We start from the raw sequence: 288028 nt of genomic DNA, 5'->3' as shown, positions 1-288028 counted from the left end.
TCCTTTAGTTCCAGAAGTACTGGGGCCCTCTCCGTCACCACTACCAAATATCAGTGCCTTGATAACTACCTCCTGGAAGTGAAGGTACGACGTAGAAGTCTGGCCTACACATTGTGACAGAAGGAAAGCGTTGCGCATTCCCATCTGTACGATATGCACGACCAACTTCTTGTACCAAACCTTAGCCTTTCTCAAAGCACTGTACGGCTAGAGGACTTGATCAGAGAGATCAACTCCCCCCATGTACTTGTTGTACCCCAGTACCCAGTCTGGTTTGACGACCTGTGTAGTGGAACATCGTACAGTGCTAAGGGTGCTGCCATCACCATGTATGGTGGTCAAGAAAAGGACATCCCTCTTGTCCTTGTACTTGATCACCAGCAGGTGGTCGCTACGTTGGGCTCTGCTCTCACCCCTTCTGAGCAGCTGCCCAATTAGCCACTTCGGGAGGCCTCTCTGATTTTTGCGGACAGTACCGCAGGCTGCGGTACGTCGCACAGAGAGGGACTTGAAGAAAGGGACACCGGTATAAAAGTTATCCACATAGAAGTGATAACCTTTATCCAGCAGTGCGTGCGCCAAATCCTACACAATTTACCCACTCACTCCCAGAACAATGGGATATTCAGGGGGTTCAATCCGAGAGTCCTTCCCTTGATTCCGTACTTGGCCCTCTTACTGGGCAGGTATTGCCTCAATCCAAGTCGCCCTTTAAAATGGATTAAGGACTCATCCATGCAGATGTCCCTTTGGGGCACATACACTTCAGCAAACTTGATGTTGAAGTGCTTGATGACCGGCCGAACTTTGAAAAGACTATCAAAGTTCGGGTCATTGCGTGCAGGACACCTTGCATTATCATTGTAATGCAAGAACTTGTGGATGGCCTCAAAACGTGTCCGGGCCATGACCATTCGGAACACTGAAGTGTTATACAAAACGTCAGCACTCCAGTATTGCCGAACTTCTGGCTTCTTCAGGATCCCCATATGAAGGACCAGGCCCCAAAACTTAATAATTTCTACTGCGTCTACAGGAGACCAGTTAGAAAATGATAAAGAGGGGTTTTGTTCCAAAAATTGATGAGCGTATAAATTAGTTTGGCCCACCATGAGGTTTACAAAATCCTCAGAGAAAAAGACTTTGAAAATGTCTATTTCTGTGAAGTTGGTGGTGTCAAACTTGATTCCTGTTTCCGCCACGAAATCAGGAATCAGTAGCTCACTGGCGGGGTCAGTAGTGGGGGGGGCGCTGGTTCATCTTCTCTCCTGGGGAGTCTGCGTGGCGGTTCAACATCATCTGAAGAGGAAGAAGATCAGGAATCAGAAAAATAAAGGTGGGATCCTCGCCCTCACTGTCAGTGTCGGAGGCTAGAAAAGCATATGCATCCTCCGCTGAATAGTGAGTTTTAGATGAGCGGGACTTTTTTTTTTTTGTTATGTATGTGGCACGTATGTGTCAGTACTTAATTTAGAGTGTGTATGTGGGTCAGTGTGCTTGGTGTGAACTTTTTTTTTCTGAAAAAATAAAGAAAAAAAGGCACTACCGTAGGTGGAGCAAACAGCGAGCACGAGTGCGAATCGGTGAACGATGTCACAGATCAACACTCGGCGGCTGCTGGGTGTGCGCGCGGATGTGGTGCAAAGGATGAGGCTGTGTAAAACAGTGAGCACGAGTGCGGATCAATGATCTGTGGTCACTGATCAGCGCTCGGCCGCTGCAGGAAGCACGAGAAAAAAACAAACAAAAGCCAAGTAATGATCAGCACTTGGTGGCAGAAGGGAGGATGGGAAGGAGGGGAAGGGAGAGAGGAGGATTGGGATGGACGAGGAGTGATAAAAAAAATCCTACTTACAGGTGGTTGTCGTTTATAAGATGTCTTCTGGAGCAGGAGCAGCGATTGGGGTGTCACAGGCTTCTGTGGCACGGCAAGGCCCAGCACGGTGCACAATCGGACAGCACAACCGCCCTCTAGAACAGAAAAAAAAGTTTAGTTAAAAAAAAAGGGTAAAGTAGCGAGCGCGGGTTATGATTGGTGATTTGCGTCACCGATCATCTCTCGGCGGCTGCTGGATGCACGCTCGGAGGTGGTGCAAAGTGGAGGGAGGGGGAGAATTGACTGGGATAAAAAAAGTCCTGAAAAGCAGCGAGCACGGACGTTGATCAGTGACGTAGTCACTGGTCAGTGCTCGGCCGCTGCCGGACGCACAAAAAAAAAAAACTGGGGGGAGGGTGTTGGGGTGTGAAGGGGGGTAAAAAGAGGGTGTGGGGAGAGGGGGATTAGGGTGGATGAAGGGAGGTCAGAGATGGACTTACCATTCGTCTTATTGATCTGTTTTATTCCATTTTTTGTTTAGCAGTATGATGATAAAGAATTCATTTTTTGCGTAGTTTTTTTTTTTTTACCGTTTTTGCTTTTTGCTTTCAATTAACCTGATGAACAAACCAATTAACCAAATGAGAACAACACCTGTGCATGCATGTATAAGGGAACACCCAGCACTGTAGAACTATCCCTGATGAAGGAATCTGTGTATTCCGAATTGTGTTGGAAAATAGTACTTCAGTGCTCTTTGTCCTACCACTAGCCCGGGAGGTCCAGAAACAGTGTCTGCAGGTGACACCACTGCTTCTTCCACTGTTGTGGGTGCTCGCCAATCCCCTGTCCATGGCGGATGTGAAGATGCCTCCCTCCCTGCATGTGTCATTGCACACACTCAACTAGCACCATCAGCAAGCACGTCCTTGTCTTTGTCCCAGCGCAGCGTACAGTTGTCCCTACCCCAGTCCTTGGAACATGAGTACAAATACGCAGCCAGTGCCCGACAGGCCACTGCTAATTTCACACATTTCGCAAATGCATTTGCTCGAAATGTTGCCTTTTAGGCTCGTGGAGACGGAAGCTTTCCGCAACCTGATGGCAGTGGCCGTCGCTCGGTACTAGGTCCCCAGCTGACACTATTTCTCCCGATCTGCCCCCCCCTGCATTACACGAGCACGTGTCCCTCAAAAATGCAGTTACTGAGAAAGTCCACCTAACCACAGACACGTGGACAAGTGCTTGTGGGCAGGGATGGTACATATCGCTGACGGCACACTGGGTTAATATAGTAGAAGCCGGGACCCAGTCAGATGGAACACGTCCTCCCGACGCTGAGGATTGTGGGCACTGGATCAAGTCAGGGTCGCCCCCACATTCTACAGCTCGTGCACCTCCTCTTCAGCCTAAATATTCGAAATGACCACTTCAGTCATAAGCTGGAAGCACTGCAGCACTGCCTCAGCCAAGCTTCAACAGGCTGCGCTGAAGCTAATATGTTTAGGTGACAAACCGGCACAACGCTGAAAGAGCAGGCAGATCTGTGGCTGACACCGCTGACTATACAGCCAGGCATGGTCGTGTGTGACAATGGCCGGAACCTGGTGGCGGCTCTGAAGCTAGGCGAGCTCACACACATACCATGCCTGGCCCATGTGCTTAACCTCGTGGCTCAGCGATTTCTCAAAACCTTCCCAGATCTTCCAGATCTGCTTGTCAAAGTACGCTTCTTGTGTGCCCATTTTAGAAAGTCAGCTACAGCTTCTTCCGCCCTTGCCGTGCTTCAGCAATGTTTGCAGCTTCCAGCTCACCGACTGGTGTACGATATCCCCACGTGTTGGAACTCTACATTGCAGATGAAGAGAGCAGTTGTTGACTACCAGCATCAATAAGGCCATCGGTATTCAGGTCAGACTCCACACAATAGACCGCAGGAGTGGACATGGATGTCAGACATCTGTACCATCCTCCAAAACTTTGAGGACTCCATCAAGATGGTGAACAGCGATGACGCCATAATTAGCGTCACCATCCCGCTTCTCTGTCTTCTGAAACGCTCTCTGCTCACAATTAAAGAGGATGCATTGCAGGCCGAGCACGATGAGATGTAGCAAGGAACCATACAGGGTGATTCCACACAGCCCAGCCTCAAGTCTCATTCCAACGTGGATTGGGTGACAATGAGGAAGAGGAGGAGGAAGAACAGGAGCTAGTTTCCTGCTCTATAGACGGTACTACCTACACAACTGTCATACCATCTGTTCAGCGTGGATGACCTGAGGACAGGAAGGAGGAAGAGAGCATGGTCAGTCGTCCTCTTGCTGAGGACACGGAAGTGTTGTCTGTTAGCAGTCTGGCACACATGGCTGAGTTTATGTTACTCTGCCTTTCCCGTGACCCTCGCATTGTCCACAGTTTGGGTGACAGTCATACTGATTAGTGACACTTCTAGACCCATGCTACAAGAACTTTCTGTCTTTTATTCCCGTGCCAGACGGGCCTAATAAAATGGGGCCGTACGGCCCTTGTTGCGGAATTCTTAAAAAAATTCCTATCTGAAAATGTTAGCGGCAGAGGTCACAGTTCGTTGGACAACCAAGGAGTACAGGGGAGAGAAACACAAATCCAATCCAGCAGACGCAGGGGAACACTTTCAAAGTTCTGGGACAGTTTTCTCAGACCCTCCCATCACACATGCCGTGAGCCGCGGGTCACTCTCACAAGGAGGGAAAAGTTTCGGAAGATGTTGAGTACTTTGCCGACCGTACCAACGTCCTCCATGTTTCCTCTGTGCCTTATAATTATTGGGTATCCAAACTGGACACGTAGCATGAACTGACTCTCTATGCCTTGGAGGCCCTGGCCTGCCCTGCCGCTAGCGCTTTGTCAGAGCAGGTTTTTAGTGCTGCTGGTGGAATTATAACCGATAAGCGCATCCGCCTGTTAACTGAAATGCTGACAGGCTGACTCTTATAAAAATGAACAAGGGCTGGGTTGGGCCAAACTTCTCAATACCACCAAGTGATAGCAGTGTAACATAAAATTAAATACAGTGTCTTTTTTGGGAGGTTTAACTCTATTTCCATGCACCACTGTCTTCACACCCAGACATGGGTATACGCTTCCTGATTTTGTCTATTTGCTCTTGTTCTCCTCCTTCTCCTCTTCCTCCACATCATACTCCATATCACCACCATATCTACCATATCACTATATCTACGTCTCTTGCAATGGGCATTGGAGATTGGAGTTCCTCTAAATTTTTGCCAGCTGTTGCATTCACTGCATAGGCAATCAGTATGGGAGACCCACTTCCTAATAATGGGAACATTGTTTTCAGGAGGCCCTCCGACCCCTACGTCTCTTGCAAGGGGCATTGAAGTTTCTCCAAATTTTTGGCAGTCGTTGCATTCACTGCATAGGCAAACAGTATGGGAGACCCACTTCCGAATAATGAGAACATTGTTTTCAGGAGGCCCTCCGACCCCTACGTCTCTTGCAAGGGGCATTGGAGTTCCTCCAAATTTTTGGCAGCCATTGCATTCACTGCATAGGCAAACAGTATGGGAGACCCACTTCCTAATAATGGGAACATTGTTTTCAGGCCCTCCAACCTTTACGTCTCTTGCAAGGGGCATTGGAGTTCCTCCAAATTTTTAGCAGCCATTGCAGTCACTGCATAGGCAAGAACAGTATGGGAGACCCACTCCTTTGTATTGGGGTTTTTCCTAAATTTTGGCAGCCGTTGTACGCACTGCATACCCTATAACTGGATAGTAGAACAGCTCCTTTCTAAAGGGAACATGTCGTTACTGAGGCCCACCTCTATGTGTCTTTAAATTGTTATTGCGGTTTTTCCCAAATTTTTGCAGCCGTTGTACTCACTGCATACCCTATAACTGGATAGCAGACCCGCTCCTTTTACATGGGAACATGTCGTTACTGTGTCCCACCTTTATTTCTCTTTAAATTGCTATTGGGGTTTTTCCCAAATTTTGGCAGCCTTTGCAGTCACTGCATGGGCATTACCATTATAATAGACCCACTCCTTTATAACGGGAATATTTTTTTACTGAGACCCTCCTCTGTGTCTCTTCAAAAGGGTATTGGTGTGCGTCCAAATTTTTCGCAGCCCTTGCAGTCACTGCATACACAATAACAGTATAGGAGACCCACTCTTTAATAATGGGAACAACAAAGCATAGCCGGCTGCTGGCCCTCTAACAATAGTGAGGGCCGACTGCTTGCCCTTTAAGAATAGTAAGGGCCGCCTAATGGCCCTATAAAAATAGTCTTTGTGACTTTCAGTGTCCCTCCTTCATAAATGAAACAGGATGTGTCTAATCGTGTCTCACACACCACATGGCCAGATAAGGTAGTAAAATGTTAAAATGACATTTACCGGTGAAGGTATTTTTCACTGTTGAAAGCAATGCAAAAGTGCAAAAACGCATTAAAAACGCTATGTGTTTACATAGCCCAAGGTGTGGAGGAGCATTTATGTTTTTGTTTTTTTATTTTGCCTTATATACACTGCTCAAAAAAATAAAGGGAACACTCAAATATCACATCCTAGATCTGAATGAATGAAATATTCTCATTGAATACTTTGTTCTGTACAAAGTTGAATGTGCTGACAACAAAATCACACAAAAATCATCAATGGAAATCAAATTTATTAACCAATGGAGGCCTGGATTTGGAGTCACACCCAAAATTAAAGTGGAAAAACTCACTACAGGCTGATCCAACTTTGATGTAATGTCCATAAAACAAGTCAAAATGAGGCTCAGTATTGTATGTGGCCTCCACGTGCCTGTATGACCTCCCTACAATACCTGGGCATGCTCCTGATGAGGTTAGGGATGGTCTCCTGTGGGATTTCCTCCCAGACCTGGACTATAGCATCCGCCAACTCTTGAACAGTCTGTGGTGCAACGTGACATTGGTGGATGGAGTGAGACATGATGTCTCAGATGTGGTCAATCGGATTCAGGTCTGGGGAACGGGCGGGCCTGTCCATAGCTTCAATGCCTTCATCTTGCAGGAACTGCTGACACACTCCAGCCACATGAGGTCTAGCATTGTCCTGCATTAGGAGGAACCCAGGACCAACCGCACCAGCATATGGTCTCACAAGGGGTCTGAGGATCTCATCTCGGTACCTAATGGCAGTCAGGCTACCTCTGGCGAGCACAAGGAGGGCTGTGCAGTCCTCCAAAGAAATGCCACCCCACACCATTACTGACCCACTGCCAAACTGGTCATGCTGAAAGATATTGTAGTCAGCAGATCGCTTTTCACGGCGTCTCCAGACTCTGTCACGTCTGTCACATGTGCTCAGTGTGAACCTGCTTTCATCTGTGAAGAGCACAGGGCGCCAGTGGCGACTTTCCCAATCCTGGTGTTCTGTGACAAATGCCAAGCATCCTGCACGGTGTTGGGCTGTGAGCACAACCCCCATCTGTGGACGTCGGGCCCTCATACCACCCTCATGGAGTCGGTTTCTAACCTTTTGTGCAGACACATGCACATTTATGGCCTGCTGGAGGTAATTTTTCATGGCTCTGGCAGTGTTCCTCCTGTTCCTCCTTGCACAAAGGCGGAGGTAGCGGTCCTGCTGCTGGGTTGTTGCCCTCCTACGGCCCCCTCCACGTCTCCTGGTGTACTGGCCTGTCTCCTGGTAGCGCCTCCAGCCTCTGGACACTACGCTGACAGACACAGCAAACCTTCTTGGCACAGCTCGCATTGATGTGCTATCCTGGATGAGCTGCACTACCTGAGCAACTTCTGTGGGTTGTAGAGTCCGTGTCATGCTACCACGAGTGTGAAAGCACAACCAACATTCAAAAGTGACCAAAACATCAGCCAGAAAGCATTGGTACTGAGATGTGGTCTGTGGTCCCCACCTGCAGAACCACTCCTTTATTGAGTGTGTCTTGATAATTGCCAATAATTTCCATCTATTGTCTATTCCATTTGTACAACAGCAAGTAAAATTGATTGTTAATCAGTGTTTCTTCCTAAGTGGACAGTTTGATTTCACAGAAGTTTGATTTACTTGGAGTTATATTCTGTTGTTTAAGTGTTCCCTTTATTTTTTGAGCAGTGTACAAGTCATTACCCAGGAAAGGATGTTCCTTAACATTTTTACCAGGAAAATCCATTTTGGTTTAGTTTTTGTATGTTTTATTGTGAGTCCGTAAAAGTGGCGCAATACTCTGACAACATTGTTAACAGCAGTGACCTGGGTGTCAGAGATGCTTCCACGGGGCTTCCCCATGCTGTTCTCATGTCATTTGAGCACTGTTCCCATCACTCGAGCATTCCAATTTGCTCAACCCGACCAACGAGTACCCAAACAGCATTTTGCAATATTTAGAAGTTAGTATTTATCTACTGTATATGCTTTTTCTCTTCACCTGTTTTTACAGGTGTTCTTCTTTTCCCTTTTCTTTCCTTGCATTTCCCATTCCTTTTCTTCCCCTCTTACCTCTTAAATATAAGATATCATATATGTGTATCTTAACTATAGATGAGCGAATGTTTCAATATTCGATTCGGATTATGATCGCCAAATTTGCAATATTCGCCGATTTATTCGTCGAATGATCGTCAAACGTTACCGAACGCCATAGGATTCAATGGGGGGATAAAAAAACGCATACACAACACCTTTAAACGGGCCCAAAAGCTGCCATAACACATCAAATTAGGGGTAGACACCTGGAAAGTGCTATCAATTGACCCAGAGTACAAGTACTATAATTATTATTACTATCACAGCGACATTTATTCCGTGGCACTTTACATGTGAAAAAGAGTCACCGTCGGTGACTCATCGACTGGTACAGGAGGAGAGAGGACCCTGCCCGCGAGGGCTCACAAACAATCTACAAGGGATGGGTGAGAATACAGTAGGTCAGGGTACAGCTAGTCGTGCAACGGTATGCTGGAGCGAGGGTTGCCGCAGATTGTACGCTTGTCACAAGAAGTGGGTCTTCAGCTTCCTTTTCAAGATTTGCACGGTAGGCGAGAGTCTGATGTGTTGGGGTACAGAGTTACACAGCGGAAATGCACGAGACAAATCTTGCATGCAATCGTGACAAGAAAAGATAAGAGGGAAGTAGAGAAGGAGATCTTGGAAAGATGGGAAGCTGCATGCAGGTAACTAGTACAGGAAGACTAGGTCACACATGTATGGAAGAGACAGGTTTTTCGATGGCTTGGTATGCCAAAGTTAGGCTTTTCAACTGGAGTCTCTGGGCAACAGGGAGCCAGCGCAGGGATTGACAGAGTGGAGAAGTCTGGGAATAGCGGGGTGACAGGTGGATTAATTGGCCAGCACAGTTTAGGATAGATTGGAGGGGTGCGAGAGTGGTAGAAGGGAGTCCACAGAGCAGGAGCTTGTAGTAGTCGGGGCAGGAGATGGTGAGGGCGTGCACTGGTGTTTTTCTGCATTCATGGTTGAGGAATGTGCGGATCCCCGAGATAGTTTGGAGTTGAAGTCAGCAACAAGTGGAAAGGGCTTGGATCTGACGTTTGAAGGACAGATCAGAGTCAAGCTTGCGGGACTGGGGAGAGTGAGCAGCCTTTCACTTTGATGGATAGGTCAGTTGGGGGGAGGGTGAATGAGATGGTGGAAAGATGATGCATTCTGTTATATCCATGTTAATTTTTACAAATCTAGCAGAGAAGAAAGATGAAATACAGGATTGTGGGATTCTTGTTAGTAAGGAGGTGATATCAGGTCCAGAAAGGTAGATCTGTGTGTCATCAGCATAGAGGTGATACTGAAAGCTATGAGACCATGATCTGTCCCAGGCTGAAGGTGTAGATGGAGAAGAGCCTGGGTCCTACAACTGAACCTTTAAGGACACCGACACATAGGGGGTGTATGAGGATGTGGTGTGTGAGTGGGAGACACTAAATGTCCTGTCGGTTAGGTATGAAAAGATCCAAGACTGGGCCAAGTCTGTGATGCTGAGAGATGAGAGTCTGTAGTAAGAGAATATGGTCTACTGTGTCGAAGGCAGATGACAGGTCTAGGAGGAGGAAGACAGAGTAGTCTAGCTTGAATTTGGCAGTTAGTAGGTCATTGGTGACTTTAGTCAGGGCAGTTTCAGTGGAATGATGAGGGCAGAAGCCTGATTGTAAGCAGTCAAAGAGTGAGCAGGAGGAGAGGTGGGAGGACAGTTCAAAATTGACGTGTTGATCCAGTAGTTTGGAGGCATAGGGGAGAAGTGAGATGGGGCAATGCTAAACATAGGATGGGTCAAGGGAGGGCTTTTGGAGGATGGGTGTGATCGAGGTATGTTTAAATCATGAGGGGAAGACGCCAGTTGTTAGTGACAGGTAGAAGAGTAGGGCTAGGCTCGGGATGAAGACTGTGGTACAGTTTGGAATGAGGTGGTATGGTATTAGGTCAAGTTCACAGGTGGTGAGATGTGATTTGGAGAGAAAAGATGATCTTTCATGATGGCGGAGAAGCTGGTTTTGGAGGGGTAGAGTTGAGTCATTATAGGAAGGGGCTTTTGGGACTTTAAGCAAAAGCTTTGATCTATGTTGTAAATCTTCTGCTTGAAGAATGAGGCTAAGTAGTCTTCAGCTGAGATGAGAGGAGAAAGAGGTATAGTTGGCGGACAGAGGAGGGACTTGAAAGTACTGAATAGCTGTTTAGGGTTGTGAAACACGTACGATATGAGAGATGAGAAGTAGGTTTGTTTTGCTGCAGTGAACAATTATGCAGCATTTTGAAAACTTCTGTTACTGGACTCCACTCCCTTTCTTTGGCAGTCGCATAGAGGTACGCTTTGTAGATGAGGGGCAGGAAGAACATTTGCTCCAGTAGATGACAAGCGCTGCATCAAGTGGCCTCTGCTCCTCTTCCTCCACCTTAACATCACACACAGTACAGTCCTCAGAGGTGCCACCCCAATTACCCTTGTTTTCCCCCTCGTCACAACTCTCCAACTGGCCAACTGACTATGGGAAAGCACAGATGGGTGAGTCTGCTGAGCTGTCACACATTTCTTTCCGGGGCATCAGAGGTCTGATCCAAAGCTTCACAGACTCAAGAGGGGGAAAGCCTGTGTAGCGATGTCTAAAAATTTTTTCAGTAGATCCGGGCCCAGACGAAGTAGGGTCTGAGAAGAATCCAGTATAAAAGCCAGACTACTAGACAACGAGCAAACTCCTTCGGAGACATTTATTAGCCTTCTGAATAGGACCTGTGCACAATATATACCCTATTGGAATAAATATGCAAGAAATATGAGGAAACCACTATGTCTAAATAGAGCTGTAAGGGGCGCAATAAGTGACAAAAAGAAAGCATTTAGAGAGCTAAAGCAAGTAGGTATTGATGAGGCATTAAATAAATACAAATACATTAAATAAATTCAGTAAAAAACAAATCAAGGCAGCAAAGATTGAGACAGAGAGACTCATTGCCACAGAAACTAAAAATAATCCCAAAATATTCTTTAACTACATAAATAGTAAGAAACTAAAAAATTATAGTGTTGGCCCCCTTAAAAATAGTATGGGTGAAATGGTGGATGAGCATGAGGAAAAAGCCAATATGCTAAATGATTTTTTTTCACTAGTATTTACATAAGAAAATAGCATGACATAAAACATGATCAGTGATAACAAAATTCTCCATTAAATGACACTTGCTTAACCCAGCAGGAAGTACGGCGGCATCTAAAAATCACTAAAGTTGACAAATCTCCGGGTCCGGATGGGATACACCCGAGAGTACTGCAGGAATTAAGTAACGTCATAGATAGACCATTATTTTTAATCTCTAAAGATTCCATAATAACAGGGTCTGTACCACAGGACTGGCGTATAGCAAATGTGGTGCCAATATTCAAAAAGGGGACAAAAATCAAACTTGGAAATTATAGGCCAGTAAACTTAATCTCTACTGTGGGTAAAATCCCACGAGGGTTTCCTAAGAGATGCTATACTAGAGTATCTGAAGAAGAATAACCTAATGACCCAATATCAACATGGGTTTAAGAGGGACTGTTTCTGTCAAACTAATCTGATCAGCTTTTATGAAGAGGTAAGTTCTGGACTGGACCAAGAAAATGCAGTGGATGTTGTGTATATGGACTTTTCAAAAGCTTTTGATACGGTTCCACACAAAAGGTTGATACATAAAATGAGAACAATGGGGATAGGGGAAAATATATGTAAGTGGGTTAAAAACTGGCTCAGTGATAGGAAACAAAGGGTGGTTATTAATGGAACACACTCAGACTGACTCTCAGTTAACAGTGGGGTACCACAGGGGTCAGTATTGGGCCACCTTCTTTTTAACATATTTATTAATGACCTTGTAGGGGGCATACAGAGTAATATTTCAATATTTGCAGATGACACTAAACTCTGCAGGGTAATCAATACAGAGGAGGACAATTTTATATTACAGGAGGATCTATGTAAACTAGAAGCTTGGGCTGATAAATGGCAAATGAGCTTTAATGGGGATAAATGTAAGGTAATGCACTTGGGCAGAGGAAATAAAATGTAAAATTATATGCTTAATTGTAAGACACTGGGCAAAACAGTAACTGAAAAAGACCTGGGTATATTGGTGGACGACAAGCTCACGTTTAGTGGCCAGTGTCAGGCAGCTGCTGCAAAGGCAAATAAAATAATGGGATGCATTAAAAGAGGCATAGATGCTCATGAGGAGAACATAATTTTACTTCTATACAAGTCATTAGTGCGAACACACTTAGAATACTGTGTACAGTTCTGGACTCCGCTGTATAAAAAAGACATAGCTGAACTAGAGCGGGTGCAGAGAAGAGCGACCAAGGTTATTAGAGGACTGGGGGGTCTGCAATACCAAGACAGGTTATTACATTTCGGGTTATTTAGTTTTGAAAAACTAAGGCTTAGGGATGATCTTATTACTATGTACAAGTATATGAGGGCACAGTACAAAGATCTTTCTACTGATCTTTTTACTCTGAGGCCTGAGACGGGGACAAGGGGGCATCTTCTACGTCTGGAGGAAAGAAAGTTTATTCATAATCACAGATGCGGATTCTTTACTGTAAGAGCAGTGAGACTATGGAACTCTCTGCCGCATGATGTTGTAATGAGTGATTCACTACTAAAATTTAAGAAGGGCATGGATGCCTTTCCTGAAAAGTATAATATTACTGGTTATATATACTAGATTCCTTGATAGGGCGTTGTTCCAGGGAACTAGTCTGATTGCCGAATTGTAGCATCGGCGTCTCTGCCTCCTGCCCGGCAGAGACGCCATCCCCCTTTCCGCCGCGGTCCTGCTCCGCCGTCTTTTGGCCTCCCTGCAGCTGCTTCTGGTGCACGCAGCTTCCCCGGCTCTGTGCTTAGGGCACGCGCGCTCCCTCCCTCTTAAAGGGGCCGCGCGCGCCGTCCTAAAAAGTCCCCAGCCAATGGCCGGAGGACTTCCCCTATAAAAGGCACCTCCTCCAATATGGAGGTGCCCGTGCAAGGTTGTAGCTTTGTGTGTGATACTCTACTTCAGCCCTCAGGTCCCACTGCTAGCCTGACTACCAGTCCAGCCCGCCAGCCAGACTACAAGTCCAGTCCGCCGGCCTGACTACAAGTCCAGCCCGCCAACCTGACTACAAGTCCATTCCGCCTGCTTGTCTACTCTCGAGCCCAACAGTCTGTCTACAGTCCAGTCCGCCAGTCTGTCTATGGGCTCTGTCCGCCTGCTTACCTGGAAGCACCTGCCTGTTACCTGCTGTGCCTACCAGCCAGCCTACCTGGAGGCTCCTGCCTGTTACCTGCCGTGCCTACCAGCCAGCCTACCTGGAGGCTCCTGCCTGTTACCTGCCATGCCTGCCAGCCCGCTTACCTAGAAGCACCTGCCTGTTACCAGACGTGCCTACCAGCCCACCTACCTGGAGGCTCCTGCTTGTTACCTGCCATGCCTGCCAGTCCGTCTGCCCGGATCACCCGTCAGCCTGCCTGCCGTGCTCATCTGCTGTACCGGTCGGTCCCTGCCTTATGATCCATGGGAGTCACCTGCTCTCATACAAGGTCGGTCCCCAGAGTAGCACCTGGTCCCTCTGCTTGGTCCTTCCCTGGTCACGAAGTCGATTGAGCCGCCGTACGGCCTTGGTCGGTCCAAGTTGATACCTAGTCACGCCCCTCTGGTCCCTCCTTGCACCGCAGCACAGAGGTTCCACTGTAATAGTGGGGAAGGGCGTAGCCTTCCCTTGGCACTGAAATAGTTAAAGGAAGTGTTCCTGAAGTCAGACTTTTCTGAACTGTTGATAGACCAAGCTAAGGGGTTAGCTTTAGTGGTCGAGTCTGTAGAGTAGAGGGGGAACTTAGTGCCCTGATCAAGCCTTGAGTGACATAGAGCTTGTTCTTGGCATAATTCCTTGTGGGCTGCAGTACCTGTAAACAGCCACAAGATGCCACTGTTCTGGGTGCAGATGTCAGGTTTAGTCTGCCAGCAGTGTTACAGACAGTGATGAGTTAATGCTGGAGATGGCGGCCCGAAGCATGGATTCCAAGATGGTGACAATGGCGGTAAAGTCTGGGAGAAGAACCGCCTATCGTGGGAGTGGACGGCGCCGGAGAGCACGAAAAGATGTCCAGCCCCTACGAGTTCCGGCCCGAAGAAGGATGGACCCAGCAGTGAAGATGCGTCCCAGGATGGGACGTCCAGTGAGGAAGAGGGCACGACGTAAAGTGAAGTCCGGCCCCGTGAGTATCAGCGCGCACAGAGAAGGAGCGCATCTGAAGGCGGAGCTGCCAAGAGTGACGAGTGACGCGGCGGTCGCGTCAGGAAGCCGGCCCAGGAAGAGGCGGAGCTGGACGCGCAGGACGCGTGTTATCGGTAAGCGACCGGCGCCATTTTCTGTACGGCACGCAAGGGGAAGGAGGTACGGCAGCGGACTTCTTGAGAAGATGGCAGCCCCAGAATCTGACGACATGCGTGAGTCAAGCAGTGAGGAGGAACTCCTGGAGATTACCACCCCAGGGGCCGCGGCTGGGAGCCATTCACCTGTGGGCGCTGCCCGCGAGCCGTTGCCCCTACCCCCAGTGACTGTCCAGTGGGCCACTAGGCCTGATCCGGAGCTGGGCCTGCTAGTCCACGAGCTTCGCATGTGGTGCTGGAGTCGGATGCCGGAGGAAACGTCCCCCTCGGCTGAGGGAGGAGAACATCCCGGTGGGGCCGGAGCCATAACTGCAGCGGAGCTTGAGGAAGGTGAGCGGTCTATGCCCCAGTGGCCAGTTACACCTGTGGTATCCGCCGCGATAGCTTCTGTGGCAACAGGGGCCCCGAGGCCTACCGAGGATGGTGCGGAAGGGAGGCCCCCTAAAAGAAAGGCCACACGGGAGAGTTTCTGGTCGCTGGCCTTGGAGGCCGTCCACTCTCCCTCGGCAGAGCGGTACGCCGAGCTCGGAAGTCTGAAATGGACTACCCGCAAGCCCCCGATGACCACACGAGAACAGCCGCGATGGACCGATACCTTCCTGAGAGGCTGGCTGGAGGGGTCCAATGCGGCGAGAAGGGAGTCGTTGGAGAAAGCCCAGACCCGGGGGCGGGTCATAGAGTTCCGTGTCCGTGAGGGGTACGGGTTTCTGGAGGAGGAATGGACCGGGCACGAGGTGTTCGTGACCTGCGAAGTGGTAAAGCGGGATTATCTGACCGACCGTCTCCACAACCTGCACGTGGGGGACATCGTGCACTTTGTGAAATGTGAGTGCCCCAGAGGGTGGTATGTGGCTGCACTCACCCGTCCATATGAGTGGGAGGATATCCTTGAGAAGGACCGGCAGGTCCTCCAGCGAAGAGCTAGGAGAGAGGCCCTGCAGCGCCGGGCTAGGGAAGCCCCTAAAGGATTCTCGCCCCCTCCGAAGGTTGGCGTCCTGCAGAAGGATGAACCCAGGAAACAGTGGGGAGATGTAGTAGGTGAAGAGGAGGAAGATCTCCCGAGCTGCAGTGGAGCCGACTATCCCAGCGAGGCTGATTCTGCAACCAAACACCCATAAGGGGCTGAGGCGGTAAAACAAGGAGCCGTCGGAAGGGCTCAGGCTGCTGTCAGTCAGGAAGTCCACAGCTTCACAGTGACTAGCTACGGCCCTACTCAAGTCGGCTGTGGCAGCGCTACATCCTCGGATGAGGACCCTGGGCGCGGCCGATATCCTGACCAGCCTTTGAGGTGGAAAAAGCCCCCTTCCTCTGCAGCATGGGTCGCCTTCATGAAGGAACGCAAGGAGGCCCGGAAGAAGTGAGCTGGCTAAAAGGTCCGTTGACCTCTCACTTTTTCGTTTACTAGGACCCACCAGCTGCGGTCCTGATTCTGGGACTGTTTCCCAATGGGGGTGGAGTGCCCCATGTTGAGTTAAGTTGGAGAGAAAAATGGAGGACTGTTCCCCTACCTCCCAGGCCAGGAAGTCCTTAAGCAGCACCAAAAGTTGTGTGCCTAAGAGAGCTGCTCGTTTTGTTTTTACTTTTATTTTTGTTGCGTTTGTGGCGCCTTTTTCTGCTGGAATTTAAAATGCTGAGACACAGCTTGAGGATGGATATCCTCCAAATCTTAGAGACTTGCGGCCTAGCGGGAAGAACCGGTGACCCCCACTAGGGCCAAGAAGAAAGAGACTCACAAGGTGTTACCTGTGACTGCGTGCCTCAGAATGCAGCCCTTGAGAAGAAGAATGAGGGCTAATGGTGGGTAACTTGTCTTAAAAATATGGACATGGACACTGTGTTTCCAGGGTCCTTGCCAAGAAGGACCGGTACCTCTGAGAAGTTTTTTTTTTTGAAAAGTTGATAATGGACTGTCCTGAATTGCTGTTAAGGGCCCCGGAAGGGCCGGTCTCCCATCCAAGAAGATGACCTCAGGACCAGTCGTTTACTAAAATGTTTTAGTAAAATTTAGTAATGTGATATAATGTCATAGCTGCTGATTTGTGTTTATTGTTTAGTGTGGTCGGGGACGACCAACATTAAAGTGTCGGGGAATGTAATAGTGGGGAAGGGCGTAGCCTTCCCTTGGCACTGAGATAGTTAAAGGAAGTGTTACTGAAGTCAGACTTCTCTGAACTGTTGATAGACCAAGCTAAGGGGTTAGCTTTAGTGGTCCAGTCTGTAGAGTAGAGGGGGAACTTAGTACCCTGATCAAGCCTTGAGTGACAAAGAGCTTGTTCCTGGCATAATTCCTTGTGGGCTGCAGTACCTGTAAACAGCCACAAGATGCTACTGTTCTGGGTGCAGATGTCAGGTTTAGTCTGCCAGCAGTGTTACAGACAGTGATGAGTTAATGCTGTGAGATGACAGCACACAGAGGGTGGGCACACTAGCAAAAAGCCTCTGTTTTAGTGTCCAGAGAGCATTAAGAGATTGGACAATGAATTGTGCGGGCAGCCTGACTATAGTGGCTGCTAGGGTATACGGGAGCTCCATACCCTCAGACAGTGGGATCACTAGTGTTAAAGTCTCCTTACGCAAGAGCAAGAGTCCTGTTAGCCGGCCGGAGAAGCTCATCAGAGGTAGTGAGAACCCGGGGCACTTCAAGTCTGCAGGAAGCAGAAGAAGACAAATAGGACTCCAGGCTAAGACGTGGGGGAGAGATATTGGATCCAGAAGAGTCTCTCTTGGGCTAGAGATTAGAGCCACAGAGATGCTTCACTTAAAGAGGGAACCAGGGCTGAAGGAGTTACCAGCGCCTGTGAGAGAGATGATAACCTGTCGGGCCTTATCCATTATATCTGCCTGTAAATATTGTACATATTCCTCTTCCCCAAGTAAAGTCCAAGTTCTGGTTAAGAACCTTGTGTCCTCTGAATTTATTGCTGCCCTGGTCCCAGAAGAGAAATGCCTGGAGACAGCCACGATCGGATGGCTTGAAGTAAGTGAAGAGCACCACATACATAGCCACACTTCAGAGGGAGGACACGTATTGTCTGTAGAGTGCCAGAGCGAGAGGGGGCTACAGCTCGCCCACGACTACCTCGCTGGGGCACCTTACACCACCACCCGGATCCGTAATACGTATGAAGTCAGGAAGGAATTTTTTTCCCCAATGTGGAGCTTAGTGTTTGCCACATGTTTTTTTTTTGCCTTTCTCTGGATCAACATGTTAGGCTTTGGGTTGAACTAGATGGACTTAGTCTTCCTTCAACCTTAAAAACTATGTTACTATGTTAATAAACGTAGGTACGGCTGATATGTCACCCTTCCAAATGAGAAGTATATCATCCACATAGCGGTCGTACCACGCTATGTCTTGAAAGAAGGGTTTATATTCAGAAAACACAAAAAACTCCTCCCACGAAGCAACAGATAAAATAGCAAGGGAAGGTGAAAACGAGAACCCATTGGAGCACCAACGATCTGAAAGAAAAACTGGGAATCAAACATAAAAAAATTATTCTGAGGCTATGTGCCCATGATGCAGAAATGCTGCATATTTTTTCCGCTTCTCCCTGGCAGGAAAAACGCATGCAGATTTTACATGCGTTTTTCCCGCCAGGTAGAAGCATTTGCCAAGTGGTTTTGCATGCATTTCTGCATGCGGGTTATCAAGCGCTTTTCCAAGCGATTTTAGCATCACTTGGAAAAGTGCTTGACAACTTGGTCACCCTATATAAATCCATGCAACCGGCATGGATTTATATAGTGTGACCAAGTAATAGTTAAAAAAATATATAAGAATGGTGAAAAATAAAAAATAAAGATTATACTTACCTTCTGATGGCCCCCGGTCTCCTTCTCCGCTCCGTCTGGTCTCCCCAGTGTCTCGCGGTGGTGTGAAGGACCTGCAATGACGTCATTGAGTCATGTGACAGGTCAAGCGACTCAATGACGTCATGTCAGGTCCTCACACCACCGCGAGCCGCCCAACACACTGCACGCATCGCTTTGGAGACCGGGGGACATCAGAAGGTAAGTATAATCTTTATTTTTTATTTTAAATTCTTTTTTTTACAGTTTCTATGGTACCCAGGTCTGGATGACAGTCTCCCCTTCTCCAGGCCTGGGTACTATCCGCACATTGAATCGCTTCATATCCACATGTGCACATGTAGTGATGCGGATATCAAGCGTTTCAATGCAAGCCAATGGCGGCAATTACACTGCGTGTCCGCAAAATTAATGGACACAGCACATGCGGATTGTCATTGGGGACCACGGGGCACGTATTACCAAGCGTTTTTTAAGCATTTTCGCTGCGGAAATTCCGCGGCAAAAACGCTTGAAAAACGCATAGTGGGCACACAGCCTTAAGCAGATATGTTATGCCATTAAGAATAAGTTATTTTAGTGGTGTATCATAACTAATATATTTGTTAAGATGGTGTGCGACTGATAACAAAGCTAATTCATGTGGTATACATGAATAAAGACTGGCAATGTCGCACGAGATTAAGTTATAATGCTCCTGCCATGAAAAAGAATTTAATTCATTCAAGATATGGGAACTGTCTTTGAGAAAGCCTGGGGTCCTGAACACCAACGGTTGCAGATGGCGATCTATGCACATGCTAAGGCCTTCATTCAGAGAATTAATCCCAGAAATAATGGGTCGTAGAGGTGGAGGAAAAATAAGTTTGTGAGTTTTAGGAAGACTGTGAAAGATAGGGATAGTGGACGAATTCTTTAACATAAATTTACTCGTTTTTTTGTCCAGGACACCCAAGTCTTTCACCTTCTAGAGCAAGTTCTTCAAGTTTGCCTTTACATTCATTGGGTGGATATCCGGCTGAATAAGCGCTCCCAGGGTCACAAGGAATGATTATCCAAAAATGACTTTCTTCATCAGAGAATTTATTCAAAAACATAAATATGAATAAAAAGTAATTAATACATAAACTGATATATAAAACAACGCGTTTCGGCTATTAAAATAAAAAATATATGGCCTTCCTCAGGTTTAATGCAGGAGAGTCAGTAATGGTGGTTATATAGTCAGTACAAACACATCTAATAAGATGATTATCCTAATCACATGTGGATTTGTTTTGGTTGGCACACCCAAATCCCATTCTGTAGAGACTCAGTTTTCTCTGAATAAAGATTTTCCGGCATTCCTTCTAATTATATACAAAATTTCTAAAACATATTAGTTGTAAAACTTGTCATAGGAAAAATGATATTTTAATAAAAAATATAGTTTGATTAATTACCTTAGTATCATAAAAATCCACTCCTGTGTGTCATCTGATATAATGCATGGTGTGAATTAGTTGTTCTCCCACATCTCAGCGTAGTATAGGCACGTAGTAACGCTGCTCCAAAACCTATACTACGCTGAGATGTGGGAGAACAACTAATTCACACCATGCATTATATCAGATGACACACAGGAGTGTTTTTTTATGATACTAAGGTAATTCTCTGATGAAGAAAGTCATCTTTGGATAGCTATTCCTTGTGACCCCGGGAGCGCTTATTTAGCCGGATATTCACTCCAAATCCCTTTACATTCATTAGTAGGATCACAAGAGATTTTTCTAGATGTTTTTTCATCATTGAGGATTTCTAAGACAGATTTATTATAAAGGGACGCATCCATGACAACAATGACACCTGCTTTTTTTTAGGACAATATTCTTATTATTTTTTAATTTATGTAAAGTTTCTTTTTCTGATTTAGTTAAATTATGATATTCCATAGGGGAAGATGTTGTTTGAGTAGGTAATAATTTTACATCTTTTTCTACTAATGATTGATAATGATTGAAAGAGGTCCAGTGCAGGCATGCATGATTTTACAGGATAATCGGCAGGATTAGGTATATACTTATCTACTTGAGAAACTGAAACCAAAGTATTGTTATCATTTTCATTAGCCAATGTTTCTAAAGTTAACGCATTTTGTTCCGCCTACGTCATTTTTTGAAAAATTAGCAGCGCTAGGTTCAATAGACGCTCCCATTGTGGAGTCGGAAACGTCTTTATAAGAGTCCGAAGTTTCAAAATCTGATGAGGAAAAGCTGACATTCCTGTAAAATTGCTGATCTTTCTTATGTTTAGCTGATTTCAAAATAGATTTAGGATTATGGTTAGGTGTTGATTTCTTCCACTGATACACTTGATTATGCTTGTAATCCAAACTGTCTCTCATGAATTTCTTTTTCTTTATATTCATGGTGTTATTTTCAAGTTTGGCAATATTGTCTTTCATAGCATTATTTAATGCATCATAATTATGTGAGGTTGAGAATTTAGAAACTGAACCCATAAGGTCATCCATTTCGACTTTCAAAGTTTCCAATCTGGTTTCCTCTTCTTTAATAATTAATTTCATTAATTGTAAGGAACACTCAGATAAAATACTATTCCAATTCACCAGAAATTGATCTGAGAAGATATAAGTTGGCATCTTTTTAATTCTCAAACCTCTTGGTATCATTTGTTTTTCAACATAAGTGTCCAGGGTATTTCTATCCCACCAAGTTCTTAGTTCTTGATTACTAATTTTTTCCAAACATATCATTAACTCATTGAGTTCAGAATTCGATGATATGCTGTGGTTGCTGTCACCAAAAATTTCCACTAGTTTGGCTTGCCAATTATCCATAGATGTAGAAAAGTCTTAAAAAGAAGGTATATATATGTATAAATGCGGGATTTTTTGAGCCAATGAAAAAAAACTTTATAGGTCTGTGTGGAATATATATCACAGATTGCCATATAGAGGAGCATACCAAAAGAATACCCTCAAATTTGAATATCATTTGTGGTGAAATATCTAATTTAGAGCATAATGTCCATATTAAATTTCATCACAATTATGCAATGTCGACACATGGGGCTATTTCAGACTGCCAATGTATGGTAAGATAAAAGAAATGTATATGAGAAAAAGCCTCACCATGTGCTAAAAATCAAAGGTAGCTTCTCAGTTGTTCCACCAGGATCCCAAGCCGTCGGAAAATCCAAAGAAAAAAGGAGAGAAAAAACACTTATGCTTTTAACCTGAAGAAATTTTAAGTTGCTTGCACCTTGTGGATACTGGTTTTTCTCTCCTTTTTTTTTTGGATTTTCCGCTGGCTAGCTGCTTGGTCCTGGTGGAACAACTGAGGAGCTACCTTTGATATTTAGCACATGGTGAGGCTTTTTCTCATATACATTTATTTTGTATTTCCAAAAAATTTGTGTCAGACACCAGCCAAGTGGCAACAATTTCAGTACAGTAGAAACTGTAGAATTAGGAATGACACTTCTTCCCCTATAGCCAACCCAGTAGATGGAGACTCAATCAGAAGTGTTTACATTTCCCTCAATTAGGGCCTAGCACCACCAAAGTGGCATCAATTTCACCAGAGTAGAAGTAGTTTAATGGAGACAGCAACCTCTTCCACTACAGCCAACCCAATAGATGGAGACACAATCAGGAGTGTTCACATTTAAATAAATGAGGGCCTAAAACCACCAAAGTGGCATCAATTTCACTAGAGTTTATGTAGTATAATGGGGACCGACACCGCTTCTACTACAGACAACCCAATAGATGGAGTCCCAATCAGGATTCCCCACATCTCCAAAAATTAGAGGCAGACACCAGCAAAGTGGCATCAATTTCACTACAATAGAAATAGTGTAATTAGGACTGAAACCTATTCCAGTACAGCCAACCCAATAGATGGAGACTCAATTTGAAGTGTTTACATTTCCCTAAATGAGGGCCTAATACCAGCAAAGTGGCATCAATTTCAAGTAGTTTAACCACTTCGCGCCAAAGCTTGTTTTTGCCTTCGTGACCGGGCCAATTTTTTCAATTCTGACCACTGTCACTTTATGAAGTAATTACTCTGGAATGCTTCAACGGATTCCCCTGATTCTGAGATTGTTTTTTCGTGACATATTGTACTTCATGATAATGGTAAAATTTATTCGATATCACTTGCATTTAGTTGTGAAAAAAATCGGAAATTTGGCGAAAATTTTGAAAATTTTGCAATTTTCAAACTTTGAATTTTCATGCCCTTAAATCAGAGAGATATGTCACACAAAATACTTAATAAATAACATTTCCCACATGTCTACTTTACATCAGCACAATTTTGGAACCCAAATTTTTTTTGTTAGGAAGCTATAAGGGTTAAAAGTTGACCAGCGATTTCTCATTTTTCCAACAAAATTTACAAAATCATTTTTTCAGGGACCACATCTTATTTGAAGTGACTTTGAGGGGCCTTTATGACAGAAAATACCCCAAAGTGACACCATTCTAAAAACTGCACCCCTCAAGGTGCTTAAAACCACATTCAAGAAGTTTATTAACCCTTCAGGTATTTCACGGGAATTTTTGGAATGTGGAAGAAAACAATGAATATTTAACTTTTTTTCACAAAAATGTTACTTTAGACCCTAATTTTTCACAAGGGTAACAGGAAAAAATGGACTACACAATTTGTAGTGCAAAAACCACTGTTGGGGTGCATGGCAGGGTTTGGAAGGGAAGGAGCGCCATTAGACTTTTTGAATGTAAAATTTGTTTGAATAATCAGCGGACGCCATGTTGCGTTTGGAGAGCTCCTGATGTGCCTAAACTGTGGAAACCCCCCACAAGTGACACCATTTTGGAAACTAGACCCCTTAGGGAACTTATCTAAATGTGTGGTAAGCACCTTGAACCCCAAGGTGCTTCACAGAAGTTTATAATATTGAGCTGTAAAAATAAAATTTACACATTTTTCCCACAAAAACGTTTTTCATCCCTTAATTTTGCATTATCATAAGGGTAATAGGAGAAATTGTACCATGAAATTTGTAGTGCAATTTCTCCTGAACACGCTGATACCCCATATGTGGAGGAAAACCACTGTTTGGGCGCACGGCAGGGTTTGGAAGGGAAGGAGCGCCATTTGACTTTTTGAATGTAAAATTTGCTAGAATAATTAGCGGACGCCATGTCGCATTTGGGGAGCCCCTAATGTGCCTAAACAGTGGAAACCCCCCACAAGTGACACAATTTTGGAAACTAGACCCCTTAGGGAACTTATATAGATGTGTGATGAGCACCTTGCACCCTCAGGTGCTTCGCAAAAGTTTATAATATTGAGCCATAAAAATAAAATTTTCACATTTTTCCCACAAAAAATGTTTTTCATCCCCTAATTTTGCATTATCATAAGGATAACAGGAGAAATTGCACCATGAAATTTGTTGGGCAATTTCTCCTGAGAACGCCGATACCCCATATGTGGGGGGAAACCACTGCTTTGGTGTACGGCAGGGTTCGGAAGAAAAAGGAGCGCTATGTGGGCTGGGATAGGTTGCAGACACCATGTCACATTTGAAGAGTCGCTGACATGCCGAAACAGCAGAAACCCCCACAAGTGACCCCATTTTGTAAACTACACCGCTCAAGGAATTCATCTAGGGAAGTAGTGAGTATTTTTTAATTTTTAACTTTTTAAATTTATACCATTGGGCAGTGAAGAAAACATAATTATATTTTTACCACAAAAAAATGTTGTACCCTCAGATTTTACATTTTCACACAGGGCAATGGGTAAAAATGGTGCCGAAATGTGTCACACAATTTCTTCTAAAAGTGGCAATACCCCATATGTGGCTGTATCGTACCACTTAGCCATACAGCGAGATCTGGGAGGGACGGAGCGCTATTTGACAATTGGAGAACAAATTATTGTAGAATAGGCATTTGGATTTGGGAGCACAAACATTTCTGAATTTCATTTGGAGGGCAAGGGTCATTTCGCTTTTCCAGAGCCTTTCTGCTACCAGTAACTTGGAAGTCCCTTATATTTTTAACAGATAACGGGCCTGAGTGGGGACTAGCTTTTTTTGAGGACTGAGTAGAAGCTTTTATTGGGAACATTTTACGTAACATTTATCCGGCGCTCTAGGCTGAGCACTTACATCGGGGTTTCCATCTAAATTTCCAAGTAATGTAATTCAGATGAAACCCCTGCGGGATCCATTCACTGTAATGAGGCAGCAGAGTTACTCTGGAGTCTGTCTGGCCTCTGTTTAGCGGTGTCCTTTTTTTCAGAAGTGCACAAAACTGTGGCCAACCGCACTTTTATGCAAGCCTAAAAAAACTGACACCGTGGGATCACAGGCCAGACGGCATCCACAGTGGCCTATATCTGCCTCATTACAGGGAATCTTCCGTCATGGGTTCCGTCTGAATCACGTATTTCAGAGATGTACACGGAAACTCTGGTGTAAGCGCTTAGCGCAGAGCGCAGGATAAATGTGAGCAGAGCCTTACTGCGATCTTTGGGAGACCTAATAAACAAATCAGTAGCAGGTGAAGAATTGGTTTTATTTATTTTTTACGCCGTTCCTCATGCGGTGTAAGTGATTAGATTACTTTATTCTTCGGGTCGGTGTGATTACAGAGATACCAGATTTATATCGGGTTTTTATGATTGGCAGCTGTCACACACTAAAAGACGCTTTTTTTGCAAGACACATATTTTGTAAAATCTAGTTTTTGCATCGCCATATTTTGAGAGCTATAATTTTTCCATATTTTGGCCGACAGAGTCATGTGATGGCTTGTTTTTTGCTGGACGAGTTGACATTTTTATTGGTACCATTTTTGGGTACATGACATTTTTTGATCGCTTTCTATTCCATTTTTTGGGAGGTAAAATTAACAAAAACCAACAATTCAGGAATTGTTTTTTGAGGGTTTTTTTTATGCCGTTCTGCGTGTGGTAAAAGTGATAAGGCAGCATTATTCTTCGAGTCAGTACATTTACGATACTACACTTACTGTATTTTTTTTTTATGTTTTGGCGCTTTTACACAATAAAACAATTTTATAGAAAAAATATTTTTTTTGCATCGCTTTATTCTGAGAGCTATAACTTTTTTATTTTTCGGCTGATGGAGCTGTATGGCGGCTTTTTTTTTGCAGAACAAGATTACTTTTTCAGCTCTACCATTTTTATTTCCATTTTGCTTTTTGATCGCATTTTTTTCCACTTTTCGTTTGGCGATATGATGAAAAAGCATAGTTTTTTGCTCCATTTTTTATTTATTTTTATTACGGTGTGCACAGAAGGAGTTAATTAGTGTGACAGTTTTATAGATCGGGTTGTTTCAGATGCGGCGATACCAAATATGTGTACTTTTTTTGTTTTTGTATAAATATACGGATTTATTGGTTAATATTTTATTTATTTATTTTTATTTATTTTGTGATTTTTTTTAACAGTTTGAAGACATTTTTTAGACTTTTTTTTTACATTTTTACTTAGTCCCTGTATGGGACATTAATTTTTATTTTTCTAATCACCGGTCTCATGCAATGCAATAGACATGCATTGCATTGCATGAGAGCTCTGCAGACAGTTTTACACTGTCTGTCTCCTGCTAGACTTCAGCTGCAGGCTGAGTCTAGCAGGAAACCGTACATGGCAGACCCGGAGGCGGTCATGTGGACAACCCCCTCTCCTCTCACTATCTTCTAAATGATCACTATAGATCGCGGCATATAGAAGATAGCAAAGGGTTAACATCATTGGGACCTGACCCCTGGGGGTACTGAGGGCTGCGGGACCACCCACTGTTCATAAACTTCGGCGCTGCACAGAGCTCAGGCAGCGCCGACGTTTATGTACAGTGGGCGGTCTGGAAGCGGTTAATGGAGACAGAAACCTCTTCCAGTACAGGCAAACCCAATAGATGGAGATACAATCAGGAGTGTTCACATTTAAAAAAATGAGGGCCTAAAACCACCAAAGTGGCATCAATTTCAATAGAGTTTAAGTAGTATAATGGGGACCGACAACGCTTCTATTACAGCCAACCCAATAGATGGAGAATTAATCAGGATTTCCCACATTTCCAAAAATTAGTGGCAGACACCAGCAAAATGGCATCAATTTCAGTACAATAGAAATTGTAGAATTAGGAATGACACATCTTCCCCTAAAGCCAACCCAATAGATGGAGACTCAATCAGAAGTGTTTACATTTCCCTAAATTAGGGCCTAATACCAGCAAAGTGGCATCAATTTCACCAGAGTAGAAGTAGTTTAATGGAGACAGAAACCGCTTCCACTACAGCCAAACCCAATAGATGGAGATACAATCAGGAGTGTTCACATAAAAAAATGAGGGCCTAAAACCACCAAAGTGGCATAAATTTCACTAGAGTGTAAGTAGTATAATGGGGACCGACAACGTTTCTACTACAGCCAACCCAAAAGATGGAGACCCAATCAGGATTCCCCTCATCTCCAAAAATTAGTGGCAGACACCAGCAAAGTGGCATCAATTTCAGTACAGTAGAAATTGTAGAATTAGGAATGACATCTCTTCCCGTAAAGCCAACCCAGTAGATGGAGACTCAATCAGAAGTGTTTACATTTCCCTCAATTAAGGCCTAGCACCACCAAAGTGGCATCAATTTCACCAGAGTAGAAGTAGTTTAATGGAGACAGAAACCTCTTCCACTACAGCAAACACAATAGATGGAGACCCAATCAGGATTAGTGGCAGACACCAGCAAAGTGGCATCAATTTCACTACAGTAGAAATAGTGTAATTAGTACCGAAACCTCTTCCAGTACAGATCAGAAGTGTTTACATTTCCCTAAATTAGGGCCTAACACCAGCAAAGTGGCCTATTAGGCCCAATAGTTTAAGTACTGTAATGGGGACCGACACCGCTTCTACTACAGCCAACCCAGTAGATGGAGACCCAATCAGGATTTCCCATATATCCAAAAATTAGTTGCAGACACCAGCAAAGTGGCATCAATTTCACCAGAGTAGAAGTAGTTTAATGGCGATAGAAAACTATTCCACTACAGCCAAACCCAATAGATGGATACCCAATCAGGATTCCACACATTTCCAAAAATTAGTTGCAGACACCAGCGAAGTGGCATCAATTTCGCCAGAGTAAAAGTAGTTTAATGGAGTTAGAAACCTCTTCCACTACAGCCAAACCCAATAGATGAAGACCCAATCAGGATTCTCCACTTTTCCAAAAATTAGTGGCGGACACCAGCAAAGTGGCATTAATTTCACTACAGTAGAAATTGTAGAATAAAAAACCAAAACCTCTTCCACTACAGCCAACCCAGCAGATGGAGACTCAATCAGCAGTGCACCTTCATCTCCAGTCGTTCACCATATGTCAGACTTGTACTCTGTTGTGCAGGTGCACGAGCTGGTCTAAAAAATGTGTGAAAGGACTCAAAGAAATTGCTTTTGCCACTTACACTACTGCTGCTGCTAATATTTTGGCATTGACGAATTGACGTGCTAGAGGTTGGAAGTGTAGAGCTGCGTTGAACTCTTTGTGTCTCCCGCTGGCTTGTGGAAAACCTATCTTAAGGTTGTGTAAAAGTGTGTTTCGATATTCCAGCATTCGCGAGTCCCTTTCCAGGGCGGGAAGCATCTGGCAAAATTTACTCTAATAACGTGGATCTAACAGAGTGGCAACCCAGTCGTTAGCACTATTTTGAATAACTACTCGCGGATCATGTTGCAGATAGTGCAGCAAGAACACACTCATATGTCGGCCTCTTTCCTGAGGTAATACTAAATACTACAAGCGGCTACGTGTTCAATCACATCCCGGTGAAATCCCAGCCACCAAAAATGACGAAAGCCATGCTCTGCGGTTGCCTTACCACCTGGATGACCAGCAAGCACAGAGTTATGATGTTCCTTAATTACTTTGCGGCGCCGATCAGATGGTACAAATAACTTTACTGAAGGGCAGGAGGCAGGGGCGTCCCCCTGAGCTTCCAATACCTCACCCTCCAGTTTAGGATACAGTGCCGAAATGACTACCCTTTTCTGTAATATCAGGGTAGAATTCTCATGGTTACCATCCCCAGGGAAGCTCCGTGACAAAGCATTAGCCTTGACATTTTTGACCCCTGGACGAAAAGTGACAACAAAATTGAACCTAGTAAAAAACTGGGACTATCTGGCTTGCCTAGGGTTGTTTAGCTGACAGGAGATATGACAGTTTCTTATGATCTGTAAAAACAGTAATAGGATGGACACCCCCCTCCAACCAATGTCGTTATTCTACAAATGCCAATTTGGTCGCCAAAAGTTCCCTATTACCCACGTCATAATTTCTCTCAGCCGAAGACAATATTTTAGAAAAGAAGGTGCATGGACGCCATTTACCAGCGGACAGACCCTGAGACAACACGGCCCCAACCCCGACATCCGACGCATCAACTTCCACAATAAAGGGTTGGGAGAAATCAGGTTGACTGATTATAGGTGCAGTGGCAAAATGATTTTTTAAGGAAGAAAAAGCCTGGAGGGAGGTATGCGACCATTTAGAAAAATCAGACCCCTTCTTAGCCATGTCAGTAAGGGGTCTCACAATTACAGAGTTGAATTTCCAGTAAAAATTAGTAAGGACCAGAAAGCGTTGTAGAGCCTTCAGGTTCTCAGGACGCTCCCAATCAAGGACTGCACGGATCTTCTCGGATCCATCCGAAAACCCGAAGATGACAAAAAGTACCCCAAAAACTGCACCTCCTGAACAGCGAAAACACATTTTTCCAGTTTGGCATAAAGTTTGTTATCACTTAATATCTGGAGCACCTGCTTAACATGCCCCCGATGTGTCTCAAAATCAGATGAGTAAACCAAAATATCGTCCAGATAAACCATCACAAACCTCCCCACCAAATGATGGAAAATATCATTTATGAAATGCTGGAATACCGCAGGTGCATTGGTCAAACCAAAAGGCATAACCAGACTCTCAAAATGTCCTTCCGGGATATTGAATGCTGTTTTCCATTCGTCCCCTTCTCTGATTCTAAACAGATTGTAGGCTGCCCTTAAATCCAACTTGGAGAATACCTTAGCTCCTACAACCTGGCTGAACAAATCATAAATCAGAGGAAGAGGGTATGGATCATGGATGGTAATTTGATTTAATGGCAGTCTACGTCTAAACAAGGACGTAGACTGCCATCTTTTTTCTTCACAAAGAACAACCCTGCCGCCACTGGCGAAGAACAGGGTCTGATATGTCCCTTCTCCAGACTTTCCGCAATGAAATCCTTCATGGTTTGTCTCTCAAGGCCAGAAAGATTATACAGTCTGGACTTCAGTAGTTTAGCTCCGGGGGTCAGGTTAATAGGACAGTCATAAGCATAATGAGGAGGCAAATCCTGACACCACCTCTTAGAAAAAACATCTTCAAAACCAAATAGAAAAGCAGGTAATATTTCAGTAGAGGCAGCAGCAAGGGAAATATCTAAACAGTTCTCATGGCAGTAATCTCCCCATTCAATAATCTCTCTGGTTTCCAATCCACCTACAGATTATATTTAACAACCCAAGGAATACCCAACACAATCAGTATGGGAAGATTGTCCAGGACATAGCAAGGGATTATTTAACAATGAACTGATCCCACCCTCAGTTTTACATTATTTGCAATCTGAGTAAATGATTTCTGTGCAAGTGGCGCCGAGTCGATGGCGAAGATGGAAATAGGTTTTTCTAAAGTACAGCAAGCAAGACCATGAGTTTTCACAAACTCAGCATCAACCATGCTGACTCCGGCTCCACTGTCAACAAACACAGAAATTTTCTCGGTTTTGCTCTCTAGCACCACTTCTGCTGTCAGGACAAAGCGGGAACTGCAGGTTGGCCACAAATGCATCCCTTGATTATCCAACTCTAGACTACCGAGAGTTAATCGAGTCTACTTTTGTTTAGGAATAAAAGGACAGGTCCCAATAAAATGTCCCTTTTTCCCACAAAAAAACATACTCCTTTTTTCTTCTGAATCTCTGGGGAGATGTATGATGCAGAAACACCCCCTAACTGCATGGGTTCCTCCAACTCCCCCAGTACTGGTTCACCCCCAGACCGCTCTCCTGGCAGAGGTACACAACCCTGACAAGAAGACCCCGGAGAAGGTGGTCTCACCCATCTATCCTGAAAGCGTTTATCAAGACATATGGTCAACAACATGGCAGCCTCCAAGGACTGAGGGGTTTCATATTCTGCAAAGGCATCTTTCAACCTTTCAGTAAGCCCCTCACAAAATTGACTTCTAAGGGCTGAGTCATTCCATTTGGAATCCATTGCCCATCTACGGAATTCTGAACTGAACATCATCTCCACTGACTGATTCCCATGCTGAAGGCAACGTAGCCTAGACTCAGCAAAGGAGACTCGGTCAGGGTCATCATAGATGAAGGCCAAAGCTCCGAAAAACCCCTCCACAGACTGGAGACAAACCGAGTGCTGCAGTAAAGGAAACGCCCACGACTGAGGATTTCTCTGCAATAGAGAGATCACAATTCCAACCCATTGCTCCTCATTTCCAGAGGAGTAAGGACGAAGTTTAAAATACAGTTTGCAGGCCTCCTTGAAAACAAAAAACTTGCCACTACCTCCTGAAAACCTGTCTGGGAGGACAACCTTGGGTGCAGGCTGGACAGGCCTACCTGCAGAGACCCCCACATTGTCGACCTGCAGCCGCGAGCTCTGCAACTGAACCTAAACCAAGGAGAAAGGAAAAAAAAAAGGTTGATTCCCAAAACCACACGCAAAAACAACCCCAAAGTGTCCGTTTCTTTTTCCTTTTCAAAATGTGCTCGGCTGGCGATAATGTCACGCAAGGTGTGGGTAAGACTTAGTGCAACACAAAGGGAAGAGGGAAAGGAAGCCCAGACTCTAGGGAAAGGGGGGAGTGGAGATCTCCTGGCTGATAGAATATCACCCTGTCTCCCCTAACGTCCCTATATTGGCTCTTCACCAATCGCCGCACGTGTTCCTCGCCCTGTCTTTCCCTGGCATTTGGCTAAGGCTAGGGAAGGAAGGAGATGAGCAATAGTCAATCCCCACTGAACACTGAAGACAACAAGGGAGGACAAACAGGGGGAAATTGCTTAGCTTTAGATGACTTCAGACAAATGCGCACACGTCCTCAAACACCTGTGATGAGGAACTACTGCTTTTGCTAAAGACTTCACAAGAAGTAATGAATATCGCCGCCACCTCCCTCTGGAACACAGCAGGTATTTATACACCCAGGCCAGGGTGTTAATTAGCCAGAGGAAGGTAGCTGCTGGGTCCAAGAGACAGCCTCTAAGAAGGTGCCTGCAATGCCAAATGTAGAGCTCTCCTGCAACTCACAGCAATATGACTGTCTGTCACTTCTGACACACCCATGACAAAAAGCTTTGACTGAATCAACAAAAAAAACAAGTCCCCACTCAGGTCAGTCATCTGTTAACGGATATATAGGGGGCTTCCACGTTACTACTAGCACAAAGGCTCTGGAAAAACAAAATGGCCCTTGCCCCCAAAAGAAATTCAGCAAATTCTGTGCTCCCAAATACAAATGTCCACCTCCCTTTTGAGCCCCACAGTGTGACTAATCCGCAGTTAGCGTCCACATGTTTGGCATTTCTGTAGCAATGAGAGCCCACCTAATTTACAGGTGCATGTCTCCATAAGCCTGAGCTGGGCACAACGTACTGGTCACTGCAACGGCAGTTTGCAATCTTCACTTAGCAACATCCACTGCTGCTTGTTTCTGGAAAACATCCATGTAGTTAAAATCCTCATCACACCTGTAGATAAATTCTCAAAGGGGTATAATTTCCAAAATGGAGTCACTTGAGGGGGGATTCTGCTATTCCAGCACTTAGGGTCTCTGTATATGAAGGCTGCATACTATTGTAGGAAAATCTGCCCTCCAGGAGGCAAATAGCTCTTCGTCCCTCACGAGTCTCGCCGTGCGGCTAAGCAGTACTGTACAGCCACATATGGAGTATTTCTACATTCAGCAAAATTGTGTGACAAATTTTGGTGTCATTTTTACCCATTTCCCAGTGTGAAAATGTAAAATCTGGGGCTAAAACAAAACTTTGGTGGTAAAAATTTAATTATTCTTTGTTCATCGCCCAATGATGTAAAATTCTGTGAGGCACATGTGGTGTCAACATGCTCACTGCACTCCTAGATAAGTTCATTGAGAGGTGTAGTTTGTAAAATAGGGTCTCTTATGGGGGTTTTGCTGTTCTGGCACCTTAAGGGCTCTGTCAATGTGACTTGGCACCGTCAATCCAGTCCAGCAAAATATGAACTCCAATATGGTGCTTCTTCCCTTCTGAGCTTTGCACTGTGCCTCAAAAGTAGTTTTCAACCACATATGGGGTATGGGCGTACTCAGGAGAATTTGCACAACAAGTTTTGGGGTTCATTTTCTCCTGCTATCCTTGTGAAAATGAAAATATTGGGGGCTAAAACAACATTTTTGTGGGAAAAATGTATTTTTTCATTTTTACATATTCACATTGTAAAATTTTGTTAAGCACCTGTGGGTTCAAGGTGCTCACCACACATCTAAATAAATTCATTGGGGGGGTCTAGTTTCCAAAAAGGGGGTACTTGTTGGGCATTTTCACTGTTTGGGCACATCAGGGGCTCTGCAAACGCGACATGACGCCGGGAGACCATTCCATCAAACTCTGCATTCCAAAATGTCACTCCTTCTCTTCCAAGCCCTAATGTGCGCCCAAACAGTAGTTTTCTCCAACATGTCAGATATCAGCATACTCAGGAGAAATTGCACAACAACTTTTGGGTTACAATTTCTTCTGTTACCCTTGTGAAAATAAAAAATTGTGGCTAAAAGATAATTTTTGTGGAATATGATTTTTTTTTATTTTCACGGCTCTACGTTATGAACTTTTATGACACACTTGGGGGTTCAAAGTGCTCACCACACATCAGATAAGTTCCATAAGGGGTCTGGCTTCCAAAATGGTGTCACTTGTGGGGGGTTTCCACTGTTTAGGCACATCAGGGACTCTCCAAACGTGACATGGCATCAGCTCTCATATCCAGCGAGTTTTGCATGGAAAAAGTCAAATGGTGCTCCTTCCCTTTCAAGCTCAGCCGTGCGCCCAAACAGTGGTTGCCCCCCACATATGTGGTATCAGCTTACTCAGAAGAAATTGTACAACAACTTTTGAGGTCCATTTTCTCCTGTTACCTTTGTGAATAAAAATTTGGGCCTAAAGTACAATTTTTGTGAAAAAAGTTAAATGTTAATTTTTTCATTTCTCATTCCACTAATTGCTGTGAAGCTCCTGAAGGGTTCATAAACTTTTTGAATATGGTTTTGAGCACCTTGAGGGGTGCAGTTTTTAGAATCCTGTCACTTTTGGGTAGTATTTTCTTTCATATAGACCCTTCAAAGTGACTTCAAATGTGATGTGGTCCCTAAAAAAATGGTTTTCTAAATTTTGTTGGAAAAATGAGAAACGCCAGTCATATCAAATAAATTTTATCACTATCATGAAGTACAATATGTCACAAAAAAAAACATTCTAAGAATCAGTGTGATCAATTGAAGCGTTCAAGAGTTATTACCACATAAATTGACACTGGTTATAATTGTAAAAATTGGCCTGGTCATTAACGTGCAAACAGGTGTGGTCCGAAATACATATTAATTTTCATCTTAAATGACTATCAATTTGATGCCATATTATATTTTCTAATATACTTTAATAAAAATTCCAACTGCTTTTCTTTTTTTTTTTTAAACTTCGTCTTTGATGGTGCTTTGTTTGAGAATCCCAGTGCAGTGGCAGCAGTTGACAAGTCTAAATTGGCCCTTAGATACATTGTAATACTTACCTGCTTTCTCTTGTTGTAGGCTGGAAATATCCATCTTCCCTTGGGTAGTAGCAGGTCCATAGTACCCATACCTCGCAACTTTTACAGAAGAGAAAGAGGGACAAACCATGCGGCGCATGTAGCATGCCACAACAATTTTTGACCATGCCCATTGCCACACCCATTTACAATTTCTTTCTACCATGTCAGAAGGAGATGTAAGAGGTGCGGTGGCAGTGAAGGACATTCAGCAGATGTCCGATACCCAAATCCGGGACTGCCCCACTTTATCTGGGAAGGTTGGGGCTAGAGATGAGCGTACCAATTAATGGAATTCCGTCAGGTCAGTGCCCCATGGCGGCTGGAAGGGAGGTTCGCAAATCTCTTGCCTTTCAGCATTTCCGACACTGTTTTTGATTTGCCAGAGCTGGCGTGAGGTCATCTGTGCGTCCTGCTCATCTCTAGTTGGGACCTGTGGATTTATTTTTTGTTCATTCATTCACAGTCGTAGCTGCCAGAACTTTATCATCTTTATGTAAACTGCTATATGACATCTGTTTTTTTTGGTGTCTGAAGGCTGTGATCACATGTTGCATAAATGCTCTGTTCTTTGTTTTCTGCAGCTATACACACCAAACTAGACCATAACAATTTTTTCTGATTATTGCATTTTTGCTGCATTTTATGTGTTTTCCCCCTTATTTGATGCAACTTTGGTGCAGATGTGAAGCTGCTTTTTTAATGTGGTTTTTATAGTAGAGAAAAGCTGTAATTCTGCACTTACAAAAGTAACTGCATTTTTTTTAAGCACCACATAGAAGCCTTTAGAGAAAAAAAGTGCCAAAACTTCATCGTCTTTATGGGGGCAGAGTCTTTATGAAATCACATCTGATTTGCTTGAACAGTTAAACACAACAGAATTTCTATGCAAAACAAGCAGCATAAAAAAAACGCAGCATTTGCGCTACATGTTAACATGGTCAAAATGTCCAAATAAAGTGTGTTTGATTTCATGAAAACGTCTCCCTCAGTGAGTCTAAAGATGCTGTTTTTCTGTTCGGATTTGGTGCATTTTTTTTCTATAAACTTCTATGAGGAGCCTGAAAAAAACACAAGTAAAAAAAAGATAATGTTGCATTAAGTGCAGAATCAAAGCTTTTCTGTACTATTACCCCTCTAAAGCCCATGACGTACTAATACGCATCTGTGCCCTTGGCTTTAAGAGCCTGACCCGTATTAGTACGTCATGGCGATCGCGTGCGCACACAGGCTGTGCGGGCGCGATCGCCGCCGGGTGTCAGCTGATTGTCACAGCTGACACCCCGTACTATGTGCAGGGAGCGGTCCCACACCGCTCCCGGCACATTAACCCCCGCAATGCTGCGATCGAAGTCGATCGCAGCATTGCGGTGGCTAAGGAGAGGTGATCGGTATACTCACCTCCTCTTCTGGCCTCCAGTGTTGTCTGCCGCGGCTTCCATGACATGACAACATCCGGGTCACCAGACAGCAGGAAGATTTTTTGGTCATGCGCAGTACATGACCAAAGTATCTTCTCACTGTGCAGCGCTGACAGCCTGCATAGCACAGGGATGGTGCTCCATCCCTATGCTATGCAGGCGATGAGAATAAAAAAAGTGAAAGTCCCACAGTGGGACAAAGTAAACATATAAAAAAACTGTCAGAAAGTGAAAATTTTTTTTAAAAACATTGTAAAAATATTTAGAAATTTTTAAAAAAAAAATCCACCAAAAACAAAAATATAATGTACCCATCAATAAATATTATTATGAAAAAAAAAAAAAACCAAACAATAAAAGTACACATCTTTGGTATTGCCGCGTCTGGAACGACCTGACCTATAAAATTGTCCCACTAGTTAACCCCTTCAGTGAACACGGTAAAAAAAATAAATAAAAAACGAAGCAAAAAACAATGCTTTTTCATCATCCCGCCAATCAAAAAATGGAATAACACGCGATCAAAAAGGCGAATATAAATAAAAATGGTACCGCTGAAAACGTCATCTTGTCCCGCAAAAAACAAGCCGCGTACAGCTCCATCAGCCGAAAAATCCAAAAGTTATAGCTCTCAGAATAAAGCGATGCAAAAAAATAAGCGCCAAAACATAGAAAAACTATATAAATGTGGTACCGCTGTAAACGAACTGACCCGAAGAATAAAGCTGCCTTATCAATTTTACCACATGCGGAGTAGAATAAAAAAAAATTTAAAAAAACAATTCCTGAATTGTTGGTTTTTGTTTATTCTGCCTCCCAAAAGCTGGAATAGAAAGCGATCAAAAAATGTCACATGCCTGAAAATGGCACCCATAAAAATGTCAACTCATCCTGCAAAAAACAAGCCGTCACATGACTCTGTCGGCCAAAATATGGAAAAATTATAGCTCTCAAAATATGGCGATGCAAAAACTAGATTTTACAAAATATGTGTGTTTTAGTGTGTGACAACTGTCAATCATAAAAAAAGATATAATTCTGGTATCTCTGTAGTCGCACCGACCCGAAGAATAAGGTCGTCTAATCACGTATACCGCACTAGGAACGGCGTAAAAAATAAACGCTAGGGCTGGGGTTGGGGTTAGGGTTGTGCTAATGTTAGGGTTGGGGTTAGGTTGTGCTAGGGTAGGGTTAGGGTTGTTTTTTTTTTCAAAAGTAAAAAAAAAAAAAGATGACGATATGGCAACTAGTGTTGAAGGCAAGTGCTCGCTACTTGAGTTTGCATCGGGTGCTCGAGTATGCATTGAGTATCGCGGGTGCTCGAGTTTCCGCCCCATATGGTTCGCAGACAAAAAAAACCTTGCGGGGATTGCCTGCCATGCACGAGCGATCCCCGCATGTTTTTTTTGGGGTGTCTAATAACCGTGAAACATGCGGGCGGGGACTCGAGCATTTCACTTGAGCACCCGTGATACATGATGCATACCTGAGTACCCGATGCAAACTCAAGTAGCGAGCACTTGCGCTCAAGACTAATGACAACTTATTCAATATGATGACCTAATATTATCAAATTCTGTGTCATACCTCTGGGTTCAAAATGTTAACTATACCCCTTGATAAAATCCTTGAGGGGTGTAGTTTCCAAAATGAGGTCACTTGTGGGGGGTTTCCACTATTTAGGCACATCAGGGGCTCTCCAAACGCGACATGGCATCCGCTCTGTTCAAAAAGTCACACAGTGCTCCTTCCCTTCTGAACTCTGCCATGCGCCCAAACACTGTATTTTCGCCACATATGGGGCATTGGCGTACTCAGGAGAAATTGCAAAAAAGTATTTTGGGTCCATTTTCTCCTCTTACCCTTGTGAAAATAAAAAAATTGGGGCTAAAACATCATTTTTGTGGAAAAAGTTTGATTTTTTTATTTTCACGGCTCCATGTTATAAACTTCTGTAAAGGACTTGGAGGTTCAAGGTGCTCACCACACATCTACAGTAGATAAGTTCCCTGAGGGGTCTAGTTTCCAAAATGGTGTCACTTGTGGGAGGTTTCCACTGTTTAGGCACATCAGGGGCACATCTGCTAATTATTCAAGCAAATTTTACAATCAAAAAGTCAAATGGCGCTCCTTCCCTTCCGAACCCTGCCGCGCGTCCAAACAGTGGTTTTCCCCCACATATGGGGTATCTGCTAACTCAGGAGAAATTGCACAACAAACTGCATGGTGCAATTTTTCCTGTTACCCTTATGAAAATGCAAAAGTGGGGGCTGAAAAACATTATTGTGGGAAAAATGTGAAAATTTTATTTTTATGGCTCAATGTTTTAAACTTCTGTGAAGCACCTGGGGCTTCAAGGTGCTCACCACACATCTAGATAAGTTCCCTGAGGGGTCTAGTTTCCAAAATGGTGTCACTTGTGGGGGGTTTCCACTGTTTAGGCACATCAAGGGCTCCCCAAATGCAACATGGTGTCCGCTAATTATTCTAGCAAATTTTACATTCAAAAAGTCAAATGGCGCTCCTTCCCTTCTGAACCCTGCCGTGCGCCCAAACAGTGTTTTTTTCCCCAGACATGGGGTATCTACATGCCCAGGAGAAATTGCACAACAAATTTTGGGGTCCATTTTTCCTGTTACCCCTGCGAAAATAAAAAAAATTGGGTCTAAAGTAACATTTTTGTGAAAAAAGTTAAATGTTAATTTTTTTCTTCCACATTCCAAAAATTCCTGTGAAGCACCTGAAGGGTTAATAAAGTTATTGAATGTGGTTTTGAGCACCTTAAGGGGTGCAGTTTTTAGAATGGTGTCACTTTTGGGTATTTTCTGTCATAAAGACCCCTCAAAGTGACTTTAAATATGATGTGGTCCCTAAAAAAATGGTTTTGTAAATTTTGTTGGAAAAATGAGAAATCGCTGGTCAACTTTTAGCCCTTATAGCTCCCCAATAAAAAAAAAATTTGGTTTAAAAATTGTGCTGATGTAAAGTAGACATGTGGGAAATGTTATTAATTAATTATTTTGTGTGACTTGTCTCTCTGATTTAAGGGCATAAAAATTCAAATTTTGAAAATTGCTAAATTTTCTAAATTTTCGCCAAATTTCCGTTTTTTTCACAAATAAACGCAAGTGATATCGAAGAAATTTTACCACAATCATGAAGTACTATATGTCACGAAAAAACATGAGAATCAGGGGGATCCGTTGAAGCGTTCCAGAGTAATTAACTCATAAAGTGACAGTGGTCAGAATTGTAAAAATTGGCCTGGTCATTAACGTGCAAACCACACTGGGTTGTAAAGGGGTTAAAAAGCGTTAACAACTCCGTTTCATATCTGCACCAAAACCGCATCAAATAAGGGGGAAAACAGATTAAAAAACACAGCACATCCGAAATAATCCGTAAAGATTGTTATTGCGTTGTGTGGTACAGACACGTGCAGAAAACAAGCAGTTTTTAAAACTTCAGCAGTTATGCTGCATGTGAGCACAGCGTCAGCATTACATTTTTATTACATTTTATATGGGTTTAATAGAGGAAAAAAATCAAGGGACACCAAATACAGTACAGACCAAAAGTTTGGACACACCTCATTTAAAGATTTTTCTGTATTTTCATGACTATGAAAATTGTACATTCACACTGAAGGCATCAAAACTATGAATTAACACATGTGGAATTATATACTTAACAAAAAAGTGTGAAACAACTGAAAACATGTCTTAAATTCTAGGTTCTTCAAAGTAGCCACCTTTTGCTTTGATGACTGCTTTGCACACTCTTGGCATGAGCTTCAAGAGGTAGTCTCCGGAAATGGTCTTCCAACAATCTTGAAGGAGTTCCCAGAGATGCCTCGCACTTGCTGGCCCTTTTGCCTTCACTCTGCGGTCCAGCTCACCCCAAACCATCTCGATTGGGTTCAGGTCTGGTGACTGTGGAGGCCAGGTCATCTGGCGTAGCACCCCTTCACTCTCTTTCTTGGTCAAATAGCCCTTACACAGCCTGGAGGTGTGTTTGGGGTCATTGTCCTGTTGAAAAATAAATGATGGTCCAACTAAACGCTAACCGGATGGAATAGCATGCCTCTGCAAGATGCTGTGGTAGTCATGCTGGTTCAGTATGCCTTCAATTTTGAATAAATCCCCAACAGTGTCACCAGCAAAGCACCCCCACACCATCACACCTCCTTCTCCATGCTTCACAGTTGGAACGAGGCATGTAGAGTCCATCCATTCACCTTTTCTGCGTCGCACAAAGACACGGTGGTTGGAACCAAAGATCTCAAATTTGGACTCATCAGACCAAAGCTCAGATTTCCACTGGTCTAATGTCCATTCCTTGTGTTCTTTAGCCCAAACAAGTCTCTTCTGCTTGTTGCCTGTCCTTAGCAGTGGTTTCCTAGCAGCTATTTTACCATGAAGGCCTGCTGCACAAAGTCTCCTCTTAACAGTTGTTGAAGAGATGTGTCTGCTGCTAAAACTCTGTGTGGCATTGACCTCGTCTCTAATCTGAGCTGCTGTTAACCTGCGATTTCTGAGGCTGGTGACTCGGATAAACTTATTCTCAGAAGCAGAGGTGACTCTTGGTCTTTCTTTCCTGGGGCGGTCCTCATGTGAGCCAGTTTCTTTGTAGCGCTTGATGGTTTTTGCAACTGCACTTAGGGACACTTTCAAAGTTTTCCCAATTTTTTGCACTGACTGACCTTCATTTCATAAAGTAATGATGGCCACTCGTTTTTTTTTACTTAGCTGCTTTTTTCTTGCCATAATACAAATTCTAACAGTCTATTCAGTAGGACTATCAGCTGTGTATCCACCAGACTTCTGCACAACACAACTGATGGTCCCAACCCCATTTATAAGGCAAGAAATCCCACTTATTAAACCTGACAGGACACACCTGTGAAGTGAAAACCATTTCCGGTGACTACCTCTTGAAGCTCATCAAGAGAATGCCAAGAGTGTGCAAAGCAGTCATCAAAGCAAAAGGTGGCTACTTTGAAGAACCTAGAATATAAGACATATTTTCAGTTGTTTCACACTTTTTTGTTAAGTATATAATTCCACATGTGTTAATTCATAGTTTTGATGCCTTCAGTGTGAATGTACAATTTTCATAGTCATGAAAATACAGAAAAATCTTTAAATGAGAAGGTGTGTCCAAACTTTTGGTCTGTACTGTATGTCCATATAATTTGCTGATTTGCAAGGTTTATTATTTTCTTAAAAAAAACTCATTAAAAATGCCATTTTGAAATTGGTTTTCATTATTTTTTAGTCATTTTTTAGGAAGAAAAAACTGAGTTTTATTTTCCCCCTAGAATACAGGGGCATAGAAATGCACTGTTATGTAACGGTATATCTTTATGTATCAGTATCATCTGCCTGTAGGTTCAGGGCCTGCAATGCAGCTTCAAGCAAATAAAATCCTCCCACTCTTGTCAGTGTAGGCTGACGCTCGTAGTTTTAGCTGCTGCCTGCAATGATATAGGTTGTGGGTTTGATTCGTGGGGAGACCAGATCTGAAGAAAATTGTTTATTTAATAAATTTAAGTGTGTGCAGAGCAGAGATACCATTGGCGTCTCCCGATAAGGAGGAGGTATGGGGGGTTGACAGCGTCGGAGAGAAGACATCACACAGAGTCAGTGGAAGTCGAAACAATACCCTCACCTGCCGGGACCCCCTCAAATCAGGACAGTCCCGCTAAATCCTGATGGTTGGGAGCTATGATGGTATCATCAAGCCCTGCCCACTTACTGATAAGCCTGCCGCAACACAGCGTTAAGCTTTCATTGCACCAACACAGCACCTATGATTTTCTTCACAGCAGACACACCTGTCACACAGTGCAGAAATTTCTCTGTGTGATAGGATCAATTCATTAACCAATGAACACTTTGTTTTTACTAGGAAAACGCTCATGGATCATGCAGTCAGCCAGTCACTGCCACTAACAGTTTCGCCCCGGGACGTTTCGCCCTGGGGGCAATATGTGCGGGGGTGAAATGTGCGGGGGCAAAACATCCTGGGGGCCAAATGCTGGGGACGAAATGTGCGGGGGCGAAATGTACCCGGGGGCGAACTGCTGGGGTCGAACTGCTGGGGGCGAAACATCCAATTCCCGATCGGCTCTCCTCTGTAATGAGGGAAAGTGCTGATGATTTACTGAGCAGCTCAGTAGCTTCTGGCCACAGAAAAATATAGAGTTTGCTGTAATTCTGCCAGGAAAAAGCAGATACAGTGGAGAATAAAGCCACCAAGGTTGTGATCCACAGCAAGCTCATTATTACCATAGATTCCAAATAAAAAAAATCTACTGATTATCTATGGATTTCTACTTCAGATTTCACTGCAAATGTACAGTGGATTTGCTTTAGCAAATCCTGGTTTGGTGAACTGCATCTGTACACTCAAAGGCCAATGAGAGTCACTGATGTTGAATAAAGAAAACTCTTTTTCTATGATTTTTTCTCATTTTAGCTTACATAAATCATTGTTTATTTTAATAAAGCAAAGTACATATACTTTACATCATGTGTATGTCACTCAGCCATAGATTGCTTGCAGTCATTTAAACATTTTTTATTAAAAATAACAAATACTGATACTTTTTTTGTTGTTCATTTCTTGTCTTGCTTTAAAGACTAATCATCATTTTAATTTCTTTCTCCTCCTTGTGTTAATTTTATTTCTCCACCCGGACTGAGTTTTTACCCTTAATTCATAGGTAAAATCTGTATTTAGTAAAGACACAGACATTTCTCTGTATGTTCTCCTGAAACTACAGTTACAGTTCTCCATAGAACTTTTGGAGCACCAACTGCCATCTCCTATATCAGTAATGGGAAAATCTTTAGTCACTGAAGACAGATTTTGCTCGTGAATTGAGAATTTTAAGAATGAAAAATTAGTCCAGGAGGAGAAAGATTTCCTATATAAGACATATTACAAAATTTCTTATTTTCGCCTGAAAAAAAAAATTAAAATGACGGTTACTCTTTCATGGATGTTTTCTTTGAACTTATCATTAAATTGTCAAACTTCTCCCAAAACCGATATAAGAAACATATGAAAACAAATAATAGGAAAAAAAAGCTAGGTTACTTGTGGTTACACATTTTTTAACACCATTACAAAAGCTGTTATGAAATTATACTGCAAAGCTTAAAGAGTAATTAAACTTTCTTATATAACTGTTGATCAGTCTTGGTAAAATTAGGAATCTTAACAATAAACTCCATGACTATGTTTTACTTTATTCTATCCTTAACACCATGTCGAAAGTGCTGACTTGTCTGTCTACTTCATTCTGTCTTAGTGGTTGGTTTCAACTGCAGGCCTAGCTAAGTTCTGTATAGACCATACAATCCTGCTCATCGCTATTGACACCCATGAAGTTTAAGTACATAATGTAGAATATCTCCTAAAAAAATGTATCAAGTGAAACAGTTGTTTTGTGTAAAGCACTTGTGTAAGTACAAAAGAGCAAATGATAAACAATAATTAAACAAAAAACAATGAGAGGGAAAAATATAAAAACCTAACGCTTGCTGTGACACTGGTTTTGGCACCCTTTACATTAATTTAGAAGGGAAACACATTTGGACTCACCTATGGTAAATCACAATAGACATTCACCTGTGATTAATTGTCGGTACCCATGTGACATGAATTGGCCAATGATTGATGACTTCAGTGTTTTAAAAAGCCACAGGCAAGCCCTGTTCCTTTGCCACAATGATGAAGAAAAAGGACCTGTCTGAGGACATCAGAACTGCTATTATTAGCAAACACAAGACTTCCAGAGGGTATAAGGCCATCTCCAAACACCTTGGTATCCCAGTTTCAACAGTGCGCAATGTTATTAAGAAGTTTGGCAAGCATGGAAACGTCAAGAACTTCCCTGGATATGGGGGGAAGAGGAAAATTGACAAAAGATGTCTTCGAAGTTTGGTGTGAATGGTGGAAAAAACACCACATCAAACAACCAAAGACCTGAAGGCCAACCTGGAACAGTCTGGGGTCATGATTTCAGCAAGTATCATACACCCCACACTAAACCAAGTACAGTTTTATGGGCGAAGGCCAATGAACAACCATTGCTGAAGAAAAGACATAAAAAGGATCAACTGATCTTTGCCAAAGAGCACCTTGCCAGACCACAATCTTTCTGGGAAAATATTCTGTGGACAGATGAAACAAAAATAGAGCTTTTTGGCAACGCAAAGCAACAGTTAGTTTACAGACTGTGCAATGAAGCTTATAAGGAAAAGGACACCTTACCAACAGTTAAGCATGGTGGAGGATCCATAATGCTGTGCGGTTGCTTTGCTGAGTCTGGTACTGGAGGCCTATCACAGGAATCATGAATCAGACAATTATCTAGACATTTTATAGCTAAGTGTCCTACCCAGTGTACGAAAATTTGGTTTAAGTCGAAGATCATGGGTCCTCCAGCAAGACAATGACCCAAAGCACACATCCAAAAGTACACAGAAATGATTGAAAAAGAAAAAAATGGACTGTTTTAAAATGGCCAGCAACTGACCTCAATCCCATTGAAAATCTTTGGGGTGAGCTGAAATCTGCCATTGGGAAAAAGAACCCTGCAAGCATTCAAGAGCTTGAACAAACTGCAAAGGTAGAGTGGGAGAAAATTCCATCTGAGAAGCTTATAGATCGCTGAAAGAAACGTTTGAAGGCTGTCAGCAATGCCAAAGAGTGTGCAACCAAGTATTAATTAGGGGTGCCTCCATATGCTGTTTATTCAGTTTTTTCTTTGAAATTACAACATGGAAGTTGAAAAACAATGTTTTACTGTTGTATTACCTTGGAGCACTAATTAAAAAATCCTGAGGATATAACTTTCTGAGGATATTTATTTCTTAAGATATTGTACAGTTATGAAAAAATGAAGGGGTGCCAATAATGGTGAGCAGCACTGTAGAGAAGGATGTTTTCTGCTCCCCACCGCCATGTTCAGATAATATTCCCTGCGCGAGCATGGGGAAGGGGAGCTTGAGCAGACCACTCTCTTGAGTAAAGATATTTGCTTGATCTGCAGGTCAATTTAGCTACTACGTCAGGATGAACTAAGCAGACAAGCCAGCACTTTCAGCATGGTGTTAAAGATAGAAGAAAGTAACATAAGGTAATGGAGTATATCACAAAGAATAAGAACTTTACAAAAGTTGATCAATAATTTAAAACAAAGTTTACTTACTCTTTAAGATATAATATATTGTTGAGCTGCAGGACCATGACAGTCAGCTATTGTCATGACTTAGCGCTCAACGGCAAACTGAGCAGAATAGTGCAAAATAGGTAAGATTAGTACAGTATATTGAAACATTTTTAAAGGAAATGTCTCGATAAATGACCAATTGTTTAGATCAGATTTTTGTGATACATGTATTTTTTTTTTCTTTTACTTTTCTTGCAATTTTTTTTGTTCATATCACAATGTGTATTTTAAAAAAATAAATAAATAATTCATACTGATCACTCAAGTGGTTTTAGACTCATATTTCTTGACCTTTCAGGAAAAGTCTGGCTAGAATTACATGAGAGTTTATATTAAAAAAAAATCGGTTCCATCCTTGCCCAAGAGAATGGGATGATTTTTTTCTCATTTGTTATCTGTGTGCAATCCATTTTTTACTCAGCAGCTATTAATCCTTTACAGGACCATTTACAGTTTCCTATTTTACAGAATTACAATGTATCCGTGAAAACTGGATGATAAACTGATGGTGCGTATGGCATTCAATTTTTTTCTCACACCCATGCAATTTCAGCATGTTACAATTTTTTACTCACACCGAATCCAGCTATGAAAAAGTACGGAGATCTGCATTGCCTCATTGAATAACATTGCAATACCTTTTTCTATCGGATTGCACTAGTCCAATTTATACAGTGCGAACCCTAAAAAGCAGGATTACCATAAGAGCTCATTTGGACATCCATTTTTTGTACCGATGAGATAATTTCAGCTGTGATTTTGTTCAGAGTTGAAGCAGAGTGTCATTCAAGTTTCTGCAGTTTTTCTTGGATGATAAAAAAACATGAATTTAACTCGTAGATGGAAAACGGATGTCTGAATGAGCCCTAACTGCACCTCTACACACAGCTGATAACACAGAATCCACCTTTCACAATAGGGAATGTCACCGCTCCCCATCACATCAAAGACATTTTCATACTTCCTTTCATTGATTCAATACAAAAGATTGTACATGTGGATTTCCTGAAACAACAGGAAGTACAAGTGGAAAATAGCCCCAGTAACCAGTTTGCAATTGCAACATTTATAATTTTTATTTTTAATATAGCTTATAATATGGGAAAAAAACATTACCAAACATTATATTACCGAAAAACCTGATTTAAACAATAGGTCATTTTCTGATGACACAATCCTTTTAAGCCCAGAAGGTTAGAAAGGTTGCAATGAAAATGTTTATTTTTGTCAACATAAGTAACTATATAACTATACAAAGCCTAACTTTCAGAACTTTCAGAACTCCATTAAAAAAAGGATAACTTGAATGCTTTTTCATTTTATGTTTTTCATTTACAAATGTGAATTTCTTCCCTTGTGCTTTTGTTGACTCCAGCAGAATGACAAGTTTGTTGATAAGGAAGAGCATCTGCAAACAAAGGAAACATTTTTTTATGTTTTTACAAAACTTTTCTTTACCAAGTGAAAAGCATGACACTATTCAGACCACAAAACAAATTATTTCTTCTATTTTATGAAGCACATTAATAATATATATAATTTTTACCTTAAGTAATTTAGATTGTATTTGATGTTAGAATAATTGGTTCACTGTATTTCGAAGGGTAGAACTTGCTAGGGATCCCATAAGACTCTTGTCTAGACCTTGCTGTTTAAGAGAAGATTTATGAGAATGAGATAAATAATGAAACTCAACACAATATAACAGTAAAAAAAAGTATAAGAAAAAATGTATTAATAGTATTATAAAGCAAACCCTATAAACTAATCAATGAAAGAGCACAATAACAGAGAACAACTTTTTGATTCGCCTAACCTCTAGTACAAGGATGTCAAACTCAAACACACTGAGGGCCAAAATGAAAACTTGGACAAAGTTGCAGGTCAACCAGTATACAGTATAATGGGCCCCACATAGTTATTCATACAGAATAATGGGAACCACATAGTCCTCCATACAGTATAATAGGACCCACATTGTCCTCTATAAAGTATAATGGGTCTCACTCAGTCCTCCATACAGAATAATGGGCCCACATAGTCCTCCATACAGAATAATGGGCCCCACACAGTCCCCCACACAGTATAATGGCCCAACATAGGGGTAGCAGTTCTGGTGTCGCGGGCCAAATATAACCACCCTGAAGGCCAGATTTGGCCCATGGGCCAGAGCTTGACATGTATGTTCTAGAACATTTCTGCTTCTTTTCTCTGGCGTCTTTCCTAAAACTCTCCTGGGGTCCAATGGGTGTAAGAGTGGTGGAAATTAGCTGCATGTATTACAGTCATTTACATGCATTAAAAATCATTCCCAGTTTGGGGTATTTTCACAAACAGCAACATTTTGGAGAGATTGTTGCAAATGAAAATCATTTCCATCTGTTCTTATAGATCCTGCTGCAGTATGTGTAGGAAAACTCAGATTTCATATATTTTTCCTTATCCTACACATGGTGGTGATCAAATTCCTTCCCAAGCCCATAAATACCCTCCTTGTCCATAGCAGGCAGACTTTAAATTTACGGACTACATTGGCAAGTGAAGCTGCTGCCTCAATTTGTAGTATTGATGGACAAGAATGCTGCTCCACAGTGCCATACTCTGCCTCTAGGGCCTAACTACCCCCTTTGTATCCCAACTGTTGCCCCTAACCAAGGATATGTGCTGCAAAAAGTTTATTACCTTTCATTTCACAAATGTAAAAATGTTGGAATAATACATATTAATCTGTATGTGTATTGCAACAACTACTGTGCTGTTTCATATGTTGTGCATATTGTGAGGTTGTTAACAAAGTTTAGTTAAAAAAAAAAAAAACTCCCACAGACAGGATGCCCCCTCCTTCTCTTCCTGTGTTGTTGTTATATATGTTTTCGATTTCCTCATGCTGCAGTAACACCAGACTCCATGCTGTGCCTATGCTGGATATGAATAAACCTACATTCTGTGTTCTAAACTCTGGATGTCACGCGGATTAATCCTCTGCTAACAGGTTATGGGCCCAGATGTACCTGAGTCCCAGAGTCACAGATCCCCAAAACACAGAGGAAAGAAAAGAAAGAAAGACAGTAAACTGAGAAGAAGCAAAGATGGCCACCAGCAGCAGCTCCATGAAATTTACAGTGCCAAGTGTCACTAACCATAATTATCAATCCTGGAAATTCAAAGTGAAAATGCTGCTGATAAGAGAAGGTACGTGGAAATACACACAGGAGCCTAAACCTGACCCAGTGGCACAGGAGTGGACAGAGATGGATCAGAAAGCACAAAGTACCATATCACTCAGTATAGATGATGACCAGATTGTGCATGTGTGTAAATGTAATACTGCAAAGGAAATGTGGGAGCAGTTGCAAAAGGTACATGAGAGGATAAATTTAAGCAATAAGCTCTATCTCATGAGAAAGCTGTACCAGTCTAAGCTACAGAAAGGCCAGGATATGCAGGATTACATAAGAAGTGTTCTGGAAATTGTAGAACGCCTGAGAGGCATTGGGGAAGATCTAAAGGACTTTCATGTGGCCGCATTACTGCTTAGTGGCCTTCCAGAGAGCTATGATACGCTTGTAACCGCACTAGATGCGCGTCCAGATGATGAGCTTACACTGGAGTATGTCAGAGGGAAGCTCATAGATGAATATAAGCGAAAGGCAGAAGGTGTAAACAGTAGGACATGCAACACAGAATCTGCTTTACAGACACAAAACCTAACTGATAACAGGAAGCACATAAAAGAAACACGTGAATGTTTTGTTTGCAAGAAATTAGGACAATTGAAAGCTGACTGCAGAGTCTGGAAATCTAGAATGAATCAGCTGAAAAAGCAAAGCAGTCATCAAAGGGTTAAAAGTGCTGTATCTGGAGAAAATGATTCTGTGAATACTGAAACTGCATTTACTGTCAGTGCAAATACATCAAAGCATGCATGGTGTATAGACTCTGGAGCAACTAGTCACATGACTAATAACAGAGACTTCTTTTCTAAGCTTAACCAAGGTAAATCAGAGAAAGTGATTATGGCTAATGGTCAGTACATGACTTCAGAAGGCATTGGAGATGGTTATATTGATTGTCAAATCTCACCAACACAAAGCAGGAAGATCCCAGTAAAGGATGTGCTGTATGTGCCTAGTCTTGAAAGTAATCTACTATCTGTGAAGAAACTCACAAAACAAGGAAATGAAGTTACATTTAAGCATGATAGCTGCATCATCTCAAAGGAAGATCACACACTAGCAGATGGAAACATCACAGATGAACTTTATCAGCTGAAATGCAAAGAGTGTGTGTATACAGCGCAACAAGAAGAGCATAAAAACTGTATTCATTTGTGGCATAGGCATCTGGCACACAGAGACACAGAAGCAATAAGAAAGTTAGTCCAAAAGCAACTAGCTGAGGATATTACAATTGATCTATGTAACCAGACAATGAAGTGTACTAGCTGCATCAAAGGGAAAATGTCTAGGAAAGCTTTTCCTAAGAGAATTAGTACAACAACAGCACAGCCACTAGATTTAATACACACAGATGTCTGTGGTCCAATGAGCACTCTGACTCCAGGGAAGAAGAGATATTTTCTCACATTTATTGATGATCATTCAAGATATACAGTTGTCCACCTGCTACACAGCAAGAAGGAAGTTCCAGAGAAACTTGAAATATACCTAGCTGAAGTATATAATAAATTTAGAAGAATGCCAAAGATTCTACGTGCAGATAATGGGACTGAATATACAAGTAATGAGACACAGAGCATTTTAAAGAAAAATGGAATCCTATTTCAGACCACTGTACCGTACAACCCAGAGCAAAATGGTCTCGCAGAAAGAAGGAACCGAACACTATGTGAAAGTGGAAGAAGCATGTTATTTGATGCAAATCTGCCAACAGCATATTGGGGTGAAGCAATCATGACAGCTTGCTAGCTTCAGAACAGACTACCAGGTAAAGCTACAGAGAAAACTCCATTTGAGCAATGGAATAGCAGAAAGCCAAAACTACATCACATAAGAATATTCGGAAGTAAAGCATTTGTACATGTTCCCAAGGAAAAGCGAACTAAGTGGGAATCTCACGCTAAAGAAGGTATCCTGGTAGGCTACAGCGAAACCCAGAAAGGTTAAAGGATTCTACACCCAGAAACAAACAAGAGATGTAGTGATTGATGAGAACTTTGTATCACCCAAGTTTTCTGACATCACGCCAGTAGTCCAGCTGAAGTCACAATTACAAGACAGCAACAAGGAAGATGTAGAGGTCTGGCTGGATTCTTCAACTAATGAAGGAACAACAGAAAAATCAGGTGAATCTGAAATCAGGAGATCGTCAAGATCAAATAAAGGTATACCAGCTAAACGTCTATCCTACATTGTCAAGACACTACCTGAGTCAGAGCTGCAGTCATGGGATGAAATGCAAGCACTACCTGTCCATGAAAGAACAAAGTGGATCGATGCCGCTAATGAGGAAATCAAATCGCTTCATCAACTCCAAACTTGGAAACTCACCAAGCTACCACAGGGCAAAAAGGCAATCAAGTGCAAGTGGGTCTTCAAAACCAAATATGACTCTGAAGGTAAAGTCCACAGATTCAAAGCAAGGTTGGTCGCAAAAGGATATTCTCAAAAGTATGGCGAAGATTACGATGCTACATTTGCTCCAGTCGCTAAACAGACCATGTTCAGAGCTTTGTTTGCTGTAGCTGCTGTACAAAAGATGTATGTCAGACATTTGGATATAAAAACTGCCTTTTTAAATGGTGACATTGAGGAGGACTTATACATGACTCAACCTGAAGGTTATGTAAAAAGAGGTGAAGAGAATCTTGTTTGCAAACTACAAAAATCTCTCTATGGTCTTAAGCAATCAGCAAGAGCATGGAACACCAAGATGAATAAAGTCTTGTTGGAAGAAGGATTTAAAAGAGGTCAAGCAGATCCGTGCTTATACACAAAATATACAGATGGAAAGTGGTTGTATATTCTCTTATATGTGGACGACATGATTGTTGTTCATCAAGACGACGCAGAAATTGGAAAAATGACTGAAATTCTGAATAAGCACTTTGAAACAAAAGACCTTGGAAGTGTGACATATTATCTAGGAATCCAAATCCAGAGAGAGGAAGATGGAAGTTTTCTTCTAAACCAAAGTGCAAAAATTAATTTGATTCTGAATCAGTTTAAAATGTCAGAGGCCAAAGGTATATCAACCCCAATGGAACCATCCTACCTGAAGCTGGAAGGAGAAGATGACCTATTGCCTAACAATGAGAAATATCGTCAGGCAGTGGGGGCACTTCTATACATATCAACTATGACTCGACCGGATATCACAACAACAGTTGGAATCCTTTGCAGATATGTGGAAAAACCGCGCCAAAGAGACTGGAATGCTGTTAAGAGACTTCTCCGATATTTGAAAGAAACGCAAGATGTAAATTTAAAACTATCTGCAGCAGGAGATCTAGAACTTACCGGCTATGTAGATGCGGATTGGGCTGGTGATTCGCGTGATCGTAAATCCACAAGTGGATACTTGTTTAAAGTTGGAGAAAGTTCAATCTCCTGGTCTAGTAGGAAACAAATGTCTGTTGCCTTGTCATCTACAGAAGCGGAGTATGTGTCCGCAGCCTATGCAAGCCAGGAGGTTATTTGGCTAAGACAATTGATGGACGATCTTGGCAAACCGACAACTCAGCCGACGGTGATTTATGAGGACAACCAAGGATGCATTAAACTTGCATGCAGTGAAAAGATCAGTGCTAGAACCAAGCACATTGACGTCAGACATCATCATCTACGTGATTTGATAGATCGTGGGATAATTCAGTTTGTCTATTGTGAAACTGATAAGATGGTAGCTGACATTATGACAAAGCCATTGCCACGAGCTAGGTTCCAAGAATTGAGAACCACAATGGGACTAAGAGGATAAGTAGTTGTTGAGTGGGGGTGTTGGAATAATACATATTAATCTGTATGTGTATTGCAACAACTACTGTGCTGTTTCATATGTTGTGCATATTGTGAGGTTGTTAACAAAGTTTAGTTAAAACAAAAAAAAACTCCCACAGACAGGATGCCCCCTCCTTCTCTTCCTGTGTTGTTGTTATATATGTTTTTGATTTCCTCATGCTGCAGTAACACCAGACTCCATGCTGTGCCTATGCTGGATATGAATAAACCTACATTCTGTGTTCTAAACTCTGGATGTCACGCGGATTAATCCTCTGCTAACAAAAAATCACTGCCATCAGGGCCTTCAAGAACTGCGCCTGGATTGCTGCAGATGCTCCACCAGGACCACGATCCGGGACAGGCTTCCTTATGCATATACTATTGGGATAATCTGATTGCTGTATTTTCTATTGTCCAGAATGAGCACAGTAAGAATGAGCACAGCTGCCTAATATAGCTGAAAGTCTCAACAAAAAACTGTCTTAACCCTTCTCAGGCACTGTGAGTGTTTCAAGTTTTCTATCCTGGCACAGCCAACCCTCTACTTGTGACTAATTCTATCCATTCTATTCAAAGTATAACATTTAAAAAGGACAGTGTCTCTAGTATAGCTTATCCATTATTTGAAATATAACACTTAAAAGGACACTGCTTCTAGAATTGCTTATTTTCTACTTGTGGCCCTATTATCATATCAGTTTTATTATAATTACAATACTTAAAAGGACTGGATCTCCTTCTTCTAAATCTGCATGATAGTGTGCCACTGAAATGGCGCTTATTGCTATGGGCATGTAGGTACACTCTATATGCGTTACTGCTACATCAGACCAGATATTTTTCATTGCTCCTTCAACTAGTAAAAAGGCATTCAAGAAAAATTCACAGTGACCTATTTTTACTGTCCAACCACGTGGCACTTAGGAGGGCAATTTCACAAAACGTCTTGGTTCCTTCAACAGGGTGCCTCATTCTTTGGAGAATTCAATTCACCTAGAACACCACCCTGGACTCCCACAGCGTGCATGTCCACTACATACTGTTATTACATCTATCCCATAACCCTAAACACTAGTTCAACACTTAATTCTGTTCTCCATCACACTTTGCCTCCTCCGACCTCCCTCATTTCTGCAGAAGACTTTACAGCACATTTCAGAAATAATATTGACCCCATCAGACAAAGCTTTAGTGTTCCACCACTACAACCCCTTTGCATAACAGACCAATGCCCTTCCCAATAACCTTCAATCCTACTGTCACTGAAGAAAAGCTTACTCATTTTTTCTCCAAATCGCACCTCACTACTTATACACTTAACTCTATACCATCCCACCTCCTCCCCAACCTTACCATCCTGCTTTCCTAGCGCCAACCCATCTCTTCAACTTATCATTAACTTTGTCTCTCCTGCTTTCAAACAAGCAACAATCACGCCTATCCCATCACACCTCCTCCCCAACCTCACCCCCACACTCAACCCATCCCTAACCCATCTCTTCAACCTATCACTAACTTCTGCTGCCTTCTCCTCTCCTTCAAACATACCACAATCACAGCCATCCTCAAAAAGCCATCCATCGACCCAACCGCCTTGTCCAGCTACCGCCCCATATCGCTGCTCCCATTTGCCGACAAACTCCTTGAGCAACACGTTCACGCTAAACTTTCCTCTCACTTTTCATCTAACTCTCTCTTCGACAACCAACAATCTGGCTTCCGCCCCCACCATTACACCGAATCTGCCCTTACCAAAATTACTAATGACTTACTTACAGCCAAAGCTAACAGACAATTCTCTGTACTCCTTCTTCTTGACCTGTCCTCTGCTTTCGACACAGTTGACCACTGCCTCCTACTTCAGATCCTCTCTTCCTTTGGCGTCAAAGACCTGGTCCCATCTTGGATCTCCTCATACCTTTCTAACCGCACATTTAGTGTCTCCTACTCCCACACTACCTCCTCATCCCGCCCCCTCTCTCACACTACCTCCTCAATGCTCTGTCCTAGGACCCTTACTCTTCTCAATCTATTCCCTTGGCCTGGGACAGCTCATAAAATCCCATGGCTTCCAATACCATCTATACGCTGATGACACCCAGATCTACCTCTCTGGCCCAGATGTCACCTCTCTGCTGTCCAGAATCCCAGCATGTCTATCAACCATATCCTCCTTCTTCTCCTCTCTCTTCCTCAAGCTCAATGTGGACAAAACTGAACTCATCATCTTTCCCCCATCTCACATATCCTCCCCACCTGATCTTTCTTTCACATAAATGACATCACGCTTTGCCTTGTACCGGCAATCTGCTGCATCGGAGTAACCCTTGACCCAGCCCAGTCCTTCAAACCCCACATCCAAGCTCTTGCCACCCCCTGTCGCCTCCAGCTCAAAAATATTTCCAGAATCCATCCTTTCTTCAACCCTCAATCTACTAAACTGCTTGTGCATGCCCTCATCATCTCCAGCCTCGACTACTGCAAAATCCTCCTCTGTGGCCTACCTGCTAACACTCTTACACCCCTCCAGTCCATCCTTAACTCTGCTGTGCGACTAGTTCATCTCTCGCCTCACTACTCCTCTGCTACCCCCCTTTGCAAATCCCTTCACTGGCTCCCAATTGCCCAGCGTATCCAGTTCAAACTACTAACACTGACCTACAAAGCCATCCATAACCTTTCTTCCCCATACATCTCTAAACTAATCTACCGATACATTCCCTTATATAATCTACGGTCCTCCCAAGACCTCCTTCTCTCCTCCACACTTATTCGTTCGTCACCCAATCGCCTCCAAGATTTCTCCTGAATATTCCCCATCCTATGGAATTCTGTGCCTCAACACGTTCGATTAGCCTCCACATTTGGATCCTTCAGACGGAACCTGAAAACCCATCTCTTCAAACAAGCTTACAGCCTGCCATGACCTTGCTTGCTGCCACCTCAACAACACCGGAGCTACTGCAACCCCCCCAACCTACTGTCTCCTTCCCCATTTCTGTAGAATGTAAGCCCACAAGAGCAGGGTCCTCTTCCCAATGTACCAGTCTATCATTGTTAGTTTGTTTACTGTAAGTGATATCTGTATTTGGTATGTAACCCCTTCTTATGTACAGCACCATGGAATCAATGGCGCTATATAAATAACTAATAATAATAATATCATAAAGTGGCCATCCCTTGACTCAACCTCTACATCCAGCTATCGCCCCATATTACTACTTACTTTCACTTCAAAACTTCTTGAGCATTTCCACATTGAACTTTCCACCCACCTCTCTTCTAATACATTTTTTGGCAACCTTCAATCTGGTCTCACTTTCATCTACTGAAACTTCCCTAATCAAAGTTACAAACTAACTGCCAAAGCTAACAGACAATATTCTGTACTGCTCCTTGTAGAGCTATCCTTTGCCTTTAGCGCAGTTGATTACTCCCTCCTACTTCAGTTCCTATCTTCCCTTGTCATCAAAGACTTTGCCTTCTCCTGGATATCCTCATACTTTACTAGCCACACATTTAACTTCTCCCATTCCCGTACTAATTCCTCATTCCACCCTTTCTCTATTGGTATCCCTCAAGCCTCTGTGTTGCAATCCCTACTACATTTGATCTATACCTTTGGCCTGGGACAACTGAACGTTCCATCACTTCCAATATTAATGTGGACAAAACTACTTCAATATTCTTCTCCTGTGGCCTCTCACACATAATCTCCTGTTCTCACAAGATCTCATTCTCTCCTCCGCTCTTGTACATTCCTCACCCAATTGCCTCCAAGATTTTTCCTAAGGCATTACTGAGACTAAGAGATACATGGATGAGCAAATTGCAGTGTGCCAAGTTATCAGAAAAAGCAAGGAATTTTACTAATCCCACCTAGAACTAGAATACTATATAACCCCATGTCTACGTAATAAAGTATGCCATTTTGCGTGGTTCAGTCTCTGAGTGAAGTTTTTCAACCAGATTAGCAAATCTGGTTAATTAGCTTCTTTGCATTCACTCGGACATCTTTAATTTGGAGGAGAGCAGTTACCTAGTGTATCTTAAATTGGTGAAACCTCCACAATAACATTTCAGGTTCCTAGGCTAACACCCATATGCCAGCCCCATGTGTTTATTCAACTTCACCAGCCTCAAGCCTGCAGGCTTGTAATAAACTACAGAAAAATTAGTTTTAATGTGTCCTGGTACCACATCGGGCATCAACATCTATGCGTTTTACTGCACAGTGCTCAACTACTTCAACTGAAGCAGCACAGGATATACCAGCAGAAGCCAGTAAAAATAAGTCTCAAAAATGCTAATTGTGCCTCCTGCACCTAAGTCACACAAGCAATCCTTTCTAAAACCTACACTTCCAGCATGTCCTCAGGACCATGACAAAAATCTAAGGGACTCTACCTCCCTCATCCACATCAGAAAGAGAGTGTTGCAAACTTCAACCTTAAGTTCTCAGTACTCTAGGTACTCAACTCCTTTCTTGTCCAACTTAATGGCAAACAATTGGGCCAGAAGCTTCTCGAAAGTATATGATATTTTTTGCCATCTTAATCTATTAGCTTTCTTACTAAGACTGTAATGTTCTCACAGTGGCATGAATTTCTGTTACTTTTTTGGTTCCTTTTTCTATGTGTGTCATGACTTGTTTTTCACTTCCCTACCATTTTCTTTATTCTTGCAGCGGGTTTTCAATAAATTGCAGAGACTTCCAAGATCATCTTGGGTTGTTGGCGGGAACTTTAACCTTCCATTCTCTGAAGTTGCAAATAAACTATCTCTGAGTGATTAAACCCCCAAATGTATACAAGCATCAGCATCATCCTACTTTTCAATTACTGATTCACACCCACGCATTATACAAATTGGGGTGTTTTAATCTTTTTTTTTTTTTGTCCCATCCTCATAATATTCACTTCTAGGCTAGATTACTTCTTTACTCTCAGTCTCAAGCCAATATTGAGCCCATATCCTGGTCTGACCATACTCCCTGGCCACCTAATTTTTTTTCGAGCATGTAATTGGCATCTACATGAATCCTTAATCTAGAGCCCTAAAATGAGTGAAATGTTCAACACTATAAACATGTTCCACAAAAATCATCACTTAGTCTAATCTATTGCTTTGTTATGAGAAGCTGACAGAGCTGTGCTAAGAAGTCAATGTATAATCTTTGCGTCACATCTTAGGAGAAACTCTGAAGCTAAAGATAAAGAACTTAGAGCTACCATTAGATCTGTAGAATAAATTGAAGTATCTGGCAATTCGCAAAGTCAAATGCCTCTTGCTTTATTATAAACAGTGTTACTATGAAAAAAGTAATGTCCCATCCTCTTCTTGCCAGACTCTTTCAGAACTGATCGCTTGCTAAGGCTCTGCAAGCTATCAAAGATAATTCAGGAACTCTTCAATAACAACCAAAGGGATACATTTTAGTATTCTAAACGCTGTATTCCGCCTAATACGCTTCCTACAGCCCCCACTGCTTGACCTAATTGTCTTAGCCAATACCTCCGAGAGTGCAAACTTTTCTCCCTAAAAATGTAGTTGTTACTCCTCTTAATTCCTGCATTACCATGTATGAACTGTCATAAATGAATTAAAAGCATTCCTAATGGTAAAACATCTAGCTCAGATGGGTTTCCCTTACTTTATTATAAAATATGTCCGGCAGAGCTAGCTCACTGATTCCTGTATTACTGAGCTAACTTATGAAAGACCCTTTCACCATGCCATAGTCCCATAAAATCACAATCCCATATGATCATTCCCAAATCAGGCCAAGATCCCAAACTGCTCTAACTACAGGTCCATAGCCATCCTAAATTCAGACTTAATGAATCAGGCAAATTTGCAAAGTGGTGACTGGAGTAAGATTTCTGGCTTAAGATATGCCTTAGCTCGTCATGAATTATTTGAGCTGTAGCACCATGTACGTTGAGGAAAAAAAAAGTTTCTCCACCTCCTCCTTTCTGACAAATTGTGAAAATCGGAATGCACTCAGATGTCATCCAAGTCTGGTCCGATTTTTTCACAGACTAATAGACTTGCATTGCCGATTTTAATCCGACCCCTCCATGTGCTATCTGTATTTAGCATTGCAAAGGATAGGAAAAGCTTTGTCATTTATTTATTCATCCATCCATCCGTGAAAAACACTGATGACACAGATGGCAAAAACACACAGACCATACACTGATGACACCCTGATCCAAAACACTGATGACACCGGTACCATTTCTTCACGTCCGTTTAAACATGGATGTGAGAATGAGGCCTAAGATAAATGCATTTACCTTGGAACTTTTTTGAGGAACTAATCTCCTATGGCTATCTTATATTTAATATAATATTTTCATTATCAACAAGTATTTCATAATATGTCTTATACTTTTGGGTCAGAAGGTAATTTCTCACCTACATCCTTTGAGATAATGCTTCCCACTGCCATAAAAAGGTGACAGCAAATTCTTGGTACAAATATCTCCCTAGATTTAAGGTGAATTGTATGGTAGAGAACGACTAAGTAGATCATTTTTACTACTGATAAGGAAACACATACGCTGACTTTGCACTGCCTTAATCTTGCTATCTCTTGCAAGGGATGCGTATTAGATACTGGCACCCTCCTCCATATTTTTTGGGGGGTGTAATCTCATTTCTCCTTTTGGGAATATTGCCAAAAAGCTGGAAGAAAATGTTTTCCTGACCTGTCTCCCACTTGATCCTCTACAATATTCACTAAATGTCCTGCAAAAAAGGAATTTGTTTAACCTTTCAGGTGCTACATAGGAATTAATGCAAAGTCGAATGAATTTTTTTTTTTTTAGTTTTTACTCTAAAATATTGCTTTAGCCTCAATTGTTTCACTTTTACAAGCACAAGAAAATGGACCCGACAATTTGTTACCTAGTTTCTTCTGAGCTCACTGATACTGGATACTGGATGCTTAGGGCACGGAACGAAAGGAGCACCATTTGAATTTTGGCACCCAAACAGCAGAAACCCCACACAAATGACCCTATTTTGGAAACTACACTCTTCAAGTATTTTATCATAGGTTATATTTAACATTTTCAACTCGCAGGAATTACACAGAATTTGATAACATTAGGAGGTCAAATTGAAAAATATTCATTTTTTTCACAAATGTTTTAGCCCCAAATTTTTCACTTTTGCAAGAGATAACATGAAAAAGCAGACCATACAGTTTGTTGCCCACTTTCTTCTGAGCATGACGATATCCCACATGTAGGCAAAAAGCTCTGTTTGGACACACGGCAGGGAGAAGCAACATTTGGTATTTGGAGTACAAATTTGGCTTCAATAAATTGCAGGCACCATGCCTCATTTGCAGAGCCTCTGAGGTACCAAAACAGTGGCTTATAGCTGGATCTCACAGGCCACCGTAGCCTGGGGTCATCAGAGGACCTCAGGGTACTATGGCAAAGTTCGACAATTACAATTGCGGGGGGTCGATCCTAAAAAAAGTCAATGGGAATGAGTTACAAAAAAGTTACAGCTCTCAGAATATGGGGACAAAATACCTATTTTCACAAAAAAAAAGCATTTTTACTGTGTGATAGCAGCAAAACATAAAATAAATAAATAAATAATCTAGAATCGCTGTAATTGCCCTGACTCAAAGAATAAAGCCGCCTTATCACTAATACCGCACGGTGAATCGTGCAAAAATAAAATATGAACTATTCTTGTACCGCTCTCTGTTCATTCTGCCTCCCAAAAATCAGAATAAGGCTTGGCTCACATTTATCCTGTGCTCTCCACTGAGCGCTTACATCAGTGTTTCTGTGTACATCCCCAAAACTGCGATTCAGACAGAACCTCCAATGGAACCACTCACTTATCAGACAGATGAAGTCACTTTGGACTCCATCTGGTCTGTGTTCCAGTGGTGTCCCATCATTTTAAGTGTTTTGCTAGGGCACAAGTGTGTTTGACCGCAGTTTTGTGCATGTCTATAAAGATGGATTCCACCAGAGCTAACGCCAAACGGAGTCCAAAGTGTCTCCATCTAGCTCATCATGTGTGCCATCAGTGTGCTTTCCATGTCTAACATTGCAAAGTATAGTAGAGCTTTGTAAATTATTTCTTTCTTTATCCATACCGGAAAAACACTGATGGTTAAAATGGACACATGGATGCCACACTGTTGGAAAACACTGATGACACTGGTACCGGTTTTTCATGTACATATTTAAACACGAATGTGTGAAGGTGGCCTTAGGTGGTTGCTAATTACCTGCCTGCTCTGCCTCATGCCAATCTCCTCCGGCTCAGAGCAGTCATTGACCACTTCTACAATCAATTCTCCTGTTTGAGGTGATTTCACGTTGACAGAGCAGCTTCTTCTCTGCTATGTCGATGGGGTACAGTGTCGATGTCATGTTGATTGACAGCCGGCTCTCCACTACCTAACTGCGGGGAGCTGGCTATCAATAATCAAGACATCGGTAGTGACGCTCTGTCGACAAAGCAGACCAGAAGGGAAAGAGCTGCTCTGCTGATGAAAGGTTAAATGAGAATCACCACCTGAGCCAGAACAAATTGTTGCAGGGCAGAACAGGTAGGTAGTTTAGCAACTACTTGCCGGTAAGTTCTTGGCCCGATAGTCAAATTTGTTAATTTGTTTTAAATGTGTTAAATTTTATCATACCATAATTTTGTGTATCTAATACATTATTTACGTTTTATATAAGTTTGGTTGGTCAGCCTAACAAAACAACAATAACAGAATATTCAGAAGTTTGGATTAAACACAGGACTAGCAGTAAGTTTTATATCGGAAGTTTTTAGTTTTGGAAATTTACACTGCTAATGATCTTACATTGATGGAAAATGCAATAACATAATTGAGAAATCTTCTAAATAACTTCAACTTTCTGGTACTTTCTGTAAAAATATCAAATGCTACTGTACCTGTTTTAAAATTCCTTGCAACTCTTTTTGAGACCACATGTCTGTCAAAAAAAGGCGCGCTGCTTCTGCAGCTTTAGGTGAAGCTCTGTAAAAGTACAAAGAGTTAAAAAAAACAATGTATAGAAAATATCACCAACAATTTGGTAAAATTAAACTTTTTTGGTAGCCAAATTTAAAATCCAAGAATAGAGCAAAAAAAAAGTTAAATGTTAAAAGATATAAAAGAAGCACCCGACAAAAAAATACAAATAAAAATTGAGCTTTATTCAGGGGTGGAGATCAATCTGTTAGTGCAATCAATACAAAAACAGTGTGGATTTATTTTTTCCCTTCGAAAGTGAAAGATCACTTTGCACAGACACAAATCCATCAAGTCCAATTTATAATCCCATCAATGAGGTGGGTCATATTTGACCTGCATCAGGGACAAAAAATCCAGACTCCAGTCATAACAATTAGAACAAATCCGTGACACTTTAAAATTAAAGGGGAGAATGCTATTAGGTTCGGGCTGACATATATCTAATGTGTATGGGGGCTTAAAGTGTTTTTCCATTTTCAAGTCAGTTGCGTCCTCAGATGCAGATTGTTCAAAAAATCAACAAACTGCAATGGGTACGGAAAGTATTCAGACCCCATTTAAAATTTTCATTCTTTGTTTCATTGCAGCCATTTGGTAAATTCTAAAAAGTTCATTTTTTTCTCATTAAAGTACACTCTGCACCCCATCTTGACTGAAAACAAACAGAAATGTAGAAATTTTTGCAAGTTTATTAAAAAAAGAAAAACTGAAAAATCACATGGTCATAAGTATTCAGACCCTTTGCTCAGTATTGAGAAGATTGGTGTGGACACAGAATGGGGAGGATGGGTGCGTACGCTATATAGGGAGAGAAGGAGGGGAATGTATGCGGACATAGTATGGTTCGTGGAAGAATGGGTGCAGACACAGTATGGGGAATTGGGGGGAATGTGTGAGGGGGTAAATATATGAGGAGACAGTATAGTTAGCAGGGGGATGTAGGTGAAGATAGAATGAGGAGGGAGGGGGAAACGTGTTGGGAGGCTATTGAGGAGAATAGTGTGAGGAGACAGTATGGGTGGGAGAAAAGTGTGAGTGGGCACAGATTAGAGAGTGAGTAGTGTTGGGGGGTGTAACATGGGGGGACAATGTAAGGTCACAGCCAGGAGGGGACAGTATGTCAACGATGGGGAGTGTGATGAGGGGGCACAGTGCAGAGACTGGGCACTACAGGGGGACACAGTGTGAGAGGACAATGTGAAGAGGGGGCCCAGTATGGAAAGAAGAGGGCAGTGTGGAGATCATGTACCACAAGAGGGTCAGTCTGGGGGTCATATTTTGTGCAGGGAATATAGTGAGGGGCAATTATTTATTCAGGGGCTCAGCGTAGGACAGGTATTTTAATTCAGGAGCATTATAATGATACTGCTGTCTTTAAGGGCGTCTTGTGGGGATGTGCTGCAGAAGACCGGAGAAGATGGAAGTCTGCAGAGACGATGGATTCTTGACAGGATGAAGAAGAAAAGAAAGACAACGATTCCAGAGACGTTAGCTATCAGGTACCTGGATGTAAATGTTATTTGTGATACTGACTAATTCTCTTAGTTTTATATATGTTGGGAGCATTAAAGGGGTTGTCCAAGTTTGTGATGAGTCTGCAGTCATTCTACTGTATGTGACTGCAGACTTCTGAATTCTCACAGTGCACACTGCACACTGTCAGGATTCTCTGGTGCTGGCGATTTACATACATGCGGTCACGTGCCAGCTAGACATGCGTGGCCTCACTCAATGAAAATGAACTGAGTGAGTCCGGACACGTCTAGTCGGAATGTGGGCAGAAGTATACAAATCACATACTTGTGCAAGGCAGAATCCTAAAAGTGTGCAGTGCATGTGCTGTGAGAATTCAGAAGCCTGCGGTCACATAGAATGACTGCAGACTTTCATCTCAAACCTGGATGAGCCCTTTAATTATAAAATGAAGCCCTGTAGCCAATCCTAACAGCGTGTAATATCCTCACTGTCAGGATTCAGCTCTGCTTGCTAGTTCCAGCAGTCGTCACATGGCCACTTCACTCATATGCAATTGTCATATTTACGATCACGTGACAATGAGCTTTACTTGCTGCTTCTCTCAGTTTTTCACTGAACATTTAGAGAATTAGGGTGAGCTGCTCGTCAGCAGTTGACTAAGGCCACAGCCCCACTATCAGTATTTGGTCAGTATTCGGTCAGTATTTTTTCTCAGGAGTGGGAGACAAAACCAGGAGACAGGTTACATGACAGGTTCCCTTTAAATTCAGTCTACCCCCTGATTTGCTGTATGCTTCTCAATCTGAGGTCAGCCTACAAAGGGGACAAAGACCCTGATTCCATCATTGTTTGCAGAAATCAGTCTCTCTGCTTCTACTTCATGCTGCTCTCAGATGGAGAAGCATAAATCTGCTGACAGATTCCCTTTAAAAGAAGAGACATGAAAGAAAATGGAAAACCATCACAAAATGAACATGATGTAACATAACAAAAAATTAGGATGCAAACATTTACCCAGATTTGCACATGTTGACCAAATTTCCTAGCAAGTTTGAAGAAAGGCTTTGTTTTGCCAGCTGTGGCTGGGCCATTATAAGATTTCGCATGGTGTAACATGCAGAAGACAGAATATCCTCTGAGTTTGATGTATTTCCAGACGTTTGTGACAAAAGTCGAGATACATCAGGGAGCAACTGTGTACCTGCAAATAAAGGTATATTAATAAAATGAACTAACTAAAAGTGTAATAAGCAAATTATAAAAATAATTATATGACGTTAGTAAATGATGAACACAACCAGCAATGTAATATGGCATCCTACCCATGCTCTTGTGAAGAGATGGATGACGGGACATATTGCTAAGAAGTGAAGTTCCGGTTTTTACGACATCAGAGTTTCCAGACTGAAGCAGACGTGCAATTTGGGGAAGTCCGTTTTCTTTCAGTCCAATGATTTGGCTCATTCCACTAGACATCTAGAACAGAAACGCAATACTAGAAACCTAATGCTAAATACATAATACTAAAATAGAAATGCTAAATACATACTAAATATTAGAAACATTATGCTAGAGCTTTCATAACTTCCTTTCAAAATGCATTAAATGGGGCTGTCCCATCACAAGAGCAACACGTTTCCATAACTTCTAAACATGTTTTTTGCACAAACTGTGAATTATGAATCTGCATGGAGTATAACTGTCAGGTGTTTTCTGGATCTGAAATGGGTTCAGAATCATCAGTGGATTCTGTAGTCTCCCATTCTGGTCCAGCTGGGGCAGATGCTGCTCAGCATCATCATCGATCCCAACATCTAGCTGGTGCACGAGATGTACAGGTTGTCTCTTGTGTCTTTGTTCATAGCAACATGAAGGATAGGTTGCGGAGGGAAACAGGGCTGCTACAGCCCAAGTCCAGGATTCACTGCACTGAGCATGCCCGTGACATGGCGGACCGTGATTGGTGGTTTGGGAGTCAGCTGATCCGGTGACCTGGCACCGCCTGATTGGTCGCGGGTGACGTCACCAATATTGCAACGGTGGGCAGGGCTTAATCTTTAACTATCCCGCCCACAAACATGGCGGCGCGCTCTGATCATTGAGCTGTGATGGTGTTATTGTGTGGACGCTTGGTTGTTTGGGCTCCACGTGTGCTATTGCTGTTATAGCTTCTGACAGGCAGATTTAGCAGGGGATAGGCAGCCTTAGATGGAGGGAGGCAGGTAGCTTCGTCTGACAGTCTGGCTCCGACAAGGGGGTCGCTATACACCCCGAGCGGACTGCAGACTCCGTATTCCCGGCACCGCCTGTTAGCCACGTGGAGAGATACGCCTCAGTCCGGTAGCACGCCGGCTGGGAGCACGTATACGCCGGCGTGAATCACACACGCATCCTAGCGCCTGCTGTGTAGTCCCTGTGCAGTAAACAGGGCTACGGATGCATTATTTGTCGCACATCTCTCGTGCAGTTAACGGAGATAGTGCGAATCCCTATTCCCGTTCCGGTGTGCAGTAACACGGAAGGGATTGTTACTTCAGTTGGTTGTTTTACCTTCTTACCCGGAAGGTGTTCAGCCGCAGTCCTCCAGGCTGCATCGCGGACCCCGGGTTCGGTTGCTTTCCATTATTAATAAAGTTGTTTGCAACCGTCCCCTTAACAATAACAGTAGTGGGTGCAGGGGTAGCCCTGGAGCCGAGGGGAGCCAAAAGGTGAAAAAACGAATATTATAAGACCAACATTATTGCCAGTGATAGTTTTGGACCCTGTTAGAGATTTATCATTTGAGCTTCACTCATACAGACAACTGGAAGTAAATCTTCAACTACTACTGTGATCAACAGCATGCTGTCTGATGTAATAGCAAATCCCTTGGAAATAAATAGGTCACTTCCTGGAGGCTGTCGACTGACTCAAATACTATGCATAGAAAACAATTGTTAGTATATTATGTTTGTATTTCCGATGAATGAGCATTTTGTTCATTTGTCAGGTGCCAGTTGACATGTTTCCACAAGTAGATAATCGTCAAATGAGTTATGATTATCGACTCGTCTAAATGACCCTTAACATTGAAAAAATTGCCAAATTAAAGTTATCTGCATCTGTCACCATGAAAGCTAAAAGAGAAGAGTGAATTAATTAATAAGCTGGAAGATACTGTTGACCATATGCTTTTGGATGATAAATTAAGAACCTAGGTGGAAAAAGTCCCTTAAATGGAATTTGTGACAAGGGTTTTGCTATGGAATCTGAGAGCAATATGATGTAGAGCCACAAATCCTGATTTCAGTGATGCGTCACTTACTAGTATGCATGCTGTCATTTTGATAAAATCACTGTTTTCTCTGCTGTATATCTACAGTTAGGTCCAGAAATATTTGGAGAGTGACAGAATCTTTATGATATGGGCTCTACAGGCCACTATTTTTTATTTCAAATGAAACAACTGAGATGTAATTGAAGTGCAGACTTTCAGGCTTAATTAAAGGGGATGAACAAAAATATCCCGAGAAACATTTAGGAATTGTAACAATTTTTCTACAAAGCCTCCTGCTTTCAGGGGCTGAAAAGTAATTGGACAAATTAACTTTACCATAAATAAAATGTTCATTTTAATACTTTGTAGCGAATCCTTTGCAGGTAATGACTGTCTGTAGTCTGGAAGCCATGGATGTCACCAAACATTGGGGTCCTCCTTTGTGATGGTTTATCAGGTCTTAACTGTAGCTGACTCCAGTTGTTGCTTATTTGTGGGTCTTTCTGCCTTAAATTTTGTCTTAAGCTTGTGAACTACATGCTCGATGAGGTTGAGATCTGGTGATTGTGTAAGAGTAGTGGACTGTACTATCGTGTTCCTGACCCTGAAGTCACCAGTCGTCTTATAGTATAGTGTGAACAAGGTTATGTGTCTTATATATACACAGTACAGACCAAAAGTTTGGACACACCTTCTCATTTAAAGATTTTTCTGTATTTTCATGACTATGAAAATTGTACATCCACACTGAAGGCATCAAAACTATGAATTAACACATGTGGAATTATATACTCAACAAAAAAGTGTGAAACAACTGAAAATATGTCTTATATTCTAGGTTCTTCAAAGTAGCCACCTTTTGCTTTGATGACTGCTTTGCACACTCTTGGCATTCTCTTGATGATCTTCAAGAGGTAGTCACCGGAAATGGTTTTCACTTCACAGGTGTGCCCTGTCAGGTTTAATAAGTGGGATTTCTTGCCTTATAAATGGAGTTGGGACCATCAGTTGTGTTGTGCAGAAGTCTGGTGGATACACAGCTGATAGTCCTACTGAATACACTGTTAGAATTTGTATTATGGCAAGAAAAAAGCAGCTAAGTAAAGAAAAACGAGTGGCCATCATTACTTTAAGAAATGAAAGTCAGTCAGTGCGAAAAATTGGTCAAACTTTGAAAGTGTCCCCATGTGCAGTTGCAAAAACCATCAAGCGCTACAAAGAAACTGGCTCACATGAGGACCGCCCCAGGAAAGGAAGACCAAGAGTCACCTCTGCTTCTGAGGATAAGTTTATTCGAGTCACCAGCCTCAGAAATCGCAGGTTAACAGTAGCTCAGATTAGAGACCAGGTCAATGCCACTGTAATGCACACGCCCGGGCTGAGCGGCGTGTGCGTGTGATTGTAGTGATTCCACTGGACCGTGCCGGAGAGTGAATGCCTGGAGGGGCATAACTAGGTATTCACCCGATCCGACCAGGGTCGCACGACGGCATACGACGCCAGTGCACCAAGGAGGAACTGAGCAGAGGGACCAGGTGCTACTCCAGGACAGACCCCGGACAGGGCTGTTGACCCACACAGGGGAATACAGGAACAGACTGGTAGGCTGGCACACAGACTGGTGGGTATAGGCAGGCACGACTGGTATGCAGGCAGGCGGGTATGCAGGCAGAGGGGTACAGGCAAGCACAGCTAGAGTGCAGACAGGGAGGCACTAGCAGGTAGGGACACTGGCGGGATAGGACCCAGTACACACTGGGACTCAGGAACAGAACCACAGATGTGGCGGACAAACACAGCAGAGTGAGGCCGCCCAGAGAGGTGAGCGAGAACAGGGCAGGACAAGGCCGCCTGGAGCGGTGAGCAAGAGTAGAGCAGGACAAGGCCGCCAGGAGCGGTGAGCAAAGGGTCAGAGCTGAGCGAGACTGCCGGAGCAGTGAGCAAAAGGATAAGAGCGGAGCGAGACTGCCGGAGCAGTGAGCAAAAGGGTCAGAGCGGAGCAAGGCTGCCGGAGCAGCGAGCAAAGGAGTCAGAGCAGGCTAGAACCGCCGGAGCGGTAAGCAAAGGAGTCAGAGCAGGCTAGAACCGCCGGAGCGGTGAGCAAAGGAGTCAGAGCAGGCTAGATCCGCCGGAGCGGTGAGCAAAGGAGTCAGAGCAGGCAAGGCTGAGCAGGGGGGACAGGGCTCTGTTCACACGGAACAGACAGGAAGGGAAAGGCAGAGCCAGATACCCACAGGGTACTTGCAGTGAAGTAGCGAGTGGACCACAAACTCACAAACGGGAGTACAGAGACAACAAGCAGGAGTTAGGTACGAGTTCAGACTCTGCAGAGAAAGGAAGGGAACGGACATAGAGGCAAAACAGGTAAAGGATAGGAGAGAGTTCAGACTGGGACTGAGTGTACGGAGGAGACCGACACTGCAGCGGAATACAGGAGCGGGTCTGGGAATACGGCCCCCAGAGAGGCAGGATGAACAGGCAAGGAGCGTGTTCAGACAGGACAGACAAGATACAGGAGCGGGTCTAGGTAATCGGCCCCTAGAAGGCGGGAGGAACAGGCTAGGAGCGTGTTCAGACAGGACAGACAAGATACCGGAGCGGGTCTAGATAATCGGCCCCTAGAAGGCGGGAGGAACAGGCTAGGAGCGTGTTCAGACAGGACAGACAAGATACCGGAGCGGGTCTAGATAATCGGCCCCTAGAAGGCGGGAGGAACAGGCTAGGAGCGTGTTCAGACAGGACAGACAAGATACAGGAACGGATCTAGGTAATCGGCCCCTAGAAGGCGGAAGGAACAGGCTAGGAGCGTGTTCAGACAGGCCTGGAAATACAGCCTCCAGGATAGGCAGACAAGAGAACACAGACAGGACTCAGTTCAGACACGGGAACTGATACCGCAAGGCAGGAGACATAGACAGGACTCAGTTCAGACACGGGAACTGAAACCGCAAGGCAGGAGACATAGACAGGACTCAGCTCAGACACGGGAACTGATACTGCAAGGCAGGAGACATAGACAGGACTCAGCTCAGACACGGGAACTGATACCGCAAAGCAGGAGACAAAGAACGGGACCTGGCACCTTCAGAGTGCAAGCACACACTGAATGAAACACTATGCTCAGGCAGGGATAGATGGGAGCAGCTGAGCTATATACCAGGTGACAGACAGCAATAGGCTGAGGACGCACAAGGGGTGTGACCCACAGCAGGTACAAAAAGCAGGAAGTGATCGGGCGCCGCCCTTAAGCAGCAGAAACAGACACAAACAGACAGCATGGAGGGAAGCCAGAGAGACATTCTGGACTGGAGATCAAGTGCGCGCTCTTGCACAGTGGGAGATGGACCACCATGCAAGGACGCCGCCAGGTATGTTACAGCCACACAGAGTTATAGCAGCAGACACATCCCTTCAACAACTGTTAAGAGGAGACTTTGTGCAGCAGGCCTTCATGGTAAAATAGCTGCTAGGAAACCACTGTTAAGGACAGGCAACAAGCACAAGAGACTTGTTTGGGCTAAAGAACACAAGGAATGGACATTAGACCATTGCAAATCTGTGCTTTGGTCTGATGAGTCCAAATTTGAGATCTTTGGTTCCAACCACCGTGTCTTTGTGCAACGCAGAAAAGGTGAACGGATGGACTCTACATACCTGGTTCCCACCGTGAAGCATGAGGGAGGAGGTGTGATGGTGTGGGAGTGCTTTGCTGGTGACACTGTTGGGGATTTATTCAAAATTGAAGGCATACTGAACCAGCATGGCTACCACAGCGTCTTGCAGCGGCATGCTATTCCATCTGGTTTGCGTTTAGTTGGACCATCATTTATTTTTCAACAGGACAATGACCCCAAACACACCTCCAGGCTGTGTAAGGGCTATTTGACCAAGAAGGAGAGTGATGGGGTGCTACGCCAGATGACCTGGCCTCCACAGTCACCAGACCTGAACCCAATCGAGATGGTTTGGGGTGAGCTGGACCGCAGAGTGAAGGCAAAGGGCCAACAAGTGCTAAGCATCTCTGGGAACTCCTTCAAGATTGTTGGAAGACCATTTCCGGTGACTACCTCTTGAAGCTCATCAAGAGAATGACAAGAGTGTGCAAAGCAGTCATCAAAGCAAAAGGTGGCTACTTTGAAGAACCTAGAATATAAGACATATTTTCAGTTGTTTCACACTTTTTTGTTAAGTATATAATTCTACATGTGTTAATTCATAGTTTTGATGCCTTCAGTGTGAATGTACAATTTTCATAGTCATGAAAATACAGAAAAAACTTTAAATGAGGTGTGTCCAAACTTTTGGTCTGTACTGCATATATATATATATATATATTTATGTATATATATGTCAATGTGTAATGTTTAAGTAAGATGTCTAGTGTAAAGTATAGAGTAAGACATAGGTTAGGCTTAGGACATAATATAGACTTCAATAAGCATTCTAAATATAATATGTTAAATGTATGTAAGTGTAATACATAGTGCTTGTGATGGAGAGCTGCCCAGCTACATACTGTAGGGAGAGACATGGTTAAAGTTTGGGACTAGCCCTTAGTGGGAGGGGAAATCCTCTGTAAAAAGGGACTTCTTCCTGATAGTCAGATAGGGAAGTACAGTAACCAAGGCCAAATTTAAATTGCACTGGGCAGGCAGCTATCTTTCAAGGCAGTAGGAGGCCTTACTGGAATCTCTTGATGATATTTCTGCAATGTCCAGAGCTCAGCGGAAGGGGGCCATACCAGAGTCATTTGCAGACAGAGGGGGGCGGTCGCTCTACTGCACTCTGCAAAAGACGTTAAGCGGGGCCTCCTTCCTCTCCTCTTGCTGATGCTGCTGGATCTGTGATGTTGGAGACTCGACTCACAAGACTGCAGGGGAAAATCACTCAAGATGAATCTCACAGTCACATAGTGTGTGTGACTCCCTCTTTCTCTCCATCTGCACAGCCCTGTGAGGGGAGGGGTGCTCTGTGTGCCATGATACCAGTCTTTCATGTCGCTCTGTACGAGATGGGTGAGAGGAGGGTTTGCTAGGGAGGGACAGACAATTGTGTACATTGCACATAGCCACTGTAAGGTATGTTCACACATGTTGGGTTTTTCTGCGTCACATATCTGCAGCAAAACCCAATTTCTGGCAGGAAATCAGCTTCATCAAGGTTTTGCTGCGTTTTTTGTGCGTTTTTTTTCACTGTCCTTCTGTCTCTATTTATGCATGTACATAAAGTTCTGTGGAAAAAAAGAACCCCACCCATTCTATTTTGCTATCAAAAATGCTGAAAAATCGCTGATGTAAATTTTGGTGCATTTTTTTCAGCATTTTTTTCACCCCCCATTACTTCCTATGGGTGAAAATACGCTGAAAAAATGCTGAAAAAAACGCTGACAGAAGTGACATGCTATTTTACAAAAAAAACAACCAAAGCACAAAATATACAACCACAAAAAAAACATAATGTGTGAACCGAGAATTCTGGTTTCTCACAGACTTTGCTGGTACTGCAAAACGCAGCTGAAAAATTGTATAAAAATCTGCAGCAAAAAAACACTGAAAAACCCAACATGTATGAACATAGCCTTATACAGTTATAAGCCCTGCACACAAGGACACTTAGGTCTCATCCCCTGTCAGTTAATCATATACTCTGCTTTATGAGTACATCTATGGTGGGCTGACAGGGGATGTCTTCTCTATCACTGGAAGTAGAAAATTAACTGCAGCACTCAATAAAACCTTCCAGGAACCAGGTCATCATACCCACACAGATGCAGTGTCCCAATCTCCAAGGAGCTCACTTGGACAAAATAATCATCCAAAAAAATAGAAGGACAGCATCCAAACTTGAGTGAAGTAAAAAAAATCATTTTATTCTGCCAAATACAGTGCAACATTTTGACAATGCTTGATAAAAGCTGGTATTGTCGAAACGCTTTTATTTCTTCTGTATCATTGATTCACAGCTTTGAGCAGGAAGAATCTTGGGAAAAATTTGTACGAATTTTAACAAAATAAAACTTAATTTATGTTAAAGAGGTTGTCCAGTACTTTTGCATTGATGACCTACCCTTGTTATCTAGCAGTTAAACAACTGTCAAAGCCTTTATGTCTCAACTTCATGGGTTTCACTCTCAGTACTAGGCACTATTGAATTGAATAGGAGGCGGATGTGTAATACCCTGCCACGGCCACTACCAGAAGACGGAGCAGCTTTGCAAGTGAGCATTTCCGGCAGGTGGCTGCTGCTGACACTGAGACCAGCTGATCGGCGGAGATGCTGGGTGTCAGACCCCGACCGATCAGACATTGATGACCTAGCCTAAGAATAGATGATCAATGCTAAAGTAGTGGACAACCTCTTTAAAAGTGTTATCCACTACTCAAACAGCTCCATGTCAATCAGCATGCTTGTCTCTAGTAAAATAATAACATTTATACTCAACTTTGCTGCCAGCACCATTCCAGTGGTGCTGGCATTGGCTCTCCTGGGGATCGCCATTCTTGTGGCCAATCAGCGCTGGCTTCACTGTCCCCACCTTCGGACGTATCAGACACCAAGAGGAAGAGGAAGTGAAAGAGCAGCAGCAACTCTCACTTCCTCTGGATGTCTGGATTCGTTCGAAGGAGGGGACAGTGAAGCCAGCACTGATTGGCCGCAGGGATTGTGTAACATACCTGGCGGCGTCCTTGCATAGTGGTCCATCTCCCACTGTGCAAGAGCGCGCACTTGATCTCCAGTCCAGTCTGCTAGCCTGGCCTCCCTCCATGCTGTCTTCTTGCCTCTGTGTCTGCTCTGCTTAAGGGCGGCGCCCGATCACTTCCTGCTTTTAGTACCTGCTGCGGGCACACCCCTTGTGCGTCCTCAGCCTATTGCTGTCTGTCACCTGGTATTTAACTCAGCTGCTCCAATGAATCCCTGCCTGAGCATTGTGTTTCATTCAGTGTGCTCTTTCACTCTGAATGTGCCAGGTCCCTTTCTGTGTTTGCTTGCTTGCCTTTCTTGTAGGCTGTATTTCCAGTCCTGTCTGAACACGCTCCTTGCCTGTTCGTTCCGCCTTCTAGGGGCCGCATACCTAGACCCGCTCCCGTATCTTGTCTGTCCTGTCTGAACACGCTCCTAGCCTGTTCCTTCCGCCTTCTAGGGGCCGCATTCCTAGACCCGCTCCCGTATCTTGTCTGTCCTGTCTGAACACGCTCCTAGCCTGTTCCTCCCGCCTTCTAGGGGCTGCATACCTAGACCCGCTCCTGTATCTTGCTACTGTGTCTGTTCTTGTCTGTTTACTCTTCTAGCCTGTTTCCTGTGTCTGTACCTTTCCTTTTTCTGCAGAGTCTGTACTCGTACCTAACTCCTGCTCGTTGTCACTGTACTTCCGTTTGTGAGTTTGTGGTCCTCTCGCTACTTCACTGCAAGTACCCTGTGGGTATCTGGTTCTGCCTTTCCCTTCCTGTCTGTTCCGTGTGAACAGAGCCCTGTCCCCCCTGCTCTGCCTTGCTCACTGCTCTGGCGGTTCTAGCCTGCTCTGCCTTGCTCACCGCTCCGGCGGTTCTAGCCTGCTCTGCCTTGCTCACCGCTCCGGCGGTTCTAGCCTGCTCTGCCTTTGCTCACCGCTCCGGCGGTTCTAGCCTGCTCTGCCTTTGCTCACCGCTCCGGCGGTTCTAGCCTGCTCTGCCTTTGCTCACCGCTCCGGCGGTTCAGGCCTGCTCTGACCCTTTGCTCACTGCTCCGGCAGTCTTGCTCCGCTCTGACCCTTTGCTCACTGCCCCGGCAGTCTTGCTCCGCTCTGACCCTTTGCTCACTGCTCCGGCAGTCTTGCTCCGCTCTGACCCTTTGCTCACTGCTCCGGCAGTCTTGCTCCGCTCTGACCCTTTGCTCACTGCTCCGGCAGTCTTGCTCCGCTCTGACTCTTTGCTCACTGCTCCGGCAGTCTTGCTCCGCTCTGACCTTTTGCTCACTGCTCCGGCAGTCTTGCTCCGCTCTGACCCTTTGCTCACTGCTCCGGCAGTCTCGCTCCGCTCTTACCCTTTGCTCACTGCTCTGGCAGTCTCGCTCTGCTCTGACCCTTTGCTCACTGCTCCGGCAGTCTCGCTCTGCTCTGACTACTCTTGCTCACCGCTCCAGGCGGCCTCGTCCTGCTCTACTCTTGCTCACCGCTCCAGGCGGCCTCGTCCTGCTCTTCTCTCGCTCACCGCTCCAGGCGGCCTCGTCCTGCTCTTCTCTCGCTCACTGCTCCAGGCGGCCTCGTCCTGCTCTACTCTCGCTCACCGCTCTAGGCGGCCTCGTCTTGCCCTGCTCTCGCTCACCACTCTGGGCGGCCTTACTCTGCTGTGTTTGTCTGCCACATCTGTGGTTCTGTTCCTGAGTCCCAGTGTGTACTGGGTCCTATCCCGCCTGTGTTCCTACCTGCTAGTGCCTCCCTGTCTGCACTCTAGCCGTGCTTGCCTGTACCCCCCTGCCTGCATACCCGCCTGCCTGCATACCAGTCGTGCCTGCCTATACCCACCAGTCTGTGTGCCAGCCTAACCTGTCTGTTCCTGTATTCCCCTGTGTGGGTCAACAGCCGTGTCCGGGATCTGTCCTGGAGTAGCACCTGGTCCCTCTGCTCGGTTCCTCCTTGGTGCACTGGCGTTGTATGCCGTCGTGCGACCCTGGTCGGATCGGGTGAATACCTAGTTACGCCCCTCCAGGCATTCACTCTCCGGCACGGTCCAGTGGAATCACACGCACACGCCGCTCAGCCCGGGCGTGTGCATTACAGATTGCATGACATAATCTCACGTGAACCCCAGGAGAGCCAGTGTCAACACTGGAGGTGAGTATAAGTGTTGTTATTTTACTGGTTGAAAACATGCTGATTGACACTGGGTTGTCCGAATAGTAGACAACCCTTTAAATAACATTTTGGCAGCAGTGGTCACCTGACGGAAGAGCCAGTCATGTCCACGAATTGCAGCTGTGACAGGTTCTGTGTGCATAGGAAACCAGCACAACAGCTGGCTGCAATTGACATTCACTAGCCTAGTCTATAAAACAGATCACTCTGTTACATGCTGCAATTTTTTTTAACACAGACCGTCAATCCGATTGAAAAATTGTATGACGATTAATTGTATATGCATTCCGTGTGCTGCCTATGCTCAGTGGACAGTACACTCTTTAAATAAATTTAACCCCTGCACGACATAAAACATAATAGTATGTCCTATGTTGGGTCCCCATGTACGGAGTGGGCTCAGGAGCTGAGCCTGCACCATACCCACCAGACGCAGTCATCATTACACAGCCAGCATCTACCCATAACAGTAGAAACCGTACCTTGCTATGATCGCTGCTGACTTACCAGTTAAATATTGCTGTGAATCACTGACAGCTGCATTTAAATTATGATTGCCAGTTTAAACGCGCATCAGCTTCGTGTTTCACAAAAATGTCATTGTGTTATGTGCATATTATATATATTATTTTGTGCATGTGTGTAATGTGTAAATGGTTATATGCATATTTTATTATATTGTGTTTAATGTGAATATACATGTAAATACCTGTGTGTTTATATGGGTTGGGCTAGATAGGGGGACCAAGACAAAAGTCCTGCACAGGTGCCCTTCACTGTCAGTGTCCGCAACTGTTCATTATCCATTTGTACTGTGAAGTGACGTCCAATCAACCTTGCTACATTTGGTTGAATCTGAGTACCACCCTGTACACTTCAGAATACCAGTGACCAAGTGCCATTGGAAGCCATGCATGCCCATGCCATCACAATGCCTCCTCCTTGTTGTACAGAGAATGTGGTGTGCTTTGGATCATGGGCTGTTCCAAGCCTTCTCCATACTTTCTTCTTCCCATTATTCTGGCAGATGTTGATCTTAGTTTCATTTGTCCAAAGAATGCTTTTCCAGAACTGGGCTGGCTACTTTAGATGTTTTTTTGGCAAAGTTTAATCTGGCCTTTCTATTTTTAAGGCTGAATAATGGTTTGCACCTTGTGGTGAACCCTCTGTATTTGCTCTCATGAAGTCTTCTCTTATGGTAGACTTAGATACTGAAACACCTACTTCATAGAGAGTGTTCTTCACTTGGGTGGATGTTGTGAAGGGGTTTTTCTTCACCATGGAAAGGATTCTGCTATCATCCACTGCTGATATCTTCTGTGTAAGTCCAGGCCTTTTTGAGTTACCAATCTTACCAGTCTCCTCTTTTTTTTGCAGAATGTACCAAACTGTTGATTTGACCACTCCCAACATTTCTGCTAACTCTCTGATGGATTTCTTCTTTTTTCAGCCTAATGTTGGTCTGTTTCTCTTCTATTGAGAGGAGCTCTCAATAGAAGAGAAACAGACCATCATTACGCTGACTGCATGTTGTGGGTTCACAGCAACCGCTTCTAAATGCAAATGTCAGACCTGGAATCAGCTCCAGGCCTTTTACCTGCGTAATTGATGGTGGATTATTGATGGAATAGCCTATGCAGCTCACTAAACAGCTTATGAGATAATGGTCCAATTACTTTTGTTCCTTTTAAAAAGAGACAGCTACATATTAAAGAGCTGTAATTCCTAAACCCTTACTCCAATTAGAATGTGAATACCCTCAAATTAAAGCTGAGAGTCTGCACTTTAAGCAAATATTGATTATATAACTGTGTCTCTAATAAGTTTTGTCATTTTATCTGTTTACCAAAACATGTGTCACAGTCCAAATATTTCTGGACCTAACTGTAGCAGTTATCTTAATGCTGAGCACTGTTTGACTCCATTCACACTACTGATTGGCAGCTTTCTTTGTACACTGTTCATATGCAGAAATCTGTCAATCAGCAGTGGGGCTTTGTTTACACAGAGCAGGAGTACTACATGGCATGAGACAACTAATCCTTTAGTGATAATCTCTTGCTGATAAAACACTGATTTTATTGAAGCCACACCAAGCAGACCAGTATGTGAAACATCACTGAAATCAAGGTATTTGCCCTTACATCATGCTGTTCTCAGATTACATAGCAAACACTTGCTGACAGATTCCCTTTAAAGACATCACAGGCCAAATATCACAGGGTTCTGAAGAAGCTAGTATGATCCATTCAATTGAATAGGAGGCGGATGTGCAGTACACCGCGGTACTTCCGGCCGCCGCCGGCACATATAACAGCTGATTGGCGGGGGGTGTCGTGTGCGGATTGGGCATCAATGTAAAAGTAGTGGACAACCCCTTTAATACCTTTCTACACAAGGACAACCCCGCGATCGTATACAGTGGATATAAAAAGTCTACACACAACTGTTAAAATGCCAGGTTATTGTCATGTAAAAAAAATCATACCAAGAAGAAACATTTAAGAACTTTTTCCACTATTAATTAACTAATCCATACAGAAACAAACTGAAATAATTTTGAGGAGGAAAATAAAAATAACAAAACTAAAATAATGGGGTTTCATAAGCATGAATACCCTCTTATAATTGGGATGTGGTTGTTTTCAAAATTAACCAACCACTTTTAAACTCATGTTAAATAGTCAGTACACATCATTTAAAATGATTCGAAATAGCCCCATATAAAGTTTAGCTGTTCTAGTAAGATTCTTCTTGACATTTTCTTAGTTGCATTTTACAGCAACAGCCATAGTCTATAAAAAGCTTACAACATAGCAAATGGATCTTATTGTGGAAATTTATCAGTCAGGAAAAAGGTATAAAAAATATTCCAAGGCATTAGATATACCATGGAACACTATGAAGACAGTCATCAAGAAATGGCTTCAATTTGGCACAGTGACATTACCTTGAACTGTACGTCCCTCAAAAATTGATGAAAATACAAGAAGGAAGCTTTTAAGAAGCCTACAGCAACTTTAAGGAGCTGCAGGAATTTCTGGCAAGGTTACTTACTGCATGTGATAACAATATCCCACATTTTTCATAAATCTGCCCTGTGTGGTAGGGTGGCAAGACAGAAGATTTTTCTTACAAAGGAAAACATCCAAGCTCGGCTATGTTTTGCCAAAACTACATCAAGGCTGCCAAAAGCATGTGGAAAAATCTGTCATGGTCTGTTGAGGCCAGGGTTGAACATTTTGACCATAATTCAAAAATATATGTTTAGCACAATGATAACACTGCACATCACCAAAAGAATACCATATCCAAAGTGAAGCATGGTGGAGGCAGTATTAAGCTTTAGGACTGATTTTCGGCATCTAGAACTGGGGCTTTAGTCAAGGTGGAGGGAATTGTGAACAATTCCAAATCCAATGCAGTTCCGGAATATTACAGCACTGCAGGATAATGCATTCCTCATCCCTTCATGTTTGGTTCTTCTCAAATCGTTGGCAGTTAATACACTTCTTTTTGTCTGAACACGGAACTCTGTTGACTATCTGTAACAAAAGTTTTGCTGGTTATTTTATCATGCCCAAATATCTTAGCAATTTCAAGAGTCCTGAATTCCACTGTAAGTCAATTATTTTTTTGTTCAGTGATGGTTAGGTTTCAGACTTCCTTAAGTTGGCCCTGTCTCTGAGCACTGAACACCTTGTACTTCTAGGAACTCCAAGGCGGTTGTAATTTGGGAATATAACAGCACTAGATGACAATGGGCTCCTGGTCGCTTCATGTTTCATTCTTCTCAATCTTTGGCAGTCAATGTGCGTTTTTTTTCTCAATATGTTTTTTCTGACCCTGTTAACTGCTTGCAACAAAACTTTTGATGTTTCTACAGTATCTTAGCAATTTGAAGAGTGCTGCATTCCTCTATTAGTCTTTTCCATTTTTTTTACTTTCCACAGTCAGTTAAATCTCTTTTTGGCCAAATTTGCCTGAGGGAAACAAGCTGCCTAATAATTCTGCACACCTTGATAAAGTGTGTTGATATCCTTAGATCGCACCCTCCCTCATTACACAAATATACATCACCTCATATGCTTCATCCAATAAACATTTAGGTTTCTTTAGCTTGGAGTTGGGGCTCTGTCACTGTTCGCTGGGAAACTCTAAAAATGGCTATGGCTACCAGGAATACACTTAGCGCAATCCACTCAGTTTACCGGATCACAGGGGTAGTCGTGACCTTCACCCTTTAACTATTGTACAGTGATCTTGACTTACACAAAGGCCCATTGGTTGAGTCCATGGAATCAGCTGCGCTGGTCGCTAGTGCATTATAGCGGGAGTGGTCAGGAATAAATCAGAAATAGGAAATAGGATGGAAGTAAAGGTACAAAATCAGAATACAGAAGAGAAGTCAGAATACAGGACGAGGTCAGGACAGTAAACCAAAACATAAGACAGAATCTGAGAAGTAGCAGCAAATCAGGGGAAGAACAAACTATATCTAGCAGCTTCCAGCAGTAAGCTGGAAGCTTTAGTGGGGTATGGTGCTTTCCAAATTTGCCAAAACAAGGAGCTGATTACTCCAGCTAGACGGCACACACATACTGCCAGACTGGACAACACTACAGGTCCAAGCCATCCTAATCTTAGTGGCTGGACAGACTGAGCCACTCACAGCTACTGGTCCTGACATCTTCTTCATCACCAGTGCCGCAGACAGAATAAATATGACGGCGCTTGCTGACAGATGCAGTCATTGCAAGTGCAGGTCATAGACAAGATGTGATAGTTTCTCTGTTTTGATACTGAAATTTGTATTAAGCTGAAAAAAGGCCTAGGAAGATGCAGAAAGATTGTGCTGATCTTTATCTCAAGTACTTTATGTCACCCCTGAGCTAGATTCACATCTACAAAGCTCAGTTATGCTGTATCATTTCCTTATACTACTGCTTCTAACTGTGTGCTAACCAAGGAATGAAGAGCAAGAATCACTCTTGGTGTGATGTGTTTCTATGGGAGACAGAATAGCTACTCTACTCCCACCAGCTTAGAGTGAAATTTTAAATTAAAGAGGTTGTACACTACTTTACCATTGATGACCTATCCTTAGGATAGGTCATCAATGTCTAATCGGTCGGGCTCCGACATCCGACATCTCCACCAATCAGCTGTTTTCGGTGTTGGTGGTGGTAGCCGCCGGCCGGAAATGCTTACTTGCAGCTGGGTACTTCACATCCATCTCCTCCTCCTCAGCGCCACTATCAGAAGATGGATTTCCGTCTGGCAGCCACCGCCGCCACCGAGAGCAGTTGATCGTGCGGTTGCTGGGTGGCGGACCCAGACCGATCAGATATTGATGACCTAGGTAGGTCATCAATGATAAAGTACTGGACAACCTCTTCAAGAGAATTAGTGAAAATGCCAGAACCAAGATATATAATGACCAGAGATAGCATTATTGCTCACATAGGCTCATGAAAGCATATTCTGTAAAGTTACTTTAAAGTATAGTTACCCTTTAAGAGAAGGAAGAAGTATTTTTCCTTAGATGCTCAAGTCTCGCCTAAGGTGATTTATCCTGTGAAACTTAGGCCAGGAAGTTCTTCCGGTCTGGCAGGACAGAACACGCAGGCCTGGCAAGTATGTCCATTCTGACCCCAGAAAAATGCACAAACCTTTAATTTCCTAGACTTCCTAGGGAGCCATGATACTGTTCTATTTGACATCAACCATGCTCATGTATACATGTTTACATTATTTCTATGTACCTTGCAGGTAAAGTACATAAAATACTTTTAATTTGTATTGATTTATATCATGTTTCATCTCAGGTACCAATAACGAATCAATGTACTATTTCTGATAGAAATTTAATTTGGATACCTGATTCTGCACTTTCATTAGTAGTATAATTGTATCATGATATATTTAACAGTGAGAAATGCAAAATTCTACATCTGGGCAAGAAAAACGAAGATGACATCTACAGAATGGGAGTAATAGAACTAAGTAATAGTACGTGTGAAAAACACTTGGGTATACTAATAGAACGCAGCACGCACATGAGTCGACAATGTAATGAAGCAGCAAAAAAGGCAAACACAGTTCTGGGATGTATTAAGAGAAGTATAGAGTCTAGATCACGTGAATTAATTATCCCCCTCTACTCCTCCTTGGTCAGACCTCATCTGGAATACTGTGTCCAGTTCTGGGAACCACATTTTAAAAAAGACATTGAATAACTGGAGCAAATTCAGAGAAGAGCTACCAGGATGGTGAGCAGACTGCAAACTATGTCCTACAAGGAACGGTTAAAGGATCTGGGAATGTTTTGTTTTCAAAACAGAAGGCTAAGAGTAGCCTTAATAGCTGTTTACAAATATCTGAGGGGATGTCACAGAAGATGGATCATCCTTATTCGCACATGGAAACATGAAAAGCAATGATATGAAACTGAAAGGGAGAAGATACAGATTGGATATTAGAAAACACTTTTTGACAGTGAGGGTGATGAATGAATGGAACAGGCTTCCACAAGAGATGGTGAGTTCTCCTTCAATGGAAGTCTTCAAACAGAGGCTGGACAGACATCTGTCTGAGATGGTTTAGTGAATCCTGCATTGAGCAGAGGGTTGGACACGATGACCCTAGAAGTCCCCTCCAACTCTAATATTCTATGGTTCAATGAATCACATGTACAACTAGTATCATGTGTGTATACACCAGAGCAAAAAGATATACTGTATTCCAGTAACTTATTCAGTTATTGTTGGTAGATACAGTGGGCACTAAGTATTTATGGTATAAAATGATTATATTTTAGTAAATACTGTAATGTATGTCATCATAAGTTTGTATTGTTCAGATTGTTATTATTTAAAAGTTGCCATATGATCACAAACTTGTTAATAGAATTGTTATACTGTATTTGGATGAAATTCTTGGATATACTTTAGTAAACAAATAATTCTATTATTATACTGAAGTATTAGAAAACATATATCTTCAGTATTTGCTACATTAGTTATCTGAGTGTAGCAAAGATTTTATTCTGGTCCTCAATTTTTATATATATCTGTGTTGGAATGCCACACTTGTAATGTGCAACATGTATTGGCTATGCAACATTGGTTACAAAACGCCTCTATTATAGGCATAGTAGTACTACTTTGGATTGTGATTATAAACAGAATATTAGTAGAGTGTATTTAGTATATTGCATTTGTTAGAACCAACTAAGCACTTTTGTTGGGTTCGACATACTTTATGACTTAATGTAGGCACATTATTAAATAGGGAGTGCCGATGTGAGTAATGTTGTTCATATTTGTTTGTAACAGAAGGCAGTTTAGTCACCATTAGGCTGTCGAGCCATACAATAAAGAGAAACTGTAGGTAACATTGAAGCATGGTGGAATTTTTTTTGCAATTTTGGGGCTGCATTTCAGCAAATTAAGTTGGAGATTTGGTCAGAATTAATGTTTTCAAAACTGAGAAATAAAGGCAGATACAGATCCATCAGACAATACCATCAAGGAGGCATCTGATTGGCTCCAAATTTATTCTGCAGCTAGACACCAACCCTAAACATACAGCCAATATAATAATGAACTATCCTCAGCATAAAGAAGAACAAGGAGCCTTGGATGTGATAATATAGGGTCCTAATTGTAACATAATCGAGTTTGTCTATGATTAAATAAAAAGATAGAAAGATTTGCACAAGCCTATAATCACATTACTTCTCTAAGATGTTTTGGACAACCTCTCAACCAAGTTTCTTAAAAAATTGTGTGCAATACCTAGAATAATGGATTATTTGATGCTGTTTTGCAGGCAAAGGGTGTTCACACCAAATATTGATTTCATTTAGATTTTTTTTGCACTAGCCACTCTGTGTTGCAGATAACAGGGGAGCCCTGGCCTTTACCCTTTTACCCATGTACAGGTTTCTAGACTTACACAGCATCCCTTTTGTTACATCGAAGTAGCTGGTGGAGCAAGCTGGCAGAAAAAATGCTTTTCAAGCTGGCATGCAAACAGAAGGATGAAGAGTTCAGTAATTGGAATTTACCTAGCAGAGTAGGAGGAGAGTTACCGGAGTGAACGAGGGTAAGTTGAACTTATAACTGGCAACCAGGTACAGAATGATATGAGTTTAAATAGGGAAGAACTCTGCCCCTGGTTTCCAGCAGAGAGCTAATTATAAAAGAATAATCAGCTTACTGCAGAAACTCAAGTACTGGCTGAAGGGACACAAGTCCCAAGAATAGTAGAATTGAACCGAAACTTGCTTATGACGCTCAGCGGCATCGACAGTTTTAGTGCAGTGCCACCTAGTGATGAGCAGAGATGTTAGGAGCATGTTTTGACATGGGGGTGACAGAATCTCCCCTTTTAAGAGGGGCCTCTAAGCTCTTAGGACCTAATTTAACATGGAATAACATGAAACTTCCTAAGTTTTCTGCATTAATGTCAATAGCTCTGACCCAAGATCTTTCCTCTGGACCAAAATCTTTCCTATGCAATAAATACTTTAAGTACCCTCTGACAACATGAGAATCCATTTTTTTCTGAACACTTATGAATTCCGTTTGCCTGGCTGCCTCTGACTAACACAGGGGAAACGGGGTCATTAACAAGGTCAACTGGTGCATTATAAATTAAAAGCAGGAATTTGTGAAACACAATTGGAAGCAATGAGGTAGTTTAGTAGCTCAGTGATTTCATATGGACCAATAAATTTGAGTCCAAGGTTAGAAGAAGGAACTTTAAGTTTGATGTTTTTAATGCACAACCACTAGTGATGAGTGAGCACTAAAATTCTCGGGTACTCGTTGTTCGAGTCAAGCAAATTGGAATACTTGGGTGGTTGACTCGAGCAACGAGCCCAATGTGAGTCTATGGGAAACTCAAGCATTTTTCTGGCAGCTCCCCCCAGCGGTCTGCAGAGGGCCTAAAAATTGCCCAAATAGATGGGAACAGTGCTCAAATGACATGGGAACAGCATGGAGAAGACCCCTGGAAGCATCTCTGAGCCCCAGGTAACTGCTGTCAACAATGTCAGAGGTATTACACCACTTTTACGGACTCACAATAAAACATACAAAAACTAAACCAAAATGGATTTTCCTGGGAAATATGTTAAGGAACATCCTTTCCAGGGAAATGACTTGTATATAAGGCAAAATAAATAACCAAAAACAAAAATGCTCCTCCATTATTAGGAAGTGTGTCTCCCATAATGTTTGCCTATGCAGTGAAGCAACTGCTGCCAAAAATTTGGAGGAACTCCAATGCCCCTTGCAAGAGACGTAGATATGTTGATATGGTACCTATGGTGGTGATATGGTGGTAGAGGATAAGAATGCGGAGAAGGAGGAGGACAAGAGCAAATAGACAAAATCAGGAAGCGTATACCCATGTCTGGGTGTGAAGACAGTGGTGCATGGGAATAGAGTTAGACCTCCCCCCAAAAAAGACACTGTATTTGAATTTATGTTACTCTGCTATCATTCGGTGGTGTTGAGAAGTCTGGCCCAATCCAGCTCTTGTTCATTTTTAGAAGAGTCAGCCTGTCAGCATTTTCAGTTGACAGGCGGATGCGCCTATTGGTTATAATTCCCCGGCGCTAAAAATTCGCTCTGACAAAACGCTAGCTGCAGGGCAGGCCAGGACCTCCAAGGCATAGAGAGACAGTTCAAGTCACGTGTCCAGCTTGGATACCCAATAATTATAAGGCACAGAGGAATCACGGAGGACGTTGGTACGGTGGGCAAGGTACTTCTTCACCATCTTCCAAAACTTTTCCTTCCTTGGAAGAATACCCCGCGCCTCAGGGCCTGTGCGATGGGAGGGTCTGAGAAAACTGTCCCAGAATTTTGACAGTGTTCCCCTGCCTGTACTGGATTGCATATGTGTCTCTCTTGCCTGTACTCTTTGGTTGTCGAACGAGCTGTGACCTCTGCCGCAAGCGTTTTCAGATGAGAATTTTTTAAATAATTCCGCAACAAGGGCCTTCTCGTACTGCCCCATTTTATTAGTCCTGTACTGCAAGGAAATAAGAGACAAAAAGTTCTCCTTGTAGCATGGGTCTAGAAGTGTCACCAACCAGTAATGAATGTCACCCAAAATTTGGACAACGCGAGGGTCACGGGAAAGGCAGCGTAACATAAACTCAGCCATGTGTACCAGACTGCAAAGAGGCAAGACTTCCGTGTCCTCACCAAGAGGACGACTGACCATGCTTTCCTCCTCTTCCACCTCCTCGCTGTACTCAGGCCAACTACCTGAACAGACGGTATGACAGTTGTGCAGGTAGTACTGTCTATAGCGCAGGAAACTAGCTCCTGTTCTTCCTCCTCCTCTTCCTCATTGTCACCCAACCACGTTGGGATGAGATGAGGCTGGGCTGTGTGTAATCACCATGTATGTTTCCTTGCTCCATCTCATCATGTTCCGCTTGCAATGCATGCTCTTTAATTGTGAGCAGAGAGCATTTCAGAAGACAGAGAAGTGGGATGGTAATGCTAATTATGGCATCATCGCCGCTCACCATCTTGGTGGAGTCCTCAAAGTTTTGGAGGATGGTACAAATGTCTGACATCCATGTCCACTACTGAGGTCTTATGTGTGGAGTCTGACCTGAATACCGATGGCCTTGTTGATGCTGGTAGTCAACAACTGCCCTCTTCTGCTCACAAATCCTTCCCAACATCTGCAATGTAGAGTTCCAATGCGTGGGAACATCACAAACCAGTCGGTGAGCTGGAAGATGCAAACGTTGCTGAGGCATGGCAAGGGGGCGGAAGCTGTAGCTGACTTTCTAAAATGGGCATACAAGCAACATACTTTGACAAGCAGATCCGACAGATCCGGGAAGGTTTTGAGAAACCGCTGAATCACGAGGTTAAGCACATGGGCCAAGCATGGTACGTGTGTGAGCTCGCCTCGCCTCAGAGCCGCCAGCAGGTTCCGGCCATTGTCACACACGACTATGCCTGGCTGTAGGGTCAGCGATGTCAGCCACAGATCTGCCTGCTCTTTCAGAGCTGTCCACAGCTCTTCAGTTTTTTGCGGTTTGTCACCTAAGCATATTAGCTTCAGCACAGCCTGTTGCCGTTTGGCCGAGGCAGTGCTGCAGTGCTTCCAGCTTGCAACTGATGTGGTCACTTCAGAGATGGAGGTTGAAGAGGAGGAGGTGCAGGAGCTGTAGAATGTGGGGGCAACCCTGATTGACCCAGGGCCCGCAATCCTCACCGTCAGCAGGACGTGTTCTGTTCCAAGGTCCGACTGGGTCCCGGCTTCCACTATATTAACCCTGTGTGCCGTTAGCGAGATGTACTGTCCCTGCCCACAAGCACTCGTCCACGTGTTCGGGTTAGGTGGACTTTCCCGGTAACTGCGTTGTTGAGAGCAAGTCTAATGTTGTGGGACACGTGCTGATGTAATACGGGGGCGGCACACCGGGAGAAATAGTGGCTGCTGGGGACCGAGTACCGAGGGACAGCCGGCGGCATCAGATTGCGGAAAGCTTCCATCTCCACAAGCCTAAAAGGCAACATTTAGAGCGCAAGCATTCGTGAAATGTGTGAGTTTAGTATTGTGGCCTGTGGGGCGTTGGCTGCGTATTTGGGCTTGTGTTCCAAGGACTAGGGCAGGGACAACTGAAAGCTGCGCTGTGACAAGGACAAGCTTGCTGATGGTGCTAGTTGAGAGTGTGCAACGACAGGTGCAGGGTGGGAGGCATCTTGGCATGCTCCATGGACAGGGGATTGACATACATGCACAACAGCGGAACAAGCAGTGGTGTCACCCGCAGACACTGTTGCTGGACCATGGGGTTCGGCCCACTTAGTTGAATGCTTTGATCATGCTGGTGGTGGTCAGGCTGCTAGTTTTGCTAGTTTTTGCTGATGCTGGTCTGGCAGGTGGTGCAAATGGCCTTTTTGGGGTTATCTGTAGATTCCTTAAAAAATAACCAGACTCGGGAAGACCTAAAAGTTGTACTGGCAACTTCCATCATGTTGGCGTTACGAGGAACACTTCCCTGCCTTGTATCTGCGGCCACCACACTGCTTCTTCCTGCCTGTTGTGGTGCTACGCCTCCCTCCCCCTGTGTGCTGCTGTCCTCGCTCTTTATATCCCCCTGCAAGGTTGGGTCAGTTACTATATCATCCACCACCTCGTCTTCCACTTCCGCACCCTGGTCCTCCTTCTGACTTTCTGGCAATTGTGTCTCATCATCATCATCATCCACCTCTTGCGACAGTAATTGCACTTTCCCACCATCGCCTTCGTGTGACCATGGCTGCTCCAATATTTGGGCATTGCTACACGCATTCTCCTCTTGACTCGCTTGAAGCTGGCCGGGCGAGAGGCCCGAATCTACAAATGGAAAAGTGAACAGCTCTTCTGAGTGTCCAAGTGTGGGATCAGTTGTCTCCGGCCACTCGGCAGGGTGGGAGGAAGGAGGATCAGGGTGAGGAATATGCCTTCCAGATTCACGGCTACTGAAACTTGACCATGTGGAAGACAGGGTGGTGGTGGATAAGTGACTGGAAGCATTATCTTCTATCCAACCAATAACCTTTTGACACTGCTCTATGCTCAATAGTGGTGTTCTGCGGTCCCCTAGTAATTGGGACAGGAAGGTTGAGTGACAAGATGTGGGTGTTTGTTGTGCCACAATTTCAGCTTGCCCACAGCCATGGCCTTGTCCTCAGCCTCTGCAAGCACCATCACCATCACGTCCACCTCCCCGTCCCTTGCCACACACCGTGCCCATTTTTAATGGAGGACAATATTTTCCTAGTTCACGAGAAATGGTTGATTATGGAACGCAATTATATGTGATACGTCAGACAGAGAACCACAGTTTTAAATAGCAGGCCTGTAATTTGCTAATACTATTCTTCACACACACCTAGTGTGAATAGCTTGACCGACACACTACAATGAAATGAAAATGGTATAAATGTCTGATTTTGGAACACTCTTATAGGTGCAATGTCTGACAGAGAACCACGCTTTTAAATAGCAGGCCTGTAATTTGCTAATACTATCCTTCTTAGACACCCAGTATGAATAGCTTGACCGACACACTGCAACAGATCAGAAAAGGAGGCCAATATTTTCCACGTTCAGTTTAAATTTCTGGATTTTTATCGCTGAAATGTGCAACAGATCTGGCTTTATTCTGCAGTGAGAACAAGCAAATGGAGCAGAAAAATGGTGTTCTCTGGATTGCTTTTTAAGCAAATAACCAGGATTAAAATAAAAAAAAATTTCCCTGGCCCCTGATATCTGAGGCTATGTCTACAAATATCTGTAAAAACAGCAGCAACAGGAATGTTCAATGGACCCTCTTGCATTATATGCTCTGCAGTCTGCCACATACACTGATGATGAGCGAGCACTAAAATGCTCAGGTACTCGTTATGAGTATAATGGAAGTCAATGGGAAAGTCGAGCATTTTTCCGCCGGCACGCCCCCGGAGGTCTAGAGGAGGTTGAAAAATTGGTTGAATTGATGGGCACAGCGCAGAAATGTCATGGGAGCAGCATGGGGAAGACCCCTGAAAGCATCTCTGAATCCCAGGTTGCTGCTGTGAGCAATATTGTCAATATTATGCCACTTTTACAGACTGACAATAAAACATACGAAAATGAAGATAAAATCGATTTTCCTGGAAAAAAATGTTAAGAAACATTCTTTCCATGATAATGACTTGATATCTAAGGCAAAATAAATAACAGAAAAAAAATGCTCCTCTGCACCTTGGCTATGTTCACACGTAGTGTTTTTGCTGCATTTTTGAATATTCGCATTGCTTTCAACGGTGAAAAATACATTCACTAGTAAAAGTAATTTTAACATTTTACTACTTTATCTTGTCATGTGGTGTGAGAAATAATCAGACACATCCTGTTTAATTTATGAAGGAGGGACTCTTAAAGTAATAAAGCCTATTTTTACAGGGCCATTAGGTGCCCTCACTATTTGTAGGGCGCCAGCAGCCGGCTTTGCATAGCTGTATATTGCTACTGCAATATAATTTATCCATCTGAGGTGGGCAAATTTTCTTTTTCATATTAATACTGTAAAGTTTGATTCTTGGAGGGCCAGCAGGTGGCCCTCATTATTTATAGAGTGCCAGCAGGCGGCCTCCACTATTTTTAGAGGGCCAGCAGGTGTCTTCGGGACAGATGAGACCAAGATAGAGCTGCCTGCTTTGATGAATTTATGAGTACAGATCACCGTAAAAATTATGAATCGATCGATGAGTGTATGGTAAAAATCAATCAAGTTATGGACTGTGGAAGAGATACCTGCTTAGATGAATTTCTGAGTGCAGATTATGTTAAAAACATGAATCTGTCAATGATTTTTTGAAAAAAGCAATCAAGTTTTAGACAGTGTAAGAGATGTATTTGATGACAATGAACACTCATTTCCAGCTGATGATGCCTAGCACCTGTCCCTATTCTAAATGCAGCTATCAGCGGTATTAATAGGAATAGATTAGATTTTATTTCTTGCAGCAGCACGGAGTATAAGACAATAATTCCTGACTAGATGCCTGTAATACGCTATCATTAGTATGATAGTAGCTCACCCGTACACGAATTGCAGATAAGAGAGGTAATATTGTAGAATATAATATAGATTTAGAATGCACTCCACTACCCCTTTGCAATGACATAATGAAGGGCCTCAGAAAAATTGTACTAAAAATGATTAAGGAGTTGGTCTCCTATACTGTTAATGCATATGCAATAAGTGCAAGGGCTGCCAAAAAGTAGGATGCACTCCAATACTCCTTTGAACAGATGTAGTGGAGAGCCTCAGTAAACATTTTTTTCCCACTATTAACCAGTGTGTCTCCTAGACTGGTAGTCTATCTATCCATAGTACGATAGTTCACCCATTCACGAATTGCAGATAACAAAGGTAATGGTGTAGAATATAGAATCAATTTGAATTGGCCTTCCCATAATTAAGGAGTGGGTCTCCTATACTGTTAATGTATATGCAGTAAGTGCAAGGGCTGCCAAAAATTAGGACACACTCCAATACCACTTTGAAGAGACGTAGTGAAGGGCCTCAGAAAAACTGTGTTAAAAATTATTAAGGAGTGGGTCTACTAAACTGTTAATGCGTATGCAGTATGTGCAAGGGCTGCCAAAAATTAGGATGCACTCCAATACCCCTTTGCAGAGATGTAATGAAGGGCCTCAGAAATTTTTTTTTTAAATTATTGAGGAGTGGGTCTCTTATACTGTAAATGCGTTTGCAGTAACTGCAAGGGTTGACAAAAATTAGGACGCACTCCAATACCCCTTTGAAGAGACATAGTGGAGGGTTTCAGTAAAACATTTTTTGCCCATTATTAAGGAGTGGGTCTTCTAGACTGGTAATGCCCAAAGTTTTGGAGAACCGCACATATGTCAGATATCCATGCCCACTCATGAGCTCTTATGTGCGGAGGCTGACTGGAATACCGACGGGCGTGTTGGAACTGGTACTCAATATCTGCCCTCTGCTGCTCACAAAGCCTTGCCAACATATGCAACCTTGAGTTCCAATGCTTAGTGACACCAGTCGGTGAGCTGAAAGCTGCAAATGCTGCTGAAGCACTGCCAGGACAGCGGAAGCTGTAGCTGACTTGCGAACATGGGCACACACGCGGTATACTTTCACAAGCAGCTCAGGCAGATCAGGGTAGGTTTTGACAAACCACTGAACCATTAAATTGAGTACGTGGACTAGGCATGGTAAGTGTGCAAAGTTGGCAAGCTTCAGAGCCGCCACCAGGTTACTGCCATTGTCACACACGGCCATGCCTGGTTGTAGGTTCAGGGGTGAGAGCCACAGTTCTATCAGCTCTGTTAGATCTTTCAACAACTCTGAAGCGGTGTGCGGTTTGTCACCTAAGCAGATTAGCTTCAGCAGAGCCTGTTGCCGCTTGGCCGAGGCAGTGCTGAAGTGCTTCTAGCTTGCGGCTGATGTTGGCCTTCCCGAAGATGGAGGGTGAGCAGGTGCAGGAATAGCTGTAGAAGGTGGGGGCAACCCTGATTGAACGAGGATCCGCAATCCTCGGCATTGATAGCACATGTTCCATCCCAGGGTCCAACTGGGTCCCGGCTTTCACAATATTCACCCAGTGTGCCATCAGGGAAATGTAGCATCCGTGCTCACAATCCACTTGCCCACATGTCCGTGGTAAGCTTGACCTTCCCAGTAACTGCGTTGGTGAGGGCACAGGTAATGTTATGGGACACGTGGTTATGTAAGGCGGAGACGGCACCGGGAGAAATAGTGACGGCTGGGGACCGAGTACCGAGGGATGGCCGCCTCCATGAGGTCGCGGAAAGCTTCCATCTCCACAATTCTAAAAGTCAAAATTTCCAGTGCAACCAGTAGAGAAATGTGGCAGTTTAGTATTGTGGCCTGTGGGTGGGTGGCTGCATATTTGCGCTTGCGTTCCAAGGACTGGGGTAGGGACACCTGAACGCTGCGCTGGGACAAGTTGCTGACGGTGGTTGCAAATGTGCAACGACAGGTGCAGGGTGGGAAGCATCTTCGCCTGCGTCATGGATAGGGGATTGGCGTGCACGTACAATAGCAGAGAAGGCATTGGTGTCACCCATAGACACTGTTTCTGGACCCTGGCGTTTGGCCCAATTAGTCGGGTGCTTTGCTGTCATGTGCCTGAGTATGCTGGTGGTGATCAGACTTGTAGTTTTGCGGCCCTTGCTGATGATAGCATGGCAGATGTTGCAAATTGCCTTTTTTGGGTTAACTGGACAGTCTTTAAAAAAGTGACAGACTTGGGAAGACCTGACAGTTGGACTGGCAACTTCCCTCTTGTTGATATTTTGGGGAACAGTTTCCCGCCTTTTGTCTGTAGCCACTCCACTTTCTCTTCCTGCCTGTTGTGGTGCTACGGATCCCTCGCCCTCTGCGCTGCTGTTCTCACTCTGCATGTCACCTTCCCAGGTTGGGTCAGTGACTTCATCGTCCACCGTCTTCCACCCCCGCACTCTGGTTCTCCTCCTGACTTACTGAAAATTGTGTCTCATCATCATCCACCTCTTGCAACAGCAATTGCACTTTCCCACCGTCGCTTTCTTGTGACCGTGGCTGCTCAAATATTTGGGCATCGCTACATGTGATCTCCTCATGTCCCTCTTGAAGCCGGCAGGGCGATAGGCCAGAATCTATAAATGGAAATGTGAACCGCTCTTTCAGAGTGTCCAAGTGTGGAATCACTTGTCTCCGGGCATGGTGGGAGGAAGGAGGATCAGGGTGAGTATTATGTGGTCCAGATTCACGGCTACTGAGACTGGACCAGGTGGAAGACAGGGTGGTGGCAAACTGACTGGAATCATTATCTGCTATCCAACCAACAACCTTTTCACACTGGTCTGGCTTCAAGAGTGGTGTTCCGCGCCCCCTAGGAAGTCAGACAGGATTTGTTACTGGATCCCCTTCCCTCCCGCACCTCAAGTTCACTTTCCAACTTTGAGCTGGTCACAGAAGAAAAGGGACCAGACTCCTCCCTTCTTCCCGTCCTATAACCTGCAACAGTGACCGTATTCCCTCACACCTCCTTCAGTTCCTTTCCCCAGCTGTTACTACCCACCTAACTAAAATATTTAACCTCTCTCTTTCTTTGGGTACCTTTCCCTCTTAATTCAAACATGCCATCATAACCCCTTTACTGAAAAAGCCATCCCTGGAACAGGACTGCACTGATAACTACAGCCCGGTCTCTAATCTTCCCTTCATCTCTAAACTCCTGGAATGCCTGGTCCACTCCCGTCTAATCCGCTATCTCTCAGATAACTCTCTTCTCAACCCTTTACAATCCGGTTTCCGCTCCTCACACTCTACTGAAACTGCCCTCACTAAAGTCTCTAATGAACCTAACAGCTAAATCTAATGGTCAAGACTTCCTGCTGTTTCTCCTATGTGCATCACCAGCTCCTCCTCACTATGCTCTGCTCTACAGGCGTCAAGGACATCGCTCTCTCCTGGTTCTCCTCCTATCTCTCTGACTGCTCCTTCACGGTATCTTTTGCCTGTTCTTCTTCCCCTAACTAAACTTCCCCTCACTATCGGGGATCCACAAGGATAAGTCGTAGGTCCCCTCCTCTCCTCCTTGTATACTGCCCCTATTGGACAAACCATCAGCAGATTTGGTTTCCAGTATAATCTCTATGCTGATGACACCCAACTATACAGTACACCTCTTCACCTGACATCACCCCCACTCTAATACAAAATACCACATGGTAACTGTTCTTAGACAGATGCTGGCTGATGACCATGTTCTACTTATTGTGTCCCCCCATTTCCATATAGATTGTAAGCTTGTGATCAGGGCCCTCATTCCTCCTGTAACTGTTGAATGTTATACATTGTATTGTTTATATTGTCTGTATATGTCCCTACTTAATTGTAAAGCGCTGCGGAATATGTTGGCACTATATAAATAAAAATTATTATTGTAAGTGATATCTATATTTTGTATGTAACCCCTTCTCATGTACAGCCCCATGGAATCAATGGTGCTATATAAATAAATAATAATAATAATAATAATAACTGCTAACAGCAGTATTAATATTCATCAAAATGAGCCCTTATAAGGGCTGTTGGTGCATATGAAATAAATACAACTGGTGTGGAATCCCTGCTTAAAATAAGCACAAATTCTCTCCCTCACTCAGTCGCAGCTCTCCCTACTCTACCTATTTCTGTGGTAGAATGTGATGAGCATAGGGTCCCGGGTCTTATATAGACCAGATGACGCTGTGCGGCCAGCCAATCACAGTAATGCCAAAACCAACATGGCTACAACATTACAGTGACTGTCAGGCAATCCCTGCATATTTATTGGCTGCCTAAAAAGTGCCAAACATGCAGGGCGGGGACTTGAACTCCCACCTGAACATTATAAAAATACTCGCCGAGTACCGAGCATCTCGAGCACTGTGATGCTTAGGTGAGTGACGAGTAGTGACGAACATGCTCGCTGATCACTAATAACCACACCTGATACCAAACAGCAAAGCTTGGGCCCCCCCCGACATCCACTTATTATCGAAAGAGGTCTGGCTATCCTGAGCCCTCAAGTTCTTTCCGACCTCAGAACTGTTCATTTTTAGTCTATCCATGGATTTATCGACCTCTATAGCATCCATCTCAGGGGCCAAAAAAGAATTAGATTGAGGATGATACCCAAGATTAAAGAAGGACAGAGAAGATTAAATGGACTCTTGGTACTGATTCTTAATTGCAAACTCAGCTAATGGCAGATGTTCAACCAAGTCAGATTGATGATCAGAAACCTAGCACTAAAGATATTGCTTGAGTGTCTGATTAGCACATTCAGTCTGACCATTAGTCTCCAGATGGTAGGCAGAAAAAAAAGACAATTCAATGCTTATCTTATTACAGAAAGCCCCCCAAAACCTTTAAATGAACTGAGTTCCTTGGTTGGAAACATTATTTTTCAGAATACCATGTAGAGATATAATGAGTTTGATGAATAACTTGCACAAGATTTGAGAGGTAAGTAATTTAGACAGTGGGATTAAGTGACATTGCTTGTTAACCCTCCGTCACATACAATAGGCCTGACAGGCACATCTCTTTTACTTTCATTTCTCCTTCCTCACCGGATTGTGAGGAAATCCCCTCCCTCCAGGTAGTCTCCTGTCTCTAGCAGCTCTGTGAAACCTCATACCACAGTTGGATTGCAGAGCTTCAGGAGGACAGATATAACTGCGCTAATCTCTCAGGCTCATTGTATGTGAACACGTCACACTCAATAAGGTTGGTATTTTATGTTTTTATTCATCACAATTGTTTATTTAGCTTGTTTTATGAATGTATAGCACAAAGTGTGAGGATATTTCATAGAAATAAGGCAGATTAAAAAAGAAAGTGTGCTGCTCAGGCATATACAGTAGTTCCCTAACACATATTCCTTCTCTTGCTTCAGATTATCTGCTGAAATGGAGAGGACAATGTACAATTTATCAAAAAACCTTGATGTTGAGGAAGTAACAAACATGCTGTTAGATGATGCAGACCCCACACTGAATGAGGATTTAGGAGAGGAAAGTGAGATTGATTCTCATGATGAGGTGGAAGTATGTGAAGTGGATTCTGAAACAGAGCAAGATGGTGACAGTGATGAGGATGAAGATGTAGAATATTATTATATGGGAAAAGATTAAAAAACCAATGGAACAAGAAGCCACTCCAGAAAAAACGTAGGGAACCTCAAAACATTATTACTCACCTTCCTGCAGTTATAGGAACTGCAAGTAATGCAAAAACTGCAGTTGAATGCTAGAATAGTTTATTCACAGATGACATTCTGGACTCTATTGTCACATATACCAACCAATATATAGACATTATAAAGGACAAGTTCATCTGTAACAGAACCATCAAGGCCACAGATGAAATAGAACTGTGTGCTTTTTTTGGATTATTATACCTTGCAGGAGCTTATAGGGCAAATAGACAAAGTTTGGAGGAACTTTGGAGTAAAGATGGGGATGGAGTTGAAAAATTTGGCCTTGTTATGTCCATAAACAGATTCAAGCTTCTAATTCGTTGCCTTCGGTTTGACGACAGAACTACCCGAACCGAACGTAAAACACATGACCGACTTGCTCCAATTCGTGATATATTCCAAAAATTTGTTGAAAACTGTAAAAAAAGCTATTGCCCTGGGGAGAATCTCACTATTGACGAAATGCTCCCTGGTTTTCGTGGTAAATGTGCCTTTCGTCAATATATTCCATCAAAGCCTAACAAATATGGAATAAAAATGTATGCCCTTGTTGATGCCAGCAAGACCTACACCTACAACCTGGAAGTTTATGCAGGAAAACTACCAGAAGGTCCTTACTGTGTCAGCAACAAACCCAGGGATGTTGTAAAAAGACAGGCTGAGCCTTTATTTGGATTGGGTCGCAATATAACAGCTGACAATTGGTTTTCAAATTGTGATCTGATTGATTATCTGAAAATGCAGAAGCTTTCATATGTCGGAACTGTAAGAAAAAATAAAAAAGAATTGCCTACACAGTTTGTAAGTGTGAAAGGGAGACAACAGTACAGCAGTATGTTTGCATTCCATAATGGAAAGGTTTTGGTTTCCTATGTACCACAAGCAAAAAAAATTGTACTTCTTCTATCAACACTTCATGATGATGATGCCATCGATCCTGGGACTGAGGCACAAAAAAAAACGGAGATAATTACATTTTATAATGCAACCAAAGGGGGTGTTGATACAGTTGATCAGATGTGCTCAACTTTCAACGTCAGCAGAAACACCAAACGCTGGCCAATGGTCATATTTTTTGCTATGTTGAATTTGGGTGGTATAAATTCACAAGTCATTTACCTTGAAAACAAGCTTGAACCACTCCGTAGACGATTCTATCTGAAAAAATTGGCCCATGAACTAGTGCTTGGAGAGCTACGCAGGAGAAGTATGAAAACAATCGGTATCCCCTCTCGCCTTCAAGTTCAGCTCAAAAGATTCCGCCCAGAAGATGATAGTGAAAATTCACCACCTGCACCACCTCGCAAAAGAAGGAGATGCACCACCTGCACCACGGAAAGCGGAATCAGAAGGCTTTCTAATTATGAATGTCACAAATGTCATAATGCAATCTGCCTGACACATGCAAAAATGATGTGTAATTCTTGCTCTTTGCTCTGCAAGTGTAATTTTTCTGGGGAAACTTCAGGATCTAATTCTGATTGAATATGTGTTTAATAGTACTTAAGGTACCTTAAAATTAAGTTTGTTTCCATAAATTTTCTTTGTAGAGTTTTTTGACAGAGTCGAACTGGGGACTATTTGGCGGGAGTTTTGAAATGTTTGTATTTCAGAGTTATTAGTTTTATGTTAAGTAAATGGTTTTTTTTTGCACCTGATTATGTGTAGTCTCTTTTATTACATCCCTATGAAGGTCACTGATCACTTTTAGAGCACTGAAATTGCAAACATTAGATATTATAGGTATTTTTCTAGCCTGCGCCTGACAGTCACATTGTATGTGAACTCGTTAGAACCGATATTGTATGTGACGGAGGGTTAAATCTATCCATCGCCACCCATATCACAGTTTTCCCTTCTGAGCATGGCAGATCAGTAATGAAGTCCATGAAGAGGTGGTTCCAATGAGTTTTAGGAATAGATAAGGACTGGAGAAATGCAGGCAGATGGATTTGAGGAGTTTTGGCTCAGACACAGATTCCACATGCAATAACATGTTCTAAACAATCCTAAATTATGAGACATATTGCAAAGAAAAACAGGGGTCACAACCACATATCACAATATAAATAATCTATTTGACTAAATATTAATCTTAAAATAAGATCTCAGTCATAAATAATCTCAAGAAGAAATTCCACAATACAGATTAAACAGCAATATTCCACAATGGCCTCATGGGGTCTCCTTGAGGAAGTTATCAATCACAATAGGCGCATCGGGGAACAGCACTTACCTCCACTTCCATTATGGGCAAAACATTTAGGATTACAGGTGGTTTAAATTTGATAAGGCACAATTATTAAGAATTTACATTTATACACAATGGGATAAGTAAGTATTTGATACACTGCCGATTTTGCAAGTTTTCCCATCTACAAAGAATGGAGAGGTCTGTAATTTTTATTGAAGGTACACTTCACCTGTGAGAGATAGAATCTAAAAAAAATCCAGAAAGTCACATTGTATCATTTTTACATAATTAAACTGCATTTTATTGCATGTAATAAGTATTTGATCACCTAACAATCAGCAAGAATTATGGCTCTCACAGACCTGTTAGTTTTTCTTTAAGAAGCCCTCTTAACTCTGCGCTCATTACCTGTATTAATTGCACCTGTTTGAACTTGTTACCTGTATAAAAGACACCTGTCCACACACTCAGCCAATCATACTCCAACCTCTCCACCATGGCCAAGACCAAAGAGCTATCTAAGGACACCAGGAACAAAATCGTAGACCTGCACAAGGCTGGGATGGGCTACAGGACAACAGGCAAGCAGCTTGGTGAGAAGGCAATTGTTGGCACAATTATTAGAAAACGGAAGAAACAAGATGACTGCCAATCTTCCTCAGTCTGGGGCTCCATGCGAGGTCTCGTCTTGTGGAGTAAAGATGATTCTGAAAAGGTCAGGAATCAGCCCAGAACTACATTGGAGGACCTGGTCATTGACCTGAAAAGTGCTGTGACCCCAGTCTCTAACGTTACCATTAGTAACATACTACGGCACAATGGATTAAAATCCTGCAGGGCACACAAGGTTCCCCTGCTCATGCCAGCACATGTCCAGGCCCGTTTGAAGTCAGCCAATGACAATCTGGATGATCCAGAGGAGGCATGGGAGAAAGTCATGTGGTCAGATGAGACCAAAATAGAACTTTTCGGCATGAACTCTACTCACTGTGTTTGGAGGAAAAAGAATGATGAGTACAACCCCAAGAACACCGCGCCAACCGTGAAGCATGGTGGGGAAAATATCATACTTTGGGGGAGCATTTCTGAAAAGGGAACAGGACAACTGCACCGCATTGAAGGGAGGATGTATAAGGTCATGTGAGATTTTGGCCAACAACCGCCTTTCCTCCCCTGACCCAAAACACACAGCCAGGCAACTAAGGAGTGGATCCGTAAGAAGCATTTTAAGATCCCGGAGTGGCATGGCCAGTCTCCAGACCTGAACCCAATGGAAAATCTTTAGAGGGAGCTGAAGCTCAATGTTGACCAGCAACAGCCCCGAAACCTGAAAGATATGGGGAAGATCTGTATGGAGGAGTGGGTCAAAATCCCTGCTGCAGTGTGTGCAAACCTGGTCAAGAACTGTAGGAAACGTACGACCTCTGTAATTGCAAACAAAGCTTTCTGTACCAAATATTAAGTTCTGTTTTTCTATTGTATCAAATACTTATGTCATGCAATAAAATGCAAATTAATTATGTAAAAATCATACAATGTGATTTTCTGGATTATTTTTTAGATTCTGTCTCTCACAGTTGAAAAGTACCTACGATAAAAATTACAGATGTCTCCATTCTTTGTAGGTGGGAAAACTTACAAAATCGGCAGTGGATCAAATACTTATTGTATTCACTGTATGTGAAGCACCATTAATATGCTCTATGTACTTATTGCCATTGTTGCAATAATGCATGGGGTCATTATAGAATAGTATTATTGTATCTGTCTATAAGATCTTATTTTTAATTTTTTTTTTATGTTGAAATGGTTGTTGACGTTTTTGTTTGCAATATAGCTCATGTTTTGGAGTTGCCACTATAACTAATATTGGAGGTAGACAGCACTGGGCAAAATTCACATAGCCCTTACATGTAATCTGTCTTCTGTGAGACTTTTGTTACCAAATCCTAAACTATGCTATGACCCCAGACGTCCTGCAGAATACATTCAACAATATGGAACGGTAAATGCAGGCGGGCTTGGATGTGAACGGTGGACATTTTCAACACCTGCTTTAAAATATCAGTTTCTCATGAACCAATGTATGTACAGTCCAAATTTCAGTACAATAGATTGTTCCTTTCAGAAATGACTTCAATTTTTCCGGGTAAAGTAGCGAGTGAATCTCCCTCTATGTTGTTGTCAGAGTGTATAATAAAAACAAGATAAACACAAAATGCCAGTATGCAGCACCTGATTCTGTAGCCAAAAGGTTTAAAAAAGTAACAAAAAATGGGTGATCTGGTTATAACAATTAGTAACAATTTTGTAAAAATTTAAATGTCATACTGTTTCAAAGTTTAGGATACTTACTGATCCTTTGCTAGCAGTAAGATTTTGTAGAGCTCCAGCACAAGCCTCCAATGTTGAGTCCTTCTTGCTCTGTCCTAGAAGAGACAGGTAAGTTCTAATGGCATTCGAGTGGGACAGAAGAGCAGACCCTGTAGGATTAGCATCCTCTTCTGGAAGTGGCAACTCAAAATTATTATTCTGCAACAGAAGAAAAAGAAAAACACAACAAAACAGTGAAATTGATGGACTTTCACGAGGTCTCCACAACAGGGCATTTCAAAGTATCAAAACTGTAAGATTTGTATAAAACTACTAGTTAAGTTTTCCAAAGTGCCCTGGTAGCTTATCAATGTCAAGCATGCAAGGAGATGCATATGTTGCTAAAGATACATTAGATCTGAACACTGATGCAAGGTGCACAACTCACAAGCATAGTTACAAGCATATAGGCATATAGTCATAGTGGTGTTTTCATCTCAGGCATTTATCGCATATCAACAATTAATGTTGTAACATCATGGGTTAAAAAATCAGCAGCCATAATATACAGCCAACATCCTGCTGCAATAGCTGGAAGAAGAAAAAAATGCTAATCCACCCATTCAATCCCTTTGGTCCCTTTGGAGATATGGTCAATGCTGTCTACAGCACTTATGGAGTTTGATGGAGTGAGGGGGCTCAGTATTTGGATGAGGATAGGTTGGATAGGTTGGTAGGGCAGTCAGGAACTTAACAAAGCCGCCAAGGCCTGCTATGGATTTATACCAAAGGCACAGCCTAAAAGATTGTCATTTAATTACAGACAGGCAATAATGTATTGGTATAAAAAGAATACCGAATTAAAGAGAAATGGTTAACCGCTTATGGCAGTGGTTCCCAACTCGTGTCCTCAAGAGAAACCAATAGGTCATGTTTCCAGGATTTTAGTATTAGTATTGCCCAGGTGATAATTCCATCACTTGTGCAATGTGAATGGAAATTCTGAAAACATGAACTGTTGTTTTCTCTTGAGGACACGAGTTTAGAACCACTGCCTTATGGACTGGTCAATTTTACATTTTTGCACTTTTACCTCCTATTCTTCCAAGAGCCATAACTTTGTTTATTTTTCCATCTACATAGCCATATGTGGCTTTGTTTTTGTGGGACAAGTTGTATTTCAACATCCATTTCACCATGCAATGTATTAAAAAATGGAAAAAATTGTGAAAAATGCTATGTATAAAAGAGCACCAGCCTTCTTGGTATCAGGGAGGATTGTGTAAGTCACAAACAAGTGAGTAATAACAGTGCAGTTGTGCACTAAAATAAAAGAACTCAATGTATACATTAGCATTGAAAACAGTGTAAAACACCTACCTGCCTTATATAAATACATTGATTCCAAAAGAATTGAACAGTGAAAATTAATTGTTTTCATTCTTATAGTATCCTAATGATTATATATACAGTTGTGCGCAAAAGCTTTTATACACCGGCAGAATTTTTGCTTTCTTCGCCTTGTTTCAGAGAATATGAATAATAACAAAAAAACGTTTTCTCCACTCATGGTTATTGGTTGGGTGAAGCCATTTATTGTCAAACTACTGTGTTTTCTCTTTTTAAATCTTAATGACAACCAAAAACATCCAAATGACCCTGATCAAAAGTTCACATACTCTGGTGATTTTGGCCTGATAACATGCACAGAATTTGACACAAATGGGTTACTAAAGGTAACATCCTAACCTGTGACCTGTTTGCTTGTAATCAGTGTGTGTGCATAAAAGCTAAGTGAGTTTCTGGGATCCAGACAGACTCTTGCATCTTTCATGCAGCCACTGATGTTTGTGGATTGTGAGTCATGGGGAAAGCAAAAGAATTTTCAACGGATCTACGGGAAAATGTAGTTCAATTGTATAACACAGGAAAGGGATACAAAAAGATATCCAAGGAATTGATAATGCCAGTCACAAGCATTCAAACTGTGATTAACAAATGGAAAATCAGTGGCTCTGTAAAAACCAAACCACGGTGAGGTAGACCAACAAAAATTTCAGCCACAACTGCCAGGAAAATTGTTCAGGATACAAAGAAAAACCCACAAATAACATCAGCTGAAATTCAGGACTTTCTGAAAACTAGCGGTGTGGCTGTTTCAAGATGCACAATAAGGAGGCACTTGAAGAAAAATGGGCTGCATGGTTGAGTCGTCAGAAGAAAGCCATTACTGCACAAATGCCACAAAGTATCTGTAATGCACACGCCCGGACTGACTGGCGTGTGCGTGTTTATGTAGTGATTCCACTGTGCCATGAACCGGAGAGTGCCTGGAGGGGCGTAACTAAGTATCTGCCCGATCCGACCAAGGTCGCACAACGGCATACGACGCCAGTGCACCAGGGAGGAACCGAGCAGAGGAACCAGGGTCTACTCCAGGTCAGACTCCGGACACGGCTGTTGACCCACACCGGGGAATACAGGAACAGGCAGACTAGAGCGCAGGCTGGGTAGGGTCCAGTACAGACTGGGAGACAAATTCGAAACCGCAGACGCGGTGGACAAGGCTGAGCAAAGCGAAAACCGCAGACGCGGTGGACAGAGCTGAGCAAAGCGAAAACCGCAGACGCGGTGGACAGAGCTGAGCAAAGCGAAAACCGCAGACGCGGTGGACAGAGCTGAGCAAAGGGAAAACCGCAGACGCGGTGGACAGAGCTGAGCAAAGCGAAAACCGCAGACTTGGTGGACAGAGCTGAGCAAAGCGAAAACCGCAGACGCGGTGGACAGAGCTGAGCAAAGCGAAAACTGCAGACGCGGTGGACAGAGCTGAGCAAAGCGAAAACCGCAGACGCGGTGGACAGAGCTGAGCAAAGCGAAAACCGCAGACGCGGTGGACAGAGCTGAGCAAAGCGAAAACCGCAGACGCGGTGGACAGAGCTGAGCAAAGCGAAAACCGCAGACGCGGTGGACAGAGCTGAGCAAAGCGAAAACCGCAGACGCAGAGGGAACAGGGCTCTGTTCACACGGAACAGACTAGAAGGGAAAGGCAGAACCAGATACCCACAGGGTACTTGCAGAGAAGTAGCGAGTGGACCACAAACTCACAAACGGAAGTACAGTGACAACGAGCAGGAGTTAGGTACGAGTTCAGACTCTGCAGAAAAAGGAAAGGAACGGACAAAGAGAAAAAACAGGTAAAAGATAGGAGAGAGTTCAGACTGCACTGAGTGTACGGAGAGACCGACACTGCAGCGGGATACAGGAGCGGGTCTGGGAATACGGCCCCCAGAGAGGCGGGACGAACAGGCAAGGAGCGTGTTCAGACTGGCCTGGAAATACAGCCTCCAGGAAGGCGGAACGAACAGGCAAGGAACGAGTACAGACTGCAGGTTAAGGTACACAGATAGGACACAGTACAGACATGGGAAAAGATACTGCAAGACAGGTAACATAGAAAGGACCTGGCATGTCAGAGACAAAAGCCAACTGACAGGGCAAGATGCTCAGGCATGGGTTAATTGGAGCAGCTGGTTTAAATACCAGGTGACAGACAGCAATAGGCTGAGGACGCACAAGGGGTGTGCCTGCAGCAGGTACAAAAAGCAGGAAGTGATCTGGCGCCGCCCTTAAGCAGCAGCACACAGAGGCAAACAGACAGCATGGAGGGAAGCCAGGCTAGCAAACTGGACTGGATATCAAGTGCGTGCTCTTGCACAGTGGGAGATGGACCACTATGCAAGGACGCCGCCAGGTATGTTACAGTACCCCCCCTTACGCCCCCTCTTCTTCAGGCCTGCCAAAATGTTCCGCAGGGAATTCGAGGGCCAATCCTTTACATCAAGGAGATCACTTCCACTGTCCACTGGAAAAACTGGTCTCCTCTGGGTAGCTAGGATGCTACCTCCTATCCAGCCATCCTCAGCAACAGACGAAACGGGTGGAGTACCAGGAATAGCACACAAGGAAGTCTCTCTCCACTTATCAGGTAGCACCCCAGAGGGTTCAGGAGACAACTGGAAGCCCTCCGACGGGTTGGAGGGGTGCAGAGACTCAGGGGTAACCTCTGCTTCGGAGTACACTAGATCGGACTCACTGGAAGAAGCGGGCGAGGTATCAGGTACCGAGTATAGAAGAGTCTCTGTCCATTCGCTATCAGGTAGCACCCCGAAGGGTTCAGGAGACAACTGGAGGTCCTCCGCCTGGTCGGAGGGGTGTAGAGACTCGGGGATAACCTCTGCTTCGGAGTACACTAGATCGGACTCACTGGAAGAAGTGGGCGAGGTATCAGGTACCGAGTATAGAAGAGTCTCTGTCCATTCGCTATCAGGTAGCACCCCGAAGGGTTCAGGAGACAACTGGAGGTCCTCCGCCTGGTCGGAGGGGTGTAGAGACTCGGGGATAACCTCTGCTTCGGAGTACACTAGATCGGACTCACTGGAAGAAGTGGGCGAGGTATCAGGTACCGAGTATAGAAGAGTCTCTGTCCATTCGCTATCAGGTAGCACCCCGAAGGGTTCAGGAGACAACTGGAGGTCCTCCGCCTGGTCGGAGGGGTGTAGAGACTCGGGGATAACCTCTGCTTCGGAGTACACTAGATCGGACTCACTGGAAGAAGTGGGCGAGGTATCAGGTACCGAGTATAGAAGAGTCTCTGTCCATTCGCTATCAGGTAGCACCCCGAAGGGTTCAGGAGACAACTGGAGGTCCTCCGCCTGGTCGGAGGGGTGTAGAGACTCGGGGATAACCTCTGCTTCGGAGTACACTAGGTCGGACTCACTGGAAGAAGAAGGCGAGGTATCAGGTACCGAGTATAGGAGAGTCTCTGTCCATTCGCTATCAGGTAGCACCCCGAAGGGTTCAGGAGACAACTGGAGGTCCTCCGCCTGGTCTCAGGGGTGTAGAGACTCGGGGATAACCTCTGCTTCGGAGTACACTTGTTCAGACTCACTGGATGAAGCAGCCGAGGTATCAGGTACCGAGTATAGGAGAGTCTCTGTCCATTCGCTATCAGGTAGCACCCCGAAGGGTTCAGGAGACAACTGGAGGTCCTCCGCCTGGTCGGAGGGGTGTAGAGACTCGGGGGTAACTACCACTTTGGGGTACCCATTGTCTGGCTCACAGGACGGAGCGGACAAAGTATCGAGTACCGGGTGTAGAGAAGTCTCTCTCCATTTGTCATCGAGTGGTATCCCGGAGGATTCAGGAGGCAACAGGGGGTCCTCCGCCAGGTAGGAGAGGTGCACAGACTCGGAGGTAATCACAGCTTCGGAGCATCCTAGGACATGCACACTTGTTAAAGTGAATGAAGTATCTGATGCCGGGTGCAGGAAGTTCTCCTGTGTGGAATCTGGATGGGCAGTAGTCTCTTCGGGCAGGAGAACTGGTGCACTACCCACGCACATTACCCGTTGGGACTTCTCCGGGATACAGGGAGATGAAGCTTCAGTAGGGACTTCAAGGTTGGGGTCAGGAGGTCTCAGGGAGGACAGACCCTGACGTGACGGCTTGCCTCTACGTCTAGCACGTCTGGACTGCCTCTTGAGGTTGGGAGAAGTATTCCGGAGAGCGTAGTCACCCTGTGAGGATTCTGGGTGGGCAGTAGTCTCATTGGGCTGGAGGACTATTGCGCTACCCACACACATTACCCATCGGGGCTGCTCCGGGATATTGGGAAGTGAAGCTTCAGCAGGAGCCTCCGGGTTAGGATCATCGAAGACCATTAGAAAGGCCACCAGGAAGGCCATTATGTCCAGGACGATAGGATCCTGTGTTTCCCATAGGGGATTGATCCATTCCAAGGCATCTCCCGCTAGGTTAGACATAATGAATCCCACCTTAACCCGATCGGTGGGAAAATAAATAGGGTAGAACTTGAAGTGTAGCATGCATTGCTCCACAAATGCATGACTCTGTCTTGGATCCCCATAGTACCGTGGCGGATCCGCAGGAACGAGAGCTGATAAATCCATCTGGACGGGTGCGTAATTTGCCTGAAACTCAGCTAGAGAAAAAATTTTTTTTTTAAATTTATTTTTAATGCACGTATTCGCTGAAAAACGTCTCAAAGAGCGAAGGCTGTGGGGCTCAACGGGAACCATGGCCTGAGCATGCTGTAATGCACACGCCCGGACTGACTGGCGTGTGCGTGTTTATGTAGTGATTCCACTGTGCCATGAACCGGAGAGTGCCTGGAGGGGCGTAACTAAGTATCTGCCCGATCCGACCAAGGTCGCACGACGGCATACGACGCCAGTGCACCAGGGAGGAACCGAGCAGAGGAACCAGGGTCTACTCCAGGTCAGACTCCGGACACGGCTGTTGACCCACACCGGGGAATACAGGAACAGGCAGACTAGAGCGCAGGCTGGGTAGGGTCCAGTACAGACTGGGAGACAAATTCGAAACCGCAGACGCGGTGGACAAGGCTGAGCAAAGCGAAAACCGCAGACGCGGTGGACAGAGCTGAGCAAAGCGAAAACCGCAGACGCGGTGGACAAGGCTGAGCAAAGCGAAAACCGCAGACGCGGTGGACAGAGCTGAGCAAAGCGAAAACCGCAGACGCGGTGGACAGAGCTGAGCAAAGCGAAAACCGCAGACGCGGTGGACAGAGCTGAGCAAAGCGAAAACCGCAGACGCGGTGGACAGAGCTGAGCAAAGCGAAAACCGCAGACGCGGTGGACAGAGCTGAGCAAAGCGAAAACCGCAGACGCGGTGGACAGAGCTGAGCAAAGCGAAAACCGCAGACGCGGTGGACAGAGCTGAGCAAAGCGAAAACCGCAGACGCGGTGGACAGAGCTGAGCAAAGCGAAAACCGCAGACGCGGTGGACAGAGCTGAGCAAAGCGAAAACCGCAGACGCGGTGGACAGAGCTGAGCAAAGCGAAAACCGCAGACGCGGTGGACAGAGCTGAGCAAAGCGAAAACCGCAGACGCGGTGGACAGAGCTGAGCAAAGCGAAAACCGCAGACGCGGTGGACAGAGCTGAGCAAAGCGAAAACCGCAGACGCAGAGGGAACAGGGCTCTGTTCACACGGAACAGACTAGAAGGGAAAGGCAGAACCAGATACCCACAGGGTACTTGCAGAGAAGTAGCGAGTGGACCACAAACTCACAAACGGAAGTACAGTGACAAGGAGCAGGAGTTAGGTACGAGTTCAGACTCTGCAGAAAAAGGAAAGGAACGGACAAAGAGAAAAAACAGGTAAAAGATAGGAGAGAGTTCAGACTGGAACTGAGTGTACGGAGAGACCGACACTGCAGCGGGATACAGGAGCGGGTCTGGGAATACGGCCCCCAGAGAGGCGGGACGAACAGGCAAGGAGCGTGTTCAGACTGGCCTGGAAATACAGCCTCCAGGAAGGCGGAACGAACAGGCAAGGAACGAGTACAGACTGCAGGTTAAGGTACACAGATAGGACACAGTACAGACATGGGAAAAGATACTGCAAGACAGGTAACATAGAAAGGACCTGGCATGTCAGAGACAAAAGCCAACTGACAGGGCAAGATGCTCAGGCATGGGTTAATTGGAGCAGCTGGTTTAAATACCAGGTGACAGACAGCAATAGGCTGAGGACGCACAAGGGGTGTGCCTGCAGCAGGTACAAAAAGCAGGAAGTGATCGGGCGCCGCCCCCTTAAGCAGCAGCACACAGAGGCAAACAGACAGCATGGAGGGAAGCCAGGCTAGCAAACTGGACTGGATATCAAGTGCGCGCTCTTGCACAGTGGGAGATGGACCACTATGCAAGGACGCCACCAGGTATGTTACAGTATCTCACCTACAATACGCCAAACAGCACAGAGACAAGCCTCAAAACTTCAGGAACAGGGTAATTTGGAGTGATGAGACCAAAATTGAACTTTTTGGCCACAACATAAACATTACATTTGGAGAGAGGTCAACAAGGCCTATGATAAAAGGAACATCATTCCTACTGTAAAGCACGGAGGTGGATTGCTGATGTTTTGGGGATGTATGAGCTACAAAGGCACAGGAAACTTGGTAAAGGTTGAAGGAAAGATGAATGCAGCACGTTACCACAAATACCGGAAGCAAGTTTGCACTCATCTGCCCGGAAGTTGTGCATGGAATGTACTTGGACGTTCCAACATGACAACGATCCAAAACACAAGGAGAAATCGACCTGTCATTGGCTACAATAGAACAAAGCGAAGGTTCTGGAGTGGCCATCTCAGTCTCCTGACCTCAATATCATTGAGCTATTCTGGGGAGATCTCAAGTGTGCAGTTCATGCTAGACTGTAAAGCATGTAAAGCATAAAGCAGCCCAGGAATTTACAGGAACTGGAGGCTTTTTGCCAAGAAGAATGGGCAGCTTTACCATCTGAGAAAATAAAGAACCTCATCCACAACTACCACAAAAGACTTCAAGCTGTCATTGATGTTAGAGGGGGCAATACACGGTATTAAGAACTAGGGTATGTGAACTTTTGATCAGGGTTATTTGGATGCTTTTGGTTGTCATTAAGATTTAAAAAGAGAAAACACAGAAGTTTGTCAATAAATGGCTTCACCCAACCAATAACCATGAGTGGAGAAAAAGTTTTTTTGTTCATTCATATTCTCTGAAACAAGGCCAAGAAAGCAAAAATTCTGCCGGGGTATATAAACTTTTGAGCACAACTGTATAGACAAACTTTTTTAGATAACACAGCAAAGTTTCCAAACGAGTACATGATTTGTTGAATACCAAACTAGCATACACAAATATAAAAAAGCAAAGAATCAGACAGAGGAAAAGACTAGATATGGGAAGCACCAACACACTGGGTCAAAGATATTAGTAAGACTTTCATGAATCTGTGGAATCCTCATCGAAGCCCTCAGTAAGGCAAAACGAGCGTTGGGAGTTTGGTTGGGACACCCTCATTGTATATGGTATGCTACTTTAATCTGTTATGCTTGTTTGCACTGTGGTCTGCAGCCTCCTATGCACCTGGGCACTTTATCTTACTCCATGTATTGCTAGCTATATTTATTATGCATTGTCACTTTACTTTTTGATATATAAATCATTTGTGCTGGTTAACGCTTATTTGCACTGTGGCGTGCTGTTTCCCATGCACCTGGGCACTTTACGTTATACTAAGTATTGCTAGATATTTTTATTATGTACTGTCATCATATTTCTTGGAACATTAATTATTTATGTATGCTAATTTGCCCAGCTACATACTATGATCCCTTCTTTTTTCTTGGGTTGAGCTGCTATTATAGATGAATTTCCACAGAATCATGAAAGTCTTACTAATATCTTTGACCCAGTGTGTTGGTGCTTCCCATATATAGTCTTTTCCCCTGTCTGATTCTTTGCTTTTTTAATTTTGTGTATGTTAGTTTGGTATTCAATAAATCATGTAGATTTTTATGCATAAATCTTTTTATACAGCTTTTAACATAGAGAATAAAGTTTTTTTCAACCCCTTCCTGGCTGGGCGATTTTTACATTTTTACACTATTGTTTTTTCCTCCCCTTATTCTGGAGAACCCAGAGGAAACCTGCGTAAATACGAGCAAAACATACAAACTTCTTGCAGATGTTGTCCTTGGTGGGGCGCTGCAAAGCAACAGTGCTAACCACTGAGCCACTGTGCAGGCCAATGAAAATCTTACTGTCATAAACACAGTGTAAGCGCATGAATACTAAAGACATTTTTTTGGCAATTCAAGATTTTACTGTTGCCTGCCAACTTTTTAAAGATATTGGAGTACAAACTTATGAAGCAATAGAAGAGCCATGACATGTCACATGCAAGCATTGAAGATGTACACTGGCATTGTCATGGTTTATTCTGAGCTCCCAGCCTGCAGCTTCATGGCTTGTATGTGACATGTCAAGATGTGTGGAGGGAAACTATGAATGTTACATAAAAGCGTTAAAGAAGCAGATATAGAGCACATGGAGGCACAACACAAAATGAGCTATAAAAGTACAAACAGGCATACAATCAACCTCAAGCATGCTCAGGGGAATAGCCTGCATAAAAAGCAGAACTGCAGGGAAGAAGGCTTTTTCAGTTTGATGGTTTGAATTCAGAGCAAGAAGCAAGCCATGCCTCCAGATCTGTGACCGAGCAACTCAGAAGGGAAGGAGAGTACTCAATAGCAGCATATGTATCACAGTAAATATTTCTAAGAAGCATATACAGTGTAAATTGGAAACAGTAATATGGATATGTGCCATTTTTATTGTTATAATTTTATACTTGATAGCTAAAAATAGACACAAGGCCATCTATTTCAACTTGTTACCTAACATGTTGATCCAGATGAAGGCAAAACAGCGATGGGGCAGATGCTAATTGCCTATATTAATAAAAAAGCTTTCTTGATTCCACATATGGCAATCAGACTAGTTCAGATTAACATCCAATCACAAACTATAGCACTTATACCTGAAACAATAGTTATGAGTGAACTGTCACTCAAAGTGCTGGGGCAGTGCAGAGCAGTGATGTGAACAGTGACTGTAGGCACTCCGTGTACACCCCATGCCTGAAAGTCAGTGGCTCTTGGGAGGAAATAAGTTTACTCCCATATCCCCACTATCAGTAAGGTGGTAAGGCATCATTGTAATGCTATTTACCTTCATATTAACCCTACATCTAAATAATATTTTCTGAGGTGACAGGTTCCCTTGAAGACTGTAAGGCTATGTGCACACGTTGCGGAAATGAAGCAGAAAATTTCTGCTTCATTTCCGCATGTCCTCTCCCGGAAAAATGCATGCGGAATTTCTCAAGAGTTTATCGCGCGTTTTTCGCGCGTTTTCTACATGCGGAATTGCCTTGCGTTTTTTATTGCATTGAAAAGGCAATTCCGCTTGCGGAAACGCAAAATGAATGGACATGCTGCGGATTTTTGAGCGCATCAAAAAAGCTGCGGAAAAATCCGCAGCATGGGCATAGAACTTGCGGATTCGCATTGGGACCATGGGGTGCGGATTGACAAGCGTTTTACAAGTGTTTCCGCTGCGGAAATTCCGCCACAAATGCGCTTGTAAAACGCTACGTGGGCACATACCCTAACTAGTCACATTCTTTGCTTACCTGTACTTTGTCGCTTTTGTTGCTGAAGCATCCTGTAGATGTCTTGTTGGTTTGCTGGTTACGCATCATTTGCTCATTCAGTTGTGTATATTTATTGGACACTTCTGAGTCCAAATGGTAAGACAGATTGTGAAGAATACAGGCACAGTTCTCAACTGACTAAAATGAAGCAAATATATAGAAATAATAAATAAAGAAATATTGTTTTTAAGTGACAAGCTAATATTAGATGCAAGTATTACCTTGTCGTCAGCACATTGGGCAGCCACTCGCTGCTGGATATAATGCATTAGTGAGTCCACTAGCCCTGGAGTGTTGCGCATGGCCTGTCGTCCTACATCTGCAGAGCTAAGGTTCCTGATGGAAATATTAAAACATCAGTCTAGAAAATGTAAAGATCTTTAAAAAGTATGTAGCAGAAACAAATATGCTCATATACTTTTCCTCTAAAATTTTTTTTTTAAAAAACAGACAACCTTTAATAACTTTGTATTTTTTAATGTCTGAATAATGAAAACAAATTTTCACATATAGTACACTCCACTGTTAAACTTTTGCCATTATAAATTTACATGCACAAAATTCAATCATCCTCTGTATGTAAATGGCGTATATGCTCAGGTATTTTAAAATCCAAAAAGCTCAATCCTTGTTTTATCCGAAAGTAGAACTCAGGGATAACTTGGGGCATCAAAACATTAACAACTGTCCAGTGATTTCTTATTTATGGCCAAATTAACCTCTTAAGGGCACAACCTACTTTGACCTTAGGACCAAGCCAGATTTTTCAAATCTGATATGTATCTTTGGGAATATGGACTCATGGCCAGTTATAGCATGGGATTAGTGACTTATTCTAATATGTGTCCCTCTAACATATGCCATTCTAGAATACCAGCTTGGTATTGGAATGTGTCATTGTCTCACACAGTTGCATGCAAAATTACTATATTTTACTACTGTCCATATGCAGCGAGTAGTTCACGTGTTATATAGTCAGCACCTTCCTCTAACAGCAGAAATTTTAACTAACTCTTAGGCTCTGTGCCCACGATGCAGAAATGCTGCATATTTTTTACGCTTCCCCCTGGCAGGAAAAACGCATGCGGATTTTACATGCGTTTTTCCCGCCAGGTAGAAGCATTTGTCAAGCGTTCTTCACATGCATTTCTGCATGCGGGTTATCAAGCGCTCTTCCAAGGGATTTTAGCATCACTTGGAAAAGTGCTTGACAACTTGGTCACACTATATAAATCCATGCAACCGGCATGGATTAATATAGTGTGACCAAGTAATAGTTTAAAAAAAAAGAATAAGAATGGTAAAAAATAAAAAATAAAGATTATACTTACCTTCCGGTGGCCCCCTGTCTCCTTCTCCACTCCGTTCGGTCTCCCTGGTGTCTCACGGTGGTGTGAAGGACCTGCGATGACGTCATTGAGTCATGTGACAGGTCACGCGACCGCCGACGTCAGCGGTCGCGTGACCTGTCACATAACTCAATGACGTCATGTCAGGTCCTCACACCACCGCGAGCTGCCCAACACATCGCACGCATCGCTGAGGCGGCCGGGGGACATCGAAAGGTAAGTATAATCTTTATTTTTTATTTTAAATTCTTTTTTTTTTACAGTTTCTATGGTACCCAGGTCTGGAAGAGAGTCTCCTCTCCTCCAGACTTGGGTACCATCCGCACATTGAACCGTGTGATATCCGCATGTGCAGATGCAGTGATGCGGATGTCACGCGGTCCAGTGCAAGTCAATGGCGGCGATTACGCTGCGTGTCCGCAAAATTAATGGATATGCTGCGGATTGTTCCGCAATGATAATCTGCAGCGGAAATTTCCGCAGCATATGCACAGCACATGCGGATCATCATTGGGGACCATGGGGCACGTATTACCAAGCGTTTTTTAAGCGTTTTCGCTGTGGAAATTCCGCGTCAGAAACGCTTGAAAAACACAGTGGGCACGCAACCTTAGTAGTAGTGATCACAAAGTAAAACGCTTCAATGTATCGGTTTGTCAGATGTTTAGTGGAGGGGCTGCAAAAACACTCAACTTCTGTAAAGCTAATTTTTATCAGCTAAGAGATCATTTCAGTTTATGAAATCAAGATTATGTCCTCAAAATTAAAAGTACACATAGTAAATCGGACAGTTTTATAAGTATCTTAAATAATATTGGACCTCAACTATTATATATTTTTTCCCTTAGCACAGACAGGAGTTAAGTACCAGATCAATGGGAAAATCAATCAATGTATGGGGGTAATTTTTAAGATTCAGCCATAGAAAATGCATCAGCAAAATTAATACATTTATAGACATATTCACAAATAAGGAAATGTGTTTGTTTTGGTGCCTGGGGCTCCAGTGTAGACTATGACCCTGGCGCCAATCAATAACCAGGTTATGTTTACGTATTCAAGGCATGTCCAAGACCACAGCAGTCGATAAGGTTATCGAAGACAAAAAATGGCCGATTCTAAATGTAAAGCTCCAATAAGCAGGGACAGCTCCTTAGTGACATACTCCACAATGTCCTTGTTGAGAGGTGTATCATCAATAGCAATGACTTTCATAGGAAAACAAAATTTTAGCAAATGTAAACCAAGATTCTTTGCCACCACGGCATTAACAAAATTTGCTGCAGAACCGCTATTAATAAAGGCCTCAAGCCTCGCAGATTTCTCTAGATAGGATAAACAAATTGGGAGAAATAATCTTGCAGAATCATAGGGAAATACCCATGCACCCAGTTGGGCATCCTGTGTTCCACCTAGTCACTGGCTTCTTTTTGGCACAGCTGTCTTAGGCAGAAATATATCTGACATCTAGACTCTCCTCAGTTATTACTAAGAACCAATTTTTGTCACTTGACCCCTTGTTGTTGATGGGAATGAGTCACCCCAATTAGTATGGGTTCTTCAGTATGGGTAATAGGTACACAAGTCTTTTGTGGAGGTGCAGAGTCAGTAGAGAGTTCCTGTCTTCGTTCGCGCAACCACCTACCCAGTTGGATTGCCTGAAATGGTGTAAATATCTCCCCAGAAATATTAAACACTATATGAGGCCAAGCAGCTAAATCCTCTATCTGTACCACCTACAAAGAAACACAGTTCAAACTACTCATGCTTTGAAACCATGCTTAGCCATTCTTCATTTCCTAAACCTGTCAATTACGTTCGCCTGCTAGAGGTGCTTAGCGCATACTGGCTCCCTCATTCATATCTTTTTGGAATGTAATCTTATTACTCCTTTTTGAGGCATGGTGGGGAAGTTGATGGAGGGCCTATTCTCTATTCACATTACACAGGACAACCTAAATTACTTACTGAATGTTCACCCAAGGGGACTGGCAAAGGAGTCAGCCAGGCTGTTTCTATAAATTTACGCAGCTGCTAAGTCTTTGATAGCAAGAGCTTGAAAACTAACAGTGATCCCCCCATCTCCTCTAGATTGATATGGGCGACTGAAAGAAGTCACTTACTGCAGTACCTTACGGCCTCTCTCAAAAACACCCTGGACAAATTTGTGTAGTTCTGAGACCCTTAGGACGTGTATAATGCCATAACCATCTTCCTTAACATCTGGTGAAGTCAGGACCATAACTCCTCCCTCCTTGATTCTTTTTGTCCTACCCCTACCTTCATCTTTTCTTTTTATCTTCTTATTAAACATTGAATTGTAATAATAATAATAATAATCATCATCATTTTTATTTCCATAATACAAAAGGAATCCAGCACTCTTTTTCTGATGCAATTTATTGTATCCAATGCATAAGTTGCATATGAAAAAATGATGTTTCGGTCCCATTGACCTTCATCAGACATACACAAGGAGCATATTCAATCCAGTTATTTTAAAGCAAATTCATAGTGCATTTCTAAGACACAACTGATATGAGGATACAGCAAGGAGCATGTGTGACGTGAGTAAACGGGGGTTTTGTCTATAATTGAGTGCTATCTTCAGCATGAAGATGAACAACAAGCTCTGTAAGTGATAATATGCCCCCCGCAGAGCCCTGATCTCATTATTATCAAGTTTATCTGGAATTACATACTAATTACATAGTTTGTACTGTAAGGTGGCTAATAGGACACATGGCTGATGGGAGGTATGTATCACAGAGGTGAATGTCCCATGTGATATAAACCTGGAATAATGCTCTAGTGCACATTGTACTAAGAGGTTTGTTTTTTGTTTTGTGCTTCTGGGTCAGGTTTACAGGCAGCCTGAGAGATGGGCGGGTCTGGCTGACCACATACCCCATCTCTGGGTGTGGTTCACATGGTAAAATGGATTCTGTTTGTTTTACACATGGCCTGTGTGTGGAGGTAAGAAGACCGCCTCTGTGATATTTCCAGACTGAGCCGGTAGTATGCTGGATGCTATCATGCCTGTGTGTACTGGGCTGTCTCTAAAGTGACTTTGTTGGAACTGTTTACTTTGTTTTGCCGCACTGAAAGGCAGTTTATTTTCCTTTGCTTGTGGCCTGTTTTGTGAAGCACCAATAAACCAGGCTGGACATTTAAATCGAAAAAGTTCCTGTGTTACCTCACCATGCACCCATGTGAGTAGCATTCCTACAGTATGGATGAAAAAAGACAATTGTCCATCAAGTTCAACTGAGGGACGGGAAAACAAATTCAACAGGCATTTGCACAATCACAATGCATAATAAAGTCCACTCCAAAAGAAGTAATCTTTCCCTCCTGATTCCAATTGTCAATCCACTGGACCAAACAATCAGAAAAAAAATTATACATTTACATAAATATTTAGCTTATTTTCTTCTAAAAAGCATCCATACCTTTTTTTTTTAAACCATCAACATTTCCCACTGTTACCAGTGCTTGAGGTAGATTATTCCACAAATTAATACCCAAAGGACCATAAAATTTAAACTATATAAAAAGGCCCAAATCTCTGAAACCATATGGTGGTTTTGTAAAAAAAATAAATAAAATGGAATAATCAGGGTAGCAGGGGGATTAAAATAAAAGCAAAAACTTGCCACTTTTGACCTGGTGGTAGGTCTTCTTTAAGGATCCTCCATTACCACATATTTTGTCATTGGTTTTCACGATCACTATGCTGGCCATATCATCACCACCCTCCACAGTAATTTATCAACCCATTTGCTTGAGATGCTTTTGACGTCATATAAATCAGTCATCCTGATTACAGAACTCCCAATAATCACCAACTGTCTTAGGCTAGGTGCAGACGAGAGTATTTTTTGTCATCCAGAAAATCGGATCAAATATGCAAATGACACTGATCAGAGTTTGAACAGAGTGTCAGCATAGTGTGATCCGATTCTCTCGAATGAAAAAAATAAATAGAATATTGCATCAAACACAGGCATGCAGCAATCTTTTCCTCAGACAGTCTCAGTCTGAGAAAAAAATCAGACTTGTGCATGGCCGCATACACTAACATTAGTCCAAGTGCAATCCAATGTTTGCACTCGGACCGATAATACAGTCAGATTGACAAGTTCTTACTCTACATACATTACCCTTTACTGAGCTACTTACTGGGTTGTTCTCATGGCTGTTATGAAAAGTGACATCAACTAGGGTTGCAATTTTGAAGACTGACACCCTTGCATCATCACTCAATTTTGCAATTTTGCTTGGAAGTACAAAAACCGGAATGGCCTTTCTTTTCTTAGACCCCTTTCCACTTCCTCTTACTACATTAATTTAGCTACTTACCTGCTCGTCGTTAAACACTTTTCCACCAGGAACATAACTATAATAACTATAACATATGCAGCAGTGACAGAGATGGATAGGAGAGAACAATATAACGGCTCTTTGCATTCCAATAGCTCACCACAATGCACAATTCAACCTGCTTTGGAGGTGATAGTGGGCCCCCTTACCTCTTGAGCTCCTGTGCAGCTGCACCAAAGACATGTCCACCCCTAACGTGATATGCAGGAGTTGGAATCTTACCCGGGACCTGGAAGGTAGGGGGGCCAAAAGGTACCTTTGCCCCATATGAAAATATTATTACAATTAAATACCTGTGACAGTTGGGGGCCTTGTTGAAGATTTTGCATTGGGATCTACAAGCTTCAAGTTACGGCATTGTTCTCCACTCTCCATGTCTTCCCCACTACTCCCAGGCTCGTTTAGCCGCATGCTCCTTTCATAATTGTCAATTACCTACTCTGTTGCAGTTTGCTTCTCCAGATCTCTAAACTAAGCTTTTAGGTGGGCAGCATGCTCACATTTGCCACATCATTATTCACCCAGGAACTCCTACTCCAGTTGTGCGTACATATCTTAGGCTTTGCAATGAAGAAAACCTCCAATTCTTCTATTCATTATCCAAACAAAACACAGCAAAGAATAATAAAAGGTAAGCTAAAAAGGACCTTTCACCAAATTTTTCATGTTTAGCTGGACACGCGATTTAATATTTGCTACAGAGTGCAGTAAAACTTTTTTACATTTTCTATTTTGCCTGTCCATTGTCGACATATTAGCAATCAAAATATTTGCCACCTAATGCACCTTTGTCCTCTTGTATAATGTTGACCAATCATAAGAAGGCAGTAATACTCAGGTGAAAATGTGCTCACCTTAGCTTAGAGCAGGTTTCTCAGTGTGTGAGATGCACAATGTCTGACAGCCCTGATCTCCTGGTCTAACCTCCTGCATGATTAGAAGTGCTGGGAGTAAAGCACGGATGACTAATACCTTTACGATAAAGTCCCAGGCAGTCCACGTGTGGAGAGGGGCAGCATAACATATAAATGGACCTCAACATAGAAACTAATGGTAATCCAATAATAACCAACATCCCATTTAATAAAATAGTGCAGTGACAGACTTTTCATGTGGTTTAATATGACAAAAAATGGTCCAAAAATAATCCTTCTTAGTCATTTGTAATCAGGCAGACTAGTTTGTGCAGAACACTAACTCAAACTGATGGTGTCACTGTTAAATGTAACACCATCTTTTTGTGATTGAAACAAGTTATGTGCCATATATTCCACAATATCCTCGCTTCTTCCTCACTTGCCAGAGGCAAAAGGAAACCAAATGTGGCCTGCATTTGGTAGGAATCCTGTCTGGACGGCTGTTCCGGTGGTGATGGTGCTTAGAGTTAAGGTTAGATGGTGCTTTTTATGTAGAATGCTGCATGCTCAACCCACTTCCAAAAAAATTACAAAAATGCCTTGTAGCTACACAACTAAAAAGCAAGCATCTACAACAGAGAGTTGTATTAGTGTGGCGTGTTTAGGTGTAAATTCTTTCTTGTAAAACAGATGTGCAAAAAATAATGTATCTGATATGCACACGTGTGGAATTTAGGAACTTTTGTTTTGTATTTTTAAAAGGACAATTATTCCCTCCACAAAAACAATTGCACTAGGAATGCAAAAACTCAGTACAATCAATTGTGTCAAGTAACCACATTGCCGGAAACATTGTAATTATTTTTCTATAAGAACTATTTTGCTGTTTTTGTTCTGCTTTTTAGTAGTTTGAGATTTAAAAAAATGTGTATCACTGAATCACTGATCAATGACACTAAGTCTGGCATCTCTCCTATCTCACTCTCCCAAATTGAATCTCTGTATTATTCGCAGACTGCTACTCACCTTCACTCCTGCGGTTACTCATCATATTACTGTCTGCAGTATTTGTCCAATGTTTTGGGCATTTTCTTCTAACCTCTATTGCTGAGCTGTCACCTCTGATGTACTCTCTCGTTATCCTAAAATCACTCTAAAATGGCGGCTGCATTCCTTGCATAGGTTTTTATACAGGCTATGATAGTTCCTCTTAATTGGCTGCACTATAGATTGTAATGTGATTGCTGCAAGGAATTATGGGGAAATCTGTGCATTCACACATGAGATCATGTCAGCCTTCTGTTACTGATGCAATGTTCTGCAATGTGTAAAAAGGTGGCAGGAATCTTATAGACATTTTGTTTGAATCAAGTCATAGATTATTTGAATTTATCGGGATCTACAGATTTCATGAGATTCAACTTGAATTCAATTTAGATCGAATCAATTCAAACATTTCTAGCTGTCATCCTTTTTTCCTGTATGAAATCCAGCAGTACAAAGTGCCCATTCACATTAAAGGACAACCACGAATATAAGTTCTTTTCTTCCGAACTGGAAGTACTCTTTTCAATAGCTTTCTATTCTGACTAATAAACAACATTTCAAGCAGACACCTGTTATGATATCCACGTGTCCTAATAAGTTGTGCTGAGAGGAGGGCCTTGGGCCACTATGGGCTTACTTTGAACAACTAATTGAAAGAATATATTACAATTGTGCTTACACCAGCAAACTGTTTATACATGTGTTACCTTAAACATCCAGTTGCATTAAAGAAGATTTCAGGATCCAGTGAACTCTTCTGACCAGACACTGCATTGTCTGTCCAGCCGGAAAATGGAACCACAACATATTCATTCAGTACAGGAAGAGCTTCATTAACCAGTTCCTTCTTCAGCTCATCAGTGGATGACAAATTCCAAAGCAAACCTATATAAAACACAGAATGACATTTTTTTTAAAGCATTGGTGGTAAACTATTACAAAGCGTTCCACAGCCTGACCTCAGAATGAGGTCTCAGACAAGAGCAGGAAAAATAGTTGTTCATAGAAAAATTACATAGGGAATTTTGAATCTCAACCAGTAGCCGATATCTTTGTAAGGTGGCATTCATACAAACGTGTGACACGTCCAAGTGCTGTTCAACTTTTTTAAATTTTTCTTGTATGGTATCATTGACACAGATGAGTGAATTTAGCCTAAGTTCACCTGATTTTCATCCAGAAAGAACAAATGGTTTTTCATATGTACTGTCATTGACGCGCCCCTGGGCCTGCTGTGTCGTGCGGCATCGTGCGCACGGGGGCTTACCCGGAGCCGGATCAGATGGGGGTAGTAGTCTCGTGGCGGTGACCCGGTCCGTGCCCAGGGAGTCAAGCTGAGCGGCAGTCTTTAGCAGTAGATGTTAGAATGTTCGACTACGCCACCCGTTGAATGCAGCTATGAAGCCGCCGCTGCAGGGCAGACCGCTGAGGCCGGTGGTAAGATTGTGCAGCGTAGCTGGTAGAACCCCCAACGGGAGGGGTATGACCTCAGGGCAGCAGATGTGGAAGATAGTGGTAGTGATGGTGCAGCAAGGAAGCTCAGAGACGTGTGGTGCAGTTTCAAGGCTTTTACTCACAGGTGTTGCTCCGGTCACTTCGGCCAGCAGTGACCACCCGAGCCGTGCTGCGTCCACCAGGTGCGGGACTCGGCCAACCCCCAGGCAGTTCCAGAGCGTGGTCCCAAGCTCCCCTCTATTCCTTCCTACGGGCCGTCCTCACCAGGGACCCACCTTTGTCCGGCTCCCTCGGGTCTTTTGGTGGCGAAACCTTTCCCGGCTTCCCTCACCCTATGCGTGGTTTGCCTTCCTGGTGGATATGGTGAGGGGTCGCGCCAAAACTTGTCCACGACCTCCGGTTCCTGGCTAAGGATGTTTAGCCTCTACCAGTTTGGGATCCGGTACCCTCTTCTGCCAACCCTTCACCCGTCTTAGTTCACTTGTGGGATCTCAGGGTTCCCTCTAATTGTGTCTCTGGGCCTTTCACTGGGTTTTTCCTCTTCTTCCTCTTTCTCTGCGCTTCAGGCCTGGCCCTGGAGCTGGGCCCAGCCGGAGCCACAGCTCCCTGTCAGCCCTCTCTGGCTGAACTCTCCCTCAGAACAGACTCTCCTCTGAACAGGACCCTGTCTAAAGATGGTGCCCACCTCTTATACTCCCTCTGACACCCGAGCCCAGGTGACTAGCACCCAATGGGCTCCTTCCTATGCCCAGAGTCCCTCCCCTGTCTGCTCCTACACTACTGGGATGTTCCTCCCCCCCTCCCACTCCAGCCAGGGACAGACGCTGTCGTACCTGCACATCTACCTAGTGGGAGTACCGTTGTTCTGTCCCCCGGAAATGGGATGAGTGTAGTGCATGCAGCTACTGAGCTCGGTCCCACACTCCATCCTTACCCGGGAGTGGAATACCACACCTCTGGTCTGAGGTGCAATACCCCTGTAGCAGCCAAGTCCTCGGGGTGCTACATTCCCCCCTGGTAAACCACAGCACGTCCTCGGGCTGTAAAAGAATAAAACAAAACATACAAAATTTTTAAAGTACACACTAACATATAAAACATTATAAAAAAACATTATCAGAAAATATAACGTTACGGGTAACTTCTTATATTATCATTTTAGCAGTATAAATTTTCAATATAAAACTCTTTTATATAAAACGTTCTTGTTCTTCCGGCCACGGTGCAACTTGTGACCGGGTTAAGTGCAACAGTCACTAATAGAAAAACAGTTCCTTATAAAACCAGAAGGGGGCGCTTTAGGAAGCGCAACTATTTACAGGGTATGGCCGCTCTCAGTCCTCGGCCAGTGGGGATAGGGGAATGGCTGCTCACAGTCCTCAGCCTGGTAAGGGATAGGGGCACACAGGAAACAGTCCCTTTAAACAGTTCCACACTAGTCCCAACGGGGACCATACTCTGATTAGCAGCATGTCAAGTACCCTTACGGGTAACTATTTACAGTACTTTATTTGGGCTACTTCCCTTCAGTAGCGGTGTCTTCTCCTTGTCTCCTCCTGAGGATAGTCTTCAGACCCATCCGGGTCCTCTTGATCTTCCCCATACTGCAACTCCTCCTCCGTCAACCGGTGCACGTGAAGGGCGTATGGTCCTTTGGCACACTGGTGCCAGGTGAAGGTAACCTCATCACCCGGGTAGAGGTCACGTCCTCGGTGTCCCTCCGGCAGGTGGCTCTCAACATCCCTGCGGGTAACAAAGACATCGCCGGGGGTTCTGTGATCCCGGATAAAGCCCCAGCCGTGCTCCATTTGAAACTTTATTACAGTCCCGGTGGCACGGGGACCGTGGGCCGCACGGCGGTTTCGTCGGGTCCGGCTTTTCTGCTCCGCGCTTTGGACCTGCAGCCGCTCCTCGCGGACCCGCCTCTCTCGCCGTTCCCTCTGAAAGACTTCCAGTTGTTGTCGGCAACACTCCTCACGTTGGGCTGCGGCCGCCCGGGTCTCTTGAGTGAACCCCATGAGGTCTTCGCCGGTGGGGTCCCACGCAAATTGGGCCTCTTCCAATGGGAGCTGGACAATGTTGGCGGGCGCCGGAGCCGGGATCAGAGGCTCACACTGGGGCCACTCCTTCCGGAGTCGGGGGTTGACGTACTCCGGTGGCCACACGAAGGACTGCCCATCCGGGCAAGTGTGCTGCGTGAATAGGTCTTCACCCAGGGGCAGCACTGTGGAGGTTGAGGGCGCGGTGGGGGCAGCGGCGCCCGGATTCACCTGGCCTTGCGACCAGGCCGGTGGCACTCTGAAGATGAAGGGTACGGTGGAGACGGCGGCGCCCTGGGGTACTCGGCCTTGCGACCAGGACGGTGGCGCTGTGGAGGTAGAGGGCGCTGTGGAGACTGCGGCGCCCGGGGGTACTTGGCCCTGTGACCAGGACGGTGGCGCTGTGGAGGTAGAGGGCGCTGTGGAGACTGCGGCGCCCGGGGGTACTCGGCCCTGCGACCAGGCCGGGGGCACTTCCTCTTTTGCCGCGCTCAGGGTCAAGGGGCGTGGCGTAACAGAGGGCACGACCGCGGCTCCTGCCGCTTGAGGCCTAGTTGGAAGCAGCGGCGGTGCGGCAACGGGCGCGGTAAGTGGAACTTCGGGCTCTGCGACGGGGAGCTGGGGCAGGCTTGCGGCTACTGGGCACGGGGTGATGACGTCCCCATTACCTGCTTCCATCTCTGCGGCTCCCTCTGCGGCATCGTCTCCTGCCTCCGTTCCTCCTGCACCATCCTCAGGGGCAGACATGCTCCACGTTGCGGGTGGCGTCTTCTGCTGGCGGGTTCCAGCCTGCTGGACCATCTCTCTCCTCCACTCGGCCAGCGCTTCTTGCTGTACCCGGGCCATCTTCCGGGCCAAGGCCTCCAGCGCGGTCTGTGCACGCTCCCGATTTCTGGGGAGCTGTGCCAGGATCTCCACCAGGCCTTCCGGGGTGGCAGCCTGCAACATGTTCCGGACCACAGGGTCGGTGCTGATCGACTCTCCCTCCATCTCCGGGTGCGATCTGTCCAGACTCCTCCAGGCCGCACCCATCTTCTTGGTTTTGTTCTGTATCCGCCCCCATTGAGGGTGGTCTCGGGGCAACTTAGTGATTGTCAGTTCCAGGGGCAGCCCTCTCACACTGATGGACATTTCTATCATTGCAGTCTCTGCTGGTGGGGGCGGTTTCCGCTTTTGGCGCCATTCCTGGACCTGGCCCATGATGGGAGGTGGCCTCTTGCCACCCTCTGGCACGCCCACAATGGTGTCCGCTCTGCCAGGGCGGGAAATCGTCTCAGATGGCGGGAATCGTCTCTTTATGGCGGGAAACTCCGTGGATGGCGGGAAAAGGCTGCAGATGGCGGGCAAACGGCGGGAAACGATCCGAGATGGCGTCCGATGGCGGGGACCCTCCGGAATTGGCGGGAGACTCCTTTTTACGGTAAATGTGAACTTTTCTTCAGGCACGCAGTACCCGTCGGTTGCGGGCACGAAATCCTGCCGACTACGCCAAAGTTGACGCGCCCCTGGGCCTGCTGTGTCGTGCGGCATCGCGCGCACGGGGGGCTTACCCGGAGCCGGATCAGATGGGGGTAGTAGTCTCGTGGCGGTGACCCGGTCCGTGCCCAGGGAGTCAAGCTGAGCGGCAGTCTTTAGCAGTAGATGTTAGAATGTTCGACTACGCCACCCGTTGAATGCAGCTATGAAGCCGCCGCTGCAGGGCAGACCGCTGAGGCCGGTGGTAAGATTGTGCAGCGTAGCTGGTAGAACCCCCAACGGGAGGGGTATGACCTCAGGGCAGCAGATGTGGAAGATAGTGGTAGTGATGGTGCAGCAAGGAAGCTCAGAGACGTGTGGTGCAGTTTCAAGGCTTTTACTCACAGGTGTTGCTCCGGTCACTTCGGCCAGCAGTGACCACCCGAGCCGTGCTGCGTCCACCAGGTGCGGGACTCGGCCAACCCCCAGGCAGTTCCAGAGCGTGGTCCCAAGCTCCCCTCTATTCCTTCCTACGGGCCGTCCTCACCAGGGACCCACCTTTGTCCGGCTCCCTCGGGTCTTTTGGTGGCGAAACCTTTCCCGGCTTCCCTGACCCTATGCGTGGTTTGCCTTCCTGGTGGATATGGTGAGGGGTCGCACCAAAACTTGTCCACGACCTCCGGTTCCTGGCTAAGGATGTTTAGCCTCTACCAGTTTGGGATCCGGTACCCTCTTCTGCCAACCCTTCACCCGTCTTAGTTCACTTGTGGGATCTCAGGGTTCCCTCTAATTGTGTCTCTGGGCCTTTCACTGGGTTTTTCCTCTTCTTCCTCTTTCTCTGCGCTTCAGGCCTGGCCCTGGAGCTGGGCCCAGCCGGAGCCACAGCTCCCTGTCAGCCCTCTCTGGCTGAACTCTCCCTCAGAACAGACTCTCCTCTGAACAGGACCCTGTCTAAAGATGGTGCCCACCTCTTATACTCCCTCTGACACCCGAGCCCAGGTGACTAGCACCCAATGGGCTCCTTCCTATGCCCAGAGTCCCTCCCCTGTCTGCTCCTACACTACTGGGATGTTCCTCCCCCCCTCCCACTCCAGCCAGGGACAGACGCTGTCGTACCTGCACATCTACCTAGTGGGAGTACCGTTGTTCTGTCCCCCGGAAATGGGATGAGTGTAGTGCATGCAGCTACTGAGCTCGGTCCCACACTCCATCCTTACCCGGGAGTGGAATACCACACCTCTGGTCTGAGGTGCAATACCCCTGTAGCAGCCGAGTCCTCGGGGTGCTACATCATCAATATTCCATCTGTAGGCTATCCAAATATTTGTTTATTTTACATCCATATTGCATCAGCAGTAACGATGAAAAGATCTGACAAAATTCAAATTTGCCAAATCGCAAGGATTTTATAAGTAAATTTGATTCTCAGAGAAGTTATTCTCTGAAAATTGAATTTCCTTTCTTATACTCTGGTGTTTGAAGACAACGTAAGATGTGAAAAACAACAAAGAAAACAAGTTATACTCACCTCACCACTCACGAGTCCAGCTGCTCTTTTGCCTACTGTCCCGTCCTCAAAGCCGCCTCTTCCTTCCACTATCACGAGCCACATCTTCTAGACTGTTCACTTCAGCCATGACCATGCTTTGAGGTCACGCATTATGCAACACATTATGACAGGAAGTCTCGGCCTAGAGTGAACAGGCCGGAGCCATGAGGGCAGAAAAAAGAAGTCGTGAGGACAGAGCGGCAGGTAGCAGTGATGCCCGAATCTAGTCCTTTTCTTTCCGATGTTGCATATTCGATCTCTTCACTCTATACAAGGGCTTCCATCCGAGACAAGGCCTCAGAGGTCACCACACATCACACATCTGTGTCATTATGATGGACATTGACCTCCAAGGCTTGGTCCTGACCAAAGGGTCCCTGCCTAGAGTGATCAGGCTGGGTGATGCAGCTCGGGATGAGAAAAAGAAGTGACGGCTTTGTAGACCAAACAACGAGTATCAGTGGAGCCATATAGATGAGCAGTGAGGTAAGTATATTTTTTTTCATATTTTTGAAATGTTTGCAAGCTATTTTTGATTTAGCAAAATAATGCATGGCTCGCAAAGCTAATGAACAAAAAACTGTGCTCACAAAAATGCAGATTTTTTGTATATTGAAGTAGAATTAAATTGTACTCACTTAAACTTGCTTATCTCTAATTAGTAGTTAATAAAATTTACATGATGAATGTTCGTTCCCAATTGACAGCCTATGTAAACAGTACGTCGAAAGTGAAATTATTTTTCAGCTTGCTGAAAAATCATTGTTTTTGGCAGTGTGTAAATATGCTGTTAAATGACTACCAATTAGCTTGCATATAGCTGATACATGTCACGAGGGCACTGTTTGTGGTCACCTGGCAGCTCTAGCAGGCTTGGGACTGGCCACTCAGTTTACAAAAGCTCATGAGTTGCACTGGTCTTCATCCTTTAACCTCTGTACAAGGATCTGGACTTACACAGTGGCCCATGGGCTAGGGCCAAGGAGTCAGCTGCTATTCGGTGCTACAAGCTGGCAAGAAAAATAGTCAAGTAGTTGGGTAAGAACCAGGAGGTATAGGTAGGTATAAAATTGTAATGTAGGAGAATGGTCAATGAAGTCACGATCAGGTATACACACTAAAACACACAAGAGCTAGTTAGACTATAACTGGCAGTGGGAACTGATGTTCAGGGGTTTAAATAGGTATGATGTGGGGCGTGGCTGAGCCAACCTTCTAACTGATCAAAAATGCCGATGTTTTGGATGTCAGAAATGCTACTCCAGTCTTTGACTGGAGTAGCATTTCTGGCACGGTGCACAGAGGCATACAACACTCAGCAGAGGTGGAGTGCGCCTCTTAAAGAATTTGGCACCTTGTGTACTTCATCAAGACTGGTATAGCATGAATGTGCACTACACTAGTCTAGAAGAATTGACTCCTATGTGTATTGAAAAGCTGGGAGATTATGTTGAAAATGATGCATTTGTTTTTTTGGAAAGTCAATTAAAATAATTTCTATAGCTAGAGGGCAGATAATTTTAAATCAGCCTCGTAGTGTAACTGTAATTGAAATCACTGTACTTGGGGCAATGGGGCAACATAAAAGGTACATCTGTAATACCCCAAAGATGGGTATCATTATAATTGTATGCATTGTTACTCATAATATTAGAGTTTAGCATTATTTCATGTAAGAATTGGTCTCAGTGACGCTGTATATCAACACTCATTGCAGCAACCCAAGTAGTGATAAGCTAGGATCCCCACTGAGGCAGTTGCTAGGCGGATGGCTTAGTGGGTGGAGCCTCTGGGTTTACTAAAGATAGCTGCAACCGTTATTTCAGTCAGAGCTCCAGTGAGCTCCTCAGAGGACAGTTGGGGACCAGCCAGTGAAGCAGCCAGAAAACATGTGAGGGGATTAATTTTCCCTTTTTCCCAGTAGGCTTAATATGGATGGACTGACCTGAGTAAACCTGTAGGATAGCCTGAGGACTATCACACTTGAGGCAGATGGAATTCCCTGGTCTGCACAGCACCCTAAGCCTACCAGAATACCATGCCGTGGAGATAGGAGGAGTATGGGCCTGGAGGGTAGCCCCCCATAATGAAGATGGGTAACAGGAGTCCTACAAAATAAAGGTCAGAGGAAACAGGGATATGGGGGTCTGCTGGGGAAAGCCACCCCAGTGGGATAGGAGAATACTCTATCGTGTCAGCTTGGATAACAGGATAGGCTCTGTACACACTTGCTGTTTATCACACCTCATATATGCCATTTCCTGCATCTGTCACTAAACGCCCTTCTGAGGAACTTTGTCATCTGCTCATGTTATGTTGTTACATCTATGGCTGTAATTCATCTTTCTGGCTGTGATACTTTGTTAAAGCTGAACATTTACAGTAAAAGTTTCATCTGTTTTTGAAAGCACATCTGCCTCCTGACTCACCTGTTACCCTCCGCCTCAACATCTCGGGAAACGCTACCATTGCCACCACACAAAGAAGAGGGAACAGTAAACGCAGCATTAATTCCCCCCACACCCATAGCCGTGTGTCCATTATTTATTTTTACTGTGCACCAGAGCGCCAGGCACCGGGCACGGCCACACAAAACCCCATGTGACACTAAGGAAGGATCCGACCCATGCCCGGTGTACTGGGTGCCCCCTGCGCTCCTGGGTGTCACACATCCCCCAAAAATGGCAGCATAGTCTGCATACACCATGCCTCTCATTCTCAGGTAAGTCACTTAAATTATGCTATATTTAAAGTAGATTCCATACTGTAAAGATCTGAGGCTGTGGGTTGTAAGTAATCACCTAGGCAGGTTAACGATGCAACAATATTTTATTGATCACAGCCATGGTAATAAAGCAATTGCAGGTTAATGGCCAAAATACATTTCTTTCAGGCCTCAAGTTCCCAATCTGGGTTCAGTAGTTCCATTGGCTCCCACTCACTGTCTCCCAACTTTTGGTTGGCCAACAGATTTCGTATCTTTAGCCAGTATAATAGCCACAGTCCATGATTCTCTAGACGGCCGATAAAACGATGAAAGCACAGGTATCCAATAGCAGAAGTCCTTTGAAGAAAGTTTAAATCCAAACGACATACTCCATAATGGTAACATGTTTATCCATCCATCCTTCCAAGTCCATGGTCTCCATCCTCTTCCTTCAATCCTTCCACACAACTCTGACTAAAAAATGTCTCTCCTCTTCTTCCCTAGGGTCAGCCCCCTCCCAGCTCAGAAGTGCTGACACCCTTCCCCTTAAGCATTTACATTTTGCTAAAACAATGAAGAATATTCTAGAAGCCTTCATCTGAGACTGCCTGTAAGACCCCCTGTTGTGACAGCTGCACTGTGTCTCAATCTACACTCACCTAATGAGATTATTGGCTGTTGAAACAATGGACTCCTGAGATAAAGATGAGATTAGTGGAATGCTGGACATTTTACAAGTGAATCTTACATACTGACAAGTAAGCAGAACTATGTAAAACATAACAAGTAAATCACTAATAAAACACAATAATAATATTGATAAAAATGGTGGTCCATTGCTGGAAAATGATCATAGTCTTTAGTAAGTGGGCAGCTCCTCACATACATCCCCCATTTTTTCAGCACGGACACGAATGTAAGAGGTCTCGCCTTTATGAGAACTAAACTTTGTATCATCCAGTTTCCTCAAAGCATATTCCATGTCGTCCTTGCAAATATACTCCACAGTCCCCATTCCACCCTGGTATACGTCAGTGTAATAGACATCTCCAGCTTCTCTCATATGGTCTTTCAGATCTTGCCAACTTCCCGATGCGGGAAGCCCTGAGACAAGGACTCTGTATTTAGTTCGCTGGATCAGGGGTCTGTCCCTTCCACGGGGTCCTACATATCCTCTCCCTGATCCCCAGTTTGTCCTGGGAAACTCCACACGTGCCCAATGAGAGCCAAACTTGTATCCATTGAAACCAGCCCCAGAGTGCTGACACCCAGTTAGGGGGATGGTCACTTGGCGGCCTGATAAATAGTGTTCTGGGGGGACAATATCTGGGCTGACCAGAGTGATGGTAGAACCAGTGTGCCAAAGTCCCTGGCCCTCCTCCCTGATGTCATTTCCCTCCCCCAGGTCACATTCCTTCATGGTAGCAGTTATTGTATTTTGTGTATTACTCACCACAAGTGGGGGATTAGTCTGCAGATAGTGCCGCTCCCTCTTGGCTGAAGCAGTGAGAACCAGTATTTGGCTTTGGGTTACGACATTGGCCCAGTGGCACACCAATCATCGTCCTAGGTTGTGATGTGGGCCAGAACGTTCCCAGCATTTCCTGGCAAAATGCCCCATGCGGCCACAGTTATGGCAGTTTAGCCCTTCTCGCCCCAACACAGACCGAACCTGGAGGCTTGGGAAACCTCCCCCTCTTTGTGAAGTCCAAAATCCCTGCAGTTCCTCATCTGGCCGGTCCATAGGTCTCAATGGCCTCCCTGTAAGATCCTATTCCTGACTCACTGGGGCTGTACTTCCACATTGCCCTGGTCGATTAGCAGACCAATCATTAGCCAATCTTGCAGCCTCATCCAGGCTGAGTGGTTTTCTATCTGCCACCCATTCTTTTAAATTACCTGGGAGCTTTGACATAAATTGCTCCAGCATGACTATATCCATTACATGTTCTGCTTCCCGAGCCCCCAGTCCTTCTATCCACCGAGTGCATGCCGTATGTAGTGTGTTAGCAAACTCCCGATGCGTGTGTGCAGCGGGCTTGTCAGTCTCCCGAAACTTCGGCCGGTAGGTTTCCGGCGTTATGGCATACCTCTCTAGTAATGCGCTGCGAATGGTAGAGTAACATCTCTGATCCCCAGAAGACAAGTTATTAAAAGCTTCTCTTGCTTTTCCAGTCAAGCCAATGCTCAAAAATCTGGGCCAGTCACTGACTAACACCACATGCAGCAGGTAGAGGTTCTCAAATAACCATAGATGTTCATCAATATCTGAGGTGTCCTCATTAAACTGTGGTATATCCTGGTACCTTAAAGATGCAGGCCCCTCTCGCCTGTTATTCACTGTCATCTGCGATGAGGCACGTGGGGGTAGTGCTTCATGCACACCCAGAAATTTGTTTGACACTGCCCCCCGCTCCATCTCCGTGGCCCGCTATCCTAGTGCGTCCAGCATCCTCCTCAACTCAGTCGGTCCATCCTCTGTCATCTCTTCTGCCAAGTTACCGCTCGGTAACTTTCCCTGGTATGCTCTCCAGAGATAGGTGATCCCACCACTGCCACCACTTGTAAAGATCTGAGGTTGTGGGTTGTAAGTAATCACCTAGGCAGGTTAACGATGCAACAATATTTTATTGACCACAGCCATGGTAATAAAGCAATTCCAGGTAAATGGCCAAAATACAGTTCTCTCAGTCCTCAAATTCCCAATCTGGGTTCAGTAGTTCCACTGGCTTTGTACAAGGCCATACTCACTGTCTCCCAACTTTTGGTTGGCCCATAGATTTCGTATCACCAGCCAGTATAATCGGTAGCCACAGTTCATGATTCTCTAGACGGGCGATAAAATGATGAAAGCACAGGTATCCAGTAGCAGAAGTCCTTTGAAGAAAGTTTAAATCCAAATGACATACTCCATAATGGTAACATGTTTATCCATCCATCCTTCCAAATCCACGGTCTCCATCAATCCTTCCACACAACTCTGACTAAAAAATGTCTCTCCTCTCCTTCTCTGGGGTCAGCCCCCTCCCAGCTCAGAAGTGCTGACACCCTTCCCCTTAAGCATTTACTGTTTGCTAAAACAATGAAGAATATTGTAGAAGCCTTCACCTGAGACTGCCTGTAAGACCCCCTGTGGTGACGGCTCCACTGTGTCTCAATCTACACTCACCTAATGAGATTATTGGCTGCTGAAACAATGGACTCCTGAGATAAAGATGAGATTAGTGGAATGCTGGACATTTTACAAGTGGATCTTACATACTGACATACTTGACGCCCCCTGCGGAAGTCGGACGATGAAACGTGCGTAGGGGATGAGGGACTCTGCATCACGCCGGTGTTAACATTGGACTTTTGCTGCAGTATGTTACCACTGTACATCATATGATTACCAGTATTGTCACTGGCCTGAGGATTAAACATACAGGGAAACATCTTTATTTTAGTACACTCAACAGAAGCAGTATATCCCATGCAAATATACACCTTGGATTAGATGCAATCTATAGTCCCTCACAGTTTGGAGGTGCTTTTCTATTATTTGTATGTTTATATGTATATTTAACCCCTTAATAACATCTGACGTACTAATACGCGTCTGTGCCCTAGGACTTAAGAGCCAGACCCGTATTAGTACGTCATGGCGATCGCGCGCGCACACAGGCTGTGCGGGCGCGATCGCCGCCGGGTGTCAGCTGATTGTCACAGCTGACACCCGGTACTATGTGCAGGGAGCGGTCCTGCACCGCTCCCAGCACATTAACCCCCGCGATGCTGCGATCGAAGTCGATCGCGGCATTGCGGGGGCAAGGGGAGGTGATCGGCGATACTCACCTCTTCTTCCGGCTTCCAGCGCAGTCTGCAAAGGCTTCCCGGGTGTTGCCATGACGACCCGATGTTGTCATGACAACATCCGGGTCACCAGAGAGCAGGAAGATTGCTTGGGCATGCGCAGTGCATCTCCAAGCAATCTTCACACTGTGCACTTCTGACAGCCTTCATGGCATAGGGATGGTGCTTCATTCCTGTGCCATGCAGGCTATCAGAAAAAAAAAAGTGAAAGTCCCAGAGTGGGACAAAGTAATAAAGTGTATAAACTGTGTGAAAGTGAAAAAAAAAAAAAAAAATGTGCAAAAATATAAAAAAAAAATAAAAAAAATAATACACCAAAAATAAAAATATAATGTACCCATCAATAAATATTATTTAAAAAAAAAAACAAAAAAAACAATAAAAGTACACATATTTGGTATCGCCGCGTCCGGAACAACCTGACCTATAAAACTGTCCCACTAGTTAACCCCTTCAGTGAACACGGTAAAAAAAAAAAAAAAAAAACGAAGCAAAAAACAATGCTTTATCACCATACCGCCAAACAAAAAGTGGAATAACACGCGATCAAAAAGACGCATATAAATAAAAATGATACCGCTGAAAACGTCATCTCGTCCCGCAAAAAACAAGCCACCATACAGCTCCATCAGCCGAAAAATAAAAAAGTTATAGCTCTCAGAATAAAGCGATGCTAAAAAATATTTTTTTCTATAGAATAGCTTTTATTGTGTATAAGCGCCAAAACATAGAAAAATGATACAAATGTGGTACCGCTGTAAACGTACTGACCCGAAGAATAAAGCTACCTCATCAATTTTACCACACGCGGAACAGAAAAAAAAAAAAAAAAAACAATTCCTGAATTGTTGGTTTTTGTTTATTCTGCCTCCCAAAAATCGGAATAGAAAGCGATCAAAAAATGTCACGTGCCTGAAAATGGCACCAATAACAACGTCAAGTCATCCCGCAAAAATCGAGCCGTCACATGACTGTCTGCCAAAATCTGGAAAAATTATAGCTCTCAAAATATGGCGATGCAAAAACTAGATTTTACAAAAAATGCGTCTTTTAATGTGTGACAGCTGTCAGTCATAAAAACCCCATATGATTCTGGCATTGCTGTAATCACACCGACCCGAAGAATAAAGTCGTCTAATCACTTATACTGCACAAGGAACGGCGTCAAAAATAAACTCTTAGGTTAGGATTGGGCTAGGGTTAGGGCTGGGTTTGGGGCTAGGGTTGTGCTCGGGCTAGGGTTGTGCTGGGGCTAGGGTTGTGCTGGGGCTAGGGTTGTGCTGGGGCTAGGGTTGTGCTAGGGCTAGGGTTGTGCTAGGGCTAGGGTTGTGCTAGGGTTAGGGCTGGGGTTGGGATTTTTTTCAAAAGTAAGAAAAAAAGATGACGATATGGCGACTAGTGTTGAGAGCAAGTGCTCGCTACTTGAGTTTGCATCGGGTGCTCTGGTATGCATTGAGTATCGTGGGTATTTGAGTGACATGCTCGAGTCTCTGCCCCATATGCTTCGCGGCCAAAAAACTTTACGGGGATTGCCTGCCATGCACGAGCGATCCCCGCATGTTTTTTTTTGGGTGTCTAATAACCGTGAAACATGCGGAGCAGGGACTCGAGCATGTCACTCGAGCACACGCTGTACATGGTGCATACCTGAGTACCCGATGCAAACTCAAGTAGCGAGCACTTGCGCTCAAGAATAATGACAACTTATTCAATATGATGACCTAATGTAAACAAATTCTGTGCCGTACCTCTGGGTTCAAAATGTTCACTATACACCTTAATAAAATCCTTGATAGGTATAGTTTCCAAAATGGGGACACTTGTGGGGGAGCTCCACTGTTTAGGCACATCATGGGCTCTCCAAACGCGACATGGTGTCCGCTAACAAATTGAATGGAAAATCGGCTCAAATTGTTAGCGGACGCCATGTTGCGTTTGGAGAGCCCCTGTGTGCCCAAACATTGGAGCTCCCCCACAAGTGACCCCATTTTGGAAACTAGACCCCCCAAGGCACCTATCTAGATGCATAGTGAGCACTTGGAACCCCCAGGTGCTTCACAAATTGATTCGTAAAAATGAAAAAGTGAAAAAAAAAACACTTTCATTTTTATGAATCAATTTGTGAAGCACCTGGGGTTCCAAGTGCTCACTATGAATCTAGATAGGTGCCTTGGGGGGTCTAGTTTCCAAAATGGGGTCACTTGTGGGGGAGCTCCAATGTTTGGGCACACAGGGACTCTCCAAATGCAACATGATATCCGCTAACAAATTGTCGGCTCAATTTGTTAGCGGATATCATGTTGCATTTGGAGAGTCCCTGTGTGTCCAAACATTGGAGCTCCCCCACAAGTGACCCCATTTTGGAAACTAGACCCCCCAAGGCACCTAACTAGATGCATAGTGAGCACTTGGAACCCCTAGGTGCTTCACAAATTGATTCGTAAAAATGAAAAAGTGTTTTTTTTTTCACTTTTTCATTTTTCAGGTCTAAGTGCTGTCCGATATAAAAAATAAGGCTAGGTCCACACTACAATATTACTTTCGTGGCTACTGTTGGGTGCATACCTCCTGAGCATATGTGTGACTATGCATATTCAGCATAAATGCCGAGGCATCCGTCCACTATAGGGATATATTGTAAAAAAAAGTATGCCACATGGGAGCATTGGCTTTCTCAACCAATTTTTGGAAATCTGATGTGTCACTTTGTGTGGTAACAATTTTGGAATGTTTCAACATATCCGAGTGAGTCTCTTTTTTTTCATGACACTTTGTACTTCATGTAAATGGTAACTTTAGGTTGATATCTTTTGCATTTTTCTATGAAAATATTTGAAATTTGATGAAAATGTAGAAAAATTAGCGATGTTCAAACTTTGAATGCTTATACCTTCAGACCAGTTAATCATACCACACAAACTAGTTAAAACAACATTTCTCATGTGTCTACTTTACGTCAGCATCACTTTTCAAACTTCCTTTTCTTCTGTTAGAAGAGTTAAAATTTTGCAACAAGTTTTAATTTTTTTAAGAAAATTTACAAATCCTATTTTTTTATGGACCTACTGAACCTATTTTTTTGGAGCTATTGAGTTTTGAAGTGACTTTTAGGGTTTATATATTAGAAATCCCCCAAAAGTGATTCAATTTTAAAAACTGCATCTCTTAAATTATTCAAAATTACTATCACGAAATTTGTTAAGGCGTTTCACAGGAAAGTGAAATGCAAAAGTAAAAGAATTACATTTTTTTTGACTAAAATATTGCTTTAGTCACAATTTTTTTTTATTTTCCCAAGGGGTAATAGGATACAACACAATTTACCACCCCATACCCTCAACAAGTGATCCCATTTTGAAAACTCAATGCATCAAAGGTTGTAGTGAGCATTTTTAACCCATACGTGCTTCCAGAATTTTATAAAATTGAGCTGCGAAAACAATATTTTATGTTTTTTTGCTAAAAAAGTTATCCTCAACTTTTTCTTGACACGTGGGATAATAAGAGTAAATGGACTGAATAATTTGTTATTCAATTGCTACAGAATGTGGCAATACTAAACTTGTGGTTGTTAACTACTGTTTGGACACATGGAAGGGCTCAGAAGGGAAGGGGCTTTCGGAATGTAGATTTTGTTTGAATAGATTGTAAGCACCATTGGTAGAACCCCTGTAACTTCCAGAACAGCAAAATCCTCCCACAAGTTGCCACATTTTAGAAACTACACTACTCAATGAATTCATGACAAAAATATATCTCATACCCTACCATAATTATATATAAATGTAAAGCAAAATTGCATAATAAATATAGGGTACTTAGTGAACTATTTTTGATCAAAAAAAGTATACAAGCCGTCCCACCAGCGGCAAGGTGACCCTAAATTGGGACGGTACCTATACTGCCTATATTAAAAACCTTACTGTATATCAAAGTTGAAGTAATGCATATAAAAGGGTAGACAAATAGGACCGGGTCCCAACTCCAGACCACCTAGGCCCGTGGTAAGCTACATATATACCAATCAGCTCAACAAAGGGCATGCCACACCCTTAAATTGCACAGAATGCAAACAAGTCAAAAAACCAGACAATGTGAACTGAGGTCTAAGATGGCAGACATACAAGAAACAGAGGCATGTTCACACTAGCAAAAAAGAAGCAAGACAAAAATATATCTCATACCCTACCATAATTATATATAAATGTAAAGCAAAATTGCATAATAAATATAGGGTACTTAGTGAACTATTTTTGATCAAAAAAAGCATACAGACAAATATGTCTGCTGAAAGATGAGCAGGCACAGAATGACACTGGAGCACTGCTACTGTGTAGTGCGGCACTATGTTGCTTTTTTGTCATTTCATGTAGTGTAGAAGTTCACTAAGTACCCTATATTTATTATGCAATTTTGCTTTACATTTATATATAATTATGGTAGGGTATGAGATATATTTTTGTCTTGCTTCTTTTTTGCTAGTGTGAACATGCCTCTGTTTCTTGTATGTCTGCCATCTTAGACCTCAGTTCACATTGTCTGGTTTTTTGACTTGTTTGCATTCTGTGCAATTTAAGGGTGTGGCATGCCCTTTGTTGAGCTGATTGGTATATATGTAGCTTACCACGGGCCTAGGTGGTCTGGAGTTGGGACCCGGTCCTATTTGTCTACCCTTTTATATGCATTACTTCAACTTTGATATACAGTAAGGTTTTTAATATAGGCAGTATAGGTACCGTCCCAATTTAGGGTCACCTTGCCGCTGGTGGGACGGCTTGTATACTTTTGTTGATCAAAAATAGTTCACTAAGTACCCTATATTTATTATGCAATTTTGCTTTACATTTATATATAATTATGGTAGGGTATGAGATATATTTTTGTCTTGCTTCTTTTTTGCTAGTGCGAACATGCCTCTGTTTCTTGTATGTCTGCCATCTTAGACCTCAGTTCACATTGTCTGGTTCAATGAATTCATGTAGATGTGTAGTTAGTAATTTAAACCCAAAGGTGCCTTACAGAATTTTATAACATTGGGTCATAGAAATTGAATATTACATTATTGCCACTGAAATGGTAACACTCCAAAGGATGTTTGAATGTTACCCTTTTCACTCAATTTTTTTTTTAAATCTTTTGTAACACCAATCCCTTAATTGAATTTTAAGAAATGGATTAGCTATAAAAATAAAAAAGAAATAACACACAGTGTATCACTGCTGCCTTCTACATGCTTCACTGTGGGTTTGGTGTTCTGCTGGTGATGCACAGTGTTGCCTTTGCACCAAACATACCTTTTGGAGTTATGGCCAAAAAAATCAATCTTCATCTCATCAGACCACAACACATTTTCCCACATGCAGAATTGTTGTAGATATTGGCAAAACAAAGACAGGCGAGTATGTTTTTTTACTTTGTTAGAAAAGTCTTCCATGTTGCCAACCTACCCCACATGTTAGACATGTTAAGAATATTGGAGATTGTTGTCACATGTAGTGCACAACCAGTGTTTGCCAGAAGTTCCTACAGCTCCTTTAATGTTGGTGTAGGCCACTTGGCAGCCTCCATACCAATTTTCTTCTCATATTTTTATCAGTATTTGAGGGATGTCCAGTTCAAGGTAATGTAACATTTGTACCAAATTTAAGCCACTTCTTGATGGCTGACTTCACTGTGTTCCATGGTATATCTAATGCCTTGGAATTTTTTATAGCCTTCTCTTTACTTGTATCTTTCAATAATGAGATCCCTTTGATGTGTTATAAGCTGTTTACAGACCATGGCTTTTGCTGTAAAATGCAATTAAGAAAATGCCAGGAAAATCCTACTAGAACAGCTAATCAGAATCAATTTAAGTTTGTACTGACTACTATTTAGCATGAGTTTACATGTGATTGGCTAATTCTAAAGATAAGAGCATCAACAATTATAAGAAGGTGTTCATACTTATGCAACCACATTAATTTGCTTTAGTTATTTTTATTTTCCCCATCAAAATTATTTCAGCTTGTTTCTCAATGAATTTATATGCATTATACTTGAGCTTTAAACTGGAAAAAGTTCTGAAATGATTATTCTTGGTATGATTTTTTACATGACGAAAACGTGGCAATTTAACATGCGTGTGTACACTTATTATATCCATTGTATGTTGAAATGCTATTTTTTGTCTAGTAAATTATTTTAGGAAAAATATAACTAGATCTTGGAAGAGTCCTAGAAATGTCCTGATCCATTTTGCACTATAATCATGTGCAAGAATGTTTAAAAAAAACACATCAATTTCATCATTTTGGCAAAACACAACACATAGATAAATCCTATGCACACACTGCTGAAAGTAGCCTGGCAGAAAAACTTTGAATCTACAGCAGCAGGATTGATTTATTCTTGAAGTGAACAACTGAACAACTAAAGTTCTTCTATCCCATTATATAAATACATCTCTGATTTTGCCTGGAAATCTGTATTTTCTTTGTGGCCACAGAGCCTATAAGTGGTTGCTTGTTATTTCTATGTGGGTTAGTTTACCATAGATATATAGAGTAGATTTACAGAATAAGTTAGAAGATTATTTTCATTGGCAGCACAGGGTGTGAGCTGTTCTTCTGTGACAGTACATGAGCACTTCTACCATGATGGTGAGTAGTTTTTACTGTGCATGCCCCAATCAGGCAGCATTCTTCTGTATAGCTTTCTGGCTACACAGCAAAATTCAGCCATCACACACAGTCACGGAATATGCGGTCATTATCAGTTCTCGGCAACAGTGCCGGCAGAACAGTGCTGTCTGTCTCCTTCAGATGACAGTGATATTTTGCTTTCTGAGCAGACAGCATTGTTCTATGCAGCTCTCTGCCTACAATATCACCGAGAACCGATAATGACCGCATCTTCTGTGACTGTATATGATGGATGGCTTGTACTGTGTAACCAGACAGTTATATAGTACAGGTAATAATAATTAATAATAATTTTATTTATACAGTGCCAACATATTCCACAGCACTTACAAGTCAGCATTCAGTCATTGAAGACTCTGGAACTCTCTGGGAGAGGAAGTGGTGATGTCCAACTCACTTAAAGAGTTCAAGAGAGGCCTGGACGCCTTTCTTGAGAACAATAAAATTACATCTTATGCTTAGTTAATTAATCCAGGGATTTAATCTGACTGCCAGATTGGAGTCGGGAAGTGAATTTTTCCTCAATGATGTAAGTTGGCCTATACCGCATGTTTTTTTGTTGCCTTCCCCTGGATCAACGCTGCGGAATAGCTACAGTGCACAAGAAATAGGCTGAACTGGATGGACGCTTGTCTTTTTTCGGCCTTATAAACTATGTAACTATGCTCACTGTGAGTTCTCAGCGATAGTTTAGGCAGATAGCACAATGCTGTCTTTCTCCCTCACATAAACTCTCCAATTTCCTTATGGGCAGTATTATGTGCACTACCTAGAGTGGTTTATGTGCTCCTCAGTCTCCACACACACAGCCCATTAGATATATAGAAAATACCTGCGCATGCTCGACCAGAGAAGCCCGCTACTGAAGCAGCTACAATATATCATTAGCAGTTTGGAATAGTAAAATAATGCAATTTTGAAAATTAATTGTATATAAAAAGTTTATTGTTTTTCAAAGATCTTTTACATGCAATGCATTTACGACTGAATTTACTGAATATTGGTTTCAGTAAAGGATAATCAAAAGTTGTCTTACAAAATTACCCTTAAAATATATCCTTTATTAGCAACTATTAAAAACACCCTCCCTATAGTTGATTATATACACATGTACAGTCATGGCCGAAAGTGTTGGCGCCCTTGCAATTGTTCCAGAAAATGAAGTATTTCTCCCAGAAAATTATTGCAATTACACATGTTTTGTTATTTACATATTTATTTCCTTTATGTGTATTGGAACAACACAAAAAAAAACAGAGGAAAAAATTGCAAATTGGACATAATTTCACACAAAACCACAAAAATGGACCAGACTAAATTGTTGACACCCTCAACTTAATATTTGGTTGCACACCCTTTGGAATAAATAACTGCAATCAATCACTTCCTATAACCATCAACAAGCCTCTTAAACCTCTCAACTGGAATTTTGGACCACTCTTCTTTTTTTCCAAACTGCTCCAGGTCTTTCATATTTGAAGGGTGTCTTCTCCCAAATTAAAATTGTTCATTTTTATAGAAAAATGTCAAGGGTGCCAACACTTTCGGCCATGATTGTACATCAAAAATATAGAATTGTTAAATTTCTAACACCACAGAAAGGATTAGCTAGCCATCAAAATAGTTACAGAAGGAGCCTATTAGTCCTTATAAATCTCTGGGCAGAACCCTGCCTTGCCGCACAGATTGGCACCCTAGGATTTATGTCAATAGTGCCCCTGTTAACCAAGAACTATCCCTCTATGTCCCTTGATGACCATAAACATAGATCAATCTTAATTCAACATGAGGAACCATAGATCCATATACCAGATATAAGGCTACGTACCCGAGTAACATGAGACAGGAAAAGGATCTACCCAAGGATTTATAGAGAATAATAGGCTCCTTCTGTAACTTTGTTTGGTGGCTTGCTAATCCATTTATATGGTACTGGAAAATTATCAATTCTATATTTGTGATGTATATGTGTGTATAATCACCTATGGGGAGGGTGTTTTTTAATCGTTACTAACAAAGGCTATATTTTAAGGGTAATTTTCACGCAATGCATTTACTATCATAGTAAAACTCCTGTTTTTGGGATTTTCAGGTGTATTTGCAAACAGTGTATTCTCAGCTCGTAAAAGCAGCTATTGATTGTAATGGATATTGTTATTATTATTATTATTATTATTATTATTATTAATTTATATAGCGCCATTGATTGTGACTGATAAAAGTGTTTATGTATAAATAAAAAGAGGGAACTGATAAAGAAAATGATCAATACAGCTACCATAATTTAGAAACTGACAATATGTTATATTGCTTATTAATGCCAGCTATATATTAGTTTTATAAGATCATGTTTTTGTTCATTTCAGTTAAAGAAACCAAAGCTAAGCCTACAGATACCCTTGGTATTACCTGTAAGATGTTGTTTACTAGTAGATTTTCTGATAAGATATTCTGGCAGAAACATCTTTGAGACTCAGGTCATTGAAAACCAAGGAGGATTATTTATATTTTGCTTATGCATTGCTTAATTATTTCTGAAGTACAACATTCTGTTGCATAGACATGTGTAGGGGCACCATGGCTGTGAACCATATTTTTTTACTTAAATACTGGACCCTTTTGTTGGAGGTCAAATCTCACTGTCTCTCAATTCATTTGATCTTCAAGTTTTTTTTTATCTCTTATATATCCTTTTTTAATTATAATTTAACTTCAATTCCAAATGAATTACATTTTATTCAAATCACCAGTAAAGAACGTATCTTTGCTAGGAGTGCAAATTTCCATATCAAAGACTACCTGCCCTGACTCTTAGGCTACCTGTCCTGTCTCTTACACTACCTGTCCTGACTCTTAGGCTATCTCTCCTGACTCGCAGACTACCTGTTCTGACTTGCAGACTACCTTTCCTGACTCGCAGACTACCTCTCCTGACTCACAGACTACCTGTCCTGACTCTCAGACTACCTTGCCTGACTCTTAGGCTACCTATCCTGACTCTCAGACTACCTCTCCTGACTCGCAGAATACCTGTCCTGACTCGCAGACTACCTCTCCTGATTCTTAGGCTAACTGTCCTGACTCATAGACTACCTCTCATTACTCTTTGGCTGCCCTTTTTATTTAAAAGATCAGCGGACAGCAACAGTCTTGTTACTTTTCTAAATATAATATATTATTAAAAATAGCCTTGAGTGTTCCTAATGTCCCCGTAAAGCAGTGTTCCTCAACTCCAGTCCTCAAGGCCCACCAACAGATCATGTTTTCAGGATTTCCTTAATATTGCACAGGTGATGGAATTATAGCCTGTAGAGGTGATATAATTATCACCTGTGCAATACTAAGGAAATCCTGAAAACATGACCTGATGGCGGGCCTTGAGGACTGGAGTTGGGGAACCATGCTGTAAAGGACCCAACTTTCAAGCAACTTCTGGGTTGTGGGATCCTCCATGCATGGGTGCACCCCAACCCCTCGCTGTGAAAACACAAGATCTCACCCTTTTCCACTAACCAAGATCTGCTGCGTCCTTCAATAAGCGGTTACAGAATGGTAACATAAAGGTGCATCTCAATAAATAAGAATATCATCAAAAAGTTAATTTATTTCAGTTCTTCAATCCAAAAAGTGAAACTCATATATTATATAGAGTCATTACAAACAGTGATCTATTTCAAGTGTTTATTTCTGATAATGTTGATGATTATGGCTTACAGCCAATGAAAACACAAAAGCATTATCTCAGTAAATTAAAATAATTAACAAAACACCTGCAAAGGCTTCCGATGCGTTTAAAAAGGTCCCTTAGTCTGTTTCAGTAGGCTCCACAATCATGGGGAAGACTGCTGACTTGACACATGTCCAGAAGGCAGTCATTGACACACTCCACAAGGTCCCAGAGTTCAAATTTTCATTTGGAAATCAAGGCCCCAGAGTCTGGAGGAAGAGTGGAGAGGCATACAATTCAAGCTGCTTGAGGTCTAGTGTGAAGTTTCCACAATCAGTGATGGTTTGGGGAGCCATGTCATCTGCTGGTGCAGGTCCACCGTGTTTTATCAAGACCAAAGTCAGTGCAGCCGTCTACCAGGAAATTTTAGAGCACTTCATACTTCCCTCTGCCGACAAGCTTTTTGGAGATGGAAATTTCATTCTCCAGCAGGACATGGCACCTGTCCACACTGCCAAAAGTACCAATACCTGGTTTAAAAACAACAGTATCACTGTGCTTGATTGGCCAGCAAACTCACCTGACCTTAACCCCATAGGTATTGTCAAGAGGAAGATGAGAGACACCAGACCCAACAATGCAGACAAGCTGAAGGCTGCTATCAAAGCAACCTGGGCTTCCATAACTCCTCAGCAGTGCCACAGGCTGATCGCCTCCATGCCACGCCGCATTGATGCAGTAATTGATGCAAAAGGAGCCCCGACCAAGTACTGAGTGCATTTACTGAACATACAATTTCAGTAGGCCAACATTTCGGATTTTAAAAACATTTTTCAAGCGGTTGTTATAAAGTATTCTAATTTACTGAGATAATGACTTTTGTGTTTTTATTGGCTGTAAGCCATAATCATCAACATTAACAGAAATAAACAGTTGAAATATATCACTCTGTTTGTAATAACTCTATATAATATACGAGTTTTACTTTTTGTAATGAAGAACTGAAATAATTTAACTTTTTGATGATATTCTAATTTAGAGAGATGCACCTGTATTTAGAGCGGTTTCTGTTTGATAACTGCTTAGTAAAGGATGTGTATCATTTGAGAGGTCCAGAAAATTACAATCTTAGACTTCACTCCTGTTTTTGCTGTACAAATACAAATGAAAAATACTAAGAAAGCATGAATGAGGCTTTATGCAATTGAATTCAAATCATCATTATTGCTCATCCAGCATATTAACAGAACACATCAAACTATTTACCTGTTATTTGCTTTTGAATCTCCTGATTTGGACTCCTCCGTAAAAGGCTAACAGCCTCATAGACACCTCCTTGTCGGCTGGTCTCCAGCTTATTTGGGTTGTTTTTGAAGACGAGATTCCTTACAGCTCCCGCAGCTGCTAGCTGCACATTTTGATTGGGACTCTTGAAGAGGTTTATTAATTTTTGTATGCCATTATATTGGTTAATCTGAGAAGAAGAAAAAAACAAATAAATAAAATACCGATGTTAAGTATAATCATTTAAAATTATTAATGTTTCTAAACTAAAAAATCATCGTAGGTTGAATTCATTGTATTTATCCAGCTTGGTGAACTCAGTAGAGAAAAAAATGATGCCAGAATTGATATATCCCAAAATGGTACGATTAGAAACGACCCTGCCCTATAAAAAAAGCAAAACGACCTTATGCAGCTCCATTATTAGAGAAATAAAAACACATTTTTGCTCTTAGAATATGGTGACATAAAACAATCATTATTATTATTTTTAACTTGTTTTGTTGAACTCACAGCTTAAGGATACAGTATCTTAACCACTTACAGTCAATGGATGTACTGGTATATCCAATGTTGGCTCCTTGTGTACCATGAACCTGCATCATACTTGGCAGATGGCTGTGTTAGAAAGCCCACATCTGCCTTTAACAGCTGAAGTCAGCGCTAGTGAGTGCCAATCATTGTTGTTAACATCTTAAATACTAGTGTCAATCTCCGACAATAGTATTTAAGGCTTGTGGTCAAGAAGGCGCACCGTTCTGCAGAGCTACCGACTCTCTTCTACTTCCCTTGACATGATAACTGAGAGCCCACTGAAAGCCCCCATGCCTGTTATAATGGTAGACCTATGAAGATCTGTCTGTCTGTGGTTTGGCTTTATGTGAGATCATGATTTTTAGTATTTACTACAATACTAAACTACTGCTATATATTGTATGAGTGAGATCAATACTAAAAATGTAAAGTAAAATCAAGTTTTATAAAGCATGCAAAAAATCAAAAATTTGAATAACACTATTTCCCCCCATCAAAAATAAAAAAAGAAACTATAAAAAAGAAACATTTGTTATCATTGCATCTGAAAAACTAACAAAACAAATATTTTCATTCCGAATGCGATCCAACAAAAACATTAGATTGCACGCAGACCAATGTTAGTCTATGGGGTATTGCGCTTGTCCAATATCTGCTGTATGGGCTGGCTCACAAGACCGTATAAATCAGACGAGTGCAATCCGATAAAAATAAGGGATTGTTATTCAATGAAACAGGGCAGATCTGTGTATTTTTCTCAGCTGTATTCGGCATCAGTAAAAAATGGCAGCATGCTGTGATTTGGCTCTGAAATTGGATGGGTGCAGGAAAAATAATAATCAGATGCCATACTGACCATCAGTTTGGCATCTACTTTTTTCATACATTGCAATTTTGTAAGATGGGAAACTATAAGTGATCCTGTTAAAGATTAATAGCTGCTGAGTAAAAAAGCTGATTGTATATGGATTGCACACGGATGACAAGTGAGAAAAAAATTGACCCACTCTCCTGGAAGAGAATGGGACCGATCTTTTTATACGCTCATGTGACACTAGTATATGGCTGAGTTTGATCCCATATTCGGATAACACTCAGCCATACAAGTCAATGAGTGTGTGGAAATCACTGGACTGCACTCGGATGACAATATTCAAAAAACAATATTTGGTGTGACCACCCTTAAGCTTCAAAAGAGCATCAAAGCTTCAATTCTTCTAAGTAAACTTGCATACAGCTTTTAACCCCTTCACGACATATGACATACAGTAACTGTACTTTATGACTGGGAATGAGTTCCCGCAATTTGACATACAGTTGCGTCATGGCAATCATACGAGCACATAAGCTGTGCCTTCACGATCCCTCCAGGGGCTCGGCTTAAGTGATAGCCGAGCTCCGGCTGTAACAGCCAGGGCCCTTGGCTGTTTAACCCCCTAAATGTTTAACAACCTAAATGATACGATCAATAGCGATCGCAGTATTTAGAAGGCTAGGAGAGGAATGGGGGGGGCTCCCTCTCCCACCCGATCGGCACCCGCGACGTAATCGTAGGCTGCTGATAGTAGTCATGACCTACAGATCTGACAGCTATGGTGGCCTGTTAGGCTATTCCAGGAGCATGGCCTAAAAGGCATTTTGTCAGTGTAACACTGACGGATGTAATGCATTTTTTGAGTACTATGTATTGTAATGCATTACAACAGTGATCAAAATCAAAGTAAAAGTTGAAGTCCCATAGAGGGACTAAGCAGAAAAGTAAAAAGTAAAAAACAGTTATTTTTTTTAACAAACAAAGAACAATTGTCAACAAATATTACGCCCAAAAAACTAAATTAAATGAAAAAGTACACATACATGGTATTGCTGCATGCGGAATGACCTGATCTATAAAACTGTCACATTATTTAACCTCTTATGTGAACACAGTAAAAAAAAAAAAAACTTAGCAAAAATTATGTTTTTTCATCATACAGCCAAACAAAACATAGAATAAAACATGATCAAAAATCGGAATAGAAAGTGATCAAAAAATGTTATGTGCCGAAAAATGGTAACAATAAAAAAAGATAAAAATAAAATCAGCCCTTGAACTGCCGTTGATTTATTCATTCTGCCTCCCAACAATTGCAGTAAGGCTCACTTCACATTTATCCTGATGAAGTCATTTTAGATTCCGTCTAGCCTATGATCCGGCAGTGTCCGTCTGTTTAGGCGTCTTTTTAGGAGTGCACAAAAACACAGTCAGCCACAGATGTCAAACAGAACACAAAGTAACTCTCCCTGTCTCATTATTGAAAGGATCAGTCAGGGGTTTCATCTGAATCATGTATTTCAGAGATTTAGGTGGAAACCCTGATGTAAGTGCTCAGCTTAGAGCGCATGATAAATATGAACTGACCCAAAATGTTCTGTACCCCAAAATGCTACCAATAAAAGCTTCAACTTAACCCACAAAAAAACAAGCCCCACTCGGGCCTGTCCAATATAGGAGGTGTCCACATTACTGGCATCATAAAGGCTCTAGAAAAGTAACATAGCTCCCACCAGAATAAACACCTGACATGGCTCCCACAACGGCTTCCACCAGATCCAGCAAAATATGTGCTCCCAAATCCAAATTCCCTCCTCCCATCTGAGCCCCACAATTTGCCTAAACTGCAGTTAGCGTCCATGTGTTTGTTATTAATGTAGTGAGGAGAGCCCACTTAATTTGCAGATATGTGGCTCTAGAAGCACAAGCTGGGCACATTGTATTGGGCACTAAAATGTGCTGGGTACTTCAATGTATTGGGCTCAACAATGGCATATTTTCAAATTTCACTCTGCAACTTCTACTGTGTGTTTGTTTCTGAAGAACATCAGCATCCAAATCATCACTATCCCCATAGATGAATTCTCAGAGAGTGTAATTTCCAAAAAGTGGTAACTTGAGGGGAGTTTCTGCTGTTCTGGCACTTAGAGTCTTTGCAAATGGAGACCGCAATTTATTCTAGAAAAATCTGCGCCTTAAAAAGTGAAATAGCGCACCTTCCCACCCGAGCCCTATCATGTGGCCAAACAGTACTGTACAGACACATATGGTGTATTGCCACGTTGAGGAAAAAAACTGTATTTTAGTGATAAAAATTTAATTATTATTTCTTAAATTCGGTGACACTCCTGTGGTGTCAATATCCTCGCTACATCACTAGATGTATTCACTGAGGAGTGCAGTTTGTAAAATAGGGTCACTTATAGAGGGTATTGCTGTTCTAGCACCTCAGTGGTTCTGCCAATATAATATGACACACACAAACCATCCAGCAAAATCTGCATTTCAATATGGCGCTCCTTCCCTTCTGAGCTTTACATTGTGCCTGAAAAGTAGTTTCTGACCACATAAAGGATATTGGCATAGTTAAGGAAAAATTGTGTAACAAATTATGTGGTTCATTTTCTGCTAATAGCCCTTTTGAAAATTTAAAACTTGGGGCTAAAACAACATTTTAGTGGAAACATTTTTTTTTCATTTCCACAGCCTAATGTTACACAATTCTGTGAATCATCTGTGGGTTTAAAATACTCACTACACCCCTACAAGAATTCTTCCAAAGGTGTGGTTTCCTAAATGGTGTCATGTATGTGGGGTTTCTGCTGTTTTTGCACCATAGCGGCACGCCAATTCCTGCCAAATCTGCGCTCTGAAAGTCAAATAGTAAATCTTGCCTTTCGAGCCCTGCCATTTGCCCAAACTGTTTTTTTACCCCACATGTGGGGTCTCAACATACTCAGGAAGAATTGCACAACAAATTTGGTGGTCCAGGAAAAATTTGGAGCTAAAGCAAAATTTTTGAGGAAAAAAGGTATTTTTTTTATGTTCTAATGTTTTAAAATTTTGTGAGGCACCTGTGGTTTCAAAATGTTCACCAAACTCTTAGATACATTCTTTGAGGGGTGTAGTTTCCAAAATGGGGTCACTTGTGGGATGTTCCTGCTGCTTTGGCACCTTGTGGCCTCTTCAAATTCAACATGGTGTCAGCAGTCAATTCCAGCCAAGTCTGCGCTCGAAAAGTCAATAATGCTCCTTCTCTTCCGAGCCCCGCGTGTACCTAAACTGTATATTCCAAACACATATTGTGAATCGTTGTACTCGAGAGAAATTGACCAACAAATTGAGCAGTGCATTTTCTCCTGTTAACCTATTGAAAATGAAAAATTTGGGGTTAAAGAAATATTTTACTAAAGAAAAAAATGTAGTTTGTCACTTTTACAGTCCAATGATTTAAAATTCTAGGAAGTCCCTATGGGTTCAAAATGGTCACTACATGGCTTAATAAATTCCTTGAGGTGTGTAGTTTCTAAAATGGGTAATTTTTGGGGGTTATCTGCTGTTTTCGCACCATAATGGCTCTTCAAGTGCAATTTTTGCATCTGCAGTCTATTCTGGCCAAATATGCACTCGAAAAGTCAAATAGCCCTCCTTCCCTTCCGAGCCCTGCCGTATGGCCAATCAGTAGTTTTTCCCCAACATATGGGGCATTGGCATAGTAATAGTTAGTAAAGCCGAATAAAGACTTGCGTCCATCAAGTTCGACCTGTTAGTTCTGTAATTGCTAAAGTTGATCCAGAGGAGGGCAAAAACCCCAAATGATTTAGCCAATCTTCACCTGAGGAAAAATTCCCTCCCGACTCTGAAACCAGCAGTCAGAATAAATCCCTGTATCAACCTACTATTTTATTTTATTTTTAAGTATATGCAGAAATCTGCCTGGTATCTAGAAATGCATCCAGTCCCCGCTTGAACTGGTTTAGTGAATCCGACATTACCGTCTCCTCACTCAGTGAATTCCATATTCTCACTGCTCTTACCGTAAAGAACCCCTTCCTATGCTGGTGCTGAAACCTTTTCTCTTCCAGTCTTAGTGAATGCCCTCTTGTTACCGTAATATCCCTCCTTTTGAACAAATCCCGGCCAAGGTCTCTATACTGTCCCCTAACATATTTGTACACATTTATTATGTCCCCCCTCAACCTTCTCTTTTCCAGGCTGAATAGTCGTAGTTTTGCCAACCTCTCTGGGTATTGCAGTCCCTCCATTCCCTTTATTAATTTTGTTCCCCTCCTTTGTACCTTTTCAAGCTCATTTATATCCTTTCTATATAGTGGGGCCCATAACTGAGCACAGTATTCCAAGTGTGGTCTGACCAGTGCTTTGTACAGTGGAAGAACAATGTTCTCATCCTTTGCAGCTATACCTCTTCTGATACATCCCATTACCCTGTTTGCCCTTACAGCAGCCGCCTGACTTTGGGCACTCCAATTTAGTTTGCTATCAATCAAGATGCCCAAGTCCTTCTCCATCTCTGAATTCCCCAATGATTTCCCATTCAGTGAGTACTGGTGACTTCCATTTTCCTTCCCATATGTATGACCTTACATTTCTCCTCGTTAAACCTCATTTGCCATTTAATGCTCCACCTACCCAGCTTATCCAAATCCCTCTGTAGGTCTGCACTGTCCTCTTTTGTATTAATTGTTTTACATAACTTTGTGTCATCTGCAAATATTGATATTTTACTATTTATCCCGTTGACTATGTCGTTAATAAAGATATTAAATAACATTGGGCCTAGTACAGACCCCTGTGGTACCCCACTAGTGACGCTTACCCAATCTGAGTATATTCCATTTATAACCACCCTCTGCCTTCTATCCTTTAGCCAGTTAGCTACCCACTTGCAGACATTTTCCCCCAGCCCCATCATTCTCATTTTGTATGCCAACCTATTATGTGGCACGCTATCGAACGCTTTTGAGAAGTCGAGATGCACGACATCCACTGGTTCCCCCTGATCTACTCGAGAGCTAACCTCCTCGTAAAAGTCAATCAGGTTTGTTTGGCAGGAGCGATTCCTCATGAATCCATGTTGGTTCGGGATTAAAAGATTATTAGCATCAAGATGCTCCGTAATTGCCTCTTTAATGAAGCTTTCAAAAATTTTGCCCACAACGGACGTCAGACTCACCGGCCGATAGTTTCCGGCGTCACTTTTCGCTCCCTTTTTGAATATTGGCACTACATTCGCCTGTCGCCAATCAAGTGGCACAGACCCAGTCTCAACAGAGTCCTTAAATATAAGATATAAGGGTCTGTCTATCACATTACTTAGTTCCCTTAGTACCCGTGGGTGTATGCCATCAGGTCCTGGTGATTTGTTTATTTTAATGTTACTGAGGCGTTTCTGTACCCCAGCTTGGGTTAGATTTGTCATACTTAGTGGAGGATTAAGTTTGTCACTTCTCATTTCGCCTGTTAGTTCTTTTTCCTTTGTGAAAGTTGACGAAAAAAATTTATTTAATAGATTAGCTTTATCCTCATCTTTCTCTATGATTTTGCCTTCATCACTTTTTATCGGTCCAATATTATTCGATTTAATCCTTTTACTATTTATATACGTAAAGAACAGTTTGGGATTTGATCTACTTTCCCTAGCAATACGTCTCTCTGTTTCCTCCTTTGCTATTTTTATTTGTTTTTTGCAGGTTCTCGTTTTTTCCTTGTAACACATTAGTGCCTCCTTGCTGTTTTCCTGTTTTAATCTCTTGAATGCCTCTTTTTTGCTATTTAACGCCCCTTTTACGTTCTTGTTCAACCATATTGGTTTCCTCTTATTTCTAGCCCTTTTATTCCCATACGGTATATACCTCTCGCACTGAGTATTCAGAATTCTTTTGAAGGTTTCCCATTTACTATTCGTATTTCCTTGATTAAGAACTTTGTCCCAGTCTATAAGTTGAAGGTTTTCTTTCAGCTGATCAAACTTCGCCCTCCTAAAGTTTAATGTTTTAGTTGTTCCCTTATTGATAACCCTACTGAAGGGCATTTTGAAATTGATAATATTATGATCACTATTACCTAGGTGCCCCCCTATCTGTACCTCAGTTATTCTATCAGGCCTATTAGTCAATATTAAGTCCAACACGGCCTTCCCTCTCGTTGGTTCCTGCACTAGTTGGGAGAGATAATTATCCTTGATATTTGTCAAGAACCTTTTTCCTTTCTGCGATCTACAGGTTTCTGTTTCCCAGTCAATATCCGGGTAGTTGAAGTCCCCCATTACAATCACCTCATTATGTTTTGCTACTTTGTCTATTTGTCCTAATAGCAGTTTCTCATTCTCCTCTGTTATATTGGGTGGCTTATAGCAGACCCCCAGTAATATTTTATTATTATTTTTTGCCCCCTCTATCTCTACCCACATGGACTCGACCCCCTCTTCTCCCTCTCCTATATCTTCCCTTAGTCTGGGCTTTAGACGTGACTTTACATATAAGCAGACTCCTCCGCCCTTCCCCTGTTTCCGGTCCCTTCTAAATAAACTATAATCTGTTAAATTTACCGCCCAGTCGTAGCTATCGTCTAGCCAAGTCTCTGTTATACCTACGATGTCATACCTCTCCTCCGATATAAGCGCCTGCAGCTCTTCCGCCTTATTGGTCAGGCTTCTTGCGTTGGTCAGCATGCAAGATAAAACTTTGGGGTTATTTAGCATCCTATTCTTCTCTAATGATCTAACTGTACTATCCCCACCCCCCTCTCCACCCTCATTATATTCACTTCTCCCCTTCCCCCTTGCTTGCCTCACATCCCACCTATTTCCTTGGTTCCCCCCCCGTCTCTAGTTTAAAAACTCCTCCAACCTATTAGCCATCTTCTTCCCCAGCACCGCTGCACCCTCCCCATTGAGGTGCAGCCCGTCCCTACGGTAGAGCCTGTAGCCGACAGTGAAGTCGGCCCAGTTCTCCATGAACCCAAACCCTTCTGCCTTGCACCAACTCTTTAGCCACTTATTCACCTCCCTAACCTCCCGTTGGCGCTCCTGTGTGGCTCGCAGGATTGGTAGTATTTCTGAGAAAACTACCTTGGAGGTCCTTGCCCTAAGCTTCCTACCTAGATCCCTGAAATCATTTTTAAGGACCCTCCATCTACCACTCACTTTGTCATTGGTGCCAATGTGGACCATGACCGCTGGGTCTTCGCCAGCCCCACCCAGTAACCTGTCAACCCGATCCGCGATGTGCCGGACTCGAGCGCCAGGGAGGCAGCACACCGTTCGGCGATCCCGGTCTTTGTGACAGATTGCCCTATCTGTCCCCCTAATAATAGAGTCACCCACTACCAGGACCTGTCTAGCCTGCCCTACACTTCCCCCCTCCCCCTCATTACTGGAGCATACACTCCCCCGGCGGTCAGAGGATCTGTCGTGCTCCAATAATGCCGGTTCTGAACCAGCCTTCCTATACTTCTTCCCTCTATCCTTTCTAACTGTTACCCAGCTCCCTGCCTGTTCAGCCTGCGCTTCCCCACTAAGCTCCACCCCCAGTGTTGACCCATTGAGTGTCTGCTCGGTGAGCAGCAAACTCCGTTCCATGTTGTCGATGCTCCTCACTACCGCTATCTGAGCACTTAGATCCAGAATTTGGGCTTCCAAGTGCATGATATGCTCACATCTCTCGCAGCAGTATGGATCCCTGAGCGGTAGCTCAGGGAATGCATACATTGCGCAAGATGTACACTGCACGGCTCCGGCCAACATACTCAGAACAAAATGGACCACTCAATTTGTTGTGCAATTTCTCCTGTTACCATTGTGAAAATTAGACACTAAAGCAATAAATTTGTGGAAAAAAGTAATTTTTCATTCTTACAGTCCAATGTTTTAAAATTCTGAGAAGACCCTGTGGGTGTCAAGATGGTCAACACACACCTATATAAATTCCTTGATAGATGTAGTTTCCAAAATGGGGTCACTTTTGTGGGTTTTCTGGTGTTTTGGCACCATAGCAGCTCTTCAAATGCAACATGTCCTATTGTCTATTCCGGCCACATCTGAGCTTGAAATGTCAAATAGCACGCCTTCCTTTCCGAGCCCTCCTATGTGAACAAACTGTAGTTTTCCACTACATATGGGGCATCAGTGTACGTAGGAAAAATTGCACAACAATTGGGTAGTCCATTTTCTCCTGTTACCCTTGTGAAAATAAAGAATTTGGAACTAAAGCAACATTTTAGTGAAAAACACATAATTTTATAATTATTTCTGTGAAGCACTTGAAGGGTTAACAACCTTCCTGAATGTGGATTTAAATACTGTGAGGAGTGCAGTTTTTACAATAGGGTCTTGTTTGGGGGCTTTCTTGTTTGGGGGCTTTCAAAAGTGAAGTGGTCCCTTAAAAAATAGGATTTGCAAATTTCGCTGGAATAATGAAAAATTGCTGCTAATTTTTTAACCCTTCTAACCTCATTAAAAAAATAATGTTTCAAAAATGATGCTGCCAAAAGTAAACATGTGGTAAATGTTACTTATTAATTATTTTGTGCGGTATGACTATTTATTGCGGGCATGAAAATTCAAAGTTCAAAAATTGCGAATTTTTCAAATTTTTTGTCAAATTTCGATATTGTCATAAAAAACGCAAATCATATCGACCTAAATTTATTACTATCGTGAAGTACAATGTGTTTAGAAAAAAACAATCTCAGAATCACTGGGATATATAGACGCATTCCAGAGTTATCACCACATGAAGTGACACTGGTCAGAATTGAAAAATTTGTCCTTGTCAGGAAGTTGAAAACAGGCTGTGGCATGAAAGGGTTAAAGGAACGTGGAAGATTGGCTGTCCCAATCATTTTGGAGAACTAACCATATATGGTCTGTGAATGTAGGTTTGCACAAGTTCTCTTAATGCAATCAAACAAAGACTCGATGATGTTGACATAAGGGCTCTGTTAGGGCCAAATCCTCAATTCATTGACTCCTTCTTTACACTGAAGATAGTCCTTAATAGTATTGGATGTAGGCCTGGGGTCACTGTCAAATTGTAAGATATCCAGAAGTGCCCTTGGCTCAGAACTAACAGCAACTAACAGGACCCTGCTACACCCATTTACTAGTCGGTAAATCCTAGCCAGAAGTGGTATTCATGGAAGACAAAGTCAAGAGACTCATCTATGCACAAAACATAGGAACTTGGGTGTAAAAAATGGCAGCAAGTGCTCTCGACTTCTGAGTTAAAATATTAAATATATGACTGTAACAGAAGGTAGTTTGTTTTCAAAGGGCTGGAGAGTGGTACAATAATGAGTGTGTGGAAGCAATAGTGAAGCATAGTGGAATTTCCTTGCAAATTTGGGGCTGTATTTCTGCAATGGAGTTGAAGATTTGGTTAAGATTAAGGGTGTCCTCAATACTGAGAAATAGAGGCAGATATTTATCCATCATGCAAAACCATCAGAGAGGCAGCTGATTGGCTCCAAATTTATTCTGCAGTAGGACGACACACAGTCAGTGTCATTCAAGGGAATCCGTCAGGTAATTTTTGTGTAGTGTACTAATAGTATCCTGAAATAGGGGTTGGGCAGCCCTTTCAGGATATGTAACTTTTATTTCTGTACGTGGCCTTATTGTGTTGCTGTAAGCCCCAGACAAACTTATTGACGCGCGCCGGCAAGTCATGCATATGTAAATGGGAAATGAATAGTCACCCCTTCCGCCAACCATAATCCCGCCCACTAATCTGCACTGATTTAGTCAGACTATCATATGTCTAAGGATAGTTTCGCAATCTTCAGACTGACCATCTGCTCTCCTCACCTGAGAGTCACAGCTGCATAGAAATACATGCTGCTTTGCTCATGTCAGGAGAGCAGATGGCCAGTCCGAGGATTACGATGCGATTTCGCATGTAAATGTGAAATGAATATTCCGCTCTTCTGCCGCAAATTACACCTGTATGCTTCCAATATGTCAGACACTGGGATAAAATGTGAAGCATACGTGAGACACCCCTTTTGAAGATAAAATTTAAGTGACTTCAACATATATGGTTAAACATTAACACATGAATATCTTAAAGGGAAGCGGTATGAGGGCTTGTTTTTTGTGGGATGAGTTATAGTTTTGAATGGCATGATTCATTTTACCATTCAATGTACTGGAAAATGGGAAAAATATCCAAGTGCAGAGAAATTGCACAAAAAAAAATGTAATTCTGCAAATATTTTTTGGGGTTTGGTTTATATAGCAATCATAATGCTGGAAAGATAACATGGCAATATGATTCTCCAGGTCAGTACAATAATTGTGATATCAAGCTTGTATAGTTTTTTTTCTTATTTATGTGGTGAAAACATTGAAAATGCATAAAAAAAACAGTGTTTCCACATTTTAAGACTTGTAACAATTTAATTTTATGTTCCTGGAGCTTTGTAAGGGCTTGCATGGTTTTTATCGATACCATCAGGGCCGGCTCCAGGATTTTGTGCGCCCTGCGCGAAAGAGTCTTAGGGGGCCTTTTAACACATACCACGATTCATGATGCACAGATACCGCAGAGAAATATATATATATATAGTACAAGACCAAAGATTTCACTTCTTACATTACATGACCGATATCTATTGTAAATTCCACAATAGCTCAGAAACCAGCGAATCGCTCCATACAGAATACTGGCCCCCATAAAATGCTCCACACAGGATAGTAGCCCCCATATAACGCTCCATACAGAATACTGGTCCCCATATATCGCTCCATACAGAATACTGGCCCCCATAAAATGCTCCATACAGGATACTGGCCCCCTTATAACGCTGCATACAGGATACTGGCCCCAATATAATGCTCCATGCAGGCTGTGCCCCCACATAATGCTCCATGCAGGCTGTCACCCCCCCCTTATAATGCCCCATGCAGGATGTCAACCCCCCTTATAATGCCCCATGCAGGATGTCACCCCCCTTATAATGCCCCATGCAGGATGTCACTTCCCCCCTTATAATGCCCCATGCAGGATGTCACTCCCCCCCTTATAATGCCCCATGCAGGATGTCACCCCCCCTTATAATGCCCCATGCAGGATGTCAGGATGTCACCCCCCCCTTATAATGCACCATGCCGGATTTCACTCCCCCCCCTTTTACTGCCCTAAGCAGGATGTAACTCCCTCCCATATAATCCTCCCCCTTTAATGCCCCACGCAGGATGTCAACCACTCCCATATAATGGCCCATGCAGGATGTCACAACCCCCCCCCCCCCTATAATGCCCCCATACATTAAAAATAAAAAATCAAATACTCACCTCACTTCTCACCTGCTGCCACTGCTCTGGACTCCAGCGCCGCCAGCATCTTCCCGCTCTGCACTGTGACGGCTCAGTAGAGGGTGCAGTGGAAAGACGTCACCGCACCATCTGACCTTAAACGTCACAGTCAGAGGACGTGGAAGACACCGTAGCTGCTGCGGAGGCTGCCTGGACTGTGAGCAAGCGGGGAGGAGCAGGCACTGACAATGCTCTCCTCCGCTCATTGGTCCCATAGCGCGGCGGGGTGCCCGACAGCGAGTGGGCTCCCCCACCTGCTCAGGGCCCGGGCACTTGCCCGAGTGCGCTGGGTGCTGGCGCCGGAACTGGATACCATTTTAGGATAAATGTGATGTTTTGATAATTTGTTATTAGATTTTATTGCAGAATTACAGCAACCAAAAAAACGTTTTTTTTTTCTCCTTGTAGCATTAACCAAATGGGTCAATTCATTTTATATTTTGATATACCGGACTTTTACACACACGGCTACACCAGTATACTTTTATTTTAATTTCTCTATTGTTAATGGAGGAAAAGTGGGGCGATTCGAAGTTTTAGATTTTTTATATCTCAAAAAAACATTTTTTAACTTTATTTTATAGCCCCCTAAGAGGGCTTGAACTTGCGATCATCTGATTGCTTCTACTATATACTGCTACAATACCACATTATTACAATATACAGTACAAATCATTGTCTCTTATGGACAACATCCAGGAGCAACATCATGGCGGGCACAACAAGTTCAGTAGGCGCCCAGCTACTATAGTAACTCATTGGCACCCTGCAATGGGTCCAATGGTCACGTGAAATTGCACCCCTTCTCAGAAGTGCTGTTGTCAGAGATTGACAGCGCCATTCCAGGCTTTAACATTAGTGAGCTCAATGCTACTCGCTGCTATTAGAGGCAGATGCTAGGATGTGTAACATAGTCATCAACTTCTAGAAATTCTGCAGACTCACCTAATAGTACATCATATGCCAGAAAGGCATTAAAAATATTAAAAAATTTCAATTTTTACAGAAGACACTGGAGGTAAATTCACATGTACAATAGCAGCAATGAACAGACCCTATCTTTTTTATTGAAGCGTCTAATGAGGGTGTGCAAAAGTCATTGGGAAGGGAACGGAAAGAGAGAAAACTGTGAAATCACTTATTGTGTCTGGTAGATGTGTTATTAGCCGTGTATGTAAATGTAATCCGTTATTGTAATCCTGTCTCTAAAGATAAAGAGCCTTCTGAAAATTCTTCCTGAAATTACAGGAAGTAAGAGTCTAAAAAAAGTCCCAGTGATCAGCATGAAAATTGCAAGACAACATATTTTCTGAAAAAAATATTGCCAATTTTTTTAAAATACTTGTAACATTAAAACCTGATAAACTACAGGTCATTTTGTGATGACACATTCCATTTAAGAGACAGCATTATTAAAAAGAATTCTCTTATTTTTATTAACAAAAGAATACTAAGTCTGTAGTTACGCCACTTGTTATCTTAGTTTTACATTGTGTGCATGGTCCAATACACATTCTCATCCGTATTAAACAGACACAGATTTTAAGATCTCTGCTTACAGCTTTGGCCTGGAGCCTTCATTTTTCACTTCCATTTGTTCTGGTCTGTTCTAGGCACACAGGTTCATAGTTTGTAAGAGCACAGTAACTAAAGATCTTTCTTCTAATGAGATGAGGCTTAGGACAGTCCACAGTAAAAAGATGGTTACGGATTCTCAAAAGGTTTGTCCACTACTCGGACAATCCCTTCTCAATCTGTATTTTTTCCCCTTTTAAAATGACAACACCTATACTCACCTCCGGGTGATCGCATAACAGTGTGATGTCACATGAACCCTGCGGCCAATCAGTGGCTGCTTCAATCTCCCTGCCTTCAGACAAATCGCTTACATCCGGAGTAATTGAGAGCAGCAGCACTCTCTCTTCCTCTGGATGTATGTGAAATGTCCGAAGGCAGGGAGATTGAAGCAGCCACTGATTGGCAGCAGGGTTCACTTGACGTCACACTGTTACATGAGCCCCAGGAGTGCCAGAGGTAAATATAAGTCTTGTTATTTTAAAAGGAGGAAGCATATGGATTAAGAAGGGATTGTGCAAGTAGTGTACAACCTCTTTAAATGACATGGAGCATAAATATTGAAATAGGGGTTTGATACAGCATGTATATTGAAACATTATTATTAATATTATTATTCACTTTTCGTTATGCAGAGAATTATTATTTTATTTTTAAGCTGAAACAATAATACTGCATCTGTACACTTTGCTATGTCAAAAATGTGCGCAAGACATACCAGACTTTTTGCATTCTCATCTTGATAGCAAGTATGCTGTATGTAGTTTGCTCCTATCGCCTGGTATTTTGCATTATTTCCCGCAAGAAATTCCATTGCTCGTTCTAAGGTCATAGACGCGCCATCAAACTCATCTTGGGAATCCATCCTGCAATAAGGGAATTAAATAAGTAGGGTCTGAAAGTGCTGTGACACATAATAGTTACAGCAGGTTGGTTAGCACGTGTTTCCAATCTCAATAATGGGATATTCATAAGTTGTTCTCATGGTGCAGGAGATTCTTGTAAAATCTAGAAACATATTAACAAATGTATCCAATTTCCAGTAAGAAAAAAAATTAAAGGCTGCATCACTCAATTGTGTCATTCTTGTTTCACCAGCTTCAATACATTGAAAATGTGCCAAGCAACATGCAATAAGGATTAGCAGTAAGCCTCTCACGCAAAGACCATTTTACATCACTCAGACGCAACCTCTAGTCAGTGGCACCGGAGATGTGTCCTGCTAATTATTTCTGCATGTTGCCTGGCACGTTTGATGAGAATAACACCATTGATAAGGGTTGTCTTTGTTTTTCCTTATCGGGATTAGATGCACTAGCTTTTATTCAATAGGGCACCACCATTATTGGCTATTGTTGTACATGTGTCACTTTGAGGACTGCATTGATTTGAGGGACAGTGCTGAACACATGTGACACTAATGGTAAGGGCTCGTGCAGATGACCGTAGTGTTATATTGAGTATGATTCATCAAACATCAGATCGTACTCAGAACAATGTTATTCTATGAGGCCATGCACATGTCCAATTTTTTTCCTCAGATTGAGCAGATCAAGGAATATATTTGCAGTATACACTATTTCCTCTGATAATCGGATCTCACTCCACCATTCAAGCCAATGGGTCCGCAAAAAAAATTGGACTGAACTCAAAGAACATTCGAGTGCTGTCCAATTTCCATGAACTGACAGAATGGAAAAGATGGAGAAACTTTTTTTTTTATTCTCCACATTCGAGAAAATTGGATCCCACTCTGATCAAACTCTGTTCAAACTCTGATCCAGAGTCTGATTGGCATAAATCATTTTTCTCGGATGGAGAACTTACATACATATTGAATATGCCACCAATTTTCTAAGTAAATATATTTCTAAAGGTGCTGTTGACATGAAATTCTCACCAGATGTCGGTAACAACCTATCCAATCCACTGAGGCAAAGAAATCAAACCATAGATGTCCTTTATGTGTATTTATGTCACGGGTGTGTCGCCACGAAGATCGTCACGATTACACAGCCTGACTTCTCGCAGCTGACTTTTTGGTGCTTTGTGTTTTTCGGCAGTGAGGGAGTTAATTCTCTCTCTCTCTCTGTGCTTGACGAGGTCCAGCCTCGCCCAGCTGCAATCAATGCTGCTGTAGTGAGACTCCTTCAAATGCCTGCTGGTCTGTTAGGGAAGTGTCGGTGAAAGCATTTCATGCAGACTAACAGAGCGGATCGTGGTATTTGGAGTTTCAGAGATAAGTGTATTTGGAGCGTTTTTTCCCTTCCTCGCTTTATCATTTATCTCCTTTCCCGTTGGTGTTCCCTCTGTTGTAGTTGTGTAGTTTTTGTATGCAAGGTGGTTTTGGTTTTTCCCTTGTACTGTCTCGTTCGTCTAAGTACTGTGTGTGGGCATATTATTACTTGTCCCCTTTTGTTGTGATCGGAGTCCTTCTCAGTACTAGATTACTTAGGTGCAGGGATCCTCAGGAGGTAGGGGTTACGCTGGCGGCCTGGACCTCTGTACCTTTAACAGTACCTCCAGGTTGAGGGATTAGTCAGGGCCCCAGCTTAGGGTCAGCTTAGGCCCCCTACCTCCAGTATACAGAGACAGCGTGACATTTTCACCGACCACTTAGTTTTTCTCCAGCTACCATGGATCCAGTAGCCGGTCTAGCTCGGCAGTTGCAGAGTTTGTCCATGGAGCTGGCGGACGTTAGGTCCAAGGTTTTGTATCCTCAGGAGCAAGCCGGACCAGAACCTAAAGTAGCTCTCCCTGACAGGTTCACTGGGGGGCGAGACAAGTTTTTTGTTTTCCGGGAGGCATGCAAGTTGTACTTTCGGCTGCGGCCTCGCTCATCGGGGAGTGAAGAACAAAGGGTGGGAATTGTCATCTCGCTCCTACAAGGGGACCCACAATCTTGGGCGTTCTCTCTTCCCCCGGGCTCCCCGGCTCTCCAGTCAGTGGATAGGTTTTTCGCTGCTCTGGGACTCGTATATGATGACCCAGATCGGATCTCCCTTGCTGAGTCTAAGTTACGTAGGATTCAGCAGGGAGATCGTCCGGCGGAGGAATTCTGTTCGGAGTTCCGTAGGTGGACCACGGACACCCAGTGGAATGACCCGGCTCTTAGGAGCCAGTTTTGTCAAGGTTTATCCGACAAATTACAGGATGTGTTGGCACAGTATGACTCTCCCGCGTCACTGGAAGCCGCTATGGCCCTTGCTATTCGCGTTGACAGACGGCTTCGGGAGAGGTGCGGGATAACTCCACCCCCTGTGATGACTCCACCTCCTACAAGGTCCCCTCATATGGTGGTTCCCCTGGTCAGTCCAGAGGAGCCTATGCAATTAGGAGGGACATCATTTCGGGGGAGGGGACCGGTGGTGCGCCATAAGACAGGAAGGTGTTTCTTCTGCGGGAGAAAGGGACATTTTATTGGGGGGTCTCCATCCCGTCCCTTGCAGAGTGAAGAGTCGTCGGAAAACTGTTGATCCCAGGTTGTGTGGTGGACGGCAATCTGGGAGTAGGTATTTCGTCCCTAGGTTCGTCTCAGTTTCTCGTACCGGCGGAGGTGGTGGTGGGTACGAGAACTGAGAGGATATCTGTTCTTCTGGATAGTGGGGCCGGGGCTAATCTGGTTGATGCTCGGTTTGCCCGGGTTCAAGGTATGCGATTGAGTGAGTTGGCTAAACCCATCCCCATATTCTCGATCGATGCCAGGCCTCTCGGTCAGGGAAGTTTTTTGCAAGCTGTGCATGATGTAAAACTTCAGGTGGGGGCGATACATAAAGAACTGTTGTCTTGCTACGTGTTGGAGGGTCTTCCCACTCCTATAGTGTTGGGCCTTCCTTGGTTAACTAAGCATAACCCGGTTATTAATTGGCAAACCAGAGAGATAAGCCAATGGAGTAAATTCTGTAATAAAAACTGCATGAACACGGTCATCGGTGCGGTTACTCCTTGGGTCTTACCTCCATTTCTGGCGGACTTTGAGGATGTATTCTCGGAGAAAGGGTGTCAGGAACTACCTCCTCATTGCGAGAATGACTGTTCTGTAAAACTGCTCCCTGAGGCCAAGTTACCTAAAGCTAGGTTGTATAACCTTTCTGGTCCTGAGAGGCAGGCCATGAAGGATTATATTTCAGAAAGTCTGGCTAAGGGGCATATTAGACCTTCATCTTCACCGGTGGCTGCGGGGTTCTTCTTTGTTAAGAAGAAAGATGGAGGCCTACGCCCTTGCCTGGATTTCCGTGAACTTAATCGAATTACGGTCCGAGATCCGTATCCGCTCCCACTTATTCCCGATCTCTTTAATCAGATCGTGGGCGCCAAATGGTTCTCTAAGTTGGATCTCAGGGGGGCGTACAATCTGATTAGGATGAAGGAGGGGGATGAGTGGAAGACAGCGTTTAACACTCCGGAGGGGCATTATGAGAACCTTGTCATGCCATTCGGTCTGACTAATGCCCCGGCGGTGTTCCAACACTTTGTTAATGACATTTTTCGCCGCCTGGTGGGACAGTTTGTTGTCATATATCTGGATGATATCTTAATTTACTCGCCGGATCTGGTGTCTCATCAGGAGCACGTTAGGCAGGTGTTACAGATCTTGCGGGATAATAAACTGTATGCCAAATGGGAAAAGTGTGTGTTCGCCGTACAGGAACTCCAGTTTTTAGGCTTCCTGGTTTCAGCGTCCGGTTTTCGTATGGACCCTGGGAAAGTGCGGGCAGTTCTTGAGTGGGATCGGCCAGAGAATCTTAAGGCACTACAACGTTTCCTGGGGTTTGCTAATTATTACCGGAAGTTCATTCGTAATTTCTCGTCCATGGTTAAGCCTCTCACAGACATGACTAAAAAGGGGACGGATTTTTCTAGGTGGTCTGACAAGGCTTGTCAAGCATTCTCCTCCTTGAAAAAATGTTTTGCCTCGGCACCCATACTCATTCAACCTGATGCGTCACAGCCATTCATTGTAGAGGTAGACGCTTCCGAGGTAGGGGTGGGAGCAATATTGTCACAAGGTTCGTCCCCTGGTAAGTGGCATCCGTGCGCCTTTTTCTCTAAAAAATTGTCGTCCGCTGAGAGGAATTACGATGTCGGCAATAGGGAACTCTTGGCCATTAAGTTAGCTTTTGAGGAGTGGCGCCATTTTTTGGAGGGGGCAGTCCATCCGGTCACCATCGTCACCGATCACAAGAACCTGCTATATCTGGAGTCCGCGAAACGTCTGAATCCCAGACAAGCTAGGTGGTCATTGTTTTTTACCAGGTTTAATTTTGTCGTTACATATCGTCCTGGGTCAAAAAATGTAAAGGCGGATGCCTTATCTCGTAGTTTCCCTGGGGCCGGGAATACGGACGACCTGATTCCTATCCTTCAGGAGGGGGTGGTGGTTTCGGCAGTATGCTCTGAGCTGGAGGAGGAGGTATTGGAGGCTCAGGGGGACGCCCCTGTTGGACCTCCGGGGAGACTGTTTGTTCCAGATCAGTTGCGACAAAAGGTGATCGAGGCACACCATAACTCAGTTTTTGCAGGACTCCCGGGGAGTAAAGCAACTGTGGATCTCCTCTCGCGTCGGTTTTGGTGGCCTAACTTACATAAGGAGGTGGTAACTTTTGTCGCGTCCTGTGGGGTTTGTGCGCGCTCTAAGACCTCACATACCCGTCCGTCTGGGGCCCTCTTACCTTTGAAGATCCCGGAGCGTCCTTGGACTCATCTGTCTATGGACTTTATTACGGACCTCCCTCCGTCTTCGGGTAAAGCGGTCATACTCGTTGTAGTGGACAGGTTCAGCAAGATGGCACATTTTATCACTCTTCCTGCTCTCCCTAATGCTAAAACTCTTGCGCAGGTGTTCATTGGGGAGATTGTGAGGCTTCACGGGGTACCCTCCGAGGTGGTGTCTGATCGGGGGTCTCAGTTTGTGTCCAAGTTCTGGAAGGCGTTTTGTGCACGGCGGGGGATGCATTTGTCGTTCTCATCGGCTTTTCATCCTCAGACCAATGGTCAGACGGAACGAATGAACCAGAGCTTGGAGACATATCTCCGGTGTTTTGTGTCAGAGAACCAGGAGGACTGGGCTTCTTTCTTACCTCTGGCAGAGTTTGCTCTTAATAATAGGCGGAGCGAGTCCACTGGTAAGTCCCCGTTTTTTGGGGCATATGGTTTTCACCCCCAGTTTTGTACTTTCAGTAGGGGGGGCTCTTCGGGGGTTCCTGAGGAGGAACGATTTTCCTCATCACTCGCTTCAGTATGGAGAGGGGTACTGAATAATCTGAGTACTATGGGGAACCGTTACAAACGTATGGCTGACAGGAGGAGAGTGTCTGGTCCGGACCTAAGTGTGAACGATCGGGTATGGTTGTCTACCAGGAATATAAAACTTAAGGTTCCCTCCTGGAAACTGGGTCCCAGGTTCATCGGGCCGTACAGAATCAGTTCTATAATTAATCCGGTGGCATTCCGTCTTGACCTCCCCCCTACGTTTAAAATTCACAACGTGTTCCACAGATCGTTGCTTAAGAGGTATGTGGCGCCGGTGGTACCGTCACCTTTACCTCCCCCTCCAGTGGTGGTCAATGGTAACTTGGAGTTCCAGGTATCGAGGGTCATCGATTCACGCTTTAATCGCCGGTCCCTTCAGTACCTGGTTCATTGGAAAGGGTATGGTCCTGAGGAGAGGATGTGGGTTCCTGCGTCGGATATTAACGCAGACCGATTAGTTCGGGCCTTCCACACGACTCACCCGGATAAACCTGGCCCTGAGGGTCCGGAGGCCCCTCGTAGAAGGGGGGGTACTGTCACGGGTGTGTCGCCACGAAGATCGTCACAATTACACAGCCTAACTTCTCGCAGCTGACTTTTTGGTGCTTTGTGTTTTTCGGCAGTGAGGGAGTTAATTCTCTCTCTCTCTGTGCTTGACGAGGTCCAGCCTCGCCCAGCTGCAATCAATGCTGCTGTAGTGAGACTCCTTCAAATGCCTGCTGGTCTGTTAGGGAAGTGTCGGTGAAAGCATTTCATGCAGACTAACAGAGCGGATCGTGGTATTTGGAGTTTCAGAGATAAGTGTATTTGGAGCGTTTTTTCCCTTCCTCGCTTTATCATTTATCTCCTTTCCCGTTGGTGTTCCCTCTGTTGTAGTTGTGTAGTTTTTGTATGCAAGGTGGTTTTGGTTTTTCCCTTGTACTGTCTCGTTCGTCTAAGTACTGTGTGTGGGCATATTATTACTTGTCCCCTTTTGTTGTGATCGGAGTCCTTCTCAGGACTAGATTACTTAGGTGCAGGGATCCTCAGGAGGTAGGGGTTACGCTGGCGGCCTGGACCTCTGTACCTTTAACAGTACCTCCAGGTTGAGGGATTAGTCAGGGCCCCAGCTTAGGGTCAGCTTAGGCCCCCTACCTCCAGTATACAGAGACAGCGTGACAATTTATGAGAAATGATACAGGAAAAAAGTATTGAACACGCTTACTGAAATGTAATTAATACTTCGTACAAAAGCCTTTGTTGGAGATGAAGCTTCAAGACGCCTCCTATATGGAGAAACTAGTCGCATGCATTGCTCGGGTGTGACTTTGTCCCATTTATTCACACAAACACTCTTCAAATCCTGAAGGTTCCGTGGGCTCCTTCTATGAACACTGAGCTTTAGTTCATTCAGAAATTTTCTATTGGATCCATTGATTGGCTGGGTCATTCTAGCAGCTTTATTTTCTTTCTCTGAAACCAATTGAGAGTTTCCTTGGCTGTGTGTTTGGGATCATTATCTTGCTGAAATGTCCACCCTCATTTCATCTTTGTCATCCTGTAGATGGCAGCAGATTTTTATCAAGAATGTCTCTGTACATTTGTCCATTCATACTACCTTCAATATGAAGTTTGCCTGTAACGTATGCTGACAAACAGCCCCACATCATCATGTTCCCACCTCCAAACTTCACTGTTGGTATGGTGTTTTTGAGGTGATATGCAGTGCTTTTTGGCCTCCAAACATGGTGTGTATTATGGCATCCAAAGAGTTCAATTTTGGTCTCATCTGACCAGACTACAGTATATCCTACCAGTATGTGACTCGCCCCCTGGGCCGTGTGGCACTCGGATCCGGGCAATAGGGAAACGGTGGGGGTAGTAGTGGCGACCCGGTTCCGTGGCTCAGGGTGGTCAGGCCAGTGGTAGTCCGTTATGTGCTGATGTTTATGTCCGACTACGCCACCCGTGGATTGCGGTTATTAGGAACCGCCGCTGCATGCAGACCGCTGGGGCTGATGAGGTGTGCAGCTAGGGTAGTGTGACTCTCCACGGGAAGAGTGCGGCCCCAGGGCAGTATAATGGATGTTGGGAGTGATGGTAGTGGGAGTCCCAGTGCTGATAGTGCTGGAGGAGCAAGGAGCACACAGACAACAGGTTGCAGTCCAGGGTCTTTACTAAACAGGTAAACTGACCCACAAACAGTCCCGGCTAGGAGGGGACCTGGATGTCTGAGAGCAACGGGGAAATTGGCCCTGGTCAGGGTGAGGGTGTAGGCCTACCGTGCTTTCTGCGCTCCTTCTGGCTATCTCCTCCTGATAGGGTAACAGCCCACGTTTCCGAGCTTTCCGTGTATTCTTGCCTGTATGGCCTGCGACGTGGGTTCCTTTCTGCTCCCAGCCTTGTACGGCTTTACTGGTCCCTTCGGTTGTGGCAGGGCCTCCAGGCTTCTTAGGCCAAGGAATGTACAGTCCCTTGCGGACTGGTTCTCTGCTGGGGGATGTGGAATCCTTCCAGCCTCAGACACCAAAGTCTGGTAAAGTTAAGTCTTTTCTCTGCCAAGACAGGCTCTCTTCGCCTCTTGTCTCTGGCTTGTGGCTCTCCTCCTGCCACACTTCCTCTTAGGTTACAATGCAACTTTCTGTCCCTGCTCCACTCTGGGACACGTCTCAGTGCTGAGACAGGCTTTCCAGTTCTCTCTAACCCTGCCCTCAGCACCAGCTTTTATAGGGGCAGCCAGCTCCACCTACTGGCCTGAGACAGGAGGCATTGCATGCTAATGTTCCCCTGACCAGAGAACCTCCCCCTTGCTCTCAGACACAGCTTTAATTACACTTGTGGCATCCAGGCCAGGGTGACACATATGCATAATTTATTTGGGTGTGTTTCACTTTAAGGCGTTGTTTTATATGTATGCTCTATGTCATTAATGCATCTTCTTTGTTCATGTGTTCACTGGCCAGTGTTTGCGCAAAGGTAATCATCCTCATCGCCCTGCGTTTATATATGTAGATAACTTAGTCTCTCATCCATCTCTCCTCTGCTGTGCACGTGTGCAATGATCTTTCTTCCCTGTGTATGTGCTGATTTGCGGTGAGGACATGTGCAAGCACTATTGTGGGGTGATCCGGCACGAATGCGGTGATTGTTTGACAGTCTGCACATGCGCCGTCTAAATACTCACGATATCACACTGTGTCCTTGTTAATATGCGGCGACTTTGTACGCATGCGTTACTTACCTGATCTTCGGCACAGGCGCAGTTGAAACACGCTGGTTACCACTTTGTACCTCCGGTGAGCCCAAACAGCTGATTCTAATAAACAATTCTCTAATTTGTGTATATATTGCTGGCTATACATTGCTACTCACAAGCCCCTGAGGGAGCCACACATTGGGGACACGCGTTTGGCAGTGTGCCCTGTCTACTTCTTCGACCATTCATGGTCCAGGTTATCATGCTCTTTTGTGGTTTCAGTAGCACACACCATTGGTATCTGTATTTTTTTTTCCAGGAGCTTGCTCATTCCCTAATTTAGGGATCAGCTCCTGATATACTATTGAGCACTATCAGCACTTTATATCCTTGCTTATATGTTAGTATGCTGTTACATTGATCTAGTGCTGGCTATGTTGGATACTATCTAGATGTGCTATCCTTTTTGACCTCTCAAAGATATTGTGTATTGCTTATCCACATACAGCATTAATACACTGTGTTCCAAATTATTATGCAAATAATATTTTCTCAGATTTTCCCAAATTACCTATATGAATTGCAGTCATTGTAATTTTCCAGTCAAATAACTATTAGAGTACAATTGAAAGGTTTTTGTACAAACTGCCTATGATAACAGTATATTAAAAAAAAAAAAACCTCAAACTGCACTCAAAATGCATGTTCCAAATTATTATGCACAGCAGAGTTTTCAACCTTTTCATTTTAATAAAGAACAAAAAAATGGTCATTTTTAAAATTATAAGCATTAGCAGGTTATTACAAACTGAAATCAAACAGTTTTCAACTCAAAACTTTATTCTAGGTGATGTTACATTTGCACATAGGACCCCTTGTTCGAAAGGAGCTTCTGAACTCTCTCGTCCATTGAATTTGTCAGGTTTTGGATGGTTTCTGCTTCAATTGTTTTGCATGAGGACAGAATACCCTCCCAGAGCTGTTGCTTAGATGTGAACTGCCTCCCGCCATCATAGACACTTCTTTTGATGATGCTCCAGAGGTTCTCAATGGGGTTGAGGTCAGGGGATCATGGGGGCCACACCATAAGTTTGTCCCCTTTTATGCCCATAGCAGCCAGAGATGCAGATGTGTTATGTGCAGCATGAGACGGGGCATTATCATGCATGAAAATGATCTTGCTGCGGAATGCATGGTTCTTCTTCTTGAACCATGGAAGGAAGTGCTGTTTGAGAAACTCAACATACATTATGGAGTTCATCTTTACCCCTTCAGGGATCCTAAAAGGGCCGACAATCTCTCTCCCCATGATTCCAGCCCAAAACATTACGCCACCTCCTCCTTGTTAGCGCCGTAGCTGTGTTTGCATGGGGTGTCCATCAACCAGCCATCCTTCACTCCATCCATCTGGACCATCGAGATCATTTCATGCATATTCACTGACATTTCCGCATTCGGATTGACAAGCGCTTTCCAAGCGATTAGCATCACTTGGAAAGTTCTTGTGACAACTAGGTCACACTATATAAATCCATGCAAACTGCATGGATTTATATAGTGTGACCCGAGAGAGAACGCGCTTTTGTTCAGCAGTGGAGTCTTGCATATAGACCATGGAGGTTGAGTGCATTACTTGCAGTTTTCTTTGAAACAATTGTACCTGCTGATTCCAGATCTTTATGTAGCTCTCCACAGGTGGTCCTCAGCACTTGGACAACTCTTATGATAATTCTTTTCACTCCTCTGTCTGAAATTTTGCAAGGAGCACCTGGTCATGGCCGGTTTATGGTGAAATAAAGGCCTTTCTAGTTTCGGATTATGGCCCCAACACTGCTCACTGGAGCCTTCTGTAGTTTAAAAATTGTTCTGTAACCAATGTCATCAGTACGTTTTGTTACAAAAAATTTGGAAAGGTTCTGAGACAGCTCACTGGTGTTACCTATTATGGGATGTCTCTTGTGTGGCACCCTGGTACTTAGACACCTTTTTATAGGCCATCAATTGAACCAGCTAATATTATTTCATAGAATTGCTTTCTAGTTACTGATAGGTTTCAGCTGGTGTCATGACTTTCCATGGCTTTTTGTGCCTCTCTTTCTTTATGTATTCCAATACTTTTTCCCTGTGTCACTTCTCATTATTACACATAAATTTATTTATTTATGGACATTTATGGTTTGATTTCTTTGCCTGTGTGGGTTGGATGGGTTGTTACCGACATCTGGTGGGAATTTCATGTCAATAGCACCTTTAGAAATATATGTACCTAGAAAACTGGTGACGTGTTCAATATTTATTTCACCCACTGTATCTATTTATGTATGTGTATATATATACACATCTATATACAATATATCTCTGAAGATATATTAAAATATTTACAAAAATGTGAGCGGTACATTCACATTTATGATATGCTGCGTGTGTATATATATATATTTGGTGTGCCTTCTAAATAACTCAACACACAGCCATTAATGTCTAAACCGCTGGCAACAAACTTGAGTACACCTCTAAGTAAAAATGGCCAAATTATATATATATATATATATATATATATATATATATATATATATATATATATATATATATATATATATATATATATATATATATACACACGCAGCATATCACAAATGTGAATGTACCTCTCACATTTTTGTAAATATTTTAATATATCTTTAGAGAGTTCATTGCCATGAGGTGCCATGTGGAACTTCCAGTAACAAGTATGAGAGAGTGTGAGAGCAATAACATCAAATTTAATACACCTGCTCCCCATTCACACCTGAGACCCAGTAACACTAATGAGTCACATGTCACCAAGGAGGTAAAATGGCTAATTGGGCACAATTTGGCCATTTTTACTTAGAGGTGTACTCAAGTTTGTTGCCAGCGGTTTAGACATTAATGGCTGTGTGTTGAGTTATTTAGAAGGCACACCAAATTTACACCGTTATACAAGCTGTACACTGACTACTTTACATTGTATTAAAGTGTCATATCTTCAGTATTGTCCCATTGTGACACCCCAGGGGTCTGGTTGCCACAGTGATAGAGATATTACGTCTGAGAGCAGGTGGGAGGTCCTTTGGTCAGGGATCCTGTGCATGCCACACCTCCTGCCCAGTCTTGGGAGGGGAAGGACTTCCCCTAGATAAACCTGGGGCTGAGGCAGGGTAGGGAGTTCTGTGAGGAGAAGACAGGGAGCAGAGCTGCTCTATGGGCTCTGCTCCACAGGCAGGCCCTGTCCAGGGGCCTGAGCCTGGAGTCAAGGAGTGAGAAAGAAGACAGAACAAAAGTAGAGAAGAGAAGCAGCATAGCAAGAAACATCAGGAGCTCTGTGGGGAGCAGTGTTACAACGAGTCAGGGGCTGGCAGCTACAGAGCTCGCCCTGACTGAGAAGATTTCTTACCGGACCCGGAGTCCGAGGCTGTGGGGACTAATTCCTACCCAGCAGCAGAAACCGTCCGGCAGAGGATTTCAGGTCCTCTGGCCCAGAAGCCCGAAGGCACGGTCACACGCGTGGGACCAGCACCGCCATCGTGGAGCGGAAGCCATTAGAAGGCCCCGAGTCACCGGCCATACGGGTGAGCACCACACGGTACACTCAGGGACGTGGGCTACTTATTCCCGCCTCTAGCAAGGTAGCCAGAAGAGTACAGTTAGTTGGGAAGGCCTACAACTCCGCCTGGCCAGGGGAGATCCCATCTGCTCAAGGACTGACCAGGCCCCTATCACTAGCAAGTACTCCGGGAGGGTCTATCTTTGTCTCCAGTAAAGACCCTGAACTACACCGCACCGTCTCTGAGTGGTTCCTGCTACCCCCATCATCCACGTCGGCTGCCCTGAGGCCATACCCCTCCCGTTGGGGGTTATACCATCCACGCTGCACCATCCTTCCACCGGCCTCAGCGGTCTGCCCTGCAGCGGCAGCTCCATAGCTGCATTCAACGGGTGGCGTAGTCACCAACCATCTACTGCTAGTACATCGCCGCTCAGTTTGACTCCCTGGGCGCGGACCGGGTCGCCGCCACGAGACTACAACCCTCAAGAGATCCGGCTCCGGGTAAGCTCCCGCGTGCGCAACGCAGCGCGACACAGGCCCAGGGGCGCGTCAGCTTTGGCGTAGTCGGCAGGATCTCGTGCCCGCAACCACCGGGTACTGCGTGCCTGAAAAGCAAAGACTGTTCAAACTTACCAGTGGTGAAGATTCCCGCTATCCGTGGAGGTTTCCCGCCATCCGGCGCCATCTTCTACCTTCTTCCCGCCATCCGCGAAGTTTTCCCGCCATCCGGCGCCATCTTCGACCTTCTTCCCGCCATCCGTGGAGTTTTCCCGCCATTGGACGCCATCTTGAGGACGCCGCACGGGAAGAAGAGGGGCGTGGACTCCGAAAGCGCGCGAGAACTGAAGCCCCGCCTCACGTCCGGACGTTGCGTAAGGTCCTGGAAGGAGCCCAGCAGACGCCGACGTCACCGGAGCGCGACGCCAGGTCCTCTACCCCGACGATTGACTGCGGAGCCGCGGCCTACGGAAGAGGATCTCCGGAAGGTAGGCCACGGTCCACTAGGGGGGAGGAGGACACCAGGAACGGACAGCAAGATGGCGGACCGGCAGCAGACTAAGCTGCCCAGCATCGGCAGTGCCCCAGTCGTCGCCGGCCCCGACCAGCGCCGGGAGAAGACGCGTGACGCAGGAGCGGTCGCGGGAGCAGGTAAGAGGAGTCTCCCTGTCCCGGACGCTGCCAGCGTCAGCCTGCTCCCGGGCCCCCTGGTGGAGCCGCCGATTCCGGGCGCTGCAGACACCGACCTGCTCCAGCCCCCGCAACAAGCCCTGCGGCCAAGCTCTCCAGCCCTGGGCACTACCACCACCAGCCCGCGCCCAGGCCCAAAGTTGCACCCTCTGACCCCGGGCGTCATCAACGGCGACCCTCTCCATGCCTGGTCGCAAGGCCTGAACTCCCCAGGTGCAAAAGGACTGTACGCCCTCCACGTTAACCAAGGAGGAGCTGCAGTACTACCAATACGAGGAAAGCCAAGAGGACCCGGACGGGTCTGAAGCCTACACACAAGAAGGAGCAGGAGGATGCCGTTACTGAAGTACGGTAAAGTGGAACTGTACATAGTTACCCGTAGGGGTACTTGTGTTGCTAATTAAAATATGGTCCCCGTTGGGACAAGTGTGAACTGTTCCCGTGTGTCCCCTATCCTTAACCAGGCTGAGGACTGTGAGCAGCCATCCCATCTCCCCACAGGCTGAGGACTGTGAGCAGCCAATCCTTATCCCCACTGGCCGAGGACTGAGAGCGGCCATATCTTGTAAATATTATGTGTTTCCAGTTATTTATAGGAGTCCTTGGTGGATTTACCGGGAATCCTTTGTACAGTTAGTGGAGCGTAACCCAGGATGGACTAAAAGACTGTTAAGGACTCGGGGCAGGACAGGCCCCTACCTGGTTACGTCTCCCTGTTTTGGTGAAATGGACACCTTGCTTTTCAAAACTGCACCCGGTTGCGGACACGCCGTAACCATCTTATGTGTTTTTCTTGTTGTATTGTTATTGCTATACCTTGTTATGTTTTTCTAAAAAATATGTTTAGTCCCGGAGTACTAAATTTCACTAGGGGGGAATGTGACACCCCAGGGGTCTGGTTGCCACAGTGATAGAGATATTACGTCTGAGAGCAGGTGGGAGGTCCTTTGGTCAGGGATCCTGTGCATGCCACACCTCCTGCCCAGTCTTGGGAGGGGAAGGACTTCCCCTAGATAAACCTGGGGCTGAGGCAGGGTAGGGAGTTCTGTGAGGAGAAGACAGGGAGCAGAGCTGCTCTATGGGCTCTGCTCCACAGGCAGGCCCTGTCCAGGGGCCTGAGCCTGGAGTCAAGGAGTGAGAAAGAAGACAGAACAAAAGTAGAGAAGAGAAGCAGCATAGCAAGAAACATCAGGAGCTCTGTGGGGAGCAGTGTTACAACGAGTCAGGGGCTGGCAGCTACAGAGCTCGCCCTGACTGAGAAGATTTCTTACCGGACCCGGAGTCCGAGGCTGTGGGGACTAATTCCTACCCAGCAGCAGAAACCGTCCGGCAGAGGATTTCAGGTCCTCTGGCCCAGAAGCCCGAAGGCACGGTCACACGCGTGGGACCAGCACCGCCATCGTGGAGCGGAAGCCATTAGAAGGCCCCGAGTCACCGGCCATACGGGTGAGCACCACACGGTACACTCAGGGACGTGGGCTACTTATTCCCGCCTCTAGCAAGGTAGCCAGAAGAGTACAGTTAGTTGGGAAGGCCTACAACTCCGCCTGGCCAGGGGAGATCCCATCTGCTCAAGGACTGACCAGGCCCCTATCACTAGCAAGTACTCCGGGAGGGTCTATCTTTGTCACCAGTAAAGACCCTGAACTACACCGCACCGTCTCTGAGTGGTTCCTGCTACCCCCATCATCCACGTCGGCTGCCCTGAGGCCATACCCCTCCCGTTGGGGGTTATACCATCCACGCTGCACCATCCTTCCACCGGCCTCAGCGGTCTGCCCTGCAGCGGCAGCTCCATAGCTGCATTCAACGGGTGGCGTAGTCACCAACCATCTACTGCTAGTACATCGCCGCTCAGTTTGACTCCCTGGGCGCGGACCGGGTCGCCGCCACGAGACTACAACCCTCAAGAGATCCGGCTCCGGGTAAGCTCCCGCGTGCGCAACGCAGCGCGACACAGGCCCAGGGGCGCGTCACCATGAAAAGATATAATAAAATATTTACAAAAATGTGAGGGGTGTACTTTTGTGATATAATATATATATATATATATATATATATATATATATATATATATACACACACACATACAGTATAATGTCAAATAGTGTAACTGCAGATTAGCATAAAGGCATTAAAGTAGCTATTTTCTGCTTACTAACCTGGATGGTGCCTGCATGCCTGCATAATTTTCTTGCTTCTGACTATAACACCCATCATTTCTCTGCATTGTGCTGTGAACCTGCTGATATGTTTGCCGCTGTGTAGCCGAGATGGAAGATGGCGTACGTGCTGCTGGAACACTTGTTTGCTTCCATGGCTGTGAACTTTGATGACTGTAGAAACTTGAGTTCTGGCCACCACCCCTTCCAGACCATTGCTGCTGAGAATAATGGTTCTGTGCATAATAGGGGTTTTGGCGTTTCAGTGTGGCTTTCTGATTTTGAATTGTAAGGTCATTCTCACTTTGACTGGTCTTCAAGGTTTGTATTGTACCATAATCATTTCCTGGACCAATTGGACTTCCCAAAGAGATATACTGTTGTTTTCCCCAGTTGTCGAATTGACTTTGTGAGCTAAACCGCTTGTTCTCCTTCTTCATAGTACCATTGTAATGAGGCTGCACAAAAGTAGGGGAGAAAAAAAAGAAGTAAAGATAGGTTAATTTTCTCTTCTTTTAGATGGCTAATTAAAGGAAACACAGTTGTTGTTTTTTTTCATTTGAAAGTTTGCAAAATATGCCTCACCATAGGCTATGGCAATGTTTACTGCTAATAAAACATATATGACGAACTAAATATTGTAACGTTTGATATCAAACCCATGACAAAAAAACAAGCTTAAATTATACGTTCCATTACATGTAGTTGCAAATCAATATGACTGCGCGGCACTCCTAAGTCTCCGGTCACCAGTTTCAACTCTATTTAAAGCCGCTCAACATGCAGCATCATAGCACCTTACCTTCAACACAGATGTGCTTCCCCCCCAAACGCTGCTCATGTTCCATCTACACCTTGGTGCTGGTGCAATCCCATGAGTTATACAGTTATGGTTTCAGTAGTACGCTCTATATCCTTAGAATGCTCTGCGTATATTTTATATTGGGGGTCACTGCTTTTTCTTCTGTGGTTTATCTTTTCTTCATTTATCTACACACATTTTTTTCTCCAGTGGAATGTGTTGTGGGATCTGCCTGAACAGTTATTACTACTTCTTACTTCTGCCTCAATATGATCAGTGTCCACCATTTGCAGGTCCAATGAGCCATTTGTTTTTTCAGTATTAGAAAATATCACTCTTTACCTTCAATAATGATTAAAGGGAATGTGTCACCCTCTGGGAGATATCAGACCTCTACTATGGCCATACAGGTTATAGAAAAGTAAATCTATACTTACCTGTATGGCCTATAGTAGATGTCTGATTGCAGAGAAAAGTGTTTTTATAAACTCCGTTGTGCATAGGCTTGGCATCCGAGGGACGCCAAGAAATCCCCACCTATCTGTTTATTATTCCCCTAAATTCCTGCCTATATGCTTGTCATATTCCCCCCTCCCCTGCACGTCAGAGGGTGCTGTGCACTGTGCTCCCTGACTTCCAGGGCATGCGCAAAGCACGGCTCACATAGAGCTCGCATAGAGCGCACTTTGCTTCATCCCGGCCCCGTGTCTCCCTGCACTGCGCCGCAGGGTTCTATTGTGCAGGCGCCGGGGAGTCACTGTCACTTCTCGGCGCCTGCACAATAGATTCCTGCGGCGCAGAGCACAAGTAGACGGGGCCGGGAGGAAGCAAAGCGCGCTCTATGTAAGAGGCGCTTTGCGCATGCCCGGGAAGTCAGGGAGCACAGTGCACAGGGTCCTGTAATGGGCAGGGGAGGGGGAAATATGATAATTAAGAAGATGGGCGGTGACAGGGGGTGACAGATTCCCTTTAATATATATTTCTCAGATTGAGTGGTAATTCATTAGCCTTAGGTTCCAATCTGTGATCTAGATGTATATCCTCCACGTTATCTTTTTGGCTGTTCTTGTATACAGAGATATTTAATATTGTGTATTGTTTTTTATCTTTTCTCCACTTATCATATCAATGTAGTGCATTTATCTTTGTACATGAAATTTGAATTTGGATTTTTTTCTTTACATTTGTATTTCTGTTTAAGGCCAAACAATTTGGTGAAACGTCATAAGGTGGATTGCTTACGTGAAATACAATACATCTACCACTTCCTTGTATCTATTTTGGAGTGCCAAGTCTCATATAATTTATGAACATCTAGTTGTGCACAATGAATGCTAAACCTAAAAAAAATAATTCTGTTTAAATTCAATGTATTATTGCCTATTAGCGGACATTTAGAAGAGGTGTCTTGTGATGGTTCTAGACTTTTACAGTGATCAAATCAATATTACCACGTAAATTAACCCCTTAGTGACTGAGGCAATTTTGACCTTAATGATCAGGCCAAATTTTTTAAATCTGACCGATGTCACTTCATGTGATAATAATTCTGGCACTCTTCAACGGATCCCAGTGATTCTGAGACTATTTTTTCATGACATATTGTACTTCATGATAGTGGTAAAATTTGTTTGACATGAATTGCGTTTATTTGTGAAAACATTGGAAATTTGGCAAAAATGTTGAAAATTTTGCAATTTTCAAACTTTCAATTCTTATGCCCTTAAACCAGAGAGTTATGTCACACAAAATAGTTAATAAATAACATTTCCCACATGTCTACTTTACATCTGCATCATTTTTGAAATATAATTTTTTTGGTTAGGAAGTTAGAAGGGTTAAAAAATGTTAATCACCAATTTCGCATTTTTCCAGCAAAATTTACAAAACCATTTTTTTAGGGACCACATCACATTTGAAATGACTTTGGCGGGCCTATATGGTAGAAAATACCCCAAAGTTGCACCATTCTAAAAGCCGTACAATTATATAGTCCTGAAAACCACATTCAAAAAGTTTATTAATCCTTCAGGTGCTTCACAGGAACTAAAGTAATGTGGAACGAAGAAATTAACATTTTACTTTTTTTCACAGAAATTTTACTTTAGCCCCATTTTTTTTTCATTTTCACAAGGGTAACAGGAGAAAATGGACCCCAAAATTTGTTGTTCAATTACTTCTTACTACACCAATACCTCATATGTAGAGGAAAACTACTGTTTGGGCACACGGCAGTGCTCGGAAGGGAAGGAGTACCATTTGACTTTTTGAATGCAAAAATGACTGGAATTGCGAGCGGATGCCATGTCGCGTTTCAAGAGCCCTTGATGTGCCTAAACGGTGGAAACCCCTTACAAGTGACCCCATTTTAGAAACTAGACCCCTCAAAGAACACCCCTGAAGGTGGTGAGCACCTTGAACCCCAAGGTGCTTCACAGAAGTTTATAACATAGAGCACTGAAAAAAATCAAACTTTTCCCACAAAAATATTACTTTTAGCCCCAATTTTTTTATTTCCACAAGGGTAACAGGAGAAAATAGACTCCAAACTTTGTTGTGTAATGTCTCCTGAGTATGCCGATACCCTATATGTGGAGGAAAACTATTGTTTGGGTGAACGGCAGGGCTCGGAAAGAAAGGAGTGCCTTACGTTTTGCAACCAGACTTTGATGGAATGGTCAGCAGACGTCATGTTGCGTTTGGAGAGCCCCTAATGTGCCTAAACAGTGGAAACCCCCACAAGTTAACCCATTTTGGAAATTACAACCCTCAAGGATTTTATCCAGTGGTATAGTGTGCATTTTGAAATCACAGGTACTACACAGAATTTGATAACATTGGGTCGTCATATTGAAAATTTTCATTTTTTCACAAAAATGTTGCTTTAGCCCCAAATTTGTAATTTTTACAATGGATAATAGGAGAAAAAAGACCCATAATTTGTTATGCAATTTCTCCCGAACGCAATGATGCCCCATATGTGGTCAAAAACTTCTGTTTGAGCACGTGGCAGAGCTAGGAAAAAAAGAGCACTATTTGTCTGGAATAAATTGTGAATGCTATGTCACATTTGGAGAGCCCCTGACATGTGAAAACAGCAGAAACCCCCCACAAGTGATCCCATTTTGGAAACTAGACCCCTCATTGAATTAATCTAGGGGTATACTGAGCATTTTTAACGTACAGGTGATTGACAAAAATTTTTAGATGTTAGAGCAAAAAAAAATTTTCCACTAAAATACTGTTTTAGCACCAAATTTATAATTTACATGAGGGGTAATGGGACCCCACAATTTGTTATGCAATTTCTCCCGAATGTGGCAGTATCCCATATGTGGTTGTACACTACTGTTGGAGCACATGGCGGGGATCGGATGGGAAGGAGTGCTACTTTGCTTTTAGAATGCAGATTTTGTTTGAATAGATTGTGAGCACCATTAGCCGTGCTCCTTAAGTGCCAGGACAGCAGAAACCCCCGGCAGGTGACCCCTTTTTGGAAACTTGACTGCCTAAGAAATTCATCTAGGGCAGTAGTGAGTATTTTGACCCCATAGGTGCCTCACAGAATTTTATAACATTGAGATGTGGAAATATGACATTTTAGTGGTAAAAATGTAATTTTTGTATTTGCTGCAAAATTGTCAGGTACACAAGGGTTAATAGTTGAAACTGGACCCCATAAATTATTGCGCAATTTCTCCTGAACGCGGTGATGCCCCATATGTAGTCAGAAATTACTGTTAGGCCACATGTCAGGGCTGAGAATTGAGGAGCGCTATTTGGCTTAAGAGCAGAGATTTTGCTAGAATAGTTTACGGGTGACATTTTTTGAACCCCGAAGGTGCCAGAGCAGTAGAAAAACCCCAAAAGTGACCCCATTGTAGAAATTACAACTCTCAATGAATTCATCTATGGCTGCAGTGACTATTTTGTAACATCCACGCCAGGCTTTTTTTCTGGAGAATTGCAAATATGCCAGTTTAGTGCCCATAAATTATGCCCCTATATAGTGCAGAGCCCCCACATATTGTAGTGACCCAATACACTGTGCCCAGCTTGTGCTTCTGGCAACACACACCCTGTAAATTGTTAAGTGCTCTCTCCCCACTACCATAATGCCAAACATGTGGCCGCTTACTGTGGTTTAGGCACAGTGGGGCTCAGAAGGAAGGGGCATTTGAATTTGGGAGTGCATACTTTTACTGGATTTTATTTGAGGGGATGGGAGCCTTGCCACATGGGAACTTCCTATAGTTCCAGTGATAAGTGACGGACCTGAGTGGGGGCTGGTTTTGTGCGGGATAAATTAGGGTTTTTATTGGTAATATTTTGGGGTACATAATATTTTTTGATGCTTCCAGAATAAGGCTGGATCACCTTCTTGTGTTCTACACTGAGCATTTACAATCGGGGTTTTTACGTGTAAACACTGAAAAAACTGTAATAGCACAGCGGTGCAGTGAAGAGGATTAGTGTGTGAAGAAAAATAATAATACTTATTTTATTGATAGACTGAGACACAGTGTCTGATTTCCTGTGAGGAAGGACTAGGGAGAGACACATAGCTGGCTCCTGCTTGCTTGATCAGTGTGGTTATAATGTTGCTGCAATTCAATCACATATTTAAATTTGCATTTATGTAAAAACAAGCCACTAATATTGGGGAAAGAAATAAAAAACATTTAACTTTGTGACAGCCTCTCAAAGTGTGTGTGCTACACACAGGACTGATTTTTCTTACACTTTTATTATAAGACTAATTTGTCATATGTACATGTCACACCAGTACTGCTTTCTATATGTCTGGGCCTGTTGCTGATATTTTCTTTATGACATTTATGTAACATTTTTGTTTTTTGCTGCTCCTTATTTGGAAGGAGGAAACTGTGTTCAAAGAATATAAAGAAATAAATAAAAATTTTCAATCATTCAACTCTGTGCCTGGCTTACTATGTGGGCATGTTACACACAGTAGTGATTTTTCCGCTGGCAACAACATGTTGCTGTTACTAGTTTTTTGGCATTTACTTAGCATTTTTGGTAGCTACTTTTGGGAAGGTGGAAGTTGTGGTTCCAAAGAGAAAAGTTAATTCTAGTGTAGTAAAAATGCATGGAAAAAGAAAAAGTAGCAATAGCACTTCATGTTCATATTAGGAAAAAAGACGCCAGCAGCTTCTACATGTTTATTGCTGCCCTAGAGCTGTTAGGTACCCTCAGGGACAATGTCAAGTGTTACTGGATGAGGAAGATGATGAGCAGCACTAGGTGGATGTGGAGGGAGACATTGAGTTATCCATGTCAGACGAGGGACAAAGATAAGAAAATGAAGTTACTGATGGCGGCAACGCTGGTTTTGATGACCAACCATAGAGGGAGTGAACCAACAAGGCCATTTGTTGTGTTGACGTGTATGGCAAGCTGCATGCTCAATTGCTTGCACATTATTAGTATCAAGCAAACATATGACTATTGGGTAGACATGTTTTTAGACCTTCCCTATAAATGAAAATTGGGGAAGTTTAGTCTATCTTCCAACAAGGGGTCTAAATTGTTTTAGCAGGATAAATTGTGTTCCTTGTTTGAGGAAAATTTCACTAAGTAGACGGCTACTAGCTGTGTGCCTGACCGGGCCCCATCTTTGTAGTCAACACTACACCACAAGCAGCAGCTTTTACAGTTTATATATGACATGATGGACCTGAGGTTTTATCAGCCACAGAGCCAATCTGTGGCACATGAACAGATGGGTCAATTGTATCTGGTTTGTGGCCTTTCTCCAGCAGATACCTGACCTCATAAACTTCTGGTCTAACAGACTGTACCAGTGTCTAAAGCCCAAATACCACTTCTCTCAAAGTTTCTGGCTGTTCTCCTACCAACCACTTCTAATAATAATACTAATAATCTAATATTCTAATAATAGTAATAATTGATAGACAGCGTAAGTTGCTAAAGTTAAAATTATTAGGAAAAAATTGGTAAGATTGCAAAGCATCACTTGGAGATACTTTTTGTCACGGATGTGTCAGGGTTGACAGAGTGTCCAGCAGTAGAAGGTCGCTGCGTTTGGCCTTACAAACATCTCCCTGATGCTTTTATGATTCCTCTCTCTTTAGGACCCAGCGGTGATCCTCACCTTGCTCGGGGATCATAACTTTCACTTTGAGGTATCTTCACCTTTCTGCTGCTAATCAGCACTTCCTTGCTGTGTCCTTAAATACACTCAGATCCTCAGAGAGTTGCTGGTGATAGCGTGTATACCTATTCAGGCCAGGGATTCTAGTAGTTGACTAGAATTACCTTGGAGTTCCTTCGTGGATTGTTGTCATGCTTTCTCCCGTGTCATCTTGGAGCTAAGTGTATTCCAATTTGTTTCCCCTGTGTGTACTTTAGCTTGTAGTGGGGCTGACTTAGTGCTCACCCCTCCAGCTCCGTAACTAGAGCCTAGCCTTAGGGTCAGCTAGGGCCAGGTCTCCTGCTCAGCGATAGGTGCAGAACCTATTTAGGGTTTATAGGGGAGTCAGGGTTTGTCGTCAGATCTGTTTAGGGGTCTCCACTCTCCCTTTCCCTAGTTGTAGGGCTCCCTCCCGTTTTCCTATCGTTATATGCTGGTTTCTCCCCATACCTAGCATGACACTTTTATGATCAGCATTTTTTGACCACCTGCTTTTGATATGCTTCAAGACTTAGTTGAAAAAGACTGAGTTTCTATAAAGAAGTCAAATCAGACAATAAAGGAGTATAACTTAGTTTTTCTTTCTATCTCTGATGGAACTGAGAAGTAATCACCACTGATGGGGAAAGGTGGAAGCAATTGCAGTCTTGAATGCAGAACTTGCAGGGTATAGAAGATTATAAAACATATCAAGAATCAAAGAAAGATCCTACACCTTGATTCCAGAAAGAACAGCAACATCTAGCATAAGAAGCATGTAAACAATCAGGAGGTAAAGTGGTGGATTGCAGGTATGTGTCATTGATGCTTTTTGCCTTTGTGATGTAAGTCGCGAAAATAATATGACCAGTGGTATGTCATCGAGTAGATTATTTAACTGGAGTTTGGGTCCAGGTTTTAGGAGTGACTAAAGAGTTTGGGTGGGTAGGCCACTCCCATTAACATTCCACATATTATCCTCCTGACCAAAAGTCTCAAGAGGGATTACGCATTATTGATTAAAAGCAAACTACAAGAGAGGAGAGTGCTCTATATTGGTTGGTCCAACTGGAAATTCAGCTTGGGAGGAAAAGGTCTGAAGATATAACTGTGAAAATTGAAGGATTATTTTTTAACTGAACCTGCAAAATTTGGTGACATCAAGAATGATTATTTTTGATTTTGCTGCTTTTAAAGAACTGAAGACTGAGTCCTACTGCCCGCCTCAATGAGGGGTATATGGGCAAAATTGATGTACGACAGAGGTTACTCTGACTCCATCTGCATCATTATAGTCAATGGCCCCGTCAGCATATACTCCTGAATCCCATTTTGTGGGGGTTCGGACTTGAGCCCCGATGGAGCCACTGAACGTAGGGGTAAAGGTGATGTGACCCCTGCCTAAGAAAGAATAATGCTAGGGTGATAAACATTAATTTATGTGCAAGTGACAAAGTCTGATGTCAAGAATGTTCATTTTCTGTTTTGCTGCAGAAGTATGCCGGTTTTCCATTACTGTTTCTTTTAGATGTGAACAACAAATCCTGGACATTTGAACTTTCACTGCCAGCGTACCAGCATGTGCCTGTTTTGTGTGACTATCTGAAGGGTCCCGTTCACATATGGTAGAGGCTGTAGACATCCCTATTGCTAGTTAAGTTGTGTTAAGTTCCACAAACTTGTCTATGTCCTAGGTAACAGTGGTCGCAGGACTGCATGAAGAGATTGTTGTAATGGAGGAACTTATTAAACAGATGGTGCAGGCCAATCTGTAACAGCAAAAGTAATCTCCTCTTATCAGAGTAAATGACTGCACTTAGAGGAGCCTTAAAATTGCAGTGAAGTGTGCCTGTAGCTTGACAAAGCTCTTGTGTTAATGTGCGGAAACCAATCCAGAATGCGTTACAAAAAATGACCAATGAGGATGATGTGGAGGTCTATCTAACTTTATTTGAGTAAATTGCATATAGAGGAAAACTCCCTTTAGTTCAGTGGGCTGGAGTACTCACTCTTTTCTTGAGTAGTAAGCCACAAAAAAATGTATTATGACCTCAATGGTCCTGGATAATCTTGGATAAACTTAAGAAAGAGGAGAGAATAATGCTGGCTGACAAAGAAATGCATTCCAAAGCCTAGCCCCATACAGTGATCTGTTGGAGGTGTCGTTCCCCTGGACACATACCAGCAAATTCCCCGAAGACAGCAGATCCTATAGAGTGTGCTTTAGCCCAACAGTTCTCTTTGTTTGCACACCCTGTCTGTAGTGCAGTACTGTGCCAAGTTGAGGGGCCTCAGGTGTGCCAGATGACTGTGAATGGCAACAGTATGACTGCACTCCTGATAAAGCTTCCTATAGATAGTCTTTCCCAGGTGATGGTGTTTCCCAAGGAATTTTGTAGCATAAGAGGGACATGTTCTCCAGCTTGCCAGGTTGCACTAAGGTTATTGAGTATGATATTATTACTAAACTAGAAAACTTGATGAGGTTTTTAAAATAGATGCCTATGCCTACCCTATGCTGAGGTTGGATGAACTGTTTTCAACGGTCGGAACCAGCTAGGAGAATAACAACTATAAATTTCACAAAAGCTATTGGCAAATACCATAGTCAAAAGAAGCATGAGAAAAACTGCTTCTCTGTTCCCGGGTGTGTTTTTAGTGCATTAGAATGCCTTTTGGTTAAATTGAGCTCCTTCTACATTTCAAAGGGAAATTATTGAAACTTTAATTTCCCACAGGGTTTATAGAGCAGCCTACTTGGAGGACATTGTCATATTCAGCCTAGCAGCATGGTGGCTCAGTGGTTAGCACTGTTGCCTTGCAGCAATGGGGTCTTAGATTCAAATCCCACCAAGGACAACATCTGCAAGTTTTTATGTTCTCCCCGTGTTTATGTGGGTTTCCTCCCACACTCTAAAGACATACTGATAGGGAATGTAGATTGTGAGCCCCAATGGGGACAGCGCCCATAATGTCTGTATGGAACAGGTAAAACATTTGGGCTACATTGTGGGGAGAAGCATGAATAAGCGCCAAGTCAAAGGTGTTAAAATATGACGCGCCCCCTGGGCCAGTGCTGTTTGGGGATTACCCGGAGCCGGATCAGATGGGGGTTGTAGTCTCCGAGTGGCGGCGACCCGGTCCGTGCCCAGGGTGTCAAACTCAGTGTGTGGCAGTCTTTACAGATGTTGTTAAATGTTCTTAGTGTCGACTACGCCACCCGTTGATTTGCGGTCAAAAGGCCGCCGCTGCAGCAGGGTCCGCTGAGGCTGGTGGTATATGTGCAGCTGTGGTAGTATAACCCCCAACGGGAGGGGTATAGCCTCAGGGGGTCAGATGTAGAGGATGGTGGTTGTGAAGGTACAGGAGAGCTAAGCAAGAAGACTCAGAGTCGGGCTGTGCAGTTCAGGGGTTTTTACTTACGGGTGTTCTTATGGTCACTCTGGCCTGAAGCAACCACCCGAGCCGTGCTGCGTCCACCAGGTCCTGGACTCGGCCAACCCCCAAGCAATTCTGGAGCGTGGTCCTGAGCTCCTGTCTGACTTTCCCTCTCTTCTGGCCGTTCTCACTAGGGATCCACTTATGTCCGGCTCCCTCGGGTCTCTTGGTGGGTACACCTCTTCGGGGTTCCCTGACCCTATACTTGGTATGCTTTCCTAGTGGATTTAGTGAGGGTCGTGGCAGATCCTGCCCACGACCTCCGGTTCCTGGCTAAGGTGTGCTTTTCATAGAATCATAGAATCATAGAATGGTAGAGTTGGAAGGGACCTCCTGGGTCATCTGGTCCAACCCCCTGCTCAAAGCAGGATTCACTAGATCATCTCAGACAGATGTCTGTCCAGCCTCTGTTTGAAGACGTCCATTGAAGGGGAACTCACCACCTCTCGTGGCAGCCTGTTCCACTCATTAATCACCCTAACTGTCAAAAAGTTTTTTCTAATATCTAATCTGTGTCTCCTCCCATTTAGTTTCATCCCATTGCTTCTAGTCTTTCCTTGTGCAAATGAGAATAAAGATGATCCTTCTACAATGTGACAGCCCTTGACATATTTGTAGACAGCTATTAAGTCTCCTCTCAGTCTTCTTTTTTGCAAGCTAAACATTCCCAAATCCTGCAACCGTTCCTCATAGGACATGGTTTGCAGACCAGTTACCATTCTGGTCGCTCTTCTCTGAACTTGCTCCAGTTTGTCTATGTCTTTTTTAAAATGTGGTGCCCAAAACTGTACACAGTATTCCAGATGAGGTCTGACCAAAGAGGAGTAAAGACCGATAATGACTTCACGTGATCTAGACTGTATGCTTCTGTTAATACATCCCAGAATTGTATTTGCCTTTTTTGCTGCTGCATCACACTGTTGACTCATGTTCAGTCTATGATCTATTAGTATACCTAAGTCTTTTTCACATGTACTGTTGCTTAGCTCTATTCCTCCCATTCTGTATATGCTTTTTTCATTTTTATTGCCCAGATGTAGTACTTTGCATTTTTCCCTGTTAAAAACCATTCTGTTGGTTGCTGCCCACTGCTCCAGTTTATTTAGGTCTTTTTGAATCCTCTCTTTCTCTTCTCTAGTATTAGCTATCCCTCCTAGCTTTGTGTCATCAGCAAATTTAATCAGTTTACCCTCAATTCCTTCATCTAAATCATTGATAAAGATGTTGAACAATACAGGTCCCAGGACGGAGCCCTGTGGTACTCCACTTGAGACATTCATCCAGCTGGATGTGAAGCCATTTACAACCACCCTTTGAGTCCGATCACTAAGCCAGTTATGAATCCACCTAACAGTTGCCTGGTCCATTGCATACTTGGTCATTTTTTCAATAAGGATGGTGTGAGATACTTTGTCAAATGCTTTGCTGAAGTCAAGATATACTATATCTACAGCATTTCCCTGATCCACCCAGTCAGTGATTCTGTCATAGAAGGAAATTAAGTTAGTCTGACATGACTTGTTAGTTACAAACCCATGCTGACTCTGGTTAATCACTTCATTCTTATCCATGTACTTACATACATGTTGTTTAATAATTTGTTCAAAGATCTTTCCTGGTATAGAAGTCAGACTCACTGGCCTATAGTTCCCTGGGTCCACCTTCTTCCCCTTTTTGAAGATAGGAACAACATTTGCTCTTCTCCAGTCTTCTGGGACTTCTCCTGTTCTCCATGAATTTTCAAAGATTATGGAGAGTGGTTCTAAAATTTCTTCTACGATCTCCTTCAGTACTCTGGGGTGTAATTCATCTGGACCTGGAGACTTGAACTCATTTATGTTAGCTAAATATTCCCTCACAATCTTTCTGTTTACAGATAACTTGGATTCCTCTATTCCTTTAAAAGGACAGTGAAGATCAGTTGATGTTACATTTTCTTTCTGAGAGAAAACAGATGCAAAATAGGAATTAAAAAGTTCGGCCTTCTCAACATCCTCTCTTACCATTTCTCCATTTTCATCCTGTAAAAATCCTATAGCATCTTTGACTTTTCTTTTACTTTTGACATACCCCCAAAATCCTTTTTTATTGCTTTTGACATCTCTTGCAAGCCTTAATTCATTGTCAGCTTTAGCTAACCTGATACGTGCCCTACAGGATCTGCAGACTGCATTATAATCTTCTTTGGATATGCCTCCCTCTTTCCATTTAATAAACATTTCTTTCTTTCTTTTTAGCATGTGTTTAAGTTCTGTGTTCATCCATCCTGGTTTCCTTAAATGCTTCCCATTCTTCCTACTTTTCGGGATTGTTAACGATTGTGCTTTGAGAATCTCATTTTTAAAAATTTCCCATCCTTCCTGGACATTTTTGTCCTTAAGGACATCCAGCCATTGGATCCTTCCTATTCTCTTTCTGAGTCTCTTAAAATCTGCCTTTCTAAAATCTAACCTTGAAGTCTGAGTCTTCACATGTCTTCCTCCTCTAGTTATCCAAAATTCTATAATAGCATGATCGCTGCCTCCTAGGGTCCCAGCCACCTTTACCTCCTCAACCATTTCCTCCCTGTTTATAAGGATTAGATCCAAAGTAGCAGATCCCCTTGTTTTCTCCCCTACCTTTTGGAAGATAAAGTTGTCAGCAAGAGAGGATAAGAATTTGCTTGACCTGTTAGTTTTACTTGAGAGAGATTCCCAACAAATGTCTGGATAGTTGAAATCTCCCATGACCACTACGTCATATTTTTTGGAGAACTTGGTCATTTGATACATAAAGAGTTCATCCATATCTTCAGCTTGCCCAGGTGGCCTGTAGTAAATGCCTACAATGGTGTCCTTTCCGTTGTTCTCTCCTTGTATTCTTACCCAAACAGTTTCCACAGAACTCCCAGTCTCTGAAGCTTCAATCTCTGTGCAGATATACGCTTTTCTAACATACAATGCAACACCTCCTCCTCGTTTATCAAGTCTGTTTCTTGCAAATAAGTTGTATCCTTTTAGCCTTTTATTCCAATCATGTGTATCGTCCCACCAAGTTTCAGTGATTCCAATGACATCATATTCCTTTTCCTGCATTAGTAGTTCCAATTCTCCTTGTTTGTTGCCCATGCTTTGTGCATTTGTATAAAAACATTTTAGTTTGTGATTGGTTTCTCTTCCTCCCATATTTTTATTATTTAAATTGTTTTGTCTTTGTTCTTCCTTTCCACTTCCAGTAGCAGAGATCTCAATAGTATTTGTCAGCTGTATGGCTTTTTCTGGCCTTTTGCTTCCCTTCCCACATTGTTCTAGTTTAAAGCTCTTCTGATGAGTGTAGCAAGGCGACTTCCAAATACATGTTTTCCAGTCTTCGTAAGGTGCACCCCATCTCTAGCAAGTAGTCCATCGTATAGGTAATTCATTCCGTGATCCAGAAATCCAAATCCTTGTTGACGGCACCATCGACGTAGCCAGTTGTTCACCTGTAGAATCTTATTCCACCTCATTGTTCCATGGCCATCCACTGGGAGGATGGATGAGAAGACCACCTGCGCTCCCAATTCTTTCACTTTCTTGCCTAAGTCTTCAAAGTCACTGCAGATGGTTTCCAGGTCCTTTCTTGCGGTGTCATTTGTCCCCACATGTATTAGCAGGAATGGGTAGTGATCTGTAGGTCTGAAGAGTCTTGATATCCTGTCAGACACATCTTTAATTTTTGCTCCTGGAAGACAGCACATTTCTCTTGAGGTTATGTCTGGTCTGCAGATAGCGGCCTCTGTTCCTCTTAACAGGGAATCCCCCATGACCACCACTCTCCGTTTTTTCTTCACAACATTCTTCTTTCTCCATCCAGGAGGATTCTGAGGGATTACAAGGTTATTCATTGCTGGCAAAGTCTTATTTTGCAGTATTTCTTCATGGTTCTCCTGCGTGAGAGCCTGGTACTGGTTCCTGAGCAGTATGGGTGCTGACTGCCTCTCGATCCTCCTGCTTCTGTGGGTCACATGCTTCCATTCCTCTGTTTCGTCAGGTGCAGTTCGAATTTCTTCTCTTTCTGAATCATGAAGAGATAATTCTGCTCTGTCTAAGAACTCTTCACCTTCCTTAATGATTTTCAAGGTAGTTAACCTCTCTTCTAGATTTCGCAACTTTTCCTCCAATAGGGACACAAGCTTGCATTTCTGGCATGTGAAGTTTGGCTTTTCCACTGGCAAGTCTGTGAACATGTAGCAGGATATGCAGCTCACCAAATGGCTCCTGGACTCTTCCATGTTCTTATTGTTAATGTTCTGAAAACAGTGAAAAAAAGCTTAAAAAAAAAGCTTCAAAATGCGCGCGCCGGTATACCGATGTCCTCTTTTCAGCTCCAACAGCCAAAATCCAGTGTTCTTTGAGCTCGCGGAGACTCTTCACTTACCCCAAAATGCAGTGGGAATATGCAAATTATCTCCTCAGGACTCCTCCCCTGGTTTACCGATGTCCTCTTTTCAGCTCCAACAGCCAAAATCCAGTGTTCTTTGAGCTCGCGGAGACTCTTCACTTACCCCAAAATGCAGTGGGAATATGCAAATTATCTCCTCAGGACTCCTCCCCTGGTTTACCGATGTCCTCTTTTCAGCTCCAACAGCCAAAATCCAGTGTTCTTTGAGCTCGCGGAGACTCTTCACTTACCCCAAAATGCAGTGGGAATATGCAAATTATCTCCTCAGGACTCCTCCCCTGGTTTACCGATGTCCTCTTTTCAGCTCCAACAGCCAAAATCCAGTGTTCTTTGAGCTCGCGGAGACTCTTCACTTACCCCAAAATGCAGTGGGAATATGCAAATTATCTCCTCAGGACTCCTCCCCTGGTTTACCGATGTCCTCTTTTCAGCTCCAACAGCCAAAATCCAGTGTTCTTTGAGCTCGCGGAGACTCTTCACTTACCCCAAAATGCAGTGGGAATATGCAAATTATCTCCTCAGGACTCCTCCCCTGGTTTACCGATGTCCTCTTTTCAGCTCCAACAGCCAAAATCCAGTGTTCTTTGAGCTCGCGGAGACTCTTCACTTACCCCAAAATGCAGTGGGAATATGCAAATTATCTCCTCAGGACTCCTCCCCTGGTTTACCGATGTCCTCTTTTCAGCTCCAACAGCCAAAATCCAGTGTTCTTTGAGCTCGCGGAGACTCTTCACTTACCCCAAAATGCAGTGGGAATATGCAAATTATCTCCTCAGGACTCCTCCCCTGGTTTACCGATGTCCTCTTTTCAGCTCCAACAGCCAAAATCCAGTGTTCTTTGAGCTCGCGGAGACTCTTCACTTACCCCAAAATGCAGTGGGAATATGCAAATTATCTCCTCAGGACTCCTCCCCTGGTTTACCGATGTCCTCTTTTCAGCTCCAACAGCCAAAATCCAGTGTTCTTTGAGCTCGCGGAGACTCTTCACTTACCCCAAAATGCAGTGGGAATATGCAAATTATCTCCTCAGGACTCCTCCCCTGGTTTACCGATGTCCTCTTTTCAGCTCCAACAGCCAAAATCCAGTGTTCTTTGAGCTCGCGGAGACTCTTCACTTACCCCAAAATGCAGTGGGAATATGCAAATTATCTCCTCAGGACTCCTCCCCTGGTTTACCGATGTCCTCTTTTCAGCTCCAACAGCCAAAATCCAGTGTTCTTTGAGCTCGCGGAGACTCTTCACTTACCCCAAAATGCAGTGGGAATATGCAAATTATCTCCTCAGGACTCCTCCCCTGGTTTACCGATGTCCTCTTTTCAGCTCCAACAGCCAAAATCCAGTGTTCTTTGAGCTCGCGGAGACTCTTCACTTACCCCAAAATGCAGTGGGAATATGCAAATTATCTCCTCAGGACTCCTCCCCTGGTTTACCGATGTCCTCTTTTCAGCTCCAACAGCCAAAATCCAGTGTTCTTTGAGCTCGCGGAGACTCTTCACTTACCCCAAAATGCAGTGGGAATATGCAAATTATCTCCTCAGGACTCCTCCCCTGGTTTACCGATGTCCCCTTTTCAGCTCCAACAGCCAAAATCCAGTGTTCTTTGAGCTCGCGGAGACTCTTCACTTACCCCAAAATGCAGTGGGAATATGCAAATTATCTCCTCAGGACTCCTCCCCTGGTTTACCGATGTCCCCTTTTCAGCTCCAACAGCCAAAATCCAGTGTTCTTTGAGCTCGCGGAGACTCTTCACTTACCCCAAAATGCAGTGGGAATATGCAAATTATCTCCTCAGGACTCCTCCCCTGGTTTACCGATGTCCTCTTTTCAGCTCCAACAGCCAAAATCCAGTGTTCTTTGAGCTCGCGGAGACTCTTCACTTACCCCAAAATGCAGTGGGAATATGCAAATTATCTCCTCAGGACTCCTCCCCTGGTTTACCGATGTCCTCTTTTCAGCTCCAACAGCCAAAATCCAGTGTTCTTTGAGCTCGCGGAGACTCTTCACTTACCCCAAAATGCAGTGGGAATATGCAAATTATCTCCTCAGGACTCCTCCCCTGGTTTACCGATGTCCTCTTTTCAGCTCCAACAGCCAAAATCCAGTGTTCTTTGAGCTCGCGGAGACTCTTCACTTACCCCAAAATGCAGTGGGAATATGCAAATTATCTCCTCAGGACTCCTCCCCTGGTTTACCGATTTCCTCTTTTCAGCTCCAACAGCCAAAATCCAGTGTTCTTTGAGCTCGCGGAGACTCTTCACTTACCCCAAAATGCAGTGGGAATATGCAAATTATCTCCTCAGGACTCCTCCCCTGGTTTACCGATGTCCTCTTTTCAGCTCCAACAGCCAAAATCCAGTGTTCTTTGAGCTCGCGGAGACTCTTCACTTACCCCAAAATGCAGTGGGAATATGCAAATTATCTCCTCAGGACTCCTCCCCTGGTTTACCGATGTCCTCTTTTCAGCTCCAACAGCCAAAATCCAGTGTTCTTTGAGCTCGCGGAGACTCTTCACTTACCCCAAAATGCAGTGGGAATATGCAAATTATCTCCTCAGGACTCCTCCCCTGGTTTACCGATGTCCTCTTTTCAGCTCCAACAGCCAAAATCCAGTGTTCTTTGAGCTCGCGGAGACTCTTCACTTACCCCAAAATGCAGTGGGAATATGCAAATTATCTCCTCAGGACTCCTCCCCTGGTTTACCGATGTCCTCTTTTCAGCTCCAACAGCCAAAATCCAGTGTTCTTTGAGCTCGCGGAGACTCTTCACTTACCCCAAAATGCAGTGGGAATATGCAAATTATCTCCTCAGGACTCCTCCCCTGGTTTTTCTCTCTGCCAGCTTGGGATCCGGTACCCTGGGTGCCAACCCTTCACCCTGCTGTTTGTATTCTGGGGTCTTGGGGTTCCTTCTTCTTCTCTCTGGGTCCTTCTGACTCCTCTCTCTCTCTCAGACTTGGCCTTGGAGCTGGGCCCAGCCGGAACCACAACTCCCTGTCAGCCCTTCTGGCTGAGCTTCTCTGCTCTGCTCCTCTGGCTAAACTCTGACAGACTCACTCTACAAAAGACCCTGTCCTAAGATGGTGCCCACCTTATATACTCCCTCTATGTGTGAGCTCAGGTGACCAGCACCCAATGAGCTCCTAGCCTTACCCAGACTGCTCCCCCTATCTGCCCCTACACTACTGGGATGTTCCACCCCCCTCCCACTCCAGCCAGGGACAGACACTATCGTACCTGCACATATATTGGTGGGAGTACCGTCGATCTGTCCCCCGGAAATGGGATGTATGTAGTGTATGAAGCTATCTGAGCTCAGTTCCACACTCCATCCTTACCCGGGAGTGGAATACCACACCTCTGGCTTGAGGTGTAATACCCCTGTAGCAGCCGAGTCCTCAGGGTGCTACAAATATAACATTGATTATTATATATATTAAAAGAAAAGACCTATAAATGGTTTCAATATATTTCTTCTAAATAAATGAATTGAGTTTCATGAACTCCAGATGCATGTAATACAGTCATATATAATGTAAGACTGAATAGATAAATGGCTTATGCTTGTCCTTAAAGGGCTTTTCCCATGAACAAAGTTAATTTTAAAGTTGATTTTAATCAATACATCTTGGAATAATAATAATTATTATTCCAAGATGTATTGATTAAAATCAACTTTGTTCAAGGGACAACCCTTTTAATTAATTAATTATCTTTTACTATGCAGTATAGGAATTTACAGTATATGTATTTGTCCATATCATCAGTATTAAATATATGCCAGTGTATATAAAAGAGTGGAGAAAGGATAATTATGTGGCTGATGTGATAAACCAATTCTTTTTTCTTCTAGAGGGTGAGGAAAATAGTTATAATGTATCAAATAGAAACTACAGTAAGGGTAGATGTGATCTATTATCATGCACCATCTATCCTAAGTATCGTAAGAGGTTAAATACTCTGTAGGGAAATCGTCCCCTTTGAAGCAAAGTGACACACACTAGATTGGAATGCAGCTGCTGCGCTTATTTCTCCTGCTCGGAGCTATCAATCACACACAGTCCACGTGTTGACAGGACGCCGATGGCGCTTTCCATACTTAGGGCGTGAGCACACAGAGTCTTTTTGCAGTGTTTTTGGAGCAGATACTGAGCAGAACCTCCACATTTTTAAGGAGTTTAAGTTTTTGAGGTGTATTTGGAAAGTACAAATGTATACATGTATACATGCGGATATTAGGCGGTACAATGCAAGTCAATGGCGGCGATTTCGCTAAGTTTACACACAAGAAATGGTTGTGCTGCGTTTTTTTCTGCAATGATAATCCGCAGCGGAAATTAACGCAGCATGTGCACATTGGGAACCATGGTAGACAACTTAACATGTGTTTTTAATGCGTTTTCGCAGCGGAAATGGCGCCTCGGAAACGCATTATATCCGCATTGTGGGCACATAGCCTTGTAGTTCGAAAAATACGGTACATGGAGGATACTGAATATATCAGTCTTGTATAGTGCTGCATAATTTGAGGTTATCAAAAGAGACTTATTCTATGTTAAATATATACATTACCATCAACACCTGCTAGAATAGGTGATTTACATTATATGTATACAAATGTGAGATTTTCTAATGATAAAAATGACTGCGAGAATAATATTAATGGTAATAATAGTTATTCTAATAATAATAATAAAAATGATTTAGAAGGTTCTCTAAGAATAATCGGGAGAACAATGAAAAAATTAATTATTTAATCCATAGTATTGATTTTTGATAGGTTGTATGATGGATTCTAAAACACATATGAGTGTGATATACAGTACAGACCAAAAGTTTGGACACACCTTCTCGTTTAAAGATTTTTATGTATTTTCTTGAGTATGAAAATTGTACATTCACACTGAAGGCATCAAAACTATGAATTAACACATGTGGAATTATATACTTAACAAAAAAGTGTGAAACAACTGAAAATATGCCTTATATTCTAGGTTCTTCAAAGTAGCCACCTTTTGCTTTGATGACTGCTTTGCACACTCTTGGCATTCTCTTGATGAGCTTCAAGACGTAGTCACCGGAAATGGTCTTCCAACAATCTTGAAGGAGTTCCCAGAGATGCTTAGCACTTGTTGGCCCTTTTGCCTTCACTCTGTGGTCCAGCTCACCCCAAACCATCTTGATTGGGTTCAGGTCTGGTGACTGTGGAAGCCAGGTCATCTGGCGTAGCACCCCATCACTCTCCTTCTTGGTCAAATAGCCCTTACACAGCCTGGAGGTGTGTTTGGGGTCATTGTCCTGTTGAAAAATAAATGATGGTCCAACTAAACGCAAACCGGATGGAATAGCATGCCGCTGCAAGATGCTGTAGTAGTCATGCTGGTTCAGTACGCCTTCAATTTTGAATAAAACCCCAACAGTGTCACCAGCAAAGCACCCCCACACCATCACACCTCACAAGAGGGAGAGTGATGGGGTGCCACGCCAGATGACCTGGCCTCCACAGTCACCAGACCTGAACCCAATCGAGATGGTTTGGGGTGAGCTGGACCGCAGAGTGAAGGCAAAAGGGCTAACAAGTGCTAAGCATCTCTGAGAACTCCTTCAAGATTGTTGGAAGACCATTTCCGGTGACTACCTCTTGAAGCTCATCAAGAGAATGCCAAGAGTGTGCAAAGCAGTCATCAAAGCAAAAGGTGGCTACTTTGAAGAACCTAGAATATAAGACATATTTTCAGTTGTTTCACACTTTTTTGTTAAGTATATAATTCCACATGTGTTAATTCATAGTTTTGATGCCTTCAGTGTGAATGTACAATTTTCATAGTCATGAAAATACAGAAAAATCTTTAAATGAGAAGGTGTGTCCAAAGTTTTGGTCTGTACTGTAGTACGGACATGTATAATTCGGACTATAAGACACACCCCCTACTTTCCTCCAAAATTTTGGAGGAAAAAAGTGCGTCTCAGTCCAAAAAATACGGTACATACAGCAAAAATGGCAGAACTTAAGACATGAGATATTGAAAAAACGGTGGTCTTTATTCACCCATAATGTGTGCTATTTTGGCTTTTTAAACTGTGAGTCTTTCTCAAGCCACGAACATTCACAGTACATAAAGAAGGTGTATATAGGTTACAATAATCAGTGATTAGGCAATATCCATCAGGAAAGTGCATATGTATACAGTACAATAACATCAATCTCCCATTGTGTCATTGCACATATAACAATAATTCATCTGTGGCAGGTCACATGTATTGTGTATATAATATTGGAAAAAATTAATTGCATGATGATAATGTGATAACACCTGCGTTATAATTAAAAACTGCTCCCCCAACTGCTGACTGATGTCAGTAAACATACTGTACATAGTATGGCATCCCAGGGGTGACCTTGCACATGCACTAGGCTCAGCTGTGATGTCATGATGTCAATAAGGACAAAGAAGGGGAAATAAAAATGAATCAAGTGTATAAAAATTATGGCATGATACATATAGGTAATAATATAGGAGCAACAAATTAAAGCATAATGCAAACCAATATCAGAAATGGGTAAAGAATGCCACTCAAGCTCTTCAGAACCTAATGTGTGACCTATGTGCCCCAAGGTAATGGTCATAGAGCAGTTGGAAGCTGCAAATATACTGATCACTATTCCAGTATGTTTCTGGTGTGAAAGAGCAACATGACATTTATAGCAGACTGTATCAGTAAAGCTCCAGATGATTGCATTTACATCTCAACCATTATACATACTTTAAATGTTGAAAACGTTAGACTTTAAAGTGCCTACAAAACTCTAAAGGAAAAATAAATCAAAATGGCAGAGTTATGGTTTTTAGGTCACCAAAAAGTGCAATAAGAATCGATGAAAATGTCACATCTATCCAAAAATGGTGTCAATAAAAACATCAGTTCACCCTGCAGAAAACAAGTTCTCACACATCTACATAAATTGAAAAATAAAATGTTATGGGTCTTGGAAAATGCCAACACAAGCAATTTTTTTTTTTTCTATGAACAAATTTCTGAATTTTTTTTTACCACTTAAATAAAAAAGAAAAAAACATGCAAGCTTAGTAATGCCATAATCATGTTGACCTGTAGAAATATATTTCCATGTCATTTTTACTGCAAAATGAAAGAAAACCCCCAAAACAAATGTAGAACTGTATTTTATCACGATTTCATTTTTCTTGGAATTATTTCCCCTTTTTCTAGTACATTATATGGGAAAATGAATTGTGTAATTCAAAAGCACAGCTCGTCCCGCAAAAAACAAGCCCTCATATGGCTATGTGAATGGAAAAATAAAGTTATGACTCTTGGAAGAAAGGGGAGAAAGAAAAGCTCAAAAAAATGCCCAGTCCTTAAGAGCAGGGCCGGCTCCAGGTTTTTCTGGGCCCCGGGCGAAAGAGTCTCAGTGGGCCCCTTTAACACATACCACGATTCATGATGCAGAGATACGGCGGAGAAATATATATATATATATATATATAGTACAATGCAAAGATTTCACTTCTTACATTACATGAGTGATATCTATTGTAAATTCCACAATAGCTCAGAAACCGGTGAATCGCTCCACACAGAATACTGGCCCCCATATAAGGCTCCATACGGAATACTGGCCCCCATATAATGCTTCATACGGAATACTGGCCCCCATATAAGGCTCCATACGGAATACTGGCCCCCATATAAGGCTCCATACGGAATACTGGCCCCCATATAAGGCTCCTTACGGAATACTGGCCCCCATATAAGGCTCCATACGGAATACTGGCCCCCATATAAGGCTCCTTACGGAATACTGGCCCCCATATAAGGCCCCATACGGAATACTGGCCCCATATAAGGCTCCATACGGAATACTGGCCCCCATATAAGGCTCCATACGGAATACTGGCCCCCATATAACGCTCCATACAGGATACTGGTCCCCTTATAAAGCTCCATACAGGATACTGGCCCCCATATAACGCTCCATACAGGATACTGGTCCCCTTATAAAACTCCATACAGGATACTGGCCCCCATATAACTCTCCATACAGGATACCGGTCCCCTTATAACGCTCCATACAGGATACTGGCCCCCATATAATGCTGCATGCAGGCTGTTACCCCCCACGTAAAGCCCCATACAGGCTGTCCCCCCCTTATAATGCTCCATGCAGGCTGTTACCCCCCACGTAATGCCCCATACAGGCCCCCCCTTTTAATGCTCCATGCAGGCTGTTACCCCCCACATAATGCCCCATACAGGCTGCCCCCCCCCCTTATAATGCTCCATGCAGGCTGTTCCCCACCTTATAATGCCCCATGCAGGATGTTACCTCCCCCCCTCTCTTTATAATGCTCCATGGAGGATGCCACCACTCCCCTTCTCTTTATACTGCCCCATGCCTCCATACATTAAAAAAAAAATCAAATACTCACCTCCCTTCTCCTCACCTGCTACCTGCTGCCGCTGCTCTGGTCTGGACTCCAGCGACGCCGGTATCTTCCCGCTCTGCGCTCCCTGTGACGGCTCAGGGGAGGGAGCGGTGTAAAGACGTCACCGCGCCCTCTGACCTGAGACGTCACAGGGAGCGCAGAGCAGGAAGACAGCTGATCTGCGGAGGCACGGGGAGAGGTAAGTATCCAGCTGCCGGGGCCCTGAGCAAGCGGCGGAGAAGGGCGGGCGCTGACACCGCTCTCCTCCGACCCATAGCCCAGCGGGGTGCGCGACCGCCAGTGGGCCCCTCTGCCTGCTCAGGGCCCCGGCATTTGCCCGGGTGCGCCGGGTGCTGACGCCGGCCCTGCTTAAGAGCTAATGTTTCTTTGAGTCTTTTTAAATCTTACCAATTTAGATAAACAGAAAATCTTATAGTTAATATAGAATTGTGTCTAAGAATGAAACATATAACATGGAAACAAATAGAACATATAACTGGTCAGATGATTACTAGTAGAGATGGTTATAAGAAATTAAAGATAAAGTATCACAGACATAATAAAACATAATAAGACATATCGAAGAGGAGGGCCCCCATTCCAATGTACGTTTCGCAAAAAGATTTCTCAATGAGTGATCTACTAGTATTCATTGGTATGCTTATTAATTTAATTCATTAGATATTGATATACACTTTTTACTTATAAGCAAGCACCTTGGTTATACTTTATTATTATTTATAAAATATTTTTTTTTTACTTTTACAATTTCACTGCACATATACTGTATATACTTTTTCGACATACTGCAATAACTTTTCGCCCCATATATGTTGTTACTCTCACAATACTTACTGTGGGGCACCGCATTTGTTTTTATCATGTCTATGTAATATATTTCTATGATATATTATTCAATAAAACTACTTTGTTTAATTATTATTAGTGGATATTTGTCTCCTTATAGGTCTCAACATCTGCAAGGAATTTATATGTTCTCCCAGTGTTTGGTGAGTTTCCTCCAGGCGAATAAAATAAATATGTGACTGATGTGATAAATCAATTGTTTTTTTTATTCCAGATGGTGAGGAACATGACATATGATTATACAGTGCTCAGCATAAATGATTACACCCCAACATTTTTGTCAGAAAACCTTTAGCTTTCTTTCAGAATCAACATTTTCTATGGGATACCATAGTGTAAAATACTCCAACAAATTATTAAAAACAAGATTTGTTATTTTTACCACCCAAAAAAGTAATTTTCATAACTAATTCATTCAAGGCCATGTTGCAAAAATGAGTAAACCCCAACAAAAGTCTTAGGAGCAAAGTTAAAGCTTAGACTTCAAAATTCTAATTAACAAATTCAATCACAGGTAAGTCTAATTATGTATTAAAAAGGTTTCCAGAAGACAAGTGACTATAAAAGGGTATTACAAAGAAAACCCCCTTCCATTTCATTCTGTCAGCAATGGCATCATATGGAAGAGAAATGTCACAAGATCTAAAAAAAAAGTATTATGATCGTGCTCACACACTCACACAGATAATTGAAGAGGAAAAGAACTACCAAATATAGAAGTCGCACTTGCCGAGGGGTTTCTCATACTTTCTGAGGAACCAGATGGGAGGCCGCAACACAAACCCATCAATGGTAGAAGAAGAGGAAAGCGTGCAGGTAGATACAAGAACCCAGTGTGAGAAACTAAAACGCGTTCACAAATGATAGACAGGGATAAATAAGGAGAACCAAAAAACAAACAGAATAAATGAAACCTCCTGGACCCCCAAACATGGAGAAGGGAAAGGTGCTAGGAAGGAAAACTCACAGATTCGCAGCAGTAAAAAACAACTTGGGTTACACAGGGCAAGGTAAACCCTAGCTGAGTGGCTGGAAATCCAAACACTAATCTACATGGAAATATAGCCAGCAAGTGAGGTAAGTGAAAGGTGAACACATAAAGCCCATCCGAAAATGTTATAGGACAGAGCCAAAACAGAAAATGGAAAACACCTATAGAAAAGCCAACCAAGAAAGGAAAACCAAGACAAAAGAAATCATCAGTATTTGGACAAAGACAAAAAGGACTGTAGCTTAGCAGAGAAGGAAAGTGACCATACAACAAAAGGTCACCAGATCAAAACTTGAAACCTAGCCATGACAGAAAGAAAATAATTTCTTTACATAAGAAAGGTGAAGGCTACAATAAAATCAGCAAATCATCACTTAGTCAAAATACTGTAGCAAAAGTAATAAAAAATTAACAAAAATAGAACTGCAAACATCTCACAGAGACTTTCAAGCCAACCACAGAAAGTAAAACCTAAATAGGAGCATCTTCTGAGGAGAAGGGTTGAAGAAAATCGACATGCAAGTTCATTACAGTTACCTAAAGATTGGAAAGTCAAGCCTGGAGGGTGTTTCCCAAGACTCTCCAGTGGAGTGGCATGTATGGGAGTCGTTCATAAAGGAAGCCTCTCCTAAGGCCCATACAGAAAAAAGCCTGCCTATCACTTGCCAGGAACCATGCTGAAAATCTTAAGATCTATTATAAGCACCATGTATCGTAAGTATCGTAACAGGTTAAATATTATGTAGCCAAATCTTCTCCTTTGAAGTAAAGTGACACACATTAGAATGGAATGCAGCTGCTGAGCATATTTCCCCTGCTGCATAAGCATTTATTCAAAGTGTGAAATGTTAGTATATGACAAACTTTATTGAAAAAATGTTTATATTTGGAATTATCATTGGGCTTATACTGTATCAAATAGAAACTACTGTACAGTAGATGTGATCTACCATATTATCATACATCATCTATACTAAGTATCATAATAAGTTATATACTATGAAGCCTATTCTTCCCCTTTGGAACAACGTGACACACACTAGAATAGAATACAGCACACTGATCATTCCAAATATATAATATTCTTCATTAAAGTTGTCATATACTAACATCTATCTTCACACTTGGAATAACTTTTCCTATACTCATATGTTATATTCCTCACCCTCTGGTTTATCACATCAACCACATAATTATCCTTTCTCCAGTCTTTTATATAGATTGGTATATATTTAATATATATTTAATACTGAGCCATAAATACCTACAGTAAGAAATCCGTATACTACATACAAAAAGAGAATTCATTATGGGCAAGCATAAATAAGGGGACGCTGGCCATTTCCCTATACAGTCTTACAATATATACGACTACATTACATGCATCATGAAATATAATTTATTTATATGAAATAAATTAAAACCATGTATTGGTCTTTTTAATATATTTAATAAAAGGTTGTATTTTTTAACATATCACCTTTATTTCTTTCCCTATAACTAATTTAAAGACTTAAACCCCAAGTCAATAAGGTAGAGGCAATATAGGGTTGGCCACAAATGCTCACTAAAAAGTAAGTAAGAACTTTCTTGGGCAGCTCCTTTGTTTGACTTTACTAAAGACAAGAAATCAGTAGTGGTTCAATGTTCCCCTGCGGCAGAGAAAGCTTTTAAAGAAATGAAAATGTGATTTGTGTAGACAGCCAGCGTTGGTAGTACTACATTTTTCTAAAGAATTTGTGGTACAAACAGGAGCATCAGAGGTGGGTCTAGGGATCTGTTGTCTCAGGAAAGTAATGGAAGTGAGCAGTTAGGTATCTAAGCAGAAATCTTAACTCATATAAAAATATGACAATATTGTAGAAAGAATGTCTAGCAATAAATTGGGCACTGGAGTCACTAAGGTACTACCTGTTGGGTAGAAAGTTCAGGTTTGTCTCAGACAATGCTCCTTTGAAGTGGATGAGTCAGAACAAGGGAAAAAATGCTAGGGTAACACAATGGTTCCTGGTCTTACAAGACTTTGATTTTGTAGTAAAACATGATGCATTGTCAAGCGTCCCCTGTTTGGTGACTGAAGGTTCCAAGCCCCACAGCTTTAAGCAAAAGAGGGGGATATGAAAACAATCAGGAGGTAAAATGGTGGATGAACAGGAATTTGTCACTGAGGCTTCTTGCCTGGAAATGTAATGACCAGTGATGATATGTCACTGAGTAAATTATTTAACGGAAGTTTAGGTCCAGGTTTTTGGAGTGACTGAAGAATCAGGTTGAGTAAGTCACTCCAATACTCTCTTCAATATTTTTCCCTCTTGAACAGTAGTTTCAGGTGGGACGAAGCATGATTGAAAGCAAGCTACCATAGAGCAGCATGCTCTATGTCTGTTGGTCTGAGTGGAAGTTTAGCTTGGGAGCAAAACGTTGGCAGATAAAAGGATCTGGGAATGTTTAGCTTGCAAAAAAGAAGGCTAAAAGGAGACTTAATAGCGGTCTACAAATATCTGAAGGGATGTCACAGTGTAGAGGTATAATCCTTATTAAGCAATGGAATGAAACTGAAAGGGAGAAGATACAGATTAGATATTAAAAAAAATATTTTTGACAGGGTGATCAATGAGTGGAACAGGTGGCCACGAGAGGTGGTGAGTTCTCCTTCAATGGATGTCTTCAAACAGAGGCTGGACAGACATCTGTCTGAGATGGTTTAGTGAAATTACATCTTGTCACACAAACAAATATTGTAAACCCTTATACAGCTCCATTGATGGAAAAGTGTGAAACTTATGGCTGTCAGAATAAGGTGACGACACAAAAACAAATGACTTTTGTTTAATAATCGTGCTTACACACAGAGGAAAATGAACACCTTATTTGTGTAGCACTTAAAAAGATTGTCCGGTACTTTTTCATGTTGTGACGCAGGCGATGTGCATCACAACACGATGTATGCCGTTATTGCATGACACCAGCAATTTCAGAGGCCTTGTCATGCCAGAAGTCCCGGTTAGTAATGAAAAGGCCAAAGAGGAAACTTAAAAAACAAAAAACACAGGGATACATTTTACTGTTTGAATACTTGTTTTAATAGTCCAATTTAGCAACCGTACTCCACACCCCACTGCTTCATGTTGCTGCATGTTCTTTTCTGGTAATGAATCTATGTGCACATTACAATTTTAGGGTTACAGGGTATTTTTTTGGTCAAGGGGGGAATACTTTAAGCCAAAATGAAGCAAAAAAAATATAAATAAAATCCAAAAAAGATAAGGATTTTGCAACTTCTTTAGTAGCAGAATTTAGCAACTGTAGATGCCACAAAAATACCTTTCTGGGCGTGTACCTACCTACCAACGTACCATTCGTTATTAGGGATTTTTGCTGGGGAGATAATAGTGTTTTGTGTTTTAAATGTTATGATATTAAAACATTATAAACTTCTTACATTTTCCATAGCTGTGTTAACCTGCTAGGCACTTGCTGATTGTGGGCCTTTAGGATAGCAATTTTTTCTTTTCAGTGTCACATTGCAGGAGCCATAGCATTTTTATTAGATGTAGCCATATGAGGGCATATTTGTTTCAGGATGTTGTATTTGTCAGTGGCAGGATTTTGGAGTATATATAACTTACCTAACTTTTATTAATTCTTTATATGGAACAACAATCAAAGAGGTATGTCCACTACTTTTTCATAGATGCCTTATCTTTAGGATAGGGCATTAATGTCTGCTCAGTCGGGGTCCAACACCCGGCACCCCCGCCGATCAGCTGTCACCGATGTCAGCAGCGGATGTTTCCAAATGTCTTGGGCTAACTCAATTGCAACTTGTTAAGTCGCATCACTTTGTATAGATGTACTCTAGAGCCTCCCTATAGTGATTTTATGATATTTTGGAGCAAATTTTGGTGCCATGTTGCGAAAGGTGCGACTTTTGTTCCACAGGTTGGAAAACAGGTGAAAGACAAAAAAAAAAAGATTATGTTTGATACTGCACAAAATTCATGAATCGCATGCGCTATTTTGAAGTTTTTGGTGCAAAAACGGTAACGAATACAAAAAGCTAAAAAGAAAAGTGACATAAAATAAATGAAAATGATGAATCTGGCCATTTGTCTCTTAGAATGGCATGCAATTTTAGCTTGGCTAACTCTCTTGTTTAATTTTTAATGGTAGCTCCAAAAAATCTGGAAAAGGAATACAAAAAGTTGTACAGTATGTACCTAAAATGGTGCCAACACAACATGATCAAAAAAAAAATTATGCAGGAAAACACCTATAACATTCTATCAATAACCTATTTTAATCAGCTTATAACTTTCACGCAAACTTACCGGATAACCCCATGTGTATTTTGCATAATTATTGCCTGCACTGTTGCGATTGATGTTGTGAGAATCTTCCAGGGTCTCGTACATTGAGCCAGCTATTAAGACAGAAAACAAACAATTTAAACATAATTTAGTGTTAATGCGAAATCAAAAACGGTGACTGTCCACATCTGCTTTGTGGTTTTCCTTTTATACACTCCTCAACATTGAAATTGCAATACTAAGAAGGAAAAGTTGTGGAAATATGGAAATCACAGAATTTATAGACTTATTAATGAAATAATGGAAACAAAATTTTCAAAACATCTAATTTTTTTCTCAGTATGAGTGCCAGACGCAGATATCCATTCACTTGCATGCCTTCGCAAGCTATAAATTAGGTTATTATTGTTTTTTTTTGAGGAATATTCTGCCATGCTGAATGCACTTGTTTTGCCTTAATTTTGTCAGAGTTTGACTTTTTTGCCTTGCATAATTTCCCTATGCATTACAAAGGTTAACGTTTGGCAAGAAAGTCCACAGAAATAATTGACATGCTGCAGATTTTAAAGAACAGCACCTTTAGAACAGTGCTACCCAAACAAATGAACTCTATTGAATATGATTCGAGCTTCTTCTGCTGGTATCTGTCTACTAAGAGGATCTCCTGGCAAACCTGGTCAGCGAGAATCTAGTTATTTAGTTATCTCATTTGACCCCCATCAACACCAAGAGCCATCAGTAGACTGGGAACTTTAACAGGGATTGGGAGATTTAAGTGATGCTGTGATCACACTGTGCAGACTGCACAGCCGACATCAGGATCTCTGGATGAAGCAGCACCATTGACCACCATTCACAGTTATTAGGGCCAACAGTTATTTCTCTCATCTCAGGGACACAGAGGATCGCTTTACAACTTCTCTCCACACTATTTCTGAGTGATGTACAGCTTGCAGTTCTTATCTTTACTGAGGCTTAAGGTCCATTCCCAAAGCATGATTATCATGGAGAAGCCTTCCTAGTAGGGGCATAATGATCGCTGTCACAGAGGGTGCGACTGCTACTAAGCCCGTGGATGAAGGGGGCACGCTGATTCATATTTCACCGGATGTGCGTCATCGGATGCACATTCATTTGAAATATATTGTGGCGCAAAGAGTCGCCAGCTCCCTGCACCACAATGGCTGTACACGCTCATATCAGCGTGCTCTTCATGGGCGGCATATGGCATCACTAATATGTTCTGTCCTTCCCCTCTGCACATTTTACAGAGGAGGAAGAGCACACTGTGAGTTGTGGGAGTAAGGACAGGTAAGAATAATACATTTATTTTTTTTTAATTTGTTGAAAAAGAGTGGCAGGATGGGAGACATTATTACAGGATCGGTGGCAGTACAAGGAATATTATTAAGTAAAGGGGCCAGGATAGGTGACTTTATTAAAGAAAGAGTTCAGGATTGGGTGCCTAATTAAATAAAGGGGCCACAATGGGGGACATTATTACAGGATAGGGGACATTATTACAGGGTACATGCTAGGATGAAGGACATTATTTCATGATGGGGCCAGGATGGGAGACATTATTACAGGATGAGTGACATAATTACTGTATGGGAACCAGAATGAGGAACATACGTTATTAGTTTATGCAGCAAGTGGGAGATATAATTCTTGTAGGAGACCAACTGGGGGACATTATTATTGTAAGGGGCCAATTATGGGCCAATGTAATGTATGGAGACCAGAGTGGGGTACACTATTACTCCACAATAGGGGACATTAATAATTTTCCGCAGTGTGGCCATACATTATCTATTATTAATTTATGAAGCCACAATATGGGATAATCGAACTGTATTGAGGCATAAAAGGTGGACTATTACTGTATGAGGGCAGAAATGGTGTAAGTTACTACTGTATTGTTGCCACTGGGGAAGGGGCATTACTGTTTTATTTGAGCACAAAGACAGACATTACTATAGTATGGGAGCATAAAGGGGAATTTTATTATTGCATGTGGATTATATATCCATTATTATATGGGATCCACAGAGGAGGACAGTTCTACGGTATGGGGTCATAAAAGGAGATATCATTATTATAAGATTTTATTTTTTCCCCAATACTGTTAAGGTGGGATGAACAAAAGGGAGGTTCTGTTACTGTGTAAGGTACCAGGGTGAAATTTTCTTCTTCCTCTGGCGCAGTGTAAAAGTGGGTGAAACAGTGAGGAGTGTGACGTAGAATTGATCAATCATAGATGCATGTGTATTACTTTCTGCAGAGACGAGTCCTAGCTGGAAGAAGTCATAGCGGTCTGCGCCAGATGAAGAAAAAGCAAAAAAGAATGTGTTCAATTAGAGGCATTACCAGTAAGTCCCTAGATTTACCATATATAGATTACATGATCTAGAGAGCTCCTGTGTATGATATCACCGATGGTAGTATTAGTGTTAGTACTGTGTTTTTTGTTAATGATCAGTATTGTGCTATTATTCAGTTACTATGTGGGGGTAATATGTGGTCTGGTCATGGTGTAGCGGTATTCATACCTTGTATATGATATTATTGGTTTATTGGTCTTGATATTGCAGAATTTTTTTCAGTAACAGGATGGTGATTATACTCAGACACTATGTGGTGATTATATATGGCCTTTGAATGATGGTATTTATTCCCTTTTTGTGGTTTATTATTGGTACATCAGTTTTGGCATAGAGGACTATTATAGTAACAATATGATGATATTTGGTAGCTGTATGCCAACTTTTTTATAGGGGTGAAGAGGAGCAAACAAATCTGTCTTTACAGAATCTAAAACACTACAGGGACCTGTACATCTAGCTAACACAGCATGCTGTTGGGGGCCCAGGTCCAAATTTTGAACCTGGGCCCATTGGGCTCTAGTTACACCACTGGTTACTTGGATAATCATGCAGTCTAAATAGGCTGCCGATCATCCGTTACATAAACTGCTTTGGGTGAAATGATGTTTATAGTTTGCAAAAGATCATCATTATGAATAGTTTATCATCCTGTGTAAACAGGACCTGCTCTGCCAAGAACAACTGCAGTCTATGCACACTGGAAAATCTATTACAGATCGTTCAGTCAGCATCTGAACCATGATCCACATGTGCAAACAGGCTATTAACGATCGCCAATTGACAAACAATTAACTTAGTCCAAAGGAGGGGACTGCAAAGTGGCAACTGATTGGCCTCAGGTATCGAGTGACGTAAGAATGTCACACGCGTTTCGGGAGAGCCAGTGCCAACACCGCTGGAACAGCACTGGTGTAACAGGCCAAATTAACTCCTGTTCATATTAAACCCAGGTATAGTTTGGCCCAGGCCAGAGTCTACCCTGGGGGATAAACTGCCCTAAGCCAAACTATACCCGGGGGTGTAAAATAGCCGAGGCCAAACTATACCCCTCTATTTTATGAGCCCTTGTAAATTAGATAGATTTTAGATGCCATTTTTTAATAACTTAAAACTGACTTACACATAGTGGGAAGGTATTTGTGTTGTTAATCACATGATGAAGATTGATCTTACAATAGAATGTGACTGGTAACAGATAACAGTCATTACATCTGATATAACACTGTTGTCCATTAAGGTAAGTGTTTTGAGTTAATGTGTATACACTACTGAGAAGTGTGCTAGTCATCTTTTATCTTTGTGGAAGTCTAATATCTGAGATGTGTGATGTTTGTTGTAATGACTTAGATTTTAGAGTTCCACAAAGATAAAAGATGACTTGCCCACTTCTCAGTAGTGTTTACACATTAAAATAAAAGCATGTATCTAAAACCTTAGAATGCAATTGGAACTTAATCTTATCACTTCACTGGTTTTCTAACCCTGTCTCTGATTGGTTGAAAAGTGTGCAGATCTCTTTCTATCATACTCAGACACACAACTGCTTTTAATGTGAGAAGTGTGGTAGGATTCTTTACCTCATTATATCTTTGTGGAAGTCTAATATTTTTACTGATTGAAATTTTTTTTGCTTCAAGGAATAAAAGTCTATGTGTCTATAACTTTAAGATTTAAGTCAGTTATCTTCTCTCATTACTTGAATGTTGAAAAAATAAGTAATTCTTGTGCATATCACTCAACGCCGCTGATATAAAAGGGAGTATTATCTGTCATGAGGGGTTATGAAATGGCCTAAGCCAATTTATAGGCCGGAGTATAATTTTGCCTAGGCCATAATACACCTAAGGTATAATGAAGTCTAGGCCGCTTTAACCCCGGTCTGGACTCGGGGTATACTTTGGCCGGTCACACTGGCACTGGTGGTAAGTAAAGGTGTTATTATTTTACTTGAGGAAAACATAGTGATTGAGAAGTTTTCTGAGTAGTAGACACCCCCTTTGATCAGGGACACTGATTCTATCTAATATGGGTAATATTGATCTGTCTCCGATCAAAAATAGACATGTTTCTGGGACATGTGATCAGCCCCATAGATTATAATGGGAATATGTTCTATATGTGAAAATCAAAGATAGAATACGTAAGTGACTCACGGATGTCTACATGAGGCCTTACAGGTCTTATCTTTAATGAGTGTGCAGGGATTGGATGCAATGAGTGCTTCTGAGTTTTGTCTCTGTAATCAAAGGCTTGCGCAGGAGGCGTGGGGGAGGGCTGTCAGGTCCCAGAATGAAGCTCAGGTAAGGAAGACTGCCCGGAGCTCTGTATGTGACAACTGACATAGGAGGAAGGGGGAGAGTATGGGACTCACTGCGCGAGACAGAAACTGATGAAACAGAGTATAAGGCTATGTGTTTACAATCAGTATTTGCTTGCAGAAATTTCTGCAGCGTTTTATGCAAGGTTCTGCACCTCTTGGCAAATCTGCAGCATTTTTTATGCGTTTTTGCCTGCGGATTTGCCATGCGTTTTTTTCCAATGCATTACATAGGGAGAACACAGGCAAAAACGCACAAAGAATGGACATGCTGCTTATTTAAACGCACATGAAATCCTGTCAGGAAAAAATCCCGATCATGTGAACAGATCTTGTAAATTCTCATAGAAAATGCTGGGATAAGGTTTGCAATGCGTTTTTGGGGCCAATCCCGCTTGGATTTACTGCACAAAAAGCGTACCGTGTCGTGTGCACATACCCTCAGGGGTAGAGGGACCATGCTGTTAAAAGGAGGTATAATTATGCGCAGTGGAACAGGAGGAATGAAAGAGTGACCCAGGAGGAAGAGTACGGAGCTTACTGCACACAGGACAGAAACTGATAAAACATATTACAAGCGGTGGACACACTATGCTGGGAGAAGGATGTAAAATCAGAGTCCTAAGGCTTATAACTAGAGTTGGGCAGATCGATTTGTGGGACTCTGGTCCTTTGACCAAGTTAGTAGTCTCTGGCTGCTGAATGGGAGGCTTGTGAATCTCTTACCTTCTGGGATCCCTCCTGGGACTTTTGATTAGTTGGGCAGCAGTGATGACATTGAGCCATCCCGGCTAATGAAAAGACGTGCCGGAGATCCACCCAGCTCTACTCCCTTATCCCTAGCATTGTATTTCTTGTATTAATATCTGTATTTTTTCTTATGTGTGCTCTCATGTTTCATGCTTAGCATGTTATTCCTGCACTGTTAGGCAGCTTTAGGATTGTTACTGCTGGTCTCCTTTGCAGGTATCCCTATTACAAGTTTTACTGTGTCTCTATTTACCAGTATTTCCACATATTGTTGGGGTATTGCCTTACAAGAAATAGGATAGTCTGTTGGGACACTGACTATTCATTATCCCATGCATTCATATCTGTTTTAAACTTAAATGGATATTTGTCTTGTTTGGTCTGTATAACTGCACTGCTTAGGTGGTTCTGTGTATTACAATATCTTGTCAGTCCTTGACTGACAAGAGCTTATCAGGCCGCAGCTCAGACCCGGATGTCTAGAAGTTACAGGATGAGCTTGGCTGTGAATATCAGTCAGGGTCCTGCAGCTAACTGTGCCGTGCGATCAGCATGACGTACATATCTTTTATGGATCATGTGCTCATAACGAATATAACCGTCAAATAGCTCTAAGGTATGAAAGAGCAAACCATGCTTGTTTACATTGAATAATGACATCTCGCAAAACGGCCATCTCTCTGTGATTTTTTTTTGCAAAAACATGGTTGGCAAAAAAAATGGACATGGATATGTGAACGGTTGCATAGATTATAATAGATAGGTGTTCTACCCATGAAATTTAAAGATAGAACACAGAACACATACATAAAAAAAACAAATGTCTGAATCAGCCCTAAGATATACTTTTTATAAAAAGAGTGTTCTTAAATTGCTTTAAATTGTTAGCATGAACATAAACAAGTTTGCTTTTGATCTGCTTTTTCTATCTGCTGTCATTCTGATGCAATGAGAGCTTTTATCTTTAATAGTGTACAGCCTGCTTCCATGGAGCCAGACTTATGGGCCTGGCCCAGTGTGCAGTAGTTACAGTCCAAGAGAGGAGTTAACGCTTAACATACTAGCCACCTCTCTCCAGCCCATTGATTTCTATACAGCAATTAGTTGCTCTCCTTTCTCTCATCTTCTGAAGAGATACAGTTATAAAATCACCAGCCAGCAGCTTTCACTGCAGGTCTCCTAATCACAGCGTTTTGCTCTCCCTTACCTGACCTGTGTGTTTGATCAAATTCCCTGTTATCTCTATGCGTAAATATAGAGAGAACAATGGAGAATTAGAACAAACCACTGATAGCTGAATGTGTTATAGCAGAACTTGTGTAGAGCTTTACAGTTCTACTAATATTAGAATATTACTATTCACCAAGGCAATGCTGTTCGAATGTGTGCATATTTGCAACAGAGTTAAATGTATACAGCAATGTACTAAGTGTGTATTTGTAATAGAGCTGTGTACACACAACATTGCTTTGAGAGTGTGTAGATGTATTCAGCTAATCTGTGTGTGTGTATATTTGCAGCAAAACTGTGTGTATGAAGGAGTGCTATGTGTATATCTCCTGTCTGTGCTGCAGAGCTCCATACATGTCCTCCTACCGTGTGTACAGAAGTGTTTTGTGCACATGTGACTTGCAAAGTTGTTTGTGTACCTAATTTGGTTGCTACAGAGCTGTGCGTCTATATTGCACATACTGTTTTGAGCAGAAACAATAACTATGGTATACAGTGTCTGAACAGTTTTATATTACAATTATGGTGCTGATTAAGAATATGACTTCAGTTTTTCCAGATTGGCTCTAGTTTCTGAGATATTTAACCCCTTTCTGACATAGGCCGTACTAATACGTATCTGTGCTCTGGGCCTTTTGGGCCAGATACGTATTAGAACGCACTGGCGATTTCACCCGCACAGAGGCTGTGAGGGCGCGATTGCTGCCGGGTGTCAGCTATGACAAGCTAAGTGCTAGGAACAGTCCCTCACCGCTCCCAGCACATTAACCCTCGAAATGCTGAGATGGAAGTCGATCCCAGCATTCTGGGAGCAAGAGGAGGTAAGCGCCGTTACTTCTTACTTGCTCACCAGCGTCCTGCGCTGTCTGTGCGGAGTCCCGGTAGCTGGCATGGTGACCCGATGTGGTCATGACGACATCCGGATCACCAAACACCAGAAAGTTACTTTGATCATGTGCAGTGAGCGTTCAAAGTAACTTCTGCATGCAGGCTGAGAGCCTGTATAGCATAGAGATGCTGCTGCTGCATCTCTATGCTATACAGGCAATCAGACTGCAAAAAGTGAAAGTCCCATAGTGGGACAAAGTGTAAAAGTTAATAATGTGTCAGAAAGTGAAAAAAAATTGTAAAAATATTTAAAACAAAATGAAAAAAATATTCCAAAAAAAATAAAAATATACTGTACCCATAAATAAATATTATGAAAAAAACAAAAAAAATAAAAGTACACATATTTGGTATCACCGCGTCCGTAACGACCTGACCTATAAGCCTGTCCCACTAGTTGACCCCTTTAGTGAACACAGTGAAAAAAAAAGAAGCAAAAAACGATGCTTTATCATCATACTGCCAAACAAAAAATGGAGTAAAACGTGATCAAAAAGACAAATGTAAATTTAAATGGTACCGCTAAAAATGTCATCTTCTCCCACAAAAAACAAGCCGCCATACAGCTCCATCAGCCGAAATATAAAAAAGTTATAGCTCTCAGAATAAAACGCTACAAAAAAATATTTTTTCAATAAAATAGTTTTTATTGTCTAACAGTGCTAAAACATAAAAAAAGATATAAATGTGGTACCGCTGTAAAAGTACTGATCCGAAGAATAAGGCTACCTCATCAATTTTACTCCATGCGGAACGGCATAAAGAAAAAAAACAAAAAACAATTTCTGAATTGTTGGTTTTTGTTTATTCTGCATCCCAAAAATTAGAATAGAAAGCGATCAAAAAATGTGATGTGCCCGAAAATGATGCCAATAAAAATGTCAACTCATCCCGCAAAAAAAACAAGCCGTTACATGACTCTGTCGGCCGAAATATGGAAAAATTATAGCTCTCAAAATATGGCGATGCAAAAACTAGTCTTCGCAAAAAAAGCGTCTTTTAGTGTGTGACAGCTGTCAATCATAAAAGCCAGGTATGAATCTAGCATCGCTGTAATCGCAACGACCCGAAGAATAAAGTCGTCTAATCACTTATACCGTATGAGGAACGGCTTAAAAAATAAACTCTAGGGTTAGGGTTGGGTTAGGGTTCTGCTAGGGTTAGGGTTGTGCTAGGCTTAGGGTTGTGCTAGGCTTAGGGTTGTGTTAGGATTAGGGTTGTGTTGGGGTTGGGATTTTTTCAAAAGTAAAGAAAACGATAAATGATGACAATATGGTGACTAGTGTTGAGCGCAAGTGCTCGCTACTTGAGTGTGCATCGGGTGTTCGGGTATGCACCGAGTATCACGGGTGCTCAAGTGACATGCTCGAGTCTCCACCCCATATGCTTTGCGGCCAAAAAAAACTTGCAGAGATTTTTTGCCATGCACGAGCGATCCCCGCATGTTTTTTTTGGGTGTCTAACAACCGTGAAACCGTGCGGGGCGGGGACTTGAGCATGTCACTCGAGCACCCGCGATACTCGGTGCATACCCGAATACCCGATGCAAACTATCATGCAATATGGTGACCTAATGTTATCAAATTTTGCGTCGTACCTCTGGGTTCAAAATTTTCACTATACCGCTTGATAAAATCCTTGAGGGGTGTAGTTTCCAAAATGGGGTTTACAGTATTTAGGCACATCAGTGGCTCTCCAAATGCAACATGGCGTCTGCTCTCGATTCCAGCCAATTTTGCGTTCAAAAAGTCACACAGTGCTCCTTCCCTTCTGAACTCTGCCGTGCACCCAAACAGTGTATTTTCCCCACATATGGGATATCAGCGTACTCAAGAGAAATTGCACAACAGTTTTTGGGGTTCATTTTCTCCTCTTACCCTTGTGAAAATTAAAAAATTGGGGCTAAAAGATCATTTTTGTGGAAAAAGTTTGATTTTTTTATTTTTACGGCTCAATGTTATAAACTTCTGTGAATCACCTGAAGGTTTAAGGTGCTCACCACACATCTAGATATGTTCCCTGAGGGGTCTAGTTTTCAAAATGGTGTCACTTGTGGGGGGTTTCCACTGTTTAGGCACATCAGGGGCTCCCTAAACACAACATGGCATCCGCTAATTATTCAAGCAAATTTTACGTTCAAAAAGTCAAATGGCGCTCCTTCCCTTTTGAACCCTGCCGTGCGCCCAAAAAGTGGTTTTCCCCCACATATGGGGTATCGGCTTACTCAGGAGAAATTGCACAACAAATTTCATGGCGAAATTTCTCCTGTTACCCTTATCAAAATGCAAAATTGGAGGCTCAAAAACATTTTTGTAGGAAAAATGCGAACATTTCATTTTTACAGCTCAATGTTATACACTTCTGTGAAGCACCTGGGGGTTCAAGGTGCTCACCACACACCTAGAAATGTTTCCTGAGGGGTCTAGTTTCCAGAATGGTGTCACTTGTGGGGGGTTTCCGCTGTTTAGGCACATCAGGGGCTCCCCAAACGCAACATGGCGTCCGCTAATTATTCAAGCAAATTTTACATTCAAAACGTCAAATGGTATTCCATCCCTTCTGAACCCTGCCGTGTGCCCAAACAGTGGTTTTCCCCCACATATGGGGTATCGGCGTGCTCGTAAGGAATTGCACAACAAATTTTGGTGTCCGTTTTTTCCTGTTACCATTGTAAAAATAAAAAAAAATTGGGTCTAAAGTAACATTTTTTTTTAAAAAAAAGTTAAATGCTCATTTTTTTCTTCCACATTCCAAAAATTCTGGTGAAGCACCTGAAGAGTTAATAAACTTCTTGAATGTGGTTTGGAGCACCTTGAGGGGTGCAGTTTTTAGAATGGTGTCACTTTTGCGTATTTTCTGTCATAAAGGCCCCTAAAAGTCACTTCAAATGTGATGTGGTCCCTAAAAAATGGTTTTGTAAATTTTGTTGGAAAAATGAGAATTCTCTGGTCAACTTTTAACTCTTATAACTTCCTAACAAAAACGAATTTTGGTTCCAAAATTGTGCTGAAGTAAAGTAGACATGTGGGCAATGTTATTTATAAACTATTTTGTGTGACATATGGCTCTGATTTTAGGGCATGAAAATGCAAAGTCTGAAAATTGTGAAATTTTCACCAAACTTCCAATTTTTTCACAAATAAACGCAAGTCATATTGAAGAAATTTTACCACTATCGTGAAGTACAATATGTCACTTTAAAAAGTAATCTCAGAATCAGTTGGATCCGTTGAGGCGTTCCAGAGTTACTACCTTATAAAGTGACAGTGGTCAAAATTGTAAAAATTGGCCTGGTCATTAACGTGCAAACCACTCTCGGGAGTAAAGGGGTTAATAACTAAAGGGAACCTGTCAGGTCCCCCGTGCCCTCCAATCCATCAGCATTCAGGCATTTGTGATTAAACTCCCTGCCTAAACAGCCCTGCATAACTTACAGTTGAAACCAGAAGTTTACATACACTATATAAAAAGACACATATGCATGTTTTTCTCAATATCTGACATGAAATCAGAATAAACCTTTCCCGCTTTAGATCAATTAGGATTACCATGATTTTTAAGATTTCCCAAATGACAGAATAATGAGAGAGAGAATGTTTTAAGGCATTTTTATTACTTACTGCAAAGTCAAAAGCTTACATACATTTCATTAGTATTTGGTACCATTGCCCTTAAACTGACTGATTTGGGTCAAACGTTTGGGATATCCTTCCACAAGATTCTTACAATAGTTGGTCAGAATTTGGGCCCATTCCTCCTGACAAAACTGGTGTAACTGATCCAGGTTTGTAGGTCGCCTTGCTCGCACCTGCCTTTTCAGCTTTGCCGATAAATTTTCAATAGGACTGAGATCAGGGCTTTGTGATGGCCACTCCAAAACATTGACTTTGTTATCCTTAAGCCACTCTGTTAGCATTTTGGCAGTATGCTTCGGGTCATTGTCCATTTGGAAGACTCATTTCTGCCCAAGCTTTAACTTCCTGGCTGATGTCTTGAGATGTTGCTTCAGTATTGCCACATAATCTTTTTTCATGATGCCATCTATTTTGTGAAGTGCACCAGTCCCTCCTGCAGCCAAACAACCCCACAATATGATACTGCCACCCCCGTGTCTCATAGATGTTGTGGTGTTCTTAGGCTTCCAAGCTTCTCCCTTTTTCCTCCATACATAACGATGGTCATTATGCCCAAAAACTTAAATTTTAGTTTCATCAGACCACAGGACATGTCTATAAAAATGAAAGTCTCTGTTCCTGTGTGCATTTGCATACCTTAATCTGGCTTTTTTATGTTTCTTTTGGAATAATGGCTTCTTCCTGGCAGAGTGGCCTTTCAGCCCATGTTGATACAGTACTCTTTTCACTGTGGATATTGACACAATCTTACCAGCTTCTGCCATCATCTTCACAAGGTCTTTTGCTTTTGTCCTTGGGTTGATATGCACATGTCGGACCAAAGCACGTTCATCTCTGGGACACAGAACCCGTCTTTTTCCTGAGCGTTATGATGGCTGGACATTCCCATCTTGTTTGTACTTGCGTATAATTGTTTGTACAGGTGAACGAGGCACCTTCAGGTATCTTGAAATTGTACCCAAGGATGAGCCAGACTTGTGCAAGTCCACAATTCTCTTCCTGATATCTTGGCTGATATTTTTAGACTTTCCCATGATGCTACACAAAGAAGCAGTGTGTTTCAGGTGTGCATTAAAATACATCCACAGGTGTGTCTCTAATTAACTCAGATGTTGCCAAAAAACTATCAGAAGCTTCCAAACACATGACATCATCATATGGGCAGTCCAGAATTGTTTAAAGGCATAGTAATCTTAGTTTATGTAAATTTTTTACTTTGTAGTAAGTAATAAAATGCCTTAAAACATTCTCTCTCGCTCATTGTTCTGGCATTTGGCAAATATTAAAAATTATGGTAATACTAATTGACCTACAATGGGAAAGGTTTATTCTGATTTCATGTCAGATACTGAGAAAAATATGCATATGTGTCTTTTTATATAGTGTATGTAACTTCTGGTTTCAATGGTAATTTAGTTAAATAAATGCTTTAAAAAAGTATTTTCAACCTCAGCTCTCCCTATTCTATTGAGGGCTTTGACTAGTTGATGGGACGTTAGTTTCACAGACTAGTTAGCCCTCTCTCCATGTTATCATGCCTCTATGGGCATGGATAACATAATTTACACAAGCGGCGTCATCGCCAGCTCATGCAAATCTGCACAGGCGCGCCACTCATTCCGGAAGCGTCATTGCGTTTCTGAGGCAAGGTGTACGCTGCCCCACTTCAGAGGAGCGCACTGCGCATGACTGGAAGTTCAGAAGTTGGCTTCCGGTCATGTGCAGTGCGCATCTGAAGCTGGGAAATGTACACCTGGCTTCAGTGATGCTGCCAAAATGAGTGGTGCGCATGGGCAGATTTGCATGAGCGGCAATGACGCCGCTCGTGCAAATTATGTTATCACGTCCACAGGGGTGTGATAACATGGAAAGGAGGCTTACTAGTCTCGGGAACTAACGCCCCACTGACTAGTCAAAGCCCTAATTAGCATAGGGAAAGTGGAGGTTAAAAATGCTTTATTTAAAGCAACTGAATTCTGTTATATGGGGCTGGTTAGGGAGGGGGTTTAATTACCAATAGCTGAATGCTGATGGATTGGAGGGCATGGGGAACCTGACAGGTTCCCTTTAATTACAGTAGAATTCTGGCTTCAAAAAGTCACTTTTATAGCATTGTAAGCCTACAAATTGAAATAATTATATGGGATATTTCATTACGTAAGACACTGTTAAAGGGAGCCTGTCATGTCCTAGCTACTATGTAAACTGCCCCCATACCATTGTTAGCGATGCAATGTGCATCACTAACAGGCTTCTTTCATTAAAATTGGTGCAAATATAGTATATAACATTTTATATACAGTACTTATAATCATACCTGCTCGTTCAGTCATAGGGATGTGATCCTCACATTCAGTCATGGGTGGCGCCATATCAGTCAGGGCTGGCGTCGCCCATGTATTTGAATTTTTCTCCCGGAGAGAGCAGGACTTATGGACGCTTGCGCAGTATGATACGGTCGGCAGTAAAGCTTTGCAGTGCTGCGAGGCTGTGTATTTACCAGCTTCACTGCGCATGCGCTGTGACGAGCGGCTCTCACCGCACACAGTGAAGCTGGGAACTTCACTGCGCAATCGCGGAGAGCTGCTCGTGGGGTCAGAGGGCCCGCCAATGACAGCCCCCTTTCCAGTTGAATGTCTGTCGTCGGAAGCACATTGAGCTGGAATGCATTCCTGCACAGAGATCCACCAGCTCTCTGCACCTCATTAGCGATGGTGGCCATTGGCCTATCAATTGCTGTCAGCTGAGTTTGGTGTGTCTGTCACAGGCTGTGCATGAAGTCACTGCCATGCACTACTCTTCCCCCCTGCGCCAGCTATGGAGGAGGAAGATGACATTGCTCACCATGAGAGTGAGGAAAAATAAGAAGAATCCTTTATTTTTTTGTGGTTAAATGTATTTGAGGAGAGCACCAGGAGTGGGAACATGATTACAGGAAGGGACAAGGATGGGGGACATTATTACAGGATGGGGGCCAGAATGGGGGACATTATTACAGGATGGAGGCCAGAATGGGGGACACACATGGTTCAAACATGCCTCAACCACACCCATCCTCAAAAAGCCCCCCCTTGACCCATCCTCTCTGACTAGCTATCGCCCCATATCACTTCTCCCCTATGCCTGAAAACTACTGGAACAACACATCCATTTTGAACTGTCCTCCCACCTCTCCTCCTGCTCCCTGTGACAATTTACAATCTGGCTTCCGACTGCATCATTCCATTGAAACTGCCCTGACTAAAGTCACCAACTACCTACTAACTGCCAAATCCAAGCGACACTACTCTGTCCTTATCCTCCTGGATCTGTCATCTGCCTTCAACACAGTGGACCATTCCCTCTTACTACAGACTCTCTCATCTCTTGGCATTACAGACTTGGCTCTATCTTGGATCTCCTCTTATCTAAGAGAAAGGACTTTCAGCGTCTTCCACTCACACACCACCTCCTCATCTCGACCCCTGTCGGTGTCCCCCAAGGTTCAGTCCTAGGGCCCCTGCTCTTCTCCTTCTGGGACAGCTCATAGAGTCTCACAGCTTTCAGTATCACCTCTATGCTGATGGCACACAGATCTACCTCCCTGGACCTGATATCACTTCCTTACTAACCAGAATCCCCCAATGTGTGTCCGCTATTTCATCCTTCTTCTCCGCTAGATTTCTAAATCTTAACATGGATAAAACTGAATTCATCATCTTTCCCCCATCTCACTCAACCCCCCCATCTTGACCTATCCATCAAAGCTATTCCCCAGCCTCTCCTCTCTGTCAATCCCTTCACTGGCTCCCCACTGCCCAGAGACTCCAGTTCAAAATCCTAACCTAACCAGTTCAAAACCCTAACAAAGCCATCCACAACCTGTCACCTCCATACATCTGTGACCTAGTCTCCCAGTACTTTCGCATTCAATCGCATACAAGATTTCACCCGTGCATCCCCCCTACTCTGGAACTCTCTACCCTAACACATCAGACTCTCACCTACCATGGAAACCAGCAAAAGGAACCTGAAGACCCACCTATTCTGACAAGCCTAGAGCCTGCAGTAACCCTCGCTTCACCATACCGCTGCACGACCAGCTCTACCCTCACCTACTGTATTCTCACCCATCCCTTGTAGACTGTGAGCCCTCGCGGGCAGGGTCCTCTCTCCTCCTGTACTAGTCGCTGACTTGTTTTTGTTCAAGATTATTGTAATTGTTTTTGCTGTGTATACCCCCTTTCATACATGTAAAGCGCCATAGAATAAATGGTGCTATAATAATAATAAATAATAATAATAAAATAATAATTATTAGTAGGAAAGATGTTTCCCCCCATTTTCTGAAAGCTATACCTATGAAGAGTCTGATAGTAAGAAGAAGCAAAAGAGAAAGTGGTTGCATGTGAATGAACTGTGAAATATGTAGAATGGAATCCTAACAGGGTGCTTTTACACTTAAAGGGGTATTCCCTTCTCCAAGATCCTGTCCCAATATGTAGTAGGTGTAATAATAATAATATTAGCAAATACCTCCAATTAGAAATGTAGTATAGTTTTTCTGACTCGTATTGTCTCTTTCCTCATGTGCAGGGCATTGCAGGACCTTAGGTAGCCATGGTTACGACCACTAGCAACTAGATAACTGTCACTATATCAGTGGTCGTAACCATGGATACCTAAGATCCTGCAATGCCTGCACATGAGGAAAGATTCATAGCGAATCAGTAAAACTATACTACATTTCTAATTGAAGGTATTTGCTAATATTATTATTGTTACATATTGGGATAAGATCTTGGAAATGGGAATACCCCTTTAATGTCATGATTTTGGCATGTGGTGTGCAACCTTTTTCCTTATGTCAGAAGAATACATCCAGATGCCAAGCAAAAAAGTGCATAGTACTTTTCTATATTCATATTGCTGTATGGGTTATACATACAGTATGTTAAAAATATAGCATAAACTTGAGAGAAAACTGCTAATCATACTATTAAATGTCAAGCTGTCATTCATGTGAACTTTTTCAACAATAAAAATCAATGTAGACAAACAGAACCGTAATGCAGTACAGATTTTTCAATACATTTTTCCAGGTACAAAAGGTATGCTTAAAGGGAACCTGCTGGCTTGAGACTACTGTGCAATTTATGGGAATTATGTTATAGAACAAGAGGAGCTGAGCAGATTGGGATATATATGTTTGTCTTAGTATAGTCAATATAACTTTTATATAATTCATTTACATAATTGCTCGTTCTGGGCACAACATGTCCAAGCTGACAGGTTCCCTTTAAGTCTGGGGATACAAGGTTCCTTTGGCCATGCCAAAGATTTCACGGATGTTACACTGCAGTATAACGATCTTCATAGTACCACAACAAGAAAGTTGCAAACAGTTTGAATTAGCTGGATACTTTGCAAGCTGCTTGTCATTGTCACAAAGCGTGAGCTGTGTCACAGGCAATGTCGCTGAGCAGCCCTTTTCCACATTTAAAGGGAATTTATCACCAGGTTTTTACAACCCTATCTGAGAGCACCATCATGTAGAGGCAGGGACCCTGATTATCTGAATGCTGAGCTCTGTATGACCCCGCCTACACCACTGATTGGCAGCTTTCTGTGTACACTGTGCATAGGCAGAAAGCTGCCAATCCATGATGAGGGCATGGTTTGAGGACCTGGCAGTAGGCCAAGTAGTCCTCTAGTTATAATCGTCTGCTAATTAAACATAGATTTTATAAAAAATTACAGCAAGCAGCCCAGTAAGTGACACATTGCTGGAATCAGGGTATTTCTTAGTGCAGTCTTGATCTGTCTGACAATAATGAATTCAGCCCTACGTACCACTTAATGCTCTGTGTACACAACAGACTTCACACAGACAGCACACTGACTAATACTAGTGAGCCTGAGCCTTTCTGCTGCGTGTGGATCCATCATGTACTATACTAGTTCATTTAGCTGATAAGAGTGGTAGTCTCAACAGCTTACAGCTATGCATACATTCACAATGCACATAAACACACACAGAGCTGTAGAGGGATACAAACCTAAACCCTAAACAATCCTCAGCCTTTCTTCACACAGCACTTTTTTTACAGATTTTTTTTCTGGCTTGTATAGACAAGAACTGCTGTTTTTTCGCAGACATTTTTAAATGCATTGGGGAAGATTTAATAAACTAAGTGCACCAGGATTCTGCCATATTTATGTGTTTTGGACACTTTCTGCCTCCTGTTAAAAAAGGGGCAGGTTTTGATGAAAAGGAGCATGGTTTAGGGGAAAGAGGGAATGGTCTGACATGCAACATCATGCACCAAAACTTTGGAGCACATTTCTGGAACAAAGTAAGCCAATTAATAGGCACTCTAAAAATATGCCAGATTAGCATTAGTCACTTTGACAAATCTAGCACACTTTAAGATTGTCTAGTCTAAAGGTTCATTTACATTATACGTGTCAAACTCTGGCCCGTGGGCCAAATCTGGCCCGCAAGGTGATTATATTTGGCCCTCGACACCAAAACCACCACCCCTATGTGGGGCCGTGATTCTGTATGGATGACTATGTGGGACCCATTATTCTGTATGGAGGACTATGTGGGACCCATTATTCTGTATGGAGGACTATGTGGGACCCATTATTCTGTATGGATGACTATGTGGGACCCATTATTCTGTATGGATGACTATGTGGGACCCATTATTCTGTATGGAGGACTATGTAGGACCCGTTATTCTGTATGAAGGACTATGTGGGACCCATTATTCTGTATGGAGGACTATGTGGGACCCATTATTCTGTATGGAGGACTATGTGCGGCTATTATTCTGTATGGAGGACTATGTGGGGCCATTATACAGTATGGAGCACTATGTGGGGCCCATAATACCATATGGAGGACAATGTGAAGCCATTATTCTGTATGGATGACTATGTGGGACCCATTATTCTGTATGGAGGACTATGTGGTGCCCATAGTACTGTATGGAGGACTATGTAGGACCCGTTATTCTGTATGGAGGACTATGTGGGACCCATTATTCTGTATGGAGGACTATGTGGGACCCACTATTCTGTATGGAGGACTATGTGGTGCCTATAGTACTGTATGGAGGACTATGTAGGACCCGTTATTCTGTATGGAGGACTATGTGGGACCCATTATTCTGTATGGAGGACTATGTGGGACCCACTATTCTGTATGGAGGACTATGTGGTGCCCATAGTACTGTATGGAGGACTATGTGGTGCCCATAATACTGTATGGTGGAGGTCTATGTGGTGCCCATAATACTGTATGGAGGACTATGTGGTGCCCATAATACTGTATGGAGGAGGTCTATGTGGTGCCCATAATACTGTATGGAGGACTATGTGGTGCCCATAATACTGTATGGAGGACTATGTGGTGCCCATAATACTATATGGAGCGCTATGTGGTGCCCATAATACTGTATTAAGGACTATGTGGGGCGCATTATTCTGTATGGATGACTATGTGGGGCTATTATTCTGTATGGAGCATTATGTTGGGCTCATTATTCTGTATGGAGGACTATGTGGGGCCCATTATTCTGTATGGAGGATTATGTGGGGCCCACTATTCTGTATGGAGGACTATGGGGGGGGGCATTATTCTGTATGGAGCACTATGTTGGGCTCATTATTCTGTATGGAGGACTATGTGGGGCCCATTATTCTGTATGGAGGACTATGTGGGGCACATTATTCTGTATGGAGCACTATGTTGGGCTCATTATTCTGTATGGAGGACTATGTGGGGCTATTATTCTGTATGGAGGATTATGTGGGGCCCATTATTCTGTATGGAGGATTATGTGGGGCCCATTATTATGTATGGAGGACTATGTGGTGCCCATAGTACTGCATGGCGGACTATGTGGTTCCCATAATAGTTTATGGAGGACTCAGTGAAGCCCATTACACTGTATGGAGGACTATGTGGTTCCCAGAATACTGTATGGAGGACTATGTGGAGCCCATTATTCTGTATGTAGGACTATGTATGGCCTATTATTCTGTTTGGATGACTTTGTGGGGCCCATTATACTGTATACTGGTTGGCCTGTGACTTTGTCCAAGTTTTTCATTTTGTCCCTCTGTGTATTTGAGCTTTACATCTCTGATTTACATGATCTGACCCACAGCCACAGTGCTCACGGTAATTTTTTTTCCGATTGGCAGTCGTTTACTAGTCTGCTTAGATAGGCAGACCACGCTTAACAATGCACACAGATTGATCTGTAACAGATTGTTCAGTGCATCTAGGCTGCCAATGTTCTCAGCAGCATACGTCCTGTTTACACATTATGATGCGCTGCCGAAAGAGATGATCTTTTGTGCAGAACAAAAGATCATTTCACCAGACAAATGAGCTTGTTTTTCGGGTGATCGGCAAGCTGTTTATACTACATGATTATCGGGAAACGAACATTTCTGGGAATGCTCGTCCATATTATCTTGCAATCTCAATGGATCTTAATTTTGCACTAACAATTAGACAATACTAATAAATCTTCCTTAATGCTTTTTCTTTGTAGAGAAGTCTATGAAAAAAATAAACATGAAATAATGCCACACCTAGAGCATGTTGCCTTTGACAAAAAAATTACCAGAGAACCATAAAATGTATAAATTCCCCTTGCACATGTGGTCATTTTTTTGGCAAACTATGAAAGAAACCATCACAGCACCATGTAATAGCCAAGATATGGCTATGGCAATTCTGCAGGAAAAAACACCATAATAACACTATGTGTGGAGTCATGAAGCCTCACGAAATAAAAAATCTATAATGACAATATACTATTACCATAAATTAGAACAAATACAGATTAATCGTCAGACAATGGTACATGACATAGAAAGCACACTTACCTCTAGTGCTGTAATTCACGGCAGAAGACTGTGAATTCCTTGGCTTCTGCCGCCTTACTGTCATCATTACTTGCTCTTGAACACGCTGGTCCCTGCTAGTCCCACTTCTCAGATGATTATCTGAAGGGACAGCTAAGGAAGATTCGTTTTGCCACAGAAAGACCTCTGATGCCAGGGCAGTTTTCAGTGGGGAGGGTGAAGACAGCATGGTGAGCGCAGTGCGTATGCACAGAGTTTAGAAATGAAGGTCTATGCCACGGATAACAAATTCCTGGGTAAAGGACGAATGCAAAAGCCTCACACAGCTGAATAGATGTATCTCTCTGGTGTCTTACTTGACAGTGAAGTCTGTACAAGTCTAATTCTTTAAGGGCGTGTCGGCGTTTGTATGACACACCTTGATATTTTGAACCACTCCTTAGTTGTGTCTTAAAATCTGTTTATGACCAGTTTAGTCACATAGATTCGGGCAGGGCTCTGCAAGGCATCCTTCACACATACGTAAGAAATACATAAAGATGTATTTTTGTGCATTTCAGCCTATGCATATTAGTAGAGCTGTAATGACAAGAGAATACTACTGCTACTGTCTAAATAGACGAGCTCCAGAGATGTGCATCGTCTCAGTATAAGGCAGGTTATGATGCAACCTGTGGGTGTAAGCGACTATTACTCAGAGTAAGGCATAGTCACATACTGTGTCACATAGCTTGTTATGCCTGTCGTGTTATACACACCCATATATAATACAAGCACTACCACTCTGACATACACACCAACTTTATAGACTAAGAACCACACCTTTAGCATCACACCTTCAGACCTGTTCCTCAACGTTTTGGCTTATCCTCCAATTAACTATTTCCTAAATCTCCTGAAAATGAGCCATACAGAAAAGTACCCCAAAAGTTCCTACTAAGTACCTAAATCATCATTACAGTACATACAAACTCCAAATTCAAACTGTAAATCAAAGTTTAGGCTAGTTTGACGATTGTGCATCTTCTCACGTCTCTGTGGCTTTCCTCTGAATCCATTTTTTTTGGCCTTGCTAGCGAAGTCTTTAATGGAGACAGTAAAAGAGTTAAGAGAAAAGTTAGTGTGAACCTAGTATAATCTGCAGCCATAGCTTCCTTGGCAAATAATCTTTCAAGTTTTTTTTTTTGGTGCCCTACTTGAGTAACATGCATAGATTTAATTCCTATATTTCTAAGCCATCAATATATTAAAAAATAACTGAGACACCTCAAACAGTTTGAAATACAGAACCAAAACCAACAAAAATCTTAATCTCATGACTTCTGTTAAAACAGATTAAGAACAAAAAATAGGACAAAACAACTATTACATTTACAGTGCAATAATTCAAAGTCATTCATGTGACCTGAAATAGAAATTAGAAAACCTTGTGGGCAACAAAGCACTGAAAGGGATGTGACTAAAAGTAAATAAGATGATTACTTCCATAGTATATCATCCTCCTGGTGTGTGACCCTGCGCCCCAACGAGTGTTTTGCCCAGCTTTGTCACAGGGCGTGTCAGGGGAGGGAGCACGTCGGACAAATATAGTGAGAATCAATTATGACTGGCCAATACCGGTCTAAAAAAGCATTATTCAGCATCCATCACATATGAAATATCTGACCTCCTGAGCTATATTATCGGCACATGCAACATCTACTGCTTTAAGAGTCAAAGGTCTCGCCAGCTTGTCAGACTATTATGTGAGTGCATAGCGCCTGTGTCATGGAAACTACCATAGATTGGCACACTCAGTAGACTGTCCGGACTCGAACCTACCAACTCCTATGCACCAGGTAGAAGCTCTTCCACTTGAGCTATTCAGCTCTCTGGACAGTTCCTTGTTAATCCAGATACCAGTACCTGTGTTGTTCCTGATTGGCTTCATCCTGTGATTTCCAGATTGAACACCCTCTATAAACCTGGCCTGACACCTCCTTCCTTGCGAGATTTTTGAGATCCCAGCCATTAGTCTAGCTCTCTCACCTGCTGCTGCTTCATATCATACTATTGTCTCCTGTGTACCGACCTCTGGCTTCTTTAATGACTATATGACCTGTTAATCCTCCAATAACGCACTGCCACTTCTGTGTACCGACATCTGGCTTCCTTTAACTATGCTAACTGCCTCTGCTCCCCTAAGTGGTTGCAATAGTAAAACCTCAAATTCAGACCTGATCAGAACATAGACACTTCCAGCTTTCACCTCATGACAGTCAGTGTGGAAGGGTGGGGAGTAGAGCTGTCAGCTCTGCCCCCTCCACACTGACAGCTGAGAAGAAAGCTGAAAGTATTTGTAATTACATTCAGCTCTGCTCTACTCCCCCTACCACATACTACATACTACATTTGAGATGAAAGCTGTTAGAGGTGTTTGTAATCACTCTCAGCTCTGATCTATACTACACAGTAGGTACAATGATCAGGCATGAGAGCAGGTCTATCTATTATTACATCTCACAGGAAAAAGCATGGTGTTCTGACCTTCTGGGGCTGCTTTCTTTTTTCCACTGCATGATGCCTCCTGCTTATGATTGGTGAATGCAAGGGGAAAACGTGCACGCCCTCAGAGACAAATCTCTAGTAATGCCCCGTTGGACAAATTATAACCTAAACTTTACAAGGTGATATCTATGCAATGTAGATAAGAAATTAAAAAATAAAGACAATGTGTTTCTCAGCTCTGCACTGCATGTACTATTCCATAGTGTAGCTAATTTAATATGCTTAAAGGGCACTACTAGATGCATTATATAAAATAGAAGGCAGGTCACTGATTGTTCAGTGACCTGTCATAAGTGCATATAGATGAATATATAAGCAAAGCACCAGATAGAGCCCACCCCACAGGCCGCCCTGAAGCACGAGCATATCATTATCTCCAAACTGAAAGAAAAAGATTACACAAGAACCACTGGACGGATTTCATCAACCAAGATATTTTATTCAGTGTAATGTCACTGATGGTGATGGGCAGCTCAGCCGTTCAAATGGATGGTGGGACGTGCTGAGCTATCAGTGTCTTGAGTGACAGTTTAGCCATCCAACCAGGACCAGGGTGTTCCGGGGCTTCATCCATGTGTCTCCTGTTCAGAGTAATTACTTGACTTGTTAGCCAGTTCTCTGCCTTAGATTTCTGCCAATTGTAACTTTGCTTAAGCGGCAGCGCCGGACTGGGGTGTCTGGGGCCCACCAGGGAAATTGACTCCAGGGGCCCACCCACCCTTCAGCTATTTGCAAATACCTGTTAGCCGTTATACCCATTATATTGGCAGCTCCTGCACATCACTGTTCGCTCACCAGAACTGCGATGTACAATTACTGTAGTTTGCATTAAAGGGTTTTATTGGTGAAAACAAGTTATCAGCGATGCACAGGTTGGGAAGGTGATCACTTATTTATTGGTGGAATCCGCACTGTCAGAAGATTGTGGCACTTTGAGTATTTGGTGAGAGTTTTACCTCAGTATTTGTAAGACAAAACCAGGAGTGGAGCAATCCGAGGTAATGTTTTATGCATTTCTCACCCATTCCTGGTTTTGTCTTATAAATACAGAGGTGAAAATCTCACCAAATGCCAACTTGCTTTCTCTGGTGAACCTCTGTAACTGCATCTCTGCTGTTGTGTAATAGTCACAGGACAGGGAGGGGTTAAACATCCAAGTATTTAATATCTATTGGAAATAAAGAGGTTATCCCTTATTGATATCAGATAAAACAAATGACCAACCACAATCCACTCTACCAAGATCAATATTACCAGATAGAAGGCAGAAATACCACCACACCGTGACCAGATCACATATTACCACCACATAGTGCCCAAATAATGCCACATACAAGACACAAATACTGCCACACCATGACCAAAGCACATAATACCACCACATAGTGATCAAATGCTACCAGATACAAGGTATAAATACTGACACACCATAAGACCACATATTACCACAACATAGTGACCGAATAATACCACATACAAAGGACAAATATCGTCATGTCATGACCAAAGCACATAATGCTACCACATAGTGACAAATAATACTAAAATAATAACAATGTAAAAAAGCTCTGTATATTGGGTCAGTGTACAGGTTATACAGTGATCACCAGTGACATTATACAAAGGAGCTCTGCATATAGTGTAAGTGTACAGGTAATGCAATGATCACCATTGATATTATACACAGGAGCTCTGTATATAGTGTCATTGTGCGTGTATAGGTAATATACATACTCACAAGTTCTTTATCTGTCGCAGACCGATATCACATCTTCTATGCAGGATTTATCTCTGCAGAAAATAACATAGTTAGCTATAACTGATCACTTCCAGAGCACAATCCAAACTTTTCCCAAGACTTCTACACTACATGAAATGACAAAAAAGCAACATAGTGCCGCACTACACAGTAGCAGTGCTCCAGTGTCATTCTGTGCCTGCTCATCTTTCAGCAGACATATTTGTCTGTATGCTTTTTTGATCAAAAATAGTCCACTAAGTACCCTATATTTATTATGCAACTTTGCTTTACATTTATATATAATGATGGTAGGGTATGAGATATATTTTTGCCTTTTGTAGGTTTTGCTTCTTTTTGCTAGTGTGAACATGCTCCTATTTCTTGCATGTCTACCATCTTAGACCTCAGTTCACATTGCTTGGTCTGATGGCAAAGATGTAGCAGAGCTGAAGACAGAAGACCCATGGATTATGAGCGAGGATTTTTTTTAATTAAAGATGGAGTCCCTTAGGCTACATTCCCACGCGGCGTAATAGCCGCATATTCCTGCTTTTATGCAGCGCTTTAGAGCGCTCGTGTAAAAGCAGTGCCAAAGAAAGCTGGAAACGCCTTCCAGCAAAAGCTATGGCTTTTGCTGAAAGGCGTTCAGACGCCACGTTTTGCCACGTATTTTTGCGCGGGCGCTTTCACTGCAAAAGCGGCCGCGCAAAAAGAATTGACATGCCAATTCTTGGCATTTTTTTCGGCGCACTTTCCCCATAGGCTACATGTTAACATGGCCTCGGGAAAAGTGCGCTGAGAAAACCGCAACGTTGGCATGCAGTAGCGATTTTTTGCGCGCAAAAAAGCGCCACTGCCGAATACGCGGCCAAAAGCACCGCGTATGAACGTAGCCTAAATGTGTTTTGTGTTTTATTTTTAATTTTAAAAAAATTTCTGTGTTTTTTTTCTGTTTACTAGAAATTCATGGTGGCCATGTCTAATTTGGCGTGACACCATGAATTTCGGGCTTAGTACCAGCTGATAATACAAAGCTGGCCTGGTACTAACCCTATTATTACCCACGGTGCCACTCACCACCAGGGCTGCTGGAAGAGCCAGGTAAAGCGCCTGGAAATTTTCAGGGGTAGCTGCGGGCTGCGATTTTCAGCGTGGGGGGCCAAGAACACTTGGGCCTTACCATGCTGAGAATCTCAGCCCCCAGCTGCCTTGTTTTATCTGGCTGGCGATCAACATATGGCAGGAGCACACGCCTTTTTCTAAAACAAAATATTTTAAATAAGTTTAAAACAAATATTCGGCTTCTCTTCTCTGTCTTTTGATCGCCAGCCAAGGTAAAGCCAGGCAGCTGGGGGTGGCAGGCCGTAGCTGTCCGCTTTATCTGCGGTGAGAATCAAAAATTCTGCAGAGCGCTACGTCATGTTTTTAAAAAGGATTTATTTTCACACTTCTATATGTCACAGACCCAACAGCCAATCACAGATGCTGTCAAAGAGGATGGGCGTTTGTGATTGGCTGTTCGAGTAATCTACAATCAGCCCATACATTCTAGTATGGTACTATGTATGGGCTTCTTTCAGGTTACTCAAGCAGCCAATCACAGACGCCCATTCTCTGTGTCAGCGTCTGTGATTAGCTGTTGGGTCTGTGACATAGAAGTGTGAAAATAAATAAATTTAAAAAAAATGACATAGCGCTCCGCCGAATTTTTGATTCTCAGCACAGATAAAGCAGACAGCTACGGGCAGCGACCTCCAGCTGCCTGGCTTTATCTTGGCTGGTGATCAAGTCAGGAAAGGCCAATGTTTTCTTTTTAATTATTTAAAAAAATAATTAAAAAAAAAATGCGTATGCTCCCGCCATATTTTGATTGCCAGCCAGGTAAAACCTGGGGGCTGGGATTCTAAGCATGGTAAGGCCCAAGCATTCTGTGCCCCCCATGCTGAAAACGGCATCATTCATCGTAGCGCCATTTCCAGGTGCTTTATCCAGCTCTTCCAACGGCCCTGGTGGGGGGTGGCACGCTGGGTAATAATGGGGTTAGTACCAGCTTTGTATTATCAGCTGGTACTAAGCCTGAAATTCATGGCGTCACACCAAACTAGACATGACCACCATGAATTTCTAGTAAACAGAAAAAAAACACTTAACACAGAGAATTTTTTTTTAGTAAAAATAAAACACAAAATACATTTAGGGACTCCATCTTTAGTAAAAAAAAAATCCTCACTCTGACGTAATCCACAGGTCTTCTGTCTTCAGCTCTGCTACATCTTTGCCATCAGATAAATATGTCTGCCAGAAGTCTTCTAGTATTGCTTCATACTAAGGCCTGTGATGCCCTGTGGGAGCCCCTGAGGGCACCATACTGGGGCGGTGAGATCCTCACTTGGCAGTAGTAGAAGCAGCATCTCCATAGTGTGGCATTCACATCACACTACATGCTGCACTACAGGACTCCCAGCCGGCAGCAGGACAGATGAGGAGGTAACTGTCTGGGACCCTTGGCCCCATGCTTGTGACTGAGGAGTCCATCTCTTCTGGTAGAAGAGATGGGCTCCTCAGTCACCAGCCCTGCTGCTGAGTGGGAGTCCTGTACAATGCAGCATGTAGTGTGAATGCCACACTATGAAGATACTGCTCTACTACTGCCAAGGGGAGGCGAGGGCCACATAGAGATTACAGGGGCCCCATCAGGGGCGGACATGGGTCCCTATCAGGGGCGTGCATAGAGATCATGGGGCCAATCAGGGGCGTATATAGAGATCAGGGGCGTACATAGAGATCATGGGGCCTCATCAGGGACATACATAGAGATCATGGGGCCCCATCAGGGGCATACATAGAGATCATGGGGCCCCATCAGGGGCGTATATAGGGATCAGGGGCATACATAGAGATCATGGGGCCCATCAGGGGCATACATAGAGATCATGGGGCCCCATCAGGGGCATACATAGAGATCATGGGGCCCCATCAGGGGCGTATATAGGGATCAGGGGCATACATAGAGATCATGGGGCCCATCAGGGGCATGCATACAGTTCATGGGGCCCCATCAGGGTCGTACATAGAAATCATGAGGCCCAGTCAGGTGCGTAGATAAAGATCATGGTGCCCAGTCAGGGGCGTACATAGAGATCATGGGGCCAAACAGGGGCGTACGTAGAGATCATGGGGTCCAGTCAGGGGCGGACATAGAGATCATGGGGCCCAGTCAGGGATCATACATAGAAATCATGTGGCCCAGTCAGGGGCATACATAGAGATCATGGGGCCCAGTCAGGAGTGGACATAAAGATCATGGGGCCAATCAGGTCAGGGGTGTACATAGAGATCATGGGGCCCAGTCAAGGATTATACATAGAGATCATGGGGCCCAGTCAGCGGCGTACATAGAGATCATGGGGCCCCATCGGAGGCGTACATAGAGATCATGGGGCCCAGTCAGGGGCGTGCATAAAAATCATGGGGCCCAGTCAGCGGCGTACATAGAGATCATGGGGCCCAGTCAGCGGCATACATAGAGATCATGGGGCCCAGTCAGCGGCGTACATAGAGATCATAGGGCCCCATCAGAGGTGTACATAGAGATCATGGGGCCCAGTCAGCGGCATACATAGAGATCATGGGGCCCAGTCAGGGACATGTATAAAGATCATGGGGCCCAGTCATGGATCGTACATAGAAATCATGGGGCCCCATGAGGTGAGGCTCTCACCGCCCCAGTGTGGTGCCCTCAGGGAGCTCCCACAGGGCATCACAGGCCTTAGTATGAAGCAATACCTTCTGGTATTGCTTCATACTAAGGCCTGTGATGCCCTGTGGGAGCTCCCTGAGGACACCATACTGAGGAGGTGAAATCCTCACTTGGCAGTAGTAGAAGCAGCATCTCCATAGTGTGGCATTCACATCACACTACATGCCGCACTACAGGACTCCCAGCCAGCAGCAGGACAGATGAGTGGAGCACTGTCTGGACCCTTGGCCCCAGGCTGGTGACTGAAGAGTCCATCTCTTCTGGCAGAAGAGATGGGCTCCTCAGTCACCAGCCCCCCCGCTCAACCTCCCCAGGCCCCCGCCTTCCATACTCACGTTGAACTGCTGCAGGCCTGGGGCGATGCCAGGTCCGTCCTCTGCAGCACGATGAGCGCCGGCACCCACACAGGAAGGAAGCAGTCCCAGAGACTGTCTGATCTCCTGTGCACACGCCGGCAGTGTCGGGCTGCGCAGAGGACTGAGCGGCACTGCGGCAGCAGGCAAAGCAGGGAGATCGCTCTCCCTGCTTTGCCGCTGCAAAGAGGGCGAATCACTAATCATATTGGCAGTGCTGCCGATATGATTAGCGATATTCCCGGACAGGGGGGCCCTCTCCTCTCCGTACAGGACCCAGGGGGATAGAGGGGCATGGCCATCAGGACCTGGGGCCCACCAGGGGTTCTCCCGATCCTCCGGTGGGCCAGTCCGCCCCTGTTAAGCAGTCTGTGTGTGCGCGCTGTGCTCCTAGTCTTGCATTCTGATCTTTGTTGCTCGAGCTTGGGTTTGCCTTTGACCTTCCGTTTGCCTTGCCCTTTTGTCGTGATCCACTACCTTCTGTGAACTCTGACCCCAATCTGTGCCCTGACTATGCCTTTGTTTCACCCCTCTGTCTATGACGTAACCTCCTGGCTTTTGACCTTGGACCTCTTGACTACCCAACCTCGTGGCTTGTCCATGAGTTGTGACTAGCATCACAGGCAAATGAGCAATTTTAAGTACACAGTGCTGTGTAATATGATGGCTGCAATATATTAAGAGGATAAAAAACTTGATGGGAGTGCTTCCTTAAAGTCAGAGGGAAGGAGTAAGGTAGAAATAGCAGCGATAGAAGCATGAAAGAGATCATCAGACACTGCTGACCTGCAATAGAAGAATACCTTCTCCCAGCTGCCCTATTACTCCACAGCCTCCTTCCATAACTGACCCCTTTCCAAATCCTCGGTCCACAGCATAGATGCACAGACTGCTGTTGTGGTTATCTATGAAGTAGTGATGGGCAGTCCAGCTCTTTTTGGTGATTGGCTCTTCTGGCTCCGCTCACCAAAAAGAGTCGGCTCTTTTAGATCCTAAATGGATCCCTATTGAATATGTGTTCACCATAGGTGAACACATATTTAAGATGACGTAGATACCGTCAAATCCCCGCCCACTCATGCCCGAAGCTCCACCCACTCGCAAGTAGCCAATTAAATTGAAGAGTGAGCAGAGTTTGGCTCGGGTGGGCGGAGTTACGACAGCCGAACTCCGCGATTTTACACCCAGTGAGAGCCATTTAGAGAAGTTAGTGGCTCTCACTGGGGTGCCGGTTCCCATCAGTGACAGCAGGGAGCCGGCTCTTTGTGTCGGATCGTTTGCGACCGACACATCTCTAGTATGAAGTCTGTGGAGGAAGAGGGAGGATGAGAGCAGTGTTGCTGGAGTATGCAGAGAGGCTGTGGAGGTGGAGCATGACAGGTAGCAGACATATTAGAGCAGACTATACTGTTTTTTTCCATTTTGCGATTATATAGCATTCTCTAGACGTCTGTGAGTGCAGTGGGTGGGCCAGACAGGGCCGTAACGACCGCGGTTGCAGGAGTCGCAACTGCAGCTGGGCCCAGTGGGTCAGGGGCCCGGCGAGTGAGGGCCAGGGCCCGCCAACACCAGTTAAAGCTTCAGCTGGATGTGCGTCCGAGGTGTAGTGCGGCGCGCTGCAACTCACGCTGCCTTCCAATCAGTGGCCAGCAGCTGACATCGATAAGCATGTGACGGGGTGCACGCTGAGTCCTGCTGGCTTCACAAGAGGACGCATGCAGCGTGGGAGCGAAGGAACATTGAGTTATTTTTAAAAAAATCATTAGTACTAGTATGGATGTTTATGGGTGCATTATACTACTATGGATGTATTTGGGGTGCATTATACTACTGTGAATGGTTATGGGGGTGCATTATACTACCATGGATGTCTTTGGTGGTGCATTATACTACTGTGGATGACTATGGGCGTGCATTATACTACTGTGGATGTCTATGGAAGTGCATTATATTACTATGGATGTCTATGGGTTGTATTATACTAGTATGGATGTTTATGGGGTGCATTATACTACTGTGGATGTTTATGGGGTGAATTATACACTGTGGATGTCCATGGGGTGCATTATACAATGTGGCTTTCTATGGGATGCATTATACTACTATGGATGTCTATGGGGTGCAATATACTATGGATGTCTATGAGGGTGCATTATACTCTAACAGCATGGTGTAGAGTACCCTAACACCCTGGTGCACCGTGCCCTAACACCCTGGTGCACTGTGCCCTAACACCCTGGCGCAGCGTGCCCTAACAGCCTGGTGCAGCATGCCCTAACAGCCTGGTGCAACATGCCATAAAAGCCTGGTGCAATGTGTCATACCAGCCTGGTGTAGAGTGCCCTAACAGCCTGGTGCAACATGCCATAAAAGCCTGGTGCAATGTGTCATAGCAGCCTGATGTAGAGTGACATAACAGCCTGGTGCAGGGTGCCCTAACAGTCTGGTGCACAGTGCCATATCACAATCTTTTTAAAATTGTCCCAAAATTTTTACGGAGGCCAAGTCAAGTTCTTACTTTTTGCCAGCTTGTTCTGTTTCCTTTTGTCTCACATGAATATCATCTGATGGAAATGAGTGATCCTTCTGGTCACATACATCTCTTCCATAGTCCACAACATGATATCTTCTTTCATGCATTCATTGACAGATTCAGGTTGTTTATGGTCATCCATAATGGTCATTATGGGGGCTGCTGGTGTGACACTCCATATGGGGAAAATATGGGTATGAGTTCTTTTTTGATTGTCAATGTGACTGAACGCGTTCTGGATCTGGCACTCGTAACTTTACATGTTATGCTGCTGCCAAGCACTTATATGCTTGTTTGATAATGATTACTATGTTCTATTATTAATATAGCTGTAGTTAGCAGTCACTGTGACTTGATGTAACAGACTGGGTGGTGGAACCACTGTACCGTGTTCTGAGGAGAGCCTAGAGGGGCGTGACTAAGTGCATCACCAAGTCCAATCTCAGATGCACAGGGCTGACGATACCGTGATCCGAGGAGAGATGAGGGAGGCGGAACCTGGTGCTACACCAGGACTGACTTTGGATGAATGGCAGCTGACTCCCAAGGGACAGGAGGCAGGAATGGCCAGGAGTGGAAAACTTGGCAAGTACTGGCTAGTATAGTGACTGGCATGACTGACACACAGGCAGGCAGACTGGTGGGCACATCTGATATACAGATACACAGGTGCAGGCACGCATGGCCGATATACAGGCAGGCGAGCACGGCTGATACACAGACAGGCAGGTGCAGGTGGGCACAGCTGATATACAGGGAGGCAGGTGGGTACGGCTGATATACAGGACAGGTATGCTGATATACAAGCACTGGGACTTGAGAACTAGCAAGCGTATTTAGAAACAGACTAGCAATGCTGCACAGACACCTCCATGCAGGTGGAGGTGCTTTAAATAGTAATTGTCATTGGCTGGACACACTTTAGGATGGCACACGTGTGGCCCCTTTGAGAAGGAGGGAGCATGCACCCTAAGCACATTACCCGGGGATCTGTGCCCAGTGCACGTACCCCAGATATCAGCAGCAAGAGAGGAGGAAGGAAGTGCGGGACCGTGACGGTGAGTGTACCGGCGCTACACCTGATACTTTTAGTACTAGCACTTTATAGCAATCTAATATGTTATGTGCTCATCCCACCCCAACATACATTTTTAGTGGATGACATGCCTTTAACACCTGAATTCTGCTACTGATCATGCCTGTACTCATGTGCCTCATATACAGTGGGGAAAATAAGTATTTGATACACTGTCAATTTTGCAAGTTTTGCAACTTTTCCCACCTCCAAAGAATGGAGAGGACTGTAATTTTTATCATAGGTACACTTCAACTGTGAGAGACAGAATTGAGAAAATCAAATTGTATGATTTTTACATAGCTAATTTGCATTTTATTGCATGCAATAAGTATTTGATAGAATAGAAAAACAGAACTTAATATTTGGTACAGAAACCTTTGTTTGCAATTACAGAGGTCAGATGTTTCCTGTAGTTCTTTATCAAGTTTGCACACACTGCAGCAGAGATTTTGGCCCACTCTTCCATAAAGATTTTTTCCAGATCTTTCAGGTGTCAGGGCTATAACTGGGCAACATTGAGTTTCAGCTCCCTTCAAAGATTTTCTATTGGGTTCAGGTCTGGAGACTGGCTACGCCACTCCCGGACCTTGAAATGCTTCTTAAGCTGTGTGCCCACGATGCGTTTTTTTAAGCATTTCTGCAGCAGCAAAAACGCTGCAGAAACGCTTAAAAAACGCATGGTAGAAGGCCTGCCATGTTCCCCAATGATAATCTGCTTATGCGGCGGAAATTTCCGCTGCGGGTTATCATTGCGGAAAAAAACACAGCACTACCAATTATTTTGCGGAAGCGCTGCGTTTTCGCCACCATTAACTTGCACTGGAACGCATGTAATCCGCATCACTGGATCTGTACATGCGGATTACATGCGTTTCAATGTGCGGATGGTACCCGGGTGTGGAGGAGAGGAGACTCTCCTCCGGACCCGGGTACCATAGAACCTGTAAAAAAAAGAATAAAATAAAAAATAAATATTATACTTACCTTCTGATGGCCCCCGGTCTCCTTGTCTTCACTTGCCGGCAGCTCGCGGTAGACTGAAGGACCTGCGCTGACGTCATTTAGTCATGTGATTTATATAGTGTGACCAAGTTGTCAAGCACTTTCCAAGTGATGCTAAAATTGCTTGGAAAGCGCATGCGGAAATGCATCTGAAGAACACTTCACATCCGCATGTCCCTGGCAGGAAAAACGCATGTACAATCCGCATGCGTTTTTTCTGCCAGGGAGATGCAGAAAGGCTCAGGAAAAAATCCGGAGCATTTCTGCATCGTGGGAACATAGCCTTACAGAGTGACTTCTTACTTGCCCTGGCTATGTGTTTTGGGTCATTGTCATGCTGGAAGACCCAGCCACGACCCATCTTCAATGCTTTTACTGAGGGACGGAGGTTGTTTGCCAAAATCTTGCGATACATGACCCATCCATCCTCCCTTCAATACAGTGCAGTTGTCTTGTCCCCTTTGCAGAAAAGCACTCCCAAAGTATGATGTTTTCTCCACCATGCTTCACAGTTGAGGTGGTGTTCTTGGGGTTGTACTCATTCTTCTTCTTCTTCCTCCAAACATGGTGAGTGGGGGTGACACCAAAAAGTTCTATTTTGGTCTCATCTGACCACATGACCTTCTCCCATGCATCCTCTGGATCATCCAGATGGCCATTGGTGAACTTCAACAAGCCTGGACATGTGCTGGCATGAGCTAGGGGACCTTGCATGCTCTGCAGGATTTTAATCCATGATGGCAATGTGTGTTACTAATTGTAATGTTTGAGACTGTGGTCTCAGCTCTCTTCAGGTCCTTGGTCCTCCCGTTTCTCAGAATCATCCTTACCACTCGAGGTGAGATCTTACATGGAGCCCCAAACTGGGAAAGATTGACAATCATCTTGTGTTTCTTCCATTTTCTAATAATTGTGCCAACAGTTGTTATCTTCTCACCAAGCTGCTTTCTTATTGTCCTGTAGCCCATCCCAGGCTCGTGCAGGTCTACAATTTTATCCCTGGTGTCCTTAGACAGGTCTTTGGTCTTAACCATGGTGGAGAGGTTTGAGTGTGATTGATTAAGTGTGTGGACAGGTGTCTTCTATTCAGGTAATGAGTTCAAACAGGTGCAATTAATACAGGTAATGAGTGCAAAGCAGGAAGGCTTCTTAAAGAAAAACTAACAGGTCTGTGAGAGCCAGAATTCTTGCTGGTTGGTAGATGATCAAATACTTATTTCATGCAATAGAATGCAATTTAGTTATGTAAAAATAATACAATGTGATTTTCTGTTTTTTATTTTTAAATTCTGTAGGTGAATTGTACCTACGATAAAAATTACAGACCTCTCCATTCTTTGTAGGTGGGAAAACCTGCAAAATCGGCAGTGTATAAAATACTTATTTTCCCCACTGTATATGCTTTTTATAATGTCATTTCAATAAAAGTTTGTTATGCTCCATGAATGAACATTTTACTCCATGTTTATATTATTTAAACTGTACACAGAAATTTAAGAAAAATGCAAAATTAACTGATTTAATGACCATTTTCAATTTCACTGTCCATCTGTATGTACGCGGTAATCATGGGAGAGGGCCTCGTCTTCCAAACTTTTTCCAATCCAATTCACAATATTTTTAAAATCATCCAAAAAAATTTTCTAAGGCCAAGTCAAGTTCTTGCTTTGTCCCATCTTGTTTTATTTCTTGTCAAATGTCAATATCATCTGATGGAAATGAGTAGAGATAAGCGAAACCCAAACTGTAAAGTTGGGGGTACTGGACACTTAGTGTGCGGTGCTTAACTCCGAACATGAACTTTTTCTGGAAGTCCAATGTATTGTTGGTGTTCGGACGCTGAATAAAGCTTGTTCAAAGGCTGCAGCGTAGCCAATGAATACGCTTTTAGCATGTGGGCACTTCCGGAGCCATCACAGCCATGCCAACTATTGGTATGGCTGTGATTGCTGGCTCACCACGTGACCCAGTCTGTATAACCGCCGGATCACGGGTAGAGCCATTATCCTGCTCTGATTAGTGTAGGGACAAGACGCAGCTCAAGTGAGGGACAGTGTTAGTGTTATGAAATAGTAAAAAAGAGAGTAGAAGTAGCACTCACCAGTTCTTCAAACTTTAAAGTCTTTATTTAAGGCATAAAAAATTATTTGCCAGGAGGGATGTAGCACAGTGAACGGACAACGGCCATTTTGCGCGGTGTGCGCTTCAACGGGTCCTGAAGTGCAGGTGGGTGGAAAAGAATAGATTTAAATATCCTCACTCCACCTTTCCACACCTGTTCAAATCACCTCCTCACAGATCTGGACAAACAAACTACCACACAATACAGGGTGCATAAAAACAGTTTCACAAAAACACGAACATTTCAAATTTATCATTGAAGCCCATAGGACCTTATGCCTTAGTCCGCATAATCCATTTTGATTCTGACATTAACAACAGTTTAAGATGATTACCACCTCATGGAGGATAGGACACTTTTTCTAATCCTGCAAAACGCAGGCCATTCGGGTCTGAAGTGTTCTGCCCGAATGTGTTGAATTAGCCTGCTGGAACCTTTTCCAGATGAAAAAGATTTATAATGTTCCCTGAACCTTATGTAGAGAGGTCTAATTGTCTTTCCTATGTACAAATGTTGACAAGGACAAAAGAATAACATATACAATAAATTTAGATTTACATGTAATAAGATCTTGATCTTGGTGATTTACATGCCCTATTTGGATACTTTTTGATACCAGATGTAGATTGCAAAATGGGCAACTTCCCCATTTATGGTTTCCTACAGGCTGCAAATCTCTTAACCAATTGCTTAAACTAGTTTTTAAATGATTCCGGTCTAAAATGTCCCTTAAACTAGTGCATTTTCTGTAAGTCACAATTGTTTTTTCGATTATAACCATTGTTAATCCTCGATCATGGCCCATTAAATTCATACCCCCTACATTCTACATTCTACATTCCCCCCTGTTAAATCACAGCACGTCCGCGGGCTGGAACAGAGCAAAAGACAATTGATTTCAAGACATGCAGAATTAAAGTTTTTTTTTGTTTTGTTTTTTTTTAACGTTACTTGTCATAAAACTTTTCTCTTTTCAAAAAATATTATAATACTTTCTTCACATACATAAGACATTATAAAACTCTTTTCACTTGCATAAACACATTTGTCACATATAAAACATTCTTTTAAGTAGAAAATACGAAACATTATCAGCAACATTTCAACGGCGAAGTCTCTTTAACAGGCCACAGTCCTCGCCGTGACCAGGTGTCCATGTCACCCAACAAGGTGCAATTTTTTCTAAGTGCAAACTTTCAAACACCTTCAGGTGTCTATTGAGGTAGGCGTTTATAAAACCAATAGGGGGCACTTTAAGAAGTGCAACTATTTACAAGGGTTGGCTGCTCCCAGTCCTCAGCCGGATAGAAAGGGTTGGCTGCTCCCAGTCCTCAGCCGGATAGTTCACTGACCCTTTTCGGGTAACTTAACAAATATACGGATAACAATCCCGAACCGGGTGAACTTTTTTTTTTATAATCCGCAAACGGGAGTGACTCTTCCTCTTCCACCCTGACGGGTAACTATGTACAGTGCGTGCTGCTGCTCTCTAGTAGCGGTGTCCCCCTTGTGGACGTTCCTGCTCCTCGTACTCTTCAGACCCGTCCGGGTCCTCCGTGTAGAAGCATTCACTGTAGCGCTGCTCTTCTACCCGCTGAACGTTGAGGGCGTACCACCCCTGCAGGCCTCGGTGTCGGGTGTATGACACCTGATCCCCAGGAAACAGATCCCGTTTCAGGTGACCCGCGGGCAGGCGACTCTCCACATCCCTCCGGTTAACGAAGAAGTCTGTGTTTGCCGTCGAGTCCCGAATGAACCCCCACCCCTTCTCCTGGTGGAACGTGACCACGATCCCGGTGACTTTGGGACCGCGTGCAGCCTGGGGGTCTCGGCGGGTCCGGGTCTTTTCCTACGCACTCCGGGCCTGTAGCTGCTCCTGTTTTTGGCGCTGCGCCTGTTTCTCCCTTTCCAGCTGCGCTATCTCCCGGTGGCAGAACTCTCGCTTGCGGGCTGCGTCCGCCCGCGTCTCTTGCGAAAACCCCATCAGGTTCTCCCTGGTCTGATCCCACTCGATTTGGACCTCTTCATCCAGGAGCTGGGGAATGGTGACTGGCTGCGGAGCGGGCGGGAGCGGAGCTTTGGCCTCCGCGGACGGGTCCCTCCGGTGGCAAGGGCGAACCCATCCACGTAGTAGGGGGACCGGCTCTCCATCAGGACCTGTAATCTGACTGTACAAGTCCGTGCCCAGGGGTGGTAGCTTTGGGACCAGGGGCGCAAATTGGTGGAAGGCGCCCGGGGGCATCAGACCTTGCGACCAGGCTTGGAGCGGGCCGCTTCCTGCCGCACCCGGGATCATGGGGCACGGCGTGGGGCATGGTCCAGCGGCTGCGCTCGGGGCTTGGGGCCTAGGTGTGAGCGGCGGGAGCGGAGGAGGTGTAGCGACTTCCGGGGCGATCGGCTCCGCGACGCGGTCCAGGGGCAGGCTAGTGGCGCCAGGTCTGGTAGCAGGGGCATCCCCCTTACCTGCTCCCGTGGTAGCGCTGCTCTCAGCCTCCGGTGGTCTTTCTCTGTCCTCAGGGGCAGGCATGCTGTCGGGTGCTTGCAGCGCCACTTGCTGCTGGGTCGCGACCCGCCGGTCCATCTCTTCTTTCCACCCTGCGATGGCCTCCCGCTTCGCATGGACCATTCTACTGTCCAAATTCTTCAGTCCAGCCCGGAGGAATTCAGGGTTCTCTCCGGGGAGCTGGGCCATCAGCTCCGCGAGGCTGTACGGAGCCGCTTCGGCCTGCAACAGGCCACAGGTCAGGGTACCGGGGCTAGCGCTCCTCGCCATCTCTGGGTGTGGTCTGCCAAGACTGATCCAAACCACACCCTGCTCTTCGGTTTCCTTTCCCTTCCGCCCCTGTTGGGGGTGGTCCCGGGACAATCTGCAGACAATCACTCTCAGGGGCAGCCCCCCCACGTTGATGGACATCTCTACAGCTGCACTCATGGCTGTTGGTGGTGGGCTCCGTCTTTGGCGCCATTCTGGGACCTGGCCTACGATGGGAGGTGGCTTCTTGTTGTCTTTTGGCGCGCACATAATGGCGCCCGTTCTTCTGGGGCGGGCGCCACATCCACTACAGTGAAACAGTCCCTTTCTCCTTCCTTTCAGGTACGCAGTACCCTGTGGTTGCGGGCACGAAATCCTGCCGACTATGCCAAAGTTGACGCGCCCCCTGGGCCGTGTGTGGGGGAATACCCGGAGCCGGGTCTCTGTGTAATGTCAAGGGTTGTAGTCTCCGTTGCGGCGACCCGGTCCCATGGCTCAGGGTGGTCAAACCAGTGGCGGATCTGTTTACTTGGTTTTTAATGTTGAAATGTCCGACTACGCCACCCGTGGATTGCGGTCACTGAGAACCGCCGCTGCGGGGCATACCGCTGAGGCTGATGTTGTGTGCGCAGCAGAGGGTAGTATAACTCCCCACGGGAGGAGTATAGCCTCAGGGCAGCGTGTGTAGATGGTGAGGCTTGTGGTGCATGGGCGCAGCAGAAATGACTCAGAGTCCGTGCAGTGCAGTTCAGGGTCTTTACTGTTGGCAATGAAGAAGGCCCTGCTGGGAGTACTGGCTAACATTAGAGGCCTGGTCAGTCTGTGAGCGAACAAAAGTCCCCCTGGCCAGGAGGAGGTGTAGGCCTTCCAGTCTGACTGCACTCTTCCTGGCTACCTTGCTGTAGTCATGTAGTAGCCCACGTCCCTGAGTGTACCGTGTGGTGCTCACCCGTATGGCTGGTGACTTGGGGCAATTGGTGCCTTCCGCTCCTCGATGGCAGTGCTGGTCCCTTGCGTGTGACTGAGCCTCCGGGCTTTCTATGGCCAGAGGACCTGAAATCCCCTGCCAGGTGGTTTCTGCTGCTGGATGTGGATATCCTCACAGCCTCGCACTCCGGTGTCCGGTTCTCTGCGTCTTCTGCCAGGATGAGCTCTATTAGCTCCAATCCCTGGCTTTCAGCTCCTGGCTCCTACAGAGCTCCTTGCTGCTCCTCTGTCCCTTCCTCTGGAACTAACTAACTAACCCCGCCCCAGATCTAGTTTATAAAGGGCAGGTTCCTCCCCTCCCTGGACTGGGGCAGGAGGCATTGCATGCAATAGTGCTCCTGACCAGGAAAACCCATGCTCACTCTCAGAGATGGTATTTCTACCACTGTGGCAACCAGACCCCCTGGGGTGCCACACATGTATGTCTGTCTACTGTGCGTGTGTGCATGTCTGCATATGTGAAGGATGAGGGGGGCAGGCTGAACCCTGTGTTGTATTGTAATCTCCTTGAGTCCAGAATTTTATCTGTGGCACCCCAGGGGTCTGGTTTCCACAGTAACAGCAATGTTATGTCTGAGAGCAGGTGGGAGGTCTCTTGGTCAGGGATCCTATGCATGCCACACCTCCTGCCCAGTCCTGGGAGGGGAAGAACTTCCCCTATATAAACCTAGGGCTGAGGCAGGGTTAGTGAGTAGAGAAGAAGTAGAGACAGAGAAGCAGATATAGGAAAAGAACATCAAGAGCTCTGTGGGAGCAGTGCTACAAGGAGTCAGGGGCTGGCAGCTGCAGAGCTCGCCCTGACTGAGAAGTTATCACCGGACCCGGAGTCCGAGGCTGTGGGGACTAACTCCTATCCAGCAGCAGAAACCGACCAGCAGGGGATTGCAGGTCCTCTGGCCCAGAAACCCGAAGGCACGGTCACACGCGTGGGACCAGCACCGCCGTCGTGGAGCGGAAGCTACTAGAAGGCCCCGAGTCACCGGCCATACGGGTGAGCACCACACGGTACACTCAGGGACGTGGGCTACTTATACCCGCCTCTAGCAAGGTAGCCGGAAGAGTATCGTTAGTTTGGGAGGCCTACAACTCCGCCTGGCCAGGGGAGATCCCATCTGCTCAAGGACTGACCAGGCCCCAATCGCTAGCCAGTACTCCGGGAGGGTCTATCTTTGTCACCAGTAAAGACCCTGAACTACACCGTACCGTCTCCGAGTGGTTCCTGCTACCCACATCATCCACGTCGGCTGCCCTGAGGCCATACCCCTCCCGTTGGGGGTTATACTATCACGCTGCACAATCCTACCACCGGCCTCAGCGGTCTGCCCTGCAGCAGCAGCTCCTTAGCTGTACTCAACGGGTGGCGTAGTCGTCCAACATCTACCGCTAATACAGCGCCACTTAGTCTGACTCCCTGGGCACGGACCAGATCACCGCCACGAGACTACAACCCTAAAGAGATCCGGCTCCGGGTAAGTTCCCGCGTGCGCAACGCAGCGCGACACAGGCCCAGGGGCGCGTCAACTTTTGGCGTAGTCGGCAGGATTTCGTGCCCGCAACCACCGGGTACTGCGTGCCTGAAAAAGACTGTTCAAACTTACCTGTGGTGAAGATTCCCGCCATCCGGCGCCATCTTCCGCTTCCTTCCCGCCATCGGTGGAGTTTTCCCGCCATCCGGCGCCATCTTCGGCCATCTTCCCGCCATACGTGGAGTTTTCCCGCCATTGGACGACATCTTGAGGACGCCGCGCGGGAAGAAGAGGGGCGTGGACTCCGAAAGCGCGCGAGAACTGAAGCCCCGCCTCACCTCCGGACGTTGCGTAAGGTCCTGGAAGGAGCCCAGCAGACGCCGACGTCACAGGAGCGCGACGGAAGGTCCTCAACCCTGACGATCCACTGCGGAGCCGCGGCCTATGGAAGAGGATCATCGCAAGGTAGGCCACGGTCCACTAGGGGGGAGAAGGATGTCGGATACGGAGGAGAGCTTCACCGCTTCAACCCCCGCCAGCGCCACCGCTGTTGCGGTCATGCCTTTCACCATGCCCTATATCCCGGGGGCAGCCTGGCTACCCCAGTACTCAGGGGAGTCACATACCCTGCATGACTTTAGAGAAAGCTGGATAGCCTCTTCCAGGTGTACCCCCTCACAGACGAGCAAAAAGTGAGCATCCTGGTGGCCCAATTAACCGGGGCAGCCCAAAGGGAGGTAAAGTCCTGGCCACCTGGGGGGAGGACTGTCGCAGGGATACTAACCCGGCTGAGGGACACCTTTGATACCCGCACCTCAGCCGAGATCAAGCTTAGATTCTACGGGTGCAAACAGCGGGCACATGAGAGTATAAGGGACTATGCCCTGAACCTACAAGAGGCCCTGAGAGCCATTAAGCAGACCGACCCTGACGGCGTGGGAGACGAGGACAGGCTGTTGACTGAACAATTTATAGAGGGTTTATATTGCAATGCCCACCGAACCCAGTTGCGGGCAATGGCCTTACAGGACCCTCATCTGGGATTTGCACAGTTCAAGGACAGAGCCATCCGGGTGCTTCGAGAACCAGGTGGCGTTGTGACCCCCAGACGCCCCACTACCACTTACCACCAGGAGGCGGCGCCCTTGTCGGCAGGGCCTGTGGGAGCTGGTGCGCAGGCTTTGAACAATGACCCGGCTCCAGACCTGCACCATCAGGTCCAAGAGCTAGCTAAAAGCGTTGCTGCGCTAACCCGAACTGTGCAGTCTTTACAGGTTTCCACTCCAGGGAAGATCCAGCTGGCATCCGGACCGGAGGACATCCCGTGGCATCGACCAAGGAGGACCCCACCGGCCAGAGGAAGACCCAGCGACCGATACAACGAGGACGGACGACCCATCTGCCGCCGCTGCAATCAACCCGGACATATGGCAAGGTACTGTCCTTTAAACTGGCACAACCTGGGGTAGAGGGCCAACCCCCAGGAAAAAGATCACCAGGCCCATCGAACTGGCGCGACAAATATGTGGGAGGACGTCCAGTCTTACCCGTGGTACTGGATGGCATTCCTATGAGTGCCCTACTGGACACCGGGTCACAGGTCACCACCATCCCGTACGTGCTCTTCAAGCAGTACTGGAATGACTCGGATATCACCCGCTACCCTGACGACGACTTGAGTATCATCGCCAGCAATGGTCAGCCCGTGCCACAGATTGGATTTAAAGAGGTGACCATTAAAATCGGTAGAGTCGAACTGGCAGCACAGGGACTGATCATTGTAGACATTGACAAACACGAGAGTCACCCAAAGATAACTCTAGGAACTAATGTAATTGAAAATTGTCTTGCAGAGGTGATTTTCCTTTTACAGCAGGTTGCCAAGAACGCCAGCTCCGGCCAGCAGCGAGTGCTCCAGAAAGAGATCCGGGCACTGATGCGACGGCAACAGCTAGAACTCTCCGGTGGTGAGATTGGTAGCGTGCGAATGTGTGACCCTTTCCCTATTGCCATGCCCCCGAAAAGTGAAATGATGATTTGGTGCCGGGCAGCTATTGGTCTGAGAGGTAGAGATTACCAGGCAATGGTAGAACCAGTTTACTCAGACAGTAGGCCCACCATTTTGACAGCACGGGGGGTGGTCAATGTACGCCATGGGAGGGTGCCCGTTCGCATAATAAATATTGGGAAGAGGGAAGTGTACCTGCCCCGGTATGCCACGCTAGCCAAATTGTATACCATCAATCAAGATTCCATACAGTCCGTAGAACCCTTGCCTCCATCTTCCCCGGAGGAAGGTAACGGCTCTCAGAAAACAATGGAGGACTGGTGTCAGCAACTACATTTGGGTACTGACTCCACTCCCTCACACCAGAAACAGGGAGTCTATCGGGTGGTTCAAGAGTACGAGAGAGTGTTTAGTAAACACCCGTTAGACTTCGGGCGAGTCAAGGGGGTAGAACACCACATCCCCACGGTAGACCATCCTCCCATAAAAGAGAGGTATCGACCCGTACCCCCTGCACACTACCAACACGCCAAGGGGATGCTTAGAGACATGAAGGAGGCTGGGGTGATCAGGGATAGCTGTAGCCCCTGGGCAGCTCCACTAGTCTTAGTCAAAAAGAAAGACAACACCATGAGGATGTGTGTAGATTACCGGAAAATCAACCGTATCACACACAAGGATGCGTACCCCTTACCAAGGATAGAGGAGTCTTTGGCTGCTTTAAGATCTGCTAACTTCTTCTCTACCTTGGATCTCACTAGTGGGTACTGGCAGGTTCCTGTAGCAGAGGCGGACCGGGAGAAGACCGCATTCACCACCCCGATGGGACTTAGCGAGTTTACCTGCATGCCGTTCGGACTCTGCAACGCACCAGGAACCTTCCAACGATTAATGGAGTGCTGTCTGGGCCACAGAAACTTCGAGACGGTCCTGCTGTACCTGGACGATGTCATCGTATATTCCAAGACGTATGAGGACCACCTGAAACACCTGGCGGAAGTGTTCGAAGCTCTGGCAAGCTACGGCCTAAAGGTGAAACCCTCCAAGTGTCACCTCCTGAAACCAAAGGTGCAGTACCTGGGACACGTGGTGAGCGCTGATGGAGTGGCTCCCGACCCTGATAAGATCACCGCAATTAAGGAATGGCCAAGTCCCTCCAGTGTAAAGGAAGTGCGGCAGTTCCTCGGGTTGGTAGGCTATTACCGCAGATTCATCCCCGGTTTCACCAAAAAGGCAGCTCCTATGCAGGACCTCCTGATAGGCCAGTCCCGGAAGGCCAAGAACCAGAAGCCACCCTTCAGATGGGAGAAGTTAGAAGAGTCCTTCCGCCAGCTGAAGATGGCCCTCACGGGGGATGAAATCCTGGCGTACCCTGATTACAGCTAGCCCTTTATCCTCTACACCGACGCAAGTAACATCGGGCTAGGAGCCGTGCTGTCCCAGATCCAGCAGGGGAAAGAACGAGTAATCGCTTACGCCAGCCGAAAACTGCGACCCACCGAGAGAAACCCTGAGAATTACAGCTCATTTAAGCTAGAGTTCCTGGCAGTGGTGTGGGCAGTCACCGAACGCTTTAAGCACTACCTCGCTTCTTCCCGGTTCACCGTGTACACGGATAACAACCCGTTGACACACCTGGACACGGCAAGACTCGGTGCCCTAGAGCAGAGATGGATGGCCCGTCTGTCCAACTACGAGTTCACAATCAAATACCGGGCAGGACGCTCCAATACCAACGCGGACGCCCTGTCCAGGATGCCAAACCTACCGGACGTAGGAGAAGATCCAGAGGGACTGGAAGAAGTCGAACTCCCCGCGTTCCACCGTCATGGGACTATCCAGTATTCCCATCGGGTAAGGAGTAAGCAAGCCGCTACGTTTAACCCCTTGCCTCACTACAACTGGGAGGAAACGCAAGACAGTGACCCTGCCGTCCGACTGGTGAAGGAGATGCTGACTCGGCCAGAGGCTCGCCTTGACCCAGACGCTCCGGAGGAAGCCAAGCAACTGTGGGCTGAGAAGAGTCGACTGTTCCTTTATAAGGGGAAGTTGTGCCGCCGAATGGTTAACTCCCGGACGCATGAACTAATCTGGCAAGTAGTGGTGCCACGAAGAGACGCAGCCGTGGTGATGGAGGCATACCACGACGGGGCTGGACACTTCGGATGGAAGAAGCTGGAGTTCCTGCTGCGCGGGCGGTTCCACTGGGTAGGCATGAGGGGAACCATCGAGAGGTGGTGCAGAGACTGTGGCCCGTGCAACCTAAGAAGGAAGGACCGTGCCAGCCAGAAGACTCCCCTGCAATCCATCGTCACCCGGCAGCCGTTGGAACTGGTAGCCTTGGATCATGTAAAACTGACCCCAAGCATAAGTGGCTACGTCTACGCACTAACCATCGTGGATCACTACTCCCGGTTCTTGGTTGTCGTCCCCGTCAAGGACTTAACCGCTCGAACAGCAGCTAGAGCCTTCCAGCAGCATTTCTGCCGTCCACACGGGTACCCGGACCAAGTGTTGACAGACCAGGGACCTGCCTTTGAAGCGGAGGTCTTCCAAGAATTCTGCACTCTGTATGGCTGCCGGAAGATAAGGACGACACCCTATCATCCGCAAACTAATGGACTTTGTGAGAAAATGAACCAGGTGGTGATAGATCTTCTGAAAACATTGCCCCTGGAAGAACGCAGTCTGTGGCCTGAGAGGCTGCCCGACCTAGTGGACCTATACAACCACATCCCGGTAGGTTCCACCAACTGTACCCCGGCTTACCTGATGAGGGCAAGACCTGGTAAGCTACCTGTTGACCTGGAGATGGGAGTCCTGACACCCGAGGACACTTCACCAGAAGCAGACTGGGACACAGAGAGGCAGCAGCAGTACCGGAAAGTACAGGAGAGCGTGGAGCGAAGTCTCTGTCAAGCTAGGGAAAGACAAGAGAAAACTTACAACCAGTATGCTCCCGCTGTTCCCCTGGTACCCGGAGAGCAGGTCTTGAAGAGGAAAAGGCGGCTCCACAAGTTGGACGACCAGTGGGAGAAGGACCCATACATCGTACTGCCCTCAAGCCACGACAACCCAAAGGTCTGTACCATCAGTAAAGACGGAGGGGAAACCACAACCATTGTATCCCAGGATCACCTGAAGAAGTGTCCCGAACAGCTAGGGAACCCTGAAGAGGAACAAGAAGACCCTCGACCCGTAGAGGAAAGGGAAGATATGGTTAGTACTGTGCTCGGAGACTTCCCTCGGTCTTGAACTCAAGTCAATGGCGCAGTTGTGGTACCCGTACTCACCTTCCTCCAACCAGCATCCCAAGCACCTACGGAGCAACAGGTAGAGCTGGAAGAACAGCCGGTCCAGGAGGCAGAAGACCCCACACCAGCAGACCAGGAGGATCAACCCTCTGCTTATAGTGAACCTGCCATGCCTCTAGTGAGCCAAAGGGCCCGTGGACAGCTTCCCAGTTTACCCTTGACAGTTCCTACACCCTGTAGTTCGGGGCTAGACAGTCAGCTCCGTAGGTCCACTAGGGCCACTAGAGGCCAGTTACCCGCACGTTGGAGGATTTGAAGTGTATAAGTTGTTTTATTTATGGTTACCTGTTTTTCTTGTTACTTGTAAATAATTATGTGTTTCTAGTTATTTTTAGGAGTCCTTGGTGGATTTACCGGGAATCCTTGTACAATTGGTTGGAGTGTAACCTAGGAATGGACTAAAGACTGTTAAGGACTCGGGGCAGGACAGACCCCTACCTGGTTACGTCTCCCTGTTTTGGTGAAATGGACACCTTGCTTTTCTTCAAAACTGCACCCGGTTGCGGACACGCCGTAACCATCTTTATGTGTTTTTCTTATTGTATTATTATTGTTTATACCTTGTTATGTTTTTCTAAAAATATGTTTAGTCCCGGAGTACTAAATTTCACTAGGGGGGAATGTGGCACCCCAGGGGTCTGGTTTCCACAGTAACAGCAATGTTATGTCTGAGAGCAGGTGGGAGGTCTCTTGGTCAGGGATCCTATGCATGCCACACCTCCTGCCCAGTCCTGGGAGGGGAAGAACTTCCCCTATATAAACCTAGGGCTGAGGCAGGGTTAGTGAGTAGAGAAGAAGTAGAGACAGAGAAGCAGATATAGGAAAAGAACATCAGGAGCTCTGTGGGAGCAGTCCTACAAGGAGTCAGGGGCTAGCAGCTGCAGAGCTCGCCCTGACTGAGAAGTTATCACCGGACCCGGAGTCCGAGGCTGTGGGGACTAACTCCTATCCAGCAGCAGAAACCGACCGGCAGGGGATTGCAGGTCCTCTGGCCCAGAAACCCGAAGGCACGGTCACACGCGTGGGACCAGCACCGCCGTCGTGGAGCGGAAGCTACTAGAAGGCCCCGAGTCGCCGGCCATACGGGTGAGCACCACACGGTACACTCAGGGACGTGGGCTACTTATACCCGCCTCTAGCAAGGTAGCCGGAAGAGTATCGTTAGTTTGGGAGGCCTACAACTCCGCCTGGCCAGGGGAGATCCCATCTGCTCAAGGACTGACCAGGCCCCAATCGCTAGCCAGTACTCCGGGAGGGTCTATCTTTGTCACCAGTAAAGACCCTGAACTACACCGTACCGTCTCCGAGTGGTTCCTGCTACCCCCATCATCCACGTCGGCTGCCCTGAGGCCATACCCCTCCCGTTGGGGGTTATACTATCACGCTGCACAATCCTACCACCGGCCTCAGCGGTCTGCCCTGCAGCAGCAGCTCCTTAGCTGTACTCAACGGGTGGCGTAGTCGTCCAACATCTACCGCTAATACAGCGCCACTTAGTCTGACTCCCTGGGCACGGACCGGATCACCGCCACGAGACTACAACCCTAAAGAGATCCGGCTCCGGGTAAGTTCCCGCGTGCGCAACGCAGCGCGACACAGGCCCAGGGGCGCGTCATATCTACAATGTACTCTTCTTTACCATGGACTTTTTCTGGTGGAGGAGGTGGCTGAGTTCTTCCTGGAAATGGGTTCTCACTGAATGATTTGAGCAAGGATACATGGAAAACAGGGTGAATTTTCAGGCTGTTGGAAAGTTTTAAACGGAAAGCAACTTGCTTAATTTGTGCAGAAATTTGAATAGGTCCCATGAATTTTTGAAGCAATTTGAAAGATGATATCTTAGTTTTCAGATTTTTTATAGATAGCCAAACCTTGTCACCGACCTGAAGGGTACTAGAGGCTTTACGATGTTTATCTGCAGCATCTTTATAATCCTCTTGGGCCTTTTGTAACATCTCAATTAGTTCTTTCTGAGATTTCTGCAACTTTGTAAGTCTGTTAATAACAGCAGGAACCAAAGTATTAAATGGAAGATTAGGAATAAATAACGGTGCAAGCCATAATTAGCAAAAATTGAATTTGGGATGTAGAACTGTGTTTTGAGTTATTATAGGCAAATTCTGCTGTTGGTAAATAGTCCACCCAAGTAAGAAATCAACCACGCAGCATTGTTAGAGAGTTTATTTAGTTCTTCAGTCTGGCCATAGGATTGTGGATGGAATGGAGTAGACAAATTGACACTACCTCCTAAAGCTGTACAGAAGCTTTTCTAAAATCTTGATGTAAACTGAACACCTCTGCCAGAAATTACACTGTCAGGAATTTCATGCAACCTAAATATCTATCTGACCATTATTTCTGCGCTTTGTTCAGTGGAAGGAATCCATTTACTTGGAATAAAATGGGCCATCTTAGTGAGCCGATCCACCACAACAAGGATAAAAGTAATTTTTTTAGATGGAGGTAGGTCAACGATAAAATCCATTGAGATTGATCCCCAAGGCCTGGATGGAACTGGAAGAGGTTGAAGGAGTCCTAAGGAGTCTTGTTCTGTGCACATGTTAAACAGGAGAAAACATAGTTTCTCACATCCTTCCTACAATTAGGCCACCAAAAAGAATGAAGCAGTAGTTCTTGAGTTTTCATGTCTCCAGGGTGTCCTACAAGTTTAGAATTATTGACTAGTTTGAGGGCCTCTTTTGCTGTGCACCTGGGGCAGCATGACCACCACCTCTTCCTCCGAACTGCCCACGTCACTTGGATGGTCTTGACTCAATGTGGGGTCTATGACCTCATCATCGCACCATTGCATCATCGCACCTCTCCAGTCTGTCCTTAAAGAGGTTGACCACTACAATGTGTAGTGAGTAGATCGATTTAAACCTTGGAAATAAGGCTTTCTTCAAATACCTTGCGTTTCCAAATGTGCCTGTGAGCGGCACTATCACTGTCCACTCATTCCCATCACGTGACCCCTGGCTCCAGATGCCTCTTATGTCCAGTGATGTCACGTCAACTACCGGAATTGGAAGCTGACCCGGCATCACTGAGGCGTGACCCAGTCTCCCTCAGTGATTGGGCTGTGCCTTGGGTGAAATTCCGCCCAGAGCCCAGTCACTCAGGGAGACTGGGTCACGCCTCGGTTATGCTGGGTCAGTGATAGCGCCACTCACAGGCACTTTTAGACATGCAAGGTATTTGAAAAAAGCCTTATTTCCAAGGTTTAAATCGATCTGCCCACTACACTGTGTAGTGGACAACCTCTTTACCTCTGCTACCCGACTAATCCACCTCTCTCCTCGCTACTCCTTCACTTCTCCCCTCTGCAAATCCTTTCATTGGCTCCAAATTCCAAAATGTATCCACTTCAAGTTACTAACACTGACCTACAAAGCCGTCTATAATTTGTCTCCCCCATATATCTCTGAACAAATCTCCCACACGTAATCTCCGGTCATCCCAAGACCTCCTTCTCTCCTTCACAATTGTACTTTCCTCATACAATCGCCTGAAAGACTTCTCATCAGTATACCCCATTCTGTGCCCCAACAAGTCCGATTATCCCCTACATTCAGAACTTTCAAGTGGAACTTGAAAACCCATCTCTTCAGAACAGCTTACAGCCTGCAATGACCCTGCTGCCACATCACCACTATCAGAGCTGCTGCCTCACCAACACCAGAGCTCTGCAACCCCCGAAACCTATTGTGTTTTTCCCCATTATCCTGCAGAATGTAAGCCTGCAAGGGTAGGGTCTTCTCCTCTCTATACCAGCCTGTCACTATTAGTTTGTTCATTGTAATTTCTATTTGTGTTTTGTATATAACCCCTCCTCATGTACAGCACCATGGAATAAATAGTGCTCTAAAAATGAATAACAATAATCCCCCACTTGATCTTCCACCCAGTCTTCACCCTTGCCCTCATTGCCGGTATGCACACAGCAGAAAGCCTCAGCAGTTGGCACGGGGGTTTTGTCATCATCATCTGATATGTGCTGCGGTGGTCCGCTGACAGTTTGTACTACCCCTCCCACGTACTCATCTTCAAACAGAATAAGTTATTGGGCATTAGTGCACTCAATCTCTTCTACTTGTGGGGCAGGGCCAGGTGTATGTGTAGTGCCCCAAAGTTGTATGTGTATGCCCCTTTAAGAGGTAGCAGAGCTAGCAGCTATCTCATTATGTCTGCACAATGTTCATATTCCCTTTGCAGGTAATGTACATGAGAATCCAATACAGAATGTTTTATATATGCATAGAGTGAAGTTCTTAACAGAACACAATAACAGATTACCAAGAGTTAATGATTTAGCCATGCTTTCCATATATGGCAATAAGGTCACATGGTATGACCGCATGCCAAGTTCCTGAGTTTAAAGCAGTTTGTGCTCAGAGAGAGAAGGAGAGAGGAGACATCCTGTGGTGTCTGGTTTTGCCTGCAAGCTGAAGGAGCAGGTAGGAAGCTCAGACAGAGCTCCTGTACATGAGAGACCATAGCTTCAGCTGCAATCAGCTGTGTGATAGACTGTGCATATAAGCAGAAGATAGTACTCAGGAATTGCTGCACTATTTATGCACCTGCATTGCTGTACTGAAAATAACTGTACTGGCTGCATTGGAATTGAAACTCTGCTGAATCATCTGTCTGGATTTATCTGTAGTTGTTTGCAAGAAGTAAAGTTTACCAATAGCCTATCCATTTATCTGTTTTTCTGGATTATCGGGTGCACAACATACCATCACACCAGGAAACAGAAGTTAACACAGTGCACCCTGGCGTCACAAACTACATTCTCTTTTACTTTTCTTCCTGCCTTAGTGAAGTGATAATAATAGCACACCACCTGTGTGTGACCTATGGCAGAGTAGTGCATTACTGGCATTACAATATTGTCCACGGAATCACAGCCAGCTGAGTCATCAAAAAGCAGAAGTGACTGCTGCATGACCTGGGGCTCAGACTGCTTGCCTAATTTACAAGAAGGTCCGGTAGAAGACAGATGCCCATGGGCCGCAGGTGCAAGTTCTCTGCTTTCAGCAGCGGACCGGGTGGAAGACAAAGCGAAGGACCTGGAGGCAATCTCAACCATCCAATCTAAAACTGCCTCTACTTTTTCTGACCTTACCATTTCTCCAGCGGTACTCGGGCCTAAGAAATTACGCTCAACATCCTGTCACCTATGTGCACCAGAGGAAAGTGTTTCATTTGGGAGCTTAGCAGGCACAGATCCACCACGTCCTCTTTCTCCCTGCAGCAACTACACCACCACCAGCAGCAACATAGCCACGTCCCCTATTTGATGCTCTCCTCATTCTTTGCACCCCAAGAAAGTACACATTATTAGACGGCCTGTATACAGAGAGAGAGTGGCCAGCAGATTATTAAACTCCGTGTATGCAGAGTGCCCCCACAAAGCCTGTTTTCAGAGTACCCCCAAAAAATAAGTAAAAAAACACACAAAAACACTGTTGGCTACTGTAACATACCTGGCGGCGTCCTTGCATAGTGGTCCATCTCCCACTGTGCAAGAGCGCGCACTTGATCTCCTGTCCAGAATGTCTCTCTGGCTTCCCTCCATGCTGTCTGTTTGTGTCTGTTTCTGCTGCTTAAGGGCGGCGCCCGATCACTTCCTGCTTTTTGTACCTGCTGTGGGTCACACCCCTTGTGCGTCCTCAGCCTATTGCTGTCTGTCACCTGGTATATAGCTCAGCTGCTCCCATCTATCCCTGCCTGAGCATAGTGTTTCATTCAGTGTGTGCTTGCACTCTGAAGGTGCCAGGTCCCGTTCTGTGTTCTCTTGTCTGCCTATCCTGGAGGCTGTATTTCCAGGCCTGTCTGAACACGCTCCTAGCCTGTTCCTCCTGCCTTCTAGGGGCCGATTACCTAGACCCGTTCCTGTATCTTGTCTGACCTGTCTGAACACGCTCCTAGCCTGTTCCTCCTGCCTTCTAGGGGCCGATTACCTAGACCTGCTCCTGTATCTTGTCTGTCCTGTCTGAACACGCACCTTGCCTGTTCGTCCTGCCTCTCTGGGGGCCGTATTCCCAGACCCGCTCCTGTATTCCGCTGCAGTGTCGGTCTCCTCCGTACACTCAGTTCCAGTCTGAACTCTCTCCTATCCTTTACCTGTTTTGCCTCTATGTCCGTTCCCTTCCTTTTTCTGCAGAGTCTGAACTCGTACCTAACTCCTGCTTGTTGTCTCTGTACTCCCGTTTGTGAGTTTGTGGTCCACTCGCTACTTCTCTGCTAGTACCCTGTGGGTGTCTGGCTCTGCCTTTCCCTTCCTGTCTGTTCCGTGTGAACAGAGCCCTGTCCCCCCTACTCAGCCTAGCCTGCTCTGACTCCTTTGCTCACCGCTCCGGTGGTTCTAGCCTGCTCTGACTCCTTTGCTCACCGCTCCGGCGGTTCTAGTCTGCTCTGACTCCTTTGCTTACCGCTCCGGCGGTTCTAGCCTGCCCTGCTTCTGCCCACTGCTCCGGCAGTCCTGTCCTGCCCTGCTTCTGCCCACTGCTCCGGCAGTCCTGTCCTGCCCTGCTTCTGCCCGCTGCTCCGGCAGTCCTGTCCTGCCCTGCTTCTGCCCGCTGCTCCGGCAGTCCTGTCCTGCCCTGCTTCTGCCCGCTGCTCCGGCAGTCCTGTCCTGCCCTGCTTCTGCCCGCTGCTCCGGCAGTCCTGTCCTGCCCTGCTTCTGCCCGCTGCTCCGGCAGTCCTGTCCTGCCCTGCTTCTGCCCGCTGCTCCGGCAGTCCTGTCCTGCCCTGCTTCTGCCCGCTGCTCCGGCAGTCCTGTCCTGCCCTGCTTGTGCTCGCTGCTCCTGCAGCCCCGTCCTGCTCTGTTCTTGCCCACCGCTTCGGGCGTTCCCTCTCTGCTGTGGTTGTCTACCGCATCTGCGGTTCTGTGACCCAGTCTGTACTGGGTCTTAACCTTTCTGTGCTCCAGCCCGTCCTTTCGGCCAGTACCTCCCTGCCTGCATACTCGCCTGTATCCACCCATCTGCATACCTGCCGTGTTTGCTTATATCCACCAGTCTGTGCCAGCCTAACCTGCCTGTTCCTGAGTCCCAGTGTGTACTGGGTCCTATCCCGCCTGTGTTCCTACCTGCTAGTGCCTCCTTGTCTGCACTCTAGCTGTGCTTGCCTGTACCCCTCTACCTGTATTGTTCCTGAGTCCCAGTGTGTACTGGGTCCTATCCCGCCTGTGTTCCTACCTGCTAGTGCCTCCCTGTCTGCACTCTAGCTGCGCTTGCCTTTACCCGCCTGCCTGCATACCAGTCGTGCCTGCCTATACCCTCCAGTCTGTGCGCCAGCCTAACCAGCCTGATCCAGTAATCCCTGTGTGGGTCAACCCCCGTGTCCGGAGTTTGACCTGGAGTAGCACCTGGTCCCTCTGCCCGGTTTCTCCCTGGTGCACTGGCGTCGTATGCCGTCGTGCCATCTTGGTCGGATCGGCCAGATACTTAGTCACGCCCCTCCAGGCACTCTCCGGTTCATGGTCCAGTGGAATCACTACAATCACACGCACACGCCGCTCAGCCCGGGCGTGTGCATAACAGCATGCTCAGGCCATGGTTCCCGTTGAGCCCCACGGCCTTCGCTCTCTGAGAAGTTTTCCAGCGAATACATGCATTAAAATAAATAAATAAATATTTTTTTTTCCTTTAGCTGAGTTCCAGGCGAATTACGCACCCGTCCAGATGGATCTATCTGCTCTCGTTCCCGCGGATCCGCTACATTATTATGGGGATCCTAGACAAAGTCGTGCATTTGTGGAGCAATGCATGCTACACTTCAAGTTCTACCCTCTATGTTTTCCCACCGATCGGGTTAAGGTGGCATTCATTATGTCTTACCTGGCGGGTGATGCCTTGGAATGGATCAACCCCCTATATGAAACACAGGATCCGATCCTCCTGGACCTAATGGCCTTCCTGGTGGCCTTTCTAATGGTCTTCGATGATCCTAACCCGGAGGCTTCTGCTGAAGCTTCACTTCCCAATATCCCGGAGCAGCCCCAATGGGTAATGTGTGTGGGTAGCGCAATAGTCCTCCAGCCCAATGAGACTACTGCCCACCCAGAATCCTCACAGGGTGACTACGCTTTCCGGAATACTTCTCCCAACCTCAAGAGGCAGTCCAGACGTGCTAGACGTAGAGGCAAGCCGTCACGCCAGGGTCTGTCCTCCCTGAGACCTCCTGACCCCAACCTTGAAGTCCCTACTGAAGCTTCATCTCCCTGTATCCCGGAGAAGCCCCAACAGGTAATGTGCGTGGGTAGTGCACCAGTTCTCCTGCCCGAAGAGACTTCTGCCCATCCAGACTCCACACAGGAGAACTTCCTGCACCCGGCATCAGATGCTTCACCCACTTTAACCGGTGTGCATGTCCAAGGATGCTCCAAAGCTGTGGTTACCTCAGAGTCTGTGCACCTCTACTACCTGGCGGAGGACCCCCTGTTGCCTCCTGAATCCTCCGGGATACCACTCGATGACAAATGGAGAGAGAATTCTCTACACCCGGTACTCGATACTTTGTCCGCTTCGTCCTGTGAGCCTGACAATGGGTACCCCAAAGTGGTAGTTACCCCCGAGTCTCTACACCCCTCCGACCAGGCGGAGGACCTCCAGTTGTCTCCTGAACCCTTCGGGGTGCTACCTGGTAGCGAAAGGACAGAGACTCTCCTATACTCTGTACCTGATACCTCGCTCGCTTCGTCCAGTGAGTCCAACCTAGTGTACTCCGAAGCAGAGGTTACTCCCGAGTCTCTACACCCCTCCGACCAGGCGGAGGACCTCCAGTTGTCTCCTGAACCCTTCGGGGTGCTACCTGGTAGCGAAAGAACAGAGACTCTCCTATACTCTGTACCTGATACCTCGCTCGCTTCGTCCAGTGAGTCCAACCTAGTGTACTCTGAAGCAGTGGTTACTCCCGAGTCTCTACACTCCTCTGACCAGGCGGAGGACCTCCAGTTGTCTCCAGAACCCTTCGGGGTGCCACCTGGTGGTAAATGGACAGAGACTTTCCTATATCCTGGATCTGATACCTCGCTTGCTTCGTCCAGTGAGTCCGACCTAGTGTACTCTGAAGCAGAGGTTACCCGTGAGTCTCTACACCCCTCTGACCAGGCGGAGGACCGCCAGTTGTCTCCAGAACCCTTCGGGGTGCCACCTGGTGGAGAATGGACAGAGACTTTCCTATACTCGGTACCCGATACCTCGCCTGCTTCGTCCAGTGAGTCCGACCTAGTGTACTCTGAAGCAGATGTTTTCTCTGAGCCTCTGCACTCTTCTGACCCGGCGGAGGACCTCCAGTTGTTTCCTGAATCCTCCGGAGTACCACCAGAAAACAAAGAGACAGTGACTTTTCCTCATTATGTACCTGATAACCCGTCTATTTCTTCCTGTGAGCTTGACAAGATGTACCTCGAAGCAGAGATTACCCCCAAGTCTCTGTCCCCCTCCAACCCGGTGGAGGACTTCCAGTTGTCTCCTGTACCCTCTGGGGTGCCACCTGAAAATATGTGGAGAGAGACTTCCTTGTGTGCTGTTCCTGGTACTCCACCCGTTTCGTCTGTTGCTAAGGGTGGCTGGATGGGAGGTAGCATCCTAGCTACCCAGAGGAGACCAGTTTTTCCGGTGGACAGGGGAAGTGATCTCTTCGAAGTGAAGAATTGGCCCTCGAATTCCCTGCGGAAGATTCTGGCAGGCCTGAAGAAGAGGGGGCGTAAGGGGGGGGGTACTGTAACATACCTGGCGGCGTCCTTGCATAGTGGTCCATCTCCCACTGTGCAAGAGCGCGCACTTGATCTCCTGTCCAGAATGTCTCTCTGGCTTCCCTCCATGCTGTCTGTTTGTGTCTGTTTCTGCTGCTTAAGGGCGGCGCCCGATCACTTCCTGCTTTTTGTACCTGCTGTGGGTCACACCCCTTGTGCGTCCTCAGCCTATTGCTGTCTGTCACCTGGTATATAGCTCAGCTGCTCCCATCTATCCCTGCCTGAGCATAGTGTTTCATTCAGTGTGTGCTTGCACTCTGAAGGTGCCAGGTCCCGTTCTGTGTTCTCTTGTCTGCCTATCCTGGAGGCTGTATTTCCAGGCCTGTCTGAACACGCTCCTAGCCTGTTCCTCCTGCCTTCTAGGGGCCGAAGACCTAGACCCGTTCCTGTATCTTGTCTGACCTGTCTGAACACGCTCCTAGCCTGTTCCTCCTGCCTTCTAGGGGCCGATTACCTAGACCTGCTCCTGTATCTTGTCTGTCCTGTCTGAACACGCACCTTGCCTGTTCGTCCTGCCTCTCTGGGGGCCGTATTCCCAGACCCGCTCCTGTATTCCGCTGCAGTGTCGGTCTCCTCCGTACACTCAGTTCCAGTCTGAACTCTCTCCTATCCTTTACCTGTTTTGCCTCTATGTCCGTTCCCTTCCTTTTTCTGCAGAGTCTGAACTCGTACCTAACTCCTGCTTGTTGTCTCTGTACTCCCGTTTGTGAGTTTGTGGTCCACTCGCTACTTCTCTGCTAGTACCCTGTGGGTGTCTGGCTCTGCCTTTCCCTTCCTGTCTGTTCCGTGTGAACAGAGCCCTGTCCCCCCTACTCAGCCTAGCCTGCTCTGACTCCTTTGCTCACCGCTCCGGTGGTTCTAGCCTGCTCTGACTCCTTTGCTCACCGCTCCGGCGGTTCTAGTCTGCTCTGACTCCTTTGCTTACCGCTCCGGCGGTTCTAGCCTGCCCTGCTTCTGCCCACTGCTCCGGCAGTCCTGTCCTGCCCTGCTTCTGCCCACTGCTCCGGCAGTCCTGTCCTGCCCTGCTTCTGCCCGCTGCTCCGGCAGTCCTGTCCTGCCCTGCTTCTGCCCGCTGCTCCGGCAGTCCTGTCCTGCCCTGCTTCTGCCCGCTGCTCCGGCAGTCCTGTCCTGCCCTGCTTCTGCCCGCTGCTCCGGCAGTCCTGTCCTGCCCTGCTTCTGCCCGCTGCTCCGGCAGTCCTGTCCTGCCCTGCTTCTGCCCGCTGCTCCGGCAGTCCTGTCCTGCCCTGCTTCTGCCCGCTGCTCCGGCAGTCCTGTCCTGCCCTGCTTGTGCTCGCTGCTCCTGCAGCCCCGTCCTGCTCTGTTCTTGCCCACCGCTTCGGGCGTTCCCTCTCTGCTGTGGTTGTCTACCGCATCTGCGGTTCTGTGACCCAGTCTGTACTGGGTCTTAACCTTTCTGTGCTCCAGCCCGTCCTTTCGGCCAGTACCTCCCTGCCTGCATACTCGCCTGTATCCACCCATCTGCATACCTGCCGTGTTTGCTTATATCCACCAGTCTGTGCCAGCCTAACCTGCCTGTTCCTGAGTCCCAGTGTGTACTGGGTCCTATCCCGCCTGTGTTCCTACCTGCTAGTGCCTCCCTGTCTGCACTCTAGCTGTGCTTGCCTGTACCCCTCTACCTGTATTGTTCCTGAGTCCCAGTGTGTACTGGGTCCTATCCCGCCTGTGTTCCTACCTGCTAGTGCCTCCCTGTCTGCACTCTAGCTGCGCTTGCCTTTACCCGCCTGCCTGCATACCAGTCGTGCCTGCCTATACCCTCCAGTCTGTGCGCCAGCCTAACCAGCCTGATCCAGTAATCCCTGTGTGGGTCAACCCCCGTGTCCAGAGTTTGACCTGGAGTAGCACCTGGTCCCTCTGCCCGGTTTCTCCCTGGTGCACTGGCGTCGTATGCCGTCGTGCCATCTTGGTCGGATCGGCCAGATACTTAGTCACGCCCCTCCAGGCACTCTCCGGTTCATGGTCCAGTGGAATCACTACAATCACACGCACACGCCGCTCAGCCCGGGCGTGTGCATAACAGCTACTTCCTTCTCCATCTCTTCCACCTACACTGCCATGTCCACCTCCACATCTACCTCCTCCTCCATTTGGACCTCTGACTCCTGGTTCAAGATTATTTTAATTTTTTTATTATTATTCTATGCCATTTTAAGTCATTCTCCTATCCACATTTGCTATCAGAGCAATTGTCCTGCTCTTACCCCCATTTTGCTTCCTTTTGCAGCCCCCTAGCCCTTGCTACAACCATTTTACATCACCAAAGCTTGGGTTCCCATTGACTTCTTTTGGATTCGGGATCAAGTTCCGGTCAATTTCTGATGCCCAAACCAAACTTTGGAATACAGTTCAACCGAACCCAATGAACCCAAACAGCCATGGGTCCGCTCATCCCTACTCATTGTTAGAACCTTGCTCTTAGGTTTTTTCTTTGCTGGTCACATGACCTTGTTGGCCTATTTAATCCTGCTCCTCCCTTCTGGCTTTGCTGGACTTCATTGTATAACTACTTTCTAGCTAGCCTGTGCTCTGTATCTAACTCTGTTAGTTTGCTTGGTCTACGGACCTCTATGTTCTATATATTTTGTTTGTTCGTCTGTCTGCTACTATTTCTGTTAGGAGGTGTCCCATTTTCCTCCCAGTCCTTAGTACTTGTAGGGATTCCTTCCCCACATCTATAGGTCTCCGTACAGACTAGCTTAGGACTTTAGCAGGTCTGATCGCAGGATCAGGTTCCCTGTTACATCGTAGGGATTCAGCTGAGTTCTATCGTAGGGACAGATCTCCTCTCTTTCCTTAGCTCTGGTAGCAGAACATAACAGTAAGTCCAGCCTGCAAATTCTCTAAGGAAAGATTTTTCTGTTCCATCATGGTGTCGGTTCAGGATTTGGCTCATCGCCTGCAGGGACTCTCTCTGGAGGTGGCCGAGCTCCGTCAGCACGTGAGTAACTGTCCTGGAGCACATTTCTTGGAGCCTAAGGTATGTTTGCCGGATTTATTTTTTGGTGAACACCGAGAATTTTTTTCATTTAAAAATGCTTGCTTATTGTATTTTCGTTTGAGACCCAAGTCCTCTGGGGATGAATCCCAGCGCATAGGGTTCATAATGTCACTTTTGCGCAAAGAGCCTCAGGAGTGGGCCTTTTCTTTGCAACCTAGTGATACATGCTTCAGATCAGTGGATAGTTTTTTTTCTGCTTTGGGACTATTATATGATGATCCTGACCGTGTCGCATCAGCTGAGACTGAGTTGAGACGTTTGAAACAGGGATCAGGTAATGTGGAAAAATATTGTACTCATTTCCGTCGTTGGTCTACTCAAACAGGGTGGAACGATTCTGCTCTGAAAAGTCTATTTCTTGCTGGGCTCAATGAAAGGGTTAAAGACCTGCTAATTGCTTATCCTACACCTGAAGATTTGCAACAGGCTATGCAATTAGCTATACGGGTGGATAGGAGACTGCGTGCAAGGGTTAATGAGAGCAAATCCTCTGCTATGTCAGTTTCTGGTTATGAGAATGTGTGTACTAACAGTGGTGAACCGATGGAGATTGGATCGGTGGCACCTCGCTCTCAAGAAAAAGACCGTAGATTTTTTGAAGGCTTGTGTTTCTATTGCGGAAAATCTGGTCATTTGATTAAAGGCTGTGAGCTTCGTATGAAGAAAGAAAAAAAAATGGTCAGTCATGCCCGTATTGCCTGTTTAAATTCCAAGGGTGTATTTTTAGCTGCTTCCACGATTGCTCAGGAAAAATTAATGGAATTTCGGGTGTTTGTTGATTGCGGGTCTACTCTGAATGTAATTGATGGGGGATTCTTGGAAAGACTCAATTTAAAACCCGAACCTTTATCATCCCCCATTGCTGTGGTTTCTGTGGATGGTTCCCCTTTGAAGAATATTACTCTCAAGGTCTGTGAATTTCCTCTCACTATTAATGGTGTTCACCATGAGAAATTGGATTTGGTAGTTTTGAATAACTTGCCTTCTCCAGTAATATTGGGATTGCCCTGGTTAAAATTTCACAATCCTGTACTGGATTGGTCTACCAGTGAAATTAAATCCTGGAGCCATAAATGTTATGACAAGTGTTGTAACGGGCGTATTGCAGCTTTGGATAGGGGAGAATTGCCTGTTCCTATTCAGGATTTTTGGAGAGTTTTTTCTGAGAAGGAATCGCAGGTTTTGCCTCCCCATAGAGACTATGATTGTTCTATTGAATTTGTCCCTGGCGCGACTCTTCCTAAAAGTCGTTTATTTAACCTTACTATTCCTGAGAGGAAGGCTTTGGAGGAATACATACAGACAAGTTTGGCCGCCGGTCACATTAGGCCTTCTAAGTCTCCTGTGGCGGTTGGATTTTTTTTTGTAAAAAAAAAGGACGGCGGTTTACGTCCTTGTCTGGATTTTCGTGAGATTAACAAAATTACTGTACGCAATCCTTACCCACTGCCATTGATTCCTGATCTGTTTAACCAGTTAATGGGGGCCAAGTGGTTCTCTAAAATTGACCTTAAGGGGGCATACAATCTGTTGCGCATGAAGGAGGGTGACGAATGGAAGACTGCTTTTAACACTCCTGTGGGTCATTTTGAGAATCTGGTTATGCCTTTTGGTCTTACTAATGCTCCTGCATTTTTTCAGAATCTTATTAATGACATCCTTAGACCTTTGATCGGCAAAAATGTGGTTGTGTATTTGGATGACATTTTGATTTATTCGCCGGATCTGGAGTCTCATTGGCGAAGCGTACGTGAGGTATTACAGTTATTAATGGACAATTCGCTTTTTGCTAAGCTGGAGAAATGTGAGTTCGCTGTACAGAGAATTAGTTTTTTGGGTTACATTATCTCCAGCGATGGTTTTGAGATGGACCCGGTGAAAGTTCAAGCTGTACAGGAATGGCCTAGGCCTATTGGTTTGAAATCGATACAGAGGTTTTTAGGTTTCGCCAATTATTACAGAAAATTCATAAAAAATTTTTCTAGTATTGTCAAACCTCTGACCGATCTCACCAGGAAAGGTGCTGATGCGGTTCAGTGGTCTTCTGAGGCCATTGAAGCTTTTGTGTATCTCAAGGAGAGGTTCACCTCTGCTCCCATCCTTATGCAGCCTGATGTGACTAAGCCGTTTTTGGTTGAGGTTGATGCTTCCTCTGTGGGGGTTGGCGCAGTATTGTCTCAGGATAACGGGTATGGATTACATCCCTGTGCCTTTTTTTAAAAAATTTTTTCGGAGACTGAACTGAATTACGATATTGGTAATCGGGAATTGCTGGCTATTAAACTCGCATTTGAACACTGGCGCCACTTCTTGGAAGGTGCGGAATTTCCCGTTCAGGTTCTTACGGATCATAAAAATCTGATATATCTTGATGCTGCCAAGCGCCTGAATGCCCGTCAGGCTAGGTGGGCACTGTTTTTCTCGCGGTTTAATTTCTCCGTTACTTACATCCCTGGTACTAAGAATGTTAAGGCGGATGCCTTGTCTCGCAGTTTTTCTCCCATAGTCGGTGCTGAGAAAGAGGAGAACATTTTACAAGAAGGTGTTGTGATAGCTGCTTTGGACTCCGTTTTGGAAGATGAGATTCTTAAAGCACAGGAGAATGCCCCATCTAACACTCCTCATGGGAGGTTGTTTGTGCCTGGGACCTTTAGGAGAGATTTGTTTGTTGAGTGTCACGAGTCTCGGTTGGCAGGTCATCCCGGAATCTCTGAGACCAAGAGACTGGTGGGTCGCAGTTTTTGGTGGCCTGGATGGCAGAAGGAGGTCATTAAGTGGGTGCGTCAATGTACTATATGTGCTAGATCTAAGTCCTCACATACTCCTGCTGCGGGGTTGCTTTGTCCTTTGGAGGTTCCCAGTGCTCCTTGGACACATTTGGCTATGGACTTTATAACTGACCTTCCCCCCTCTGAGGGTTTTACTGTTATCTGGGTGGTCGTGGACCGTTTTAGCAAGATGTGTCACTTGGTTCCCTTCGTCAAACTGCCCTGCGCTAAAACTCTCGCTAAGGCCTTTGTCAAGGAAATTGTCAGACTTCATGGCGTTCCTACTGACATTGTTTCTGATAGGGGTCCTCAGTTCGTGGCTCGTTTTTGGCGTGCCTTTTGTGACAGGTTGGGAGTTCATTTGTCGTTCTCGTCCGGATATCATCCTGAATCTAATGGCCAGACAGAAAGGAAAAACCAGGATGTTGAGCAGTTCTTGCGTTGTTTTGTGGCAGACAATCAAGAGGGGTGGTCTGAGTTTCTGCCACTTGCTGAATTTGCTCTGAACAATCATACATCTTCTTCTGCTGGTTGTTCGCCTTTTTTTTGTTGTTCTGGGAGACATCCGTCGTTTGGGTCGTTCTCCAAGTTGGGATCTGCCGTGCCTGAGGAGGAGAATTTTTCCGGTGATTTGGAGAGAGTTTGGACGGATGTGCGTGGTAATCTTCAGGAGGCCAACAGAAAATCTAAAGACTACTTTGATAGGAAACGACAGGAGGTTTTGTTCGCTGTTGGTGACATGGTTTGGTTGTCCTCTAGGAATCTGCGGTTGAGGATTCCTTCTAAGAAATTGGGTCCCAAGTTTGTAGGGCCCTTTAAGGTGCTTCAGGTTGTCAACCAATCTGCTGTTAGGTTGGAGGTTCCTACCTCCTGGAGAATTAATCCGGTATTTCATGTCTCTCTGTTAAAAAAAGCTGTTGTGTCGGATGGTGACGCCTCTGCCTCTGTTCCTCCGGTGGTGGAGGACGGGGAATACGAAATTTCTCGCATCCTTAACTCTAGACGGTATAGAGGTAGTTTGCAGTATCTTGTGGCCTGGAAAGGTTTCGGACCCGAGGATAAATCTTGGGTGAGGTCAGATGATGTTTCCGCGTCCAGACTTATCAGAGCGTTTCACAGGAGATTTCCTGATAAGCCTGGTCCTAGGGGATCCGGAGGATCCTCTTAGAAGGGGGGGTACTGTTAGAACCTTGCTCTTAGGTTTTTTCCTTTGCTGGTCACATGACCTTGTTGGCCTATTTAATCCTGCTCCGCCCTTCTGGCTTTGCTGGACTTCATTGTATAACTACTTTCTAGCTAGCCTGTGCTCTGTATCTAACTCTGTTAGTTTGCTTGGTCTACGGACCTCTATGTTCTATATATTTTGTTTGTTCGTCTGTCTGCTACTATTTCTGTTAGGAGGTGTCCCATTTTCCTCCCAGTCCTTAGTACTTGTAGGGATTCCTTCCCCACATCTATAGGTCTCCGTACAGACTAGCTTAGGACTTTAGCAGGTCTGATCGCAGGATCAGGTTCCCTGTTACATCGTAGGGATTCAGCTGAGTTCTATCGTAGGGACAGATCTCCTCTCTTTCCTTAGCTCTGGTAGCAGAACATAACACTCATCAGTCAATTGTGTAATTGTCCTGATGATTGGAGGCAGTGGAGTTGCGCCCCCTGACAAACTGTTGACAGCGGTGAGACCTGCGCGACTCCCCTGACTGTTATCCTTGACATATTCCAACATATATATGTGTATGTGAGTATATATACAGTACAGACCAAAAGTTTGGACACACCTTCTCATTTAAAGATTTTTCTGTATTTTCACACACATGTGGAATTATATACTTAACAACTGAGTGTGAAACAACTGAAAATATGTCTTATATTCTAGGTTCTTCAAAGTAGCCACCTTTTGCTTTGATGACTGCTTTGCACACTCTTGGCATTCTCTTGATGAGCTTCAAGTGGTAGTCACTGGAAATGGTCTTCCAACAATCTTGAAGGAGTTCCCAGAGATGCTTAGCACTTGTTGGCCCTTTTGCCTTCACTCTGCGGTCCAGCTCACCCCAAACCATCTCGATTGGGTTCAGGTCTGGTGACTGTGGAGGCCAGGTCATCTGGCGTAGCACCCCATCACTCTCCTTCTTGATCAAATAGCCCTTACACAGCCTGGAGGTGTGTTTGGGGTCATAGTGCTGTTGAAAAATAAATGATGGTCCAACTAAACGCAAACCGGATGGAATAGCATGCCGCTGCAAGATGCTGTGGTAGCCATGCTGGTTCAGTATGCCTTCAATTTTGAATAAATCCCCAACAGTGTCACCAGCAAAGCACCCCCACACCATCACACCTCCTCCTCCATGCTTCACGGTGGGAACCAGGCATGTAGAGTCCATCCGTTCACCTTTTCTGCGTCGCACAAAGGCACGGTGGTTGGAACCAAAGATCTCAAATTTGGACTCATTAGACCAAAGCACAAATTTCCACTGGTCTAATGTCCATTCCTTGTGTTCTTTAGCCCAAACAAGTCTCTTCTGCTTGTTGCCTGTCCTTAGCAGTGGTTTCCTAGCAGCTATTTTACCATGAAGGCCTGCTGCACAAAGTCTCCTCTTAACAGTTGTTGTAGAGATGTGTCTGCTGCTAGAACTCTGTGTGGCATTGACCTGGTCTCTAATCTGAGCTGCTGTTAACCTGCGATTTCAGAGGCTGATGACTCGGATTAACTTATCCTCAGAAGCAGAGGTGTCTCTTGGTCTTACTTTCCTGGTGCGGTCCTCATGTGAGCCAGTTTCTTTGTAGCGCTTGATGGTTTTTGCAACTGCACTTTGGGATGCATTCAAAGTTTGCCCAATTTTTTGGACTGACTGACCTTCATTTCTTAAAGTAATGATGGCCACTCATTTTTCTTTACTTAGCTGCTTTTTTCTTGCCATAATACAAATTCTAACAGTCTATTCAGTAGGACTATCAGCTGTGTATCCACCAGACTTCTGCACAACACAACTGATGGTCCCAACCCCATTTATAAGGCAAGAAATCCCACTTATTAAACCTGACAGGGCACACCTGTGAAGTGAAAACCATTTCCGGTGACTACCTCTTGAAGCTCATCAAGAGAATGCCAAGAGTGTGCAAAGCAGTCATCAAAGCAAAAAGTGGCTACTTTGAAGAGCCTAGAATATAAGACATATTTTCATTTGCTTCACACTTTTTTGTTAAGTATATAATTCCACATGTATAAATTCATAGTTTTGATGCCTTCAATGTGAATGTACAATTTTCAAAGTCATGAAAATACAGAAAAATCTTTAAATGAGAAGGTGTGTCCAAACTTTTGGTCTATACTGTACAGCCAAGGCAACAAAGGAGTGGCTCAAAAAGAAGCACATTAAGGTCATGGAATGGCCTAGCCAGTCTCCAGACCTTAATCCCATAGAAAACTTATGGAGGGAGTTGAAGCTCCAGTTGCCAAGCGACAGCCTCAAAATCTGAATGATTTAGAGATGATCTGCAAAGAGGAGTGGACCAAAATTCCTCCTGACATGTGCGCTACCCTCATCATCAACTACTAAAAATGTCTGACTGCTGTGCTTGTGAGTGACGCGCCCTCCCTGAGCAGTGGGGTACTCGGAGCCGGGTCAGTGTAGGTGTTGCGGGGATGCAGTCATGGCCTTGACCCGTTCCGTGCCCAGGGCTGTCACCTGAAAAATGGGCTTCTTTGGGGATGAGTGGTTGTTTGACTACGCCACCTGTGGTTTCTGTTGAAGGCCACCAGCGCTGCAACAGTCCTCTGAGGCTGGTGTTTTGGCAGCTCGGTTGGTACTACTCCCCACAGGCGGAGTAGGCCTCAGGGCAGTGTTTGGAGAAACTGTGTGGAGGTATGGTGGGTGCAGTGCCGCGCGGGAATAAACAAGCGGAGGCGGTGAATGAAGTCATCCGGGTCTTTACTCACTTTAGATGAACTTTCAGTCGCAAAGCTTCTCTCTGCTACACACGGCGTACTGCGGCCACCGGGAAGGGGGTTCAGCACTTCCCAGGTAGATGAGGAGCACCTGTCGAGACCCCGCTGGTGTGTGTTCCTCTCCTTCGTAAGTTCTCCCACTGAGTCTTCTCCTGACTGTGTGTGGAATGAACGTGGTGTAAGGCCGGGTCCCACTGGGTAAACGCATTTTGAGAGATACAGGTGGCGACTCCGCTCCGTCCGTATCCCCCTGGGATCCACTAAGCCTCCGGGCTTTTCTGACTGAGACGTGAAGTAACAAAGTCAGATGTTTTAAATAACTTTTGGGATTCTATTCTATGCGTCTATGCTTGTTTCATGTGCTTCGTTTGTCTTTAAGCACGTGACTTAGATATGTTGAATTCAGGACTATGACATTATCCCTTTGATACTGAGAGTGAAGACCTGGGTAGGTCAGCAGGCTTGAACTGCTGGAATTCCCTGGACTCCCTGATTCACAAAGGGTAAGGTTGATGATGGCTTCCTTCATCAGTAGTGAGAAATGGCAGTGTATAAAACTGTCCATTGAGTCAGGATAGAGACCCTGCCAGAAAGCATTCATCCACAGTTATTGAGGGAATTGTGCTCAGTAATTGACAGACCGCTGTATCTCATCTTCTTAGACTCTCTTGTAACAGGGTTGGTGCCACAGGTTTGGAGGATGGCTGACATGGTACCGATATTTAAGAAAGGTAAGAAGGTGGATCCAGGCAACTACTGTCGAGTAAGTCAGACATCAGTAGTGTGAAAGTTTTTGAGGGCATTATAAGAGATGACCTGCAGAAATATATTGCAGAGAATAATAAATTAACTGACAACCAACACGGCTTCATGAAAGATAAGCCATGTCTAACCAACAAGTTGGGTTTCTATTAGGAGGTAAGTGCAAATCTGGATATTGGTAATGCGGCTGATGTGATTTATCTGAACTTTTCAAAGACATTTCATACTGTACCACATAACAGCCTTATATTGAAGCTACAGAAGCAAGGACTGGGGGAAACCATATGTAGATGGGTAAGGAAATGGCTAAATAACAGGAAAGAAAGAATCGTCATAAATGGTACGTTCTCTAAATGGGATATAGTCAGCAGTGGGGACCACTGGATCTGTACTAGGACCGATTGTTTTTAATCTTTTTATTAATGACCTTGTGGATGGGATTGAGAGTAAAGTGTTCGTCTTTGCTGACAATACCAAACTATGTAGGATATTAAAAACTGACCATGACAGTACAATATTACAAAATGATCTGGAAACTATGTCTGGGCAAAAACTTGGAAAATGAAATTTAATGTAGATAAATGTAGGATTATGCAGCTAGGACTGTGTAATCCTATTGCTGCATACACATTAAATGGGAGTATACTTGGGACTACAGAACAGGAGAAGGACTTGGGTATTCTGATTACAAGTAAGCTGAGGAGCAGTACTCAATGTCAAGCGGCAGCCGCAAAAGCAAACAAGATTTTAAGATGTATAAAAAGAGAGATAAAATCCTTCGTTTTGCTACCCCTTTATAAATCACTTGTGAGGCCACATCTAGAATATGGGATCCAGTTTTGGGCTCCACATTTTAAAAAGGATATTCAGAAGTTAGAGTCAGTTCAAAGACAAGCAACTAGATTATTACAAGGGATGGAAGCCTCTCCTATTATGAGAGGTTGGAAAAGTTGGGCTTGTTTAGCTTAGAAAAAAGACACCTCAGAGGAGATCTCATTCACATGTATAATTATATACATGGTCAATGCAAAGGACTGGCACATGACTTATTCCTTCCAAAGACCATACTAAGGACCAGAGGGCACTCATTACGGGTGAAAGAAAGACGACTCCGGCAGCTAAATAGGAAAGGGTTTGTAACATCCCTGGCAGCGTGCTGGCATGGCTTACCACCTCCCACCATGCGAGACCGCCATCTTACCTATCAGTCCAGGCTGCACACTTTGCTCCAGTACCTGCTGTGTGCGTGTCTCTTGTCTGATTGCTTAGGGTGGCGGCACGGTTACTGCCTGTTTCTTTTAGTTACTGTGTGCACAGTCCTAATGCATCCCCAGCCTATTGCTGTGAGTCACTGGATACTTAAACCCCGTCCACCCAGTAGGAGGGGCCTGAGCAACACTTTCTTTCAGTATGTTCTGTGCAACTGAGTTGCCAGGTCCTGTCCTGTATCTTGTCTGTTTCCGCCACCCTGGGGGCTGTATACCCAGGCCCGTTACCTGTATCTGTGACTTCTAGTCTGTTCCGCCACCCTGGGGGCTGTATACCCAGGCCCGTTACCTGTATCTGTGACTTCTAATCTGTTTCCGCTACCCTGGGGGTTGAGTTCCCAGGCTCGTTCCTGTATCTTGTTCCTGGTTCAGTTCCTGTCTGAACAGTGTCCTAGCCCGTTACCTGTCTGTCTCTATGTCCGTATCTTCCCTTTTCCTGCAGTGTCTGAACCTGCACCTAACTCCAACTCGTTGTCTCTCTACTTCTGTTTGTGAGTTTAGTGTCCACTCGCTACTTCATTGTAAGTACCTTGTGTGTATTTGCTCTGCTCTGCTTGTCTACCGCACTTGTGGGTTTTGCTCTGCTTGTCTACCACACCTGCGGGTTTTGCTCTGCTCTGCTTGTCTACCGCACCTGCGGCTTTTGCTCTGCTCTTCTTGTCTACCGCAACTGCGGGTTTTGCTCTGTTCTGCTTGTCTACCGCACCTGCGGGTTTTGCTCTGCTCTGCTTGTCTACCGCACCTGCGGCTCTGTTCCTGTATCTGAGTCTGTACTGGTCCCTATCCTGCCTGCGTTCCTACCTGCCAGTACCCACCTGTCTGCCCACCAGCCGTGCCTGCCAGTGCCCACCTGTCTGCATACCAGCCGTGCCTGCCAGTACCCACCTGTCTGCATACCAGCTGTGCCTGCCAGTACCCACCTGTTTGTATGCCAGCCTAACCTGCCTGTTCCTGCATTCCCCGGTTTGGGTCAACAGCTGTGACCGGGGTCTGACCTGGAGTCGCACCTGGTCCCTCTGCTCGGTTCCTCCCTGGTTCACGGAGTCGACTGAGCCGCCGTGTGACCTTGGTCAGACCGAGTTGATACTTAGTCACGCCCCTCCAGGAACTCCTCAGTTCATGGTCCAGTGGGATCACTAACCACGCTCACGCCAGTCAGTCCGGGCGTGTGCGTAACAGGGTTCTTTACAGTTACAGGAGTCAGACTGTGGCATGCCCTACCACAAGAGGTAGTAATGGCAGACACTATAATACCTTTTACAAAAGGGCTGGATGACTTCCTCAATACACTTAACATTGTGGGTTATAGTTAATTTACTGACAAAATGTACAATTGGTGAAGAAAGGTTGAACTTGATGGACCTAGGTCTTTTTTCAACCTCTGTAACTTAGTAACTATGAATTTTGCATCCTACTGATTACGCCAAATGTAAGCAGGTGACCGGATGCAACACGCAGACAGGGACAAGGGAGATGTAACCAATTGAGATGCTTATTTCTCTATTGTGGCTGGAAAATGCGGTAACTATGGCAATGGTGAATAGTGCAAGGCAGAGTAATTACAGTATGAAATATACAATATCAGATATACAATGAATCCTCAGGTTCGCCACAACTATTATAACAGTCTCTTGTTATATAATCTTATAACTTCCTAACAGGGGTAGTAATCCCAGTACTATGAGAGTCACTGTACTGTTTCTTCCTCTAGCACAGGCCCTAGCAAGAGTCTCCATTTTTTCCCGCTAGGCTGCAAGTCCTTCTAACAAAGTCTAGCAAGGCTCGGTGCGTCTCTTTTGCATCAACCCGCCCTCGTCCTGTCTGCTGTACTATCCCAGGCCTGTTCACCAACCGCATGCATCCACCCCCCGAGTGGAGTTTCCCAATGAATCTTCGGTGCTTGACCATCGACGGAAGTCTCTTGTACATTGGCGTCTTCTGGACTCCGGATCTTGACTGGCGCAGGTCTGGTCTTCGGGCCTTGACCATCATCATCTGGATCTGGAACTTGCCTGGCGCCATCTGGATTCTGCTTCCAGAAGCGCCACAACATGCTGATTCAAGCTTCCTGTCACGGCCTGGCACCATGGCCTCAGCTTCTTCCTCGACACGTGTCCTGACTGTCCCTCTTGTTGGCGTCCCTTTTATACCAGTGTAAGGATCTGAATCATGTATCTGTTCTGTCCGGTTTTTGCCCTTATCCAAAATGGAGCCGCATGTACCTGTGTTGCCCTTATCCAAGATGGAGCTGCATGTACCTGTTCTGTTTGGTTCTGCCCTCATCCAAAATGGAGTTGACTGCCTCGGGGGCCATCTTGTTTCCTGTCTGATATCTCCTGTTTCCTGTTTGCTATATATATAAAGAGACTCTGGCCAACTATACTTTGCTTGTGTATCTTGTATCTTAGCTGCTGCCAAGCTTGAAGGACTTGCATCGTGCCTGTTGCTTCTCTACATTGGGATTCCCCACCTGTTACCTGCCTGCCGTTTATCCGGATTTTCATCTGTGTGCAAAGACCCGCTCTGCATCCACCTGCAGTTCAGCTTGCTCTCTGCAAGGAGCCTGGTCCAGGCTCAGGATCTCGTGGACTCTGCATTTCTGGACCTGGGACATCTATCGGTTTGTACTGACATCACAACCGTTTCCAGAGACTGTTTACTGATCGCTTATTGCCTATACCTGCCTGCTATAATATATGCTTGCCTGCTTCAATATATCCTGTTAATACGATATATCGTGTTTGTCTTCACTCCGACCCACGCTATCGATCTCCATAAGTATAAAGTATATAGCTGACAACCAGAGAACTGCATTATCAAGTTCACCTGACATGGTGCCCTGTTAAAAGGCCTCCCTCCTGAAACTCTCCTCGTTCTGGTTGGTTCTACAGGGTCCCGTTTGGACCTTAAATGGCAGTCCTTATACACAAATGCCACACAGCTCTGAGGATCCTCATCCTTTGCATCATACCTTCTTACATATGGAAAGCAATAGGTGAAAATAATGATGGGGCTGATGACAATGACTGGTCAGTGTGCTTTCTCCACATCAACATGTGATGCTGTTTAATGTGCTTTTGGAGTGAAGTAGTTCCTATATGTTGTGTGCCAGGATGTATTCAGCTTATTTTCCTACCGCACAGCCTGCACAATGCAATACATTGGTCCTCCTGCAGCATGGAAAAGAAATCCCATGCTTGAGAAGCCCAGATGCACAACTGCATTGTATATTGCCAAGGCCAGCAACCTCCTCCTCTGATAATATTAACTCTTCATCACCCCTGCCTGTTTCCCAGGTTTTGTCCAACACAGAATCATCATCTTCATTTTCCTCCATGATTCGGCTGACAAGTGCCTCTGGGTGAGAAATTAGCCCTTTGTGGTTCTTGCCCTCCCTGCCTGATTCTCAGGGAGCTGTTACCATGGACAGTGTCCTTACCACCTCAGCTCCCAGAGCCTGCAACACATATTGGCATATTTCAACTCACTTGGCACCATGTCTTCTGAGACCAAAGGCTGACTGTTCATGTCTTCAAAAGTATTAACTGGAAGAAGCTTTTCTGGTGTAGTATGTTCCTTAGTCCCCAGGGTGCTGTGGGTTAGGAGACTTTGGGGTAGAATAGAAACAGGTGTCATTGACAGATTGGAAACTTTGCTCTGCACATCATTAAACATTATGGCGGCGTAGGAGGTGGACTGAGCAGAACACTGACTCCAGCTACATCGTCCTGCTTTGACTGAGATGAGTGATGGGACATATTCTCCCATTATGCCCTCTGCTTCCTCTTTGCTAATGAGCTTGTCAGAGTTGGCAAAAGAGGCCAAATGTGACTTGCATTCGTTACTAATTAGTGTTGAGCGAGCACTAAAATGCTCGGGTGCTCGAAGCTCGGGCCGAGCTCGCCGTGATACTCGGGTGCTCGACCCGAGCAACGAGCCCAATGTTAGTCTATGGGAGACTCTAGCATTTTTGCGGTGGCACCCCCGGCAGTCTTTTAAAAGCCTAACAAGTGCCCAAAATGATAGTGACAGTGCTCAAATGACATGGGGACAGCATGGGGATCGCCCCAGGAAGCATTTCTGACCCCCAGGTCACTGCTGTCAACAACGTGGTCAGAGGTATTAAGCCACTTTTACGGGCTCACAATAAAACGTTCAAAAACGAAAGTGAAACTTTTTTCCTGTGAAATATGTTAAGGAACATCCTTTCCAGGGAAAAGACTTGTGTATAAGTTAAAATAAATGACCAAAAACAAAAATACTCCTCCACACCTTCGGCTATGTTCACAAGTAGCATTTTTTATGCGTTTTTGCACTTTTGTATTGCTTTCAACTATGACAAATGCATTCACCGGGAAATGTCATTTTAACATTTTACAACCTTATCTGGCCATGTGCTGTGTGACACATGCATAAAGTGCTGAAAAGACATGGGAACAGCATGGGGAAGACCCCTGGAAGCATCTCTGACTCCCAGGTCACTGTCTAAAAGTGTGCCCATCATAAGTGATATTTGCCGCATCAGAAGATGCAGACTTGCAACTATCCCCATGCAAGTTCTAGTCCCAGGGCAGTGTTCAATTGTACCTCCCCTATTCCTTGCAATACAAGCGCAAGTATGCAGCCTGCCACCCACCCACCCCCAGGCTGCAATACCATACTGCTTGCTTGCTTGAACTTGAAATTGGGCCTTTTAGGCATGTGGAGGCGGAATCTGGCCACCACGTCATGGCTGTGTTGGCGGCCTGGAATCCATACTCAGTCCCCGCCCGGCGGCCGGGTGTCCATACTCGGTCCCCAGCCGCCCCGCGGACGGGTGTCCACACACGGTCCCCAGCCGCCTGGGGGCACCGGGTGTCCATAAACGGTCCCCAGCCGCCCCTATTTCTCCTTGGAACATCCCCCCACACACTTTTCTTAGCCCGGCCTGCTTTAGGCCGCATTGGACGAGCCCACCAAAGAACCAGACTCCTCCAGTGGGCCCTGACTTCTCCATCGGTGGAGTTGAGAGTGCCAAGGTGAGGAGCATGATGATGATGACAGAAGTTAGCATCTGCTATGTTTTCTTTTAATGCAAGTGTAAGTGTGCAGCCTGCCACCCACCCACCCCCAGACTGCAATTCCATACTGCTAGCTTGCACTTGAAATGGGGCCTTTTAGTTTGGAGGAGGCCGAAGCTGGCCACTACCTCATGGCTGCTCCGGCAGCGAGGTATCCATACTCAGTCCCCAGCCGCCCCTATTTGTCCTGGTGTGCCTTATACATAAGATTAAGCGCGTATACCAAAACATTACCTGTGCCCTCCCCAGTGCATTTAGTGGGAAGGAGAGCCTATTCCACTGTAGTGTGTGCATGCCAAACCCCTGTTCATGGTACATGTGAAGATGCCTCCCACCTTGCACCTGTCGTTGCAGACTTGCAACTATCCCCATTCAAGTCCTTGTCCCAGGGCAGTGTTCAATTGTACCTCTCCCATTCCTTGCAATGCAAGCGCAAGTATGCAGCCTGCAACCCACCCACCCCCAGGCTGCAATACCATACTGCTTGCTCGCTTGCACTTTAAATTGGGCCTTTTAGGCATGTGGAGGCGGAATCTGGCCACCATGCCATGGCTGTGTCGGCGGCCTGGTATCCATACTCAGTCCCCAGCCGCCTGGTGGCCGGGTGTCCCCGCTTGCTCCCCAGCCTCCAGGGGGTGGCCGGGTGTCCATACTCAGTCCCCAGCCACCCCTATTTGTCCCGGTAACCTTTCCCACACTTTTCTTAGCCTGGCCTGCTTTAGGGCAGCATTGGCCGAGCCCACCGGACTATCAGACTCCTCCGGTGGGCCCTGGCTTCTCCATCAGGGGAGTTGAGTGCCAAGGTGAGGAGCATGATGAGGATGATAGAAGTTAGCATCTGCTTTGTTTTGTTGTAATGCAAGCGCATGTATGTAGTAGCGGCTAGGCCTGAGGTGGTCAGCGTTTTGCTGCATATCCTACCTCCTCCGAGGATTGCTGGATGTTTTCCTGCTACTATCCAAGTTCTATGACTCCCGTTAAAACAAAGCTTCAGGTGATAAATGATGGATGAGGTAGTGGCAAAGGAGAAAAAGCAGGAGGAACAGGGACCATTCACATCAATATCAGGCCAGTCAACCAGATATGTCTTGTAGGATATGTTTCTGTAACAAAAGGAGCGGTTCGGCTACACAGTTATAGGGCATACAGTGAGTGCAATGCCTACCAAAAATTTCGAGGCACTCCAATGCCCCTTGGAAATGACATGGAGGTCAGAGGGCGTTAACTAAACCTTTTTTTCCATTTATAGCAACTGGGTCTCCTGTGCACTGTTGGCCTAAGCAGTGAATGGATGGCTTTCCAAAAATTATGAGGAACTGCAATGCCCCTTACAAGAGCCATGTGTGGCACCCCAGGGGTCTGGTCACCACAGTAATAGAGATATTACGTCGGAGAGCAAGTGGGAGGTTTCCTGGTCAGGATCCCTTAAACATGCAACATCCTCCTGCCCCAGTCCTGGCAGGGGAGAATTCTGCCCTTATAAACTGGATCTGGGGCGGGGTTGAGTGAGTCAGAGAACAGAGAACAGTCAGAGTCAGAGTGAGAGCAAGGGAAAGTAACAGCAAGGAGCTCTGTAGGAGCTGGGAGCTAAAGACCAGGGGCTGGAAGCTGAGCAGAGCTCGCCCTGGCAGAAGACAATAGGAACCGGACACAGGAGTCCGAGGCTGTGAGGACTTATATATCCAGCAGCAGAAACCAGCCGGCAGGGGATTTCAGGTCCTCTGGCCATAGAAGCCCGGAGGCTCAGTCACAAGCAAGGGACCAGCACCGCCGTCGTGGAGCGGAGGCTAACAGAAGGCCCCAAGTCACCAGCCATACGGGTGAGCACTACACGGTACACTCAGGGATGTGGGCTACTTCTACCCGCTTACAGCAAGGTAGCCAGGAAGAGTGCAGACAGACGGAGAGGCCTACAACTCCACTGGGCCAGGGGAACTCCTGCTTGCTCACAGACTGACCAGGCCCCTTATGCTAGCCAGTACTCCCGGGAGGGTCTACCTTATAATCATCAGTAAAGACCCTGAACTGCACTGCAAAGACTCTGAGTCGTTCCTGCTGCGCTCGTGTACCATCACCCCCATCATCCACACTCACTGCCCTGAGGCTATACTCCTCCCGTGGGGAGTTATCCCATTCTCTGCTGCGCACACAACACCAGCCTCAGCGGTCTGCCTCGCAGCGGTGGTACTCCCTGACGGCAATCCACGGGTAGCGCAGTCGGACAATTAACCTCAAAACCTAAGAAAGACTGCCACTGGTTTGACCAGCCTGAGCCACGGGACCGGGTCACTGCCACGGAGACTACAGACCCCAGAGACCCGGCACCGGGTATCCCACACACGTGTACACACGGCCCAGGGGGCGCGTCAAATGCAGTACAGCATATTACAAACATAAGTCCCATTATTGGGGAGTGGGTGTCCCATAGTATTTGCTTATGCCTTGCAAGCAAAAGCTGCCAAAAATTAGGATGGAGCAACTTGCAATGCCCCTTACAAGAGCCATGCAGTACAGCATATTACAAACATAAGTCCCATTATTGTGGAGTGGGTCTCCCATAGTATTTGCTTATGCCTTGCAAGCAAAAGCTGCCAAAAATTAGGACGGAGCAACTTGCAATGCCCCTTACAAGAGCCATGCAGTACAGCATATTACAAACATAAGTCCCATTATTGAGGAGTGGGTCTCCCATAGTATTAGCTTATGCTTTCCAAGAAAAAGCTGCCAAAAATTAGGACGGAGCAACTTGCAATGCCCCTTACAAGAGCCATGCAGTACAGCATATTACAAACATAAGTCCCATTATTGGGGAGTGGGTGTCCCATAGTATTTGCTTATGCCTTGCAAGCAAAAGCTGCCAAAAATAAGGATGGAGGAACTTGCAATGCTGGCACCCTGGTGGTATAGTGGTGGTGGAGGCTGAGGATAAGGAGAAGATAAAACAGCTGAAACGAGGAAGCGTATAACCATGTGTGGGTGTGAAGCGGTGCATGTGAATACACCTCCCGAAATAACACAGTGGATTTGACTTTATGTTACTCTGCTGTCATTTGGTGGTGATGAGAAGTCTGGCCCAATCCAGCCCTTGTTCATTTTGATAAGGGTCAGCTTGTCAGCATTGTCAGTTGACAGGCGAGTGCGCTTATCTGTTATAATTCCCCCAGCGGCACTAAAAACACGCTCCAATAACACGCTAGCGGCAGGGCAGGCCAGGACCTCCAAGGCGTAAAGAGCGAGTTCATTCCAAGTGTCCAGCTTGGATACCCAATAATTAAAAGGCACAGAGGAATCACGGAGAACGCTGGTACGGTCGGCAAGGTACTCCCTCACCATCTTTTGAAACTTTCCACTCCTTGTGAGAGTACCCCGCGCCTCAGGGCCTGTAAGCTGGGGGGGGTGTCAGAAAACTGTCCCAGAACGTTGACAGTGTTCCCCTGCCTCTGCTGGATTGGAGTTGCATCTCTCTCGCCTGTACGCCTTGGTTGGGCAACGAACTGTGACCTCTGCCGCTAGCGTGTTCAGATGGGAATTTTTTTAAGAGTTCTGCAGCAAGGGCCTTCTGGTATTGCCCCATTTTTGTAGACCTCTCCACCTCAGGAATAAGAGAGTGAAAGTTCTCCTTGTAGCGGGGGTCTACAAGTGTCACCAACCAGTAATGACTGTCACCCAACATTTTGACAACGCGAGGGTCACGGTTAAGGCAGCGAAACATAAAGTCAGCCATGCGTGCCAGACTGGTAACGGGCAAGATTTCCGTGTCCTCACCAAGATGACGACTGACCATGCTCTCCTCCTCCTCCTCTTCCTCCTCCCCCCTGTCCTCAGGCCACCCACACTGAACCGACGGTATGACACTTGTACAGGTACTACCGTCTACAATGCATGATAGCAGCTCCTGTTCTTCCTCCTCCTCCTCCTCCTCTTCCTCATTGTCCCCCAATGCACGTTGGGATGAGATGAGGCTGGGCTGTGTGTAATCGCCCGCTACGGCTTCTTGATCCATCTCATCATACTCTGGCTGCAATGCCTCCTCTTTAATTCTCTGCAGAGAGCGTTGCAAAAGACAGACAAGTGGGATGCTGACACTAATGATGGCGTCATCGCCACTCACCATCTTGGTGGCCTCCTCAAAGTTTGTCAAACGCTGCTGCAACACAGCAAGGGCGGCGGAAGCTGTAGCCGACTTGCGAAAATGAGCTGACAGGCGGCGTACTTTCACAAGCAGATCTGGCAACTCGGGGTACGATTTAAGAAACCGCTGAACCACGAGGTTAAGCACATGAGCCAGGCTTGGTACATGTGTGATCTCACCTCGCCTCAGAGCCGCCACCAGGTTACGGCCATTGTCACACACGACCATGCCGGGATGGTCTCAACCACAGATCTGCCTGCTCATTCACAGCTGTCCACAACTCACAAGCAGTGTGAGGTTTATCACCTAAGCTTATGAGTTTCAGCACAGCCTGTTGCCGCTTGGCGGAGGCAGTACTGCAATGCTTCCAGCTTGTAACTGATGTGGTGATATCTGAGATGGAGGCTGAACATGAGGAGGAGGAGGAGGAGGATGCGCAGGAGCTGTACACTGTGGGGGCAACTCTGACTGACATAGGGCCCGCAATCCTCGGTGTGGGGAGGATGTGTTCCGTCCCAAGGTCCGACTGGGTCCCGGCTTCCACTATGTTTACCCAGTGTGCCGTCAGAGAGATGTACCGTCCCTGGCCGCAAGCACTTGTCCACGTGTCCGTTGTCAGGTGGACTCTCCCAGTAACTGCGTTGTTGAGGGCACGGCAGATGCTTTGGGACACGTGCTTGTGTAGTGCGGGGATGGCACACCGGGCAAGATAGTGTCGGCTGGGGACCGAGTACCGAGGGACGGCCACCGCCATAAGATTGCGGAAGTATTCCGTCTCCACCAGCCTAAAAGGCAGCATTTCCAACGCAAGCAGTCGTGAAATGTGCAAATTTAGGACGGTGGCCTGTGGGGCGTTAGCTGCGAATTTCCGCTTTCGTTCAAAGGTCTGGGATATGGACAATTGAACGCTGCGGTGGGACGTGGACGTGGATGTTGATGCTGTTTCTTGAGAAACTGCCATAACAAGTGAAGACTGAGAGGAGGGGGCATCTTTACATGCAGTATGGACAGGGGATTGCCTTGCACACACAACAGGGGGTTCTATTGCACGCACAACAGTGGAAGAAGCAGTGGTGACACCCGCTGACACTGGTCGTGGACCCTGGGTTTTGCCCCACAAAGTCGGGTGCTTTGCTGCCATGTGCCTGATCATGCTGGTGGTGGTCAGGCTGGTAGTTTTGTCACCCCTGCTGATGCTGGCATGGCAGGTGGAACATATGGCCTTTTTGGGGTTATCAGCAGAGTCTTTAAAAAAATTCCAGACTCTGGAAGACCTACCGCTTGTACTGGCAACGTCCCTCGTGTTGGTGTTACGGGGAACGGTTGCCTGCCTTCTGTCTGCAGCCACCACACTGCTTCTTCCTGCCTGTTGGGGTACTCTGCCTCCCTCCCCCTGTGTGCTGCTGGCCTCACTCTGCATGTCCTCCTTCCACGTTGGGTCAGTTACTAGATCATCCACCACCTCCTTCTCTTCCTCTTGCGCACCACGATCCTCCTCCTCACTTCCTGGCAATTGTGTCTCGTCATCGTCCACCTTTTGTGACAGATTGCCAACGTCGACTTCCTGTGGCCGTGGCTGTTCAAATATTTGGGCATCGCAACATGGGATCTCCTCTTCCACCACTTCAAGCGTATCAGGCGAGGGGCCCAAATATGGAAATGGACCAGTGAACAGCTCTTCAGAGTGTCCAAGTGTGGGATCACTTGCTGTCTGACGACACTCGGCATGGTGGGAGGAAGGAGCATCAGGGTGAGGAGAAGTATGCGGTCGAGACTCACGGCTACTAAGAGTTGACCGTGTGGAAGACAGACCGGAGGTGGTGGTGTCCAGGTAACTGGAAGTATTATCTGCTATCCAATTAATAACCTGTTCACACTGATCTGTTCTCAATACTGGTGTTGTTCTGTGCTTCCCTAGTAATTCGGTCAAGAAGTGGGAGCGAGAAGATGTGGCTGTTGGTTGTGGCACATTTTCACCTTGGCCACGGCCCCGACCTCTGCACGAACCATCACCAGAACGTCCACTTCCACGTCCCTTGCCATGCGCCTTGCTCATTGTAAATGAAGTAAAATAGCTTACACTTGCACTATCAATGGAAAAAGGGTAATAAAGAGTAGATTAGAACCGTGGAAGAGGAAAACCACAGTTATTGTTTACTGGGGTATACCACACTTTTTTAAATAGAGATATTTGCGGCTGAACAGTGAGCGACACACTCAAACTGCTTTTTTATTAGATACCAAAGGCCCAAAACTGGATAGTACAGCGATTTGACCCGTGGAACTGCAAAACCACACTGGGATGTCGGGCCTACACAAGACTATTTTCAACAGATATATTTTTGTGTCACAACAGTCAGGAGACACTACTGTTTTTCTTCACGGAAAATATACCAAAAGCTGAATAATAGAGATTTTTTACCGTGGCATGGCAAAACCACAGTTATTGTTTACTGGGGTATACCACACTTTTTTAAATAGAGATATTTGCGGCTGAACAGTGAGCGACTCACTCAAAATGCTTTTTTTTTAGATACCAAAGGCCCAAAACTGGATAGTACAGCGATTTGACCCGTGGAACTGCGAAACCACACTGGGATGTCGGGCCTACACAAGACTATTTTCAACAGATATATTTTTGTGTCACAACAGTCAGGAGACACTACTGTTTTTCTTTACGGAAAAAACTACCAAAAGCTGAATAATAGAGATTTTTTACCGTGGGATGGCAAAACCACAGTTATTGTTTACTGGGGTATACCACACTTTTTTAAATAGAGATATTTGCGGCTGAACAGTGAGCGACACACTCAAACTGCTTTTTTTTAGATACCAAAAGCCCAAAACTGGATAGTACAGCGATTTGACCCGTGGAACTGCAAAACCACACTGGGATGTCGGGCCTACACAAGACTATTTTCAACAGATATATTTTTGTGTCACAACAGTCAGGAGACACTACTGTTTTTCTTTACGGAAAAAACTACTGTAGCACCCCGAGGGCTTAGCTGCTACAGGGGTATTGCACCTCGAACCAGAGATGTGATATTCCACTCCCGGGTAAGGATGGAGTGTGGACCATGACTCGGTAGGCTGCATGCACCACACACACCCCATTTCCGAGGGACAGCTCAACGGTGCTCCCACTAGACAGAAGTGCAGGCACGACAGCATCTGTCCCTGGCTGGATTGGGGAGGGGAAAGTACACCCAGTGGTGTAGGAGCAGATAGGGGTGGGTCTCTGGGCATAGGTAGGAGCCCATTGGTTGCTAGTCACCTGGGCTCACACATAGAGGGAGGTATATAAGGTGGGCACCATCTTAGGACAGAGTTCAGTTGAGTCAGAGGAGAAGACAGGAAGCAGAGCCTCTGCATGGGCTCTGCTCCGCAGGCAGGCCTTGTCAGGAGGCTGGAGCCTGGGAGAGAGAGAAAAGAGAAGGAACAGAAAGGACAGTAGGAAAGGAAGCAAGGAATAGGAACACAGAGAAAGGCCCAGAGACACGAGTGAAGAAGGAACCCTAAGAACCCACGAGATAACGGGTGAAGGGTTGGCAGAGCAGGGTACCGGAACCCAAATTGGTGGAGGCGACTAATCCTCAGCCAAAACCGGAGGTTGTGACCACATCTTGGTGCGACCCCTCACTACATCCACCAGGAAAGCATACCGCATAGGGTCAGGGAAACCGGAGATAGGTTTCGCCAACAGAAGACCCGAGGAAGCTGGACAAAGGTGGGTCACTGGTGGGGACGGCCAGAGAAAGGAAAGGAAGGGAGTCCTGTGCCACGCTCTGGAATTGCCTGGGAGTTGGTCGAGCCCCTTGCCTGGTGGACGCAGCACGGCTTGGGCAGTCACCGCCGGTACCGAGGTGACTAGGACCAGTAAAGAACTGTGAGTAAAGCATTGGAAACTGCAACCACACGTCTCTGTGTTTCATCGCCGCACAAGCACCATTAGTACTGGAACGCTCCCACCATCACTACCATCCTCTACACTAGCTGCCCTGAGGCAATACTTCTCCCGTGGGGAGTCATCCCAAACTCAGCTGCGCAAACAACATCAGCCTCAGCGGTCTGCAGCGCAGTGGCGGTCCCCACTGACCGCAATCCACGGGTGGCGTAGTCGGACACTTGTTACAACATTAAGACTGCCACTGAATTGACCGCCCTGGGCACGGACCGGGTCAGCGCCACGGAGACTACAACCCCCAGCGATCCGGGTCCGGGTATTCCCCGTACGCACGACACAGGCCCAGGGGGCGCGTCACTACCAAAAGCTGAATAATAGAGATTTTTTACCGTGGGATGGCAAAACCACAGCTATTGTTTACTGGGGTATACCACACTTTTTTAAATAGAGATATTTGCGGCTGAACTGTGAGCGACACACTCAAACTGCTTTTTTTTTTAGATACCAAAGGCCCAAAACTGGATAGTACAGCGATTTGACCCATGGAACTGCGAAACCACACTGGGATGTCGGGCCTACACAAGACTATTTTCAACAGATATATTTTTGTGTCACAACAGTCAGACACTACTGTTTTTCTTTACGAAAAATATACCAAAACCTGAATAATAGAGATTTTTTACCGTGGGATGGCAAAACCACAGTTATTGTTTACTGGGGTATACCACACTTTTTTAAATAGAGATATTTGCGGCTGAACAGTGCGCGACACACTCAAACTGCTTTTTTTTTTTAGATACCAAAGGCCCAAAACTGGATAGTACAGCGATTTGACCCGTGGAACTGCAAAACCACACTGGAATGTCGGGCCTACACAAGACTATTTTCAACAGATATATTTTTGTGTCACAACAGTCAGGAGACACTACTGTTTTTCTTTACGGAAAATATACCAAAACCTGAATAATAGAGATTTTTTTATCGTGGGATGGCAAAACCACAGTTATTGTTTACTGGGGTATACCAGACTTTTTTAAATATATAGATTTGCAGCTGAACAGTGAGCTACACACTCAAACTGTTTTTTTTTTTAGATACAAATGGCCCAAAATGGATAATACAGAGGTTTGAACCGTGGAAGTGCAAAACAACACTTCTGTTTCTCTAGCCTACACTAGACTATTTTCAACAGTTATATTTGTGTCTGAAAAATCAGAGACACGCTTTTTTTTGGGGGGGGGGGGGGGGGACACACCAAAAGGTTAATAAGACAGGTATTTGTACAGTGTGAAGGAGGAAAAAAAAAGGAGGATTTAGATGAAAAAAAAAAAGGATTTTTCCTGGCCCCCAACACCTGGTGCTAAGTCCAGCAATTTCAGCAACAGGAGCACAAAGGACTGTAATGCAGCGTTTGCTGGTATAACCACTGTGTCTCCTATACAGCCTGCCTGCCTGGTATCTGGGATGGATATTAGTCCTGAAAAGGACTGTTTGTTTGTTCTGGCAGCCTTTACAGACCCTACACTAACTATTTCGCAGTTTATATCTCTCCCTAAATCAGCAGCGCTGTCCCTACACTGTCTAATACGGAGCGACTGTGTCCAAGATGGCGGCGCCCGGTTTTAAATACTCGAGGTGACGCTATGCGGCCAGCCAATCACTGTAATGCCCACAACCAACATGGCTGCAGCATTACAGTGACTGGCTGGCAATCCCTTCATGTTCATTGGCTCTGTAAAGAGCGCCAAACATGCAGGGCGGAGACCCGAGCTCCCGCCCGAGTAACCCGGAAATGCTCGGTGCTCGCCGAACATCTGGAGTAGCGTGATGCTCGGGCGAGTACCGAGCAGTGTCGAGCATGTTCGCTCAACACTATTACTAATACTTCCAGGATGGTGGTGCTAGCACGTCTGGTGTTGTTAGAGCTGCTGCCAACAGCAACCACATTCTCATCTATGATATTAGGGTTTTTGTCTATCGCGCTGCCACATCCATCTACCTTAACCAATTTTTGGTTTAAAATTCTTACACCCTTGACAATTATTGTGGTGCCTATGATTGTTAAATGTGACTATCAAACCATTCAAAACCTTAACCTCTAATTGTTTTTATTATTTTTATTATTATTTTTTTAAATAATGATGTTCAACCAAAATGAAAAGTACGTTAATGAAAACTAATATGCTATGTTGCAAAATTACTAAACATAGGTTCACAACTGGTAAGAAATATGTGGCAACAACGATAGTATGGATGTGGGGTCTACAGAATCTACAGTAGACAATTAACACAGGTAAGTCAAAACTAATGAGACCTTTCATATAAAAGTTGAAGAAAGAAAAAAGTTCACGTGCCTTTACAAAATCAATGGGACCAGAAAATGTACCTTATTTTTCGGACCATAAGATACACTTTTTTCCCCCAAATTTGGGAGGAAAATGGGGGCTGAGTCTTACAGTCCGAATTTAGCTTACCGGGAAGATGCGGTGGTAGTGGTGGAACGGGATCGCAGGAAGCGGAGTTCCTCCCTCAGGAACCCAGCGGCGGCAGAAGCAGTGCGATTTTGCAGGCCCGGTATTGGCAGCGCTTTCCTGGTGGCCATTTTCCAAAAGCCGTTGGCTGCATGCGCAGACTGGCATCTTGGCCCAGCCAAGATCTCAACTGTGCACGCACCACCTGCGGCGGGCATCTTACTGAAGCCATGGGCCTCAGGGAAATGGCCGCCGAGATCCCAATTTGCGCATGCACTGGCTCAGGCGACCATTTACCAGGAAGATGGGCGCCGGAAAAGCAATGTACTCTGCTTTGTCCCACCGCCGACACCGGCCCCGCAGCATCTTACCACTTCTGCCGCCGCCGGGTTCCTGAGGTAGGGACCCTGCAATCCCTCTCCACCACCATCGCCGCAACCCCCCGCTGCTGGGATATCCCCTACTCCCACCCAGGGCCTGCAGCATTACTCCACTTCTGCCAACGCCGGCTTTCTGAGGGAGCATGCCTTCTGTGACCCCCGTTCCACCACCACCGCCGCCCCACAGGTAAAATACCTATTCGGACTATAAGATGGACCTCCATCTTATAAAAAATATTTTTTTACTATTTTCCATCCCAAAATTTGGGGTGTGTCTTATGGTCCGGTGAGTCTTATAGTTCGAAAAATACGGTTCATTGCATCGCTTCCCACAAGTAAGCATGTACATCTAGCTGCTGCATACAGGTGGCATGTGTACACGTCTATTATTATTGGACTAATTGGAGCAATGAAGATGGCTCAACAAATTATTTCAAACAATGCGCACACTTTAGTAGGTGAACAGTTGTGTTTAAGCTTCAGAATTATTTTGTTTTTTTCTGTTTCATAAAAAAAAAGAAATAAAAAAGTCCAAGCGCCTTTGCAAAATCGGATAAGACCAGAAAATGTAGGTACAATAACTTACCAAAAGCAAGCACGTGCAATTGGCTACTTTACTCAGGTGGCATGTGTAACGTCTATTATTAGACTAATTGGAGCAATGAAGAGGGCTCAACAAATTATTTCAAATTATGTGCAAACTTTATTCAGTGAACACTTGTGTTTAAATTTAAGGATTATGTAGTGTTTTTTTCTCTTAAAAAAATATTAATTATTAAAAAAAAAAAAACAAAAAAAAACAACGAGTTTTTACCAAATAGTAAGGAACCAGGAATTCTAGGTAGAATCGCGTCCCAATAAAAACCAAGTGTAACCGGCTGCTGTATTCAGGTGGTGTGTATACGCGTCTAAAATCAGACTATTGGAGAAATGTATTAGGCTCAAAAAATTATTAGAAACAGCACGTACAAATTGGTCTATAAACACTTGTGTTTAAGTTTCAGAATTTGGGATATTTATCTTTTTTAAAAAGCATGGTGTATCTCAAAACACAGGGATCACACTTTCATGTGCAAACAGAAGCAATCCTTGAATTCAGATTAAGTTGCAAAATCTGCAATGAGTGGTTTAACACTACCTTTTCTTGCTGTTACTGTGGGAAAACAAACAAAAAAGCAGGTATTAAAGGGAACCTGTCACCCCCTGGGACATATACAGTACAGACCAAAAGTTTGGACACACCTTCTCATTTAAAGATTTTTCTGTACTTTCATGACTATGAAAATTGTACATTCACACTGAAGGCATCAAAACTATGAATTAACACATGTGGAATTATATACTTAACAAAAAAGTGTGAAACAACTGAAAATATGTCTTATATTCTAGGTTCTTCAAAGTAGCCACCTTTAGCTTTGATGACTGCTTTGCACACTCTTGGCATTCTCTTGATGAGCTTCAAGAGGTAGTCACCGGAAATGGTCTTCCAACAATCTTGAAGGAGTTCCCAGAGATGCTTAGCACTTGTTGGCCCTTTTGCCTTCACTCTGCGGTCCAGCTCACCCCAAACCATCTCGATTGGGTTCAGGTCTGGTGACTGTGGAGGCCAGGTCATCTGGCGTAGCACCCCATCACTCTCCTTCTTGGTCAAATAGCCCTTACACAGTCTGGAGGTGTGTTTGAGGTCATTGTCCTGTTGAAAAATAAATGATGGTCCAACTAAACGCAAACCGGATGGTATAGCATGCCGCTGCAAGATGCTGTGGTAGCCATACTGGTTCAGTATGCCTTCAATTTTGAATAAATCCCTAACAGTGTCACCAGCAACGCACCCCCACACCATCACACCTCCTCCTCCACACTTCACGGT

The 288028-nt window shown here is 44.4% G+C and overlaps 1 protein-coding gene across 1 annotated transcript; it reads right to left on the bottom strand.

Annotated features, from left to right (window-relative positions):
• Positions 1 to 46178: 46178 nt before the first annotated feature.
• On the bottom strand, positions 46179 to 223670 carry PKP1 (plakophilin 1). The gene is made up of 14 exons (XM_073666620.1): positions 223041 to 223670; positions 202966 to 203057; positions 173521 to 173978; positions 157894 to 158041; positions 142900 to 143107; positions 118934 to 119111; positions 110812 to 110926; positions 110570 to 110728; positions 99542 to 99718; positions 63914 to 64067; positions 63606 to 63792; positions 61034 to 61118; positions 46675 to 46776; positions 46179 to 46536 (listed from the first exon to the last, which is right to left on the bottom strand). Exons 1-13 carry the CDS (start codon positions 223246 to 223248, stop codon positions 46702 to 46704), a joined length of 2244 nt encoding a protein of 747 aa, XP_073522721.1. The 5' UTR covers positions 223249 to 223670; the 3' UTR covers positions 46179 to 46536; positions 46675 to 46701.
• Between the last annotated feature and the right edge of the window lie 64358 nt (positions 223671 to 288028).

Source organism: Phyllobates terribilis, unplaced genomic scaffold, assembly GCF_046119375.1.
Source record: "Phyllobates terribilis strain yellow unplaced genomic scaffold, ASM4611937v1 Scaffold_2__4_contigs__length_985480577, whole genome shotgun sequence".
Lineage (NCBI taxonomy): Eukaryota > Metazoa > Chordata > Amphibia > Anura > Dendrobatidae > Phyllobates > Phyllobates terribilis.
Note: the sequence above shows the minus strand (reverse complement) of the source record. Positions and strands in the feature narration are given on the sequence as shown.

What these genes read in the sequence shown, in the direction of transcription:
- PKP1 (XM_073666620.1), bottom strand. Translation starts at nt 223,248, where the DNA reads ATGCTGTCTTCACCCTCCCCACTGAAAACTGCCCTGGCATCAGAGGTC. An exon ending in AATACACATGGGGTTATCCG is followed by an intron (nt 173,979 to 202,965) that starts GTAAGTTTGCGT and finishes ACTTTTGTGCAG; the next exon opens with CCTCATTACAATGGTACTAT. An exon ending in GTCAACATGTGCAAATCTGG is followed by an intron (nt 61,119 to 63,605) that starts GTAAATGTTTGC and finishes GTACTTTTACAG; the next exon opens with AGCTTCACCTAAAGCTGCAG.